The sequence below is a fragment of the Thunnus thynnus genome, chromosome 2 (assembly GCF_963924715.1).
Source record: "Thunnus thynnus chromosome 2, fThuThy2.1, whole genome shotgun sequence".
Lineage (NCBI taxonomy): Eukaryota > Metazoa > Chordata > Actinopteri > Scombriformes > Scombridae > Thunnus > Thunnus thynnus.
The window spans coordinates 26,025,805-26,314,162 of record NC_089518.1 but is presented as its reverse complement, the minus strand read 5'-3'; the positions used below and the strand labels follow the sequence as shown (position 1 = coordinate 26,314,162).

At 40.0% G+C, this 288,358-nt stretch overlaps 1 protein-coding gene across 2 annotated transcripts; it reads left to right on the top strand.

Annotated features, from left to right (window-relative positions):
* Positions 1 to 62,503: 62,503 nt before the first annotated feature.
* efna5b (ephrin-A5b) lies at positions 62,504 to 163,286 on the top strand. 2 transcript variants are annotated; one of them, XM_067612908.1, is made up of 5 exons: positions 62,505 to 63,683; positions 141,138 to 141,430; positions 156,290 to 156,355; positions 156,744 to 156,824; positions 158,462 to 163,286. In XM_067612908.1, exons 1-5 carry the CDS (start codon positions 63,559 to 63,561, stop codon positions 158,587 to 158,589), a joined length of 693 nt encoding a protein of 230 aa, XP_067469009.1. In that variant the 5' UTR covers positions 62,505 to 63,558; the 3' UTR covers positions 158,590 to 163,286. The 2 variants fall into 2 exon arrangements, with proteins under 2 accessions (XP_067469018.1, XP_067469009.1); XM_067612917.1 differs by lacking the exon at positions 156,744 to 156,824 and having other exon boundaries at positions 62,504 to 63,683.
* Positions 163,287 to 288,358: the final 125,072 nt, after the last annotated feature.

Genomic DNA, 288,358 nt, shown 5'->3' with positions numbered 1-288,358 from the left:
GTCCAGCTTCATAAAGATAAAAAGAAATGAGATTTGTTAATCCACCGAATTTTGACATCCTCCCAATAGGCTCATTCCTGCTGCCTGGGGAAAGTATCAACCAATGAGTACCCTAAAAAAAAAAAAGTGAGGTGTTCGGAGAATGTGTATCGGCAGGGATAATGAAGTCACTGTGATTCCCCGCGTTGCAAGGCTCCGTGTAGATGTTGTCTCTCTGTCTCTCAAGCTGGAGTTAATTGCGGTGTTTAGGCAGAGCTAAGTCTAGCTTCTAAACGGCAAAGGTTAATTAGCAGCAGAAGGATCTCCACACAAGATATGTTGACATTTACATTTCCTTCCTGGCTAAAACGAGAAAGAACCCCATTTGGTGGCACTGGGATGGGACAGGGAGAAAAACGATTCCTCTACAAACATCCTCATTTCTATGCAAGCCTTGGCGTTGATATGCAGATTTGGCAGTTGGATGACATTTAAAAGTAGTTAATTGTGCAAATCTTTGTTTTAGACTGGAAAGGTCGTGGATAGTGAGAGTCTTTCATCATGAACTAAACCCCCACCTCCCTCCTCAGCACAGCTGCAGAGAAGGGGGGTGATAAGTTGGTTTCTCCGCTGACCGCTGTATAAAGTCGCCCATCGCTTTTCAAGGTGGTTCATGAATATTTATATGCACAAACTGTTTGGAAAATGAAAATTAATCTGCAGCCTGACGGGAGATGACTCGGCTATCTGTTTTCACCAAAGAACGTAATTCTCACCATTCAGGACGAGTATGCTCCATTGTTTTCTTTCTCATATTCCTAAATGTCTGGATATCAAATTAAGCATGTTTCTTCTTGATGAGGGACATTTTTGTTTTATTGCAATGTGTTCTTCTTATTGCAGCACAACTCAACATATTCTGTAATGTTTCTCCTATAAGATTAGTTTGTGTTTGGCTATCATTACTTAGCTATAGCAATTTTTGGAGTAAACTTATACAGGAAAAACAATCCTTCTCTCTGGATGCAATATGATAATGCTAAATAGATTTATTGCATGTTATATTTTGTCCATATTTTGGATATTACCATCTAACAGGCAACACTGGTGAGAAAGCACAATGAATTGAAGATACAGCAGGTGCACAGATTGGAAATTTTACACCTGGTTTCACCTGAATAGCACAAATGGATACATAATTGCTCCATTTCATCACTTCCCTTCGCTGGGTGACATTAAAGGGAGCTGTTTGAGAGAACGGAATAAGGATGAATACATCCAACTGGGGACTTCAGCAATGCTCAAATCTGATCATGCATATTTTTATTTGAGAAAAACTCATTCCCTTTGATTTGGTTACCATTAGGGTTCCTCCAAGGATACGCTGGTCTTGTTTGCTCGCTGAAATAACTTGGAGCACATTTAATCAACGCGTGATTCACCGACAGCTCTTTGTTTTCTCCTTGAAGCACGATCTCACGTCCTCCCCGGGGCGATTTTCATCAATTAAAACAGTCCAGCCCTGTTCTAAAGCTACAGATGGCCAGCGTCAGACCCAACCAGATTCAGGGTCTCCCAGCCAACTGCTCTGACATGTCAGACATGCTGGTATGCCTTGTCACTCCCCACTCCTCCACTGTAACAAAGGTTGGGCCGACTCCCCTCTGGAGCGCCAGGCCCAAGTGGCTCGCAGAGATGTGAGGCGTGACGGAGCCCCAGTCTGAAGGCCAAGAGTGCACCCCCAGACCTCCTTTCAAAGCACCCCCTCCTTTCTCCCCTCCTCCTCCTCCTCCTGAAACCTAGTGTCCATTTAATCCTTCAATTCCATCGCTCGCCACCCAAACCCTCCAATCAACACCCCCTCTGCTCTGTCCAGAACAATCGCACACACACACACACATTCCCCTTTGCATTTTCCTCCCTTTTTCCCCCTCATTTTCCATCTCCAAAACTCACACACTCACACTCGCTACTCGCCACCTCTTGGCCCCTCACCACCCCGACCGCCCAGTCCCTCCACCCACCTCGGTTGCTTTCCAGGGGTGTGTATTTCACGCCCTGGTGGCTGGACAGGCTCTGGGTGATTTCCCAAGGTGGGGGCTGAAGGTTGGGCAGGAACCAGTGGTGTGGAGTGATGTCAGAGCCGGGACTAGGATTTGTGTGTTTGTGTGTCTGAGAGTGTGCGGTGTCACTGCATATCTCTGTGTCTGCATGTGTAGGAGTATATAGTTTGAACTCCCTTCAAAAGGCCAGCTGTACAAATGCTGCTCTGAATGAGAGAGGTGTTGAATTAACAAGCCATACGAGGCACCCTATTCTCCTGTGTTGCTCCGTACACTGACCTGGCAATAATGAGGCAGAGACACATTACAATGGTTCTTTATGGGTTATGTTATGAACATTACTGGACCAAAGGGGCTAATGTGCTGGTGTGTGGAAAGCCAGATGAAATGACAGTGCAGTGAGCCAACTGAGCGTAATGAGAATATTGTGTTTTGAATAAACCGAAATGGGGTGAATTTGCACAGGATGTGGGCCAAGGCAACGTTCCCCGCTGTGCTCTTTAGACAGTGTTCGGGGATCTTTTACAAACCAGCATGACAGTGCTTCCTCCGCTGTGGCTGGGCTCTGAAAAACAGGCTTTATTTATTTATTTACCGCTATTTACTCAGGCTAGTCTGACCGAGCGTGCTAGGCTGCCTTTTCAGAAACGCCCCGCTTCACCCACATTCAGTTACACACATTTGCACCTCTGGGAGCCAAGGTTTCCCCACTGTTGTTCACAGAGCGTTTCTACTTGACCAGCCGGGTGTTAATTGCCTTGCTCAGGGTCACTTCCACAAAAGTTACTTGGGAATGTGCTGGCGCTTTTTTTTTTTTTTTTTTGCTCTGCCCTCATGTTCCCAGCTCAGGGAATTGAAGAAACAGCCTTCCAGTCAAAAGCCCAATTCTCTGAGCTAGGTTGGCGGATGGTGCAGAAATAGGCAGACAGAGGAAAGCTTTCTGAGTAAGCTTCAGGTTTTCTGTAGCAGTCTCTGAATGACCTGCTCACCACGCTCAATAGGATTGTCATAATGTTAACTGCAGACTCAAAGCTCATTGCTTTTTCCTTTCATAAAGTGTCCACACTGGTTCATAATTTGCTAAATGTCAACGCTGTGGCTACATTCGGCTACGTGACAACCCATCATGTCTCTGGAACTTTCTTTTGTTGCTTTTGTGTGATGTAGTTCATTTATAGACAGAAATGACTTAATGCACGATTCCTGTCTGAAAACTAAACATGTTGAACAATACGTTGGCACCAGCTCCAATGCCAGACTGTGAGTATATAAGTGTGTGTGCCAGTGCCCATGTCTATAGGCGTACGGGGTGTACGTGATCAACTTCTAGGAGACTTGTCTGCCTGTCCAACACCCACCATTGTAACGCCATAAACAACATGTAAAGTCACTATTCAGGAAATTAATTTCTGTGGTTAAAACGCTGACAACCTGTCTCCTCACAGCTATTCTCTCAGAGTTTTTTTTAAAGATCCGGCTGTTTGTAGTGAAAGGAGAGATAAAAGGAAACAAGAGGAAGGGACAGACTCTGGGAATTGTTTTCCTGTTCTATTTGAATGCTTTTGCTGCTCTCCTTTGTTCTTTGTCATTCTTTTTTTTTTTTTTTTTTAGATTCAGGGTTTTTTTTTATGTTAGCTATTTATTTTAGATGAGAGGTCAGCAATGTGTCAAGTCAGAGCTTTTTCCTAAATTTCAAAAACAAGTCCACACTGACGCAAAACTTGCAGATACTTTAATTCCATTTTATTAAGTGACACCTTATTTGATTAACAATAACAACAGAGAATATGTCATTTCAGTTAATTATATTTTCTTTCAGGGAATGTTGGAAACTTAAATCCCTGGCTGCTTTGAAAAAAATATACACACACTATTTGGGAGATAAAATGACACATTTTAGACAGCAATTGTAATATTACAGTTGAATAAACTCAACCAAACCACTTCAAAACTTTTTTTCACAACTTTCTCAACTAAATCTAATACTTTAATAATCTCTAAATGTATGCTTTTATATAAACCTGTCACTTTTTTATCCACAGTGGAAAATGTTTTAATTTGTCTTCTGAACCAAAAACAGTAATAAATGTGTAATAAGAGCAATAAAAACATCAGCAAAACACAACCACTTCCAAACATGTTTCAGCCAAGTTAGATAAGATGTGGTGCTTTGGGTCAGCACAAGGTAAAGAAGAAATAGGACCCAAGTCAACATATTCATTGAAATATCACCAGTATCTGATTGGCCTGATGTCTTTGTTTGGAAGCCAAGATAATGTTTCTCTGGAATGTTTTCCTTATGCTCTCTTGATGGACAATAACAGATTGTTTCCATAAAATATGAACTCAACTTGTCTGACTGTTGTTCACCAGTTCCTTTTTTCCACCCTGGATCTTTTCTCTATCTTTCATCTTCCTGGCTTGTCCTCGCGTGTCTGTGTTTCCAAAAACTGGTGTTTGGATTTCATTTCTTTTTTAGCCTCTATATCAAAGAGGAGGCAGGTGTGGTCTGTTAAGGCAGTGTCATGTAGATGATCAAGATTTTCTTTCTGTAAACGGGAGGATCCAGGTCAGCTGTGGTCATGATGACTGCTTGTCTGAATGGGAAGTGATTTGCAGTTCACTGGAGGAGTTCAGCTGACTGAATCGAGCCTCCCTGTTCGAAAGAAAGGAAGAATGTCAAAACCAATATGAGAAATCTTTCTGACCTCATCATGGGATTAGCCAAACAACATCCTCAGCGATGTACTGTAGATATAAGAAATCAAAAAATTAAACATGTTGATTGTGTGTGATTAAACAGTGAGAGGGTGTGTGTCTGTTTTTTTTATGAAATGTTCTTCTATGAAGAAATCTCTTGCACCAAAAGAAGTGAAAGACAGCTAGAAAAACATCACATTTATGAATCTTAAAAAACTCAAAAAAGAGAGCACGGTGGAAATGACTGTTTATATACAGAATGCATAAATAAAGGGTAAACTGAAAGGAAGAAATATTAATTTCTCACACTGCAAAGTTGAAAATGAGGATCAGAAAAATCAGGTGCATGTGTGAACCAGCAGAAACAACAGAAAGCAACAGAAAGGAAGATTATTAATTACATTTATTCAAAATATTTCAGTTGATGGGTTTTAAAGCAAAACACAGATGACTTCTGAATAAAATTATGCTACTATAATTGTGACTGAAAAACCAAGACTAGTTGTACCATTAAAGGTTATGGCTGGCGATTTTCTATATTTTTCTTATTGTCAACAAATCTTGTACAGAGCCAAACAAACAATTAATTTATCTACTTACAAGTTTTGTGTGTGTGTCCAAAGCCTTGTATTCCTCTATTCCATAGACCTCTGTTGTTGTCCAAAGACTATTAAAAGCATGTCAGTGAGCCCCACTGTTGCACTGGGTAACATGTTCCTTTGCCAAGAAGATTACAATCACGTTACTTAATTTAGAAATGCTCCAAAGAGGAATTTCAGCCATCACAATTTCTTGATGTCTCTGGAGAGTATTTCCTTGTATGGCAGACGCCACTGCACATGCACGGTAATATGGTTCCATTAACAATGCTTCACTAGCTTGTTGTGCTCCATATCACAACCCTTTGACTTTGTACTAAAGTTATTTACAATCAGAAAAGCATAGAAAATCACCAGCCATATCCTTTAAACATGAACACCTTGAATACTTTAAATTCACTATAAACTTCCCCGAATAACTACATTGTGCTAAGAGGACAAATTGAACTCAGCACATTAGATTAAAAAGGTAACTGGAGTGAATCTTTGACTGTCTAATTGACTCTCAGTCAAAACAGAGAGTCGAGCTTGGAGAATGGGATATTTAAATAAAGACAGAAGTATTTTCTCTCACTTTGTCAAGCTATTCTTCTTTCACATTAGAGATGCTGCACGATGTGAAACAGCTGCTCTGCATGAAATAATAGCTTTGAAATTACTTTAAATACAAAATATTAGAACCAACAACTGTATTGTCCCTATAGTGTATATGCTCTACACTTTGAGCAATGAATCTTGATTGTGCACCTCACTCATTATTGATGGGGATCCCATATTGACAGACATACATCTGGCAGCAGACGGCAGGTTAACCTTTATAACATGGATTAATTCCTATTAACCAGGGGTAGTTGAGGTATGTGGCCTCGGGGCACATTTCCTGTTAATCGTGCAAATTTTGACTCTCCCCCAAATAATCAAAGCCTGCCTAACAGAAATCTTTTGCTTTCAAGATTAATTGGAGGCAGCTCTGTATTCTCTAACACCGCCTGGCCTGTGAACACGCTAACCAGCCACGGCAGCAGACTCATACACCTTGTGGAAGGACTCCATTCATCAGCCTGTCAGTTCAATAACATCAATAGCCCCGTGGCCAGTGGTTAATCCAGCTACTTAAAGGTCCGCAAAGCCACACCTCTCCTCTGATCACGGCAGATGTGTCCAATTCTCAGCCACCCTGGTGCGTTTACTCACTCGATTCTAATCACAGACTCTTTCTGTTTTCCCATTTCCTCGCCCAGGCTGTTGAATAGAACTGATGGAGGTGACCGAGAAAGATAATCAGGCTGAGAGACTTTGTAATAAAGGTTGTGATTGCAGCGTCATACATGTATTCTTGTATATTCTATAACAGCACTGTGGCAGTGGATGAGAACAATGCAAATTTCCACAAAAAAAACAAAACAAAACAGTGAAAAGAATCTTGACTTTGATTTCCCTCCATCTCTTTTTTTTTTTTTTCCTGAGTGGAACAGCTCTGTGTGATCTCAGGGGCTGCTCCACGATCTGTTATTCAATGTTTTCTGGTTGCCTGTCTCTCTGTATTACTCCCTGCAGACCTCACCCTACTCTGATCCTGGATCAGCAAGCTTGAACAGTGAGGATAGTCCTGAGTGTCTCTCTCTCTCTCTCTCTCTCTCTCTCTCTCTGTAGGTCTCTCTGTGGAGGAAGATTCTCTTGCACAAGATCTGTGTACTTAAACGTGTCTGTCAGTTCTTCTTGATTCCATTGATTTTCCAAAGTCTTAAGGCTTAAAGCTCCTTTTGTAGAACACACTTTTTTCCTGCTTTTGAAAGAGAGAGAGGAACACAAAACAGATTTTGTGTGTCCGTCTTGTCTGGTTAATTCACGAACATGAGAAGTGACCCTCATGTGTACGTGTGACAGACATGGGGTTGTGGCCTTGGTGAACCCTCATCCTTTGAGCTCCAGCCTTTGTCCATCCCTGCCACAAACTGCCTCTCTCTGGCTCTAACCTTGCACTGCCTGACCCGAACTCTCATCACCCTTATCCCTCCCCTTCCGCTGCATCAGATCCATGAGGTAATAAACACAACAACCAGCCTGACCTCTCCAACACGAAGCTCAGAAGATAACGCATCCCTCTGTCTGATATGACAGGAATTTCTTTTTCTCTCTTTGCCTTCTCTTTACAAGTCAGAGTGATGTAGACAAAAGTGTATTGACTTTGAAGGTTGGCTACAGAAACATCACAGGCTTTGTGCTTAAAGCTGTCCGAGGTAAAAAGCAGATCAATACTTTTCATATTCCACTGTGGTGGAGTGCTATCGACCAGAGCCTTCACGTAGCCAAGCCGCTTCACAACCAGCATGGCACATCGTTCCAAAACGTGCTATTTTAATCAGAGAGAGACACTCTATATGTCTGACAAGTCTGCTCTCGTCTCCATCTACTACATTCTTCCTATCTGTCTTCTTTTCTCTCCGTCTCTTGTCTCCTCTTCTGTCCCCTCCTCTTGTCTTCTTGAGGATTGATGGATCAGAAAAGTGGTTCCATCCACAGAATAAGAGTCTAAAGAGAAGCTGTCAGAACCAAAGTGACACAGAGCGATAGAGACATTCGCCAGAGTGCATGTGTCGTCACAAGACAGGGTGACACTTAAGAGGCTGTGTGACAATGTAAGTAGTTGCTGGTAGTGAAAAACAGGCACTTCTCCGGTTTAAAAGTGATGCTTTTCTGTCCTGTTTCTTCTTTAAGAGGCCTTATGTATGTCTATTTCATCGCTCAGACTTCATACTAGACAAACTCTCATTCTCACATTCAAATATACAGAAGCCTACATTCACACTTACCTCCAAACACCCTCCAGTAAATTGCATGCAATTTTTGGATCCTTCTTCGCTGCCCTTCACAATGTAATCCAGAAACAGTTGGAGGCCTGTGTGTTGATGACAAGCCCGAGGCCCAATCACATTCATTCCACTTAATATGATTTCACCTATCCTGCTGCTGCTGGCCAGGACCCCTACCGTCAACCTGATATAGCCGGAGTATCTGCGCCGCTTCTCTTCACCTATGAACGTCTCAACACCGTCATTGGCAGCAATAGCAGATCATCATCATCATCATGCTCATCACCACCACCAGTGCCGCCATCATGCTCACTATCATCATGTTCATCTTTACTCACCATCGCCCTATAGAGCGAGCAGTAGGTATCACTGTCAAAATGAGGGTTGGAAATATGAAAGTGGAGGGTTCTCTCTCCAGGTGGCCACAGCCTGTGAGTTTTGGTTTCTGACCCCACAGAGACACATAGATAGTGTAATTTATGTCTTTTCAGAATAGGCAAAGTATTGTAGTGCAGGAAAGCATGCATGGAAAATGATGTATAACCATGTTTCATGATATGAGGTCCGTGTAAATTGAAGGGCTGTCCTTGTGATGATGTAAATATCCTTACAGTTTCAGTCTCGGCTGATTTTGGTCCCACTGTTCTGTTCGAAATCTCATGTGTATTGACATCTAAGGTCAGCAAACAAGCCTTGTCAGAAATGCAACAGACAGAGCACTGCTGTATGCTCTGCCAAACAAACCGTGAGCTGAAGAATACAGTCTTAAATGTTGGCTGACATGGTAACTGAACTTTTAATCACATTTTGTCTTCATTACATGAAATAATGCATACGCACTAGCTTTATCCTCTGCATCATGTCCAGTATGTGCATGCATTATATCCCGTTTCCCTTGTGCGTGGATTCACAATTTGAATACATAGCACTATATATTTTCAGAAGTTGTTGCTAATTTGCCAAGCTGATGAAGTCTTTTTGAGCAAAACAATGTCATTTTTTTGCTAAATGGTCTCCTCATCTTGAGCTTTTGTCCATCAATGATAGACATATTATGTACACTGTGAAAAAGCTTGCATTGCATATACAGTGTTCAAATATGTATACTTGCACAAACACACAACTTAGAGACTCTAATCAGCAGTCAAGTATTAAAAGTGAAGATATGTCGAGTAGCACTCTTACCATGCTCAAGTGCACCTTCATACCAGTATAAGGATAGTAAATTCTGAAAAGGCCTAGCAATGCTGTATGTAAAGTAATAAATGAAATAAAAAGCGTAGGCAGATAAATCATGTCTTTATTTTTTCATTGTCATGCATAAAGATGACACATTACTGCTTGAATCCAGTGGGACAACATGATGAGGCAATTAACTGTGCTGGATACAGACTCATCTAATTATTAAAAGTTTTGTTTGCATTGGAGCTCCTCAGAGATTTAGGTGTAGGAGTTTGAGTGTTCCCAACTTGACATGCCTATTATTTAGGTCTGCTGTGGTATGGCATCCATCCAGACAGATGTTGCAGTAGGTGAAGTGAGTATTGTTTCACTGAAACTCAGTATGGTTACCTCCTGCTGTGCAGATGGTAAAACTGTGATTGTTTTGTAGATTGCAGGATGGATTATAATTTTATGTTAATAATATTGTGCCGCACTAATCCAGAAACAACATAAATCTGCTGGTGTTATGGTTGCTTTTCCCCCCTGTGAATTAGATGCAGAACCAGCTCCCTTGGTAATTCAACAGTGGACGCCAATTATCAGCTAGTGTCAACAGCTGGCATCCTTTAATCCTTAAAAGCTTGTGGGTGTTCATTTCAGCTCAACAGAAACGCCAGTAAAGCCAAATAGGGTTATATGGGTACAAACAATCCACATGTTATTGCCTGCCAAAAATAAAATATGTTCCCAATACACCAACCACATAGTCACCATAGATGCCTATTGTAGTCTAAAATACCAGTATTTTGTAACATGTAAGCAGGTTTAGTCAAATCTGAAATATGGCAAGGTAATAGAAAAATCTTTTACAGCTGTAATGACTCTACAAGTGGTCAGCAATGTCATAATGAAACTAAACTAAGATGATGTAGTGGAAATGCCCTCACCCTTTCTTTTCTCCTCTCATCTGCAGTGTTTTGCCCTGTATGTGGTGAGACGGTTTCACGGTCAGAATGGAAGAATGTGGTTTGGTGCTGTGGGTATGCTGGTGTATACGGGCTTTACTACGGTATGTGGCTCACATGGAGATAAAACAGAGAATGTATTACACCATAATAACCTGACAGTGACCTTTCATTTAAACAGTTGGTAAGGTTATGTAGCTGTTAATTCCACGATTCAGACAAATCTCATTATTACATATTAAAAGGGAATTGTTCAACACTTGAGTACTGCTTCCTTGCCGAGAGTTAGATGAGAAGATCGATGATTGATCCATGGTAAATATGGAGCTACGGCCTTAGCTGAGCTTAGCTTTGCATGAAGACTGAACATGGGGAAACAGCTAGCCTCGGTCTGTTCAAAGGTAACAAAACAACCAAACAAAATGTATTATCAAAGTGCCATTTTCATTGTTCACTAACACTTGTTTTGGGTTGTTCAATACTGATACTCAGCAATTAAAAGTTGGTCCATCAAAGTGTCAATTAATTCCCTATTTGCTGTATCTCTACAGACTATGTAACTCTACCCTGACCCCTGACCCTAACGCAATACACACTCTGAATATCTTTAGGCTGCTTTCCATGCTATTGTAACATCCAAAAATCTGGGGGATTTTTAGACATTATCTTGTAGTCACTTGACAGTAAGCTGGTTATCACATTGGACTTTCTAAATCAAGTGTGACGATTAAATTTCACACTGTCATTTGCTTTTCTCAGGAACTTTATCAGTGAGGCATGTGGCGTGCATCACTGTGCTGTGGGCGTGAAGATGTACTGCTCCTGTAGAGGAGTCTCTTCATCTTAGAGATAAAGAGTGTTTATCAGCATCTCCACTTTTACTCCTCAAAAGCTCTCCCTGAGCACACGAAAATCATAAATAAAGAACAGGATATTTGTTTGACCTGCATCCCTAGATTATCTTTATATATACAAAGTCACATTCTTCATACATGGAGTGTGCTTGGTGAATAATCTCTGATTGTCAGTCTAATAAATACTGTATATATTGGACATGTAATGAATGTATAATGGGCTATTGTGCAAACAGGAAGAGCATAACAGTATTTGAAATGTGTTTGAAGGCAAATAAACCATATGAACAGCATGTATATCACAAATATTTAATTATTCTGTTAATTTTTGGTACTTCTGGCTCATTGTAGGCATGCATTGTAGTTCTTGGTGGTACTGTATATTGCATTTCTGCTTCTCTTTTTTAAAGTAATTCTTCTACTGCTGCTCCTGTCTACTCTGTTCAAGTGAGGCCAAGTTTTTGAAGAGTATGTATTTGAAATTGTATTCCCTCTTTTGCTCGACCTAAGGTTTTCCCTTTTGATTCTAGATTAAAAAATGTTTTTTGGAGTTTTTTTTTTTAAAAAGGGTGCAAGGATAGAAAGTGTAACATGCTGTACAGATTGTAAATCCATTTTAGAAAAACTTGTGATTTTGAACTATATAAATAAATCGTCTCATGATGATGGCACTCACAGATAAGTGCTGACTTCCTGCTTTTTTTGGCTACGGAAAGGAGTCACAAGCTTGCACAGGCAGCCATGAGGTTGATTATCTTGCAGCTCCATTGCCACGCTCCATACGGAAACATCACTGTGTCTCTTCTTTGTGTGCCGTTGCGAGGCAGGCAGGATCCTGGCACAGCCTGTGGACTTCCACTGTGAGCTTTCTATGGTCAGCTTGAATGGTGCACTGATGAAAAATGAAGATCACTTCAGGCCCCACTGTTCTTTTCAGACCTTGCTCTTGGGAACCACAATTATTATAAAAAAGTTTTTTTTTAATGTCTTGTGACCCAGACTGATTTTTATGCCAATTTCTATGCTAATCTGTGAAAATGTATCCTTTCAGGATACATAGCAACCTGTTCATTGCAGGCACTGCTTTATTCAGACATTCTTAAATTATGACTTCAAAGAAGTAAGAGCTCAGAATAGGTTTGAGCATACAGCATATGTTTGGAGTTTTTTGATCATATATACCTAAAGGACGTCTGGAGATTAAACATTTGCATTCCTCCCATACCGTCCTACAACTCTCAGTCCCACATTGTATTAACCCATGTAACCTGCTGTGTGTCTGCTCGTGTTTCAGGACTCTGCTTGAGGATTTCTGTCTCTACTCTGAGAGGCGAGGAGAGCACGAAAAAACATCTGTGATAGAACATTCATTCTCATGTGCACCACATGTACACATCAATGTACGTACATGCGGGTACACAGAAATGCGGGGACATGGAGCATAGACCTTGGCCAGAACTGATCATTAATGCAGCCTCACAGAAACAGGCCGGATCCAATGCTCAGCTCAGCACACACCTGAAATCGACTGTACATGTCTGTCAGACTTTTATCACCTGCCACCGCACCCAAAGTTTGAACTTGTTCTTCCACTCTTATCCTTCCCTCAACTCCCAGTCAATATGTTTGTTTTGGGAAAATATGTGGGAGGCTGAGAGAGTGAAAAGGAGAGAAAGTCAACAGGAACAAATCTCTATTGCCTGTTTCAATATAATGGTCATCAAACTCAGAGGAGGGGGTAAAGCATCTGTTTGTGGGTACATGAGTATATCATGAGTGTTTATGTGGGTGTGTGGTTTGATATATGTTAGTAAGTGGTGGTGTATTTCTGATGTACTGCGTCTCTGCCTGCAGTGAAAGCCGATAGTGTCCTGTGGTTAAATCATTTTACTCAGTGGAGAGTATTGGAAGAAACACCAAAGCTACAGTTAAGACTTTAACTCACTGCCAAGACCTCACATGTGACCTAAGATTGGTCAGAAACTCAGAGAGAATACAAGTGGGAAAAGATTTCAGGCTGCAGTCTAAACCAAAAGCTCAAGTGGTCGACTGCTCACACATGCATGAGAACAATAGTTGTGTGTAAGTGCATGAATACAATATACTGTATATTACATGCCCTTTCTAATAGCTCTTTTCAGCTGGAGGAACTTTTCCAGGAACCGTTTAAGAAGCTCACCCGTGTTTCAGTCAGAGATATCAAGGTCTATATTTAGTACCTGGGGTTTAAGTCCCTGCTCCAGGGGTAGAACTCAATGGCCACCAGTATCAATATTAGGATAATGGTGGTGGACGAGGGGTGGACATTTCTTGTAATGTTTACTGAGAGAGAAGTTCAAACCCTGCTTGCTTTCTCACCTCCACACACCTTACCAATTGCTGTGTGGAGTGAGCGAAAATGTCTGATTGTCTATTTTAGAAATTATCAGATGCAGTCCCCAATTCTGACATCAGAAAGGTGTAGGGCAATGGGTTTCAGATGCCATTCGACAAGCACTTCTGCTGGAGTATACTGGTACCTTGAGAAGAACTAAATTTATTAAGTGATTCAATTTGGTTAAAGCAGAAATAAATAATCATAAAATAGCCAGCACATTGTAGCTATTTTTTTTGAAGATGGGTGTTCTGGCTTTTTTCAGTCTCCCTTTCCAACTCTGCATGTCTCCTTTGTGATATCCTAACATCACAGTAATGAAAAACTGCAGAGAACAGAATGATTTGCTGTGTACAATGTGAATGTAATTGTATCTCAAAGATGTAGTTTTTTAAAATAAATTATTGGTCTGTTTGACTATCCATGTGGTTCTTTAAAAGCATTGGAATAGGGACTTCTAGTTCTTGAGTTTAGTTCCTTGGACTATTTGGTCAAAAGGGGCTGAGATGGTGCATGTGTGTTATGCCAAAGGAAATTATGGTTTTATCCTTGTGTGTGTGTTATTTTCTGTTGAGATATGTGTGTGTGTGTGTGTGTGTGTGTGTATGTAAGTAAGTGTGTAAGTGAGTAAAAGAGCGATGTGATTCAATCTTGACAAGTAAAGGCAGTTAAGCAGGGGGGGAGCACACATGAAGAGAGAGGAGATGTCTGACCGGGGAGGGCAATGTGAAAGTGTGGACGGAAAGAGCTGAAAATGTCACAGTGAAGAAGAAAGAATGTTTAGGCGGTGAGGGATGAGAACAGAAATGCAATCTGGGCCCAGACAGAGGTGTAACAGACCAATTTGTTTGTGGTGTAATGGAGAGAAGATGGGTTGGCCTGGGTGATAAGTTGGCCAGGTCTAGGCCAGACTGGACTGGGAGGATAAGAGGGGTTCTGAGGTCTGTGTGAAAAACATTCAGATAGACAAATATGTGGTGCAGTAGGGAAAGAAAGGTGAGTTAACAGAAAAACAAAAAAAGGGCAGATGTGACATTTCAGCAATAAAAAGCAGCTGGCTTATTTATGAAGCTGTTTTTAAGTCTTTGGGGGGAAATTCAAGTCGAGACTTAAAGTATTTGATACAATTCCAAGTCAAGTCTTAAGTTTTTCAAAGCAAGTCAGGTCACATGGGGTTACATCCGGCCACAGCCAAAATAAAACAATGCAATTCCCATGTGGGCGCACCTCTCACAGTGATATAGGTATAATGGTGCTGTGCATTGCCAGTTGAATGGCAGGCATAGTCAGTTGCCTTGGCACACTGACCCCTGGCTACAGAGATTAGCCACTTTTGTTTTGTTTCATTTTTTGGCAATGAGAGTCTGAGTTGTGAGGGAGGTCGAGTGAACATTTTGAGACATGATCATAAAGGCTCAATGTATAAATATATAAAATGAAATATGAAACATCTATAGACTCCCATATGCAGACATTTTAATTTAATTTGTTGCACAGAATTCTAGCCACAAAACAACTGATACATATACAGCATTCAAACAATCTTCAATGTGCAGATTTTGTAACAATGACAAAGAATTATTATCTTACATAGTTTGCTTCTACCCTTCAGTGGCACTTTTCTGGACCAAAATTCAAATATGGCCAAAAGAATATAGTATAAAGGCAGAGCGGGACATGTAGACTGTACTTATGGATGATCTAAAATGTATAAACCCAGCGGTGGTGAGCATGATCATCCTCCTTGGGAAAATCATTATTTTTAATACAAACATGGAGAATCACTTAAAAAAATCATTAAAAAGATTAAAAAATGTAAACCTGTCATAAAAGATCACTGGACAGTGGAAATATTAATTGCACAAACCAATGACGAGTACAAGGCAAATGCTGATAGATGGGAAAAATTTAAGCTGATGGGCTCAACAGAAATATTTTACATACTTAAATGCACTTTGGTAGAGACTTACTCCTCTTTTCTTCACCATCACTCAGGCATCAAATATCAATTATTGAAATATTTCAGGTTTAGCTCTATTATTACAGTAGTTAACTTAGTTTTCACAACTTAAATCTGACTCAAATCCAAATCTCATGTCTATGGCTTGGCTCATTTATTGAATAGAATTTTGTGTGTGAGCAGAATTGGCTCTGTAGAAGTTCACTTTGAAATCACTGGTTTAACAGAAAAGGAAACATAGCAGCTCAGAGCTTATTTTCTTTACAGCAGTGCTGATGTACTGGAGTTCTGAGAGTACAAAGAAAAGAGGCTACATTTTTGGACCCTAAACATGACAGATGTTTTGTGTTCAAATAAACAAAAATGTTTGGAATTCCAGGTGTCAGTTTTCTGTAGCCAGGCTCAGTTTTTGTTATATTTGGATTACAGCTATATGCTTTCCAGCAGTACTGCTACAGGCAAACTAGATTGGCAGCTGGTGTCACTGGGAAGGGAAGGAGAGAAGGAGCAGAGGGTCAGACTACGAGGTCAGGAGTTGACCCACCAGGAGAGGACGAAGGGAAGAGGAAGGGAGGAGAAGGGGAAAGTGATATGGGAGGAAGGGACCTGGAGCACTGACACATGGAGATGGAAGAGAAAAAGGGAAGGGAGGGAGGAGAGGATGAGGGCAGAAAGGTGACACGCTCAGACAGAGAGAGCGAGCGAGAGGGACGGGGGGAGAGATGGAGAAAAGGATGAGGGGAGTATGGGATGCTGCTGATCCTCTGGTTTGACCTTGCAGACGGTCTGCGGCCTCAGCCTGTGTGTGTATTTGCGAGTGCACACAGCCTTATGGGCTCTTGTGCGTGTATGAGAGAGAGTGTTTTTATGTCCAGTACGAGCAAGCTGTGGTTTAATTGCCAGTCAGGGTCAGGGCAACATGAACACACACAAACAACTCCATCCGTTACACCACAGAAAAATCTTTCATCTTTCTAATCTTCGGCTACAATCAACAAATCAATGGCCAAAACATTCTGCTTGGATGATTGGTCAACGTGGCTGTGAAAGGGTTCAGCTATGTTTCTATGGTAAAACTACCACATGCTTTGATAGGCTGTAAAGGAAAAAGAAACATTTTTTTGACCGTCTCTAAACTCTTAGGTTTCAGGTAGCACATCTGCTCTGTATAGTTTGTTTTTTGAAGTTTGTTGAGCAGCAGTACTCTCTAAAAGATGAGCATACAACATGAGTCAGAATTGAACTCTGGATCTGCGAAGATAAATGGTCACTCTATAAAAGTCCTGTTGAAAGCCAAAACCCATGTGAAATAGAAAACAAGTTACCGTATATGGACAGTGGAAAGAGAAACATAATTCCTTTCACCTGGAAGATGGTGGCAGGCAGTAAAGTCAAGTCAAGGCTTCAAAGCTTCCCTTCAGGAACCTGTGGCTGATCTTGCAAATGTTATGTCTATGTTTTTCTGTCAGCTTTATGTCAGCTATCATTTCATCGTCAACAAGTCTTCTAAATGAAATGACGAAATACGTTGACTGTAACTGCCCTGTAGAACAGGGGAGTGTTTTCTGATATGATGCCCCTATAGGCAGGACTTCATTGGTCTGTGCCCTCCATAACTGTTGCAACTGACTATTGGAAAATAAATCTGTTTTCTGATGTGAGAATCCAATTGGCAAGGTTTCATTAGGTTTAGGCACAAACACAACTTGGTTAGGGTTAGGGAAAGATTATGGTTAGGGTTTAAATAGGTACTTAAGTTTAGCAAAACATCAATCATGATTTGGGTTAAAATGATTACTTTGTTAAGGTTTGGGGGCCTTCGTCGTCATATAGTTATATTATAATCACATGGCTAAGGTCAAGGAACAACTGCAGTCATTGTTGAAAGAAACCAATATTGACTGTTGGTTGGAAATGGGAAATGAACAGCTGTTTCCTGTGTTTAAATCAGTCTTCCAACATTTTGTTGACCCATCCAACCACCCCTACCTTCTCCCTCTGCAGACTTTGTCACTCTATAATAATGTCACTTGATTTCCTCTTTTGCTCCCAATGGACAAAAATCATAATTACCATGCCAGAGGGTATTGTCATTTGAATGTTAACATATACAGTTTTGGGTTTCTGACAATCTTCTAGAGGGGGGGGGGGGGGGGGGGGCAGTCTCTTCATTGTATATATGTTACTAAATTAGAAGTTGTGGGTTTGAGTCTGCTTTAGTAGATCTTAAGAAGTTGTTAATGAATTGATTTTGGTCCAGATTTTCTGTAGCTCTTCTCCAGGTGTGGCCAAATTGTCCATTGAAGAGGTATTCCTGATTAATTAAACCACTAGCTGAAAAGACACAGCAAGAGGAGGATACACCAGTCAAATGGATTTTTCTTCAACCTGGCAACACAAAATTTGCCACTACAGATCTAAAGCACATTAACAATTTAAGACATCAGTTACGACTTCTAAACATTTTATATTGTATGCATTGTTAGAATGTGATAACCATATGTCTTTCAAGCTGCAATCATACAGCCTGACTCCCCATCTACAAAATTTCACAGAAAAGCTGGTATGTGTACCTTCTTAGTGTTTAGTAGGATCAAAGTTTAAAGGGATTGTCCCATTCCCTACATCTGCTGAAATACAAGATGAGGAAAATCCCCTTTAACCAAAATGTTATCCTTTGGCTGCTGTTGACTTTATAATTATTGAAAACTAACATTAAAATAATCACAGCCCACTTCAAGTTTACACTGAGACATATCTTTTCTTTACTTAGCCTTTTTTTCTTCTTCTTATGCTATGTGGAAAAATAAATGTTGGTGATTGTTTCTAAATCTTGTATCTGCAGTGTTTAGCCTCAGAATATTGCCATGGCCACCGCCACGCTGCAACGTATCGACCATTGTTTGATTAATGACGGTGGCGATCTCTGCTGCAATCATCTCTCATCCTCTGGTAATCACGGTCTCACTTGCCCATCTGTCTGCTCTACTTTCAAATCACACCATCTACCTGCCAACCTGTCTGCAACCAGAGCCCCAGTAATGATCCAATCTGCCCTTGTTTCTTGGTGTAAAAATAGTCAGATACATAATTAACATCATCGCTCATAACAGCTCCAATAACTGACTGTCTTTTGGGGGGATGAAGGATGAGGGTCTGGCTCATCTGAAGGCAGAATGTTGTTAGTCCAAAAACTACTCAATCATCCCGTCTTTACACTTCCTGCATGGCAATTGGAAGATTGCCAAACACTGCTGCAGTTCTTTATTTGCACTCAATTTAGATGGTTTGGCGCCCAGGCTGTTGTGTATGTGTGTATATGTGTGTATTGTGTCTCTAGTCTCTTCTGTCTCTCTTATCTCTTTCTTAGTCACTCCTATCCTGTCTTACGTTCTCTATTTCCTTTACTTCTCTTCTCCCATTTGTCTCTCTTCTGCCATTTTTTTTGGTTTCTCTTCCATCTATGGATTCAAGACAGATTTCTCCTTATCTCTCTTTCTTTTGTCTTCTCAAACTCTCTACCTCCTCTTACCTCTTCATCACTCTCCCTCCCTCTCTCCGCCTCTTATTTCATCTCTTCTTCTGCCTCTTGAATCATGGTTTTACTTGACAGTCTTAGCTGGCTGTTAGTCTGTCTAGGGTGAGGGGTTATGGAGTTCAATGTGCTTTAACCGAGCCAGCTCAGGTCCTTGCTGTAGAGGCTGTCTAGTCTGGTTTCCACCACCAGGCTAAGAACAGGTAGCTTAAGATGGACTCATTATTTATCACACAGCCAGTGGTGGCCTTCCCATGCACACGCTCACAGACACAGACACACACATAGGATGAAGTTATTTAACTGGACAATGACATGACTGACTCATTAAAATGTGAAAACTCAGGCTCTGAATCCATCATTAGAGCCATAGTTGAGATTAAAAGAACGTATAACTTATTCTGCACGAAGTTGTGTATTTTTTAACATGTGAGAGGAATTCTAGCTCTGTGGTCGGCATGCTTGTGAAAGTGAAATAAAAGGTAGCAGCCAGTCTTCGCTGACTTCTGTCTTCTCTAAACTTAAGGCTGCGACTTCTTAATGAAGCTGAGAAAGCCGAGTTACATTGCAGAATGACTTTCTGTGTATTCTTTTGTCACTGTGACACACTGCAAAGTTCATATTCCAAATGTACTGTATTTCGCTTATATCTCTTACGGGTAAAGCTTTTTCATGATGTTATTTTTGTGCTCTTGTGGAGCCCTAAACCCAAACCATTGTTTAAGCAGAGCTGCTTAGGGCAATAGATCACATCCAGGGTGCTTTTTAAAATGTTTTATATTTGTTTGGTTCTACTGATTTTGGAGGAAATATAATTGTTGCCAGGATCATGCTTTCTGGCAGTGTTTTTTCCATTCCAGGAAGTTAGATATGCTTAACACGGAGAGAAGGTCAGGGTAAATGGTGGGGCATACAAAGTCCTGCATCCCGTGTTTTGTTAGGTTTGAGGATCCTGAAGGGAGAGATTGTGGTTATTGGTATTATGGTTAAAAATTAAAATGGCAGTGCATCCTGTTTTGAGCTTCAAGTCATTTGTACATTTTTCATTATTTTGCCAAGAGCTTTGATTTCCTGAAACATTACTATGACACTGTTAATCACAGTGTAGCTGCCAGGAGAATATATTGAAGAAAAAGAAGAAATAAATTCTTGGGGCAGCCTAAGCAGATGCCGATATGGCTATGCCACTGACTGCCACCACATTCAGCTCACCCAATGTTAGCACTTCTGTGATTCTGTTTGTTTATACCTTGTTGCCAATAGAATTGACTGGTCACGCTGGGCAATGGATTCTAGTAAATCAGTGGTGTTTTCAGTCTCTTGTTAAAAATGTCTGAGCTAAGCCTTGGGCCTGGCAAGACCTGCTTGGCTCTTCTGTTGAATAGCTGCCTGTCTCTGTGTCTGTCTCTCTCCCTTTATGCTCCTCTACCAAACCACCACAGCCGACTCTGCCATCTGATAGTAGTCCTGTAAGTTCAGCAGAGCTCCAGCTATGAGAGAAACTTCCCAGAACAAAGAATGGAGCAGTGACCTGGCATTCCACTGCGGAGGAGCAACTGCCAAGCTCCCTGATTGAAACCTCCCCTCAGCCAGCTCCCCCTCCCTACATCATTCTTCCCTCTACCCCACTCTTTCACCCCTCCCACCCTGTCTCCCCCCCACTCCACCTGACTGCCACAGGGACACATAGAGAGGTATAGAGAGCCACTGAGCGTGAGAGAGGAATAGAGTAGGCGAGCTCTCGATCAGAATGCGAGCGGTGCTTGACTCTCCCAAGCACACAAACAAACCTGTCTGCTGGAGAGTTTGGCACACATTGACCTGACCTTATGGTCCAGAGTTCATATGCACTTTGACAAACTGCAGCTCCAAAGTTTCTCTTCACCTCTTAAGTGTGTGGCACAGAATATCAATAAGGATCAAGAGTGACGTGCCATCAGAGTCCCACTGAGAGTTTTTCGAAGACCTATAATGACAGAGGGGTCATAATGGAGAAAATTATGTGTGCACTCATAATGTCATTTTGCTGCTGTCACCAACAATAATGATGTTGTTATTGAAATACACTTGAAGGCCATTTTACACACACACTGGATTCACACTCTTTCTACCTGGATTATATCAGTGCAGCATTTTCACAAGAGAAGGCCATTGAAACCTGTTGACCTGCTGCTGATTTGTTCTACTTTCTTTTGTTTATAAGAGAACTTGAATGTATTCTAACCTTTTTTGATACAGATATGCAAATCTTTCCAGTTCAGTCAAGACACTCATGTTAAGGTTTGAACCATTTATTGCAGCAATAGGCATTTTAGTTTTAGCTGCTCATGTGATGCTTGGGAACAAATCTGCCCCCCCCCCCCCCCCCCCCTCCCGCCCACCCCTCAGTACTCAGTAGAGCCTGAGATACACAACACTTAATGAGCACATATTTAAAAAAAATTTCAAAATTCACATAGAACTAAAAGCACATACAAGGGGACGCTGGGGAGGTCGAGGGAGTTACCTTTCTGAAAGCAGGCAGCAGTGTAGCAGTGAGGATGCAGAGCTCAGCTTGTGAGGGTTAGGTCATGGACATGCATGATTGGAGGGTGTATGGAACATGTGACTATAAAATGACTTCTGTGCCTTTTGTGGATTCCAATTTGTAATCAGTTGTTGGAGAAAGTCGATTCCAATCTGGAATCCTTAACAATTGGAAAGATTCCAGTTCGGAATCTGCAACATTCCAATTTGTCCAGTTTAGCATTCCAATTCCAATTTGGAATCCACAAACCTGCCACCAGACAGAATGTTGATATTGGATGATTCTGCAAAACCCCACATTATATTCAGTGATAACATTGAAGGAATGGAATGGGAATGAGAGCTACAATGTGGTTAAGGTCAGGGATAGATTGTGGTTACGTGTAAAAACGCCAAAAAAAAAAACCCCAAACCCCCCCCAAAAAACAAACAAACAAAAACCCAACATTGGTCTGTGACAGGACACACACTCTGGCCTTTGCATGAAAGATACTCGCTACATGCACATCCACCATCCTGACCTCCATTCCCTTTACTTTCTGCCTCGCTAAATAAAGGGCTCTCTACTATCTATATTGGCACTGATTGTTGTTTAAATTAGGGAGTTAACATGAATGCAGAAGCTTTATTTAATAGACTTTGGCATTGACCCCTTCCATTAGATGGATGCATAGTGATAGAGCCCCCAAGATCCCCCAAGGGTGCTGCAGATGGAGCCACGACACTCGTGGCGGTGTGGTAGTTGAAGGGTGAAGCGGTATAGACTGCAATGGCAGCAGAGACAAAACAGGTAAGGTGGTTTATATATTCTTCAGCTAAGATGATCATTGGAGGATAGGAATGCCTGTGCACAGAATTGGGTGAAATAACTGGAAAATAGTTGAGAGTGGAGTTCAGGGTGATGACGAAGTAGGCTGACAGTTGTTGTCTGGCTTGAACTTGCGCTAAAAGCAGGAGGTCTGCAGGAATGAATCCAGTGTATTGTGCTTCACCATATTGACTGCTCTAGATCTATTTCTCATATTGTCTTGTTGTCTGTTTCAGAGAGTCTTGGAGCTGGATGCTGTTGCAATTCAGTTTATATTTTTATTGATGAGGCTGGCTTTAACCTAGCCAAAAGAAGGGGATGGGGACGGAACATTATTCGCCACCGTGCCATTGGGAATATCCCTGGAAAGCCTGGTGGGAATATCATACCAAGTATGCGCGCAGCCATTAGCCAGAAAGTCATCCTCCATCGCCATGCCAATCTTGGTCCCTACAACACCGCCCATCTCATCACACTTCCTGGCCACTACATGGCATCCTCATTCCAGCCGAGCAGAGGGGTGGTCCACAATCGGCTCATTAACCACCCACAATTTATTGTTCTATACCTTACACCATATTCCCCATTCCTAAACCCAATTGAAGAGTTTTTTCTCAACGTGGTGATGGAAGGTGTATGAATGCAATCCCTTCGCACGCATGCCTCTTCTCCAGGCAATGGAGGACGCATGTGGAGACACTGATGTGGGGGCTTTCAGCAGCTGGATCCATCATTCCAGAAGATTCTTTCCCTTCTTTTTAGCCAGGGAGAACATCACTTGTGATGTAGATGAGGTGCTGTGGTCAGACCATAATAGGAGGCAGGATGCAGTCTAAATTCTTTTTTCTTACATTTGTTTTTGTCTTGTTGTGTTTACAGTTTTGAAAAAATTAGCCACCATTATATATATATATATATATATATATATATATATATATATATATATACATATTTATTACTACTGCATGTTACTGCATGTTTTTTTCTGTTTTTCTCCTATTGGGTATGTAAAGTGTTACACACAAAATACAAGTGTTCCAAAATACTGCATTTTGGAAAAAAATAAAAATATTTTTGTTACTGTATTGCATGTGTGTGTGTTTATTTATATATATTTAAGTAGGTATGTAACAATCTTTTACAACCAGCTACAGTGTAACACTGAAAATGCAAAAGGCATAAACATACTGATAAGATATTCATAGCAGTGTTTTGTGTTGAGCACATCAGTGTGTTGCTGGGTGGTAGAAAGATCTATTCAAATGATGGCATATGTGTGTCATTTTGATGCAAAAAACATTTTGGAAAGAGATAAAACAGTTTTGAAAGCAGTGCTTGCTTTTGCTTGAGATTTGTAGAGTTTTGCATTTTGTGTTTGTGGTTTTGTGTTTAGAGTTATGAGAAAATGAGCCAAAGATTCAGAAAACATGTGTAAACAATTGTGGAAAAACTGTACTCACAGTATGTCACCAAGCACAGTGACAGGTACACAGAGACCAATTACTTTTTCTAAAATGCATACTTAATAACCTGGCAGTGGCCCAAAACTGAAAAAAACATCCCAAACCAGACCTGAGAACTATAATACATTGTTGGGACTCCTCAGTTCTGAGATTGATGGAAAAAGAAGAGAATGGCAGAGTTTCTAGGGAATATTAGATCAATCTCTCTTATGAGCCACTGCAAAATATATTGAAATATGTCTCTGTCCTTTGTCACTTGCTCATTGTCTCTCTTGAAGGTAGTCATCCTCACAGCATATCCTTCCTAAGATGACTCTTAGATGACGTTTTCCTTGAACTCATTTTGTGTCCAACATTTGATTATTGATTATTTGTCAACACAACATTATCATTGAACACAGCTCAAACAAGGAAACTACGTGAAAGTCAAAGTTTCTGATGTGTGCATCACTTTGATTTACACAAAAGATAAATGTTGCCTGCAACGTCCTAAACTTGCTCTTTAGTTGTTCCTAGAAGTTGACTTGGTGTAGCAGATAGTTTTCATCAGGTTTTATGTTGCAGTTGGGTGGAAACAGGCTCTCCCTTTAATTAGAAAAACAGTCTCTTCCAGAGAGGTGACACTGCTCTCTTTCACTGGAGAGGAAGTATGGCATATGGATACTAAGCTACAGTACCTGGTGCAAATGTGTGTGGGTGTTCAGATGTGTTACAGTTTGTCTGTGGGTGTTTGTCACTCTAACAAACAAAACGGTTTAAGACCATCTGCCTTGTTAATGGGGGAGCGTGGTGCCAGTAGATGCTTTGATAGCAACCTTTGAAACTATGGACATCTGTGTGTGGTGTGTGTTTGTGTGTGTGTTGCTGGGAGAGATGGCTCCATCTGTTTGTATTGTTTCTTTCCTTGATTGCTCTGCTTCCAGCAAACTTGTATTCTGGGACTGTTTTATTTTGGAACACACACCCACGCATGCATACCTGTGAGGATGCATGTGCATGCATGCACAAACATACACACACACAGATACACATTGAGAACTGAGTGACATAGCCTAGTCAGTACAGATGTGTACTTGGAAATAGAACACAAGTAGAAAACTTTTGAAAGGCAAGTGATTGTTATTGTTCAAAAGAGTCTTTGTCTCTTCTCTAAACCGCTGAAAATGTGTGGATGATGGAAGATTTTCTTTACTCCAAAATAGCATGTGTTGCCCTGAGGCCAAATGTTAAACAATATGGCTTTAAAAAAAATAAATATTATAGCCGAGTCGTTGCTCAATCTTCAAGCAAGATTTAACATTTTTAATTTACTCCTTTATCCTGTTGCTTTCACTCTTACGCAGGCTTCATATTTATACTATTTCCTTGTTTTGTGTGTGTCATGTCCTGTGATGTCAGTGCGTGCATGTATGAAGCGGCCCAGCGTCAGGCTCCTGGGACCTGAGAGACATAAGGCAGAGACAGGGGCAAAAGGTTAATAAACACACATATGCCCACACACACATTCATACACACAGAAATGTTAAAACACTCACCAGACACCAGACATATGCATTCATATGTTGCTATTAGGGGTTCAAGCCCAAAGGCCTGAAACACGATTGTTTTTATGCTGGTTTATTATGTTATCTTCGCTCTTTATTTTTCTTTATTTCGCTGTTTTTTGGCGTCTCTGTCTACTTCTGCACTGTTTGTCGCATAAACTTTGTTTCAACCATAGACTGTAAAAAATATGGACATAGTCACTGTGACATCACCCACTAGTTTGTGAACTGCTGTTTTGAAGCCTCGAGTGTAGCGATTTGACCATCGCCATCTTGGATTTGGCTGTCGCTATGTTTGATTTTTGGAGCCAGGAGTGACCATATTTGGATGAGAGAGTGGAGCTGACCATAGTGTTAGCTGCTAGCTTGGTTAGCACGGTGCATTTACAATCTATGGTTAACAGTGATAATGCTAACGCTAATGCTAATTTCCGCTAGCAAAAAACAGGCCCTTACCATTAAAACAAAATGTACTCACCGGTAAAACTGATCATCCGACTCATTGATGAGTCTTTTATTACAACCAGATACTGAACAAGGCTTTTTTAGGCCACCACAATGTTACAATTAACTTTAGCGCATTGAAAACACACTGTGGAATAACAGCAGCTACTCCTATACGCAATTGTTACTAGGGATGTGCAGAGGGCCCAGTATTTGTATTTGTATCTGTATTTGTTGAGGCAGCAAAATTATTTGTATTTGTATTTGTATTTGAATAAAAGTGGAAAGAGGTTTAAAAATCCTGTTTTTGTTTTTATTACACTTTTAGTTTTAGAAAATTAAAGTGTTACAATAAGTGTTCATGAAGTGATCCCTTGGGAGCACTTCATTTGTGTCTTTAGTTCAGCTTTATCTCTGGGGAACACCCCCAACTCCAGGAGTGTGCGTCATGTAGCAGGTGGATGTGACTCCCCTTGTTGAGATCTGCTGGTAGACATAACAGAGGAGCAGAGGAGAGAGACTGAGATAGCGATGTAACCGACCTGTGCGCTGATATTTAACAGGTTTTTAAAAAATATCATATCATATCAAAAAATATTTGTATGAAATAAATATTCATAAAAAATTCACTATTTGTGCTTTGCCAAATAACGTATTTGTATTTGGGCACACCCTTAATGGTTACATTACGTAAGCAACATTGTCACCTTGGTAGCGACTTGTCAATCACAACGTAGCCACGCCCTAAAACACACGCTGCTTGATCATCTATTTTACTCTAAATGGGACCATAATTTACAAAATGAACATCATCCTGTATTGAAGAAGACTTGAAACTAGCAATTGAGACCATAAACTCATTAGGAAACAGTTTACTGAGGTAATAAATCAAGAGAGAAGTAGGGTCATTTTCTCATAGACTTCCATACAATCGGACTTATTTTTGCAGCCAGTGGAGTCGCCCCCTGATGGCCATTAGATAGAATGCAGGTTTTTGGCACTTTGCTGCTTGGTTTCAACGTCAAAATGTACATCTTCTTCAGGAGATGTGTGCTATCACTTTTTTTTATTTTTACATATTTCAGTGATTTTATATAATTGTTTGAAGTATTAAAATTTATAATGGCAGTCTATGGGAGGAATTGTTGAACTGAGTTAGAACCTTTGTCACTTTGAGATTCAACTGCTTGGACATCCCTTATCCTACAGACCTAGTTCAAACTTTAAACTGTTCACAAAACTTTGAATTTCAAAGTTATTATACTAAATTGTGATACCTTTTGTACTTTTGGTGCAATTTAAGTCTAAAGTGAGGGCTTTTACAGCAGTTTTCAGGTCTCACTAGTGTGTCATGTGATCAGGCAGAGCAGAGATATTTTCAGACAAGAAAAAAAAATTCTAAACACATCTCGCTCTCACAGTTTTAACTCCTCAAGCACATGTCATACCTTAAAATGTCATACCTTCTCTCTCTCACAATGTAAATACATTTCCTGTAGGACCTACGGTTTTTGAGATCTAAACCTTAATTGATAGGGAGTCAATACTCTCACTGACAATACAGTCTGAAGGCTGTCAGTTTCCTCTCACTCCCGCACAGATTCTCTCTTACTTCAAACACTTTGTACACATGTTATATATCCTCATGCTCTGCAAGTCCTCCTGCCACTAATGATGTACAAATTTCTGACCTAGAAGCTTTGTTTTAGGCAAATCAATATTTGCTCAACAAAATGTGATTTTTTTTCTCTGTGTATCAGGGATCCCTGGCTGGCTCAGTGGTTAAGCCCTGGTAAAGGTCCACTTCCCCTGTTCGATTGCAAGGTTCTGGGTTTGATACCAGCTCATGAGAGTGCTCTTTATAACACTGCTCTTATGAGAACAAAGTCACTTTAGATGTTCATCATGTACCATCATTCAGTGCGACTCCAGCCATCTTTAATGTTATTAATATTTAGATTGATATGCATGTTAAAAAACAGTCATCTTTTGTCATCAAGTAACAGTATATTTGAATAGTCCAGTGGTTTAAGAGCTTCCCACTTCTGTGCCCCTTTTAGATCCAAAGGTTCTGGTTCAGAGAAGAAAGTTCAAACCCACCTAAGGGCAGCACGCAGTAGAGTTGAAGGTGGAAAAAAATGCGGACGTGCTGCCAATCTGTTGACTGAGACTGGCTGCAGCAGCTAACAGCTTCCAGCTCTCATGTCTGATGTGGATAGATTCCAGATAATCCATAATAAGATAATATCCATATAAGACACATTTTTGACATCTCCTCCTAAATCGTAGGTACGATTGCTATTGCTAATTTCCAGTGGATCATTATTGGAACAAGCTTATCAAAAATTGCGTAAAGCTTGTTGATATCTTATCTAGTTTTCAAGATATTGACCAATGAACTTCAAAAGGGCATGGCTCAGCACATAAATAGCCCAGAGTCAACAGCCGTTGGACCAATCATCACACAACTTGCAGGAAATATTTCATAACAATGTTGAACCACTTGTGATATCACTCAATAAGGGATACCACCAGTTCCAAACACATGCATAGGCCTGGCGCAAATTTGGCCATAAATCAATGACAGTTTGTCCAAACGTCACCAAACTTGGTGGATAGTTTTAATTAAGTTGTTGAAGCTTTCAACTTGTACGGGCTGTGTTGGCTTCAACCCTGGAATCGCTGCATATGGCTATATTTTTATTCATGTTTTTCCTTGAAATGAATTAATAGAAACATTGCATCGTTGTCAGCGCAATGCTTGCTGTGAGTCATTAAACCATGGAGGATATATCTGCGCTTAGCTGAACAGAGAGCAGAGAAGTGAAGTGCTTTTCAGTTTTATTTAATACTGGGAATGTATACTCAAACCGAGCTCACGGACACGCACATGCACTCACATAAGGCCACGTGTATCACAAACACGGCACGTGTTTTGACCCCAGGACCAGCGGTGCGCTACAAGGGTGGATGAGGCCAGGAGGGACCTCGATCTGTCTCTGTTCATATTATTCAAAAGAATAAAGCTTTTTTCCCCAGTAAATTGAAATTTGAAACAAAATGCCTATTAAAAGCTAAGAGACCTCCCTGGAGGAAAGAGCGCTGGCATTTAACATGCAGACCCTGTGTTTAGCTCCAGTCCTTTCAAAAAGCAACACAGCCAAACCAATCTCCCTGAGAATGCCACAGCAAATTTCTTGCGGATGAGTTTCGGCTGCAGCCCAGATACACAAAGTGAAATGAAGGCTTCATGGTTTATCAAAGAAGCCATAGTGTTTATTCTACTAGGAGCAAACACACAGACTGCCTAATAACACTGGCAGAGGATGTTTCCTCCAACACATATACAAGAGGACCTAAAAGCTACTGTGTGGCCCTCAGTGAAATTTATGTGAACAGGCTTATGTTCACTCAGAGGTGAGTGCATCTTGCATTGCACAAGATATAAGACCTTGTATGGACGTAATGATTCAAATGGCATGAAAACAGTTCACATGCACATATCTTCCTTCAGATGGCAATTTCCATGTTAAACTGCTGGAATGAGAAAGTGTGTGAGACCCGAGACATTTGGTAAACAGTGGGGTGTGACTGTGTCATAGCTATGTAGCAATGTCAATCCTCTTAGGGGTCATTGGTAAGCGTTTTAAGTACTTATTTGCGCAGAACAATGAGACAGTCACTACACCAGGATTGCCAGGAGCTGAGACATAACCTGATGATCTTGGGATCAAGTGAAGGCATGGAAAACACATTGTAAATTGAAGAAATCCGTGTGAGCCAATGGAAATTGTATCTATAGTCTGTATAAAATCTGCCATATTTTCTTTAATATTCTCTCTGTGTGCATCTGTGGCTATAATGTAACTACATCTTCTACAAAATAAGTTTATGTACTACTAATCTGTGTAGCCAGATACATTTTGGCTGAAAGGTTTTTGTTGCCTGAATCACATTCACTAGCAATGCTTTTTTTTTTATCTTCCAATCCAAGTGTGACCCTGCATACTGCACAAAAGTCAATGTGAAGAGGGTGGGATTGGTGTTTAGGCATACCAAGCACAGGACTTTGGTTAAATTGTGAAAAAATAAACAAAGATTTGAAGCATAAGATGGGATATCTTATGCTTCAAGTCCTTTTTTTTTTTGACATTTAACCAAGATCATATATCCTACAGAGGTTCTTTGAGTTGCCTAAACAGAACCATAAAAACTTGAGGATAAAGGAAGGGGAAAAAAAAGAAACATGCAGACAGTGAACCTTGTAGATGTTCAGCATGAACATTTTTCATTAACAACAGTTAGCAGATCCTTCAATAAGTGTTTTCTCAATATTCGCAAGCCCATACATTTCCTACAAAACATATGTGCTTTTTAAAACATATATGAGTGTAATTTTCAGGGGAAATGGTTGCACAATGTTGTGTTTACATATCCTTTTACTGTATATCTCAAGCTATAGTGGCATAGCAGGACACTAAGCTGTGTGCTTATACAGTATGGTGATAAATACCGCCTGTGAGCACACATGCACACACTCAGTAAACACTAGCCTACCTATCTTAGTCCCTTTGTGCCATTGCTCTGAGAGGGCTGAATTTATTCTTTGCCCATTTATTTGATGTTGATGAAAGAGTGGATCAAGTCCAATCGCATCAATCAGATCAAAGACCTGCTGTGTAATGTGAGGAATGGCGCATATGATGCACGCACACATACACACATACGTACACTGGCACACGCTCTCGTAAACCTTTATAGTTTGATCAGCATCCTGATCTTGAGAGGAACTTATCTAGCCCTTTTCAGAGGAATGTGAAATATCTAATGGAGACGCTACGCTTGTCAGCAGTATCTCTAGACTACCAACGTTCTCTACGACTAAATGCAGACAAAGTATATTGACTGAGAAAGGATGCAGGAGGATAACTTTTAACTGCTGCTGTCTGTCTCTATCTGGGGATGAAAGTCACGCTGTCTTTCTCCCTGCAGCACAACACATCCTCATACCCAAGCCCCTCCCCCCCTTCTATCTCTGTATCCTACATCTATCTGTCTCCTCTCTCGTGCTTTCCCACATACTGTAGATAGTAAACATACTGAGAGAGAAGCCATTCAAGCTAGTCTTCCAAACGGTCAACTAACCAGAGAGGGCTCTTTATTTCCCACAGGTCAGCTGAAGCTTTCTCTACACTATTATGGGCATTCTCCATACCCAGCCCTCCACCGCTGGACAGACAGACATGTGTGTGTCTGATGCGACGGGCATGACGAACATGATACATCTCATCACATGCTTCTCCTTAGCGGATTAACAGGCAGGCTTCCAACAGCATTTATGCCAATGCTCCTGTGGGGACTGGCTTTGTGCAGGCAACGGGAAAATTCAATCACTGCCTAAAGGAAAGGAACGGGCTGAATGAAACGCTACTTTGGTTCCATTTCCGTGTTAACCGCTGTTTTTCAAGGCTGCAAATGAGGAAAAAGAGAGAGAGATGGACTGCAACTTCTCAATCTGTCCCACTCGTATTTCTCACTCTTTGTCGGGAACAAGGTTCTGGCAGGATGGATTAAGGAAATGGATCATGAGGACACATCTGGGGTCTAATGTCTACAAAGAACTCATGAAAAAGTAGTTTATGAACATGGATTTAAAAACCATCTCACAAGAGTTATTTATAAATCTTTATATTGATATGTAGAAAATCCCACCTTAATGGCATTTGCAGATATAAAACTCCCACAGATTTTTAAAAAGTCAGCTTCATGTCAAAACAGATTCCAACAGTGGGACTTTAAAAAAAAAAAAAAAAAAAAATATATATATATATGGACAGCGAATATGTTTTAATCAGTTCCCTTTTTATGGCGATTGAAACATGACCTTAGACTGAGATATATTTGTTATACTGTTATTATACAAGTTATACTGACTCTCACTAGCCTTTCTTGGTCACATCATAACACAGCAATAATAACTTATTTTCCCCTGAAGCTCAAACTGATTAAATGCAATGTGAGGGGGCTGAATTTTCTAAGACCCTTACAGTGCTTCACTATTATCCTTTTCACAAGCTGGACTTTTATATAACCCGCTGTTTTTTAAGCATCCCCTTCATTTTCCATTTGCACCACTTTTAGCACAAAATTGATTAAGGACGTGTTTATGTTTTCAGACATCATGGGGGTGAAAAGAGACACAAGATGTGGCATCATTAGTGAAATACAAGAGTATGTTGGAAAACTAACCACTGCAAGAGTCCTAAGAGGGTTTGAAAAAAAGCAGGCTTTATTTAATTAAAGTATTTCTGATGCCACTGTACTTTAGACAAATTAAATCTGGAAGAGAAGGAAAGGAGGGAGTTTTACTTATGTGACAAGTGGTGGTGACTTAGAATTTCCAACATTATGTTGGGGCACAGAACTTGGAGTGTCTACACTATACTAAACATCTGTTCATGCATTTATGCCTGAGAGGATATTACCACATCGATAGGTATCTCCTAAACATCTGCCTGGAAAAACAGCCCAGTCCCTGGCTCAATAACACAATTGTCTAATACACCCGGGTACGGTTAGCCAAGCTTGCCAAGATCCAAAGGGAAGATCCTGATGTCTTAATTTGATCACAATATTACCTACGCAAGTGCAAGTAATATGAAAGCAACAGTCCGTTTGTCTTAACCCACATGCTTTTGTGGTTTGATCCCTGTGATATTAATAAAAACATTTGTAGAATGGGTAATCCAGTCTTGAGTGTATTTGACAGTTTTGTTATTGAGCCTGAGGTAACAGCATCTCTAAAGGCAAACATTTACATAGTAGGTGTCAGATATGAAGGCAATAACTGTCAAAATTTCAATTATCCTCCTTCATTAAATGTGCTCCAGGTAAATCTAGTGTGGCACATGTGGCATTCACAACATGCCACATTTATTGAAAAAAACAAAAAAGTAAAGAATGCATTATGACTTGTTTATGACTCCTAACCCAAATCTTGGAACTGTGAGCTTGATTTGGTACTTGACTTGAGACTTAAAACTGACTTATGACTTTGCTCCCACCTCTGGCAGATACTACTTGTCTGAGATATTGTCAGTCATATATCCCAGAGTGCAACTGAATGAGTAATGCATGTGCGTGTACTTGAATGTGAATATGCGCATGAATGCACTGGTGCTTGTATACCTCTGTGAGTGTTTGTGTGTCTGGCTGCTGTGGGACTTGGAGAGGAACAGACAGTGAAAGAGAGAGAGAAAGATAAAGAAAGAAAGAGAAAGCTGTGGGGGAGGAGAGGAGAGGTAAACTAAAGCTGCATGACGAGTACATCGGGGCACAGAGCCCCGACTGGGAGCGACAGTCCGAACACAGATACACCGTGTCCAAGCAGACAGTGAGAAGTGGAGGAGATTTCCCTATGGAGGCATGCCTGGGATGCTGGACACCTGAACACACATGGATACACATAGACAGCGAGCCTGCACTTACAATCCTGCAAGCAACCACTACAAAACACAAACAAATGATCATGCACGCATACGCATGCATGTATTGTGTACTTGCAGTCCAAAAAAATATATTAGCATGGATGAGTGTGCACACTTGGAACACACACAGAGTCAGAGATAGAGCATCGGAAGGAGTGATGGTGTTTTTGCATCTCAGAAAGCTGAATTTTCCCTAACACCTTGAAATGTAAAGTTCACTTCCACCTCCCATCAACATTAAGTCCTGACCAGAATACACAGTGCATAAGAGGTGAGTGTTGTCCTGCCTCCCCACCTCTCTTCACTACCACTGTCAAATTCCCCTCACGCTTGTTCTCTTTCTTCACTGAAGCAACAGAAAAAAAGAAGAGAAACAAACATCAGTGTTGCGGCAGGAATATTGGATATGTGCATGATGTCTAGTGCTTACAGCAGTCCTCTAAGATGAGGCAATGTGAGTAGAGGGAGTGAATGTGGTATGGTCTGCATGTGTATGAGCGTGTTTGTGTTTGCTCATGCTTTTATACTGTCAGAGTCATGATCTGATTGACATTTTTAATGCATGTCCTGTGATGATTCTGTGCACATGATGGAAAGACAGACAGATGAATAAACACCCCAGCTTCAGTGCTCACAGACAAAAACTTGAACAGAAAGCCTGATGAATAAAATACTGTGAACGATAATTACCCAGAGAAATTGAAGGAAAATCTATTTATACATTATTTTCCTTTGAAGGAAACAATACTTTAGGTTATGCGTTATTCTAAATAAAAGACCGTGTATTGGGAATAGACAATAGATGTGATTGACAAGGAGATGAAACAGTTCATTCTAGGGCGTCAAAATGACAATATTGCAATGTGACACTCCGTTGTAAAGGAGACCATCATTGAAGCAGAAAGCTAACAGCTATCACTTGAAAAGACTCTTGTAAAGTAAAATCTTACACTTATAATGTGCTGTCGCCCACCCTCGGGGAAGAGAGGAAGAGGAGAGAAAGAAACATTTTTGAAGGACTGTGACCAATCTATTGTTTCTGATTGACAAGTGTTATCCCTCTGGGTTAGTTTGGGACTGTGTGGGTGGATCAACCGCCAAGATACCTAAGTGGGTTTGTGGGTTTCCTACAGTGGATTCGGAGACAGTTCTATTATGGACATGTCATACTTTTTTGAACCTGTCTGCGTCTGTGAGAGGATGGCAGTGATAGAGATGAATCTAGGTCCCAAATGGTTGGCTAACTTTTTCATGAGGCCTTCCACCTTCACATCCCATTGATTTCAGACTCCAACACAACTTTTTTAATACAATGTTTCACCCCTCAATTGAGAACTTAGTTGTTGAGTACTCACCCCCAATGTTGATCTAAACTCTCAATAAGTTCACCCAAAAACCAAGTATGGAGCAAATTAACCCCTGTTGTTCAATCTAACTGCATTGTTCTACTGGGTGCTTCTTATAAAATTGATTTGGGGAAAACTGCATGACCTAAACTATACACTTATTAAAAATGTTCATTTTTTCACTCTGGCACATTCTATCAGGATGTAAAACAAGTCTTTCTCAGGGACGATACATGTGGAGACGCAACTAAGAGCAAACATGTAAACTCACAGGATGCAGAAAGGAAACAGGATGGGATTTTGTTTGTTTGTGTCTGTGAAAAAGGCCAGGCAGCAAGCAATTTTACACAGACATGAGGTAGTGCAGCTAAATTGTCACAGTTCCTCATGATCCAAGATGAGATCTTGTGGTCAGAAACACAGCATGTTGCATATTTTGTGGAGCTCATAGTACCATGGGAAGATGCAATAGAAATAATCTGTGAGAGGAAAAGCTTAGATATACAGAGTTGGCTGTGGGGGCTTTGTTGATAAATCTGTTTTGTCCCTGTTAACTGAACTGGGGTGAAGAGGATGGAGTCTAAAACTGCCAGTAAAAAATATGGCAGAAAAGTGAGTGATTGGGGCAAAGACAGGCAAGTACAGAATCTTGATCATGTTATCTGGTTATGTTATAGACAGAAGCTGAGAGCTGAAGAGGCTTGGTTAGTCAGTTTGGTGGGTTGCTGTCAGTGATGGCAACATGCAGCTTAGATTAACTTGTTTTTACTTGGGCTGTCACACACTGTTTTCACACCACTATTTTTTTTTTTTTGCCATTAACATAGTTTCTGTTATGGGGATTTAGATCGTAAGTCTATTTTCTGATCCACACTCTGGAGCAGAGGGTGGTGGTAATACACCAATAAGCTGGATGCCAACCCCCGAAGAAGAAGAAGAAGAAGAAGAAGAAGAAGAAGAAGAAGAAGAAGAAGAAGAAGAAGAAGTAGAAGAAGAAGAAGAAGAAGAAGAAGAAGAAGCAGGAGAAGAAGGTTCTGTTATGATGACCCCTTGCCTCACCTGTAGTTTAGGCATTATTATGGATCCCACTGCTTTTCTTGGCAAGACACGTCCTGTGTAGCATTCAAGCCCTATGATTGGCCAGGCACCCATGCCTCTAGCCTGCTATTTCCTAACTGTATGTTCAGGGGGTGTCTGGTGTTGAGTAATGGGAAATGTTAATTCTGAAGGACTATGAGTTAACAGTTTGAGTCAAGCACAGAGGCTGTATTTTGTGTATCTTGGAAGCTGAAATACTGTGCGTGCCATAGCATTCAGATGAAACTGCCTATCAAGCCAGTGGGGCCGGCCAATGTAGATTAGCCTAAGCAGATACAATGTAGATATAAGGCTCAGACGGCTGAGTATCTGCTCTTTCTGGGTGAGGGTAGGATTCAAAGGCAGTCACTGCAGGGCTTACTGATAGGACAAAACATCGTTTAACATCAATACTGGACTTCAAAAGGAATGCTCGCAGAACCTTTGGCACATTTCATTATGTGTATTGATAATATCTCTAAACCTCCAATACGTTCACCCAAAAACCAAACACAGAGCAAATTGTTTTAAGAGGATGCTCTCTACCATGTCAAGTGCATACCCCAAAATACAGTATATACTCACCATATACAGTATCAATGTCAAGATGTTAACTACATGGTTTACACATATATCTTACTTATCTCATGAGGGAATCAGAGTTGGTGCGGGGGATGACAAGGTAAATATTTTGTATGTTTGGAGCCACCTTAATTTCTCTGCTGCAAAATAGCCAAGCAATTTGATTATACTGCATGAGCAGCTAGGGCAATTGATTTATTTTATTTTAAAAAGATGGCTTACTTCTAATGTTGCAAAGTGCAGTGAGAAGAAATTATATTACATACCAGTCAAACCTCCAATTCACAGTTGGTGCACAGCTGGTTTTCCATCTCAAACATCCACACAGTGCACAAAGTCAAAATAGTCAAAATTGGTTTTCTGTGTACACATGGGCTGCATTTGGAATGAAGACTATATTGACACTGATGGTAGTGTTGGAAAAGAGAAGTGCAAACCAATCACACATGGCGACTACAATGGCTGAATTCTAATTTTGGGATGAACCTTTCTTTTAATAACCTCATGAGGTCCTGTAGCCACACTTTGTGAACCCCTGAGGCCATAGAGGTCAGTAACTAAAAGGTTATGGCAGAAAGGGTATGTCAGTGTCATGAATGCTAATATGTAAATACTCTAAATGTTTGATCTTGCTTCGGGGTTGTAAGTTACAGCTGAGGTTAAGTTTAAGAGGTCAGTAGGTTAAAATCAGCCATTGATCCATTCATTATATTGTGTTCACAAGAGGGGAGGTCATTTAGATTTTGATACAAATCAACATGGTGAAGTATCTGCAGTGGTAAACAGCACAACCGAACAACCCTGAGTCCACAGCTGCTAAATGGATCCATCTCTCTTTGACACACAGCATGTGTGGGACAGGAAGTAATGCTACTTATGCCAATCAATGATATCTTTATTGACCAGAGAAAATAGCCTTGTCAATGCACTCTCTCTGATTAGCTAACCTCATCATTGATAGTATGGGCTATTGACTGAGAGCATCAGAGTGCTTGTCATAAGGGCCATAAATGAGGAAAGGTGTCCCTGGTACATTGATCCCTGTCTCTTGGGCGCTGGAGTGCTGTTAACAACAGAAGGATAAAATCTTACACAAACACTGATGAACCTAAAGCAGAGATAGTTAGCTCTTGGTATCAGAAGAGAGAAAGCTTCAGGCCTGACCTTGTCTGCTGCATAGACAGTCCATTCTCTTTCAGATGTGATTACTTTTTTAGACAATCACAAAGCTGTGTCTCATCATGGGAGGTTTTCCTGTGCAAATGCACTATGTCACTCTGTCAGCTACTTATTTATATATATATATATAAACCTTTAGTACCTGCTGCTTTTTTGACAAGAGAGGTCTTTATAGTCAAAGAATTAGTGGGAATCCAAAGCACTCAAACAATTTAAAACCTGTTAATTGTTTGCTCCAGCAGTTTTACCCTGTGGTCAACCTCAGGACAGAGAGTCACAAAAGCACACTCAAGCACAAAATCTGTTGTTACTGCTATGGTAACTCCTCAATCATGTATTTGTCCTGCATTTTTGTTTTTGTTCCAAAAAAACTTATTTTGTGCAGTCTAGTACTGTGCAGTCTAGTACTATATCAATATAAATACAAATATCAATGTGTTTTACATCAGAATACAAACCTTGTAAGCAGACAATTTACACCTTTAAAAAGCTGAAAACAATGTCAAAAACTGAGGTTTCAAACCATCCCTTTATGAGCGATGAGTTTCTCTCTACATGTACATTCTGCTTTGGCATTACTCCAGAATATTTCATGTAAGAGGTTGAGAAAATGTGACACTTAGCAAAAAAAAATGTTCTCCATTAAGTATGACCTTTGTATTCCACATTAGATTAGTTTCACTAAAATAACGTGATTTCTGTGGTCTGTGCAGTCTGATGATGTACTTTCCTGCAATTTAAAAAAGTAGGACAAATGCAGTGACAGAGAGTACAAGCTGTGTTCTCCACAGCAGCGGCACAGAACAAGAGCTGATAGTGCAGTTTTATGAGGATGACAAGCATGTTAATGACCGAAAAAGGCACCAAGAAAAATCAGGGATGTAGCATGGAAGTGCACTTGCAATTGCATCAGGGGGGAAGTGAGGTCTACAGTCATAAAATTGCATTGAATTTGCTTAAATGAATGCTTTAATGCAGAAGGAAATGAGGAAGTCGGACTTAGAGCAGCCCCTAATCAAGTTTGGCTGAAATAATAGGTTACCATTGGCTACTAATTTAACTGGTATCTATCCAAGCTTGACTGGAGCTTGCTGCATAAGCTCACTTCATGTCATATTGTACCTCTTAGCTCACAAGCAAGCACCCACTGGGCTGATGGTGTGTGCTTGGATTTGATTAGAGGCAGGTTTTTGGTTCTGTCAATGATCCCAACAGTCACCAATGAATCTCTTTCTTTCTTCCTCTTTGTCATCTTACAGATTGAAACCATCTTCATTATGAGTTACATAAACATGTCTGCGTTGTTATAGTTCTCTTGCATTTAAGAACATGCTTTTAAACCAATAGAATATCTGGATACATCTTGGCTCGGCTGGTGGCACTCAGCAGCCTGGTTGCTACATCAGCTTAGTTGAATTTAAGAAATATTTATTGTTGTTTAGTTCGCATCTGAATACGTGCTTATGATATTTACTTTAAGGTAGTGATTTTTCTTCTGCGGTGGCATAAAATCAATATCTTCTAAATAAACCTGAGTGGCGTTTCAGCTCAGACGGCAGTTTGTTACGGCGTCGTTCAGTTGGACCTGTGAGTGTTTAAAAGGTCTGATGGAGAGTCATTCATCCAGTCGTTTTATGCAGCCACCAACTTACTGATATGAAATAACATCTCAATAGCTTGTTATCGACTGTTATGGTGTTTTATCATTTATTTTGATAAGTGAAATCAAATTTGGGATGTTGGCCAGGCTGCTATTACCCGCTGAGTTATAGTGGAGTAGGCTGATGTGAGTGTATGTGCACTCACAGGTTAGTGCTTATATGTCTGTATGTCTGAAAGAGAGAAAAAAGACAACATTAATGTCCACTTGTTATCTCTCTGCATGAGTAGATACACAGACCAAGAGCCTATATGAGGACAGCGGTATGCAGCTTGGGACAGGGCAGAGACGAGGCCTGGCTGGATCCCTTAAAGACGTTATTAATGGCCATGGGCACACACACAAATGCACACACCCTTTTTGCAATGCATAACTCAGTAGTAAGCCTCTTTCTGTGTTCTGTCACAAGGGATAGGGAGCAGAAAGCAGAACAGGGTGACTTTATAATCCCTGCTGTATTTATACTCCACCCTACTGACTTCTGCACTTCTCTTTTCACTCCCCACCCCTCTTTCTTTTTTCTTTCCATCTCTTCATGATTTCTCTTTATCCGTCTCCTATATACACATGTCTGATTTTATCAGGCTTGAAAAACCTACCCTATTTTAAATATTGTATTTCACAATCTGTTTTTTTAAATCATTCCATCAGGTCTTTTTGACTTTTCTCACTCCTCTTTCTCTTTTACTTTCATCCAGGGGTTCTTATTGTTGGTTTTATTCCATGGCTTCCTTGTCCCTCTTTTTAGCCTATTCCCTTTCTCAAAATTATGAGGGAGGCAAAGAGCAGAGAAATAAGATGCCTGACCTCCTTCCTTTCCTCTGTTTGGTAGCTTTCTCACTAAACACAAGACTTCTTTTTCATCTGACCCCATTCTGCCTCCCACTGTCTCTTGTTTTTTTAATTGTATTTATGTTTGATTTGTTTCTCATATTTCTTATGGCCATTTACTTATATTTGCAACACATCCATACAATATGTGTGCATACATGCAACACTTGCACTGGCACTGATTAACACAGGAGAGAGAACAAGCAAACCCATATAGAGCATGGCAAACAGCACCAGCTGGAATGTATGGATGCTGACTGTGGAGGTGAACAGAGGTCTCTTCTCAGACTAGTCTGTGTCAATCCCTCAACTGCAGAGGGTTCCCAGACCTTTAGGGATACAGAAGAAAAATAGAGTGCCAACTTCAAAAGAAAATATCAATTTAAAAGACACCATAATTAGCAAAAAAAAAAAAAAAAATCCCTCTCTTTGCAGGCATCACCATCAAAATGTTAAAGTACTCTGCCCTCTTTAGTGTTTTCAGTTCATGCCAGACTTGATGTTGCTCCACTCTGGACCAGTCCCAGCAGTCAAGCCGAGAGTGTAAATCAATGCTTCTGAACTGACGTGCTGGGGCACAGTGTACCCCAGGCTCAGCTCAGGTGTACCTTAAAATCAATGACAAAGAAACCCGTTGGATGCTACATCAAAGGATAGGCCCATGTTTTTTTCAAGTATGTCTCATACTCAGAATTAAGCCTCAGTATTTAGATGTTGAAAAAACCTAAACCTATCCTTTACCGGATTTCAGAAGCGAGTCTTAATGTGTGAATTTAGCTCTTCATATGTACATGTCATAAGTGTTCTATCTTTCTCTTAAGGATTGAATTCCAGCAATTTGTCCACTGAAAATGGGAGGAATGCATGCACATTTTATCATTGACCATCATTTTTCACATGAAATGGTTCAATTCAGAAGCACTTTTATGAACACAAGAACAAATATGATTCCATCCATTTTCTAAACCATTTATCCTGTTCTTGACCTCAAAAGTCCAGCTTCCTTTTCAGATTTGCTTCCACCTATTGGACTGAATTCCCCAAAAGTTTTCTTGTCGTGCTGTGTATCCTCTGCAGTAGTTCCACCAAAACTATACTTCCCCCCCCCTGGATCCTCTCTGATTTCTAAACACAACAAAATGTTGTCATGATAACACTAAAAAAACCAAGCAAACAAAAAAACCCCAACAAAACAAAACAAAAGAAAAAACCCAAATAACCCCCCTGCATTTACAGCTACAAATAATAGCACAAAAAAAACCAAAAACATTTGCAACAAACTTTTGGGACTGAAAATATTCAGTTGGTTGGATTTTAAAGTATTAAGTTAACACTAAAAAAAAAAAAAAATGGTGGGGCATGGACAATCCTGACAGCTAGAAGTGGAGTAAGGATTTGGTACACCTATGGTACTTTAGTTTTTATTTTTTTGCACAGTTTAAAAAAATACACAAAAATTACAAAGAACAAATAATATACAGTGCAGGGAGAGGCAGAAAAACCTGTGGACCTAAAAAATGTTGAAATTTCACAATGTTACAGAAAATATTATGACTACATAAAACTAATAATATATATATATATATATATATATATATATATATATATATATATATAACAACAACAATAATAACAATAATAAAAACATAGCAAAAACAGAAAAATGCATGTGTGCATGAGTGTGCGCATGTGTTTGTGAGGGGGTATTGGTTTATACACCTGATATATGATACATGTCATTATGAGTGAAACGGATAAAACAAGGGTAGATACTTCCGAGGTACATGCAGAGAAAAAGCCACACTTGTAGTATAAACAATAACTTTAATGTGGAACAAATGCGTTTCAGCTACAGCTAACATTTTTTCAACCTAACCAGAAGCCCTTTAAAACTCTCTGAGTTGTTCTGTCTTCACTGCACTTCTCTCTCAATGTAATAAAGACACAAGGAAAAACTCTGGTTTTGTTTGTTTTTCTTCTTGTGGGTTTGTCTTCATGAGCCACATTGTGTTTCCATCAGACCACTTGAAAATATGTTATTATTTTTTTGAATTTTATTAATCCAGACATTGGTCTGAAAACCTCACTATTCACCTCCAAAGTCTGCTCCATGAACCAGTTGGCATCCGAGATGGGGTAAAATGCTTTCATGACTGCAGTGAATACAACACAATTTGCTTTAATAGCCTGCAACATTCTTCTGTGTTAATAAAAAACAAGCCTTACTAGTTTAACTAATTCCTTCTGGTATGTGCTTTAAGCTACAGAAGAGGGCTATAAGAATTGTAAACAGAGCTGATTATCATGAACCAACCAACATATTATTTATAAACTCACATGCTATCAAATTTAGAGATTTGGTGGACTTTAAACCTACACAATTAATGTATGAAGTACAAAACAAAGATGTATATCAGTCAGAGGAGTTAATTTGTGGAATAGTTTTTAAAAGCAAATTAAAATGTGCAATACACTTCATAGATTTAAAAACATATTTAAAAAAAGATGATTAACAAATATGAAACTGAGGTATGAAAACTAGTGTGTATATGAATTTTGTTTGGGACTTTGGTTATATATAATATACATATATAAAAATACATAAATAAAACATATATAAAAATAGTCTTTCTCTTATTTTCCGTCTTCTTACCTTTTTTCTTCTTTCTTTCATTTTCAGTGTATAAATCTAAAGGGATCTGTACAAAATAATGAATGGTAGGTGTAATAAGCTAAGGCTTCAACCTACACCTTTTTGGTTAAACTTTGGTTTGTCACTGCTTCAAAAATAATGACTTATTATTATGTATTTGAAAGTGGCAATAAAACCACTTGAAAACACCAAAGTGCTGATTTAGCACTGTGCTCTTACAACTTGGAGAATATGAACAAAATATTAAACTGATGTGATACAGCTAAAAAAAAAAAGAAAGCACTGAAACTGTTCATGCCTTTGTAACTCCAGGTGTGAGTGCACCATTATATTTTCCATATCAGGGCTCTTAGCTGTGATCCACTGACACATTTTAGGATGGATGTTTAACTCTGAAATTTGGATAAGCTGGCAGCTGAATAGCCTCAATTGTCTTACATCAAAATCCCTCAAATCCCATTGCTGACTGTCATTATTCATCAACAGGCTAATACGCCGGTATTAGTGTGAAAGAGCAATATGCATCAATGGCAAGAGAGACATTACTCTTTTTCCCTTATCATTTTTTATTATCTCATTTTCTGCCTTATTGATTTCTCATCTCGCTCCCTCTCTTAGAGTCTGTCTTAGTCTCTTCCTCTTCCTAATACCACAGAAACGCACAGACTTAGACAACTTGTAAACCCCGATAAGGAGGCTGAAAGCACATCTCTCTTTGACATATATAAGGTCATTTTTTACGACCGGTTTATACAATCTTTGCCCTTTTACTCCTTTTCTTTATTTCGTCTCTTCACACGCTCACAAATTGGGATGGCAACTTTAACATGTCGAGTTTGACAGAAAGAGGTCACAGGAGTCAATCACAGCAATCTGGCATGTGTGTGTGTCTACATATATGTGAATGTGAAAGTCTGAGGTGTTTAAAGCTGAACATGCTGCTGTCATAAAAAATAACAGAACACACAAATACCCTGTGGATCCCAGTACACCCCACCCAGCACGAGATTTTATTGTGCACTCCTCGGTCGGCTTTCTTGTCCGAGGGAGAAGCGACAAGAGAGTGAGAAAGAGAGGGAGGGAGATTTACACATGTGAAGAGTAACGGAGTAACAAGCACTTAAGTTCAGTCATGGGCAGTGGAAGGGGCGCGGCCTTCTCTCGTTAACTTTAATAAAACACTCCCCCAGTCAATGCCCCAGGCAGTAAAACTCCTGCATCTAACACTTTCCAGCTCAACTCCTACTGTATATCTCCAAACTTTTCCTCTAGACAAGCACAGACACACACCCTGATAATTTATGCACCTCTGTTTTTCCACCCCTTGACAGTCATTTCCAGAATTTGGGCCAGTTATGATGTATTTGCAGGTAATCTGAGGCCGTTTATTTCAAATTGTGTTTTATTGTAACACGTTGTATAATGACAGCAACTATCACAGAGAAGGAAAGTAGGAGACAGAGAAAGAAATAAGGAAATATGGAAGGAAAGGAGGGTGTGGGGAGGCAAAGGAGACGGTAGAGAAGGAAATGAAGAGTTAGGGAACGAAAAACCAAGGTGCAGAAGGAAATTAGAAGATATGGAAAGAAATGGAGACGTAAAACGGGAATTGAAGAGGAATGAAAAGGAAAAGCTCCCAATGATTTATTTAGTATTATGACTTCTGTACATTCATGAAAATTCTCATCGATTAACCTCAAAACATCCCATTTAAGTCCCATCAGCTGATAGCTCATATTACATACATACTCATGTTGCATGGCAGCGGATTAATAAGAATATTTGACAACTCCGCCCCTCTTCCAGATGCTGAAGAAGATCAACATGCTCCTCATCCTCCAATTCAGTTCAAGTGAATCAGAGAAAATACGTGTACTTTCTTAATCTAATGAGACTTAAGACATTAATCTTGAGCCTGTCAGGAGGGCGCAGTGCTAGTAAATCTAAATCATGCTGCCATCACAAACACTTCTGGTTTGGACATTAAGGCTGCGTTTGAACATTCAGTTAATCAAGGATGAGGACATTGGCTGTTTCTAAGGACTGCACTAAAAACATCCTAACCACTGATGAGGGAAAGAGATATAAATCCAAAACACTGGCAAAGTGTCGGGGCTGATGTTCAACATAGGATGCGACTTATATGTGGCTTTATAAATCTTGTAGTACTTGAATTTTGCCCAAATCATGCTGAATAATTAAAAAGAAAACAGAATAAATGGAGGGTGTTATTGGAGAAAAGGCAATCGCTGAAGTATTCTCAACATGCCAGTATTAATGAATGTGAACCACCTAAGGCTACTTACTGCTTAAACAGATGTTAATCACTTAATCAGATAAGAAACTGAGCTTTATGAAGTTTAATATATGGAGACACACGTTTACATGCAGACGTGCTGAGTGATGCAGCGGGGATGGCTGATTAATAAGTTGGGATGCGATGCAATCTCCATCTTTATTAAGATGTTGAAAGACACAAGACGTTAAGCCACACACACTCTCACTCACACAGTAGGGCCTGATAGGGAATCTGCTGTATGAATGACCACACACAAATACCAGAATAAGGAAGGCTGCTTGGATTTAAGGTCTGTGGCAACATAATAAGGACAAAATGATGTGCATAAACATACAAACATTTCTATAAACAAGCACACAGATAAGATAAACTAAAGAAGTAGGTGTGTAAAGAGTTGTGGAGCATGAGGGGGAAGATGGAGGAACGGATTGTTTTTGGCCCAAGACTAATGAACAAAATGAGTACAGATGGAAGAGGCAGATGGTTTCATTTGTGATGGGCAGCCCAGGGCTGCCATGGTGCTTGATGGGTAATGGATATTACTCCATGGAGCCCAAGGCCCTTCCTGGGGATTGTGGCACAATGTCAGTCACATGCTGATAGAGGACCAGTTTAGCATGTGATCCTTTAATTGTCCAGGTTAGGATTCAGTGAGAGTAATTTGATCCTTCTTCTCTGTCTGAGGGGGGAAACCTGCCCACCTGCAAAGGACAACCTGTGACTGGAGTTACACACAAACTACAAAAACATGTTTTTCATCTTTTCAAATATATTTAACTATTTACCTTATTCTTCATTTTTCCGTCTATTTGACCACTTATCTATCTATCTATCAAGCCCTATGTCTGGAAATGTGTAATTTATTTCTAGTCATTGACTAAATGTGGAAAACATGTGGGTCACACTGGGTAAACCTCTGATTTTCCAGCCCTGTGTAAATGCAATTTGAATGTTCTGCGGGTTAAATCTGGGTAAGAGAGATGGGAAAACTGCAACAATAACAGGAAACATAAGGAAATAACTGTACATGGCAGTTGTGGCCAAGACAAACAAGCAAGATCAGCACTCCAAGATACTTGGATAAATGGGCAAAATGAGCAGACAGATGTGGACAAGATAAGGTTGGGCAGATTTCATTTTCACTGCCTCTTGAAACGCCAATGAAGTTTGTGTGAGAAAATTGCATCAGTATCTTATTTTTAAAGTATAAGTGGCATCAGACTACCTGAATCCCTTAAATGAAAGAGCAAATAAACTCTTGTCTGCACATTTTCCTCAGTACAAGATGTAACCAAACTCATTCATCACTTCTGCAAACGCCACAATGGGACAGTGAAAACAGAGCAGCAGAAATTCTCAAAAGGAGGGTGATTGTGTATTCAGGGCTAGGTTAGAATTATCTTCATGCCCAAATCACAGGATTATCAGGCCACATCTGTTGGCCATTCACTGGCTGCATATGTTCTAATCATGATGTGAAGAGTAATTACCATTATGGAGCTTTGTGAATGTGTGAAGAAAAGACAGCAGGGGCACCGATTTTTTTTTTAAAAAGTTTTTTTTTATAAAGCTCCACATTCCAGAGGGGCAGTTGAAAGTGTTAAGAGTGACAGATCTTTGGAAATGTCACCCGAAAAATGTCTCATGATGCCCAGATAATCAGAAACAGAGGGAATGTCAGAGTGTGTGTGTCATCTTTGTATGTGTGTGTGTGTGTGTGTGTGTGTGAGAGAGAGAGAGAGAGAGGGGGCTAGTGACTTTCCGGAGGCTTGTTAACTGTTTATGTGTGTGTAAGCTTGTTTGTAGTGATTGTGTGGCTGAAGGTATGTACACTGTGTATACATGAGGGTGTGCAGGTAAAGGGTTAAGTGTGACTTAGATGGTGTGTGAAGGCTTATGTGTGTGTGTGTGTGTGTTTGCTCCTCTGCTTCTGTTATTCATTGTATTAGTAGATGTAGATGTGTGTTTAGCTCCAGGTCCACTTCAAGGTATCACATTCATAATAAATGTTTTAAATGCTGTTTCGTTGTGTTATTCAGAAAGGAATTTTCATGCTACAGGCTCCTCCCATTGAAGCTCCTCTCCTCTCCTCTCCTCTCCTCTCCTCTCCTCTCCTCTCCTCTCCTCTCCTCTCCTCTCCCATAGACAACCCAGCAATTTGCCTTAATCCATATTGACTACTCTTCCATGACCTCACTCCATAGGGTCCAGCACTGAGGATTTACTCTGAGACAGCCAATCTAAACAACCTGATTTAACTTTTTTTCCTGAGTGTGATTGTGTGTGCAGGAGAAAGAGACAGAGAGAGGTAGATATAGGTAGGTAGATGTAGAAAATGTGACAGAGCAGCCTGTGTGTATGTGAGTAAAGCTTTTCACTATCAGTCTTTGACATGATGAAGGGGACAAAGATGTAAAGTCAGAGATAAACCAAAGCCCCAGTGGCTCCCTGTGAGCCCCACAGGCAAGCCATAAAAGTCCCCTCTCTTTTCACAACCAATCGTTAGCTCCATACATGCAGGCCTGTCTATGCAACCGCACACATATATCTTAACAGCAGGTTAGGTTGTGGAACAGAAGGGGGGAGGAGCCGTTAAAAAGTCGGCTACATGCGGCTAAACCATCCACACGCACAAAAACAGACACAGTTAGATGATGAAGGGAAAATCATTAAATGAAAGTGTTTCCTTGCTCACTGACTAATTGTTTCTCGCCTGCGGACAGACTCGCATCAGTGTGGATTTTGCCTGTGTATGTGTATGCAGAATTGAGTGTGCATGTGTTTGTGTGCATACATTTGCTGTTTGCTCAAGTCTACATTTGTGCATTTTTCAGTGTGTGTGGAAGGGTGGGAGCATGTAAATACATGTGCATGTGTATGTGCAGACTGTATGTGGGTGTGTGCTCATGTGTATAGGGTGTACCACCAGCTGGGTCAATTTCTGTCTCTTTGCTTAATTAATGGTTTGCCTTTGGCACCACTGAGCAGAGAGCTCTGATCTGTCTGCTCCTGCAGCTTTTGCACTAGCTGCAGTGTGTATACACAAACAATATATTCCTCTGACACACGCACACACACAGATATATCCCAACAGGTGCACAGAAACTTCAAAAATAAGAGAACAAACAACAACAGAAATCCTCTCTCTAATGGGATTGCATGCTCACAGCAGAAGAAATCCATAAAAATAAGGACAAAGGATGCATGTGTATACCTTAAATGCTAGCATTGTTTATTTTCTGTGATTGCAGAAACTTCGATCAGTCTCAGTTGCACAAAAAACAACATGGTGCCACTGCAACATAAGTTTGTAACAAATCTGAATTTAATGGCATTTTTAAGGACTTAGATCACATCCTTCCCTGTGACTTACTGTTTTTCCTTTTAATGACCCTCCCTCATTGTCTAACCTTTTGCCATTATTTGTCAGCCTACCAAAACAATGACCCCTCCACCCCTCCACTCCCCCGTCACCATCAAACTCTCTTCAATCTGTCTTCTCCTATTCATCCATAGCCCTGCGATGCGGATGCATCCATTTTTGGGGTATTCATGCATTCTGCCCTTGTAGAAGGCAGGCATCTGATTCGCTCTGACTGCAGAAAGCACCGGAGATCCCATTCAGGGCCGTGTTCTTTTTCCCATGCAGCGTTATTAAGATGCATATGTTTAATTTATGATCGGAGACTTTCAAAAGGGATCTGTTGTCTCAAGCTTTGTCCATATCTTCCATATATATTGCCTCATTCTCTGTCTCTCTCTATTTTCTTATCCCCTTTATCTTGCTGGTGTTGTCATGCCTACATGGTAGACCTTCATAAGGGTGAAGTGTATCCACATACCCCCCCCATCGCCCCCCCACAAACATAAACACACACATACACAAACATTCCGGTGTACCGTAGAAAGCTCTTGTGAACTGAACAGTCACACAAGGATTGCAGAACTCTCAGAGCACCAGGAGGAAAATCCCAAGCTGATTCCAGTTAATACCAGAAAAACAGCATTAGACGTGGCGTGTCTGATGGTCCATTGTTTCACAGGCACAGAGAGCCTATCTGAAATATATCCTGTGTCAAGTCTGTAATGGAACAGGCGATAAATCTCTCTCAGGTTTGTCAGCCTGCGTTCGGTCTACATGGGCCCGGCCAGGGGACCAGAGAGAGAAGAGCTGACAATGTGTAAAACAACCAATAACCGATTGTAATAGATAGTGGTAATATTGGAGCCGGGGTTAAAATGCTCAGCAATAATGAAAATGTATGTGTTTTAATAAAATGTGTCACAGCAACAAAATCATAAGTCTGAGACAAAAAGAGTCAAAGAATGTATGTGAAACGAGCCATCAAATGTATTCTTGCCATGACACAGTACGATGCGATTTAAGTGCGATAAACTGCACCCATTGAAAAATAGCTAGACTATTTGGTTTAGGTTAGCGAAACAGGATGCCAACAATAATCCCAGGTGACCTCCTCCCTTCAACCTTATCTTTGAGACAACAGTCATTGCTCACAAGGCTAAAAGAGGTCAACATAAAAGAGGAAAACATATACAGAGGTCACTTGTTTGATTGAATGTCCAATATTCTCATTTTTCTGATGAGGACAACCTTTAAATGTAAATACGTCATGGCAGCAACAGTATATCTGAGAAAAAAAGGGTAAAAAAGGTATGTTTTTAATAATAGCAGCCATCAATGTACATCATTACAAAACAGAACTGAGGTGAATAGTGACCCCATTACTGTGTCATGTACTGTATGTTGCTGCATATTATGATACCAATTACAACGCAGCATGTACTACTTCTGCCACAAATGTTAAAAAGTCCTTGTGTGATTTGCATAATTAATTGCCTGGGTTAGGCAGTTGAACTCTCTCTCTTTCTCTCTCTCTAACCTCCTTCCTCCTTTCTTTTGCCGCTGTCTCACTCTTTCTTCCCTTCTCTCCCTCACCACAAGGCCCAGAGGCCTGCGGTGGTGTGCAAATCCATTGGAGAGCTGTCATTGCTGCCTGTGTTCCTGTCTCACCAATGGTAGGTGGTCCCATGTCCAGCCTGAGGCAAGGAAGTCAGGAAGAGAGAGAGAGAGGCAGAAAGAAAGGGAGAGAGAGAAAGAGAGAGAAGCCAGTGAGATATTGCTTTTGTTGAGAAAGTGAACATACTTCATGGGTGGCAGACAGTGAACAAATCAAGACACGTTTGTGCTCATCTATCTCTGAAAATGGTTCATCCGTCTCCTTTCATTGCAGCATTTCCTTAAGATGCGAGAGTGATTGACATGAGGAGAGATCTGTTTTGTTTTACTGCTGCTCAGTCTTGACACATGCCAGAGAAATGGGTGATGTGAGGCTCCTTTACTCAACGTATAGTTAGTGTAAAGCATGTTACATTTCTACCTCGAGGCTAACACAACGGGTTACAAAAATTTGCACTATTTCGTCCTGCCTGAACTTGTAAACTACACGAAAAACTTGTGTGAGGACATGTATCATCTGGACTGTGACAATGTTATGCTTCATGGTCTTAAAAATTATTACCATCATTTTTCTTCTGGATCAAAAGAGACAAGAGTAATACAAGTAATTTAATGAGCCTTCGTCTCAGCCCTAGACATTACCTGGTCATGTGGATTCTTTGATGGAAATGTTAAATATCCTGTGGCTCGTGCCCCCTGACCTGAGGAAAAAAAAAAAATCAGATAGACCCCAGATGTGTTTTAAAGGAGACATGTTAGTCTTCATGTGCATGCAGCATTTGCAGCAAACTATGATACACAGAAAAGTCTATAATGTTTCTTTTCTCCTTTCTCTTTTCACCATTTTCTGTGCTGTCCCTCCACTCTCATCCCTTTCTCCCTCAGTGGTGTTGGTGGTGTTAATAGATCTCATGCAGAGACACACGAGGCTGACAATACCAACAGGCTCATCAATACATTATCAGTTACACTACTGAGCTTCCTCTTACACACCACTGATGAACTCTCATGCTGGTCCACCCATGGCGATGGTAGTGTTTGATGAGGCAGAGGAGAAAGGTAAAGATTCAAAACACAGAGGAGCACAGTTGCATTATCATCCTGGTTACCCCAGGGGTTGGTAATTAGCAGTCTCTGCAACAGTTGATTACTGTAGCCGGAGTTGCAGCAACACTTGAATCACCGCTTTTAATTACTGTTAAAGGAATCAAAAAGGCAAAAAGGGAAATACATAACTTTTTTTGGTTGTTTGAGATTTAAATGAAATATACATTGATTAGTTATTTTTAAACTATAACTTTTGGAAGTAAAAACTAAGTGCTATATGTTTGGAGGGCTTCTCAGGGGGCATTTGCAAAAAATGTCCAAAACCCTATAATTAGAACATGAATGTCAGATTCAGAACCTTTTTTTACAAACTATTTTTCATTCGAGTGTTTAACTGAACAACAAATTAATTCAAAGCGCATCATGAGAGACTGTTTATGATGCAAATGATTTTGTTGGAAAGTTGCTGATTGGCACAATGGCCCCTTAGGCAAAAGCATCCATTTGAGAGGCGAGCGAGAGACCTCTCTCTATCTGATAGATCTCTCTCGCTCTCTTTCTCTATGCTAAAACATCTCAGTGGAGGCCAGGCCTGCTTGGCCTCTCTGTCAGCAAATGTCACTGCTAATTATGACAGGCTCCTTGTTCCCTAACAAGTCAACGTTGGCGCTGTTAGGTCTGTTTGACTGGGTCCTACAGATGAATTGGGCCCCAACGACCCCTGTGCTCCTAGGGGGTGCTGTATGAAGGTAATTGCTCCAATATCCTGAGCTGCAGTGATACATAGTGCTGACAAGTTGGTATTAGTCAAACATGGCGGTTCAGAGGGCGGCTCTGTGTTCAGGCCAGCAGGTGTGGGAGTCTGTTGTGGGGATGTGTAATACTGATACTTATTACACTGGAAAAGTCAAAGTTTTGCAATGTGAGTGTTATCATATGTGCTTTACTCATCCTTTGGAAGTAAATCTTTTTACGGCCACACCAAAACTGAACAAAAGAACTCCCTAAAAGCTTAGTTTACCCGAAATGATGAATGAAACCTATTACTAACCATGCAGATACTTTTGGTTTTATTTACCCAAGTTTTAAAATATCTCTTAGATTTCTACCACCACCCTTATAAAATGTATATTAGGGTGGTGGAATGGATGGATACCCTTATAAGATAAAATTTCATTTGCGGTGATCTCTGCATTGAAAAATGACTTCTTACTGGGGTACATGGCCATGGTAACTTATGCTGAACAGCTCACCTGCTCCAGAGCAGATGAACTTCAGAGGATCGGATCACAACCTGTCAGCACCCCGACCACTGACCAATCAGATCACTGGAAAAAAAAGAGTCATTATGGACATGGACAAAAGTCCTGAGTTTACAAAAAAGTGACAAGTAAAAATGAGCAATATATATTTTTATAAGTCAGTGGAAATATTTTATTGTTCCAGGCTTTCTATTTCCACTCTGGTTTTAAAACAGAGCTTTGAACAAACTGAGTGATCATTGATGACACTAAACACGTAATATTGATTTTAGCTGAATTTTAATTGTGCAAAATTGATTTTATCCCCGGAGAGATAGCTGACAGTGTAGATGATTTTAAACTCTGATTCCATCACTGCAACCCAGAATAACATGAGACAACTCTGTGATGATAATTGAAAAAAAAAAAATGAAAGATTTTATTATAAAAAATAATCCACACACTGTTAATTGGCTCCCATGATTATAAATGCAACATTTGGGTCAGATAGACCTCATCAGTCATTAACTACTTTTACACTCTTTGCTTCAGTAGCAGAATTAGTCTGACATTACTTTTAAGTTTTTTTATGTTACATATTCAGAATGGTTTCTTCATCAGACATACCAAAACATACTCACTCTATAATTAAATCATATACAGTAATACCTACATGTATTTTAAGCCTTCGCCTACTTTTAATATATGGAAATTATTTCTAGTGTTTCTACATCATCTTAATCAGTTGTATGATTACAGGCTGTTGTTTACATTTCACTTCGTTGAATATAACTTTTTGCGGTTCCTAAAACTGAAGTTTTCTGCAGGTACTTGGTATCACTGTTTCATCTCATATCATATGAAGTACTTCATTCATGGTTCTGATGATATCGCTTGTTATTAACACCCCTGTCTCTTTCAAGTGAACATGCTTGTAGCTGGATAGGTAAACCCAGAGTTGACTGAGTTAGTTGATGACCAGTTTCATAGTACTTGTTATCTGGACGGCCAATGTTAGGCTCAGTTAAGCCAGCTAACGAAAAGAGTATATGAAAATGCTTCGTAGTTCAGGCCCTTGGGCACATAAGCGAATGTGTGAGTTGTCTTGAATGCTCTGCTCACTTGGTTTTTTGCTGTTGTGAAGCTTGAAGACAACTAATATGCATATTCCACTGGTACTTATTGTAATTAAAGTGTCACACAGCAGTAATATAAAGCCTATGGTATGATTAAATCAAAATGGCTGTGACATTAGTTTTTTTGATCCATGTGTTTAGGAGGTGCTGATCCACTCTGAACACAGCCCTGCCTTGGATTGCAAGTTAGTTTTCTTGAAGTTATTGTGATTGATGTTACATTTGGGGAAAATTGAGTGATCTCACATTTCTCTGGAACATATCAGTGGACAGGGTGCTGAATGATGACATCATATTTCATATGAGGTAGGAAAGAAAATTGATGACATCACAACACAGGTGTGATGGGCGTCACTCCCGAAACAGAAAGTCATAAGTCACAGCAAGAGGCCAGAAATGTGTATATGTGTGAGTGTATATACAGTATGTGAGCTGAATGGAGTCATAATTCTGTATCTTCATTATTCCAAACAGTGTGCCAACACTGAAGAATGTTCTCTCTCACTTCTCTATCAGATGTGATTACACTTAACATTTCCCCAGAGGAAAAACACACCCTGAAGGTTTCCACCCCATAATTTCCAGAGGCTTTATTTCCATGTCTCTGTGTCTATGATTATGCATGGGAGAATGTGAGCCCTTCTACTTATATGTGTTGTTAGGTGTGCACAAGTATACAAACATGAATCTGTGTGGCATGCAATTGTAATGATTTTGTTTGTGTGCTTCCTCCCAGTTGTGTTCCAATGCATGAGCACAACTGTCAGGAAATCAGATGTGAATTTACCCCGAGCTCTTAAGTGTCCTTCATTCCTTCCATTAAAAAAAAGACAAATTAAGAGCATGAGAAGGAAATGGTCTATTTCGGTGACTGAGTGATATCTGGAGAGGGGGGATTACTGTGGCGTCAGGGGGATATGAAACATTCTCACATTCATACAGACAGTCAGGAATGTATGACTGACACAATGGGGCCAGGATTCACTAATAAATACACATAAAATAACATTATTTCATTTAAGTCTGATGTTTGTAATAACACCTCTGGAAAGAAAATGCACTGTATATGAAAATGGATGGCCTGTAGCTGTGAACATTCTTGCATATGCAATGTGCATAACAAATGCCTACTCATAAATACCGCAGGGCAAATCTCTTTGTCAATAGCCTGTCAGCGATACTCTCCATAGCAATTGTATTTCTCATTATCAGGTATCCCTGTTGGGAGAAAATGATCTTAATTTGATCAGCGTCATAAGCCCTCTTGCAAGCTTGGATCTCAGCTTATCCTTTTATGTGCAGAATTACAAATGGACCGATTAGAAAACTTTCCGTAATGGCAGTGAGAATTAGCAGGCTAAGCATACACTAATGCTATTGTACCCTCATCAATGATGTATAGCTGAGCTCCTCAACGGTGGCCTTTTCCACAGAGCAACACCCACCAGAGAATGAGAGAGAAGGAGAGACAGAAGCTGAGAAAGTACAGTTTGAAAAGAGAATAAACTGGTATTAATAAGAGATTAATGTTCTTTGGCTTGAACTGACACATGGCACTATTATTCTGCTCCTTTGCTTTGAACAAGTCTGGTGTGTAGCTTTGTCCTGGGCCTATGAATCTATATTTCCTTTTGACAGAAGAGTCATAAAGGGACAGTGGAACATCAATTTCTTCCTGGGACTTCAAAGAGAGACGTGAGCCCCATAGAGCCGAATGACTGCTGCGTTGCACGCTGTAGCCAGGGATATCAAAGGTTTTTTTTTTTTTTTTTTTTACATTCATTGCTATAATGAAAGAGCAGAGAGAGTACAAAAGAGGTCTTGATAGTTGCCCACCCTCTCTCCTCCCAGCTTTTTGGTCATGATTGTATGTAAGTATTACTCAGAGTTGAGGATAGCCTCTCCAAATTGAGGCCCTTATTGCAGAAGCCAGCTGAAGCACCATTCACATTAGGGAAGGGACAATGGGCTCATAATATCTATATCAGCGGTGTCCTGTCTTAATTCACTTTTATTACATCCATTCATAATGCTCTCATAATGATGAGATGGATACCAGCCAAGGGATTTTCACAGTGTCACCTTTATTATCGTATACTGTGGTTTGTCATTTGCTCCTCTACAGGTCCCTGTAATGAGGATAAGTTAGACTTCTCTGAATTAGATCTAAGGATAAAATGCCACCATGCAATGTATCCTTTATCATTAACCCTGTATTTGCCCATTAAAAGTAATGCACTTAGGGGTAATAAATGGAAAGAGTTTGGTTTAAAACAGCAACAAGAAAAAGTAATTCAATGGAGTTGTGACTAATATAACCCTTAACACACACACACACATAGACAAGTGCACATACATTGTGTGTATGCTGCACGTTTGTGCACACAGATTGTATACACTTTGTTTCTAAGTGAAACGGGAAACACACACAGCACACAGCTGGAGCTGATGTCATTAGTTTGTGGCGTGATAAAACATTGCACAACATAATGCATCAAACATAGACATAACGAAACAAACCGCTTTGTTGCAGGCCAAATAAACATTTATACTACTGGGGCAGGGGGTTGTTTGTGGTTTTTGTCTGTGTGTGTGTGAGTTAGCCTTCGTTCATTTAACTGTGACAGAATGGGAGGGAAAAAAACAGACAGCATAACTGTAAGGCTGCTGAAAAACTGGGTGTAGGTCAGACATAAAACAACTGTTTTCACACGAGCGTTGGCTGATAACGTCCAGCTGAAGAATGAAGAATGTTCTTATTAATTCTTTATCAGCTGATGGTATGTCCCAAATCCCTGGAGAAACACGTCTGTGTGGACGTTCTCATTCATCCAACAAAGAAAAACTGCTTTTTGGAATATTTACTTTGTGATACATGATAAGCCTCAAGACTTTAAAAGCAAAACTCTCTCTGAGGCACATATGATTGAACTTAAATACACAGATATGTGGTATGCATGAACATAGAGGCTCCCACATAGTTAACACACATGTGCACTCTTGCTGTCTATACTTGTGAGGACCTCTTATGGACCTTCCTTTAGCGAAGGTAAAGAAATCTGCACAATTGAGGGTTATTGAGGGAGGAGATTCTTTAAACTTCAAACCCCAATTCTGATCCCAAACTCTGCACATCTAGCCTGAAAGCTACTTTTAGACACCAATATGACATCAGTGTTCCACATTTTGAATTTAGGCAGCAGCAGGTAGAACACCACCACTGGCTGCCATTGGAAATGTAGGAGCTTTATTGTTTACTAGTTTGTTTGCTGTATATTAATAAGAATTTGTATTTGTTTTGAGTTTTTGATTACTCTGATTACTTTTTTGTTTGTTTGTTTTGACAGTTATTTGTTTAGTTTAATTATTTGATTGTTTAGCATATTTGGTGGTAGGCCTTTGGCGCATGGACAGCGTAGGTGTCTCCATGCACATCTTTACTCTGGTTCAAGTGCAAGAAGGCTGGATGAAGGTGATTATTAAATACTCTCTTAGCCAGTTACACAAACAAACAAAAAGCTCTTCTTCGGGACATGAGAGGACACTTCAGAGTGCCACTACATGAACACACATCACCACAACACACACATCTGCAGCCAAAGACAGTTTTTTATTTTTTTATTTATTTATTTTTATCAGTTAGTTAATATAATAATAGTTACTATAAAACAACAAAAATGTACAGTATATATTTGTTGAAGGCGTGTATATGACTTCATCAGACCGACGCTATTTGAGCTATAATTCTAATGTAGGCTACGTCACCTCGTAAATGGTCACATAGTTTAGTCATTAATGGTACACAGCAGTGTTTGCACCGCAGTGCATTTCAATGATAAATCATGAGACGCAAGATACTTGAAAAAGAGGCTATAATGAGCCCTGGTAACCGGACGTCTCCTTCATAAAAAGGCTGAATATCAAGTTATAACCGATCAGTCTAATGTGTGTAGAGATCTGTGTGGTTATTCTGTAACAGCCTAATGTTGTTTTGAGCCGAGTTAATAAAAGTAAACACAGTGAACGACCGTGCGTAATGGCACTACGCTCCTGCGCTGCACTTCTCTAATCAAAGGCTGCAGATTTATCAACATATCAGTCAGTTTCATTTGAATGAACCTCCCACTTGTTTGCGCCTCTCATCCAACCTGTGCACCGTGCGCTCTGCGCTGGTCCCCAAATACCACGGAGACGGGCAAAGCGAGTTCTAAGGTCAGAACATGCCAAACAGTCGGATGGCTGCTTGCGCTTCCTCCACGGAAATAGGGCTCGTAGTTTTAGTTTACTAGTATTTTGTTTTACTTTGTGTTGTTTAGTGAATTGGGTATCTCTAAGGGCACCTAACGTTATATAGGTAGGTAGGCAGATATTGGACCAACATGCACCTGGAAGGGTCAATGGTCTCTTACCAGAGCGAGAGAGTTTGCTTACTTGCAATTGATAAACAAACCTCATGGAAATAAACTTTGCATGGACAGTGGACTTCTTTTGCCTGCATACACTACATTCCCATGCTGCATCAGCTGCCCCTTGATTCTAAGTTCGATAACATTTTAATTATTAACAACTGGCCACCACACTAAACTTAATCCCAACTGAAGCTGTCTTCGCCAGAAAAATGATAGCTTTGGTTGTTTGGTGTGTGAAGTGTTTAACTTTGATACCAGTGACTGCAGGTACCATCCTGTCTCCTACAAGCGGTCAGTGTTGGTTTCTTTTAACCATGACCACGGTCTTTCCCAAACTTTATCCAAGTAGTTTAACTTGACCAATATTTAACCCAAGAGGTTCAGATGATCCATTTTTTTTTTTTTTAGTTCTTTTTAGTTATAAAGTCCTGTCAAAATCCTAACATAGTCCTTTGGGGATTAGCAAAATTTTCCTCATCTCTCTGTTCAAGTGAAGTGAACCACACAAGAGTGAATGCACACACATACAAACTCTCTCTTCATCTCTCTCCGTTTTTCTTTTGCACCTGCACAAACACAGTCAAGCCATCACCACTGTAAGTCCCTGCCTTCTCTCTTTGTATAGAAGGACCTTGGCTGTCCCTAGTGAAAACCTGATTCTTCACTGAATAGGAAGCCCTTGTCCTTACATTCCTCTGTCTACTGCGCTGATGGTGTACTAATGGCAACATCAGTCCCCATCTGGTGTCCATCATTTGGATTCAGGGCAGGGCCCGTCCCAGCAGATACATCCGATTAGTCGCTCTCATCGATTTGTGCTGGCTCGTCATGACTTAGTCAACCCAAGGTGTCTCTTCTATGACATGCTGTCTCCCTGTGATTTAGTTTGCCAACGCTCTAAGTGCATTGAGTGTGACAATAAAATCTTTAATCTAATATGCATCCTAAAGAGGGAGGTGGCGGAGAATAAAGAGAGAGTGAGAGAGCGGCAGCGAGAGGGGAGGTATAATGTTCTCGATGAGCTCAGATGTAATGAGAAAGGTTTGTGTCAAGTTTATGAATATACACAGTACACACACTTAGGTTTGAGTCTTGCTTTCTGATCTTGACTGATGACTGTACGATTTTAGGTGTACAACATGGTATTAAATGGGTTGTCAAACAATCTTAGTTATCAACAGATGAATACACACAGGTACACAATTACTTATTTTTAACTCTTTGTGTAAAGTCCACGCATAAGGGGAGAATTATGATTATTATGTTCTGTAATGGCCATAAAAATTTCACATCTCTGCTCCAAAGAGATGGGATCCTATTTTCAATTTGTATGTAACCCAGCCTTATCTGTGTATGCAGTTTGAAGCTTATAATAGTGTGAGTGGGGTTAGAGGGCGCAATGCATGCACGGTAATTTTAACTGATGCCACTGCACAGGCTTGCGAGAGAGCATCATATTTATGGATGTGTGAGTCGTATATCAATGAGATTCGAAGCTACACTGTCTGAATAGATCATTACACAGATCCCCAGCACACTGCTCGATCTACTGTATCCCACTGCTGCTCTGTATCTCAGTAAACAGACATAACATTAGGGAAATGCTATATCTTGCAATACACGGTAGTAATGTACTGTAAAGCTGTAAGGAGACTTTAGAGAAATTTGATGATGAGGGAGGATGATTTTAAAGGTGTCTTGAGAGCAGATTTAATGTTTCCTTTTTATGGTTTATAGTATTAAATGCAAACCATTATACCTGTAAGGTGCCACTTTGTCTTCTGTATCCAGTCAGTGGTTTAGTTTTATATCTCTTTTGATGGAAGGGGCTTTCATAACTGATTAATTAAATTCACATCTAATGTATATATATATAAAATCACTTTTTCTGATGTGTATATATATATCATATAAATCATGTATATCAGAAAAAGTGATTAAATTGTGCACATAGTTTTAATTAATGCTTTAACAAACAGTATGACAATTTTTCCCCCACTGTCACACACCTCTAATTGACAGATATTTCCGAGAGAATTTGTTCAAAGGATCTTTTTCGCTTTTCATGTCCATAATTGCCTGTTGGCATGCCCGACCTGCCATGTTGACACCAGACAAACCGAGCCACATTCTCACATCTTTTTAATGAGTCTGTGTTATGATGCAGGCTCTAATTGTCCTGTTGGCAAAAGAACAATAACATTTAAAAAAAAAAAGGTATGAACCACCCAGCCTGTGAGTTAGTCAGGCAGTCAGCCTTCCCATCTCACCCCGCTGTGACCCTGGCTGTGTGAGCATACACATTACTGTGTGTGAGAGAAGGAAAATCTCAGGCTTGAAGCCAGACACTTGTCATTTTGGCCAGAATGACTTCTATATATCAAACTGAAGCTCTTGATGAAACCAATTACCCTGTATCAAAAAGGCATTATCATAGAATCATGACCAAAAATCAAATTGGACAATAAAACCTCAAAGTTAAATGTTTTTTTCAGTGGGAAGATGAGGAACTCCATCTCCTATAAAATTATAAGATACTTTGTGTGCATAAGATTCAAATGTATACAATTTATGAGCTGAAAGAGATGTAGGAGACAAAAAAAGAGAGAAGGATCTGTGTGTCAAATTTTCATCCTTCTCTGAAAAACGCATCACCTGATAACTCATAGTCCATGTCAGTATTGTTTTCCCCCTCACTAATCAATCAAATAGAAAAATAAACCCAGATTTTTTGGAAATAGAGTTCAAGCCATCTTTCCATCACTCTGCTGGAACATGTGGATGGAGGTGAGGGAGAAAATAGGCCCGCATGAGAAGTAATCAACGCAGCCCACTATGATAGTGACAGCGGGTTAAGAAGGGGACAGGGAGGGAAGCTCTGTTTCTATGCCAGAGAAAATGAAAGCAGCTGGGGGTATATGCTGTGCGCACTAGTCAGTCAAATATGCTTGTTATCAAGTGTGTTTTTATATGTGTGTGTGTGTGTGTGAGAGAGAGAGGGAGCGAGAGAGATGGAGCGCAGCAGGAGAGGAATGCAGTCATGGCTGTAAAGTGGGTGTGAAAACAGCCATGTTCACTGACCTCCAGGCTGACCTCCCCACCCCTCCTCCCCTGGTAGTTGATAGTGTCCTGTGCGTGCGTGCATGTGTGTGTGTATTTCAAAAAATGCTTGAGAAAATGTGAAGTGTGTGTATGCCATGCCCGTGTTTGTGTGCATGATTGCAGCCTGTGTGTGTGTGTGTGTGTGTGTGTGTGTGTGTGTGGTGATAGATATAAGTAAATGGCCCTGAGTTTACACTAGTCCAAGGGAAGGGGTCAAGAGGATTATCTTAAAATATGAGTTGCCCTCTCACCCCGTCCTTCCTCCCTCTGTCTTCCCTCTCCCCTCTCTCGCTCTTGTACCCTTGAAGGCAAACAGCACCTGTTGCACACACACACAGTAGGCGTTCAGGACCAACAGCATCTGATTTTCTTGACTTTGCAAGGATAAAATTATTGATGTAACAATCAAGGTTTTTCTTGCCTGAATAATGCCTGAATAAATTAATCAACTTTTAATTTGTATTCCTTTATATTTTCTCAGCTAGGCTACACATTTTTCTACCTCTATTTTATATCGTTGCTTCACATAACACAGGGGGAGGATATGGCAAGCAATTTATAAAAAAGTCCCTAGACCTCTTTTGAAAAGCAAATCTAGTCCATCACCTTTAGAGCAACACTACACAAATGTTAATGGAGAAAATGCACAAGGATTATTCCACTTGACGGTCCTAAATCTGGAGGATTATCATAGCAATTCTTTGAAAATGCCATACAACCAGGTCACTTATAAATTCACCACTGAGCACTTCTGCACATTGTATCCGTAAGAACTCATGTTACCCTATTTTTCGTCTGGGATTTCCCACCTGAATTTAGGCCTGCTGCTCATTTTCTAAAGTTTCATAAATCCTCCTTGTGCGCACTCGTCTGATTAAGGCGCCGACAGACGCGCTTCCCCTGGCGCACTCGAACTTGGATTTGTCCCCGGCTGAGTCAGCCATCCCGCCTGATCGCCACTGCGGGGCGTCTGGGCGCTGGAGCGGCGCCTTGAACCCCTTCAGTCCGTCTGCTCCCCGCAACAGGCTGCCCTGTCACATCTACCCGGAGCCCGCATGGCCATCATCTCTCAACAATACACTATCACACAGAGGGGCTGTGAGGCATCACCATCCTCCGCCTCTCCGTCTTCATAAACCTGTGAGCTGGATCTGACCTTTCTAGTGATTCTTTAAATATGATAAAGATTTTTGAGTTAGCAATACTGAGAAATGAATGGACGATATTATCAATCGAGTGGAAACGCCCGATTGCAACATTTTTCATTATTATATATTTTCGCATGAAATAGCCTAATATGATATTTAGGTCATTTTAATTGTTCTAAATTATTATATTAAAGTCCAGTTTATATTACCTCAACACTGGCTTCTTTCTTGATATTAGAAAAAAGCCACATTTGAATTGAATTAAGTTGAATGGAGAAGGAGTAACTGGAGTCCATGGTCTTTGCTCCGCTGCGTCCGTTTGCATGTAATTAAATAGCACCCGTGCGCACTTATCGGTCGGATCTGACAGTCGAGTATCTAAAAGCGGTCCCTGTCCTGGGCACCTCTTTCCCCCGTCCCCTTCCAGCTTTACCTCTTGGTAATTGAATTAGCTCGGTTTTAGGCGGGGGAGGGGCTTGGATTTGTTCGAGTGACGCCCATTCAAATAATTCCAAACCAATGGGACTATCCCCCGCTCCACCGTAACCAAACCCACTCTCTCAGTCGGCGTCTGGAGCTGCCTGCCTTTGCTCTCACCTTCCTGTGGGTCCCGGCGTTTTAAACCCAAACATAAGAAAGAGAGGAAGACTACACACTACGCACATGGGAGAACGCAAGATTTTTTTCCTTCCTGCGCGTCGCACGATGGCTTATATATGAGGAGGACACTCTGGGATGCGGACATAAACAAGCGTCTCCACTGAGAGAAGCGCATGAGAAAACACAACGCTGTCCGTCCTCTCTCCGACACCGAGAAGGACTCCTCCCCACCTCGGCCGTGACACCTCCGGTAAATCGCTGAAAAGGGATAACACTCTTTTTTTTACGCTGGAAACGAAAGACCGAGTCTTCAAATAGCCTGACATTACCATTCATCTGCCAGTGACTGTATGGCTTTAAAAAGTTGCCTGGAGAACATGGACATCTGACGTGCGCCACACGGCGTCATTGACACATTGAGCCCCTCTCTCTCTTTTCTCCATCACATCTTGGACTGACTAATCCCCTGCGCTCTGGGTTTGGAGTAAGAAGAAGTATTCAGCAGTTGTCATTTACCCTGACACAGGCTACATCCAGTAGCTCCCTGCAGAAGGGGAACATATCACACCACAGAAGACACTGTCTGTTGTCCTCCGCATTTGTAGCCTATGTGTTGATCTCGCTGTTTGTGCATTAGTGGGAGAAATATTTTGTCAGTCCACCTCCGATCTATCAGAGCTGACCCTGCATGAAATAAAGCCTATGATTCATCTGGACTCTCGACCTGCATCTGCGAGAAAACACAGTGACGCGTTGGTTTTGTAACTCAAACATTTCCGTCGACCTGAACAAGTGTCATCTCAAGTTGTCCCTTGAATGGTCACCATCTGGCGATTCCCTTCGCGCTTTCTATGTTTTGCACGTTTGTATTTGTTTAGCATTCACGGCCACATGTGAATGAGACTCATCACCTGTCCCGGTTGAAGCGCCCGTACAACTCGACTGACTTACCGACACTGAAGAGGAATACGTGCCGAAGTTTTGCTGTAGTGATGCTGCAAGTGGAAATGGTCCTCTTCGTCTGCCTGGTGCTGTGGATGTGTGTATTTAGCCAGGAGCCCAGCTCCAAAGTGGTGGCCGACCGCTACGCCGTCTTTTGGAACCGGACCAACGCTAAGTAAGTGGCCTCACACCGGGCAGGTTTACCGCGGAGAGTCGGCGATGTTCCGTCTCCTCGGATCTGCATGAAACACGGGGTTCGCAGGTTTGCTGAACCTCATCGGTGTTTATTCTCCGCAGTGAGGGCATAATGCCAGTAGCTGTAGGTAGGCTACATGCAATAGCTGAGGGTATGAACAGGAGTGTAAAAGGCTACTGTGTCGTATTTTCAATACGTGGCTGCTCATAAACAGCGCACCCTCAGAGGAAAGTATAGATTAAAATCGTGCGTAATAGGCCTGGACGTACTTCATCGTCTGGTGTTGTGGCTTGCACGGTCAATATTGTCCAGATAAGGAAATTCACGGTACCTTTGTGAATTTAGGCAAAGGAACAGAGCTGTAAAAGTCTGTAAAACCTGGAGCGTTATCTTGTGGTGTTTCTCTGGCCGGCGGACTCAGGCTGGGCATTTATACGACCCAACTGGCCTCATTAACACCAGTATAACTAACACAAACAGGTCAACATCAGCACAAATCCTCAAAGTCCATTTACCTGCTGAATGTGGTCATTCATTTACTCACTTCAGACTGCGTAGATTCACTGCCTTGATTTTGAAAACTAACGAGAAAGACAACTTCTGTATGTGTTTCTGTACGCCTTAATCACACGAAACACCCGATACTAAATGCACCAAATGAGAGCTTAATATATCAGTCAGTATTTAACAGTTCCCTTACGAAAGTCATTACAGAAACTATAATGCGATTTATGGACATACAACGGCCTCAGCACATCGAAAAAGCACCCAAAGGAGTGCTTTGTCAATATTATAGAGGGACCATGGCAAAGAAATTATATAAGGAAGACAGTGACAAAGAAACGCTGTAAAGCCATAGTAGAACATTATGGTGATTTTCACCTAAGATTTTTAGTGTAGCGTGTTTATTTATTATTATATTATATTATTTTTTTAAATAGTTGCTTAACAACTTTAAGTAAATGAACATTTCCTAAAAAAGTTGAGTAAAATTTTGTTTTTTTCCTGTCAGTATGAAACAATTTGTAGCTTATTGTGTAAAAAATAGTGTAAAAATTGTGCATTGTAATGTATATTTTGACCCTTGGCAAAGCACACTGCTGTAAAGAGAAAAAAAATCCATTTCAATTTGGTCAAGTTGTTCAAGCTTTTAGAGAAAAAAATAATACGCTAGATTAATTTACTAAATTAAACCTAAAGAATGCAAATAAATTCTGGAACATAAAACTCAGTGTTACTGGGTCGTATAAAACTGTGAACCTATTTCTAATAGCCCTACGATAAGTTCCCCATTCAAAACTTTTGAAAACTTACACACTATATAACAGTGCTCAGCTTTCTCATTTAAAAACAGCTTCCCTGAAAAAAATCTACAAGCTGTTTTTCCTGCTTTTTTTTGCATAGTAGTGTTCATGAATGGTTACTCATTCATACGTTTAGAGTCACAAGTCATGTCCTGACCTTATGACTCAAAAAAAAAAGAAAAAAAAGAAATTGTATTAATAATAAGAAAAGTGGCAGCAAAAATATTTTAGTAGTGAAGTGAGAATTGTATGTGCTGGTTGTGGGACACACTAGAGGACTTTCGCAAAGTTAAAAGTTTATAAGATGTGCTACAAACCTTGAGTCAAACGTCTCTCTGCTTGGACAGCCTTAAGTCAACCTCAGTGTTAAGTGTATATATTTGTTGAGACAGCATTTCCCACTAAAAGTCCCTTATGGAGTTAGACTGTACAGCCTTGTCCCGGACTTATTAAGTCCAAACACTGCTGGTGGAGTTTACAGAGATCTTTCACTCAACTGCCAACGGCACTTAGTATTTGTTGAATAAAATCTTCAGCTTAGCCTCCAAGTGCGCACAAAGCCATTAATAGCACATGCTGAATTTGTTGCACAACTATTTATATTCAGTTTGAAGTTTGGGAAAACAAGATTTATTGCTTGAAGCAATTAGTGGTCAGGGGTACAAACGGAGGGCTGACTGTAAGCACTCTCCTGAAGTCGGGGCCAGTCTAGTGGGGTGTGTAGATTCTCGGACTGATATATTGTAGACCATGACTGTTGTATTCCGCATCTCTACTCCAACTTACCTCGGCTGTTTAATTATGGGCCGCTTTCTTCACTAGAGGCAAATGCAATTTTGAGTTAAATCTTGATTTCTGCTGTTGATAGACGTACTTTCATTAGACTCTACATTTTTTTTCAACAAAAAAGTTTTGACTTGACTGGCTGCTCAGTTAACTTGATATCTTCCAGATGTGCTGACAAGTTTTCTCAGTTTCAGTGTAGAAAAAAAAAGTGTAGTTACAAAAAAGGGAAATTTAAGTAAATCTACTGTTAATCTCAGATCTGACACACTAACATTGGAAGAGAGAGAAAACAAGTACTTTGCGATCCACTAGGCTGCGTGCATGCTGTGCTTTTTACTCTCTTTGCGTATAATCTGAGAAATAGATAGCTTCCTGAGCCTCATCTGTTTCTGAAGCTCTGACTTGCCCGAGGAAAGGAAACAGGTTTTCACAGAGGCTGTAATGCTGCTAACACCAGTCACTCCGTTCTACTTAATCTAAATAGAGTTTGTTTGACTCTCACCCCTGCAGGGCTGAGGCAGGAAGCCAGAAAGGTAACAAAACAGCAGAGAGGAGACAGCAACAAGGAGAGATAGAAAACTTGTCTTATTGATGACTCAGTTAATAAATATTGAGTCTCTTTCTTCATGCATTACTGTCGAAAGCTGGTGTGGCACTATAACGTAACTTGGCTGCGTCTGCCTTTGTTCTGAGGCTTCACAGTCTCACCGAACGTACGGCTCCTCCAAGAATTTACTGTATAAAACACCCCACGCACACAAACAAGCAACAGTTAAAACTAATAATTTCACTTGTCATAAATAATGATTGCAGGTAACTTCAAGGATAATTTCAGTATTTTTTCCAGTAGGTTGACTCTCTCCTTTATTCCTTGTTGGTGTTTGAACACAGTCGCTCAGGGTTCGTTTTACTAGTCCGAGAAAAAGCCATTTTGTCACCATTCTTTTTTGAACCATATGAAACTGCAGCTTGCACAGACTTGAAAATCGCCTAAGCTAGATAATCCATCACACTAAAGCTACAGTTTGTGTTTGGTTTTGTCTCAAAATCTGTTTTGTTTTTAATTCATTGTGCCTGAGATGGATGTTTCACATCATTGTGTGCAATATGTTATCTTCTACTTAATCACCTGAAATGCAGAGACAGAAATGAAAGCTTCTACATGGAGATAACAACTAGAACTGATACAAATTGTGTCACATTCTTCTTCTGTTATTTTGGGGATTCCAACTAGAGTCAATTTAAAGTTTTAAGGTAAAGATTTTCAGATAAAAAGTGCCAAAAAGCAAGTAAATATTAAATTGTCGCATTAAATGTTGTATGAAAGGATAATTGATTAGGGAAAATGTATACTAGACTTACCCGTTTCTAACAAAAGAACTCGAAACTCAGTGAGTCACTTATGCTGTTGTACAAGTCACACACCAGTATAGACTCCTCTACAGTTTAGACTGTTAGTAACACTAGATGAGGAATCTCAGATAAGGCCTTTTTTGTGTTTTGCAATGGAACTTTTTGTCCGGCAAAGTGTTTATGCAGGTTTTAAGTTCTTATATATAGTTTTCCAGCGGTCATAATTATAAGCAATTGGTAGATTACTGTGGAATTTTATTTCGGTGTAGTGTATCGTAATTTGTGTTAGCGGCTCTACAGTGGTTTCTGTAGATTTTTGTGTTGTTGGGGGATTGGGGTAGGGGCTGAGGGGATTTCCTTGCTGTTTTGTTGGCGTCAGTCCATCGTTGTGTCTCATAACTCCAGAATGAGCCCAGAAACTTGCTAACTGCTTTATTATTCAGAACAACACCTTTATCTTCCCTTTTATTTACCTATTTCTCTATCTCTCTTACTTTGACACATCCACTCTTTATCTGTTAGTTTTCTGTTTGTGGTTTAGATGTCCCTTGGACGTTTCCCTATCGTACCTTAATTTACAGGTTTAGCATTTTGCCTATCGAAAAGTAGTTTTGGGGACCAGTTTGGAGAAGTTTTATCTGTTCTCAGTGAGTTTCTTCAGCTTGAAATAACTTAAAATACAGGGACATTTCTCTCCGTGGATTATGCCCTCTGCTATCTAGCCGACTGTCTTTGCTTGTGAGTATTTATTCTAATGAGGGGACAGACAGTGGCTCTAATGATGTCTCAGCTGTAATGCTGAAGAGACAGCCCTTCCCTTCTTCTCTCCCCTCTTACACTTTCTTCTCCCCCATATCCCTCTTCGCCTTTCTCCCTTGTTGCCTCTCGGCGCTCTGCCTCTCCCTTGTACTCTCCCTCGCTCTCCCTCGCTCTCTCTCTCTTCTCCCGGCACAGAAAATGAATGAATACAATTAGATATTTCGGGAGTCCCTCCACGGTTGATGGTGGAGAAAGACGCTCAGAGGTCAGGCATACTCTGAGAGGAGCGCAGGGAGAGGTCACACACATACGGCAGGGAATAACGAAGCAGAAAGTTGGCCTGCGAATGACAAACTAGTAACTAGAACACTCCTTGAAGTGGACGGTGTTATTAAGATTAAGTATCATGCTATTGTGATCTTGCAAATTTCTCAAGTTGATTTGTATTTTGCAGCATAATCTGTAGCTCAACAAACAGCCTGGAAAGCATTTTTTTTTTAATGTGCTGCCTTTTGTTGTAGTCCTAAAAATGTATTTTTACAGTGTAACTGGAGGCCTACATGAAGTAGTTGTGTCACTGGTATCAAAGACAACTTTCCTTTGTTATAGCCGTGTCTGGCTCGTCTTTGTCTGTGCATGTTTTTGTATTTGAGTGTGCATGCAAAGTGCCAAATGAGCCATGAGGTCATATAGGACTGGTTTCCTCTCCCACACACAAAGATACTATGATAATTACATCCTTCTCCCTTGGACTTCTCATTACCTGTCACAAACCAGTGGGACATGAATACATTTTGTCAATGTGTGCTTGCATGTATGTGTATGTGCGTGCACATGCTGACTGTACACTATCGGGGGCTCGTACACATAGGTGACCCATCTGAGCGTGAAAATTATGTATTATGATAGTAGCTTTAATTTAGAATTTAAAATCTGAAAAGCTGTTATTTTCAAAATCAAGTTTATATTGCCTTTGATAGCTAAAGTGGGTTGTTTCTGACCACATGCTAGTCTCTCCTGTCCTCCTTATCATTTTCTTTTTTTACTGACTCGCTCGGAGCTGTGTTTTTGCTCTCTCCACTGCTCTGGCTCTCGTTCTCTCCCTCCGTCTCTCTATCTGAGGGCTGATATGTTCTTGTTAATGACCCCTTGCTCTGTCATTCTTTTATGCCTGGCAGGCATTGGCAGGCACAAGCACCAACTGAGCTGTGGGCACTGACAGTGTAGGGGACACAAAAAAGTGAAACAGAGGATACAGAAAAATAAACACAGGGCTTGACGGAAAAAAACCAGCAACCGTTGTTGTGCGATGAAAGTGAGTAATAGTTTTATTAGGTTTAAATGGCACTCTGTGTTTTCTCACCAGACCTGTAAATGCACTTTCCATTTAAATTAGATGTTTTTTTCTATTAACTAGAAAATGAGCCCAGCAGGCAGTAGTCAATGCTTAGTCAATGTGCTTGGCAGAGCAGCTGTTCTTCAGCGTGTGGTGGAAGAGAGGGAGGACTCTTGGCCGTGACCCTTGTGGAGGTGCTATGCGGCGGATAGAAGCAGCCCTGTCGCTGGGGGTGCCTGGTGGTCAGGCTGTAGTCTTGGATATGCTAATCCAGCTGAAGTAAAAGCAGTTTACAACTGAATAGAAAAAGGCATTACCAACATTAAATATCTGATTTTATATATGTATATGTTCACTGAAAGCCAGATCATTATTTATTTATCAGTATTGTTTAAAATGTTATGTTCTTTAAAAATGGTAAGTTATTATTTTGTCTTTGTAAATAAATAAATTTTTTATGTTTTTAAAAACTATTATTAAACTTATTTTTGAACAATTAATATTATACTACTTGACCTTCATTCTGGTGATTTATTCACCTGAATACAATAAAAAAGAAACCTGTGTTTGTTCATGATTAGATAAATATTACACAGTCTGATAAAGATTAACAGTGTTGGTCCTAAGAGCCTTAAAAACACCACCGTCAATTTAAATGTTAGCTTATACTCCAAAGGCCGGATGGTATCTGAAATGGATGATATTGAATGGCAGCTTCATTTCACTTGCACATGTTTCCCTCCCTTGCCTGGGGAACCAGATTTTAATGTCCAGGTTTTTGTTTTCAGAGTAATCACTCCAAGGTCAGATGGAGTGCTGAAACACCGCTATCAGCAGGCCGATCTGTCTTTTAGCCCTCATTCAACCCGTGGCTTTCAGAGGAACGCTCCGTATAGTTCTACTCGGAAACAATAAAGTATTAACCAGCTTATGCAACACCTACATGTGCAAAACTCTATAAAAGACTTATATTCTGTCATGACAATGATAAAATAGTGTTTCCCTTTTTTGATAGTTGGTTGCCTATCTACTGGATGTGTGCGTTTGTTTATTCAGGTTCTAATTTTTTCTCCATTCCTGCTCTCACTGTCTCAGTTTCACTCAAAATCTCAATGTTGTGGAAAGTCCCCCCAACTGTTTCTTTATTTTTCCTTAAGTTATTTTGTGACACCCCGTAGCTGCTGTGGGGAACAGATCTGGTAGTCCGGGGTTGTATTTTTTACTGTGAACACCTGAGTGGATTTGTAAATCTTAGTTAATATGAACATAGCAGACAGAGACAGAAAAACTTTCTTTCCGTTGAGTTTATTTGAGCATAGATCTCACATCACAGAATATGTTTCATTTCAAGACCCCAAAAAGGAGTATTTAACTGGAATACAGGACTGATGCAGGTCCAATAACAGGCGCTAGACCAGGAATCTTGCTATCATGTATTATAAGTCCTTGTTTCGTGGCTGAAAATGGCGCTACTATATCCTTCTTCAACTCCTCTGCTCTCCTCTGTAAGATGGAGGCTTTTAGAAGCAGCTGTTACTGTAGTAACGCTTGGTTGATCTATCACCCCTGACCAGAGAGGGGCGCTACTGAGAGAGGTCTGATAGCCTCTTGTGTCCTCTGCTCTGAGCCAAAAGCATTACAAGTGTACACTTAAAGTGAAAACTACATATATCTGCTTGATTCAAACCACCTCTTTCCGCTTTGGTTGATTTGACCTCGTTAAACTCTAGACATATTGTATTTACAGGAACTACACTAGCATGTAAAGGGCCCAAACGACTGATGGGTTTCAATTTTATTTTTCTCTCTCTGTCACCGTTCACTATTCAGCTGGAAAATGTGACGGGAACGATTGAGACTGCTCGTTTTTTAGCCAGACACATTTTCCACAGATAATTCCTTTCATGGTAGGCTGGCTTCGGACCTTACTCTGGCGTTTTCCTTATTTAACTTGGGGTCTGCGGGGGAGTGACTGGATGTTTTTCTAGCTGGGCAGCAGTGTGGAGAATAGATCCCAGAAGAGAACACATCTCCAGCTTGTGAATAAAGACCTAATTGACGTGTTGTAGCCAGTTGTAAATGACTCATGAGGTAATTCGTCTTCACAGACAGACTGAGAAACACACAGTGGGGCTGTAGAATTGTGTGGTCTGCGTTCCCTTTGGAATTGACACAATCTATTTGGTTTATTTCCAATTTTTCATGTTCCCAAATAGAAATTTTAAAAGCCATAAAGTGCTGCTTTTAGCCACAGACGGCATTATCACCTCCTCACCTGCATGTGGCGAGTATCCTTGGATGGCTTACACGGCTTCTTGCATTTTCATTTGGCGTTTCTTTGTCTGCACTGGCACAGTCAAGAAAAGGTGAAGTGAGTTTGGGTTGAAGGACTAATTGATTCCCTGGCCTTGTTGTTAATATGAACACCTCTTTGTAAAGTTTCCTCTGCTCTGACAATTTTCCGTGGAACATAAATATGAATAAACAACCAATCAAACAATGTTGCTTTGACTTTGTTCAGTCTACCGTTGTGGCGAGGCGTGCCAATAATAAGCTAGCTGCATTAGCCTGTTTGAATTGACAGTAGAGAAAAATACTAGCAGCCAGTGCCCCCCCTCACCCCCCCATGCTGGGCCGTGAGACTGAAAGGCAGCCATTGTTCTGCTCTCTCTGTCCACTCTACATAGCCAGGGCTGAAAGTAATGCATGCAGTTTAAACGGAGGGAGAAAAAAAGGGAGGGCAAAGGAGAGGAGTGAGGGGGATTGGTGTGAATGGCGAGGGAATGGGAGAGTGCACAGCTAAAGTTGTAGTACGCTTTGGACAGAAAAAGGGAAGAGAGGAGGAGTATAATGTGAGCGCCAGACACGAGGGGAGAGGCGTGTAGTAGCCAGGGGTGACACAGTGTGTGGAAAAGAAGAAGTGGCAGTTTCTCTCATTTGCAACCAGCCATATCCATCCTCTCTCATCTGCCTCTCTCCATACTGTCCAGCTCATCAGCCTCCCTCCCTCCTTGTCTGTCCTTGCCAAGGTTTAAAGATGCATGTGTCTGTCTGTCTCTGTCTGTCTGTCTGTCTGTCTATCTGTCTGTGTCCCTAGTGGTGACAGTGGTTGGTACGTTGGTTGGCGGTGGTTCTCCAGGGGACAGACTGCAGGTCCTCACCCAGTGGAGGTGTCGTCTTTGCGGTCCGGGTTTAGTGACAGAGGGGCTATTTTCTACAGAGACAGGATTAAGCCTGCTCAGGTTTAGACCCCTGCTTTGTTTCCCCTGACACTGAAGACTCCAACACAGAGGGCTGTGTTTACTTGGGGGTTGGTGCTGCAGTACTAAAGTTGCATCTTGGTCTTTAAGCACTATGACGCACTGCACACTGTGCCCTTGAAAGTGCATTTTCTCGACATGCATGTATCACAGTCGGAATGCCGGGGTGTGTGTAATGTAGCGGTTTGATGAAGGGCTTCATTCCAAAATGCTACATATATCTGCTGTTGTGACAAATTGGCACAATAAGAATGAGCTGTTTTCCTCCTCAGAAGTAGATATACTTTGCAAGCGAAGGTCATAAAATGATGCCCTCCTTTCGTTCAGATGAATTATGTGGATAATTATGCGTGATTGTAATTCCAATGGTGGATATTGAATTTTGAAATAAATCTCTTCTTATTTGTCTTTGATTCAGCTTGTCTGTCTAGTTGCATGAGTTTTCAAGGCTTGAGGTCTAACAAGGCTAAGTAGGATTTTGACCAAAAAAAGAAATGTAAAATTGAAATTTTTTTTTTTTTTTTTACATCTATCATACTTTATACTAAAAAAGTCAAAATTTTAAATTTAACTGAACTTCAGTAACAACTTTGAAAAGATATTTTTCAGATCTGCTGTCCTTGCTCCAAGCCTTTTATTAGGCAACAGATGCTTGTCTGATCTGAAATCAAGCAGACAATAAATCCCGTTTAAAAATGTATAACACACAACTGAATCTGACGACTACAGTTGAATCTGCGCCGGGTTTGATGTTAAGACGAGCGAGTGTTCTACATGTTGGCATGTCTGTGTGTTCGCTGGTAACTTGTGCGCATACGCATATGTGCAGTTTTTCGGGTGCATGTGTGAGTGTGTGTGTGTGCGTACATGGTTATCCTGAGCTGACCTCTGCTTCTAGACCCGCTTTAATGAAGCAGCAGAAACACACACCATTTACTATAGCAGAGCACAGCACTATTCTTGACCCAATTCTATGAGCCTGCTCCTCTGAGAGCTGCTTGATAGTTTTCCCATTTTGTGAAGTTGCATTGTGTGCGTGTGCTTGTCAGTCATTGTTTATGTGCGGTGGTTTGTGTTCTTGTGTGAAACTGTACTGAGCGTGTTTTTTTCCCCCTGAAGGGAAAACGATTGATCCCCGGAATGTGTGATAAATCCCATCTTCACCCTCTCCTCTCATCTGAACCCAGCTTTGACTGGTCTGGCTTATTCCGAACATTATCCCACATAACCAAATATGACACCCCAAAGAACATAGGCTGACAAACACACACATACACACACACAGAGCTCTGGTTTGGAAGGGCACTTCATTATTTCTTTAGTGAGGTTCAAGTTGCAGGAGATGTGGTATTTTTTCTGCTTGTTTATTTTCTTCCTCTAAATCAGCGAGCAGCGAGCCTTGGAGTGCAGCAGCCTTTGAACCGCGGCCTATCCCATGACTGCAGCCCTGGGTATTAACCCAGAGCCACTGAGAGGCTTAAAAAGCCATCAGCTCATTGTCCGGAGACACAAAAAAACCCCTTCCTCTAAAATCCCCCCCCATCCTTCTCCTCTCTTTTCCTCCTTCCCTCCTTTCTTAAGAATGCCTTGAGCTGGCCTCTGCTGGCATTCATATTAATCAGTTTTAAGGGTCTAATGAGATAAGTGAGACTTAAGGGGAGTCCCCAAAGTGGCCTAAGCCCTCCGGATAAACAGAGGTGATGAGCGCTGCCTATAGCTACATCCTCAGAAGTGTGTGTTTTTCCCCAGCATTGTTATGCACACAAAAGTTTTTAATGTCCTTAATCTCACAGTTGCAAGTTGCAAACCAAAACACCACAAACATAGATTTTCTTAACAGACAATCATCACCTTGCCTCTTAAATGGCGAGGTGGTGATAAAATAGAGTTCAACGGTACCATCTGTGCATTTGACAAACATCACATCTTTTTTTCAATAACTCCCTCCTTTGTCCTAATCCTCCTGCCCAGCTCATGCCCTCTGTTCCTTATCCCGCCATGTATCCCTGGAATATAGGCCAGTCGGCTTCCTCCCGCTTTTTTGCTCTCCGTGCCATATTGTCCTCCCTTCCTCTCTCCTGTCTCTAGGATTACCAGATCTTTAACTGTACTGCCCTTGTCTTTGGCTCTGGGGGTCCTGCTGAGGTGACCCAGCATGCCCACTGTCAGCATTAGGCTCAGTGTTGTGGCTGCGGCGCTTAACCGACAGTTGCCCACTCACTCTTACTCTCCTGCCCCATTTTTTTTGTCTGGTTTTCTTTTCTTTTAATCTTTTTTAAAAACATGCTCTTCCCTCCTCATTTCTATTTAAACTCCCAACTCCAAGACTCAGAGGCAGAGCTACTGCGTGTGGGTGCAATGAAACATGGCCGCCAAACCAAGAAAAATTAAAATGTGGCACAAGCCAGACACAAAGAGGCGGCAACAGCAGCCATGTCTGAATCAGCTTTTGGTTTTCTGTAAATGTTCAGATATTGAAAAGTTGCATTAATTAGGCAACAGTGATTAAACATACTCAGTGAACCTTTTTAGGAAATTTAAATAATCTATAATCTGTAATCATCTACTGATATTTACCAGGTCTCAATGTCAGGGGTCAGCAATAAAGGCATTAAAGAATGCCAGCTTGTTCAAAAATTACACTGTAAAAGTTCATGTTTTTAATTTGACTACAATTTTTTTTATTGTTTGACTTTTTTGTGCCATAAAAAGACATTCTTGGTTAAGCGAAAACATACAAGAATAGTTTTGGGCTCTTGTTTAACAGAGGGTCTGGTTGAACTATACAGTAGGCGGGACAAGTCCTCAGAGAGTTCAGTTTCACCTGCTGTTCTGTTCCTCGGGGCCGAAGGACTCCACGACCGGAGACATTCCAGCCAGGATTAGACCGTGCATGGCAAACAGAAGCACAAATAACAGGGATTGCAGGGTTTTTTTTTTTTTTTTTTTTTTTAAGAAAATGACATCGTTTACGGCCTGGCTATTTTGTGGTTAATAAACCTTCGACATTAGGACTGACACTTTGTGCGAAATTTAGTTTTATAATTTGTTGTGCCTGTGGTTCCATTTTGCCATTAAAAACACAATTTAAAAAGTTTAATCATAAACACGGTTAAGATTAAAATAATAATAATAATAATTATAATAATAATAACAATAATACTGTATAGAGAATTCTCTCTTTTTTAATATTTATATAAAGCAGTTGAGAAAATAACATATTACAGTAAAATGCGACCCAATACAAAAGCACTTTAAAAATTGTTATTCTTTTTAATATTTTACAAATTCCTGTTTTTTTTTTTTTTTTTTTTTTTTTGTCCACCTCGTGTATTTCTTTGTAGGTGCAATAATTACTACCTAATATCAGGTTTATTTTTTCTTCAAATAGGTATTCGTTCATATTTTCCCCAGTCGAATTCAATGCATTTGAAGGGTTTGTTTCCCACTGTTGAAATTTTAGGCTTAGCTATAGAAAACAACAAAATGTGAACTTGCCGTATTTTTATTATACCGATCTCGCTGACAATTTGCAGATGTTTTCAGGTATTATTTTTTATGAGGCATAGAGTTGATGTAGATTATTAGCCTGTGGGAAAAGACATGCATCATATTACTCGTATTGGATTAGTGTGCGTGCTTGGCTTTGGGTGGAGTGATGAAATATTCATCACTGTTTGTGATCTCTAAGAAGAGTAGCACTTCAAACCTTTGCACGCAATTCATGAAAAATGAAGTCAAGGTAGACATGTTTTGCGTGTGAAGGTGAATGGGGGGGGGGGGGGGGGGGGGGGGGGGGGGTTGTCTGCTTGTCTGGTTCATATCACCTTACCCAAAGACATTTATGATGGCCAGTTTCCATACAACACAAGAATTTGTTGGAGTTTGTTTCCCTTGTCTGCCTCTTTTTTTTTTATAATTCTCTATATAAAGTTTACGACTTTTTTGTAAACAATTGTTCTACTTCCCACAAGTTGTCTAAATAGATGAATAACATAAATGGCAAAAATGAAGTAGTTTGCAGATTGTTTCTGGATTCACATAGTTTTCTTGTTAACAGATTGACAGGTGTCAGCCGCCAGGTCTGTGACGTGTCAGACTTGTCAATCTATGAGTGACATCAGGTTCACAGCTGCTTTAATAATGCAGTATAGCCTCACTTTTTATGTCCTCCTCAGCTCTCCAGCTTCTCCTTTCTCTGGGATGTAGAGAGATGTCACATTAAGGCCAGGTCAGATTGCGTCTGCCGTCGTACATTAGCAGCAAAGCCTTCCTGCCTGTATCACTGGTAAGAGGAACATGGCACGAAGATGGCTGAATTATTCACACTCATAATCGGCCTTTATGTCCTGCTGCCAAGCCTGGCCCCACTGTTATTCTAGTGCATAATTGATAGAGCTCAGAAGTGGAAAAGTTAGAATAGCAGAAGTAATGCGAAGCGAAAGTGTAGTCAGGCAGCACAAGAAGGGAAGAGGGGGATTGGTGGGGTAGTGAGGGGGATAGAGGGATGGAGGTGGGCCCCTATAGGAGTTTTTACACTGAGCTTGTGTTAGCCTTTACGGGGCTTAGGCCCAGCTAGCGTGAGGATCGCGTGTGTAGGCCAGCCAGACAAGTCTGGGGGGGAGAGGAGAGGGGGATAAAAGGGGGATAAGAGGGGGATGAAAGGAGGTGGGAGGGAGAGGAGATGGGGATCCAGAGTAACAAGGCCTGACGCTGAGCCGGCCCAGAATGTGGTCTGTTTCTCCCCCAAAGTTACTCTGGGGCTCCACTGTGGGCAAATATATTTTTGAAACAGAATTGAACTTGATGACTGAATGAAAAAAGTTTATTTTTGTGTTTTACAATAGCTGGTTCTGTTACCTGCACTGTAGACTTGTACTTAGGAACACCTTAGTGTTCGTTTGGACCTAATCCAGCATGTCTTTTCACTACCTGCTTGCTCAGGCAGGTAAAAGACGCATTGACATCACATTACAACCATGCGATACAATGATCAATAAACAGCAACCTCCAGAGAAGAGCAGTGATTGGCCCCATTCCAATAGTAAAGACAGGCTTATCTATTGAGAAATTAAGTGAGACGACCTCTTAAACATGTCTTAAGACCACAATGCCCCACTTTTGGAAATTAAAAAAAAAAATTTTAATTAACCTGACATCACATTTCTTAATTTTTCAAATAACGTATTCCTACAATATTTTGTTATATATATTTTTCCATTGATATTATATGTCAATATTGATGTTGTTTTCTATTTCTGTCACAATTTTTTTTTTTTTTTTGCCTCATTTCCAGTCTTGTCCATGAGTTTCTTCAACTGAGTGGAACACCCTTCCATAAAAGTTTGAATGTCTCAGGTGAAGGTGTTAACACAACCTCAGGTGTAGTCTATTTAACACCTCTCTGACCCTTAACAAAGCCTTACTAACTGCTCCCTAGCTCTGCCCTTTGTGTTCCATAACAAAGCCTTTTAGCTTCTAATAACACCAGAGCACCGCCAGTGTCAAGAGAAACCTGAGATAAGGTCCACATCAGAGAGTTGGTGGGAACTGTTTAATCCGCTTCTCGAAACCAAACCAACACACAACAGGCAGGGATCATGTTTGGCAAAGTGGCCTGCTTTGATGGAGGGATCGGATGGTGTGAGTAGGAGGAATGGGGATGATGGAAAATTGAAAGGCGGCTGAATGCCGGTAGTCTTTTACGGAGCTGTGAAAGAGAACATCCGGAGTATAATACAGGGAGTTGTACATAGTGTACACATGCACACTCACACTCACTAATAGTATCACATTCTGATCTTTTTACGATCATTTCTTGATTTTGCTGATTAAGTCAGCATTTTCCCCTCTAATCACAAGAAAAGTAAATGAATTGCTCAATTACCTCAGTTTTTGAATGCATGCAAATATAGTATATTGACCATGCCTGGTCACAAACAAACAAATATATTGTTGTCTATTAATTTTCACTGAAATTGTAAGAAGTATTTCTTCATCGATTTCTGTGATCCTGTTTCATTTCTGAAACTAAAACCGATAAATCTTTATTTGCAGTGCCGAACATGCTGTTATCATTTAAACGAAAGCACTACACTCAAGCTATATATTTTTTTGTCAACATCACTTTCGCAATATATTACAAAGTATCTTTCACCAGTGTTGCTACAATGCGGCCATAAAGCCGTCGAGTGGAAACATTAGCAGTGATATGTCTCAGAAACTCATAAAACCAATTTACGAGTGCACTTAAGGCCCGTACACCTACTGGAGCCATTCTATAAAGATGTAGACAGAGATTGCACCAAACTCTCCCCAATTACCTGCATTTAAAAGTAATAAATGTGGATCGATAAGTGATAGAGGCACTGTTAATCTTGGATTTACCCAGTTATTTCCATTTTAGACACTGTTTTTCAAACTGAAATTGCAGCATTTACAAGCTTACCATTGATTTGTTTTATTGTTTTCTTCCTACAGGCTAAATGCTGCATTGAGCTGTTTTCCTAGTAGTCCTCTTGAATGGATGTTTTTATCTTTTGTAGTATTTAAATTCCAAAGAGACTCACCTTTATCTTATTAAGAGAGGAAATGCTTGGACCACAATGTTCTTTATTGCAATTATGCTTTTTTTATTTGAATAATTCACTTTTAAATATCCCAAATGAGAAAAGAATTTTAATTAAAGGAAACTTCAATAATAAACACTTCAATATTAAAAACAAGATCGCTACTACTGCGCTTGTAAACAATAGAAGAAGCCCCCTGTAAAATGCATTCTTGGTCATCCAGCAGTAGGATATGTGAATAGGCCAGCATGCCTCATTGAGCTCATGTGCTTTTTTATTTACAACTTGGCTCAGTGTGCCAATGCTGGAACAGTATCGGCACTAGCAGGTATGGATTAGACCCCTTTCTGTCTCACTGTGAAGTTAATTGAGGGAATCCTACACCCACAGTGTAAAGGGACTGTCTCAGATCTGCATTGCAGACTCAGTTTACAAAGTGCAACAGTTTCACTTTTAATTTGAGTTGACAATTTCTGACTCCGATCTGATGAGCCTGCGTCCGGTAAATCACTCCTCTGTGACCTTTTACACGCTCTGTCTGAAACAAGCCCTCCTCATCACATTACCAGCCCCCCCCCAACACCACTAATGTAAAGTCATTAATATGATATAATGGCTTATTACAGTGTCACTAATTAGATTGTACAGCAGTTAGATGTGTTATCGTCATACTCTACCATTAATTGTTTCACTAATGGTTTGGTTTTGCTATATTTACATGTAACTGTGCAATTATTCTACATCACTTCATGTGTTTACATACACAAGCTATGCAATACAAATTTATTTTTCCTCTTTCTATACTGTGATGAACCCTCACATTTATTTTAACTTAATTAGTGCATTATCAAGAAAAAGTATAATCAGAAAATGCCACTGTTAATGCCCACGGATGGCATTTAGTTTAAATACCCACATGGCTAATGAAGGATGAGCCACTTTTTTTTTTCTTTTTTTTTTGATACATTTGTCTGAACATGTGTTATTTATGTGCAAAAACATAAACAGCCAATTAATTAAATGTCACTGTAAAGCTTAGATTAGCCATATGCTCACAGGACATAATGTGATATATGAGAATTTGAGAAAAAGCAATTGATTTATGAAAGATGTCTTTGCTTGTCATGGCTTATTGTATGGATTAATGTATAAACACATCAATTTTTATGATATGAATTGTTTATATCTTATATTGGCACTTACATTTTTTATTTTCAAGCCCTTGAAACCCATAGAGAAACATTACTTTGGTACAAACTGATGTCCCAGTGGAATTGTGTTTGTTGTGCAAATGTTTTACTTCCGCATATCTGGACACAGAATAATTCCTCTCCTTCTGGCTTTGTTTTGTTTGTGTGTCTGTTGGTATTTTAATTGAGAATTTTTCCAGTGTTTTACAGCGTAGTAATGATTTTATAGCAGGCTGTTTTATACCGGTGTCCAAACCTGCAGTCTGAGGAAGATTTAGTGTGTTGCCGCTGTTGGGTAGTGAGCTCTAATTGGAAGGTCAGGGGTACGTGTTTCAGAGTAGCAGGAGATCACCCGCGTACTGCAGATTTAAAGGTTATCCAAACCCACCCGCAGACATAAAGATGTAATTTTCCTGTTATTATATTAGCCATCTGGATAGAGAACATTGCATGACGAACTGATTTAAAAATTGAATTTATACATCAGGCTGAATCTTGCTTTAAAGCATCATTTAAATACCATATAAAATAATTAGTCCTTTCAAAAAAGTTAAAAATTCCAAAGAGTAAAGATACAAAAACACTCACTGAATTTCATGACTTGTATTAAATCAGATCACACTGCCTATGTATTATCATGTAGGGTGTTTATTTTAGTTTGCTAGATATATGCTGTGCTATTTTGAAAAAATTAGGCAGTGAAATAGTCCTCTTGGTTGCTTTGACACCAGGAAGATTTTTTCCATCCAGTCATGGCGTCTCTCATAAGAACAGCTGCCTCTGGTCCTGCGTGGCATGCCAGGAGTTAACCACACTGTAGGCTTGGCTGGAAGGCTGAGACGTCTGTGTGCTTGACTCTATGTGTGTCTGAGGGGCTCCGTTTCTGCATTTCGTGCCACATTTCGTGTCTATCGCCAGCCCTTCTCTCACGCTTGCCTGGTCCCGTGTCGTTGATGGGGTTTGGGTGGAGGGTGGAGTGAGGAGGGCGTGGGGTGGAGGAGGAGGAGGAGGAGGAGGGGAGGTGGAGGAGGAGGGTGGCGGCGGCCAGTAGATAAGTGGTCGATGTCTGGCTTACATTGTTGATGTAGGCTGGGGTAGGCTGGGTCACGTGGTGGACCCACAAAAAGATCTCCCTGGATGATTATTGGCACGCAATGTTTTGAACTCTACACACACACACACACACACACACACACACACACACACACACACACACACACACACACACACACACACACACACACTCACACTTTTGGTATTTGGTGACACAGAAAACCAATATTTTACTAGCTTCCTAGGACTGCTGAGCTGTATTGTGCATTTTGTGCACCTGCCTATATCCATGTCTATTAGTGTGTGTTTATGTGTGTGTTTTGTACCTGTGTGTGTATGCATGTGCATCCAAGTGTGGCTCAGTGCCTTTCCACCCACCCTCGGTAGCAATACAGTTATTGACAACAGAAGGAAAGGTGAAGGTTCTGCAGACAAAGAGGCAGAATGTGCTGACCAGAGCATCCAGCGACAAAAGGAGAGGAGTGTGGGCTGAGGGAAGGGTGCAGAGAAAGTAGATGTATCATAAACAGTCTGGCTCAAATGAACCGGCTTGGCTTGCTGACCATCACTCCTCTATTTTATTTCTTCCCTTCTTTTCTTTCTCTTTCTCCTCTGTTTCTTTTTCTGCCGTCTGCCATTAAAGCAGAGAAAATTGATTTTCTCATCCCCCCCTCTCCCCTTTCTTTTATTTAATACCCCTCTGCCATCGCCTACCCCTCACACCCCGAATCGATACAGTATCTGCATGTACACTGGGATAAAATACAAGCGCATACCGTGTCACAGCGGGGGGTCAGCTATTCTTAAAACAGTGTCCTCTTGTTCTTTCATCTTTTCACTTATTTTCTCTATCTACCGTGCACTCTGCATGTTTGTCCCTCTTCTAGTGCATCTATTCTATACCCCCTCCTACATCTTCTTGATTATTTTATTCAGTTTACGTGCCTCCTCCTTTTCCAAGCTGCCTCCCTCTCATCGCAGCAAAGATGTAATGCAGAAAGGTGAGAAAGTTAAGAGATTGAAAATGCATTTACAGCGCCCCTCTTCTCCTGTTTGCCTCCTCCTGCTCCTTGAGATAGCTTGTAATGAGAGTCTGAATGTGGGTGTATTGTGTGTGTGTGAGAGAGTGTGTAAGTAATGAGTGTCATACTGGTTTGTATGGGGTCAGCGGGAGCGAACACACACACAAAAGAACAGGACTCTCACCATTATAACCCCTTACTCCATGTGGTTATTGAGTGTGGGTGTGTGTGCATGTATAGGTCACAATATCCATGCAGAGCTGACTCTATCTGCAGTCCTCTCCGCTCTAACCTTCTCTTTGTCCCTAGTCAAGCTCCGTCCTTGGGAAAAAAAACCAAAAAAAAAAAACCGAAACAGGTGAGCACATGTAGGCCCAAACAGACACACGTTTCACAGAAAAGCAGTCGGGGAGACAGACTGACACATTATCGCAAACACTGACACTACTTCCCCATCCCTGTCTCTCTTACTCTCTCTCTTTCTCTCTGACTGCTACTTGACTACTTGACTATATTCAGCGATTCTGTAGAGCAGCATTGAGAGCTGTCAGGCCCAGTGTGGAGCTTCCATGCTGGGCTTGCTGTTTCCTCGAGCTCCCCTCTCTGATGACAAATGACCTGTGTCTCTAGATCAGACACTGGGAGCTGCTGTGGGGGCGGGTTGAGGGAGGGTTTAATAGTGTAAAGTGCCCGGTTATATGGACTGAATTTAAAAAAGGTAGAAGTGGAAGGCAGTAAAGGCAAAAAAAAAAGAGATACAGAGAGATGGAATGACCCATATCGTTGAGAAATGGACCCTTTGAAGTGACAAGGACCTCATTCACCCTTCTGCTCATTGAGTCACCTTTACTTTGTGTTACTGAATGCAATATGTATATTTTTATGATGAATGATGTCGCTAAAACATCAGCCGTAATGTCAGTTGAACAGACGGTTCAGGAAATATTTTTCAAGCGACACCTCCAGATAGATACACGCATATCTGTGTACAGTACATGCATTAAAATCACACACCTATTGAACACAATGTGGCTCATCACAGCACAGTCCTTGGAGAACATTCCCCGTAGCCTGAATGTACTATTACAATTTCATATATACTGGATATTCATGACAAAGAGTACAATAGGTTCCCGTTAGACATTCAGCTCAAGGAAAAATAACTTCAAAATTGACAGGGTGGTGTTGCAGAGTAATTTAGGCCTATTAGAATAGCTGCTGATTGGAGATGCTATTATTTCTGTGTATTACTGTGTAAATGGGCTCTGATTCACTGCTTGTCACAGGACGGGGCAGCCCAAGGGGGGCCAGTGTGACTAACAGTTCCTCTTTGTTCAAGCCAAGGTTTTCATCAGGCCTTCAAGACCATTTTTAAACAGAAATGCCTAATTCATCCCACATGGTTCCCTACTGCTTCTCTCATTTTCTTTTTTTTTTTTCATTCATTTTCACATTCATGCACACACATAGGCAGATTATACCCATACACACACCCACAGTTATGAACATGTATAAACACAGACAATGACACACACTTACATGCATACACAAACACACACCTTCACTCTCGGCTCCTGCTTGACTGTACCTTCCCCAGTCAGTCAGTCAGTCAGTCAGTCAGTCAATGTTGGCTCTTGCTGATTCAGACAGCTGTCACAGCAGCATCAGCAGTGGGGGCTTCGCCAGACAGACACCATGCACATAGACATTATGGTGTGTGTGTGTGTGTGTGTGTGTTTGCAGGGATGTGTGCACATATGTTTGATTATGCATCAGTGGTTCAGGTTAATTCACTTTGTCCTGTATTCAACCAAAAATGCATAGTGTAAATATTATTTCGCAAGGGCAGACATGGTGGCCTTGTGGTTAGAGAGATGGCCCCGTAAATGAGAAGTTGCAGGGTTTGACAGCCAGTGTTTAGCATTGAGTGCTCTTGATGTTGTACCCTCACCTGCTCATTCCCAGGATAAAAACACCTAATTTGTGACAGATTGGATATGACAGTCATTTCATGACAAAATGTTTTTCAGTGATTTGATTCTGAAGAAAATTCACCTCTGGAATTAACTTAGCGAGAAAATGAATTAACCCCAAATCTCGGTTGATTCAACCTCTCCATCACCACTCCCACCCACACCCAAAAAGATGTTTTCCATTTACCTCTAGTGATATCCAGCTATGCAGACAGTTTTAGTTTTGTTGTTCGGAGATATAGTGTTCTGTGATTTCTGCCTTTATACTAATGGAAATGAGAAGAATAGAATTTTATTGTTTTGCTTCCTCACAGCATTTATAAGGTTGCTTATGGAAACAGATGTTGCTGGTGAATTTCTTGAAAATGAAATCTAGAAAATCAACAGACCTGTTAATAGTTTTCATAGGGACTATTTCTCTGGTAAAAAGGTGTTACAATAAAAACTGTTAACATTTTGTTCTATGGATTATCCAGAATTAATAATTATTTGGACATGGGGAAAGAAATGTTGCTGTTGAATTCGTATTTTTAAATGCTGTGAGCACCACATAGAAATTGTGTTGACCCATCCGTTCCATTGTATTGGGTTGGAGGCAGAAATCTGAGACATGGATATCAAAAACTTGCACAAATAAAACCAACATAGCGTGCTTACAAGTGAGAAAAAAAAATTCTGTTATTTGGGTAATCCGATGTAATTTGTGTGTCAATGCAGACATACTGTAGACTGTTTTCACGAGTTTGAATGCACGTGTCACATGTGTGTTTGTCTGTGTTGTTCTTTTGAGAGAGCTAGTCCATTGGTGGTTGATGAGTGTGCGAGTACCACTTGGGGTCCTTAGCTCCCGCTGTGCCCTGAGGAAGGGGGGTTACCCTCCATAGATTAGACACCATCTGTTGGCTTGCACTTGACAAACGCATAGCCTTTGTACACACACAGACACACACACACACACCTTCACACACAACTTACACATCTGTTGCACCGTACAGTATTTATTCCCTTGCTTTATCTAGTAGTCCTCCCACCATCACCTGTCTCTTCACGTTCCTTTTCTTTCATCTTCTCTAATGATGTTTTTGATCTTGTTCTTTTTTTATTTCTCCCTCTAGCCACGGTTTATCTCTGCCATCCCTTTCCCCTTTCTCACTATCTTTCCTTCTCATATCTCCCCTCTCTATGTGTCCTTTATCCTCAACTCCTGCTTTCCTTCCTCCCTAAATATTTCCCTCCTTCCCTCCCTCTCTGCTGTCTGGTGGGAGTGTTTGGGTGTGAAAGACTGTCATTAAAGAGATGCCCCCTCTCCTGCTGGGAGTAATCATCTATGAAAGAGGACACATTAATGTTACCACAGCTAACACTGTTGGCTCTGTGAGCGCATGTGTGTGTGTGTTGCTGTCTGAGTGGCCCATGATGCCAACATGGCCCACTTTGTTTCACCCAGCACTCCCTCCTCATACACTCCCCAAATCCTCCCTCAAGGTCACAGTCACTCGGACCAGACTTGTGTTTTTGTGTGTGTGTGTGTGTGTGTGTGTGTGTGTGTGTAGGTCTCAGTCTGTTTCTAGTCCCATGACTCTTGCTTTCTTGTACCTTTATGAATGGGGCTCATTCTCTGCTGAATCAAAGACATATTTTTCAAATCCTATTTTTGAAATTGGCATATAATCTGCAGACCAATTTCACAGGAATTGATGCTGAACTCAAAATAAATGCGCATACTTGTGTGTAAGGGAGTGTGCTTATGTCAGTTGTGCGTGTGTGTATTTTTGTAAGTGCGTTAGTGCACAAGCTCTATTTTTGTGTCAGCATTGTTTGTGTTTGCCTGTATATGTGTTTGTAGGTATGTGTGTGGCATCTCTGTGTTTCATCCTGCCTCCTGGGGTTCAATGCTTTCTGGCTATTCTGAAGGTCAGAGATGACACCGTGGGAGAGGGGTCAGTCATCATTGCCATCCCTCCATCTCCTCCTTTCTCCATCTCTCCATCTCTCCATCTTTCCTTTCATGTATTCTCATCTCTCTCTTGTGTGGCTCTTGGTATGTGGACTTTATTAAATTTTCCTCCGGGTGGGTGACGGAGAAGACAGGAGGGGATCAGGGGAGTCATCCCCTCTTTGCTGCTTTCATCTGTCTCTCCTCTTTCATTCCCACGAAGGGACTCTGGTCGTAGGGTCCTCGCGGTGAAAAGGTAGCCCAGGAACCTCTGCCCGCTCTGGGCACTGTGCTTCACGACAGCTCCCTGATTCCATCTGGAGGTCAGAGAGTGGAAAAGAGATAAAAAAGAGATCTCTCAGTCTCTCCTTTCACATATTTAAACTCAGACAACTCTTCTATTAAAAGCCTTAAGCCTGACGGAAAGGTAAAAACTTGTTCTGCAGTTCTGCTCTTCTCGTCAATCCTCCTCAATCAATAGAAATTAAGAAATGTGCTTTGCCACAGCAAAATAAGATCCAGCCTGGAATTGCTTTGCAAATTCAGTTAGTGAGATCGGGAGCTCTTCTTTTAATGAAAGGATCTTGTTCTGCAAATGCACACACATTCTTCAACAAAACAGGGCAGGTAAGAAGTAAGAGCATGTGTGAATGTGAATGTGTGTATATACTTGTTTGTATGTGTGTACTTTTTTCCAGGATAGATACTGTAAGTATAGTTATAGAGCAATTACAACATCCCAGCTGTTTAAAAGCGCATTATTTAATTCAATCCTTATCTACTGTGATAAAGCACTCCTTCCTTTGTGGTGTGTTTGCGTGTGTATGCACCTTTGAAAGACTGAGAGAGTAAGAGACTTGGGGATTTAAGGGAGACAGTATAATATAGAATGTATCTGAAAATTATGCATAAAAACAGAAATGGAAGCTCAATATGGTAAAAAACAGTTTTTGTGCAATCTTGTTTATGTTTCAAGGTACAGGAATGCCAGTGCCCTTTCCATTTTCTCTGTTAGTTTTTTTTTCATTCATTTACTTCTTAAGTTACTGCTGAGTAGTGGTGATGTGGTGTGTCATTTTGTTTTTACCATTATGATTCGTGTTCTGGGGCTTCCTGGTTCGCACTGTCTCTGTTGTAGCTGGGGAATCAAATGAGGTAATTGATTGCTTAAAATGATCTTTTACCCCTTTTGTTCACTGCGTAGCTAAAGCTTGTTTATTGGCGGAGATTATTTATTAACTTCAGGCCTAATCATAGGTTCTGTTTTGTTGTCAAAGAGAGCAAAATGTTATAATATAAGTAAAGAAGGTCTTCTGGTGTACAAGTCACTGGGAACTGCTTCAGCAAGAAAAAAACCTTGAAAATACTGCAGTTTTGATAGAACACAGATGTAGTAGTGGGTGTTTTGTACAGATGTTCAGTGTGAATTTCTTTATTATTTCCTAAGACAAACAAGTTCATTGTGGGGTGTTCTACTCCCCACCTGCTCGACTTGATTATTCCATGCACAACAATACATTTGAAAGGAAAAGAAGATGGTTAGTCAAACATGCAGAGGACAACTCCTCATGTGTTGTCAAATGTTTTGTATAATGTATTTTTCATGCTTATACAGATTATGTATAAGACCTGACCATGTATTTGCTTAATGTGATCATGTAGAGGTCACAGTCACAAGGTTACATATCAATCCTAGAATTGTGGAGACCATGAATGTTGATTGTACACAGTTTGCTCTGTTTTACTCTAAACTCTGTATCCAATAGAGCGGGATTAATAATTTGTGTTAACAAGAGGGATGCCAGCCTCCTTTCATCCATCCTCAAATTTTGCCCCTCTCTGCTTCCACCTCCGTCACCCTGCTGATTATACCTGACAGTTCCTCCTTCTCATCGTCAGAGATGACAGAGTGTTTCTACAGTGCTCCCAGAGTCTCATCTCTCACCCACGGATGGCCCAGATCACAGTAGGAGCAGATATGAGACCAGGGAGGAGATCCGTCACGACTCCCCTTTGTACCTGGAACTCATTTTTCAGCTCCTGGATAGGCGAGTGTGTGGCATCTCTTAGTGGTAAATGTGATTTATCCACTAAGCTGTTGCTTGGTGGTGGCCAACGTGGCTGTAGGAGCAGCCAGACTCACAATTAACACTGATTTATCTGTGAGAGCTGCTAGCTCAACTGTTAAGACTCTGAATCAGCAGTGACGATAATGAAGATTCTTCTGGTTGAAACTGTGTGTGGAGTTTTTAGTGTTAAACGGATTTGAGAAGTGCATATGTGTGAGCGTGGTGTGGTGCTTTTGTCCAGTATGTGTAATTTGAAAATATTTTATATGAAATAATTAAATCTTTTGGTCACTTGTGACACTTTCTACAGCATTTTTTAGAGAGAAGTCTAGTTCTTTTGACTACAACACGAATTAACAAAAGGAGAGACAGAAAATTCAAATACCAACTTGTTACCAGGACACCTTATGGCCACAATGGTATAATAGTTTTAAATATAATCATGTTCTATTTGTATCCACACCACTGCATTCCTTTTCTCTGGCAACATAATGAAAAGGAAGGCTCAGCCACATAATTTAACACAACACTAAGCTAATATAAAACATAGTAGGCAGCAAAGACAGACATTTAGCTGTACAGTATTAGAGAGGATTAGGATGATTCAGTGTAGAAAGGAGGCGCCGGAGATGACAGCTTTAGCCACACGTTTCACTAGGTGTCATTTAATACAGCTCCACTGCTGAGCCAAAATTAATTCACTCATGACTTCTGCTCTTTTCATTTTCTTTATTTATATATTTACCCCTGTTGCATTTGTTCCTCCTGTCTCTTTTTTGTGTTCCTCCCATTTTTAATGGGTTTATTTAATTCCAGTCTTTTTTCCCCAATGTGGCAGCAATCAGAATACCACCAATTTGCAAGAAAATTAGTCCATTTCATCTCTGTAATTATTGACATGGGGGGAGGGTGGGGGTGTGTTTGAAACACTCACACATGCCCATTACTGGTTTCTTTGAAGCCTGTGTAAGCTTGTTCTGTCAACAGGTTTGCCAAGAAACCGTGACGTGATTTACTATCATCTAGACAGTTAGTGTCAAATAGTTTGTGTGTGTGCACATTTCAAAACTGGTCAGACTATAAGGGTGTGCTGAACAATTCAGCAAACACACGGAATGATGGATTAAAAACAGTTTTGCATCATTTCTCCTAAAGATGTTAGAGCATACTGGTTTTTTCTTACACTGCATTCCTCTCTGTTGAAGTTTAGTGAGGAAAAAGTCATTTGTGGTTGGAAAAAATTGGGGGTTGGAGGGATGGGAGGACTCAGAGGGGTGACGGGGTGTAGCTCTCCTAATCTACCTCCAATCTGCCGTTGTGTGAAGAAATGCTGAGAGCAGGCCATGGCTGGAGGTTAGGTCAAGTCCCTGATGTAAACCCACAACATTCTTTGAGACCAAATGGTGTGTTGCATTCGTGCCTACTGTGGTCAGTGTGTGTGTGTGTGCACGCATGTGTGTCCATTTTCACACTTCTACCATATCAACTTATATTTCCACTGTGTGGCGTAGCATGGGGAGCATGGGTCTCTGAGGGCTCTGGGTTTATGTTAAGACCCTCATAAAGGATCGTGATTGTGGACGATTGTGTGAGAATGTGTTTATGTATGTCTGGTTGGGGCGCCGACAGGGCTCACTCGGGGTGGGTTTTAATTCCAAATGGACGTGTTAGGACGGGCAAAGTGAAAAGTGTGTGTATGTGGAGGGGGAGGGGGTCCATAGATGCAGTGTGTAAAATTGTTATTGTAGTGTAATCGGCGTGGTGACCTGAGCCAGAGTTAATATTGAAGAGTTTGACCTTTTTCTGTTGGCGGGAGATGAGGAGTGCCCTCCATCCCCTGTGGCTTTATGCTAGCGTTCTTTCAACACTGTCGTTCTTCACAGACGCACACACACATATGCTTGCATATACTCAAATATGCATCCTCTCAAATGCCAGATGTAGACATAATCAGAAACTTCCACCCACATACAAAAATGGAAAAGTGTCAGTCCAGCACCTTTTTTTAAATATAAACATTTATTACAAATAAATACAAAGAGGCACATTTTCTTAATTAAAATATCTCTGATAATGAAACGTCATCTGCTGTAGCTGAAACTAGACACAGACTGAACAGCTCTGTAAGCTTCAAAGGCAAAAGAAAAGTAAAGGGAAAAAATGCAGTAGCAAACTTGCTGGGTGTTCTAAGCAAGCCAATGTTCTGGCAAAGAAAGACACCTTATTCACCTGCTCTCAACTTTTGTCTCATTTGCATTTGGGAAACCTGCCCAGTCATACCTACACATGCCCAAGGGAACCTGAGTACTTTGATATCGCAGAAGAGACTTACCCTTTACTCATCCTTGCCTTTCTCCACTTTTCTGACTCAGTTATTCTCTGACTTCATCTACTTTCATAACCTCCCATGCTCTCTCTCTTACTCTCACCTCTTAAATCCTCCCAGTGGCATTAAATTTGTGTTTATCCCTCCAGCCTGCCTCCCCCATGTCTGCGGGTCCCCAAGGAAACATCCAAAGCACAGAGCCCCAGGTAGGGAGCCCCAGGCTGGGCTTATAGCTGCTGTGGGAGCCCTCTCAGGGATTTGCAAGCTCTAGAGACCATGTAGTAGTTGCACAAGGTCTTGTGTTGCACCAGAGAGAGATGAAGAAGGAAGGAAAGCGGGCAGAAATAGAGAGCTACACAAACAGGAATCAGGTAGTAAATGGGTTTATTGTGTACATTTATGATCATAAACGGGTGTATTTTGTTGTAATTCCAAAACGCTGTAATAGAAAGTAAAGGCCCCTGGCATTTGTGCCTTAAACCCCTCCTACATATGAACCCCCGCCTCTAATTTGTCTGACAGAGAGAGAACAATTGGTCGCAGTGGTTTCAGAGGCCCTGTCCTGGCCTCTGCTTTGTACATGGATAAGATGATGTCCCATGCCAAGAACAAAGCTGGATAATTGACCCCCTTCAGTGGCGCTAGCATGACTCGTGGTCTGTTGGATGCGGGCGGCATATATGTGTACACATGAATGCACTGACAAGCATAATCATGCTCACACGCAGGCATTCAAACAGGCAGAAATGCAAACAAAATGTTTCACACTGTTCCATGCTCGTTTGACTTTGATTGAACTAAAACACGAGCAAGTAAATGTAAGCTATGTGTCATTTCTGTCTCTTTGCCAACACAGTGCATGTTTACCGATATGCTGAGCGCCTTTCAGTAGCTGAACATAGACACCCCGTTATCTTTTCTGCTTTCTTATACAGCCTAAGTATAAACTTTCAACGGGTAGACAACTTTACAATAGGTAGGCTTTTCTCCCATCCCTCTGTGTGAATGGGGAATTCTTGGAGCTTAATGATAGACTGCACTTACCTGTGAAAGAACAATGAGAAATATTAAACATGCCTGGCTTGAGTTGAAATATACCTCATTGCTCATAATCCCTTGATCTTTGTCTCCTAAATCCTGGTGTTTTTTTCAGTCTGTCTCTGTATTGTGCATATAAGTACATAATGAATTGTGAACATTTGCTTTCATGCTCAAAATCAGAGGCTTTTCCCCTCCAGACACCATTTGAACCTTAAAGGAAAAAAAAACTTAGATATTACCTATTAGGAAAAAATGTATTTTTTTTTATTATTTAGTATTCAATACAGAGTTAAAATTACTCATGAGAGCTTTCAACCTTTTATCTTACAAACTGAATTTAATTTGAGAGAGAAATAACAGATCAAAAAAGTGTCAGTGAATCTGTGGCCCTGTTTGATAAGCAACACTCTTTCTCTCTGAGTATGTGTGTGTGTGTTTATTGTGCTTCTCTCTCACTGTGTTATTGAGCTTGTGCTTAGTGCGGGTCAGTCACATCAGTCATTCTCAGATGGCCAGAGTAGCAATATACTGTATGCTAATTGTTTGCTGCTTAATATGCTACATCAATCAGGACTAATTATGGCATTGTTTCAGCACTCAGTGCCGTTTCAGCAAATAAGACCAAGCGGCTGAGAGAGGGGTGAGAGAGATGGGAAACAAAGACAGAGATGCTTCATAAACAGAGTAGAACACAAATACAAATGCAAGCGAAGATGTGCATGTATAAACAAAAGGGTGTATCTCTCCATGTAGTTATTTAAGCCTCAGAGAAATTCCTGTGTTGTAATCAGTCTATTATTATTTGCATTGAACCTTCTATTATCATTTCCCTCCTAGGGCTTACTCTGTTAGTTGAAACTGGCATTAAATGTACTGCTTTCAAGAAAGGAGGTCCAATAACATGCAGGGCCAATACACAAATATCAAAATATTGCTAAGTTCACCTGCTTTCTGTGATTTTTCTCTAAATATGGTAGATCATTTCAATGGCTGCTGCATTAATCGCCTTTCATGATTGATTACCTCAGGAATTCCTTTTAATGGGCTCCCATCACAGAGTAGAAGTACCTCTTGTTACGCTGAATTATTGTCAGATATTGTGACGTGCCAGACTATCAAAATATTATTTCACCTGTTAAAAGAAACTTTAAAGTTTACACACATGCACGTCCTGCTGCGTACACTCACACCCACAGACCTTTAAAAACTTCTTGACTGCAGTGTGTGACCTCCTGGTCGTTGCCAAGTGCCTGGGATGGGGGCCCTCTGGCTTGTGAGGCTTTTTAATGGACTCCTAGACAGTCCATTTCTATTGTGAGTGGAGAACAACCCTGGTGAATGCAGCAAATTAATCACATTTGGACCCGGATTGGCTGCCACTTTTCAGTGTGAGCCCCCTTGCTAAGGTGCAACTAGAAGGACTAGTGGGGTCAGACAAGCACAAAATGGAGGGCTGAGGGAAGAACAGGGGGAACTCTTTAGTTTAACCCTGAGCTGAAAGAAGAACAAGGCTGTCATTTTGTATTCCAGCATGGCCTCATTCGTGCTCCTGCTGGCATTCCTGCTGCATTTGTAGTAGTATGTCCGTGTGTCTTTGTGTGTTTCTGCGAGTGTGTGTTTGCGTGCATGTAGGCAGAGGCGGAGAGCGTTCTAGCTATTTTGTTGTGGCAAAGGTCAGCTTGTAGTGCCAGCTGGAGAGAGGCTTGTGAGGCCCACTGGATAGGCAGACTTTGAGAAAGAAAAGGGTGAGAGAATGAATGAAAGCTGGGAGTGGAGGTTGTGGTGGTGAGATGTAGGAAATGATGCGGATCTGATTGGGTAATGTTTATTTCATCATAACACATAAAAAGCAGGTGACGCTCTTATAAAAGAACAACAACATTGGTTAGTTTGTTGCAGATTGTAACAAGCTGAGGCAGAATGAGGGTAACGTGGGAAGTAGAAGGGGATCGTGGAGGAGATGGAGGGTGGAGGGTGGAGGGTTCAATGGGCAAGGGGAGGTGAAAGGATGGAGAAGAAGACAAATAGGCTAAGTAGCAAGTGGAACCCCATGGCCCCTGTTCAGTATGCATCCCCACTGCTGGGGTGATAGTGGGGGCAGAAGAAGGCCATTGTTCTTCTTGCATCGTCCTTTCCATTGAAAATAGAGATGGATGGAAGAGAGGAAGAGAAGAAGGCAAGAGACAGAAAGAGGGTTAGGCTATTGGGCTGACCCGCGACCCACCCTGACCTGCAGACACCCGCCACAACCGGCGCTTTTGTCTGCAGATCGAGCTCTTTGCGACCTCCTCTGTGTAAAATCGAACCCCCTAGAATCTCCCCTTCCCCCTCGGACCCACTCGAATGTGACAAGGTCAGGGTTCAAACACTGTCAGGGGCCCGGGGGCAGTCAAATAGAACTGGGAAGCAGCATAGTGCATATGTTTTGTGTGTATATGTGTGTGTGTGTGCCTGGATATGTGGATATGTGTTTATATGCTTGTGTGTGCAGTTGTTAAAAATCTGTGGTCATGTAATGTAATAAGGGGCTGGGTTGAAAAAGGAACGGCTCTCCCAGGGTTTTAGAGTGGTTAAACTAATGCATAGCTTTATGTTCTTTTCAACACCCTTTCAGTCCTTTTTTTTTACCTGTGTGTGTGTGTGTGTGTGTGTGTGTGTGTGTGTGTGTTACTTGGGTTCCAGATTTCTGCAGGGGCTCATTATCATTTGTCCTTTGCTTTCGGGATTATGGAAACAGCCAAACTAACCTAAATGTGTTTACCATCGACGAGGAAGGAAAACTTTGAATTGGAGAAGACTCAATCGAATCTTCAGCAGAGGCTGACAGAGTTTCGTATTTTCATGACCTCAGCTCTAGGTGATATCAACTGATACTGTGTCCAAGATAATCAGACACACACATTCACACAATATTTCTCTTTCTTTATTTCTTTATCCTTCTATACCCCACTTTATTCTCTGTTTAGTCTTTCATCATTGGTATATCATAGTTTATATTCATTGGAGAGCCCATATACTACTGCGAAATCACAGGAGCCTGACTGTTTCCATGTGTTGGGTTTTATTGCTGGTTTCCTGCCTCACTAATGTGGATTTTATCAACTCAGCATGTGGATATTGATGTTCGAGAGAAAAGTAACGTTTCCTTTTTTGAGAATTTCCAACCAAACCCTTGACGACACAGTTGGTGCTCAAGCTTTAGGAATATGGTCTTGTGCACACACATACACTTAAGTCCTGTATAATATAAACACATAAACACTGGTTCTCTCTCTCTCTCTCGCTTGCTCACCCAGACAGACACACACACACACACACACGCACACACGCACACGCACCACATTCACACTTCAGAATAATATGCTTTTGGGGTAAAATAAATCACCACAAGATCACACGCTCCTGCCGTCAACTCCTTGGCAAACCATCCACCAATATAAATGAATTTCATAGACCTGGCCAGAGACTAGAAAACATATATTAACATTTTCCTCTATATTTTAGGCTTGTCAAATGGGGGGGTAGACAGGACATACAGCTGGTAAAACTTTTTGACTGATGCTTTCTGCCTGGAATGGAGCATTTACAGCTATAGGACTGGGGGGTAGGGGGAGGAGGGAGAGAGGGACCGAGAGAGTGAGAAGAGCTAAATGTGGAAAACATGAGGATGCTGGCAGAAAAACAGGCAATCGAGCAGTGGGGGATCAAGAAAGGGATGGTTTGACATGGCTCTGTCAAACCAGTGTAATTACTAAACACCCCAAATTACATACCCTCATTTAGTTGCACCCTATCATTTACCACTATCCGCACAGAGCTCTTTTTACTCTTGCTCTCTGTCCTGCTCACTCGTGCTCTCTCTTCTGTCCCTACCCCCCTCCCTCCCTGCCCCCCCCCCAGTCTCTGTCTGCTCTCTTTCTCATTTTTTCTCATTTATGTCACTCTATTTCTCCACCTGTGGTTCTTTTGAGGCCTTTAGTATTATGTTGCATCCCTGTAAGGGTCCCGGGTGTTATAAAAATTTCATTTCCAAGTGGGCTACACAATGTTTTTCCCCATGAAAGGTAACACATCTACACACATGAAGAAACTCTTAGTGCACACACGCGCATGCATACGTACAGACACTTTGGTGTCCATTTTACTATGTTGAAAAGACGTATGATCGTGATCTTTGGCACTAATGACAGCATGGACTGAGGAATTTGGTAAACAATGAAGCAGAGGCCTTGAACAGCAACCGACATCGTTTGTCTGTCCAAGACAAACTGAGAAGCGATGCTTTCTCCGCATGTTAAATACAAACTCACTGTGGGTGTGTGAGGCCTTGTTGTGAGAACATTTATTTACATTAGTCCCCTGACAGTGAGTGAAACATCGTTTCCATAAGCTCAGCCTCTCGCATTTCCATCGTCGTAATAGAGACAACCATATGTTTAGGAATAAGGCGCTAGACTCGCATTAGAGTGCCCACTGTGTACATCTGTGGGTTTCTTTGTGTGTATGCCCAAGTGTGTGTATGCACATGCTTGTGTTTGTACTTGCATATTTTTGAATGTCTTAATGTGCCTATGTGGTGAAGGGTGTATGCTGTATTAATCCCTTGTGATTGTCCTGTTCTGATTACAGCCCTGCTAGTTTGCTTGGATTGGCACCATAAGTGGCACAGGCAGATACCAGACAAGTAGCAAAAGCCCTGCCACAGACTAAATACCAGAATAAAATGCCTATATCCAATGTCCCTCTGTCTCACCCACAACACACTCATAGGTTTCCTGTTTGGCTTTCAGTGTGTACCTTTTTGATTGAGTTCAAACCACTCTCCATGCCGCCTTGCTATCTGAAGGGTTTCATTCTATTTGGGAAGAAGAAAGGAGCACTTAGGAACGCGTCCTGTTTCAACATTTTGTGACTGTTTGCACGACTTGAGACCTTGCGGATAGATCAGACTGTCAGGGCTCTTGCTGTAATATCTCTGCAGTGGCAGCGCACTGATGATGTCATAAACCTGCTCCAGCCCCTCTAGATCATGGCTGACATTTTCACGGCTGACGGGACTTCGAATGGGCCGAGGACCTCACATCAGGAAGGGATTCCATTAGTGCTCTCGTAACTCTTAAGTCACACATACACAGACACACACACACACACACAGTGTCTACCTTGTTTTCACAAAAGGTAGACTTGAGCTAAAGGACACCCGCTTGGACTCCCATTGTGCACGTCTGAGGAGGTGTGCATCATTCCCAATGAGCACATTCTGGGTTTTCAGGGTCGAGGAGTGTGTGCTCAGTTGGTCTCCGTGGTGATAATCGCTAGGCGCGGCCCCTGATTTATAGTCCCATCAACGGCCACGTAAACCATCAGCGGAGCGATGCAGATGAGCGGAGAGGTAACGAGATGAAAAACGACAAGAGCAATGGAGAAGGGGCTGTGATCAATAGGAGTGAGTGGTGTCCATTTAGGTAATGGACAGAGGATCATAATTGGACAGGGTCAGAAGCAGTTTCATTATCCACTCCATCCTGATCTCCGTCTTGTGGCCGTGCGCATCTGTCTGTGTGCATTCAGGTATATGCATAAGTGCGTGTGCATCTTTGTGTACGCTAATGTGTACCTTTGTGTGTGTATGTGTGTTGGCCCTGTGTACACGCTGGTATATAGACAGGTTGCAAGTCAGCTCCATTATCTCGCCCATCAGCTCTTTTTTCTCATCTCGGCCATGTTAAGTGAATTAGAACTGAAAGAGAGGAGGCTGATTAGACAGCCAGTGTGAGAAGCTGACACAACTTTAAAGAGAGCATTAAGATGACATTTATTGAACGTCCACAAAATAATAACACACTTGATCAGTGTGTCCGATTTGATTACTTTGCTTGAACCCTCACAACTTCGTACACACACAGCCACAAACGCACACACATTAGCTCCCCTTCTTTTTCTTTCTCTTTTAATGTACAATGGAATTTCTGAATGTACTTTTTGCTCCTTCGTTTTCCTTTCCAAGCATGCCTGTCTTGTTCAGGTGCGCAGGAGCGTTTTGCATGTGTTTTGAAGATGCAGGTTAAGTTACTGAGACACCTCCTTGAGCCCCCATCACTCTGCAGCATACACTATCTGATCCCACCTTTTGCAGCAACGCTTTGAAGTATATTTGCATTGTGACTGGCTGCCAGGTGCTCTTTTTTCCCTTCTCTGTCTGTCCCCCTCCTTCTCCTCTTCACCCTTTCTTCTCTTCTGCATTCTTTCAGATTCTTTCTCCTTGGATCCCTTGGACTCTCCTTTTCTTTTTTCTGTCTCCCTATTTGTCTTCCTACCCTTTTCTTCATCTTTTTTCAGTTCCTCCATTCACTCTCTCCTTTCTTTCCTTTTCTATCTCTGAGCCGAAAATGGACTTAAATGGATGAGGTCATGGAGAGCTGTCATCACTGTGATCATATGGCTGCTACTGGCTCTATTAACTAATGCTGAGGATGCGCTTCCATTGGCATCTCTGTGTTTTGTAATCTCAGGAGTATTACAGGCTCAGGAGAAGATTGTGAGCTGAATCTGCTGGAAATATGGATAGGATGATAGGCAGGCATACATAGTGACAGCATGTAACAAACTTATATTAGATCTTATGTTAAAAATTCCCCTTTATCCCACTCTCAGATAACTGGTGTCTGGTTTTGTGCGTGGTCACAGTTTGTCTGACTAGGTTGGCATCCCTTTTCATCACATGCTGAGACTTCAGAGGGAACCTTTGAGAAGGTGTTGATTTGAGCCCTGAACATACACATATGCACAGACACATGAATAGACACTATCTGCTGAGGGATTTCCCCTTCAGCCCAAGAGTAGTTAATGATTTTCAGACACAGATAGGATCTCCTCTCTCTCTCTTTTCTTATATGGTAAAATGTTAATATAGAATTAATATTTACAAGTTTCAGACACTTTTTTGTTCCAATTAATGACATATAACATTTTATTTATTAACAGCGACGCATTCCTTTGTTGCTTTGTTGGAAAAAAATCATCTCACATTTCACATCTTGAAAAAAGATGTAAGCAATAGCAAACAATCAAAGTTAGACTTGTTTGGCCAGGAAGCCTATGCATACTGGGGTTCCCGAAATTAACTTCTACTGCAATTTCACAGCTTCATTCAGTCAGTGAAACCTTGTATAACATTGTGTACTCGTCAGCTGATTGTCAAAAAGACAATTGCACACAGCACTTCACATCAGGCAGTCCATTGAATCTCTCATCTCTTCATTCATCCCTGGGGTTCGTACTTGACATACACCGCTGTTGTTGCTGATATGCTGAATACCACCTCCACCACCCAAGCTTCCTCTATGTAGTCCATTAATGAAACATTATACTGGCTGTGGCAAGGCTTGTCTCTCAAAGTTATGTAATCCATAAGTCAATAATAAGTGTTTGCTGTGTTGACTTCTCCTACCCCTGGGTGGTAAGTTAAATCTTTAGCATGCTGCTGGATTAATGCAGTCTGCACCCCCCACCAGCAGAGCCTGTACCTTCAAATACAAATGACAACTTGTATGCATATAAAGCAAAAGTGGGAGCTGTTTTCACACCTCTCCTTTAACACTGCTTTATTAGTCACAGGTCAAAATTTACTTAGCAACCAGTAGTGAAAAATCTGACAGTTTGGTGCCAAGTTGTTGGTTTGTTTGCACCTCTGTGGGAGTTATGTGTGGAGAAAGAAAGAAAGAGATATAGCCAGAATGTGAATTGCATATAAAAATAGCCTGCAGGTATTTAGAAAAACTAGCTTTTGCTAATGGCTTTCACACAACATGTGGCTAGAATGACTCCTAGTAAGATGCTAAAACTCTGTATGTCACTTCCAGGTTCATGTAAAGCCACCCCGGGCTACTGCTGTTCACACATGCCAGCATAGACTGATGGCTAACAGTATGTGTGTGTTTGTGCACACAATGCGAATGAGGTGCATCTGCATTTAAATGTCCCCCCTGTCTTCTAAAGACTCTACTCACACACACACACACACACCCAGTCTCTCTGTCTAGATGGTTATAAATGGCTGGGTGTGTGGTGCCTGCAAGCTGTCATTAGGAAGCCATTAGGAGCATGCAGGGGAAGGACAAAACGAAACGGAACAGAACAGGGGAGGAAACATGCAACTGAGATCATCTTGGATCAGCCACACTACATCGTCCTCCTCTTCCTCTTTTCCTCGTTCATCCTCCCACCCTGTGGCAGGCTAGAGGTGCATGGCTAATGGCTACCACACCTCCCTTCAACTGCTGTCAGATAGAAAAATATACAGGGAGGAGGTGCTGTAGGTGACTGGAGGGGAGGGGAGTGGGTACAGATGAGGATAAAAATCTGGCAAAGGGATACTGATATTGGATAGTGAAGAGAAAGAAGGGAAGAACAGGTAGAAAGAACGAGGTGGTGGGGGGCTAAAGAAAAAAAAAGAGTAAGGGGGATAAATGAGAAAAAAAAAGAAATCGCATGGGGCCTTATGACTTCACAACTGCCCCCTTGTGTGACACAACACAGGTGATGGGAGGAGAAGAGAGGAAAATCGATAATCTCACTTTCCTTTCTCTTTTTCAAGTTTCCCTTCATCTTTCTGCAACATACTGTAGAAACCCTTTTTTAGAGTAATCTCTCCCTCTTACTGGCTCTCACTCTTTGATATCTAATTTCATCTCTTTTCTTTTTTGGCCCTCTCTCCTCTGTGTTTCCCTTAGTTTGCCAGATAGTGAAAGATAAAGTAATAGGTCAGTAAACAGATACAGTGATTTAGAGTAAAATAGAAAGAGGAAGAAAAGGAGAGAGAGGGAGGGAGAGAGAGAGAGAGAGAGAGAGACAGAGAGAGAGAGAGAGAGAGAGAGGAGTAAATAAAAGCTTGTGAATAGCTGCTTGGAGCGTGGACACAGGGTTTCCTAGCAACCGGGACCAGCTATGCATTTCTTCTCTCTTTGTTTGATTTCCTTTAAAAGACTGAAAGGGGAAAATACACTTTGATTAGGAGAAGAGTACTGTGGTTTAGTTCTCTATGGACCAGCTAAGGGACAACACCAGGGATTTACTATATGTCTTAGAGGGCTGGGCTATAGGGGAAAGAGGAAGAAGACTTGGGAGGAGGGAGAGAGAGAGAGAGAGAGAGAGAGAAATTGGCAGTATGGGATTGATGGAGGGAAAAAAAAGGTTGAAAAGTCAAGAAAAGGACTGGCCCGAAACCAGGTTGAGGACACACCCTATTATGGGAGAGGAGTTGGATCTGTCTCGGGATGATGTGAGGGGCTGAGGCAGAGAAAAGGAATGTAGGCCAGACAGTTAACCAGAACAGACCTTTTTGGAACAAATGTGTGAGGAGGACAGGCATGGAGGTAGAAAGAGAGTGAGAAATGTTAGCTGATGATTTTTGTGTGATCCAATCGAGCTCAAAGTTCCCAAGAAGATGTCAGACGATGTTGCTGATAACACACACACAGGGAGAAAAAGCAGAGGAGTCGGAGTCTAAATAAGTTGCAGAGAGTTAGAGTGGGGAGCAGGGAGTGAGGTATGAGGGACCAGAAGAAGTCGGATAGGAAAGAGAAGTATAGGGTCAGGAATGGAGGAAGGGGGTAGGGAGGCAGTCTTGAGTTTCCCCTTTTTTTGTACCATCTTCCCCTTCATCTCCGCAAATGCACACCACACACAGGCACATGTTGCATACACATGTATGTAAAATGGAATGACAGCGAAAACCAGCCTTTGTGCTGCAGTGGCATCACTCCAAAACAAGCCACGATAAATCTGTTCTCAGCCAAAAGAAAGTTTATTTTGTCTTTCTGCTGTTTTTGCCATGTTGACAAAACCACATTGTGTCCAGAAAGGAAAATTAGGATAAATAGCTATGCGTGCATGTACATATGTCTGCAGTTTTGTCTTAGTTGCATGCATTTGTATTTGCACTGTATGCAATGTGTACGTGGAGTTAGTGTTTTACGTTTTGGCTTTTGTTACAATAGCAGTTTCTGTAATACAAACTGTGAGTGAGGGAACTCATCTGGGACACCATGAGCTGAGAGATCAGAGGGAAACCCATCTGTATATATGAGTAAGCTTATGAGTAATCGCTTTGTGTGTTTAAGTATTCATCTCCTCTACCATGAGGGAATAGTGTAGATAAGTGGAGGACTTTTTTTCCTGGAAGAACAATAGATAATAGGATCAGAAATATACAGTAAACAGCAGTTAATAAACACAGAGGATGATTTTCGGAAGAATTATAGAGTCAAAAATTACATGGCAAACACAGCTCACTATAAATAACACTTTATATCAATGACAACTCATTATTTCAACAACGGTACCTTGTATGTTGATGAAGATGGTGAGCACAGTTGGTGTGGAACAGAAGTAGACAGGAAGAGAAGGAAGGGGATCAAAGAGGGAGAGATTAGATCATATCTCAAAATTGACTTGGTGGTGCCACCCTTGACTTAAGATAATTAACATCCCTACCTTCAGACAGATAGAGAGAAAAAAGTGACTTGCCAGATGGATCTAAGGAAGCAGAATGAAAGACAATCCCTGGTGTGTGTGTATGTGCGCCTGTAAGCGTATACCTGTATATAAATGTGTTTGTGAATTTGTTTGATTGAGAGCAGCTTGTCAAAGAAGAGGAGATAATGATTACAAATGACAGCAACACCTGTTTGTCAGAAAAAGACAAGATATATATACATATATATATATATATATATATATATATATATATATATATATATATATATATATATATATATATATATATATATATATATATATATATATATATATATATATATATATATATAGTATGCAGGACATTTATTAGAAATAGTCATGCACAGTATGCTTAGGATAATTATAAAATAGATGCATACATTGCTGAAATACACATGAATGGAGGTATTATCAAGATTTTTTTCTCAATCTCTAATCAGACCTAAGTCACATCATTTAACCTTATACATACAAACTACTTCCAGATCAATGTTTTGTTCTAATGAACTTACTGTAAACTTGTTGAGTTTACATTGGTTTCCATGTGATGCTGATTTTCATTCAAATAATTTTACTGTAGGTCTAACCAAATTTGACTAAATCTTCAACTCTTTGCCCCCTCCTCTCGACATTAGAGCCTAATTTATGCACGTACTGTGCTGTATATTCAACAACACTATGCCGCACACATTGTTGCGGTCAGCCTTGTCATGTAGGCGTCAAGCAGATAATTTACACATATGTCAGAGTGAGAATATGCTGCTGTGTTGGTGTTTCGGGGGTGGATAGAGTCAGCCAAAAAAGAATGAAGATGAGAGCAGGGTTGCATTCCTGCGTAATAGCCTGCCAGCCTGCCAGCCCTTGTTCTTGTTTATTGTAAACACCCTCATGCCAATCACTTTATCTCTCTTTTTCCCCCAGCATGTTGCCGTGGGCAAGTTTCATACTTTGCGTTGAAGCTTGCTCTCACACGCAGGAACATTTTGTCAGTGCACACAGTCAGGTCTCACTTGCATTTTTACAAACAACATGACGTGTGTACCCACAAACATTCCCAGAATTCTTTTTACATCCGTATAAATGTAGTATTTCTTGTCCTCAACCTCAACCTTATGATGAGATGTTTTTGAAGCCCAAGCAGGAACAAGGAAGGACTTATGATCCGAAAAGTGCTGCTGATGCATATTTACCGCAATCCTTGTTGGCAGTAAGGTACCTAATCAGTGGCCCTGAGGACATAACCATCTATGTACCTGTCTTACCATGCTCCAAGTGTCCAACTGTCTTCCAGGTGGCCTACCAGTTCCATTGTGGGTTTCTGGATATTTGTATAGTTTTAGGGTGCTGTCTTGGAAGTGTTAGACAGTTACCTGACAGGTAGACCAAGCATGCTGGAGGGCATGACAAATGTTTGGCCAGGTGTGTTTAGATGTAGATGTGTGTGAGAGAGAGATGGAAAAAAAGAAAAGAAAAAGGAGAGTAGAAAAACGAGTGTGACAGATTTCTCTGGGATGCACACTGCTCTTCGGGCGTCAGCATGGTGGTTGATCCAGCCTGATGATGAACCATGATGGATCAACACAGGGCCCAGTAGCCGCTTGGGGCTGCTCTCACCAGAGCTGAATGAAGGGGGGTGGGGGGGAACAGCCCCCGGCTGTGAGTCGACACAGAGCCAAGATGGAGAGAGGACACTTGGGGCATTTGTTTATTTATTTCCTCCCATATGCTGTATCCTCTGCAATGCTACAGTGAGTCAGCTCAATGAGGCATAAGGTGAATGCTCCATCAACTCTCTGAGGATGGGCGGGCATTTCTGCCACAAGAGCAGATTAAATGCAAACTTCCAGCATCAAAAGTGGTACTTTTGCAAGGTTTTGGTTGGGAACAAAGCTTTTTTGGCATTTCACTGTAAACCAATGTACATGAGTTTCTCTTTTCGCCTGCTGTCCAGTGCTGTGCCCACATTTCTGAGTTGAGATAAAATAATAACAGGCAGATAAACCACTGTGATTTAATATACCCGGTGACTACAAATGTCCGTATCTTTTGTGTACATGCATGTTGTCTTTGAGGCTGCATGTACTGTACGTATGCCAATCTTCTCATCCTCACATTCACACATTAGTTTTTATCTCTGTGTGGACCTGAAAGAGAGAGAGTCCTCTAATGCCCACAACTTGAGAAATTGTAACAATGCCACCTCATTACCAAATGTCCTTCTTTGTGTTTGTTTACACCATATGGAGAGTTTGGAGCCAGAAGGGTAAAAGAAGGTTTGGACCCATTTTACATCCCAAATAGGTTTGACCTTCTCATTGAAATGTTATTTTAAATCTTACCTCTTATTTGTGAGTTCACTAAGAAGACATTAGTATGTACAGCAAAGGCCAGGGGAAGGGTTGCAAAGGGAGAAAAGATGAGACATGCACTGTACATACACTCACACCTGGAAGCTGCCTATTAGGAGTATTTAAGCACCATGCTCAAGGACAAGGGTCAGGCGCCTCTCAGTCCATCTGTGTGCAGAATTCATAGCTTAACATTTTGCATTTATTTGCTTACGGTATTTACTTAAATGTCATATCATAAATTGTCCACAGTTTTTATCACTTTAAAGGGATGTTTGGGTGTTTTAACATGTTGTAGGCCATTTCTCTACTAAAGGAAGGAATCTCTGTCTGTGTGTATGTCCTTCACATATCTCGAGAACTGTTCATCCGATTAACTCCACACTTGGTGGGTGTATGTATTGAATGCAGTGTCGAATTTGGGGTAATTTGGACACACAACATTTAATATTAATAAACTTTGATTAAACCAGCAATTAGCGAGCCACTCCAGTCTGTGCAGGGGCAGGGCTGAGCTTCAGGACTCTGCCGGCTCCAGTGTGTCAGGGTGAGACCAGAGACGAGGCGTGACATGAGTCAGAAAAAGAGAAAACACTCTTACCCTGTGTCTAGACAGAAAGCATAGTGTTAGCAGCATGTTTTGCAGATCAGCAGCGAGTGACTACACAGGAGGCCTTCAGATACATTGTTGAGTGCTCAGAGGCCAATACACAATGACTCTGAAGTTACACATATAAAATGGGGCAAATACTTGAATGGGCAGTTCAAAACCAGTTTGTCTCACATGTTCTGAGACCGTAGCGATTGTGAAGCGTCACTACAGACAAAGCACAAATCTTTTGAGCAAACATAGCGTGAGCAGCATGTTTAGCAGATCAACAGCAGCAGCGAGTGAACCATTGTGTCTACAAGGGAGGCGTTCAGGTACACAGTTGAGCGTAGGTCACCCACCTTTTGGAAGTGCTCAGAGCCCAATACACAATGACTGTAGCTACGTGTGTAAAATGAAGGAAACACACTTTCCATGGGCAGTTCAAAACCGGTTTGTCTCATATGCTCCGAGATCTTGGCGACCGTGAAGCGCCACTAGACAAAGCACAAATCTTTGGAGCAAACATACCCACTCAAATCTGAACTGAACGCACAGAAAACAGGAACACTCTAAGAGCCCAGTATGATTGATCCACTTTATTTTATTATGCACATTATTTAATTTTTAAATGCAGCCCTTATTTTAGGCTACTTGAAATGAGAAAAGAGCATTTATTTACTATGAGAGTAATTATTATTTTCTAACATCTGTGTATAATAGAATGTTGGTTTCTTTCATGTTGTTGGTGTATATACTCATTCACACCTCACATCAACTGCATTAATTTTTCAATGCTTTGAAGTAGTGGCCAGAGGCCAGGCAATCGGCCCGTTCCAAACATGCCTGTTTGGAACGGGCACCGCACTAGTTATACAAATCATGCATACCTCACATCACTGACAAAGATTTTTAAATGCTTACTGTAAGTTTAAGACTGATTTTTAACTTTCCACGCAGCCAGTGATTTCAGTCAATGCCAGTGTGACTTCCAGTAAGTAATTCATTCCCCTGAATATTAAATTAGCTTGACTTTGTTGTCAAAGATACACAATCTCTGCATACAGCTGCAAGTGGAGGCTGTTTAGAAGTGAATTTGCTTAAGTGGAAACTGACATCCACAACTTACTATTGCTTAAGAGCAATCTTTCATACGCAAGCAGCAACCAAATTCCCATTATCCTTTTCCCATCATCCATGTATGCTGTTTTTTCCAAAATTGATTTACTGGAAAAACATAGCATGTGAGTATAATGCATTTTGGCAGCTGACTCCTGAATATTGGATGTTATAGTTTGTTGTAAGCAAGAACACACCAAATTCCTCCAAAAACCAATGTACTTTGTTTATTGGATGACTCTTATGAGCTATAATTTCATAATGAAATAATAAAACCTGGATGCTTCAACACAAAGCTTGTGTGTCTTGAAGAACTGTTTTTATTCCATCCTCCTCTCTAAAGGGGTTGCCTTGCCACTGCTTTAAATGCAGGCCTAGAGTTTAGTATAATCCCTTAAAACAACACATAACATTTCAAATCCAGTCAGGATAAACAATTTAACTATCAACTGTGACAGAAATGTTTCTTATGCTGCCTAGTGCACTATACTATCCACAGCAGCTTCATCCCATCCATCATTCCCTACTGAATTGAAGGCAATAATGCTGTTCCTCTTTTTGTCAGAAAGACCCATGTTTCATTCCCTTTAGAGATATTAAATTCCAGCTATGGATTTTAGCAATCCCCGAATGTAATGACAAAAACCTCACATGCAGTAGGTATCTCGGAGGCAAGAGAGCTCTCAGTTTATGAAGCAGCAAGCTGCAAACGACATAAAGCTTACTCAGAATCACTTCTTACAGGAGTTGTGGCGAGACAAAATGAATTCTCAAAGAATAAATCAAATTAGTCTGTGTCCAATCACAATCTGATATAGAAATACACACCAATTTGAAGAGAAAGCCATATGGAAATACGAAATGGAAAATGGAGGAGGACGCATCTTGTTAGTGTTATACAGCAGAAGCTGCTTTGTGATGGGAAACAGTTACATAGTTTACACAGCGCTCTGCTGCTTTTATCTGTGCATATACTGTACGTACTGTATCTGTGTGTGTGTGTGTATGCATTAGAGAGTGAGAGAGATTACAAGCGTGACTGTGTACATATGTGTTTCTAATGAACAGTAATTTCATTTAGAAAGCAGTTAGATACGCGGTGCAATCAGGCATCCCATTTCAAAACTCTATCCCCTTAGGTCACACACACACACACACACCCCCACACACACACACTAGCACACACAGACTTTGTGACTCTAAACGCATACCAAATAAATGTCTCCTGGCTGCTATCTAACTATCTAATTATTCCTTTTTTCATTAAATGGGTAAATCAGATTCTAATTAGCTAGGCTGTCATTCATTGGCCGGGGAGCTGAAGATGGTGAACACCTATTGGACAGTATTACTGTGTGTGTGTGTGTGTGTGTGTGTGTGTGTGTGTGTGTGTGTGTGTGTGTGTGTGTGTGTGTGTGTGTGTGTGTGTGTGTGTGTGTGTGAGTGTGCGCGTGTGTCTGATAGCATATCCTCTCCTCTCTGTCCCTAGGGCAAGGTAGAGGTCTCTGGTAATTACTTTTGTTGCATCAGGAAAGAATGCCAGTAGAGAGCAGGAAGGAAGCCAGCAAGAACCAATCAGGTGTAAGACCTTTGATTAAAGTCTCTTCAGATGTATCAATATACACAGTTTAGAAGGTAGACATACCTTTAGAATATATGTTGAGTAATTTTCTTCATTTAGAAAAATAATGCACATTTGTATTACGTCCGGAAAACATCCAAAGCCAGATTGCATTTTAAAAATTGGTGCACATTTCACAGTGTGTGTGTGTGTGTGTGTGTGCGTGTGTGTGTGTGTGTGTGTGTCACGTTGAAATATGCCAATTTCTGAATGATTGTCTTCTCTGCTTTGTTGTACATGTTTTAGTAGTGGGTAAAGGAGCCATCAAAAGAAATAAAGCACAGAAGAGGGTTGTGTAACATTAACCATGGCTCCTCTGACTAATTGGCCCTCAAGAGACTCACTGCTGAAGGATGACACTTTTCTTCTCGTTCCTGTCCTGCAGCAGGACCACTGTTACTGCTCTTGTTCTGCATCTCACTAGGAGTGGAAACATAGTTTACTCGGCTTTGTCCATTAAGGACATGTGTTTGTGTGTTTGGCGGGCTGCTTGGGGGTTTTTCATGTGTGACCGAATTCCCTGTCTGACTGCTCTTCATCCAAACTCCATTTGAATTAGTTGAATTGATGTAAAACACTTCAGAAATGACTATCTCACCCAGATAAGATAAACATCAACTCATCAGGAATTCCAGCCCGGCACGACAGAATAAGCCTGCCAAAGTTTCCCATCACCAAACCTTGTATAGAATGTCAATGTCGCTTACTGCTGATTCTGATTCTAATCCTAACCCGGGCCCCTTTGCTCTGGGGACCTGCTAAAGATTTGTTTGGGAGGCTTTTGAAATTTGCAGGACCTTTGCATTTGGCTCCTTGTTTTGTGCCTGTCTGGTGTTCTAAGTTTTAATTGCAGTGGGGAAAAGAAGACAGAGAGGATGTGTGTTCTTCAATGTGTGTAAGTATAAGTGTCTGTACGCATGTGCCCCATGTCTTCAAACACGTATATGAGTGTTTTATGTGTACTGGTGGGAATTTGAAAACAAAAGCATTCCTGCATAATGTTCACTTTTGAGAATTACCACTCAACAGCAACTCTCTCTCACACACATATATCTACCCTCATACTTCATGTCGGAGGTTAGAGAAAGTTTGGGTCCATAGCTACCTGTGTCTTCCCAAGTTTGACAGGATATTCACAAAAAAAAAAGAAACTTACCCTATATCTTTAGACCTGTCCTCGCCAGAAAAACAATAGCATTGTTTCAGACACTCAAATGGCTCATGTTCAGGTTTTCCTGAGAAGAGTCTACTTGTGGTTGTGTGGTTGTATGGCTGTTCACTCTCACAAGCAAAGGCTGAAGTAGTCTGACCTTGTTACAGCACTGCAAAAAGTTGTAGGAACAAAGTGTGTGGTCCTACTTTGTCTCCTACTAACAGTTAACGTCGGTTTCTTTCAACCATTACCACAACTGTTCCCTAACTTTAGCCAAGTAGTTTTAGTTTCCTAAACATGAGTTTTTACAGAATGGTTCATAAATACTGGCACCATCATTTGATTTTATACCTTAAGCAATGACCTCTTGCACTATACTACTCTGCGACTGCCAGTCCTGTACGGAACACCTAATCTCTCTCTGACCTACACAGATTGTGTTCAGATAGCAGCACCCTGCAAACCACTGTACATACTGTGGCTCTGTGTGTTTCAATAGAGGACAGTGTATCTGTGCAATACAGCGGTTGACCACAATCCAGCACAAAGTCCTTAGTTATGATTCAAAGCCTCAAGGGAAGAAAGAAATTAACAAGAAATCGAGAGTGTTGCAAAAACCGCAATGGTGCCTTTGAAAGGTCCCCTTTAGAAAACTTGGAATGAGTCATTATGTTAATCATTAAAGGCCTATATTTAAAAGTATATATATTTCACTCTTTCACTGTTTTTTTATGCTTCAAAGCAGAAGCCTTCAGCATAATACATGATGATCTTTTTCCTTTATAAACACTGTGATTGAGAGCAAGCCTGATGAATCATTGTAAACAAAGGAAAAACAAGAAACTTCTGTCTTCCTTGCTGCTTACTTCTCGCAAATCACATCATCACCGCTTAGGACGTCCTATTTTATGGATATGAAGGGCGTGTGTGTGTACGAGTGCAAAGTTGTTGCTTCACGCGACATTTTATGTAGAATAAGATTTTGAGGTTAAAACAGGGGAGGCAAGACATGAGGTTGATGTAGCTGTATCTTTCCTTTCTTTTCCATATGTCTTCATCCGTTTTCAGTGATTATTTTCTGAAAGTTATATTCTGACAGAAAGGAAGAAGTCTCACTTTCTCTCTTTCCTCCACTGTTTATTTCTACGTGTCTCTCCAATCCTCTCTCTCTCTCAGTTCTGTGTGGGTGTTCTGATAGTCAAGCCAGCTCACCACATCTGGGCGCTGTTTGAAAGTACACAGTTATTTCGGCAATTAGGCTTAAAAGCAAATAGAATACCTTCGGTTTACGCTTGCCAGTTTCCATATATAAATGCCGACTCACACATGCGCACAAATCCTCATGTCGCACAAACACACACAGGTCCTGCACACACATAATGGCATAATGACAGTCGCTGTTTATGTTTGTCATCCATTTTTCATGGCCAATTAGGTGAAATGGAGAGCAGGTCTCACTGAAACCTCAGCTATGGCAGGAAATCTCAAGCTTTAGAGGATGCAGACGGAGGCTTAGAGATGAGCTGTGAGTGTAGTAGATCAGGGTGGATGGGCGATTATCATGTATGCCTGATTTTCTGCATCCCTCGGGAAGTGACTGTTTGTATATGTATGTGTGTGTGGAGATGTGATTGTCTGTGATGCTACATAGACCTTCGCTGAATACAGTTAAGTTTCATCAGTTTTGGTCTCACACATCAATCACCGCAGATTAGCTGACACCTCTTCTACCCACACTGCTCTGCTGGCTGCCTGCAGGCCCTGACTGATAGGTGGGTGCTAGAAAAACAACATACACACTCGCCCGATAGCAAACAGGAATACAAGGTCTCTCTCTTTTACACATACACACAAACACACATGAAAAAAACCCCGCCACAACACACATACTCATCCTCCTCCCTTGCTTATTTTCTTTTTCTCTGTCTTTGTTTTCCTCTCACTAACTCAATATTTTTTCTGCCCACTCACTGGATCAGTCTATTTTCATGTATATGATTTCTTTTGGCTTGTGCGTGTGTGTGTATGTGTGTAAATGTGTACTTATGTGCTCTGGCCTTGTTGTGTATATATTTTGCTGATTGTCGTGTCTCTCCACGGTGGCTCATTGCCCACTGGGCTCGATATCGGGCTGATCAAATGCTCAGCACTCTGTCTGCCTGATCACACAGACAGACGAGCGGATCCCCAATGATAGGAGCTCTAGATTACAGTCTGCTCTGGACCACCGACCAATTCAGCCCCGAGCTCCTGCCCAGCTGGGACTGACAGACTGATGGATGGGTGGAAAGGTAGACACAAATTGTAGATAGTTAAGAATGTGGGCAGTATTATTGGCTTGAAAGATACTCCAATATAAATTTGCACCATGATATTGATGTTTCGCCTCATCACTCACTTGACCCGCAAACAGAAACGTTGTCCCACTAGTCGTCGGTAAAGGATTAGTCATCATTGGCCCGCACTAGAGAATCATGTTGCACTCATTCTTTTTTTTTTTTTTTTTTTTTTTTGGACATGTAGGAGGAGAAATGGAAACTGAAAGTGCTGCAAATAATGAGGAGGAATCAGTGATGATGAGGACTGAAAAGGAAAAAAGAAAACATTCTCAAGTCACAGGGAAATCTAGTACTTTCCCTAAAGCTGCAATAGAACAGCGCGGTGGCCTCAGAGCCAAGTTTGTTAACATTTAAACATTCCTATAGTGTGTTTAATGCAAAGCCAACATTATAGCTTGATTGGAGTGTGATTGTATATGTGTCTATGTCACAGCTCTACTAACTGATCTCAAAACTTATGGCAAAACCCATTTTTTTCTGTAACACTCCTTCAGATCCCTCTCCTTTTTCCTCTCACCTCTGTATGTTCATGGCATGGAATCACACAGCCTTGGCATAATGTTTTGCTCACCTTACAAAGACAGGTTTCACCTCACTTTGTACCACATAGAGTGACTCAGTGTCTGTTTGCTTCTTTGCACAGACTTTATATTCAATCACACCACCTCTAAAACATTCACTTTGCGGTCTACACACACCTTAACCATAAAAGCCTTCCAAAACCCATTGGACTATATATAATGCATTTTCACAAAGCTTAAGTCAGGACAGCTTTTCTTAGTTGCTGACATTTTTGAGATACACTTTTTTTTTTTTTTTTTTTTGAGACAGCAGCTGGCACACGAACAGGCTTGAACAACTGCGGTATTTGAGCTGTAATAGTCCCTACGAGGAGTGATGTGGATAACAGGTACTATGAGGAAACTGTCACCGATCCTCCCTGCAGCATTCATATGGACAAGAGAGCCAGTGCTGTGTTTATCAGATGTTTACAGCACATGATCAAAAGTCAAATTTCCTCATTAAAAGCTGAAGTGCTAGCCGACTAATCATCTCAGCAGGAAAGGAGATGAAAAGAGAATCATACAACTGTTGAGAGGTATTGAATATTACAATAATGAGAACCACCTGCTAAGCTCTGCTAGGCCCTATGGAAATAAGTCCAATCATATTGTAATATCCCTGCGCAGTGTGCCGTCTTCAGTAGCTACAATCATGTTCTTTTGGAAAAATGCAGGCTTACACAAACACACACACACACACCTGTATACTATGCATGCTCCTGTGGATGCTATTGTGTCTGACTTGGTTCAGTAGACCAGTAATATCAGCCCATGGGACTAGCTAAAATTGGCAGACCACACAGGGTGAGGATATGTGTCAGTACTGTCTTTCTGTGTGCGTGAGTTTGTGCATTTTTTGTGAGACTACACCCTGCCTTTTCTTGATTAATGGAGTGTGAAGGGATTATGCTGATTCAGTTCATAACTGGGGCACGGTGACACAGTCATTACACAGGTGAGTGTGTGTGTGTGTGTGTGTGTCCTTGCATGGCTGTTTTCAACACACAGTCAGGTGAATGGAGATGGCGGAGCAGTGTAAACGTCCCAGTCCTTTTGTCCTCTGTGCCAGAGGCAAACATGGCAGAGAGCTCTCACTAATCCCCTCCTCTAGCCTTATCTAAACTACACCTGAGAGCAAAGGAGAGGGGAGAAGAAAGGAAGGTGAGGAGAGTGGAGAAAGAGGTGTTAACAGAGAGAGAAAGAAAAGAGTTATAGGAAACGAAAGACGGAGAGATGAAGAATGTGATCAAGCAAGATGGGAGAAAGATTCGGATGACATGTACGGATAGGGTAGGATTACAGATGTAAGAGATGAGGAAGAGACAAAAGAAGATTGTTAGGGAAAGAGAAAATTGATGGAAGAGATTGAAATAACAGAGGAATACATGGTGTAACAAGAACAATTGAACGCTTAGTAATAGTTATACCGTATGTTATCAGGTATGAGAATCAGGGATTAATGTAATGCTTGCCAAGATGTTTTCTGACTTTGAGACAATTAAAGGTATCAAGGAGAGCTACTTTATATCACACATCTATCACACATTTGCAATCTTGCAAATTAAACCAGACAAGACAATTTCTGACTAGTTACTATGTTGTATCTGTACATTAAGAAACAGGAAAATAAGACTGTGATTTCTGTATACAAAATACCAAAAAAAACACAAACAGTTTTTCCTATTAAAAAAACACGTAAAAAATTTGTTATCTCATATTTTACAGAGGCATTTTGCAAATACAACCAACTTGTACCAAGAAGCTTGTACAATCAATAACCTAAGGCCTGGGACATACTGCCTGAGTGAGAAGTGTGTGTGCATCACAGAACCTCTTGCTTTTCATTTCAGCACCCATGTTTACAGGTTAGAGCAGCCACACAGTCCAGTGTGAGATGTGCTACAGCGGCGCCTCATCTCGAGGTTTGGTGTTTCGCCTATTTTTTTTCCACATGACGTGCGCAGTTCTCAGCAAAACTAGACAGTGAAAATGATCTGTCGATAGTCATATTGGCATCATACCAGCAATGTTACACCTTTCACTGTAGTTTCAATGTCTATATCTGTAGTATATCTCACAGACATGAAAAAAATATAGCATCACCACTGCAGGCGAGCCTGCGCGGTGCATGCTGGGGCAGGGAGCCTCTCTGGTGGGGAACTCTCCTGCTCACTTTCTGTGATATAAGTTCAAACCAGGACTCCTGCCTGTTTATTTTACCTGCTTCCTGCTGGTGTTGTTATTTTCCTTATTTGTTGTCAGTTTCCCTCCCGGCAGTTAGTTTGGATGTTTGTTTGCCGGAGTGTCTTTGGCTCGTTTGGGGAACTTGGTGTCGTCTGGAGGGATTTTCTTCAATTGGAGCGGTGACAGTGGGGGTTTAACTGGCGGAATAATCAATATAATCAATAAAAAAACCCCTGTCCTGTGTGAGAAGTATATGTGGCTGACAAAGAAGTTGTCCCAACCAGACCCCACCATGCCCGTCAGAAAGAAAGCCGCTTTCACCTCACATATTATTATATATTTTTCACAATTGAGCATACGTCTCTTAACGTTTTTCTGTCTAAACAAAATGTAAAATGAAATTTATAATGAAATGATGCTAAACATTGTATTATTGATGGCTATTATCAAAGTCAAACTCTATGTAGAACAATAAGGCTGGCAGTAGCAGCTGGCAGTAACAGCACGCAGTGGCAACGCTGTCTGTGTGGACACCACATGCTTGTGAGCCACAGCAGTGCAGCGACGCACACGCGCTGCTCAGGTAGAAGTAGGTTGTGTGGCTCGGACGTAATCCTCACTGGAGTGAATCTCCCATAGAAAGCGCTATCTCAATAATTAGTGTAATGGTCAAGTAGTTAGTAAAAGGGCAAGACTTTGCAGTTGTCTTTTACCAACACAAGCAACCTACTTGGCTTAAAATGATCCTACTCCTCCACAAAGAGGAGGAAGACATCTTTTAATCGATTTCAGACGCCCCAAAGTCTGTCATACTGCCTTTCGATGTGTGCATTGTTACAAAAAAAAACCAAACACTGCAGGAAACACCTAATGCTGAGAAGAGTCTGGAGACTCTACAGGAGGACACGCTATTGGGGGCTGACGCTCGCTGTCACATCATTAACTAAAACTGCTGGTTGCCGCTTATTTTGTGACCCCGCAGTTCATTTGCTAAGAATCCTGTTCAAGGTGAAACATCATATGATCCACACCAGGATAGGACTCATAACTGGGATATGGATGACATGCAGGTGTGTCCTTAACTCCAGTCATGTAGTCAGTAAGTTAAACAAAATGTAAAAGAATGTTATAATAAATGATGATCTATAATTAGAATCAAAATGATTGATGTCCATAGGATCCAGATCGGGACCAATTCAGGCATTTTCTGATAAATAGGTATAAAATAAATACAATAAAATTTCAAAATAAAATTTTATACTGTTATATTGTTATAATTTGTAAAAAACATAATGAAAAGTTCAATCGCCTCAGGTGTGCCAGGTGTACCAGGAAGGACCCTGATGATAAATCTTAGTCTTGTTTTGGAAAATCTAATGACACGTTTGCCTTCTAAACAGCTGTTGAGCATTACTTAAAGCACTTAAATGTTTTTCTGTAACATTAAACATTTAAGTTCAGAAAAATATCCTTAGGTATTATTTATATAAGAGTTAAAAACTCATAAACTCAAAATGTGGCCTGGCAACATAAGCAAACAATCACAACTGTTTAGTAAATCTTGGTTGGAACATGGTGTAGAAGTATGTGACGGCAACTTTTACCCACTTAACATTTCAAACCGCTGAGAAGAGCACAGACAAAAACACAAATATAGAAATTTGTAAAATAACCAAAACTAAAAAACTTTTATAAAGAGTTTTACTACTTTACAGTCAAATCAGATTCACACTTGCTGTCTTTTACCCAGATTTGGAACACAGAGACACTTGCAAATGTTGCTGCCAAACATAAGAATGGTAGCAGAGCATAGAATAGGTTTTTATTCTTGTCGATCAACGGAATACAAAAAAATGCAATTTAGTGTTTAGAGCAAGACGAGCAAAGAAGGCTCGGTAAACATTGCTAGATATCTTGCCAATTTCTTGAACCAGTTAAGTGTAACATTTTCTTTAGTTTGACAGATGCTATGATTTGGGATTTTCTCAGCAGCTGTGATAAGACTTCAGTCAAATGCAAAAGCAGTCATGTTAGCTTAAACAGAGGGTACAGTGTGGAAATCTTTGACAACATCATTGATGTTTTCAGCCTAATCAAAATGAGTATGTAGAGCTTAACTTGAGTTTCATTTGTATTTTTTTTCCCCCATTCAACATGCAAACCTGTTCTCTCTTGTCACAAACACAACATGCTAATAGATTGTTACACGGTGTTCCTAGAGGCTGCTGAAAGCTAAAGAGGAGCGGAGGACGGATAGAGTGGCAGAAAAAGCAAAAGATTAGATGGATGGTGCAGATGGTTGTGTTGGGAGGACACAAAGGATATTTATCTCCCTCCCTCTCCCTTTCTGTCGCTCTCATGTTCTTTCACTCATCCATGTGTGCGTGTGCGCACGCTGTTAGAGCTGAATGCCAGTTGCAAGTGTGGAAAACAGGAGCTGAGTCATGGACATTTTACACAGATCAACACCTGCACACACCCCACAAACCAGGCATGTGGAAGACAGACAGACAGACAGACAGACACCAGTTCTCACAAACACTTGGGAGTGTTTATGTGAAATCCAATAAAGATAGTTTCAGCTGTCTGTCTGTCCTGTCTCCAAGTCCCCACACCAATAATCACACTCTTCTTTTTGCTTCTTTAGGCTGTGGGAGAATGCTTCCTATTCTGAAACGAAAATCGGAAAATGAAAAACAGGGCTTTTTTAAAAAAAATGGTTTTGCCGCTCAATTTGAAAAAAAAACAAACAAAAAAACGAGGATATCAAAGCATTTTGTTGACATCAGATAGAATTTATAGAAAAAGGCTAAAAATTCTGTATTTTCATTTGCAAGTTTTCTTGATAAGGAGTCCCATATATAAGGTTAATATTAACCCTAACCCTTTAACATTATTAACAACAGCTACAACTTTGACAGCTCAGTTATATGTAGGTTGTGTCCAGTCTATAAATAAGTACAAAATAGCTTCAGCTTAGTAGCAAACATACATGCGTCCAACCATGTGTCCCAACAAACAAACTATTCTATGTCTGTACCTCATCTTCCAGTGTTTTATACTGTTCTGACATGCAGAAAGTTGTAAATTATGTTTAGCAAATGGCTCTTGGCTTCAGATAAAACATGTCATAGTGGGTGTAGGCCAAAGGCATATCTTGATATCTTGTCATCTGCATATTTATGTGTGTGCATATGCATGCCTTATGGTTTTTTTTTTTTTTTTTAAACTTTTTCTTGGTGTGTGTGTGTGTACATGCACAGTGGTGTGTGTGTTTGTGTACATGATAAAGTGCCAGACTATCAGTTGATTGGCCATATGTCGGCGTAAATGAGCTCTTTATTTAATAAGGCCGGTGATCTAAATTGTCATTACTGTCAACATTTAACTGTGGTCCTCCCTGCCAGATGGTATTTGGTTATATATCACAGTGATGAGCGTCTCTCAGATTACTCTTTACTCATTACATGATGAATCCATTGCAGATTAGAAAATGCTCCAGTTTTTATTCAGATTAACTTGAAGCAGTGTTTAGATTTATAAGTACAGTTTTCCCTTAGATGACTCTTGAATTCCTTACCAAGCATTTTTGTGATCTGGCAGTTACCCCAACATTATAGTTATAGCTTTTAGGTTTATCTTAGATCGTTTGTAGCTTACAGTCTTAATTATTTTTAAATCACATTTCATTGAGCATTCTAAACATCGCTTTGCATTTAGGTACTTTACATTTAGGTACATGTTAATTACACTCCATGGACAATGGACTTGCTAACTACTAAATGTAGTAGAATAAGTTATACAATAAGATGAGAAACACTTTAAATGAAATTACCAGTAATCGTTGCTCTCAGAAACATTTGAGTAAATGTTATGAACTTGCACTTCTGGTTAAAATGGAACTGACCACTGAAGGTAGCAAGGTGAGGCATTAGCTTGATGCAGGGATCCACCATGTTGTCGGACATCTCACCATCACATCATCTGGCATAATTTCCGTCTTGATGCTGGCTGAGTGATAAAGCATCCTGTTCTGCTGCTGACAATACAAGACCACTGATGAAAATGTCAGGCATGTTTGATAATAATTGGGCTGTTCCAGACGAGGTCAGGAGCTTGGGAAGGTAATTATATAAGGGCTCTGTCTGCCTGTCTGTCTGTCCTATCACAGCAGTTTTTAGCAGGCACTTAAACAAGAACAGAAATTGAGTGTACATTGAGAGCAAAACAAACTTCTGCAATTTGTTTAGGCTTTAGGCTACAGTTGTATGCAAAAGTTTGGGCACCCCTTGACAAATAACATATTTTAACATATTATTTTTTTAACAGGGTTTTTTTTGTCACAGCTTGCAAATGCTTTTTGTAGCCCGCTAAAGTCTTTTAATTCTTGTATTTGGGATTTTCTCCCATTTTTCCTTGCAAAAGGCTTCTAGTTCTGCAATATTCTCAGGCCATCTTGCATGCAGAGCTCTTTTAAGATCTACCCACAGATTTTCAATTATGTTTAAGTCAGGGGACTGTGAGGGCCATTCCAAAACCTTCAGCTTGCGTCTCTTGAGGCAGTCTATGGTGGATTTAGAGGTGTGTTTAACTTAAGCTTTTTTTATAGACAGTGGGATGTTTGCTTCTAGAATTTGCTGGTATTTAGTGGAATCCATTCTCCCCTCCACCTGTGCAGTTTTTCCCTGTACCAATGAATGCAGCACAACCCCAAAGCGTGATAGATCCACCCCCTTGCTTATCAGCTGACAAGGTGTTCTTTTCATGAAATGCTGCTCCTTTTTTTCTCCAAACATACCTTTGCAGATCATAGCCAAAGAGTTCTATTTTAACTTCCACAACACTTGTTTCCAAAACGCATCAGCCTTCTTTAGATGTTCCATTGCATACTTCTGACGTTGGATTTTATGATGAGGACACAGGTGAGGTTTTCTTCTTCCATGAAGGTTTTGTTTGTGCAAGCATTGCTGCACAGTGGACGATGCACTACCACTCCTGAGTCTGCTAAATCTCCCTGCAGATTTTTTTTTATATTCAAATAGGGTTTTTGATTTGCCTTTCTGACCAGCATATGAGCAGTTCTCTCCGAGAGTTTTCTTCATCTTCCAGATCTCATCTTGAATTCTACAGTTCCCCTAAACTGCCATCTTTTAATTATATTTCGCACAGTGGAAACTGTGCAAGCTGACAACACTTTACTATCTTCTTGTAGCCTGCATTGTGGGCATCAATAACTTTCCTTTTCAGTCTTACATTGCTGCTTAGAGCTGCTGAGTGTTTGAACAAAGTTTGAAGAGTCAGAGTATTTGTAAAGCTCTGAAAATTGGCACCAGCTGACATTTCCTAAAGAAAATTGTTGACATGCCTCAAGCCTAATGAGCTGATTAAAGTCTGAGACCTTGTAAAAACAAGCCTTCGCTCTAACTTGTACATACCACAATGATGCTTTTATTTATTTATTTGATCAATTTATGATGTAAAAAGTAATTATGCATTAATGTTTGCTGAAAATATTTTGATTCATGTCCCATATCCTAGAGAGACTGTGTTAACATCTTTTTGATTAAAAAAATCACCAAAATATGTCAATTGTCAAGGGGTGCCCAAACTTTTGCATACAACTATATGTATGCAATATATAATGATACTTGTCCTCGGTCACTTCTTTGTAAATGTCTTTGCAACCACAGCTAACAGAGCTTTCCACTGTGTGTGTGTGTGTGTGTGCGTGTGTGCATACATGTTTGCCTATGCATTATGAGAACAGGGGGATGGATAAGGGTGATGTAATGACATGAGTGTGATAGAGAGGCAAGGTGAAGCGTGTAGTGGAGATGCACATTCAGGCCGATTTGTACAGACTGAGGGAATGGATGGACAGATGTGTAGAGTCAATGCCTGAAAAGAAAGACTGCTTGTGAGGAGAAGAGACTGAAGGACGCAGAATAATATGTGTGCAAGTGTGTGTGTGTATGGTGAGCTATCACAATGTCTTGTTCTCTGCAGCGGCCCTGTCATTACACTTCTACTGTACAGTGTTTACATGTGTGTGTATGCATGGGTTTGTATATGCTTGTCACACAATACAACCACAGTGTATTGTACTTGTGTCAGTTCTTACTTAATTGTGTCTTTCTTCCTTCTCTTTTGTACATACAGTATTTGTCCTGTACCCTCATCTGCCAAGTATTTTTGCAATATTTTTAATTTGCTATGGTCATGCTATTAAAGCTTTATTGACTGGAACAATCAAAACAAAAGGAAGAACTCCTTTCTTGCTGTCAGAGCAATACTTTAGCTGCTTATCACCCTGCTAGAGGACTTTATTCTCAGATTTTTGGCTTGGATCAATGTGAGGATTTAAAAAAGATATCACTAAAAAAAAAGCAACAAATCCTCTCTGCGAGGGAGGAAAAGTGGAATGAAGATGTCTAATAGACAACATCAGAGTCATGACAAAATTCAGCCACAGAGTAGAAATCGGTGATTGTGTGTGTGGAGTGGAGACATGCTGTGGGCTTGGCAGTTTGGCATAGTATGCTTTTAATACGCATGTTGAGAAACACGCTCGAGAGGCAACACAAACATGCTTGATTGCTGTGGATGTAGTTTGTGTATTTTCTCCATTCAATTCATTAAATATCTAATTTTTCATTCGATTGGTTTTTTTAAAATGACCAAATTTGTAAAGTCTGTCAGTCTGTGCTGTCTGAGAAAAGTGTGAACTTTTTCTCAGTTTTTGCCTGTCTGTTTCTCCCTCTGCCTCCATCTCTCTCTGTCTGTCTCTCCCTGATGGGGGTTAAGTGTTCAGGTTAATTGCAGCCCTAAGTGGAGCCCCCACTGCAGCTAAAGAGAGAATTTTCACCATCCTTAATGTCCTTTATTCCTTCTCTCATACCATCATCTCTCCTCTATTGTTTCAAAGCTACTGAGAAATACAGTGGGCCATCTCATATCTCTGTCTGCTCTTGTCTCACTGTCTCGCTTTCTCTTGCACAAGGATATTGGCACACTTGCTGTTGATATATATCAGTTATCTGAAGCTGGTGGATATTTGGGAAATATCCAAAATTGCACACAGAACCATTTCATCACTGTTATTTACAGTTCTTTGAATATGAGCTCGGGAGTGAAAGCTTCATAACATACCGTTGGATGTTTCAAGGTGCAACACCAGACAACAGCCCATTCTTTCTCTCCTTGATGTCTCTGTCTCTTGTTTCTTCCCTCTCATCTGTCATCCCTCCTGTGCTGCCAAAAGACAGCCAGGAGGCAGGGAATAGGAGCGGGGTAATAACAGGGAGGAAAGGAAGGAAGGAAGGATGGAGAGGGAGATAGAGAAAAGAAAGGGGAAGCAGTGTGTAATAATCGTGGCAATAAAGGGGAGTTGAGAAAAGTACAGAGTGATAGTTTTCACCTGCTGTGTTGTGGCCGCAGAGCTCAAGTGTAGCTTTAGATGTTCTTCAATTTTGAATTACGGTGGAAAAAGAAGATCATATATAGTTAATATCAGTGTTTCTTTTAGGTTGATACATACATATTCATATTTACTGAAAATGAAGATTCCTATTAATCATATAAATTATGTCAGGAAGGCAGAGGACGGAACTTTTCATTCCTTTTTGGAAGTTAGATTCCCTCAATTTAACCGCTGCTGACCCCACCCGAGTGACTAATAATCTACATAGTGAAACCAGTAAGAGTGCTACTGACTAGGCATGCACCAATCCAATGTGCAGTATCGGTATTGGGCCTGATCTTGACCTTATTAAGCAGATCAATTATCTGCCAGATGTAGCTGATCCACATTAAATACAGATTCTCCATCAATGCCAAACTAAATTTCAGTATTTCAAATCACAGTTACAGTCTTTTAAGTAACTTTTTTTTGTCCAATACCTTAATAGATTTGATAGAAGTACAATATACTAAATAAAGTTTATGATTATGAACATTATTATTACTATTACCCATACTTGTGGATGTCTGTGTGTGATATTTGTGTGTTTTGTGTCACTTGCTATCATTCTACTTCACTTTCTGTTGGTCTTTATTTGCCTTTGTTTTTCACTCCATCTCTGCACTGACTTCCTGTCCCTCGTTCTCCTCTCTAATTCTATTCATGAGAGGTGCACACTCCATCATTCTGTCTCCCTATATCTCTGTCTGTCCTTCATTTTCTCTACACCTCTCTGCACCAGAGAGAGAAGGAAGGAGGGTGAAAGAAACAGAGAGAGAGAGGGAGGGAGAGATGGACAGATTAGGTGACAGTGATAAGCGATCGATCTCAATGCCAAACAGCCCAGGGAGGACCCCACCCCCTCCCCTCACACACACACACCTCCACTCCATTCTTCTTTTTTTCCTCTCCTCTTCCCTCTCTTCTTTCTCTCTAACCTTTGTTCCCTTCAAACTGACAAGGGTTCATTAAGGATCCACTTTGTGTGTATAAGTGCATGTAAGTGTACAAGTCTGCGTGTGTATGTGTACGCACACTTTTGCCTGTCTTCCTAGTTGATAAGTCATGAGGGATAGCTCCCTAAGGTGCCCCTAAGAGCTTTTAGTGGCTTTCGATCATACACACATACACATGCGTACACACAAACACACACACAGCCCTCATTAGTTTTTCACCAGCACAAAGCACTTGGTTAGTAATTGTTGGACAGTCTTTCATGCATGTTGGATCATGTCTGTATATTAATTTTGCACACTGTTGCCTTTCTAGTCGAACCCATGAGTGCAGAGGAACACCACAGAGACTGTCTTCCATCCATCCCCCCATCCTCTGTCACACCCGCCTCCCATCATTCCCCTGTGTCTCAAAATGTGCCCACCACAGCATATAGCCCTAACGAGGTTGTCTATTGATCAAGTGATGCTCTTTGTTCTGGATGCCTAAATGGACCTTCAGCCACTCTCACCAGGCCTTTATGGAGGCTGTTATGGCTTTGGCCTGATTACAATAGAAGCACTTAAAATGCTAAAACGCTCCTGATGTTTTATGCAAGAGCACGCTCAGCTTCAGAAGTTTACGTCTCCTATATTACAACGTTCCCTAAGTGTATGCATTTCAGCCTGTTTTTCCTCACCGGTGTAGGATGCTTGTCGGTGGTTGGCCATCAATTTGTTTTTAATGTTAGATAGTATTGGTTGAGTGTAGGCACATGATGAAAATCTGAGCAGCTCTATTGGACGAAGGTTCAGGAACACAATGTCTGATGATTCGCTCAGTCAGTTGCTTGTTTGCGTGTCTTTAAAATTCTTGTTTGTACAGTATATGCATGTTGTTTTGTACTTGTGTGCCTGTTTGTGCACATGCATACATGTACGAATGTGTTGGTGTGCCCTCCGGTGCACCGGTTTAATTTAAGGCCAACCAACTGTGACCGGAAAGCATGTGGAAATATTACCCACAATCCCTCTCACTAAATCCCAGGTTACCTTCCCCTCCCCTCACCTCCCCTAACCCCTCCCCAACCATGCTGCATCCTCCTGATAAATAAGCTTTTCCAGCCAATCATTTCCTCCACTGTTTATTCATGATGCATCCACTTCAAATATTTCACCATTTATTGGGAAGCATATTGAGTCAGGGCTGATGAATTATGAAATTGTGTGTGACGTTATGTGTGTGTGCGTGACCATCTGTAACATCAGCCAGCGAGCCTCGACATTTGTAGTATTTTGCGAAACACTGATTGTTTCTGGTATTACTTTGATCCATTGTTATCTGTCAAATTTGCTTAAACAAGATGTGCAAGTGCTCTCTGTAGTTTAACAGATGCCTCTTCTCACTGCCTCACTATCTCTCTCTCAGTCTCCATAAGTTGGTGTTTCACTATTTGAGTCAAACAGCATGAAGCCAGAGTCTGAAACTGATATTAAACCAACCCCTCCATATGCCTCATACTGCATGCTGATGTGCTGAACTGCAGAGATGATCAATTAGATAGCAACATATGATTTTCATTCTAATACTTTTCCTTTTCTTCTTCTGTCTTTTACCTTATGATATTCTCACTCTTTTATAATAATAATACTTTTTCTCACACGCCTGATATTCTTTGAAATATTAAAGGGAAATTTCACCACGTTTTATGTGACTGTCCAATCAGTATTGATGGTAAATGTAGTCAACTGAAGTAATAAATGCCTCAGTGCATGCTATATTGACTGAGAAAGCTGAATTTTCCTGCTCGCGGAGTTGTGCCGGCAGTGCCCACATGTACGAGGATGCATTGCACAGCTAATGCAGCCGCAGCCTTGGCCTCTCTCCGCTTTCTTCGGCTGTATACTCTGGCTCGAAAAAATATGGCTGAATATTCAAGTCAACCAAAACACTGTAAAATGCATCTTCGTCCATAACATCCTCTGCACTCACATTTTGTGATGCCATTTTCACTGTTGGAAATGTAGCTAGTTTGCAATACAAGCGAAAAGAACATGGAAGTTTTACTTTTGAGCAGCACCTAGAGCACACCCCCTGGCTACCCAGAGGTGGAGACTAGAAATCCAAGCTGAAATAGCCTGTAGTTCTTCCTTACCCTCAACTACGTCACTGTAGAGATCAAATGATGGCACTGGTGCCGGAAGAACAGCAGATTTTGCAGCTGCACCCCAGAGGCATAGAGAACATCGGCAACAACTGCAGGGTTTTTCACACTATATCTCTTATTCGTATAGCTAGAGATAAAGTTGTAAATCTGCAAAAATGGTCCTTTAAAGGACCAGTGTGTAGGATTTAGTGGTATCTAGCGGTGAGGTTGCAGATTGCAACCACATGAATACCACTCACCCTCCCCTTCCAAGCATGTAGGAGAAGCTACGATAGCTGAGAAACTTGCAAAAAATGTGAAAAGCCCTCTCTAGAGCCAGTGTTTGGTTTGTCCGTTCTGGGCTACTGTAGAAACATGGCTGTGCAACATGGCAGGCTCCGTGGAAGAGGACCTGCTCCCTATGTAGATATAAAGGGTTCATTCTAAGGTAATGAAAACACAATGATTCTCATTTTCAGGTCATTATACACTAATTAAAACATCCATTCTGCTAGATGCCACTCAATTTTAACCTGATGTGCCGGATTGTTTGTTACACAGAACTATCTGAGAAGTCGTCCTTGGAAACTGTTTGGAAAAGGGCATGCACTTTAAAAAAATACTTGGCAGGTGATTGGAAGCACCATCTGTCAATCACTGTCGTACTTTGAGAGGCAGCTGGATTTACAAGATCATGAGATCACTCAAGAATCCTCATAGGATGCTGATTGGTCTGAACCACTGGTGGTTCGGACACAAGTGCATAACTTGAGGCCTGACAAGATGGATTCTCACATGATCTTGAGATGTCGTGATCTCGCAAATCCAGCTGCCTTGCAAGGTAAACTAAATTCTACACACTGCACTTTTAAGTTTTTTCATGATAAAAATGAAAAGTTTGTCTTGGATCATGTCATCTTTTTTTTCTTTTTCCTATCTTGAGCTGTCTTGTACTCACTCCCCAAAAATCTGCCTGGTGTTTCTTTTTTCCTGTAATAGAAACAAAAGGTCAGCAGTATTTATGTGAATTCATGTTTTTATCTCATTGCTTGAAGGCTTCAGTTTTCAGTGGAAAAACAAGGGGGAGATACAGCTGAATCTTTGAACAGCTGTGTGATGTCAGAAACTGTAAAACATGCAGGTGAGGGCATGAAGAGGGATTAGAGTATGAAATGATTTGTGTTTGAATTGATCCCCAACACCTGTGGGAGGTTTCAGCCAACTACAGCTAAGCCCACACTTCTGACTTGATATGGACCATCTCCTTGCACATACTGTACACACACAGACACACACACACACACACACACATACTTGACTAATGCTTCAACTGGGACATCTCACCCAGGCATCTGTGTGTCTGCATGTGTGCCTGTGATGAAGGGGCCCCTGCTGTGCCCTGATGGGGACATCAATACCAGGCGGTTTAGACTTTCGACACACCAGCATCAGAGTGTGGAGAGAGAGCAGCAGGTGGAGTGAAAGACAGGCACAAAATGGAGGACAGACAGAAGGCATAATATTTAGCCTGATCATTATGTTGTATGAACATTATGTTGCTGCAAAGTTATCAAACTTGCAAAATACATTTAAACAAGCAGATAGTTTATATGGCTTAATGTTACAAGTAACTGATATGAAATCAATTCAGCCCCAAACTATTAAAGATTATTGTAATAACACACCATATGTACCATAGGCAGGACACATATGGTCTTAGATTTAGTTGTTAATAATAATCAGGTCCCCTTTTATAATATCAGTTGATAGTAATTTTATTTTATGAGGACTTGCAATACCCGGCTGTGGCATGTGGTGAATGTGCACGCCGTGTTGAAGCAGGAGGCCCTGACAGCTAGCTCAGGTCAGAAGATGAGATGAAGGAGACAGCTGGGGAGGAGTGTGTGTTCAGGGATGGATGGATGGATGGAAGGATGGAAGGCATTCTCCAACTGCGCTAACTTTAGACCACACATGTCGGTAAACCTCCCAAAACCTGTCCACAGCGTGTCACCACTTGCTTCCATAAAACCCCCTTTGTGAGTGTGTGTTTGTGTGCGCGTTTCTGGGTGCATATATTGGGGGAGCATTTCTCTGTTTGCCCAAACCAACTAGAGTGCATACATAAACAGCACAAAGGGGCCAAATCATTTGCTAGTACAACAAATCCTGTCTCTGTGTTGAAATTTCATTTTCTTTCCAGAAGCTTATTGTTTCAATTTCCTGCCCTGTGAGGCGAGTTCAAAAGTTCATGAACTCACAGTTGGGAGTGTGAACAGAATGTAGCTTGTGCCCACCAAGACACGACCTACAGACCTTGTTTCAGTGCCAAAATCTTCTGTCTCCCTCCACAGGGGAAACTTAACCAGGCCAATTAGTTTGAATGCAGAACTAGTTTTGGTTCAGCAGGAATCAATCAGAATCTCTATTATAAGAGGAGAGAATTGGGGACGGGATTACTGTGTTTGTGCAAGTGTGCATATATTTGATAAGTGTCAAGTTTTCTGTGCGTGGACAAAGCTAAAACGTGGATATTGCCTTGTTTTACGTATCTCTTCCTACTTCTAATGAATGCTTGGCATAAGAATAGCTATTTCCCTGTGTGAAATAAATGGAGACAGTCAATAAGAGACACCCACAGATATTGACACCAATGTACCAACACACATATACACATACATTAAATTCACACACCCCCTCCCCCCGCGCGCACACACACATACACACAGCTTGCTTCTAACACTAATCGCCTGCGGCCCTCTCTCCAGGACATCAGAACAAAGGAACGCGGAGCATCTTTTAGCTTGTTTGACGTGACACAAAGCTCCATTAAACTGACAGAGTTCCTGCTCTGTCAAACTGGGCGTTTCAAACTGGGCTGAGTTGGGATCAAAGGCAAGGACAGGACTGACTGCTCCCACTTTGCAGGGTTTGATCGTGTTTGCTCCTCTTTCCAAAGAGAAACATGCCTAGTCTTTTCACAGGGAAACAGAAAAGGGAAGTTAAGTTCCACCATTTGTGTATTCATAAGCAAGTATTCATAAGCAGGAGCCATCACAAACAAGTAGTAAAGAAACCTTATCAGTTCAAAACATTTTCACCTGGAGGTCATTCACGCCAGCAAGATTTTCTGATTGCAGTGATGCACAGATTAAGCTTTTATTTTTGAAATATAGAAAATGTATTCCCCACTGCATTAAATTTACAGTTAGACTGCAACAAACATAGAAAACATGATCATAACAACAGTTTACAGCAGTTTACTCAACCAGACAAGGTTCTTAGCAAGCACTTGTTAACACTTTTTAAATCATTTCTGCTTTTTTGAATATTTTTCCATTTAAATAGAGGTGTCTACCATATACCCCCAAAATGCAGACTGTCTATATGTTAACACCGAACAAGGTCTGTCTGCAATAAACACAAAAATGTAGCCAGACCAAGGCCTCAGTAATATAAGCCATTTATAATGAGAGCAATACAGGGATAACTGCAAACTGGCCATGAACTATACAGTTTAACATTTGAAGGATGTATGTGTGCACATGGATGTAATGTACATGTATGTATTAAGATGTATGTGTGTGTTGGTGTGTGCCTTAGGGTGTGCATGCACATGTCTATATTATAAAGTGACCTTTGCTGCCCTATATAACACAGACATTGCCCACAGTAAGACATGCAGCCCAAGTGCCCGACACACCACTTAACCCCCTGCCTGGGACCTTGACAGCTTCTCCATGGGAGGCTGACCCTGAAGGTCCTACAAAACACTTCATACCAAACACACACACACACACACACACACACATACACACGCACACAAACTAGCTGCATTAATACAGACTTACACCCTGCACAGACATACATACACAGTGTAAGAGCTAAAGGGCTATATAGCTTTTAAACAGGCATGAGGAGTTAGTAGAGAGGCCCATGTGTCAGCCCCCCACTGACAAAAGCACTGTTAATCCCTCTGGAGTTCCAGCTAACTGCTTGGTCCTCCTGACCGCCCTGCTATGTTTCTCTGCCTCTATATATCTCCCTGTGATATTCACACATGTGCTGTGACAGGCCTTAAATATATGTGAAGACACATATGTAGAACTATGATTCACTTTATCAAGCTGGAATTCCAAACATTTGCTCTTTCTCAAATATTAAAATTTGTGATTTTCTGTTTTATATGATTGCAAAATTAACATCTGCTGGTTTTGGACTGTTAGTCAAACAAAACAATACAGTATGCTTGCAATCCTTAATATATGCATGTGCCTACATACACAAAATATATGCTTGTTTTGCAGCTGAGCAAAGGATTACAAAGATCTTCTAAAGTCCCTTGTTGGGGAACTATGCTGGTGGTGTCTTGTGCCGACGCTGCTTATGAAGGACTTCCATCATCTTTTCATAACCATCTGCTCTTAAAACACTCTACCTTTTATAATCAGCTCTGGAAATGACCTCCTCCTTTCCTCCGCTGCCACATCAACCGCATCTCTTGTCTGCCAGAGCTCCGGTTCAATGATGGGAGTCATAACACTGAAGATGTCAGTGAATCAGGATTGTTTTTAAAAGTCATGATTGAACTTGAAAGTTGTTATCTGGACTGGGGAGAAAATAGGCCCCCATAATCTGATTGTGATTACTCTAATAGGTTTTCAATGTTAAGATGGAAATATTCATGAGTCCTTTGCCAACCATAGTTTTAAATTTAAAACTTGATTTGGATAGCTGCCTGGATGATAGCTATCAGGGAATATTGCATTATTTGATGGATATGTCAACACTGTCTCCAACAGTTGTATTGTGTAAATTTATTATGACTAAGACAGGTGTACCCTGTCTAGACTGATGCAGATAATGGCACAGGCAAAACATGATGTGATACAACAGAACATGTCATCACACGATGTAATCCGTTGGATCAAATATTTATTCAAACAACCCGGCAGTACAGTGAATTAATACACTCTTAATATGAGTGTCCCTGGAAAAATAAACCAAAAGTCCTGACACAGTTAAGCCTTCCTATTGAGCATGTGAATCAGACTATTCTGACATTAGCTGGGTAAAGTTCAGATCATGGGCTGGTTTCCTCTTACATAAGATGTCTATGTTATTCTGCATTTCACTGCACAGCCCACTTGTATCGCCCTAAGACAGTAATTAGTGTAAAAATGAATGGTTGATGTATCATCTCATTATGGGAACAAGCTAAATCCATTAAATGAAATACTTTGTAACTTTTATAAGAAACACGAGCATGGCAGAACTAGTGGAGGTAAGATGTAGGTTATAGTGAGAAAATCAGCCTAGAACAAACATTTGTGTTAGGAATCCCAACAAGCATCACACCATTTTAAACTCAGTGGCATGGGTTCTTGATGCCTAACAAAACATATCCAGATATGATTTTATCTAAACCAGTCTGGCCACGCTCATGTCATATGAAACAATCTAGGTGTGATCAAGGCTGAAATCGAGGCCCTGGACATACCCTGGAAATATGAGAGTCAAGCTTAGGGAGGAAGACATAGAATCAACCATTGAAGAAATGTCACATTTGATGACAACAAAACTCATAGACGGTTTACAACTGTAAAATCCCCCACTGCACTTGCTCACCTCTTTATAAGCAGTGATGCAGTATTATATACAGTAGATCAATACATGAAATGTTATAATGGTATAATGACAGCATGCCTGAATGAGTCAACATTACATATTAAGTAAAAGATGTAATAAAATGGTCTTCACTGTGATCTTCATAATACGTTAAAATAGAAAATGTAATTTATAACTTCTCTACCATCAATCAAGGCAGAACACTTTTTTGGTGTTGTATTTACAGGAAATGCTTCAGTAAATTGGCTACTGCCTGCCTTTTCATCAGCTGTGTGACATTCATCTTTGACCTATTGTCTCATGAAAACAGCTTGTCAAAATTGACCAAAAGCAAAGTAAAAAAGCCTTTTTTGGTAGCTGGATGAGAATGCATTTTTTTAAGTAAATCTGAAGAAGTCTGAGAGGGTTACATTAGCTGTAGAGTATTCTCACTTTATAAGAGGCATCACTGAAGGAAGGAGGGAACTTGCAAGGTTTTCACATGACAACAGTGATGCATAGACATGCAGAACTATAGCTACAATCTGTCAGCAAAGCAATTACACACTACAGATGAGCACAGTTACCATTTGGCCTCCCATGACTCTGTCTTTAAGTGTTACATACCTAACTCACCAAAAGCCTGACACGCACACCATGCATACACGCATGCATGCACACAGTAACACGCACACACAAACATGGGTATACTGTCAGTGGTTTGTGAACTGTGAAAGGGCCGAGGGTTTTATGAAAGTGGTGACATTATAACATCCTGACACAGCTCCATGGCAACCTACCTTGAAGGTCAGTGTGTGTTTGCCTGCGTGTACTTAGTGTATGGATATATAGTATATGGGGATGTCAGTGTGGGTCACTAAGTGCATGTGCATGTGCATGTGTATGTGCATGGATGTGATGCAAGTCTTAATGATCGGTGCAATGGGTGAAAACATGGCGACCAGATACATACATGTTTGTGTGTCCTCCTTTCATCTTTTCATCACCGCTTTTCTGTTTTCATCCTTGCTTCTGTATTTCTTCTACCCACATGTTTACCCTTTACCTTTATGTCCATCTCCATCTTTTGCAGCTTTTAAACCGTCATACATGCCTTTCTTCTTTTTCCCTCCTCCCACTCTGTGTCTCTCTTGCCTCTCCCACATGGTATGCTTCCTTTATTTTTTTTGTCCATATCTGCCCTTTTACTGCCAGTTTTCCTACTCATTTCAGTCCTCCATCCATCTGCTGATCATTTGTCCTGAGAGACAGAATGAGACAGGGACTGACAGGAGCTTACATAGCAACCAAAGAAGAAAAGTGGGTTGACCAACCTCCATAGACATTCTTCTGTAATGTGCCATATATACAGGTGGGCTACAGAGGGCAGCTGAAGTAAAAAAAGAAGCTAGGTGAGAAAACAAAGGAGATGTGCATATGATGCTGGTCTACTCAGCATACTCTCTCTGTTTCTCTATTTTATAGTCTTTACACGTCAATAAGACATAAAATTATCTTCACCAGTAGAAGTACCAGGTCACCAAAGTTAAGTAATTCCCCGTCTTTGCTCACTCCAGGTCAGGAGGAAGGTTGCAAAGCCAGGTTAGATGACGTTCAGATTCACTGCTCCTGGGTCAGTCTGAAAGGAGCGTGGGTGTGTAGCTTAGCTGACAGAAGGTCATCTAGTTTGATTGGAATTCTTCAAAAGCTACCACGTTTATCTACAGATGTGTTGAGGGGTATACTGTTAAAATTATACATATTGTGTATTTTAACCCTGATGAAGGTTTAGTGACAGAAAACTTGGCTTTTGCTTTTCTTTTTTGGCCTTCTTGCAATAAACATTGTTTTTCAAGTGCAATTACCTTCTCAAAAGTAGGAGAGAAAGCCATTGTGCATTTTAAAACCATTATTTTTTTATTTTATTTTGTGACCACTTCATCTCCTTTAAAAAGACTCTTTCAGTCCAATTTAAGGTCTACACCAGGGCCATTATGCATTGCACCAAAGCATTGTTTTGTAAATGTATTGATCTTCTGAATAGTATAAGAAGAAATGAGGGAAAATGCATTTTAATTCAACAACCCAGATTTTTTTTTTCATTCCAGTGACTGCTTCATCTTCTTTGAAGAGACCCTCTTGGTTCCATTTAAGTTTTCCATCAGGGACATTGAGCAATGTCACCTACTGTTTACAAATGCAAACACAAACCTGGGGATGTTAACTTCTACCATGTTTATGCATCTATGTTACCCCACCTATCAAAGTGTTTAGGTATATCACTTATAGTTATGTAAACATTAAGTGCTGCAACTTTCAGCAGCTGTGTGAGATGTTTGTGTTTATTTAACCTCCTAGAACATATTCATAGCTAGATGGTTATATAGAGGTCAGTACAGGTAATGGAGTAAACAAGAGACCAAGCTCTGTCTCTGTCTGGAGGATGTCCTTCTCACTCTATCGCATTAGGAAGACATGTTACACGGCTCAGAGCCGTTTCATTGCTGCTGTTCTGTCTCAGCTGCCAAATACCTTGTCACTATAAAACAATGACTTATGATTAATAGCAAACACATCTCCCACTCAATGATGTATGGCTATTAATTGACATTAACTGCCCATGTGTGACCGTGCATAAACTCACTTGCATCTACAACCGTGCACACACCCACTCTTGTCCCGGTAAACATGTCAGAGTGTACAGTATTTACAAAAGGATTGAAGTGGGTTTGGGGCAGCAGTGATTCAGGAGAATGGCCCCAGGGTATGACAGGATGTTGGGGGATGTGTCATTTTTCCCTGACTCCCTTGGTGACGAGCAGAGACATAAAGAAATCCTTTTACACACAGAGAGATATACACAGACCCGCACACACTCAGTCATTCACTCACATATATAGCCTACACACATCAGTGTTATACACCCATAAAAATGGTTGTTTGGCAGAGTAGTGTGTAGATGAGCTCAGAGGAAGTATCTGTCTGTCTTTTTTTTTTCCCTCTGTTTTGGACTTGAGTGTAGCATGCTGATGCAGACTACATCAAACACCCGCTGGAGCCCTACATCTCGCCGTTTCACTCAGCACCAAGAACAGAACAAGAACTTGTCTGTCAGTGCTCTTAATTCATTGTCTCCCTGGGGCAAAATGAGCGCTGACAGATATAAATGGCAGAAATGAATATCATAAGATCACAGTCAAGAGTGGCGGCGATGGTGGTGGTGGTGGTGGGAGGGGAGGGGGTGGGGGGATGAGAGGGGAAGGATGGAGAGATGTGGAAGAGAGAGAGAGGCAGAAAAAGAGAGGAGAAAGGGTCAATGAAACTAGATGTGAGAAAGAGAGATGAAGGAATGCATGGGTAGGTCCCTGTACCCCCTCTCTGCTGACAGTCCGTATATTATACTGGCCTGACCACCTGCTCTGAGCCTGAAAGTACACCCTCCATAAAGCTACAGCAGATGGACATAGTAAAATGCACCATGACCAGCAGCTATTCACTCACATATGTGTGTCCATTACAACATATATGTGTGATTTAAAATTTGCCTGCGTTCAAACACCCACCCAGCCTTCCACGATGTCCCTGAGGCAATACCAGTAATACATGATACTCTATAGGTCTGATGTCTACGTGTCTTCTCCTCAAACCCCTCCTGGTGCTGTAAGCCTATCGGCCAGTTAGCCAGCCAGGAATGTGGCTGTCAACTCATATAACGAGCGACACTCACATACACATCCTCTGATTTCACTGCTCTCTCCTCCGTATTCTCCCTGGCTGTCTACGAGTATTTTGGAGGTTGCTTCTCCTCACAGTTTTATGTTTTTTGAACTTAAAAACATGTAAGACAGCGCTACGACTAAATGAAAATAGACAGAGAATGCGAAAGTTCTTAGATGGACTATTCCAGTCTATTACACATTGTGTCTTAGTTTTGTAGTTTTGGCCGTCATCCCTAGAGGTAATTATGCTGTTGTAGTCATCAAATTAATTGCTGTGATCTATAAGAAACTTTGCTACAATCATGTCCGGTGCAGCAAGAAACACAAGCAGTCAGAAGATTATAGGGGTTTCAAACAAACCCCCAGTTAGTTTATTTGGAAGAGAAAACTAAGACAAAGTGAAATTATTGCACAAAATTTGTTCTAAACATCAGCACAGTTTACAGACTGACTTCCTGGCTTGACTTTGATCCATTGTACTTACCATAGTTGTGCACACACAGTCTGTGCAGTGAGGGATTATTACCAATATTTCAAGTGGTTTCGATAATTTGGCTATACTGCCAGCTTGTTTATGACCAGTTTCAGTGCTTATGTTTCTTGCCCTTGTGGTACTTTGCTGTTGCAGCGTCACCATATCCCACTGTAGCAGAATTATCCTTTAACATCACCTCTCTCATTTTTGACATTTAATCTTTTTGAGCAGCTCTTGAGCCTAGTTACAGCCAAGGCTGCAGCACAGCTTGTGTGATTGTTAGACTGGTAGAGAAAAAGGCTGTTGTGTATTATGAACTGTAATATGAGTATCCCAGAAGGTGGTATTGTCATTTCTTGCCAGTCCCTCAGACAAAAAGAAAAATGTTTTCCATCTCCAGGCCTCAAAGAAAAGAGAATTGCTGAAATGGTGGGCTGGTGAAGAATTTAATTTTACAGTCAGGATGATTGTGGAAGTGGAAATACTGGATGCAGTTATTTGTTCCTCACCCCTCTCCTCACTCTCCATGACACTCCTTTGCCATCAGTAATAACAAGGTGAATTCCTCTCCAGATAGAAGGCAAAGTTCTTTTCTGACTGCTAAGAACAAGCATAATCAATTCCAACACGGCCTCTCTCTTTCTTTCCCTCTGCCTCTCTCTGTCTTTCAATTCTCTCATTTTGTTCCTACTCTCCTCTCTGCTCTCTTTCATCCTTTGAGCCCAAACCAATCATCTGTAATTAGACAACTGCACAAATTATATCGTGAAGCGTTTGCGATGTGTGTCTGTGGTGTATGTGTTGAAAGGTCCTGACTGGGCCTTTGCCTGTGTACTCTAGTCAGAGTTCAGTCAGAGTTCACCTCCTCTTGGCTAAACATATTTTCCCTCCGGACCAAAATCAACAAATGATCTTTTACTTTAGGAACATACACACACACACACACATCCGCATAAGTATACACACACTCAACGGGATATAGGAAAAAAAGTTTGGGGAAAAAACAATTGCAGATCTGCCGTTTAAGGTCCCAGTGCAATTCTAGTTTCTAGGTTACTGTGATTTGATTTATCAGGCAAACAGAACATTGCCTGAGGATATTGAATTGAAAATATATCAGATGTATGAATTTCAACAGGGAGAGGTGAAATAATGTAAATAGATCTGATTTGGGGTCACGAACGGGACGGGCCAAGCGAGAAACTCAGGCAGGCAGAAAAATTGAGGAAGAGAAGGGGAGAGGGCAAGAAAATAGATCAGAGGGAAAAAGAAGTAGATGCAAACAAAGATGATCTTTTATACTCAGGTAGAGGGGGCTTTGACTTTGTAATGCATGCGGCTGTCAGCTGTGTGTAAGCGCTGCAGTCTTGACAGTTCTTGTGAAAGTCTCTGCAGCTTAAGAACATCAAGTAGGATTTTTTCAGGCACTTCTTTTATATTTTGTCAATGCTAATTCATCTATTGTCCACGCAGAGAATCTTGAAAGACGTAGCCTTAAGAAGTGCATATTGGCTTTCTGTGATTTCATACTGTGTTGCCATTAAGAAAAAACATTCAAGTGTGAAAATTTCCCAGAGTATCAATCTTTCTTTATACTAAACAAGCAGAACATGTCTTACAGGATCCTTTTAATCCCCTGATATCCTGTATTAGCAATCACAGCCGCCTCTCCTTCTGGGTCACACCTTTGAGCGATGGTATTTAGAGAAGCACGCGACTGTACGGCGGCATATTGAAAAGTTCCTCTTCCTATTGAATCTCACGTATTGAACTGCTTAGATGACTCTGATTGCTCTCTGCCTCTACCTGCTGAGCTCTTGCTCTCCTTTTCTCTGTCTTTCTCTTTCATGCAGGTTAGCTATCTCTCTCTGTCCTTTTTGCTTTCTGTCTGCAGCCACCGGTGCACAGCTCAGAGAAGTGGCTGATGGGAGTTCATTGGGTACAATGTGTGCGTGCGAGCAGGGCCTGTGCGTGTGTATGTGTACGTGTAGGTGTGTGTGTGTGTTTGTCTCTCTGTGAGTGTGTGTGTGTGTGTGCTCGAGTGTATGCACAGCAATGTCACTGGGCTGTGTAATTGAAATGGAAATGAGCCAATCAGCAACTGCAGTGGTGTGCCACCTTACCCTGCATTCACTTCACTGTTCCAGCTCTCCCAAACTCACTCTTTCTGTTTGTAACTCAGTGTTTGTGTGTGTGAGTGTCTCTCTCTATCTGTATGTGTGTGTGTGTGTGTGTGTGTGTTTGTGCTGACAATACTTGGCTCTTCAGTTTGAGCCCTGAGGGCCTGAGGAGGTGGTGTGAAAATGTAATCAGTTGGTAATAAAGATTATCTTCCTCTCTCTAACTCACTCACGTACTCACCAGCTAACACACACACACGCACACACACACACACACACATATTTACACCCACGCTCTGTGTCCAGCTGATTTCCCTGGCTTTGTGTTGTGACCCATAGCTCACTGTGACAGCTGTGCCATAACAAAGACATGTAATTATCACCATTTGACAATTAGCCTGCCATCCAACTTTGCTCCTTAATTACCTATTTTACTGCTAGAAGGAATCCTCTGCCACTCTGTACTGCCACACTTTTTAACAAGAATAAAAAAGATTTTTGCTCATGATGTTGCCAGAAGTTTGTTGCAAAATACAGAGAAATGATTGTAGCGGTTGGGTGGAGTGTTTGTGTGTGTGTGTGTGTGTTTTAACGTGTGTGCGCACGTCTGTGTGTGTGGCATTGAGTTATTCAGTGACAACTCCATCTGGACAATTTCTTATGTGATTTATGCAAGCTTTTAGCTTTCATCTCAAGAATATGATAAAAATACACATGTACTGTATAAGAGTGTGCCACCAGAATAATCAGACTTTTTCAGTAAGCATAAACACTTAATTGCTAAATTTGTATATTTAACAATTAGATTTGCATTTATTCCATTTACAAATGTGTCAGCAATTCTCACAATTAATTTGTCTCCTGCTTTAATTTTTATAACTTCCATTTCGCTTTAATTTAGATTTAATTTCTCTTTCATTTAAAAAGCCTCTAAGCTGTGTGCGACATCAAAATTCAATGAGTTCCAACTCATAGAGCAGCAACAAGAGCTCTGATTGGCCAGTTATGTGATTCACAGTGCTGCTGCCAGTTCAACAGCTGGTGATTTTATAACTGTAATGTTTAACACTTAAAGAAAGAATATGGATATAAATGTATTCATTTACCAATTTAATATGTTTTTACATTATTTAAATATTAATTTAATTAATAAACATATAACAACTTTTAAAAATGTGTTTATTTATTGAATTATAATTAATTACTGGAAAAATCTATAACTATTCTGATGATGCACTGTAGACTCCATATCGCTGACACACGCACACAACAAACAGCCAATTCTGATGCAGCTTTAATTTACATTTTCTTTTGTGCCCACTGCATTAGTTAATCCTGCAGTATCTTTCCAATTACTCTCTTCTATTGACCCCTGTACCATCTCTCCTGCCTATATTTCACTCTTTGGGAATCCAACAGAACACAGCCTTGATTTACATTCTATTGGTGCAACCTCTTGGTGCTTGTGTGTCCCACACCGACGCTGACGTATGTTTGAACAACACATGTCCGTTTTGTGGTAAAGAACGGTTTCGTCTCTCTGCTGAAAAGCAAGAGACAGTTTATAGGACAGCAGCAGCTGATTAAAGAAACCATTGCTATAAACAAAACACCGGCTGCATCTAAAACTCCCACATTAGTCCCTTGATAACCGGGTTTTTATAAGGACAATAAACATAGCTTTCTACAAAATACAAGAAGTTTTCCGGGACACATCTTGATGACAATCCCACGCTGAATAGACCTGGAGAAAATTTACAGCTTTGGCTGCACACACAGAGTCAAGTCACACACACATATAGGTTCAATGGAATCTCCTTTAATGATAAATGCATGGTTGAATAACTCCAGCAAAGACTTGGATTCTTTGGGAGCCTGGCAGCACTATCTGCAGTATTCAGTCTTGCTGCTTCTTTTTTGTATTCCCTCACCCTCTTTTGGAACCAGGTCCTTTCTCTCCCTCCCTGTCTGTTTCTCACCCTCGCTCTCTTTCTCACTCTGTGCCATTAGCAGCTTCTGGCTGTCTCACTGCTGTTCCTTTGCCAATGTGCCAGGGAGCTCACTGATCTGATAACACCAACCTAATGTATGTGCGTGGATGTGTGTGCACGTGGAGGTGTGTACTGGGCATGTGTTTGATGCATATATGTGTGCGAGCGAGTGTGTGTTGCATGTTACAAATACATGTCCTGTCCCTTTTTATGTGCTCACTCACCCAAACATCCTCTGCTTCATTTGCAGTCAGGGCCATGAGCCACTATTCTGACTGCTGAGGCAGGGAGAGAAGGGCAGCTGAAACACACACACACACACACACACACACACACACACAAGTGTGACCATTAAGTCAGTGACATTTTAAAGCAGTGAGGGAGATGCATGGCTCTTCCTGGACATCCTCAGACATGTTTTAAATGAGATGTTACAGATGAGCTGCTCCATGCCTTGGTTGTAAACACCCTCACATTGGTATTTACCCTACACGGGTAAACATAGAAAAAAACATTTCATGCTAGCTCACACACACATATATACACATGAAGAGCAGAGCCAGGGGAGATATAGTATATGAACACAGAAATGAGAAATGGCTGTGGTTAGATTTGCCACTTGATTGTTACATTAATCATTCAATTATACCAACATGAATTAAGTGACAAGTGAAGGCGCCTAAACCAGACTGCTCAAATTGCTATGTGATCTTCAAAACAAGTGGTCTGGTTTGCATTGGGATTGGAACTCTGTGTAGTTTTGTCTAGACATACTGCAGACTGAATCAAATGCAGCCAAGCAGGATAAACATTTTCAACGCATATATAGCGACTTGATCTTACAAAATCCACTCTTTAGAGTCGGAACTCAAACATCATTGAAATAACGAGTAGAGCTGTAGTCTTGAATAGAGAAAGCAAATAAGTGGGTGGAAAGAGAGTGACAGGGAAAAAGAGGATAATAAAGACATAAAAGTGCTGACATTTATATGCTGTCGTGCAGGATATTATTTTCATCAGCATCTGAAGAAGTCTGAGACATTTAGCGCCAATCAGTGAAAATGTTTTTCTTCTGCTGGTATTTTTCAACCAACTGCAAGAATTCTTTTAGGACAAAGTCTTAAGAAAATCTTTTTAAGACGTAATGGACATTCTGTAAATGAGAGCAACAGAAAAGATTGCACGGCGAGAGAAAGAGGTCACCGTGATACGAGTGCACTGCTTTAGTATGTTAATCCTGAAGCTCCAGAGTCCTCAGGATAAAATTATTTTAGCCTGTTATACGCTCTGCTCCTTGTGCGTTCTGGGGCTTGAGGAGGCCTTCTTATAGACAACAGAAGCGGTTTCAATTAAAAGTTTTGTCAAAACTCTTGTCAGGTTGTGCTCTTACAGTATTAAAGACTAGGTCTCAATTATAACCTCACACCACCTGTCTTCTGGGAGAAATGAGTCTATGGCACCAGCTGTGTGTGTGTGTGTCCGCGTGTACACTTGTGCAACTTTGTGTTTGGCATGGTCAAGAGTGAGTGCTAAATTTAAAGGCATCCCCAGCAGGTTTACAGGTGTTCAATGTTTTCTCTGTGAAGTCCCCTGTGACCTTAAGGTTACCGTCATACCATCCTAGACCAAACCAGAAACTCTGAACAAACACAGAGTTAGATATTGCTCTCTAATTTTGGAAGCTGTGAAAATTTCACAGGTGAGAGACCCTGTTTTGTAGGCAGCAGAGAAGAAATGGTGTGTGTGTGGATGTTAGCTTGTGACAGTGTGTGGCCTTTTGATGAATCTGCCTGTATGTATTAAAGCCCTCTGACCCTGTGTGGCCTGTTCTAGATCATTGCAGTTGTAAAGATGCCTCAGTGCACAGCCCTCAGAGACAGCCAGGCTCTGTATTTTTCCTATCATGACATTTACTGTCTGGAACCTCCTGTATCATTTCTACTTTGCACTCAGCTTGGGTTTGTCTGTCAGTATGTTTTTAGGGAGGAAAAAAACCCCTCAAGTTAAAGTGTTTTTCTTGTGAAGAGATCTGTTTTCTTGTAAGGATATTTTCTCGGAATTGGATACTTCAGTTTGCTATCATTCAGAAGGCTGATGTGCATATGTGCGAGTAAATATGTGTTGCAATTACAAATTTATAGATAAACCAACCCACCCAAATTCATTGAAGCCAGAAGATGAGCGCACTGGTGCTTGTAAATTTCCACACAACATTGAAGGAGTACTGAGAGATCAAACCTGTATTCCCCGCTGTATGTGCTGAATTCAAACGAACTTTTATCTAGAATAATTGATGGAATGTTCATACGTTTAGTCATAGCTGTATTTATATATTTGTAGAAATAAAATTAGAGTTTGAAGTGCTTGTAAAATATTGAAAAGCAGGCTGGAGGTCCATTGACGTTGAGGAGGGTAGAGGAAAGTGGTGATAAAAAGACAGAGATTAAATATTGTATTCTCACTTTGCTTTGAATGTGGACCAAAACCTTTGATTGATTGCCCAACTATACTTAATATGAATACTAAAAAGTTGACCTTTTCCTTTCTTTATTCTCTTCTGTTTTCAAACTAGATTCCACCGTGGGGACTACCACATCGACGTGTGCATAAATGACTACCTGGATGTGTACTGTCCCCACTACGAAGACACAGTGCCTGAGGAGCGGACGGAGCGCTACGTCCTCTACATGGTCAACTACGATGGCTACAGCACGTGCGACCACACTGCCAAGGGCTTCAAACGCTGGGAGTGCAACAGGCCGCACTCCCCAAATGGGCCACTCAAGTTTTCAGAGAAGTTCCAGCTCTTCACTCCATTCTCCTTGGGCTTTGAGTTCAGACCGGGCAGAGAATATTACTACATCTGTGAGTCTTCATCATGATTATATTATATATAGAATGCATAAATATGGATGGCAAATTAAAGGAAAAGCCAAGAGAATGTGTTTCAGTAAGTATTTCGGCCACCATGAGATGCAGTTTCAGCACACCTTGGGATAGATTTAACAAGTCTCTGGAACTCTACTGGAGAAATGAACAGCATTCTTCCAGAAGACATTTTCTAATTTGGTGTTTTGATGGTGGTGGTGGAGAGCACAAGATTCACCTCAATTTCAAACCATTTAAGACACAATTTTCATCATGGGATAAAGGTGATCATAAGAATAATGTAATGATTTGCAGTGAACCTACCTTTTAAGGGGACAAACTATGCCAGAATAAGGTTTTCCACTTATTTTTTCAGGCATTTCCTTTAATTTGTCACCTGTCTGTAAATACGACGGAGTGAACGAAAAGTATAACATACTAATATCATGAAGCTGCACTACTGCTAAAATAATAGAGTACTACAATGTGTGATATGTTTCTAAAAGCTGCACAAAAACCCACAAGTGTGCACAGAAAAACAAATTTAAAAAATGAAGCCATATAAATTATAGCCTAACTTGTCATGGATTATAAACCTGGATGGCCCTTTCCTGACCCATGTTTTTATTCTATGTGTTCTGTATGAGCCATGTCAAAGACATATTTCCACCACTTTAAAATGGACAATTACATTTTCTGATGCTGAGTTTGATTTTAATACTACAGAGCCAGACACACACACACACACACACACACACACACACACACACACACTGTTCCTCACCCTTATTTTCACAACTTTACTACAGAGCTTTGAGAGTGGCATTACAGTGATCTGAGTAGACGCTTTCATGTTCTGCTTGCAGCTGAGCTTTTCACACTGCTCTCCTCGCTCATGGAAAACTCTTCCCTAAAATGGCAATGGAATTCATGGGGAGTTAAATTGAGACAGTTTGAAAGTTATAGCTTACTTCCCCTGCTGCACAATACTGTATCCTTCAAAAAAGGAGTACCCTCCTCTCCGCATTTTGTTATGCTCCTATTCATCTCGTGTTAGATGTTAAGTTGTCTGCTTCTTGGCATAGGAACTGAGTCTAACTGAGTTCATCTGAAGTTAAAGCCCCTGGGAAATTAGGTTTTATCAAAGCAAGGTGATAGAGTGGAATTGAGTTGAATTCGTCCTCCCACTACAGACTACACGCACATGGGAGATGGAGGAGTCACTGTCAGTAGGCGCAGTCACCGCCACTTGCTCAAAACACATTTGTCACAGGGATACGCTGATATTAGAAAATTGGAAGCACAGTTATGTTCTCATATGGGTGGCATTAGTATCATATCATGGTGTATGCATTATTGCTTCAGCTGTTGAAGGAAAAGGTTAAGAGTTTTGTGCATTTTTTGAGTGAATGTATGAGAAAAGATCTATAAATTCCTTCTGAGCGAGGGGGTGTCCGTTTTAACAGTTAACACTCTCCAGTTGAACAGTTCTAGTTTTACTATATCTGTTTATCTGGAAAATTTAGCCTGTGGTGTTAATGCAGCTCTAGATAGCTGTCAAACCCCATTTCTTTGTGTTTTCTGCCACTTTAAGAGACACCGTTGATAGAGTCAGCTGAGCCGTGCTAAGAGGTCTATACACCCTGAAATCTGTTTTCTAAATTGGCACCTTTTTATGAAGCAGTTAACCTAACAGTCAGCCAAGACTTCTGTCTTTTATACTTTTCATGTGTTTCGTTCTCTTTCCCTGCTCCATTACACAGTAGAGTGCGGGCCTAAAAAAAACAAAACAGAAAAGTTAGCCGTTGTTGCCTTGGTGACTAAACGTTCTTCTTTCTCAAGCTTGTCCACAAAACAAATCGCCTGAAATCCAAAGGCCTTTCAACAACCAAGTGTTTGGCTATTTGGCTGTTTAAAAAATAACCAGATTTTCCTTTGTTTTTATAGCCAATTTGCATTGACAGTCATACTAAATGAGACTACACTCCCTCAAGTCTCTATTTCTAACATTTTCTTTTTTTTCCATTCCTGTTGAGAGATGCTTGTCCTAAGGGCTAGATTAAATTACACTGCAACCGACAGGGCTTCCATGGAACACATCCATTCTGGTGTAGCATGCCATATTGGTTTAGTGGCCCGCGGCTTCATTGGCTATTGAATGATTCTAGCATATAGCCTCTCTGGCTACTGTGGCGGATATTAAAGTCATCTACCATGAAGTCATCTGACATGTGATTTCCCACTGCCATTGTGTCCAGCCTGAATGTCCATACGAAGCAGGGGGAGATGGCTGCTGATGGATTGGACAGTCTCTTTAGTGGACAGAATGTAGAGCTTAAGGGGAGAGACTGAGAGAGGCTGAGAGGTAGTTACATTACTACACCTGCCAATTCATCTACAACATCGGTTTCTGTCTCTTCTATCATTATCATCATCACCATCATCAGGAAGTCTTCCTCATGCCCTAGAAGTAGAAACATACAAGGCCTTTCAGGTTGCAGTGGCTTGCATCATTTTTTATTCTTCTTTAATCTTAAGAATTTGGTGATGAATACAACTTTCTAACTGAGAAATAAGCAAACAGGCTGGGAAGTTAAACCACAACAGGGAATTTTTCAGAAGAGTATAACCTAATTGCTGAAATTCTCTTGGGGATTGCATTTTGGCTTAACATACTATTATTATAAATATTCAGGAGTTAAGATGGTGAAAGAAATAAATTAAAAAACATTGGCTCAGGCTTGATTATCTCTAATCTTTTTAAAAGAGTAAAACTGAATGTCTAATCTTATTTGTACACTCATTGGTGTGAACTGCAACAATTTAGGGTCATTTGAGTTTAAGTAAACTTTTCAGGAAGATTTCTCAAGTTCTATTGTGCGTGTGTACTGTAAGCTGACATGCACAGTTACAGGCCAACTGTTGGTAAAACTTTCCTGCAATTTGTTTCAAAAGTGTTCATCCACTCTTAAAATCACTCCAATTCGATGATGAAAACATTCCTTTGTAATCTGTGCTCCTTTATCCCCTCCATTTGGTAAAGTGTCTGTCTGCTTAAAGGCCCCATGAAATGAAAAATACATTTTCCCAGTTTTAATCCTGTGTCCCTGTGTTAATTGTTCATTTATCTCATTATATGCCAAATATATGTCAAAAAATCAGTATCAGAGTATTTTTACATCAAACTCCCTGTCTTTTCTCCTCCTGTAAAACGGTTTCAAATGTTTAATGACTCATCCTACACTCAGGAGTGTTTACAAAAGTTCATCCAGTCAAATGTGACTTTTGGCAAGTAGCTAGCCACACCGGTCATATAAAACTGCACTTTGCCGTTTGTGGGTCGTAGAGGCTAAGAGAGCAATATGGAGAGAAAAAGGAAGAGATGTGTGTTTGGATATCATTGGGCAAAAACTTTGTTTTCATTTCCAAAACAATGTGGCTGCTTAGGTCTACTTCATTCATCTCTCCCTTGTCCTCCTCCTGATCTAACAACAGGTGAGGGAGGTGTGTGTGGAGCCAACAGTCCTCTGTAGCTCCGTTTCTCTCTGTAGCTCTGTATTGAGCTGAACTCTAAGCCCTGCTCACTTTTTAGCAATCCAATCCAAAGCAAAAGATTCGATTTAAATACTTTTTGTAACTGTAGACCGCTCAAATATTCTGTTTCACTGAGAAATACGTCACAATACAGAAGCTAAAGACTTCCGTTTCATGGAGCCTTTAAGCAATGATCTCTTCTTTCATCACGACTTATCCCACATACTGTATAAATGTGCAAAGCCACACCAGAAAGCATTTACATATATCATCTTTTTAAGTTCTTATGACTAATGAGTTAACAAAACAATGTATAACATCGCATCATCTGCCAACTAGGTGGCAAAAAAACCAATAAAGAACACGCTGAAATAATTTAAAACTAAAATATCGAGTATATGTTATTTAAAATTGGCACAATACACTAGCACTGCTGCTGCGAGAAGTTGAAGGAGGAGGACCACACACAGACTTGTTCGTTTCATCAACAACTTCTTTATTTAAACAGCACTGTGCTGAATCAAAGCCCAACATTTCGACTTACGCCTTCATCAGGGGCCAAACAGAAATACTGGGTTGAAAACCATTTCTCATACATTTCTAAACATCACGGCATTCTGCAAGATAATCACATAATTTGGTAATCAAGCCATCATCTGTGTCACCTGCATTGCATTGATGTGGCAAGAAGAAAAATAGCCCCTTTATGAAAGGATGCTTGTCAAGAATCTGTCCTACCAAAGTGTTTGCGTAAGATGCTGAATCTGTCACTGCTAATCTTGACTAATAATAATAATAAAATAAAGTGTATTGTACATGGAGGCAAATAACCTTTTTCAATGACAGCTACTGGGCAACCTCAGTCAGAGCTTACAGTATTCAGTCAGACCTAAGATAGTAAAACAGTGTCTGTTTCCTGGAACAATAAGTCTGACAGGATTCCATGCATGTTATTACTGTAGCAAAGACAGTGTTGGGCAGATGAGTTATTGTGCAGTTTCAACAACCTTTAGTGTTGTCATTTCCTCTCAGTCTTGCTGCCATAAAGTACTCAAATTCCTCCTGCTGGAACATTTGCAGTGGTATAGTGCCAGAAGTTTGTCAGTGTCTTATAACACCATACTTGCTTAATGAAGTGAAGGCGTTTCTTAGCTCTTTTTAATAATAATCAATGTTATGTGTCCAGGTTGATTTCTGAGATGTGGATGCCTATTGAACTATGAAACAGTCTTGTTGATATTTAACTTTAAGACTGTTATTGTGACAACGGTTTGCCAGCTACCTTGTGATGATATCCAGTCTCATTACTGTTGCTAATGAGAATAACATACTCTGTTGTCAAATTTGAGGTTATCAATGTGCTGTGCAGCTGTGAGTAAACTTTGATTATGCTCTACCACTAGGCTCATGCTGCATATTTTTAGGGACACTATTCAGTATCAGTTGTCTCAATATTTTGTGGTTTATTTCTATGTTGAGGCAAAAGTCAACTTAGTTCTACATGTTGTGATTACTTGCAGTTAAATTACTGCAATTACTTGATCAAAAGTCCTACATGACCCTTCCTGCTCTTGTGTGCAACCTGAATGTACCCAGTTTTTCGATGAGGATCATAAAATGTTCATCTTACCATCTCTTACTGTGCACAGCAATGTTAAAGTACCCCTGGCCAAATATCTAAATAATGAATTTCAAACAGTAATTAGTGACTGATTAATTTCATAATTCTTTAAATATTTAGTGACTTATTAATTTTTACTGATGTGAGGTCTCTAATAAGTCAAATTTTCGAATTCACTGCCTATCCGTGTGGACATTACACTACAGACAGTGACTACAACTAGCTTCAACAAAGCGAAGACATTTCTACTGTATAAGGTATGATGATATCTGCAGTTCAGCACAAAGGAAGTGGTCAGACTTTGCCCTTGTAGCCCATTTGCCTACATTGTGTGAGTGCGTAGTGTAGCATAGCTAACAGAGAAAATCGCATGCATCATTACCTGCTGAAGCAGGCTATGCACACCTGCACTAGACAGAAATGTCAATGTGTCCTGAGGCAGAGGTCACTATCCATAAGCATGTGAGGTAGAGGTTAGTTTCAGTTACTGTGAATATGCTTATGTACTTGAGAGATAGCAGTACATCATCTAGGAAATTCATAAACTACAGTCTTCCTTTGGTTTTATAGCACTGCTGTAAAAAAAATCTATATTTCATAGATATCACACTAGTATTCATTTAGAGTAACCAGTGTTTTACTACATACAGAATGGCAGAGATCTTATATATAAAACAGGGCTCATACAGAGTATCAGAATATTAATCTTTTCCTCGTTTCTAATTTCTTTCTGAAACCAAATGACCTGAGGGAATGGGGGATGAAAAATCAGCCCACAGTGACGTGATTGATTAGCTTTCTTGTTTGTAGATGAAAATTAAGATGTCAAATCATATTCCTGCGGAGAAAATGCCCGTTAATGGTGTTTTCGCCCTATGAGTTTGATGCGGGTCGAGAGTTGATTTGTTGCATCTCTGATAAAATTAGAGCAAGGAGACAGGGTTCTGCTGTCATCTGCTCCAACAACAGAAACAGCTTAATCAACGCCAGCAGGACAGAGGGAATTTACTCAAATGGCGGTCATAATTCTTCAATTTTGTTAGCATCAGCCTCTTCTCTCTGTCTGAGGCAGGTAATTGTAGACAAGAAGAAAGCTGGAATCAGTCATCCTTTTGCAGGCAACAACCAGCTGTGTTTTCTCTACAGGTCAACACAAGACAGACTGACAAGGGTGGCTGAGAGAGAAAGAATTAACGGAGGAATACAATGAAGATGTAAAATTTACAGATTCAGAGAGATGCGGAGGGTAATCTAATGGTGGCCACATATGCAAGCAATTCAGCAAAACGCAGTATTAGTAGCGAGCGAGTTGCAGCTCGGAAGTGTCTGCTTCTTTGACAACCAGAGGGGATAAGCGAGGACAGTAAGAGCTCTTCTCGGGTCAGAGTTCACAGTTCATTCATGGTTTAAGTGAAACCCATCTTGCAGAATGCTGATGGAAGCTTTTTTTTTATAATATGGACAGAATCCACAATCTTGTATTTGAGTGATTTTAATCTGAAAAGGGCAGAAATCCAATATCGGTGGCAGCTCTCTGCAAGAGATGACTGAGCAGTGTTATGGTGTTTTTAGGCGTGTAAGATGTGTGGCAAATAGGAAACCACTTGGTGTGTTCATGCAGTAGCAGAGTGGTGGCAGAAATGGCGTTTTCTTGTCGTCTGACTTGTTCACCTACATAGACTGGTAATGCTGCTCACGGAAAACGCAATCAATAACAGCTTTTTGTCTCACTTGTGGTTGGAGTTATTTTATAGATATTTCTGGCTCTGACACTGCAGGAAAGGATGATATTACAGTTACACAGAGTCCTGAGGAGAGTCTGTGGCTGATATCAAATGAAGAACTTGCTAAAATTGCCAACAAAACCCGGAGGGTGGGCGATGATTCTACCCATGTTAGATTACAAAATGAAAAGCATTTGCTGAGACTTCAATCACTCTGCAGATGCCCGTAGGCCAGTATGCAAAATGCAACACAAGATTGATCATAAATACCAAGCTAACACGCAAGAAAACCTTTTGATATGCATAAGGCTTTTTTTTTCCACGATATCATGAGGTCTTATTCAGCTTTAGTGGACTGCTACTCGCACACAGAGCTCAGACGGATTCTCCAAGACGTGGACTTGCTGTCTTGTGATTGATCATAAATCCTATGATGCACCAAGCTCCTTCAAGCAGCTCTTGAGAGGAGAAAGGAGTAGAGATAGTGGAGCAGGCAGCATCAGGAAAATGACATTAATGGACAAATGAAATAGAGGCAGGGGACGGAGTATAGAGTCTGTATTTTGGTGGAGCTATGGGAGGGTTAGTAATAATGACAAAGAGCTAGTGCTGTTCCATTTGTGATACAAGGAGGGGACCTGCATATGGACACCATCATAACTCAGCCCCTTTCATCCATTCACATGAAAAATCAACCCTGTCATCAGCATTCAGAAATGATCCGACAACATAGAGTAATGTGACAGAAAGCTACACACGTACATGCTCACACGGATATGCTCATGTACAATATGTATGAGCAGACTTACAGAGAAGCCACACAGATGCATGCTGTCTGGAATGCATTATGATAATCCTGATAGATGGATAGACATTCCACCACCTCCCTCGCCCCTGATTTCTACATCATTTCTTGTCTTCCCTTCTCATCTCATCTTTCTATTTGGATGACAGTACTCCCTAACTAACTCTCCCTGTCTCTCTTTTGCACCAGATAACCATCAGCTTTGTGTTTTCTCCCCTTCAGATTGCATGTTATATACACACACACATACACATACACACATACACAGTACATGCACATGTAAGGGCCAGTCACGAGGGAAAGGGGAAAAAAGCTGAATAACACAGATTACATACACATCATGAGATTTCAATCTACTAGAACACATATGCAAGACAACACTCCATAAAACGCCAAATGAGGGAATAAGTATCGGAAAAATCATGTTCCATCACTCCTGTAGTGTTCTCAAGGCTCATGGTGGCCCTTCACCTTACTGAGACACTCTGTGTTGGTTTTTCCTTTCATTTGTCAACCATCTGTATATGCATATCAAACACACACTCATGCACACGTTTGAAAATGGTAACAAATCAATCAGTTCAGTCTACTGGCTCCTGAGAAGATCCAATTACAGAACCAAACACTGTTTTAGGTCTGGCCATGACAAGCTCATTTGAGTTTCAAGGGTCTCCTTTCAAAAATAAACTGAAAACAGTCAACCAGCGAGCTAGCCCATTGGCCAGACTTGGCTAATAATAGAGCATGAGCTAAGTCATGGCACACTTGTTGACAGCCCGAAGAAAGCGGGGTGAGGGAGAAAAGTATCTAATCAAGTTATTTGAGTTTGACCGCCAATAAAGTAGTCATCACTTTGTCTGGCACAAAACAGAAAGGCTGTGAAAAGCCAAGAGATCAGATGAAAGTAGGGCAGCCGAGAGCTGCGATTCAAAGGGCATGAGCTTTCTTTCTCTGCCTATTATGATTCATACATCTAGCAGCCGTCTTCAGGAGCTGATTATGATTCAGTATTACAAAGACAAGGACATGTTATCCTGGGCCATTAACACATACATTATTAACTCAGTCCATTAGTCATTATATTTAATTGGTTATTGTTGATTTATTTGTTCTTTTTCATTCTTCCTCTCTTGCAATATACACATTTGTGTGGACACACACCCGCGCACACACGTTTATTAGTGGGTGGATACCAAGGCCATAACAATATTATTATGATTCTTTGCGATACACTAAGTGCAGTAATGAAACATTATTATGTACTGTGATTTATTATTCTGTGGCTCCTTTTAAAAGCCAAACTCCCCCTTAAATGAATAAATCACCAAGTTCATTGTAATTTGAGTATGAAGATATGAATAACTTGAATGCATTTCAAGCGTTTTCAGACTTTCATTCACTCGCTTTTCATTTTCAAGAAGACAGAGTAATTTGTTGGAGCATCATTATGTGGTCTTTCACAAAATTATGACACTTGACGTACATTGACATAATAGCAAAGGGAAATATTTTTATCCTCCACACTATAACATTGATATACAATGGCGTGAGGAAACTAGTGCAGTGTATAATTAGGCATTATTGATTTTAATTCACTTTCTCCACTCAACTCATTGCTTCCTTTTTCTCTCACTCTTTTCCTCATTGCTTATGACCTCATCACCTCAGCGCAAGTGGCATGAGAGATGACTTTGGTTCTCTTTTTGTGGAGGTTGAAAGATGCAAGGAAAGAGCAAAAGGCCAGCTATCACCGGGGGGGAAGAGTTTATGGTCCCTCTGCTGCCTGAATCCAAGTCTTGCTCCTCCTGTTCCTTCATTCCCTCCTATTGTGTGTTCGCTGTAGTAGCATCTGGTTAATGGGCCTCTTCAGTGGATAGTCTCTTCCATCTTCTTACACGCAAACATTTTCTGCATGCTGACAAACATACACATGCACATGCACATAGTTTCTATTCTATGTGCTGCTCTGAAGTTTTAAGTTGTTTTATCCTTTTTATTTTTCCTCTTTTTGTTTGTATCTGTAAAGAAGTATGCTGCTTTGTAACCGGTTTAATGTGGGAAGGACATTTCATGAAAGACATTTGTGGGTAACTGTGCACACATAGAAAAAATCTTATTGCACATGGGTTCATACTGTATGTGTGTGCTATTGAAGGCATTAAAGAGATTATCTTGGACGGTGGAGCAGTTGATATTACCTATTGGAAGGGTCATTTAAATATTTTCTCAGTCTCTCCCTGTCTGAAACTTGCTTGAGTCTTTTGAATTCAAGGTTTTCTTATGTGTATTTAGTTCAGCATTGTCCTCTTTTGACTGCGCCCACACCCTGAGATCGAAGGACAAGTGTTAATGAATCCCAGCAGTGATTTTTGTACACAGTATAGAAGAAATGTCTTCTGGCTGCAAGCTGTCTAATTGGCTAGATGGAAATGTGTGCAGAAGAAGGCACAAAGGGCCTGGAAAGTAAGTATTGTCTGTTTCTGTCCTCTCCTCTGGACAGTGGTTTATGTGAACTCTTGGGGCCAGATACATAAAACTCTTTGTAGATTCATGACTAGAACTGCGTGTATGCACAAAGCCAGAAATATGCATATGCATTCTTTTTGTCAGATTTATGAAGCCGTGCGTACGCATGGTTCTGTTTTATAAATCTCAGTCATTGGGAACTTGGCACATGTGCACGAGCCTCATTTCCTCTCCCACAATGAGCCATATATGGATGAAGACACACCCTGAACCAGCCGTTTTCATATCGGTACACCGCCTGCTCCTCCAGTCTTTACACCTGTCATTGAAACAAACAGGAAAGAGGAAGTGCAGTTTCACCGATTGTGTTGCACCGGCAAGGTTCTCCTACAGGCAGAACAGCTGTCATTATGCATGGCTGTGTGACTCTTTATACCATCCATATCATTAATTCATCACATGAACCTGTAAACTATCGTTGGCAGGGACATCTCAGAAAGTAATCAATGATTAGTTTGTAGCACTCAAATCTAAACTGACTTTACAAGGTGCAACACAACTAAGGATAAAATAAAAAGAATATTAAGAGCAAAATAAAATGTGGACTCCTATGTAAATTAAAAGAATGATACAATTAATCAATGTTATGTTTATAAATGTGCCTTTGATTTGCATTTCACAAATCTCTGTGTAAACACACACACACAAATCACACAATCAGTGCAGTTGGTTATCAACCTTAAACAACGTTTTACTAAAAGATTCCATCTCTCACCTTTTATTTCATCTCCGCCACATCACTTCACCCTCAGATCACTTTAGAAAAACATTTGTACACATGGTCTAAAGAATACGTGAGGTGCGCACATTCTCACTGCACATTCTGTGTTTATAAATATCAATAGCAATAAACAAATAAGCAGGGATCACTATTAAAGCAAGATGCAGACTAGAGACATGGTAACGTGATGCTATTCCATGTTCACATGTCACAGGATGGACTTTTTTAAAGCTGAAATCAAAAGAATGCTTTGCTGAAAAATGCTCTTTTAAAATGTTGATGGTTTGTTGGCGCAGCATGTTTAGACTGGTGGACATGTGGGACAAGAAGTCTCAGTGGATTGTTTACTGATACTGTTGTGCGGCACCACAGACAGGGGAATCTTAAACTGTTGTCAAAACGAGAAACATGAAACTTTCACTCTACAAATGATTTTAAGCCATCTGTGCCATATTGCTTACTAATCTGCAATATTGCATTAGGCCTTGCGGTTGTGTTGATACTGCCAAATGTCAGAACCTTGGCAAAGGTTCACTGACAATAAGAATACCCTGTATGACATTGGATGTAAAAACATAACAAACAAAGCCTTTTTTTAGCAGTTTGATTAACTCACCCTGGAGTATTTTGCTATAGCTGAGCCAATATGCCTCCTAAATTATGGAAAAGAAATCAATATCCTACCATGATATTATCTATGGTATTTAGCCAATGTAAACTTTGCTATGAGTTTCCTATCAGCCCAGACACATGGTTTTTTGTCCTCATGTCTGGAATGTGCTGTTGAAGCTTCAATTGAAAGGCAAAGGAAATGTGTTTTACAGATAACATTACAGTTGCAATAAAGCTTGGCTCGGGCTGTGATTGAAACAATACTGCGCCTAAGCCGCACTGAGCCCACCTGTTTGTTCTTCCGTAATTGGATTCTGCTTCATTCCATTTGCCTTAATGCTGATGCATAATGCAGCGTACTGAGGGGACCAGCCATTACCAGCTAGGGGACAAGGCTCAGAGGAGTAACCCGACCTCGCTACCACCACCCCTCACCCCACTCCCGCCCATCTCGGGGACATCTTTTCAGGGCCTCTGTCCTTCAAAGCAGCCACTTGCTCAGGCTGGATGGATTGATGGTTGAGGCTGTGGTCTTGATGGGAACCAGAATAGCAGGTGTTGATGTTACGGCCTACAAGAACAATAAGCTGGCCCTCTGCAGTATGGTAATCCAAAATAAACAGGCGCTGGCGTGGACGGTTTGGGCCTGGGTGGAGCGATCCTCATCAAACACCAAGTATGAGGAGCTGCTACCAAGAAAGGAATGTTGAGCCAAAGCTTAATCTTTCCTTTGTAGTCAAGAATGTACAGCAACACACCTCAGCCATGTGCAGTATGTTTGACATCAACACAGTGGCTACATCCAGGTTCACTTAAACTTTTCTTTTCTCACATTGGCAGAGCAATGTAAAAGTGAGGCTGGTCAATGTCATATATTGTATTCATAAAAAGCACAGATTTGAGTGTTTTTAGCTTTGTACTTGCTGCAAACTGCTCAGTGAAAATAATGAATTCCACAGAAACAATGTACTACATAACTGGTGAGAGCTAGTTTGATCACTACATAATTGTCATATCTGTTGACTGTTGCACCTTATGCCCATGATTTTCTCCTGTGTAGGAGTTGGATAGCGTGTTATGGCCAAATCTATAAACATCACATAAGCTTCGCTAACTGTCATCATGACAGAGACTCCCACATGCTCTTTGCCATTTTCATCAGGGCCATACTTCTCTCATGATCAGCTGCCTTTGCTAAGTGGCTGGTGTCGATGGCTGTGACTCAGCTCTGCCCACAACAATGATGAAGATAAGACATCTGGAGACGGTGTGCGTGTGTGCGTGTGCGTGTGTGTGTGTGTGTGTGTGTGTGCTTGGCTGTGTATGCGCGCACTTGGAAAATGGGAGCATAAAGTAGTGGTGGAAAAGAGAAGTGGAGCAATAAGAAGAGTGACATAAATTGTGTGGGTACTGGTGTGTGTATGTGACTGAGTGGGTGAGCGACGGTGGCCAAGGTTCATTAGTGTGTCATCGGCTGCCTCCACACCGAAATAATAAGGCTCTCTCTCTCTCTCTCTTTCTCTCTCTCCACTCTCAACTTCCTTGCATCTGCTGAATATGAACTGAACTGTGAAAAAGAGCATCTGATCTCAAGTCACCTCTCTTGCACACTGACACATGACTAAGAAACAGATAACAGCTGATGAAGCAACAACATTAAAAATGGTTACAGCGAGGTCAAGAAGCAAGAGGGATCCAGAGAGCGAAAGAGAGCGAGAGAGAGCTTGATGAGCTCTCAAGAGGGCATTGCAAGACAGTAATGAAAGAGTATACATTTGATAAGAAATTGGCATCTGGATTTCAGTGTAAATCAGGAGAGGAGAGCATGAAAAATGTAAGAAAGGAATAGATTCCATCTTTTCCTAGCCTTTCCCATAGTTATAAGTCAACAATTATCTTAAACATGCCCTGGCTACAGAGACAGCTCACTGCTATTTTAACTGCCTCAACATGAAATAGATGCTGGGACATTGATAGCAGCGATGTGTCCTGAGACATTTTTGAGTATAAAACATTCTGCAGACAGAAAAGATCAGAAAATTGTAAAAGCTGTGATTTAGCTGTGAGGACGTAGGCCAACAATACTAGACACAGCATGCATTCAGTGGTGTATGTGCTGTACACACGATAAAGCAAGTCAGTTGAGCTCTGATGAATGGATGCAGCCACGCTGACAGACGGGAAGGGAGGGTGACACAGCTGGGAGAGAGGGAGGGGAAGGGAGGGGTTAGGTAGAGGTTCAGTAGAGAGGAGTTGACAGATCCCAAATGATAGCCTTTGGAAATGCTGTGGAATGATCCACAGAGGACATAAAATGTTGCCCGGAAGACAGCTTTAGCGGACGATATGGTCTCCATGCAGCCGAGGGGGTGAAAATAGAAATGAAAACTAGTTTACAGTAAATAGCATTAATATGTCATCATAGTGAGAAAAACCTACACTATTCCCAGTTTGATATGAGGTCTTGACACAAGACAACAATGTATTTTTTTAAAATGCTGTACCGTCTCTAGCCATGATGGATGCACACAGTACGTGCCCACCGTGCTCCAACTGACATGTGTTTGACCCCTATCCTCGTCTACAGGAGACAACACCTGGTGCCTCACCACAACACCATTAGTGGTCAACCACACACAGACACACACACACGCGTGCACACTCACACATGCTCTCCACGCAAGATATTTTTAGAGTTTGTGATACAACCACTATGGTAGCTAAAGCTCAGAGATTCACACCCCATGGGTTTGACAGGAAGGGATCCATTTCCTGACAGCAACCACAGACCATACACACATGCGGCACATACATCCTCCTTGTGTGAACTTTGTGTCCTTTCAAGAGTGTTGAGGTTTTTATAGAGAAAAAAAAAATACAAAAACGATTAGTGCAGCATTACTGTATCCTCCAGTTTTGAGTGTTTTGCATCAAGTCAGAATGATATTCGTTGATCCTGCTGCCAATTAAGCTGCTGCCAGTTATAGAATCTAATATTGTACAATTGAACTTAAGGCAAAGCACTTCACTTTCCCAAGAGAGAGATTTCCCTAGCACATCTGTAAATACTTTCTGGATATAAATCCACAAGAACCATGACTAACTCAACAAAATCCACTTAAGAGACAACATTAACTAGCTTTTTTCCTAAATAAGCTATGTACAGAAAAGAAAATATAATCATTATCAAAAATATAGTAATGAAAACCTTGATATGAAGGAAAGAGAAATTAAGTTATTGTGTAGAGCACATGTGATCGTACATGTATTATATTAACACCCTCTTTACCCGTGTCTATTGCCTGTTTTTCAGCCTCCACCATCGCTGAGAACGGGAGGAAAACATGCCTGAAGCTCAAAGTTTTCGTCCGACCATCAAGTAAGTGTTTGCATGAAACAAGCAGCTTTGTAATAGAGCTTGTTGAAGTACACATTTGGATTGAAAAGTCAAAACAATTTATGTCTACTTCTCTGGTTACCTCACTACCTCCTCAATTACCTTTTGCCCACTGTCCAACATACCACTTTCATTTATCACAAAACTGCTTTACTTGCTAAGAAAATGTTTTTATTAAAAACATGAAAAAGGATGATAGATGATCACATCAAATGAAATCCAAGTCACTTCATACCTCATCTGAATGTTGCCATGAGCTTTGTTGCTTGAGATGTTTAATTTCAGGGCTGAGATGGGGGGCTTCAAATGTCACTAACCTATTTGGCATATACCTCTAATGATCTTTCATTCTCCCTATTTTCTGTTATAGACAGCTGTGTGAAAACTATAGGCGTACATGACCGCGTTTTTGATGTAAACGACAAAGTAGACAATACATTAGAACCACGAGGTTAGTATGGCTTCCTGCTTTTTTGATTCTCTTCAGTATGATCTCCATACATCTGTAGACATGTGTGCCTTGTTCTGTGCTTTTTTATGTTGTTGGTCTGTATGTCCCCCTGCTTGATGCTTCTCTTAAATGTGATTCTTCAGATTACCAAAAGTTGTGTCATGCTACTGTTGCTGCTTGCATATTATGAATTGCTGTTTGTGTAAGTTTACTAAGTAACTGCATGTTCATATACATGCATTATATCCAGGACATGTTTCTACAGTATATGTGATGGTTTCTTATAGATGTGCATGTTTTACATTGTCACACCGTTATCAAACATTTCCATTAATTCAACAGAAAAAGTCACTTCCACCAGCATGTTGTGCTCCATATCATTACAGCCTTTTTTTTTTTAAAAAAAACAAAAACAATTCTGCCCTAATTCATCTAAATCAGTCACTTGAGTGTTTCAATTATTGTGGCCAGTGCACACTTACACACTGTATACACAAACACTAATGGTTTAACAATACATTTGGCACATTTTATTTTTCTGTTTCACTCCTCACTGAGTTCCTGTAGGGCAACATTGATTATTTTCTGTGTTCACAATGCACAGCATTTTTATGTCTTCATACATAAGTCTAACCCAATCACTGAACTGAAACACTCCACATCCCCCACATGCTGCAGTCTCATTCACCACCAGCTCACCCCACGGTCTGAAACAACACAAAGACAACCCCACTGGGAATATATATGTAACAAACTGTCAAATATAGGACATTACTCATTTAAAACCGATTAAAACTGATTTTTATGAATATTATTAGTTTTAAAAATCTATTACATTCTGACAACAGAGGAGCATATCATAAAACGCCATTTAAATTTGACACAAGCCCACATAGTCAAGGCCAGAAATATGAAGGCCAGATCCTTGGACATTTTTGATGCCCACCTTCCTCTCCTCTTGCCTGATTTTTTTAATCTGCCCACCATGTTATCCTGCCTGTATCTACAATGGCTGCCTCTCACCTTGCATGCTTCTTTTGGCTCATTCCTCTATTAAGCTCTCCAAAGAAGGGATATTAAAACATTAATTCATCATTTACCGTTGCCCTGTCCACCCCCCTCCCACACACACACACACACACACACACACACACACACACACACACACACACACACACACACACAAACACACACACACACACACACACACACACGTTGGTATAGTTATGTAACTGTCCGGCCCTCTCTTCTGTCTATCTGTCCTTTGCATGGTGCAGCTACTTTCCCATGGTGTAGCATGCATGTTGCTGCTCACAGATAGCGATCACCTGGGAGATAATTTCAAAATGTTTCTGACAATGAGAGAAGAAGCATTATATAGCAACTGAAGTTCATATGGCAACTCAGACTCCACCATTACGGCTTTAAATGTCATTGTTATGTCGAACAAAACTTTATGACCATGTGCCCCAAACATCTCCGTAATGCACTGACGTCTCAAATACAATAACAATAATACACTACAATACGAATTTAAACATACGAAAATAAATTAATTGCATAATGTTTTCTGTGATGCACTGTTTGCATTTTGTATCAAAAATAGCAATTCACCTTGTTTCTTTTTTTCCCTCTAGACGATACCAGCCATGAACCGGCTGAGCCTTCCCGAAGTGACGAGACAAATGCTGCGCCACACCTGCAGAAAACAAGTCAACTTCTGGCTTTATTGCTGGTCTGCCTAGCAGCACTCTTCACTTTATAGCGCCTCCCTCTGTCCAGGAGGGCAATTACACCTAGCGTGGCCTGAATCTGCCCGAGGCTGCAGGGAAGGGGCGGGATTTGGGTGAAGCGTGTTTGCTTGATTGGGCATCAGAGCAGGCTTCTCAAGGAACCCTCTATTTTTTTCAGAAAAAATATTTAAGTGGTCTTTCTCCGTCTGTGAGTGAAAAAAGTTGATGTTGGAAGTGGGAGAGACAATTCCCCCTCTTAAACCTTCAACTAAGATGCCAAATCCCGTTTTTTGACACTTAGTGATTCTTATTTTCCCGTGACTTTTGACACCCCTTTACATCATATTTATGTCATTGCAGCACTGACGTTTATCCACACATCCGTACACATGCAGCACATACACACATGCTTACATATACATAAATACATACAATTTCATCACACTAACAGTCAATAGCAGTAGGGTTTTTACAAAGTTGTATTCAGTAGCAGCGTTACACAGTAGGAAAGTAAAGATACTAGGTCTTAGAAATGACTGTACATATACAAATAAGTAGTTGTCCCGAGACCTCTCAAGAAGCCTTTCATGAAGTATTTTCTGCTGGGTCATGAGAGGCAGATTTCCGCCTCAATTATCTGGGCAGTGCATTTCAGAGCAGAGTGAAAGATGAAGATGTAGGAAAAGAAGAAGAATATTTTGAGCAGAGGTCAGACTGGAAACCATAGCACTGAGAAATACATGGCATGCACCTTAGCTCGTTGATCTCTAGAGTGTCCTTGCCCAATTTTCTTTTGAATATATAGGAGGAGGATAAGCTACTAGAGGCTGAGTGTAAAACCTTTGGAAGCATGAGGCAAATTCTTCTTGTCCTCCTTTGTGAAGAGCATGTCGGTCTGCTCAATAAAATAAATTTCAAAGCATTTGGTTCACTCTGACTAACAAAATGGCTAAATTAAAACTTTCTCACCAGACACTTTGCGGACTGCTATTAAAATCGAGGATCGATATCTTGAAAGTTGATCACACAATTTCACGGTAACAGTCACAGTCATTTTATGCAATGTTTACTGAGCTGGGAAGCAATTGTTCTCTCTGTTCCATTTGAGTATTAGTCAATATTAACACTCCTATAAACATTTGCATCTACATTTTTTTTTTTTTTTTTTGTTCTCTCACTATTGATCATTAAAGTGATTGTATAAAAAATGATTCACAGCTAAATTGAACACTTTATTCTTTTCTGAACCATTAAGTTATTTTACTTTGCCAGCGACATTATCTTTCACATTGCAGACACTGGATACTTGTATTTTTGTACTGTCTGAGATCCAGAAATGGAGGTCATGGGGGAGTTTTTTTTTGAAAAGACAACTTAAAATCAAACCATACTTTGTCACTTAAACATAATAGCAGTGTTGACTCATCAAATATTAGCTTATTGCAACAAACAGGACAGCATTTACTGATACACTGCTGCATAGCTCCAATTAGTTGAAAACTCATTGTGTAAACAGAGCAGATCTATAGAACTATAAGATTTAATTCAAGGCAATGCACAACTCTGTTAAGTATAGATTGGTAAATGGACTGCATTTATATAACGCTTTTCTAGTCTACCAACCACTCAAAGCGCTACAACACATGCCAACATTCACACACACATTTATACACTGATGGCAGAGGCTGCCATGCAAGGTGCCAACCTGCTCATCGGGAGCGATATAGCGCTTTACAGTATTTCTAATGCTCACCCATTCACACACACACACACACACACACACACACATCGGGAGCAAATTGGGGTTCAGTATCTTGCCCACCGACACTTCGGCATGTGGACTGGAGGGGATTGAACCACCTGCTCTCCCTCCTGAGCCACAGCCACATTTAGTCTGGCCAGGTTTATGTTAGCACTTACATTCAAAGGAATTTACTGTGTTCTAATGATATTCAGCTTCTTTCAGCTCCCACAGATGCACATGGTGAGTTAGCATAATGAAAGCTATTATGCCTTTTTTACAAACGGAGGGACTTGTTTCTTTGCTTTCAATGAAGTATGGACAGATAGAGAAATTAACTCTGCTGAAACTGACTTCCTGTCAGAGCTGGGTTTTTGTGTGAGAAATAGGGAACCAATTGGTTTGGAAAGACGGACAGAAAGAGAGAAATAAAGCAAGAAAAAAGAGCGCAGGAGCAATTGCATGTCCACCTTCAGCTCCTAGTGTTACTGGTTTAAGTGACTCTTTAATGAGGTTCAAAATGACAGGCATGTGGACCCCATGTTGTGGCAAGGGGAGTTATTTCTGGTATTAAAAATAGATGGTGGAAGGCTCGGGGGGTCTCGGGAGGGGGGTGTAGATTTCCACCGTGGGGGGTTTTAAAGCACCAATGACCTTGCAGTTTGAGAGAATTGGTGAGTGAAGGAGACAGAAAGAACTAAAGGGAGAGACACACACACAGGGAGAGATAGAAAGACATGGGAGGTAGCCGAAGGTAGTGTGACTAGAGTGCCTAACAAAATAAAACAAGACAAAACAACAAGAAATCCATGCAACACCATTGGCAAAAAAACACCTGATTGAATGACAAACATTTGTCCAGTACCATTCAGTCTCAAAAGGCATGCACTGTTTTGTTTTTGCTTTGTTTTTATTTTTGTCGCTGCCTTTTTTTCCTGTTTTTCCCTAGAAAGATTGCCTTTGCCTTTTGCCATTTGTTTTTTGCGCTACAGTAACAACGCTATTGCAGTGGAATAGCAGCTCAGCTATGGGGGGGTAATAGGAGATGAGGCCATTTAATGAGGTACTAATTTTCAGGAGAACACCACAGGGAATGAGCACCGCCTAAGATTCAAAATGGACGCTTGTCAGCAGATTAACACTAGACTTTTTATCAGAAACCAGCTTCAATTGTACTCTCTTATAATTACCAATACTACTATTTGTCATTATTGCTATTATTACCATGGTTTATTCTGTACACACCTTAACCTGGGAAATGAGGATCAACTTATTAACTGGATACTGTGTATCCTGAGGTAGTCAACCATAAAACATGTAGTGTTAGGTTAGTATCTGTTTTGTACCTTTCTGGAGGACAAAAGAAAAAAATGAGATACATCATTGTTAAAACTGTATAATTATTATTATTGTTATGATGATGATGATTATGACTATTATTATTATTAGGAAAACTTCTTGATGTAAATAGTGTTTGATATTAAAGTATTAATTTGGTTCTTATGTCTTTTCTAAAAAAAAAAAATGAATACGGTATTATCTCTGGGTTTTGCGGAGTGTGTACTGTCCTCAAACAATGCATTGTGTGCTTTGATCCTCAATGCCTAATGAAACTTTGAGCTATTATGAAGGGGAACCCTGTGGGAGCTGTACACATACCAGTGTGCAGAAGGCGGGACATTAGCCAACGAGTGGCTCACCTGTTACATGTTTCAAACCAGTCACCAACCTTCACCATCTCTTCACATAAGGATCCTGCCTCGGAAAGAAACACTCGGGACTCAATGGACGGCTTATTTGTACTTTTTTGCCTTCAGTGTTTGAAAGCATGTTGGTCAGCTCAAAGATCTGACTGTTGGCTTTTTAATGGAAGGATCTTGCCAGTTTCATTATGTGGCATGCGCATGAACTTGATGACATGTTAAAAAAAAAAAAAAAAAACAGTTTTAAAAAGAAAGTTTTCTTTTGCTCTTATTTTCTTTTCCTTTAAGACGTGTTAGATTTTCTGATCACTTTCATGTTGTGTGTTTTTGCATCCCCATTTGAGTGATGTCATTAAAGTATGTAGTGACCGATGACAAATGTACATAACACAAAACCATTGTTGTGAAGTTAAAGTGGGGGTCGATCATTTTGTAGTTCACAAACAACTTTTAGTTTTCTTTCCTAAGAGTGACTCTTTCTGTACCCATTCTACTGAATTCATCCCATGTAGTTGCAGTCTGTCTCTTCTGACTATTCATCCTCTTTCTGCTCTCCCAAGAGGAGGCATTTGGAAGTGTATACATCAATGTGTGGACATTTTTCAGTTTGAAAAAAATGTGTGAGACCTTAGAGTTTGTGTGTGTGTGTGTGTCTCATTTGCTGTTGCCGCAGTGAATGGGAAGCGGCAACCCTCTTTGGCAACGAAGAGTGTTTCCCATGCCTTAGCCCTCCAGCCTCTGCCCTGGCAGCTCCGTCTGTGTACAAGACGCTTTCTGCCATTGTGCTTTTACACAGAACGGCTGCTGGCGTCGAAGAGACTACAACAGGGCCCTTCACTTTCTCTCCCTTTTTAACAACCCTGAATCACTTGTCCCCATGGTAGACGTTGGTCCTGAGCACAGTTCAAGGATTAGTGTACCCCCTCCACCAAATCCTAAACTGGATTGTTAGTGGGGTAAAGCCTATCATCGATCCAGGTTCTGTGCTGCAGGGCAAAGCCTCTCTTCGTCGGCTCCTCTCTTGCTGATGAGCCACTTGTTCATTTTGTGCACCTGTCCTGTCCCATTCTTGTGCTTGTATAACCTCCACCACACCACCTGCTGTCCTTCTTCCCTCATCTTTGAACCCCGTTCCCACTTTGCCATCAGTGGGGGAATATTTCCAACCTGCTCTTTTACAGTATATAAACAACAAAAAAATTTGACAAAAAATGATCTGTATTTGTATATACACGTGTCTGAGCAACTATGAGTAATACAATAAAACGGAAATACATTGCTTTGATGATTGTGCTACTGTTTTTCTCTTCTTTTACCCATTTACAAAGGCATGAAAGTACAACTGAGATGTACTGCAGTAATGGTGTTAATCTTAATCAGGAGTAATTTGTTACCACGTTAAATGAAATGCTAACCAGTAAACGTTTCTACTGTAATTAATACATAAAATCATGTGCCATCACCATGTGCCAAATTGGATTCCATCACCATGCACACACACATACGTACTCTGCCTTCTTTATGTATCTCACTATCCGTGCCTCTGCCTAGCTGTCTACGCTGTGGAATATCACTCGCTAAAGACAGACTGAGAGGAACACCATCCATCAGGATCAGAATAAGACCTTAAACCTCCTTTCACTTCAGTCGAGCACTAATGAGGACACCTAATAACTTTCTGCTGGACCCCATCAGTGCCTTTTAGCTTCACCCTCCATTATCTCCGGTAATTAGACTGAGAGCCAGCAAGCCCTGAGGACCAAAGGGGGGAAAAGGCCCCCTGATAAGCCAATTGAACCTCAGCAATGTCTTGATGATTAGTGAAATTTGACTTAACACAATATAAACACCACTCTTTGCAATCGAGGTACATAGAAATACTTACAATAAAATGGCTTGGATTCTCAGAGGATACAAGTTATGCTGCTATTACAGTATTTAAGACCTTTCCAGCACCACAGTAGGTTACAGTAAAGATTAAGCAGATGCAAAAGACATGAAATCTCATCCAGGAAGCAATCCTCTCCAATGTCATCCTTTTCCAAAGCTGGTACTTTTTTAAGCATCAGAAGAAATGCTTTATGCATGAACACACTTGACATGATGAGCCAATTAACGTCAAGTTGTTCTTCGTGGTGTTATTACCAAAGGAAGGCTCTGGAGATGCAGGTGTGTGTGGCTACACTCTCAGAAATGAAATGTTACATTTACTTAATTTCAACTGGTCCCACATAACTGAGTTGAACAAATGAGAAAAAGAATAGAGAATGGATCATTACTAAATACCGCCAAGCAAATCTCACCAAAGTGTATTAATTTAATGCTACATCATGTGGAGTTAATTTAACACACTAATGTTGAATTAACTTAAGACATTTAGGTTCGATTTACTAAATGCAGTTACGTTTTATTTACTAAACACAGTTGTGTTAAATTTATCTAACACAGCTGAGTGGTATTAACATTGTCAGATTTTGTTGATTTTATCAAACATGACTGAACACTACATGCTCCATCAAGGTGAGTGGGTGAAATAAATACGACTTGAGTCATTTTTCTTCACCTGACTTTATTTAACAGTGTCAGGTCAGAAAAGGTTGAGGAATGTGCTTCACAAAAATGACATCAGTATTTGCCTTAATATATTATGAAACCAAGCAAGCAAATGCAGAAAGATTTACCATTTTGTACCATTTGGTTCTTAATGTCATGCAATACTTAAACTAAATAAAAATATATAACAAAATACATAAATAATAAAAAGAACAATATACAAATAAATTAACAAATAATTGTCCCTTTAATAGGCATTGCCTACATTGTTTATTCTTTAAAAAATCAAGAATTACTAGAGCCCAATTTGATCAAATTGCCATTTTTGTGCATTCAAACATCAGCCAGCGCTCACAACTGAAAAACCAGAGAGTTATTTTTTTTCTGCCAAGCCAGCAGTTCAAAATGCACAGGCACTCAGTTTATGGTGATATGACAACTGGCAACTGCAATGAATAACAAATTACAGCAAATGTCTGGGAGTTTTAGTTGATGGATGACAAAAATCATAAAAAAAAAAAAGATCAATATTCTCTGTTCAGACATCTTTTGTTTAGCCAGCAGTCCAAAATGTAAAAATGCTCAGTTTGCAGTGACATAACAGAAATATCAGCAAATACTGTAATGAATTTACAATGATATGAAAACAGGAAAGGAGAAATTTTTCACATTTGAGAAGCTGTAAAGTAACATTTGGCATCTTTGCTTGCAAATGACTTATAAACAATATTATCAAAATAGTTGCCAATTGGAGTGCCCTGGTAGCTGAATGTTACAGTGCATGCTACATAACTGCAGTGTCCCTGGTTCCACTATTAGCTCTCCATTAAAAAGGCAAAAAATAAAAAAAAGCCCAAAAACACATTAAAGAATAAAACTTGCCAATTACTTTGGTCGATCGACAGATCCAATTAACTTAGTGTTAGTTAGTGTTAGTTAGTAATTAGAACGTGGAAGATTTGGACTTGTACAATCAGCATTGGCCAAATCAACTGAGCACAACTCATAAATACAATGGGCACAGGTCTTACTCGACCCTGCCTGAAAAAATGTCCAGTTGATATACAAATAAGAAATAGGAATGCAGAAATTCCAAAGATATGTTTGAGCTACAGGCAGCAAACAAGAATAAAAATTTGCAAAGCGGCAGGAGCACTTTGACAGTTTTGCAGCACAGACTTAATTCCACAAGCTGACATTTCAGCACACCTACAGTTACTCAAGACTTATCGTGCAGAGCACACCTGTGTGAGCACGGAAGCGGCACAATGATGTTTGAGCTACAGTAATTTAGAAAAAATGATACCATTACATAGATTGTCAACCAGAGAACACAAACAAGTTAATTTTCACATTGTAAAATGTCCCATTCAGAACTATGTTGTCATGAGTCTCATCAAAAATGTTTGGTTATGCTGTGGTTCATATTCTATGATGAAACTTACCAAGGACCTCTTTTATGAGGGCGCAAGGCTTTTCATTGAGGTCGCAGCAAAGCCCTTTTAGGACACATTCCTGATGATTTTCAATGCTGGGATTCTGTGGAGATGAACAAACCACAATCTACACTCAACTACACAGACTATACCATGTTCACACTTCACATGGTGCTGACAATTCTATTCAACTTAAATGCCAGGAACAGATCACAAGGGACCATGTTATTAAGTTGTTGAGTTGCAGAGTCACTGAGTTTAGTTTCTAGAGAAACAGATGCTTTGCTCTGTGGCTCATCTGCAAGGTAACAATAGCTCTGCCATAAATTCTACATTTACAAAGCTTATACATTTTCAGTTTTTGTTGACATTGTTAGAAAGGTGATAATCCTACTTTGTTTATTGTTGAGGTCGTAGTGGGTGGTGGTGGTGTACTGGAATGCATTATATTGAAAAGTGTTCCTGATATTTTGTCCTCCTCACTAACATACATAAAGTTGGCAAAATATTAGGAGAACTCCAGTACATCACCACCAACCACAACAGCCTGTTTAATAAACATATGAACGAACACATAAAAATCAAAAATACACATTCGAGTTAGCTGGAAGGCTAAACCGGAAGTTAGCTGGCCCGACTGGTGGAAATCTCCAGTGCACCTGCTCTATGGGCGCATTGGGTTCATAGAGCATGTGCAGTATGCATTCATCCGGGTAATTTCTTCACAGCAGGAAGTGGCTTTTTTGGCTTCATGCGCCACTGAGCAACTGTCTTAGGAATGAATCGGGCCCTGCCTATGACACTGTATTCAGTCCTCTTTATACATCCATGAGCTGCAGTAGCAAGAGAGAATAGGCTAGTTCGAGATGAGCCGGGCCTACGCAGAATCCATCATTGGCGATCACTGCACTATGCATGTCGGTTAGATTTGTGTTCAACCTGATCTCGACTTGCTCAGATTTCATGCAGGAAACGATAACCTCATGAGATCAAGGCGGCCATAGTTTTTACAGCCAGGTGCCGCAGCTGCTCTCCATCGACTGCAAGACCCAGAGCATGATGGGAAATACCTGGCTGTCACCTGATCAAAGAGCTGATTGGCTCAGGTGTTGGATCAACAACATGAGGTTTTATCTTCATGTTTCGTTTAATTGTAAACATTTGGAATTCAGTAGTCTGATCTGCATTAAAGGCCTTTGCACACCAAGCCCATATTTTTCGTCCGAAACTGTTGCACATTTAAAAATAAATATGACCTCACGTAGTGTCAATCATGTTTATGCACCAATTTTCTGCATGTTTCGCATCTGTCCAAGGGTCTTTAGAGAGTTGTTTGACCACTCAGAGCCACCGTACATACAAACGTCACGTGCGCTTTTCGGATGTCAATTTGGATTGCTTATTAAACTCATCATATGTGTGTGTGTGAGTGTGTCCTTGTTCTTGAAACCTTGTCAGGATCCTCACTGCTTGAGGACTTCATTTTATCTCGTATTGCGAATTTCCGCAATGAATAGGATAATAAAACGCATCGGACTCAGTGTGCAAGGTTTCTGTGCATTTAACTATTTTTATCGGATAAAAGATTAAAAAAACACACGAAAAATGCGGACTTGGTGTGCAAAGGCTATAAGAATTCAGTTGTGTGGTCAATGACAATCTTTATCATCCAAAGAGACAGAAAACATTCAATAACCAAATATGACAGATAGCAACAATATGAATATTATGTATGTATGTATTATTTAATTCTTGAAAGCATTATGAACTGAAATAACAAAACTTTTGGTAACAAATGTGACATAAAGATCATTTTCCTCTGTACAGAAGCGCTGATAGTCTAAATATTTGGCTAGAGGATATTTCTACTTTTCCTCTCCTCTTGCATTTTGAGTAGGTTTGATATGTGTTTTACTTCATTTATTTATTTATTTGTGCATTGCAAAATACTACTTTTATACAATATTTAAAAATTTTATATCTACATGAAGACATACACACATAGATATCAAACAAATTTTACCTGCATATACTCAGCTATACATTAATTTAAAGTAAATAAACATTTGTGCAGGAGAGGTAGAAAGCTAAAAGCTTATACAAAGACCTCTCCCAAAAACTCAAGATAAATTACATAGAGAGAAAGAATACTTTCATTTTATTTGAATTTCTTTATTTTGGGAATGAGATGTGAATGAGTCTGGCAATATAATAATATTGAATAATATTGAAGATTACAGAATAAATGCTGTTTTGCTTATCACAAGCTACCAGGTAATTTAATAGACTGTACTCTATCACACAGAACATCATTAGAACAGTGTCAGTGATTGACTAGCTAAGCTTGAGTAGATTACTCGGATAACATTTTATTAAATCAGGATCAGATCTATCAGGATGTAACTATTTCTGTGACTTCCTGTATATTCTTTGAAGGCTGCTGGAAACTGTCTGACTTGATTGCAGCTTTTTGTCACCACTCCCTGCTGCTGCCACCTGATCTCATCCACTTTCCAGGCGAGGTGCAGTTCATCCATGGATGTATCTCAAACGAGGCTACTGGCAACTAACCTGTGCATACTGCACATGTGCGGAGAAGTACAGAAAGTGCATTGGGACACTCTTTATTCACTCCAACGTTTTACAGTATGTTTTAAATAACTTGATTATGTAGCTTCAAATCAGCACAATTATGTATTCCCGAAGCCTTACACTATTACATTAATGCAATGAAACCTTCTTGTTTTGATGGTCAAAACCGCAATTATTTAGTAGGTTCACCGTAAAACAACTATGTAATGCAAACAACATCCAAGTTTCATTTCTAAGAGTGTATGAAGACCAATAAAGACAAATCACTGCACCCAATCATTAAATCTGGGGTATTATGTGAAAATGTCTCCCAGATAAGCTATGAACAGTCAGGGTCTGTGACTAGCAGTGGGAGAGAGGAGGGCACAAGGCTGAGATGGCATTCAGCTGAAACCATGTCATACTTGAGATGACTACTTGAATGCATGCATGCATGAATTTGCACAGATTTACTCTGTGCCACTGATTCAATTTCCCTGTTTGCCAGTGCTGCCTTCTGATAGTTGGGAGTTTTATCTTAACACAATAACTGTGCAACTGACAGTTGTGAAGAGGCCACTTTAGTGAAAGGCTTTTGAAGGCATCATTCTCAAGTCAGCTGGCTCCCTTATTGGCTGCATGGTGTTTCGTTTCCATGTGAACAATCAGTTTGATTGACAGCTCTGAATGATGTCTTCAGTTAATCGCTCCAGTGGTGTGAAAAGGTCATAAATCACCCAATTATGCTGCCCCGCTTTATGAATAGATATTTTTGGGGGAATATTTAAAACGCCTCCGAGGCATATCAACTTAGTCAACCCCATATTTATTGAGAGGGAGTTGGGGGGTGGTTGCTTGTGCCAGAAATAACTGATAAGCTGAATACATTTTAGAGTCTCAGTCACTCTGTGGAATGTCAGAGTGTTACTGGGTTAGAAAGTTGGAATTGAATTCAAGGTCAGGATTTATGATTTATGACAGTTTTGACATGTCTCAAGAACAAGCTGAGAAGAAAAGAAATAATTACAGAGAGAGGAAGTGAGAATAAAATAGAAAATGCTGGCTCGAGAAAAAGAGAGCCCTTTGAACAAAGTGCATTGTTTTACAGCAGATTTAACAGAAAAGCACAATGTGTATTTATTTGTAACACCTTGTTTCTGTCAAAGCAGGTGCAATGCATCCTTCCATTCAGCTGTGTTTGATCAATACCCATCAAAATGAAACATCTTAGTTACTTTCATTGTACTCGCTGATTCCATACCTCTGAGAAAACATAAACTCCCAGATCTCGCAGAAGTTTAAGAGTGTAATTTTTAGCACATCAAGCAAATTAATTGTCTCAACCTTTGAAAAGCCTGAGGTCTAAATATTAGAAAACATCTTGTAAATAATCAGGTTTTGCAAAGGCGTTTAGGGAAACTGTCTGCAGTAGATTATTAAGATGTTTTCTTTGTATTTGTAAGGTTTTTAAATACATTTTCAACCAGATTACCATGAATTTTCTCTCTTTCACTCTTTCCATACATCCAAGGTAAGTTACCCTTAGCTCAGGTGGAGGTTACTGCAATGTGTTCCTCGCAGGTCATTTTCTTTTACTGATGCCTCTCACATGTTGACCTTCAGGGTTGAGAGATGAGGGGCTGCAGCCAATCCAGAGGAGGATTATGGGAAGATGTGACGCCACTACAAAATATCAACTTCAAGGCAGATGAGGCAGAGATTGAAAGAGATGGTGGTGGAAGGTGAAGACTGACATTGGGGGATCACATGTGTATGTGTCTCTATGTTTTATGGATCCAGCTTGGATGCCTGATATTGTAGTCTCATTTTGAAATTTTAAGTAAAGGAGAAAAAGGTAATTATTTCTTTGGATAGGCATTTTCATTTTTCTGTGTAGGCAGTCAGACGCTATGAAGAGCTATGAGCAGCTATCAGCATGTTTTTACACTGTCTTTCACACCACGTCTGATGTGTTACACTAAGTATTCACACATGCAGAAATGAAGATTTCCTCATTTGAAGTGACAGCTAATTTCACAGGGAGCTGTGAAGAAAGGAATGCAATCCAAAAGTTTCACAGTAAAACTAACAGAACACAGGAATAGTGGTTGGCGTGCTTGCTTTTAAATGAACCAATACACAATAATTAGTTTGTCAAGTGTCAAACGGTTGCACTAAGATTTACATGGCACATTTTCCACTCTCAGCAAGTGTTGATTTTTCAGTGACATCTATTTAAAGTGTTGATCGGAGAGTTTTTACGCTGATGAAGCTGACATGGTTTAATTGTGGTTTTCAAAAATAGTGTTAATAAAACTTTAGTTATGGTGAGTTTATTTTTTACGGTGGCAGGATTTAATTATCGCTATGCTGAAATCAGATAGAGTCAGAATTATATCTTGCACATCTATCTGCTTCCTCCCTCACAGAATAGATGAGTGATATTTGTGGGGCACTGCTGTGGAATTTGAGCACACCAATTTACCAGCTTTGCCAGAGGGAGAGAGGGCCTTCTGGTCATCTTCTGAGCAGCTCGTTCCACTCAGAGTGAGTGTGCCATTGAAATGAGAGTATTTCCTGCCAGTGCCCATAGAATGAATGAGGCGAAAGCGATGACAGGGATATTACACTGACATGCCACACTAGATCATAGAAAAGTCTTAGCCCTGGGGTCATAAATTAGACTCTAATGATTTTGTCATCCTGGTAAAACAATAACTTTCAAACCTAGTCTCCTTTTTTTTGCCTTCATAACCTTTGATTTATGCTTTTAATTTTTTGATAGCAAGAATAGTCTGACACTTGCACCATTATGATGTTGATGAATTGTCACAATTCATTTTCCTTTTCAGATTTAATTAGTTTACTTTAAAATGCCATCCATCATTACGGGTGTAGATGTAATGTAGAGAGTACGGAGAGCAGGGAGACTTGGCGAGAGGGCCGTGCTTTACAGTTGACTTCCTGGGAAGAAAACACTGGCTGCATTATTCATGAAGTTCGCCATAAGTTTAATCTGATTCTTAATTCAAGACTTTCTTTCTCTGGTAATATTTCACATCAGTCTTTCACTGTTTCTTTGAAGCCTCCATCTCTGGAAATTTGTCTTCAGGTGGATTATAACTGTGGCTGTTGATAGCATCATATTGTATTTCAAATGAGAAAGCAGCATGTCTGAGATCTGATTAGCAGACAGCTTGGTTTAGTGTTCCAGTTTTTTTCCTAATCCAGGTATTAACCGAAGGTTCAATACAATAAAAAAAACACTGACACCAACATAACTGATGGCCAGTATAAATGTATGGAGTATTGGTATGCAGCTGAAGTAATCTTCACACATTTCATCACATAAAAACTGACAACTGAAAACTGTTAATTCTACTTTTAAAAGCTTCAGTCATTTTAGAGTTAAGACCTTACAATTTAATATTTTATGCATGGACCCTGAACTGCTGTATTCTTTGATTTGGATCAACAATTTGTCCTCCAATATCAAAGGACAACCTGTTCTGAATATTCTTGGCTCTGCTGTTGTATGCACAAGGTTTCTTACATTGATGAATATCATGACGATTATGATGATGAACATCAATTACATGCAATTTATGGATATGAACATTAAGTAAAGGGGAGAGCATAATGTTCATGTGAAAAAGCACATTTGACCAACTAACCTGACAAGTAGAAATTCCATTTTACAGACCTGGCAATCAGGAATGAATTTTATAGTACATAAAAGAACTAAGCTTAGCTGCATACATGAGAAAACAAGCATATTGGCAAATCCATAAATGAAAAGTTCATCCCTCCCCATACCTCCTCATATCTCCCTATATAACTTTACAACAAGTTTTTTTGGCTGGTTATAATCTTGCACACAATGCCTCTTAATAAGTAAGAAGTAAAAAGATTAGTAATTAAAATTTACAAGTGAATGAACTTAAACACTTTACAGACCGAATCATTTCATGAGGGCTGCAAAGTCTTGGTAAACTATTTTACATATATTTAACAACTAAACTAACAAATCATTTATTATACATAGCAATGCAACATACAATACTAGTATTAAAATCATACATTTTAAATGATCATCTTCTAATTTATACACCATTACTTTATACACCATTAGTACAGTTAATAATGTGATTGGTCCCTGAAGAAGCAAATGTAGGTCTATAATAAAAATTAAATGAATCTGCTATGGTAATACTGTCCAAATTATGCATTAGGAATCATATTCTTCACTAGCGGATCTTATTAAATGTCATTATTCTGAAGTGATACTGAATAACATTAATTAAGGGAAAAGGCAAAGCTAATTGTGAGAGTACTACCTTAATGTGGTTGTTAAAATGCATGTGGAAGTGCATTTATTTATCTTGAACTGGCAGGTAGCCTGGCAGGAGCACACAATATGGGAAATATTCCGTTTTCTCTAAGCTCGGTGTTCTTAGTAAAAGCCTGCGGCTATGGCAATATTTCCAAAGATCATGCAAATGACCCCTCTAACTTCCGCCTCTCTGTTCCTCCCTCCTGTCCTCTCTGCTCTCTGCTTTTTCACCTACACACACACAAACATAGGCATATTCTCTCTTTCATGCACACACAGTACACATTGGACTTATTGTGATAAATTATCTAATAATATCAGCCTCAATTTTATTAAATCTTTTTTTTTTATTAGAGAGGCTTTGGCAGAATCGCATGTCTTAGTTCACATTAATATCACATGGAACAAACACATGTAAAATAACAAAATGCACAGCTTAACACGGTTGTTAGTCCTACTGAGTATCATAATATTGTACCACATTAGTTGGATATTTTGAGTCATAACAAAGACAAACATATACATGTATATTAAACTGGCTTCCTCAGCTGTGCAGGCATTCACAACCGTCCTCCTTATAGACAGATCCTTACATGACGGAAGCCTTTGCTGACCCCTGACTTTTTGGTCTGGTTGCTAAGCACTCCTGTATTACCCGAGAGGGTTAATCCTAAATGTCAGGGGTCACAAGGTCAGCGTTAAAATGTGGCCTTCAGTACCCGCCTGTACATCAACTGCCAAAGTAAAGTGTGTTTACTGAATACATGAGTTGTCCCAACTGTTCTGCAGTGTCACTCACTAGGTCACCATGCTTTAGACATTCAGTATATAGCTACAAATATGTCACATTTGTGTTGCATATAAAACATAAAAAATCATATAAAATATCACTTTTCAATCGTATTGATTGTAGATAATTATATTAATGACAGTGAAGTGGTAGAGTCTCATGTTGTGGACAGAATAAAAACTGAATACATGTATATTTTTATTGCTGATTGGCGAGGCTGTTTGAATGTTGCACAAGACAGATCAGACACACATCTACTAGTGCAGTATTTTAAGCCGTTTAAATGTGTTGCTGCCCATTTCTCATGAAGTGCAGAAAACCTCTTCTTTTAGCAGAAAGGTAAGGCTGATGAAACCAATGGCAAGGGCAAGGTTACAGTATTGACATCTTTCTGGTACAAGGACAGCCTTCAAGAGAAAGGATTTCTAAAATTGTAAACGTGCAGTGTACCTAATGAGCAAAAATTATGAAGTTCTATACAAAGCTGTGTGAAAGGAGCAATTTCGCTGAAAACTCTTGCAAAGAAGCATTCATTTTCACAGGGTCCTGCCCTGCTGTTGTGGGGATTTAATTATCAGTACTTTACGTCTGGACTCTCTAGCAACCCCCCACACAGGTTGTTGAAACAGAGCAATTATCATATCACATCTCACTGCATTATTTAGTTTACTGAAAGTCCTACTCATGTCGAGTGGCGTATGTACAGCGAAAAGCAAACAGTGTGTGTATCATAAATATTTTAATGCCCGGGATCGCATTTTGTGTGATAGTATATAAAACACTTTTATGTGTATAGACTTTTTTTTCAGTTCTAGAGATGAAATTTAAATGCAGATAAACTGAACAACAGAGTAACTGAGAGAGACTGTGAAAGAGAGAGAGAGAGAGAGCACACAGAAAGACAGAGGACAGATGAACAGATGTTATCTGACAGGTGCAGTAGGCCCAGCTTGGTGTGTGGGCAGCAGATATGACAGGGATTTTGCATACACCGTGTGAGCTAATGCTGTGCACTTCAGTACCTGTCATGACTATAACCTTATGGTCAGATACAAAAGTTTGGGATGGGATGTAGGAGGATTAGTCATGTCAGGGTTGATGTAATGTGATCACATCAACAAGATCGCCTCAACCTGAACAATGTGCAGCATGAAAACAAAAAAAACTAAATGACAGAATGTGTTGTATTTTCCATACTTCCTTTTAGAAATACATTAACTGCTCATGACGGGGCTCTGTGTACTGACACTTGTAAGCTTTCAGCTTTTCATGTAAGGACATGACTCATCTGACTAAAACCCCGGTATGAATAGTTTATATGTTTGGATGTGTCAACAACACAAAACTCACTTTTCAGCTGGAGCCGCATTTTATTCTGTTTAACCTGCAGCACTCTTCCTTCATTAGCCTGTCAATAGAGTGGCTATCTTTGCCTCTATGTGTTGGTTTGGTGTAATCATTTAAAATGGAACAATGACTGGCAAATAATCAGATTTGGGGTCTGTGTTTATTTAGCGCTTGGTATTAGCATTATTGTCTCTCTCTTGTCCAGTTTTAAATATGCCAGGCAGGCAGGCAGGCCCCCTGGCAGGGGGGGAATGACCAGCAGCAACGGGGTCAAGGACAACGGAGACCCAAGCCACTAGAAGCAGAAAATTAAATTAGGTAACCCACCTGGAATGTAGCTGTTGAGTGAAGTGTGTGTGCATGCTTGTGTGTGCATAGATGTTGTGCACTTACAGCCTGTGTGTGTTTAAGCTGTTGAGTGAGTATGTGTTGGGGTGGTTGTGGGTTTGGTGGGTAGGTGAATGATGACAGAGCAAAGGTGTACAGTGTGATATGCTTTAAGCAGGCAGGTGGGCAGCTCTCAGGTAGGCTTAGCTACTAATTCCAAATAAAAGCACAGTGAACTGTGGGCTAAAACCACAAACCCATGCCAGGATCTGAGGGTGTATTACAGTAATGTGAAGATCATAGACATGATATTTCAAAGATAAATTCTCAAAAACTTTACAGCTTGACAGACTAAAACATTTTATGTTTATCCTCCTTATGTATAGAAAAAAATGATTGAAACTGCTGAAACATCAGGCAGTAAACTAGCTTATGCAAATTGTATAGAATACAGGGATTACAGAGTATCATCCTGCATTTATCATATTAATAGACTGTATGCAGAAAAAAGTACAACCTAACTGTGAACATCTTATGAAAATGGAATCAGTAGGCCAGCAAGTAATAAACACAGTATGTATTTATCTGTGATTATTGCAGCTTCTTCAAAGGATACTAGAATAAATGCATGAGTTAATCATTTTCTTATAATTTCTTGCTATGAAGTTCTCTAGAAATGTGATTTGGTACTAATTATAGGGAAAAGATAAAGTTACATGAGTTTATATGGTTGTGTTTATAAATGAGCATTAATTTCCAGTGGAATTTCCGCAAAACAACTGCCCCGAGTAAATATTCATTCATTATTTATATATTATTGGAAACTTTATTCTTTACATATGTTTATGATTGTGTGCTTGCCTGTGGGCAAATTTTTACATTTTTGCATATTCAGTCGACCTGCTGTGCACTGACTTAATGACTCTAAGTAACACTAGCAATTATCTGGAATTAATTAATTGGAGGTGTAATAATTTAACACTGTCTCCATTTTAGTACCAAATTACATAATTATTTCCAAAGAAATTCTTTGGCAATTACAAGGAAATTATGGACCTGTAAAATAAAATGTTACAAAGCAATGAGATGAGGTAAAATTTAGGTACTGGTTTCGAAGAGTAAATGATCTAGTAGAACTATGTACTACAAGTGAGCAACAGACAAACTCAGTTTATCCACATTTTTCCTCTCTGTCCCTTATGCCCTACAGCATTCATTTCAGAATTTATATCTTTGGACAACAGCTGTGCAGGGCTACTGTGTATCATCAAATTTTCAGTAACACAGGCCACAGTTTATTTACTTTATTCACTTCTGCCCTACATTGAATCATATGGTATTAATATATGAATAGAGTGTTAATCAAAATCATGGCACCAATGTTAAGTCCTATTTCAAACAATTATTTGCGTCTCACCTCTGTCACTGAAACCAGATACCAAACAATCCAATAACCACTCTCCTGTGGGTCTGCTCCCTCAGATGGCCAGCGTGTTGCACTGTAATTAAATTGAGTCAGTGTGACCCTCCATGTACAGTGAAATTGAACAAGCTTATTGTCATTGTATGAGCTGTGCATTCTGCTGAGGGCAGTGTAATGGATTATGTGAGAGACCAAACATCATGACTTGGTTTTGGTAAACTTCACCAGGCTGCATGCTGAGGTTAGCTCAGTACAGACAGCATTTCATTGATGGAATTTATTCAGCAGTGAGTAGTTTTGCCACATCAGGTGTCATGATGATAACGATAATCTGTCAAAATGGATAAAAAAAGGTAATGATTTAGGAAAGGAGAAACCTGAATTTGCCATGCTTTCATGTTCACTCCCTTGTTTGCATAATGTAAACAAAAATACAGCACACAAATGGACTCAGTTCAAACAGTTCATGCTACTTATCCAGCTTTTATATTGCTAAAGCAGATGCTTGACGTCAACAGGCTCTCAGTGATATCATCTGGCTTTGGTCCCTGAGTGCAGATGACTTATATTCATGTCCTCCACTAAATAATACTCATTCCCTGAATTATAATAGTCCTATTGATTTTGCTTTATTTCTCCCCCACACAGCAATGCTCATTCGGAGTATTATGTATCTAAAATGTGACAAAAGATAAAATACATATTTGGTGTCACTTTACTTGCATAACAAAGTTTTAACTACATGTTGCCTTCGACTGTGAAAGTGAGAATTTGTATGCCATATATAAGGTGTATATAATACCTACTATATATATAATGATCTACTGATGCATAACTCTCATTTCTAATGTGTTGTGTGTCCAAAAGTTTATTCAGTGGATAAAAAATGATTTGATGACACAGTGTAATAACCATGAATAATACCTATATGTCGATGGCAAAGTGCCCTCAGATGTTATTTCTCCCAAAACACCATTAAAGCTGTTTAGTTTTAGGGTCATCTGTGATCCAACTGTCAGGACAGTATTGATCTGACTTACATCACTGGACTGGTTTTATTAGATAGCTTTGATTTTTCTATTACGGACATCATGTAAATATTGCCAAATCAATGAACACGGATATGGTGATGCAGGGAACGTGGGCAGAAGAAGACAGTAAAAAATAAAATGGAGAGAATGGTGTTTGTATGTTTGGCCCTTTATATTAGGTTGCATGAGCAGACATTTTGACTAAGTTCTAGGTCACCTGGGAAGGATTGAAAGAATAGTATCAAAGCCTGAAGAAAAACAAAAACCTCCCTAGATCTCACCACAGTGCTGTGGCACACATCATACACACCAGCATTTGAGATAAATGGACTACTGTGAATTTTTATTGGGGGGCATTAAAAAAGCCAGAATCGCAGTTCATCTTGGAAGCCAGAGCGACCATGGAAACTCTCAGTGAAGTGTTTAAACACATGTTCTGGGCTGAGCCAGGCAGAGCTGACTGCGTGGGGTATAATCACAAACAGTCAAGTCTTAAAAGAGCCCTAATCCTGAAAGGATTACAGGGAAATAATCAGTTTATGTGCACCATTACTGAATGCATAGTGAAAAAAAATAAAGTCACATAAAGTGTTTTTTTTCCTGTTTTATTTTGGGCCTAACAGCCTATAGGCATTTTAATTTCCTACTTCAGATAATGGTGTTTTCAGTTCATTTATTTCTATCTTGGCCACTTAGAGCAATGTAACCCTTTAGTCTTCGAATAATGCCCGTTAAGTATGCTGCATTTCCAGTGAAACAAGTGGAGAGAGTCTCCTGATGGAAATTGATGGCCTAACTAAACAGAACAGACCAGAGACATCCAAAGACAAAAAGGGGATGCAGTGAAGGTCTTTTAAGAATAGAAAAAGGAAAAATAATACATTTTCAAACTCCATTCGCCAAAGGAGCTGGTTAATCAGGGGTGTGCAGCAAATTTAATTGTTCATTCATCCATTTTCCACACCCGCTTATTGAGGTTCACAGGTGGCATGAAGTGGATCCAGCATGCAACGGGCTAAAGGCTGGAAAATACCATGAACAGATTGTCGGTCCAGCACCTGGAAGAAATCCATGTGAAGAGGGGTAGAACATGCAAACTCCACTCTGAGATTTGGACACAGGATGTTCTTGCTGCGAGTCAACAGCCATTTAGCAACCATGCTGCCCAAACGTAAGTCTTTGACTACAGTTCTGTCATGTAAACAACAACATAAAATTAATTTGTTTCAAACTGCAAATGAGCCAAGTCTGTATGCGATTTCAGGTGGAATTCAAATCCGCTTTCTGGAAATGTGGCTCGGAAATCTTTCTAGTCTTTGTGATGCTTGGTTGATATGCTGCGACTTGAGTGGTAAACAACATAAACATGGCAACATAGCTCAATCATATAGCAACAAACAATGCAGGTGAACATCAACCTCCTCCAATGCCTGCCACCCAAAACACTGTACTCAAGCTGCTTGAAAGTGACGATTTATTAAACCTCAGAGTCAAACAAAAGGAAAATTCTGCTGCTGCTGCTTTTGGATTCAGAGGGTGAGATTAAAATCTATATACTGTATATAATAACCATTCTGGAGAGGGATGCATAATGCCTATAATAACCAATGTAGATAGACACTGCAGGAAAGAACTGCACCGCTGCACCACAGTAATCCAAGCTCGCTTGCACATAACAGTGTGGAAAATAAGCTTGAAAGATCAGATTTGAAACACTAATCAGATTCCCTTCGCTTTAGATGATTACATGGCAATGTGAAAGCTAGGTTTACACCATGTTGCTTTGATAAGCCTTCTGATTTAATGAAAATAATAATATTCCTTCCCTCCAATTTCAGGGAGATTTCAGTTCACGAGGGTGTGACTGGTTATGTTTAAATGTAGTAGAGTAATTAAGTTGTTGCTCATGATCTGGTTAAATTCTTCTCAGAGTTCAGCTTCATATACAGATTTTAATAACCTGCAAATGTGTCCCTACCATGGTTGTCATGAATAAATCACTGCATTTGCTGAGTCACTGAATATTCCTATCCACAGACTGAATGACCCACCAGTGATACACTGGGAAAGTACCTGTTGATCCCTTGCAGCAGAGGTTGTATTTAATGTCATCCGTCCAAACAGCCATTCCCGTAGATGCAATAAAAGTCTAAATCCAACATTCCAGCGGAAGCTGTTTGAGGTCCATTGAAACCCTGTCACTAAATCTACAAAAAAGAAAGAAGAAAAACACCCCAAAAACCAACCTCTCTTGGCAAGCAATTATTTACAGTGCAGCAAGGAAACAAGATTCAAATAGATTAAGAATCTCACACACGCATGCATATAAAGCCGCACAAACACACACAAAAATCCACATGCACACACATGCGTTTCCCGCGGCAGAGAGCTATCGACACTTCATCATCTTAGATTAGCAGGTTGGTCAAACATGGTGGAAACTCTCTCTGTAGTATGTCCGCTTTAAAAACCAGTCTTGTGCATGAATCCGTGAGTGAGTGTGTGTGTATATGTGAGCTCTACTGTAGCAAGCCCCAGTCTTCTATGTCATTCAGAAGGAAAGTGATGTGTCTATATGTGGATAATAAGCTCCTTTGGGGGAGAACTCTCTCCCACTGCAGACCACAAACTACTCTTTTACTTCAGATGATACACTTCATCCAGGGAACATTTTTTCCTTCCACTGATCTCAATTATATTCCTCTTGTATTGTTTTGTGACTATGTATTTGGTGTTTCCGTTGCCATGGCAGTAATGTGGGGCCTATTAGAACACACTTGTACAATAGAATCTACTTTCCCATGTCATCGTAAAAAGCTTTCAGAGCCTGTATCAAGCTTTACTCCGTGCATTACATGGCCCTCCCACAAAAACCTAGGCTTGTATATAAAAGTACACGGGCTTCTTCTGCTTAAAAATGTCTTTGATTTTCCTCTAGTTCTTCCTCACTTGAACCACTTCAAGTTCTTTCAGGCTGGTTGTCTTGGGGCCCTGCTAACTACCACTACTGTAATTGAGGTGTGTAGAGTTTTTTTTTTGTTTTTTTTCCAGGAGGGGTACCACTCAAGCCCCTACACCCCTCTTTCGCCGTATACTCCATACAGGCACACAAACATGCACACACGCATTCAACATTTGAATGCCTGCTCTCCCTTCTGGACATTTCATGCCTTTATTTTCTTTAATTGTTATGATGTGCTCTGGATTTGCTTTACACAATGCTGGCAACTCATCTCAAGGTCACACAGCGATGCTTTTGTTGTGGATTCACTCCCAGTATTGTCATGCTGACTAATTTCCTTTACCTAGTGTGGATCTGTCTCCTTTCAAAACAAATCCACATAAAAGGTATAGTGTCATTTCTTTAAAAAATGTGCATGACTGGTTAATAGCATTTAATTTCCAGCTTCATAATGCTGACTGATTCATCATTCTTTTTTGCGAAATCAAAAAAGGAAATTTGTGTGGAATTCCACTGACATGAATGATACTGTAGGTTTTTTCTTCCCTTCTCGGAAAGAGGCCACAGAATCCCCAGTTCAGAACTAGATTGTGTTTCCTGGCTTTTCTGGGACATTCACCTGGTCGTGTGCTCAGGGCCATACAGGCACACATCACTATTGCCGCCGTCATACTCACTTTTTATTGGGTCTGAAAGAACGAGATGGGATTTTGCAATCACATCACCGTGCTGAATACATCACCACAAAATGAGAGCACTGCCAAGCAGGGAAAAGATTTTCTTTTTGCTTCTTTTCTCACAGTAGATGTCCTCATTTATGAATTGCAACTTCTTGTTTTTTTCTCATCTTGAAATCTGTAGTCTCTGTAGCAGTACTTTATAGCCCATGTATGGATTTTTTTTTTCTCCCAGACTTTTTCTGTTTGTTATTGGGATACTGTGCCTTCAGCTGATCAATGAAAATATGCCAATAGAATTAAATGACAATACATTTACTGTATGGTGTGTATGAGATAAGATGGTTATCGTGGTTTGTCTGCTCTCTGATGTATAATCCCTGTCTCGTGGTTGGAAAATCATTAATTGTGCTCTAGGGTATTAGATAACAACACATACATTCCTCTGGGTGCTAACACACTGGCTTTCATAAACATACACACACACTCCAATCATAGTACAGTTGGACTTGTCCTCTCAAGAAGAACAACAAAACTTTGCCACAGGAGACCGCTGTTTGTTTCCTGTTTCCAACCACTAGTTGGGATAGTTTTTTAAAAAATGTAACCACAATTGTCCCAAGACCTTAACCCTGTTGTTATTATTGTAACCATGACAACAAAGATCGCCTAACTTTAAGAAAGTAACTTTAACCTACACCACATGTTTCTCTAACCTTAAAGTGATCATTTTAAACTAAAAACCATGATCTTTCCCTTAACCTAACCAAGTGGATTTTGTGCCTAAACCTAACTAGAAAGTGATTTGTATTGGATCAAAAAAACATGTCAAATGTGTCATTCTAGAGCGCACTGACCAACATCTTATTTAGTCATTTAACTTAGAGAACTTGTTGTTACAGCTGTGGCGGTACCCCTGCAGATTCCCCAGTGTTTCTTGTGTTTCCCCCCTCCTCTGTGTTTCTAGTGCTCCCCTGTCTGTCTCTCCCTGTCTGTGTGTGTGTGTGTGTTTTGGCGTGGGCGTAGCTTTCCGTCCTCACTCCCCCAGCACCCTGCTTCACCTGCAAACCTGCGTTCAATCGGCTCATCTTCTCTCTCAGTCAACACACCTGCCATCCATCATCTCATCTCCTCTCTAACATATCAACCCTGGCTCTTCACCCACTCTCCGCCAGACTTTTGTTTCAAACCTCAGTGGCAGTACACGTTTCCAGGCCAACTTGGTCAGTAAAATCCTTGTTATAATCTTGCTATTGAATGCTAACCTGTATTTCTTGTGTCCTGGGATCATTTCATTCCTGCCTGCCATCCTGACTGTTTGCAAGCCACCTCCTAGCTTACAAGCTACCCCTGCCAGCCACGCTTCCCCTCATTCCCCGCTCACAGCCACACACCTCCATTCCCCCTCTCTCCACCTTTCCCCATCATCACTCCAAGCCCAGAACTCTCCTGTAATAAAACTTTTTCCGTACCCAACATCACGCTGTTTTTTTTCCTGCGTTTGGGTCCCTCCTGAGTTCACAACACTTGTAAAGTTGGTGTTTTACATCCTGATTTCTAATAGTCCAAATTCATCAAATGACACAGATATTATCATCACTGGAATTGCACATGATTGATCAAGGATTTTTTCCACCTTATCAGTCTTTCTCTGACAGAATTTCTCCAAATCTCAAAATTGATCATGCATGGACATATTTCTCCATTTGTACGTGCAATAAAGAGCTACTGTGCACCGCAAACCAAAAGAGGTATTATACATTTGTCAGTGGTACAAAGGCTTATGACCTCAGTGTTAACTGATGTGGTTGGCTGGAATAGTTTGCATGATCACTTCTCATTATTCCTCCCCAGCTAGATCTGTAACAGATTAGAAATAAATTAACTCCATTCATCATACATCTATGAGGCGCTGTGTGAAATAAATCAGTGTGTGGTGGATTAACGTTGGTGTGGTAGAACAGCACTTCTCTAACTTGGCTTGCATTAACATTAATTAACACACCCAATAACGATACAGAAAACTTGTTTTATTGCTGTCGTTTTGTGGCCTTCAAGCAACATTGTACATTGTATATATATATATATATATATATATATATATATATATATATATAATATGATTACTTGACGATTCTAATTTTTTTGTGAAACAGAGACTTGGCAGTTTATTTCTAATTTTGTTTTGTAATGTCATTTTGGAAACAACCTTGAAAACTCTCACCCCCTATGTGATAATTTACACAGTGACAGAAGCATAATTACAAAAGACTACAACAAAAGTAAAAAAAAAAAAAAAAAAAAAAAAAAAAAAAAAAGAACTGTGTTAATTTGGTATTTTTATATTCCCTCTACCCTCTAGTTCATCCACCAACCTTAACTCTGGTGTTTTGGCACAGTTTCTCTCCACAGCTGCTGTGCCTTGAGCCAGGTCAGGCTAGCAGACTAACAGGGAGCGGAGCTGGTTTGCACATCATTAGCTCAATGATCACTTATTGTCAGTCCTGCCAACCATAACATGGGACACAGTGGTCTGCTACCTCTGCTCCTCGATCCAGAGAAGGAAAAGTCAAACTGAAGAGGTTTTTATTCACTAAAACCTAAATTATATTATATAAATGTGTACATACATGCATTTAAATATAAACTGTATCCACACAGGCAGACAAACAAACTGATATATAGATAAACAAAGCCAATTTATAGGCTAATACCAGTGTAAAAAATTTAAAATAACAAAATAAGTGCATCCATTCATTGATGTTTGAATTGAATCTTGTATGAATATGTACAGAATATGATCTCTTGCAAACTGATCTATCCATATGGGGTTTTGTTGATCAGATTATGAGAACAAATTATTGGAGTTTTCAAAACTATGACTCTCTGTTCTCTATGGAAGAGCACTGAGTGTTTCCTTGTACTGTATCTGGTTACAGACCTTTAAATTGTGCACTTAAAATGTCTCCTGTAACTAGCGCCCTGCTTCCATTATGGTGAACCCTGAGCCGCATGCTTGTGTGAAGCAGGGCACAGGTGAAGCCATTTTGCCTTTCCATATGATGTGTGCAGTTTAAAAGAGGGCCTATTAGGTTTAATGAATACCATATTTGATCAATTAGACATTCCCCTATGCGGTGTGTCTGTGTGTGTGTGTGTGTGTTTAAAACGTAGGGGTAAGTTGCTTCATAGACCACAGGAAGCAATCATGCTTGTGAGTGGTAGCCAGGATGTGAAATCTATTTCAAAGTTGGAGAGTACAGAAATTCTCCTATTTTCACACTAATTGTAGCAGTGGGGGGTTGAGGTTTCTTACATTACGCACCTTCCTCTCACCTCCTCCTTTGTTGTGTAATTTGTGAGTGAGTGCTCATTAGATAATGTGGTCCAGCAGTTCAGGGTTGGTGTAATTGGCTGTTAGGCCATCTGCCCCTCCCTCCCCCTCCTCTTCTAAGCATTAATTTAATCACTGCTCTAGTGTAAGCCTATACCAACCTTAATGGTTAAAGTAATTGTGTCAGTGTGCTCTCCCACAGACATTATCTGTCCAAAGTCTGTCCTCAAACTGAAATTCCACCTTGAGATACAGTTAGTCAAGGCCATTGGACTCAAGCAAACACTTGTGTCTAATGGGAAATTATTCGAGCAATTACCACAGAGGTCAGTGGGGGAAATGACAATAAAGTAAAAGGGAAAAGGGAAAGGGAAAGTAAGTTGGAAAAAACAAAAGTTTGATAATTGTATTAATTTGCAAATAAAAAAACCTCATTTAATGTATATCAGACCTGACTGAGTATGTGATTTAATTTAAGTTTTAAGCAAAGGAGTAAAAACATGTAAATCAGGTTTGATCTGTTTTTTTAGTTGAAATACAGAGCACCAGTTGAATTAAGTTGAGCTCTGTGCAGCTTTGCAGTGTTTATCACCATGTGTTTAACCCAAGGCCCCTCCTCTGTATGCCCTGCCGTCCTTCATAGCGTCACAGACCACTGGCAAGGAACTAAATAATAACATTTCACAGTTACACTATGGGGCGCCATCTAAGGCCTGTAGCACTGTCACATGATATCACTCTTGCCGAGCAGAAGGCTGTTGTGAACCTTAAGAGTGTGTGCAAATTCTGTAAGTGTGTGCATCAGTGTGAGAGCTTGTGCATGTGAAATGGCATTCTTGTGTGCTTGAATGTCACAGAGAGCAATATTACGATGACTGAGAGGCTATAACCTTCATCAGATCTGTAAAGGTAAAACATGTGTTTCCAGGGGAAGCTAACGTTCCACTCAGATTTACAGAGGGAAATTACATATCCCCTTTCTGACAAGGAGTGTTAAAAAGTGAAATGGGGATAGATGCTGAGACAAAACATACCTCTGGGGTACAACAGCTAGAATCATAAACCTGAGTCTGGAGGATGGAGACAGGCATCCAGAGCCATATTACACTGAACCTTGTAAAATAGAGGGAGACTGGATTTTAAATAACATTACTTTTAGACCTCAAGCCAGTTCCATTTTAAATTCATGTACACAGTAAACTGACTTCTTTTATTACAGATTAAACACTTTGGCACTATCTGGTCCATATCCAAGGCAAAACTGTCTTAATTATTTGAAATGGACCCTGCACCACCATTAGCTATGTTTATTATATATTAACAATGTGCAAAATACTCATTGCCACTTGTTTGGCAGCCAGTACATATAGTGTCTAACTGGTCCTTGGCAGCTCTATGGTTTACTCCACTGTTCCACCACCAGCAACATTACTGTTCATTGTTCATTGTCCCTAAAACAATATAGTTGTTCGGTGACTAAACATGATGGTTATTTGGATAGAAAACATACTGCTTTACCCTTGTCCTGTTTGTCCAGATAGGCAAACACAATCCTGTACAGTTTGACCGCTCATTCCCTGATATATTGTCCCTGATCCATGCCTACACATCCTAAATCGTGAAAGCATAAACATTTTTCCTGTCAAAGTATTTCCTTCCCCTAAACCAGTCAGTACTAATTTTGCGGCGGCTCTAAGATTGAGATGCTTGTTGTATTCAGTCTGGGGCGAATCACATATCTGTCTGAAATGGCTGATGAGTGCCAGTGAAGGATGCCTTTCAACAGACAGGGGGATTTCCAGCAGCTCGAGGTGGAATAGTCCCTGGGAGGGGAAGCAGAGGGGATAGATGAGGGGAAGGAAAAGGCAGGAAGAGGGGAGTGGAGCCCAGAATGGCCCAGTTGCTCAATGACCATGGGGAATCTGGTCTGGGCTGTGGCTCTCAACACATCCATCTTGACCTGAGGCAGGCAAGAGATTGGTTTCCTTTAACGGTACTCTAATGTCAAAACACCACCAGGCGCGTAACGGGAACACCACCGATGAATGTCTTTGAATCCATAAACTGATATTTCAGCAGACAAAATTGATTATCACATGCTGACAGGGAGACGCGGTGATATTGATCATTGCAACTTTTTCCTTTTCATGTGGGATGACCAAGTGTGTCCAAAAACAACTGTGCAGATTCAGCATAAGTGTTTTCTGATGACCAATAGATTTGGGGAAATATACAGAGAATGTTGGTATAACTCAAGCTGTCCACCATCATGTCCAAAATCTTCCACAAGAATGCGAACCGCAGCAGCTTGAACTGGAGCCAAGACTGACTGCAAGCTGGGAAACAGGCTGAGACGAGTTCACATTGGTTCAATCGAGTAGATTAGTAATAGCAAAGATCTTTCAATGAGAACCATTGAAATTATACTGTGAACATATTTTTTGTATTTTATATGTGTACTTGAGTGTGTGTGTTTATATGTGCATGTGCGTATCTGTGTATCTACGCACTGTTGCACATGGCTAGGCTCACAGTCAGACAACAGCCTATAGTAATAATTCAGATTGTGCAGTATGACCACTGGATGTGCTGTCTGTATGTAAGTTTCTGGTACAGTTCTAATGTGGAAAATGGAGTGCTCAGTCATGCTGGTTGTCAATTCCAGTACATAATGTATGATCCCATTTTGTTTTATATACTTCGATGTTTTTGGCTAGTTATGTTAATTCCACATTTTATTATTTGCTCTCTGCAATTTCATGCATATACACTTTGATAAAAACATATTTAAAAGTGGTCACTCTTCTATCTTATGATTTATTTCACTAAAAGCTGTCTGCTACTGTTTTTCTTTGTGACAGTCAAATAACATCATCCTATGCGAGAAATGAAACTCCCCTTTCCCCCCCTTCCTTCTCTCATATTTTTCCATAAATTGTCAAGGAGACCTGGATGCAAACCAGCTTCAAGGCCTGGAAATGAATGTATTTTTACTGGCTCAGACACTGTCCAGAAGATATTAGCCGTGTAGGAAATGTGCTGAATATTACGGGCCCCACTATCCAGGGCCAAGAAAGACAGTTGGTGCAAACCCCAGACTGCCGTGCGGCTGCTATCTCTCAGAATGTCAAAGCTTTGGTCTCTAAGTCTGCTCTGTTCAGCTGCGGCTCTGGGTTTGACCAGGCAGGCAGGCGAGCTTACTGGCTGGCTGGCTGTCCAACTCGCTGAGTCATAGTGGTAATTAAATGTGACTGGGGACTGCGGGGTCAACTCTGATACCCAGCCCAGTCTAAAGGAAGGGTTTAGGCCCAGGCTCATTAGAGAAGGGCTGAGTGCTTTGCCAGAGTCACACACCACTTCTGCTTTCATTTGCACCTTTTTTAAAAAGACCAGGCTAGATGAGATACTGTCCCAGTTTCCTATTCAAATACTGAAACAATGGCTATTGTTTGAGCAATGTCAACTTGATGTCCATATGTGCGTGTGTGCATGTACGCCTACATGTGCACCTCATGCAAATATGTAATTCCAGTTGTGAAATAACAACATTCGCCTGCCACAAACATTTGATGGCTCCAAGACAAATTAATTCAGTCAAGATATTTATGATCCCATAAATGGGATTATTTTGAAGTAATCCATTTTCATGAAGAATAAAATGGAGCCAAGCGTTAATCACCAGACTTGCAAGCTCTTAGCTGCACATTCCTCACATGCTGTGCAAATGAGCCCTAAAATGTGCTTGACTGGTATTCTAACGGTTACATGTAGTTTCCTGATCTGCAGCGTCATGTGGGACTGCAGCTAATGATCCAAAGGGGGGAACACAATGAAAGGCAATTTGTAGCATCTCATTATGCCCCTCATTCATTATTATAGTCCAGCTAATTTATACTTTATGGCAATCTTTGCTCGGTTTTCAGATGAGACATTAAAGACGTGGTCCTACAGTGTTGTTGACAAGGCCTGTCTAACCACTCGCTCTAACCACTATGAAGTGGTAGAGAGGATGAATCCCCCTGTGAGGGGTTGGGGGGTGGGGGAATAATATAACTCATATGAACAGCCACATTAAAATCATTCAGCTTGGTCTTGTAAGGTCATGTAAGAGAACATTATAACTCTTAAACTTGTCTCCTTGTAATCCCAGACAGAGGGGAAGGAATAACATTAAGTGCTTTTGGCTATGCGCACTGTGCTGAAATTCTATCATCTCACATCCACACCTCCCGTGATTGGTCTGTGGATGCTCTAAGACTCTGGAGACTGTGGTAGGTTCAAAGTTCAGCTTCCCTTCATGCCAAAGAAAGTAAACATCAGGCCAAGAAGTGTGTGGTGAAATCCAAATCCCACACTCCAATTCTGGATTTGCTAACTTTATGAGATAGCTTTAACAAGATGTATATGATAAATGTGACGTCTTGTGTATAATATCTTGTAACATCAACAGTGATCATTTTGGTTTCTTCCTAAATACAATATATGATTTCCACATTAATGGTTAGAGTGCTCACCATAATTACTCACTGACCCTTCATGTGACTCTGAACTCCATTTTAAGGGCAATAGAAAGCGTGAGAATGAAACAGGGAAAGACAGAGAGCCAAAAGAGACGTATGCAAAAAGACTGCCTGTTGTTCTTCACTTTTGACTTGGTATGAGATATGAGTATATCTCACAATGTTTATATCCTAGCTATAAATGCTAAGTGATAGTGGCCAGTTCTTGGCAGGCAGTTATCATAGATTGGCCAGGTCGTCCAGCAACAGCAGTAACTACATGTGAATGTGTCAATGGACCAGATAAAACGCACACGAACACGATCTAACGTTGTTAGATGGTCTTTCCGAGCACAGACAGTTGATTTAGCACCATAACTTTGGATTTCATTCTTGCTTGGTAATAAATATGGTATCTCTTAATCCAATGACATTTCCAAGGGATCAGTGCTGACTTCAGAGTGGAATCTGAAAGCGCTTCTCTCCACAGTCAAATAAGTGAAACCTTTGAGACCAGATGCAGTAACACAGTGGCTGATTTATGGTCTGAACATGGAGAAATGAGTGAATGAATACAGTGCTTTTCCCCATTGCGTAATATCCGACATCTCATGCCAGATCTTCAGACAGAATATGGCTCGACAAGTGCCTTTTGCTACACACAGAACATGTTCTTGGCCTCTATCTGAGAAGCAGCTCTCCTCTGAATGTTCTCTACATGCTTCAAAGATATGAGATTAGACAGCTGCATGTCAGACTCATTGTCCTTCGTTAACAAGTCTAATTTGTGCCTCATTCTGTCTTCCAGCTCTTCCAAGATCTCAGACAATCATTCTGGCCCCCACTGGGGTTGGAAGAATCATCACGCTGGCATCCATATTTGCACCATCTGTGATGGAGAGAGCTGTGTGGTTACGGATCAATCACATGCACACAAACACACACATACACACACACACACACACACACATAAGTTGGCACAGCTATCCTTGTAAGGACATTGCATTGACTTCCATTCATTGTGGACCGCCTAACCCAAACCCCAACCTTAACCATAAGCAATTTATGCCTAACCCTAACCTTAATCAAGACCGCAGAAATTATGTTTTGCCTCATTAAAGACTGGGCTTTGGTCCCCATGCGGACTACTGGTCCTGACAAGATTGGTGTTTATACCGGAAAAGGTCCCAATGAGGTTACAAAAATGCGCACACACACACACACACACACACACACACACACACACACACACACACACACACACACACAGATTTGCATCCCCATGTTGAAGTCGGTATAAACCCCATTCTCAACTAATCCCAGAATCCCTTAAATAATTTGGGCTAAAAACCACAACAAATTAGATGATACCATTTTCTGATGTAGCCTAAGTGAGTGATTTGCTCTACCAGTGTCGACTGCTGATTGTGAAATAGGCAGTTTATACATACATCATGATAACGGCAGGCTTTCAGCACAGCACAGCTGCTTAGACATTTTGCTTTGCAAGCGCTGTAGTTAACTCTTACACATAGCTATCACACAAATCCTAGCTCATACATCTCTTGCCCTGTTGGAAAATCACATAACACAGATCCATTGGTGGGTGAACTTCTACAATGTCTCCCACTGTATTTACTGTAATAAAACCAATGACTGTCAATCAGTGGAAGATGAAGGGAGCCACTGTTGATTTCCTCCCTCGCACTGCAGTCAGGATGAGTGAAATGGTCCATTGGTAGTTATAGGCTGCATTAGAGGACATATTGGAATTTAACTGTAGGTATTTCAATAAAATAAATGGAACGGATGACCACTGTTTGGATGGACGACCCCAGTCACTGTCCATTGGCCATTTCGATGCTTTCCCACTAGACTCCACTTATTTGCAGAGTTTGCTTCCAAAAAAGATTAAAAACCATAAATCTAACAGTGCATACTGAATGAAGCCATTATGCAAGAGCAGAATTGGTTATGTTACAGCTATCTCTAGCTGGGCTCTAGAGGACAAGCTGGCATGGAACTTTGTTAGTCTACAGCTGTCTGGTTCTGTTTGTGTTCATGTGTGTTTCACGGGCTGTTGGATATTGGTCTATTCTCCTAGCAGGATGCTGACCATCACTGTCAACCTGTGTGAGTGAATCCCATCACACTTTTTTGTACATCACAGCACCACAAGAGCAAACAACCCAGTAACTAACAATAGAACACCACTGCAAGGCAACCTCAAACCCACATCTAAACACAACCTGCTCCTGGTAGAATTTGTGAACGCCTCTCAGAGAGTGTCTGTAATGTTGGCAGGCCTTATTCGTTCCCTCTGAGCAATTAACTGTCTCCTTTTTTGCATGAATTCCTTTTCCAAGTATGATGTTGCTGCAGTAGTCATTTCAGCACCCCATGCTGAGCAGGCCTCTAGCAGGAGCGCAGTTATAATGCTGCTCTGGGATGCTATAACTTGTATTCTCTGCCTTCTCATGCAGCTATCGGTGGATCACTGTGTCTCAGTAGATGTCTCTGAGATGTGCTCATGAAAGCTAGGACAGATATTAAAGAGGGAATTAAACAACCTCCTCTCCACTATAAATGGCTGGTTTAGATATGTCTGCATCTCAGCTAGTTTCAATGTGACAGACATACTGATAAAAACCAGCAATACCCCTATTTTGAGAACACACAAATCCAAATCTACATGTGAGTGTGTCTTCTGTATGTGAGCGCTGTGTGTGTTTCTCTGAATCATCTATCTGATAGACATCACCCCCAGGGAAACAGTAACAAGTCAGCCACCTGAATATTCGTCTAGGGACACGGTGTGTGTGATGGGTGATAAAACTCCTCAGAAACTGGGCAACATGGGATACGGAGGGCAACACCAAAGGCGAGAAGATCGCAATCACAGAGAACAAGCAGCTTCGGTGTAGAGAGAAGGGGCCTCTCGAGACAAGAGGCGGAGAAGAGTAGACCTGAGTTTTCATATATAGGCGTGGCAGCAGACAAACTGTGAGCCAGACCAGAACAGTGAGCCAGGAGTGCGGGGTTGTGACACAGCTCTAACACAGCAGTTTAGATGGAGAGATGAGAGGGAATATGAGATTATACAGCAGAGACAAGGTAGTCACACAAGTGGGATTTTGAACATCACTTAACAGAACAGATCCAGACCAGTTTAAACCTAGCAAAGGAAAGCAAGAAAAATGCTTTAGAAGCCTATGAATTAAAAACAGATTTTAAAAAGTACCTCATTAACTTTTTGTCTGTTGTTTTTATGTGGACTTTGTCTTCTTTTCAGGATAATACTTTATTATTTTTTTTTATGTCAGTTATGCGGCAACATGACTTTGCTCCTTTTATCTTTGGTGTGACTGTCTTGGGCTTTGATTTAACACATGAGAGATGCCAGGGCAATTAATTGTCATCCTCAAGACAAGGGAGTGGAAAGAGTCTTTTGCTAGGATCAGGGTGTGATGTCAGGCTGCACAGAGCTTTCCACCGATTAGAGCAGCAAAAGTGCAGAGGGGGTCAAGACCGGGGGAAATGAAGTAAATGGAGCTGAATGGACAAATGAGACAAAGACAGTGCCAGAGATAGACAAAGAGTGTCAGCACCGCTCTATTCACATCTTAATTGCGAATTATCGTAGTGTGAGTGTTTTTCTTAAGAAAATATGATTTATGTTCCTCTTTATATGCGAAAATGAGTGTACATATTAGCATTCTGACCTCGCCCTCCTCTGCACTCTGTGGGAGCAATCACAGCTCAATTAAACCCCAGCCATGAAGATACAAATTGTCCCAAAGAACTGGCGACCAACGGAGGCTGTCAGTTTAACAGGCAGCTTTTTGCAGGTGTCGTGTAAGTTGCTGTATACAACCAAATGGCTTTAATGAAATATGCAAATTCTCTTCATAAGCCTGATGATGTTGCAGTATAATTAACCTTAATATTTCAAAATATTTATTCTCCTTTTTCTCAATCTTCCTCTCTGTGTGTGTGTACATAAGTGATGTTAAGACCTTTAAGGATCATTGACTTGTTCCTGTCAGAGAACTCTTGTAATTGTAAAACCATTTTTCACATGGTTGCCAATACAGTTCCATGTCTGATTTGGGTTGAAACCGCTGTGCCCAAAAAACAGTATAAGGTTTTGATGAATTGCTATAACTTTTATTTTACTTTCATTTATTTCAAGCTTGAGCCTGGCAGATGGAAACTGTTCGAAAATTTCAGAATGTGTCTGTGGTTTTGATTTGTAAGATTTTTTCAAAATCTATTGGTTTGTACATAAAAATGTTTGACCTTTTACCCACATTATTCATTTCTTCTAGCTCGGTTTTCTACATCTCATTGAAAAAAATAAACAATTTTGCAACATTTTGGATCCATTTAATGTTTTTTTTCAATTTAAACCAATGAATCACTTGATACCAACTGTAATACCCACTGCAATGTTACTTTTCCCTTTTCTTGTCCCTCTCTCTTCCTCCCTCCCTCTGTATGTGCCCATCTGTTGGAATTAAGTTAATATGCGATCGTCTGTGTTTTTGTGTGTATCCATATGCTTGTGGTTATGACTTGTGTGTTTCCTAATGTTACCAAGAGTTTGCCAGGCATTTGAATGAAATACGGTGCTGATGTGGCAACTTGGAGAGACGGGCTCACAGGAGGTAACCACAGCAGAGTTTCAGTCTATGAACATGAAAGGAAATGCACGCTCAAAAACTATGTCGATGTTGAATATTATTCCAACTACACTAAATCCATGCTCTCACCAGGGTTCTTAATGTAAAGCCTGTTCTTGATACACTACCCCAAACTAAAACACATCCTCAGCTTTAAGTACACCTATCTCTGTCTTTGGAAGCCACTAAAGTTTGTGGTTGCCAGAGGTTTTGTGGTAAGATGCTGTATTCACTAGTTACCAGATAGGATTCAGTGGGCAAATCCAGACCTTGCATCCACTCCTGTAGCCTGTAGTGCGTCATCCATCCATCCATCCATCCATCCATCCATCCATCCATCCATCCATCCATCCATCCATCCATCCATTTCAGCCCGTTTCCCCTTACACTCTTTACCTGACTCCTTCTCTTTCTGTGCTTTTTTCCCTTCTCCAGCATTTGAGCATTTCAGCCGCCATTTAGGCCACAGAAATATGACATCTGGTGCTCTAATGATTTGCAGACCATAAGTGGAAATGCCCACCATGAATCATGAAAATGCATTTTCCTCTTTCCATTATGGAGGAGACTACATGCTCACAGAGAGATTTACACCGTCATTGCTTTCTCATTCTCTGCCTCTTTCTCTTTCTCTTGCCTATATCCTCCCTCTGTGCTGTGTTGACCATCTCCGCCTTCCCATTCATTTTCCTGTTCATCTCATTTATATTCCCCATGTTTTTGTATTTTATGTTTGCCAGTAAAAGCTAACCAAAGTCCTGTCATGTGAATGTCATTGACAGAATGAGGAGAGATTTGCTGATGTTTCAGTCTGATTAGTTTACAAATCCATCACAGAATCATTACTTTACTCCCTGAGGGATACACATCTTACATTGAATTAATGTGAGATTACTGTGTGGGCTTAGAATTTGTGCAGCTGCATGCTTGACTGTAGTTATGTTAGACTATAGCAATTATGGCATTGCTGTTTGAAACACAAAACTTCAGTCCTTGCAGCATAACACAAGGTTTCCATTTCAGAGTGTTTAGCCGCCCTGGTACACCTTGAAGGCATTTACATGGTAATCAGCATCAAAAGCATGATGGTTCTGCAACTGATTTGTATGTGCACATCCCAGGTTGAAGAACTGTGCCCTTCTGTTGTGTAGAACATAAACAAATGCCACTATTTGCTGTAATTCGTATTGAATTCTGGGTTAGAAATCTGTTCACTGTGAAGATATATGTTGTTGACCTTGCGCTTCCAACATCTCAGCATAAACCTTGAAACACTTGCGAGCAGTCCTGCCATCACAGCAAACAGACAGAGCTCTCATAAATGAATAGTGCTAATATTAAGATCAGTGGCTGGGTTAGGTTAGGAGTTGCCATTGATTTGACAGTACGTGCAGAATCATAATGTTGGTGGTTTATCCAGGGGAGAAAACTGGCTCAGCTCCGAAGGATTGCCTGTGGCATATAAACCTGAACAGGAGCCAGACACTACACAGTGCATTCTAAATTATGATGTGTCTTTATGTTATTAATCTCACATTCGTCTAATCAGGATTAGTCATGGGAGTTGCACATGTAAGAAATTTAAACAAAATGCTCATTGCAGTGCATTGCACAATTCATATACTGCATGTGAATGTGTGCTATGATTTTAAAAATAAAAAAAAATCCCTCTATCTTCTCTGGATATGTCATTCATTGCCTGTCACTTTCTCTCTCCCTATCCAGTTTCATTTTACCCTAAGGTAATTATTTAGGAAACAGAAGTATCATGCATTCAGTCTGAATAAAGCTCTGATTGGTCCCATTTAGAGATGCAACATCAGCACAATGACTGGTTACCTATCAACCAATGACTAAAATTGCTAATTTTGAAGATCATGTTGCAGCTCCAAAGTAGCCTTAAAGCTGGAGTGTAGGACTTTTGTCTCCTCCCTCTGGTAGTGAGAGTAATTACAAAAAACTGTTGACAAGTGCCTACGTCATAGGTTCCGCTGTAGCCTACTTCATCACTACTGTTGTGGCTGTAAAAGGGTGGATAAATTGTTTTGAGCATCACACAATGCCCCTAAAATGGAAATTTTAGGGGAATTTGGAAAGTTTAGAAGGGCCGCATGAATTATTTTATCCCCATTCAAGTTAGCAGAGAGCTAATTGGAAGTTAGCTGTTTGACCGGCAGAAGTCTCTGGCGCATACTCTGCCCATAGCATGTGCAGTATACATTCATCCAGCCAGCACGGGAATGTTGCTACCGACACCAGATTTAAAACAAGCAAAATACTGTGAAAGACAAAGATATTTATCTGGCAGTGATAGGCTCAATCAGTACTGTGTGAACTTGTTTGGCTGAACTACATGAGAACTTATTTGGCAAAGGTGTGTCCATCTCCCATTTTGCGTATTAACTTTAAAAAATTCTTCCAAAAGTTTCTTTGAATTTGGCCATTTCCATCAACCTTATCTGACGTGATACTTCAAAATGTACCTAAAAATATGTTGATGGAAACATGGCTAATGACAGTGTCTTAAATTAAATAAGAAATGGACCAAAAATAAAAATAGCAGCTGAACTCTTTATTCTTGTATGAAGGTTTTAATGGAAGGGAATTAAGATGAGTGACACAGGAACCAAAGCACACAGCATATATCAAGAACTCGCTCTTTTCATTTTGGGAAAGGTGATTCTTATTATGTTTAGAGCAAAGCCTGAATCATTATGTTTTAAAATACAACAACATGCAACTGCGCATGTACAGTCATACAAACTTTGAAATTAAGAGGGTTTTTTTATATTTATTTTTTTATTGTATTGTCAGTGGTAAGTGGTACTATTTACTAAAATAATTTCCTTATACAATACCATAATTTAATCATCCCAATACAATATAATACATCCACCATTTGACAAAAAGGTAAAACTAATAGGAACTCCGGTATGATGAAATGAAAACTGTATTGAAAGGTTTTTCTAATATTTTGTCCAGTTCAATTACAAAAGTTGGGGAAAAAAAATGTTACAAACTATTTTAATAATAATAATAACACAATCAAATATGATGAACAAACACCACAATTTAATTTTGGAAATACATATACTATTATTAATCTCAGCTTTCATTTGTGAAATATTACATTCCCTTGACCATAAGAAAAAGCTGCACGTTAATCATACAGTAAATGCAGTATATTTTCTGAAAAGATCACAAAGATTTGTAACTCTACACCTTTAGTTAGGCGAACTATATTTCCTCACCTCATTGCTCAACTCACCAAACGTACCTGAAAGACACTTCTCTCACTGCTGATCTTTGAATTTAGCATTCCTTGCTCCGCTTGGGTCAGAGTGAACCTTAGACTAGCTGGCCTCCTTTGTCTTTGCCAGGAAATGACTACAGTTCAAGTGGAAGTGCTCAACAGCTGGTAGCTGCGATCCATAAACAGAAGATGGAGGCCCTGATTGGGGCAGCACACTGTGTAACGTCGAGCTAAAGTTTCAGCCCTCTGCCTCAGAGTGTAAATCACACAGCATAGGGAAACAGAAGCCAGATGGTTAGTCACCTCCCATCTTTGTGCATGTGTGTGTGCATGTGAGGACATGTGTGTACTGTAGGCTTACTGTATATGTCTGTTTAAATGTGTAGCCTTAGAGAGCATGTATGTTTATTTTGCATTAGCCATTTTGCCTCTATGCACAAGTTTTTGCAGGAATATAAGGACAAGAAAAAAGATGACATATTAACCATATTAACAAGGTCTAGCTGACCACGGCACAAATGGAATACTGATTATGAAACTTCATGAGTAATATTACTCAATTCACCAAGGTTTAAAGCATTCTAATCCCAGAATACAGTATGAAATGAATGGTACAGACCTTAGCAGGATTAAAAGACATTCTGATTAAAAGCAAAAATGGACTGAAAACATGATTTTTCCATTACAAAGAGAGATGGGATGAGAGAGATAAAATTGTATGAGTGTGTGCTCTTGTACCTCTATCATTGTGAGGACTAATTTGAGACACAGTTTGTCCTCTCTTCTGACGCAGTCTGTCAGAGAGTTTTTTAAGCAACAAGTCCTCCAAATTAATTGATAAAATATTGCCTTCCAGAAAGACAGATATAAGTGTTGTTTTTTATTGTCTTATCTGATGCCGTTATTGGCATATTGCCATATTGGTTAGTGCCTCCAAAAATGTTACTAATCACCATAATAAAAATAAAAACGTTTTTGAATCTGACGCCACTATGATTAAGGTTTGGATATGTTTCAGTTAGGGTAAGGGAATGATCATAGTAATGGTTAAAGGAAACTAACTTTGACTGACAGTTAAAAAAAGAAGCAAACAGTGATTTCCTGTGTCAAAGTCCCAAGCTTTGTTGACCCATCTAACCATCCCGACCTTCTCCTTCTGTGTCTCTATAATGATGTCACACTATTTCCTCCTGATGGTAAGAGTCATAATTACTTCAGCCACTAGAGGTCTTTGTCATTGGAACTCATGTGGTTTTAGGTGCTTGCTGAAATGACTGACGCAGTTACATTTCTTGGAAAAAAAATAATTTTTAATCACCTCTTTTTGCAGTCAAAAATAATGTCGGTGTTTTTTATTTTTATTTTTAGTCATTTTAATTTTAAAGGAAGAAAAAAGGTCTTTGGGGCAATGGGCATGTCAGTGTCTGTTAGCCCATGGATGTATAAAGAGAACTGAATACAGCATCAAAGACAGGGCCCCGTTCATTCCTGTGAAAGTTGCTCAGTGGCTCATGAAACCAAAAAGCCACTTCCCGCTGTAAAGAAATTACCCAGATTAAAACAAACTGCACACGCTCTATGGGCCCAATGCGCCCATAGAGCACGCTCACTAGACACTTCCAGACTTCTGAGATGGCTAACGATGTTTAGCCCTCCGACTAACTTGAATAGGGATAAAACTATTTAGTTGTGCAGCTCTTCTAGACTTTTGAAATGTGGTCAGACCAAATGGATCAAATTCTGATAGTGAAACAAATAATTTTGCGGGGATTGTCACGCTCAAAAAAATGTATCCGCTGATTTACAGACTTCTGTTTCATAATGTAAGTCTATGGGAAAAAGTCTTTTTGGGCCCAATAGTGTCATGTGATGTTGTAATTACATGGTTAGGTCATTATGTCAAATTGGCTCCAAAGCCCGGTACTGTTCCTAGTGGTTTGGTTTAGCCCCACTGTGAAAACAAGAGACAAAGTAAACAAGCTATTACTATAGCTTACAACACATGGGCAGACAGTGTCTTGTCAGGAGTGGTACTGAAGAGTAAGGACCACACCAGCATCTAAACGGACCAAATTATTTTTGCAGGTAAGTTTACATGCTGTTTGATGTGCTGCGGCAGAGCAGCTAATTAGCTGTCAAGCCTGTAAACCACTTTTCCCTGGTGAAAGTTTGTTTGGTCACTTGTTCAACACGCTGAGGTGCGGAACAAGATGTATGTTAATGTAAATTAGATAAGAAGGAGAATTTAGCTGGAAAGTTAATGTGGGATGTTGTTCAAAGTGGCTCTTATGTTGTGTAACAGGGTTGTTCTCTGGCTGTTAGTCAGTGTGACCGTCTGCCTGTGATAAAACGGTGATGCTACTATTCGGTGCAAATATAATTTGAAATGAAGAGATTTAATTGGCTGTATGGAGCTATGGTCTCCATCTATGTAGATGAAGAACGGTATTCCAATGAATGAATCCAAAGATAGAGTAGCACCATTATGAAAGTTAGACTTTAAGGTGTGGTGCTAGGAGATTAATTATTTCAACTAGGGTCCTCACTAGTACTGAAGTAAGTGTTTACTTGTTTATATGAGGCGGCTTACCTCCTCCTTTTTTTGTACAAAGATCTCAAAGCTGATGAACTGTTTTCATTTTATGTTAACGGTGTACTGCAGAGGCCAGCGGCTTACATATTGGTTGTCACAGGTGAAATGAAATTAACTCACATATTTAATAATGGTAAGATCAACCCATGAATATGGATACCTACAGGCTAATACTCTATACTGAATTAAGAGCCTTTGTTGAATACAACTAAATACATGTCTGTTGTAATTATTTTCATTGTCAATTAACTTGCCAATTATTTTCTTGATTAAGCCTTTGGTCTATAAAATGTCATAAAATAGTGTAAAGTGTCCATCACAATTCACACACTTCAAATATTACTTTCAAAACCCCGAAGATATGCAATGTAGTACTGTAGAAGACAAAGGAAATATTCACGTCTTGGAAGTGAATTTTAGGCATTTTTTGCAAAAATAACCAACAAAAAAACAAAATAATACGACAACAACCATTAATTAATTATTAATCATTATTAAACTGTTTCTTATTATTATGCTGTTGATAGACTAATCTATTATTCCATTACCCAATTAATCGTTTCAGCTCTAGTTTTTACATTACTATTGTCAATTAAATTATGAGGCTTCAAGACACTGTAGTAGATTCAGCATTTTGGATTTTATGTGAAGAATATGTAACACTACATACCACAGAGGATATTTAATATTTTACAACGATTTAGAGAATTAGTACATTAAAAGTTGTCTAAACATCTGATCTAACATTCCTGTAGTGTTTTTGATTAAACTATTGTTAAGTTAATAACAGAAGAATATGTGCACAGTGTTAAAAATATAAACACTGTAGGTGTATGTGTAGGTGCGCAGCCTACATGTGTACATTTACACAGGCACCAGCTTATTATGAACCAACATAGTTCTCCAAATGATATCTTCGATTTGACAAATGCACTGCTCTCCCTGCTCTAACAGGACCTTTATTGAATTCTAATGGGCTGAGACAGGCACTGTATTGGCTGTTCAGCAGATGGCCATCCTGTCTGGTAATATGGAGTGTGAAAGGAAGAGATGAATATTGAAAGAGAGAGGTAAAGATAATGCTGGTGATAGAGGTTGGCTAAAAGCTGACAGGACAACCCAATGGAGGGGAAACAGACAACCGACAAGAGTCCAGCCATCTGAGTAGAGAGAGAGGTATAGACCCAGAGGTAAGATCGATCAGCATTTGTCAAAAAAACGATCAATACAAAGACTGTTAAGTGGCTGGAGGAGCAAACTTCCTTCAGAGGCCCAGACTCTAATATTCCGCTGGTTTAATCACATCCTTTTCAATTACCTCAAACAAATGAATACTGAAGGCTTCTATTGGCTCTAGAAACAAAAGAGAAATTAATATATAGAGTCCAATTAAAACTTTGTGTGTATGTACTCAATGAGTGTACATCAATGATGGATGGCGGGGTGTAAAGAAGTGAAGTCTTTATTAGTGTAATATCAATCCTCATAATTAGACATATGTTAACTCAAAAGCAGACCACTTGCACGTGTCTGATCCGTTTCCTCTCTCGCCTGCTTGCCAGAAATGCCTCATTTAAAGTATTTCTGTGCCAGCTGTGTTGCGGTGTGGAGGTGCTGTGTCTGTTCTCTCCTAAATCTGAGAGAAATTGCTGTCAGTAAAACCCGAGTCCACATCTACCACAGCTCCAACTACAAATGCATTTTTTACACATTTCAACCAAGCTTTGACGCTTTGTCTGGAAGCCTCAGGCTTGCGTGAATTTGCCCATGGGCGATCTCTTCGCTCTTCACTCTGACGCTCGTATCTGCCTCTCTTTCCGTCCCTTTTGACTATATCTACTCCTCTCTCTCTCCCTACTCTCCCTGCAGCCATTCTATCCCTCTCTGCAGAGACCGTCGAGGCAATCTGCTTCGGTGACACTTTTACAGGATGTCCAGGTTGAACTATGACCCAGGATCCAAGCTTGCCCAAAGCTGTCACATGATTTAAAGCGTCAAATAAATTAGCAGCAAATTACCTGTCAAACACCTGCTGGTGAAGATGTTGAGAGCCTTTTTTACCAAAAGAACAGCTGGCAAAAGAGATGAGAAGGGGCATTTCCATTTGACCAGAAATCACTACTTAACGGCCCCCTGCCCCTTTTCACCACCAGGAGAATCTGTCAGGATTATCACATATCATCTCTGCTTGGGTGTGACGCAAATTACAAGTGACACGTGAGCTGTCAAATGCGCTGTTCTCTATGGGACAAATAAGTTTAGTGTTCAGCTGGATTAATCAGTGCTGACAAGAAGAGAACTCCCTTGGCTGTTTCCAGTCACGATGCATTGTTTGCTTCACCTCCTAATTGCTCTTGCTTGTGTAATTAACTAATTGCAGCCCGTTATGATTTTAGAAATGATTGTTTAATTTAGTGCAATGAGAGTGGTGTTGTTGGTATCTATGGCAGAAGTTCATGAAGATGACATGCCACACTGGGACCTATTATCTGAAATAAATAAGGGCGACAGACATTATTTAGACGTAACTGTTACATAATCCTTTTAGGACACTATCAGCAGACATTATCATTGGTTAGGATCTATTGCTTGCAGCAATTCAGAGAAAAACTTGATGATTTCTAAATACAAAGAAATCTCTGTAATGCATGAAAACATGACACCACAGTATGTTATTTGTAATTAAAGCAATATTTGAGTACTTTGCATTCAAACCCAAATGCAAATGAGTTATTTTTGCTGTCTTTGTTTTTATGATGTGAGTAAAGATAACCCACCACTCACTGTGCATTGAGATTCTACCAAGTCTCTTTATTCAGTTCTGCCCTGGTGGCTCTGGAGAAGCCTGCTGACTTTACATTGTTTGCAATAGATACCACCTGTTTGGAGAAAACACATTAAAGCTCAAAATGAAAGGTAATATCCAATGACCTTTTCGATGGGACCTATCTACATTATTCAAGCCGAGCACAGACCAGATTTGATGTGGAATCGGCTAAACGAAGCACAGAGTCATGTTTTATTCATCCAGCTGCTTCATGAGCTGCAACCACCCAAAGACAAATGTTGGGAGGTTTTTATAGAAACACTGAGCTAAAACTACAGTTTAAAATAAAGTAATAAATAAATTGCCATTGTCAGCACTGAATTATTTAGTAGCTTTTATACCAGTCCTCCTTTAAATTGGCCATCTTGACAAAGGTGGGTGAAGAAAAATCTTCTTTAAAACTAATCTATCTGTATATTCGAGTGACAAGGAATTATTAGAAAGATAAAATCCTAGTGTCAACACTTTGTTATGCAGAGACTTGCCAGAAATAAGCCTGTGACCATTTTTTTGTTGTTGCCATAACTGATGAATTTTAGGACTGGTGACTGTGCGTGCAGAACAAATACACACAAGTAATTTATTGCGTTTATCAAATGACAGAGTTCTAAAATTTTTAATACTAAATTTGAGAAACAAAGTGTATATTTTTCTCTTATGTAGTGATCTCAAAAAGCAAAAAATTTCTTAATTTTTCCCATATAATTGAACAACATTATTCAACAGTAGGGTTTATAAATGATAGGTGTAGGTGTAACTATAAACCGCAAAGGCCATTGCTCCAGTAAAAATTCAGCACGGAGCTAAGTCTACTTAAATGTAGTAGACTGATGGTAAACTAATGCATTAGGTACTGAGAAAAGACTCAAATTGAAACTCCAGGGGGTGCCCTGGGCATTGTAGTACAAATATATGCAAAATGTTTAGAGTGTGGTACCTACATGTGAATCGCTTGGTATTTCCCTATAATACACACACACACACACACACACACACACACACACACACACACACACAGATATATCTATATCTATATATTCATATATATATTTCATATTTATTGATCAATCATTTTAGCTATACGATATCAGAAAATAGTGAAAAATGCCCATTATAATTTCCCAGATCCCAAGGTGACGTTGTCAAATTGCTTATTTTATCCGAACAACAGTCCAAAACCCAAAGATATTCAGTTTACTATCAAATATGACAAAGAAAAAGTATTAAATCGTCACATTTGTGGAGCGGGAATCAAACAGTTGTTTGGTATTTTTGTGTGGAAAAATGACTGAAATGATCAACTGACCATCAAAATAGTTGCCAGTTAATTTTGTGTCACTCCACTAATCGATTAATCAGCTGCACCAAACACACTAATGCAAAACTAAAGTGCTTCCATGTAATTTTAGGAAAAATACATTTTACAACAATCAATTAAAAATACAGTCCAATAGATACTTTTATACTTTTAATTTACTGTATTAACTGGTGTTTTTTTCATTGCAACCACTATCAACCACACACATCACAAAATGTATAATAATCTTAGATACATCTAAGACCTCCAAAGAGCGTATCTCTAATCTGATCAGTCAGTGGTTGTGCCAACATCAGCTTGACAGAGGTGAGTGTGTTGAAGCTGCAGGTGTTTGTATCTGTTGTCTTACCTGAGCCCTCTGCAGACTTCGCCATATGTACCGCTGACCTCTGATCTCATCTCTCATCACTCTCTGTAGCAACACTCACTAAACAGAGTGTTGAGCCCGAGCATGTGTGTGTTCATGCTTAGAAATCTCATAAAAGGTGAGTTCAAAAGAAAATTCAAATTCTTTATGAACTGGTCATATTTGAAGTGATTATCCTGCATTTCAATGCTTTCTTCATGAAGATTGTGATTGAAAAAGAATTGTTTTGATGAAGGAAAATGCAGGGCAACCTTCACGCAATGTACCAAAATTATTTGTATTACTGACATAAAAAAATGTATTTTGTATTCATTACCAAAATACTGAGCCACTGAGGGTTGAAAAACAACTGTGTGTGTGGATCTGGATTCTTAACACAGCTGCTCTGAAATTTAATGAGACAGTACAAAGAAGACGATGTCAGTCTAGGAAAATGTCTTTGAAGTTACAATAACCAAACATGTTGCATCGCAGTCATTTGGGGTAGTTGTCCAGTACTAAATTTGCTCGCTCATTCACTCACTCACTGTGTTAGATCTCGACACAAGGAAGAGACTTTCTGAAGAAATGAGCTTTGATAAAAGAGCTGGTGTTTAAATGCGCCTTTTGTTTAATCCATATTTGATGATTATACACAGTTTGTTACAGTTTCACAGACTCTGACAAGAGATCATGACCTATAATTGGCTGTTTCTTTCTTTTTCTGCTAAACTATAAAAAGCCTAAGAATGTTTGATTTTACCATTTATTACCAAGTGCAGATATTTATTATAAAACAACAACTAACTTGTCCATATACAGCAGACACAAGCTGTTATCTCCATCAGCAAGTCAGTTAGAGGAATTGATATGCATTCTACTGTGACTAGCTGCTTATTGTTCTATGATGAAACTCCCTCTGGGCCCACGCAGTCTCTGCCTGCTCCATGTCATCCCCGACAGTCTGTAGAAGATCTAATGATTTTCATCTCAGTCGCCTGGTTCTGTGCATCTTCACGCAAGTCTCCAAGGGGCTGGGCAATGTAACATTACCCCATATCCCTCCTGTCAGTCACTGGTTATGACCCATCCATCATCCGGTGTATAATTACTCTGTACAGCTACCTCTCCTCCTGTCAGTGTAACTTTCACAGGCAGTGTTCAGATGAAGGGCGAGGCCCGTACATGTCTATTCTCAGACTGTCTGCAGAAGTCATTAGAGCTGGAGAAACACAGGCCAACCTCATCAGTGACACCTCTGAGACAGTTTGAGGCAGCTCCAAGCTGTGGGCGGTTGTGTGACATTTTTTTCCCATTTGTATATCACTGGAACATAATTTTCAGTGGGACAAAACGGGAAGATATCAATATAAAGGTAAAGAGAGAGAGGGAGTGAGAGTGAGAGAGAGGAAAAGACTGTTTTGGCTGAGCGGTTGTCTCACATGAAGAGCGGCATGCTGTGACCATATGCTAGTCCAGGTGGACTTGGTATCCAGGCAACTGTATCAAAGCAGGGGGCATTTGCGATTGAATCCAGAGGACTTTTCAAACAGTGGAGTCAGAGAGAACAATGCAGCTATCATCTGTCGGCAGGTAAGATCACCTGGCCTTGCTGAGCTGGACTCTCCTTCTGGCAACTCCACAGGGAGTTCATTCAGACTCTATCCTGCCTTGGAAAGACACTCGCACAAGGTGTTTGGAGGGAACACTGGCATGTGTGTTTAATTTTGATATTCTGCGACGAGGGAGTGTCAGCACATTCAATACTGGCCAGGTGCTTAATACAAATGAGGAAAAACTGAAATAGAAAGAAAGATGCAGTACATGAACACTGGACTGATGTTATTTTAGTAGTTTAATTTCTGTTTTTACATCAGCTGCATTTTGTCTGCTTATAAAATTAATATCCATGTCTAACATAGACTAGTTAAAATATTTTGCTGATTAAATCACCAAAGAAGAAACAGTCTAATCCACAAGGATTTTCTGGCATAAATTTGATATTCAATCTCACACACATCCCTCTAAAACCTCTCCAGCTTTGCTCTCCAATGACCACAATTAAATTGCTCCATAAAACTTAGCAAACAAGTAAAAATGCGTGGTCAAATACATGTTGTAATTCATAAAGTATGCAAAAAGAATTCTATTTAGCAATGCATGGCCAGGGTCAGCTGTGAGTCATCTCACAGAGGGCTCCATGCTGCAGGGTTGTGCCAACAGGGAAATGAGCCCAAGGTCAGAAAGACACATGGAATCCATCCTGTAAGTAAGTATCCTTCTGCCTCCAACCAGCTGCCATCATTACTGTACATACAGTACCTTCAAATGATTGTGACTTTTCTCAAAGCCGTTAACTACAATGGACCAAAATGCCAAAAATGTCAATAATAAGTCAGTTACCGTCATGTTAAAATCTTTTTTTAAGGAATTCTCAGCTGATAAAACAGCAAAACAGTTTATGAAATTAAACAATAGTTAGTTAATAGTTACAGTGAAGGTGTGGGGGGCTATAAGTTTATCAAGTTCATCAAATCTAAGATTAAATACTCCTCTGAAGAACAAAAGATTATCTTGATGGATAGACTTTTTAAAAAACTTGTTTCAAGAAACACTTCTTTATAAATGCCAGTTTCTGATTAAAAGACTTGTTAAAACAGATATTTTTGTAGTTGCTAAATTAGATACGTGTGTGGATTATGGCACAATCCATATGCATCCCTTTTTTAAGCACATTAAGGGTTGCAGGGCTCTCAGCCCAATAGTGTAAAATAGTTGTTTATTTGTCTTTTTCACCACATGTTTCTGCTTTAATTCCCTACTCTCCAAAACTTTTGACTTAATTCATATCATATTATCCTTGCTGAAATTGGCAAGAAAATGTGTTTGGTATTTTTTTTTTCTCACTGCACAGTGGAACGCGGCTCTTGCCATTGCAGTTTAAGAATTAGTCCAAGAAAAATTGTTTCTTGGTTATTTTGAAATTAATTGGAGTAGATTTATAAGTCTGATGAAATACATTATTATATTGTCAGTGGTTTTGCATTTATTAATCCAAAATGTACATGTTCATGTACTACACTAAAATACTCTACCGCAGTTTAGGAGCATTGATTCCCAGAAGTTGTGCAGTGACCTTCCCAGCAACAGGAATCTATTATTAAATTGGTTTGTGCTTTGCTTATTTATTAAACCTGACGAAATGGCATACTCATACTGAGATAGAATTGGCTCTCCAAAGGAAAACGGCTGGTTAGCAGAAGATGGAAGAAATAAATGGGCCTAATTATGCTGATGAGGATAACAAAAATACCCAACAAAGCACCATTTTAGTGGCAAATTACTACTTTCTCAGCCAGCGAACAATTTTTCCATAAACACACAATAAGCAATTTGCCTTACAGTAAGGAATATGCTGAATGCTAAACATACCTGACTCAACCAGAATACTAGTACATACAGCAAAAAACTATCAGCAACCCCCATTAAATGTTTTATATAATAATCATATTAGTACGGCTCATTTTATTTAACTCAATCCATCTGACTCTGTGGCAAGCAGCTCGCTTGTTAATGTTGTGTCTAAACTAGAGAATGAAGGATCGACATTGAAAATTTTGGAGCATTTTGGGCTTTCTGGAATGCAGCCCAGACAGCAACGATGCCAAGTTTTGAGCATTATAGCTCTCAGACAGGGAAAGCCAAACCTGAAACCCCTGCCGTCGGGGCTCCATACATTTGTAAAATGCAACCATTCCCCAAAGACTTAGTAAGTATGTTGGAAAAAATATAAAATGCTAATTAAAGAGGATACTTGATCTTTGAGTTTGCGTGTTTGCTGCTTAACTTAATCAAATATTGAATGACGCAATAAACAAGGGTTTATAACACAAATAAGGGTCTTAAGAGCAGCTTTTTTAATTTGTCTGTTTATCTCATCGGTGATCTCATTGTGCTGTAACTTAATAAATATATTATACTTTGCACTACATTTTTGCATACATTATGCAAAATATAAATGTTTATGTAGTTTCATCAAAAACATCACTTTAGAGGTACATGTTTGTTTTAAAATGTCAAAATTTCAATACAAGGATCTGCAGCCAAATGCAACTAACCTATCCTGAACATAGCAAAAAGAAAAAAAAAAAAACATCAAATACCAACCTGCTGCCGTTTCATGGTTTCAATCATTTGCTTTAACTGTAAAATAAACACTAAATCAGTACAAAATCTGCAGACTAGTGATTGTGAATGTTCCTTGTCGTTCTCTCAATACAGTGAAGCCAGAGTCCCAAGCTGCAATCTGTCTCTAATCTTCCACAGTCCGGGGCGAGCTAATAGGGGGGAAAGGAAGTCAGTGTAAGCAGCTGTGTCGGCCGCCGAGCCTAACACAGTAACGCCCTGAATCTGCTGCTCTTTTTCATGGAACTTATTTCAGATGAAATGGAGAAAGATCAAAATGTGGATGGTGCATAGTGCTTGGCCCTGGTATAATGAGTTACAGGTGGGGTTTGAATTCCCCTGTGCTGCAGCCCACAGCTCCAGATGAGCCTGAGTGCTTTCACAGGCAGCAAGCTAAAGCCCCTTTTCTGATTTCAGAATACTTTTCCATTTCAATTGAGCTGCTGCTGCTGCTGTTGACATTGCCACTAAACATCTCAAGATGCAAAAATATCTCTGTGCATGTTGGATAAGGGAACTCAACTGGATAACAATGGAAGGTCTGTTGTAGGTGCCGGGAACTTGCTTTTTATTTTATCTTTGCTCATTACCCTTAGGTCACACTGTTGTGAATGAATACAAATCAAGCACAGGTATGGAATGAGGGAGTGAGCTCAGTGAAGGAGTATGGACATGTGTGTCATGTTGGATGTGGTTAGTTGTTAATCTGTGAGATATGAGCGAGGCCGCCACCTTTAGCTTCAGAGGTCTCAAAGGTGAATATTTCAGTGGCCCAGCAGGGTCACTATATTCCTGAGAGACTACCAAGAAACACGAGAAACGAGTGGAGGAGGAGAAGAAGAGGGTAGCAGACAGACATAACGAGAGCATACAAGGCACTGACCACAGGCTATGGACGCTTGAACCTTGTGGTAAACTTGGGAAATGAGGTTGCCATCCCTCTCAATTTTCCCTTCAACAAAACCCACAGCTCATATGGTAGAGATTGATCCCAGATCAAAGAGAATAGTCAATTAGACACAGTCATCCATTTCATTTGTAATTTCCCTCAGATCACTAAGAAATGTTGCACAGGAAACACTTAGGTGACATCTGCAGGTGCAATTTTTAAATGTTCCCTTTAACACATTTTTTTCTTTAAATGATAAATATATGGTTTTAATTGACATTTCACCACAGAAATACACCTCATTTTAATGGATGTTATTACTGTATAGGCATTATAGTGCATTTTTAAAGAGTCTAGACATTGGAGGGTGTAATTTTAAAGTCATTTGAAGTAATTTAGACCAAAATAAGTCTCCAGTTTGTCCCCTAGGACACCAAAGAAGTCCTGCAGACCCTGGCGTTTATATGTTAGTTCATGACAGGGCAACCCTATACGGGTGTGTTTCAGTACACTGATACTCTAAGAGGTAGCCAGCTTCAGTTCACAGTGTGCTAAGGTAAAGAAGAAGTCACCATTAAGGAGATAATGGATGAGGCATATTGTCAATGCAGGGCACTTGGGAGTCAGGAGCACCACACACAGACAGGAAGATACACACATGCACACACACTAACACACTGAATCAACAGTCATCAACAGAAATGTAATTAGAAGTGTATGGACTTACATAAATGTATATTTTTATGTTGTTTTTTTCATTGTATCAGCTTGTTATTTCTTTCCTTTTTACCTTTTATTACATACACAAAGAAAAAAAGAACAGTAAAAAAAAGCTATACTCCCATAGTTTAGTAAACGGTTGTCAATATTAGGGCTGCAATTAATGATTATTTTCATTATCAAAAAACCTGTCCATTATTTTCTCAGTTAATCAATTAGTCATTTGGTGCCTAAAATGTCAGAAAATAGTGAAAAATGTCGATCACCATTTCCCAAAGCCAAAGATGTAACGACCAACAGTTCACAACCCAGAGTTCATAAGTTTTAATATCGAAAAGAAACCAGAAAATATTCATATTTAAGAAGCTTGAAACAGAGAATTTGAGCTTTTGTTCTTAAAATGTGAATCAAAATGATTGGCAATTAATCGTCTGCCAATCGAATCGTCGATTAATCAACTAATCTCTAATTGCAGCTCTGGTCAATATAACAATCTGTACACACCCAGAGATTTTGCCATTCCATTTATACTGAGGTAACTTTTTCTTTAATATTTCAGCATATGTTATAGTATTGCAAATCAGTGAGTGGGACTGCTCTATGACAATAATGGATTCCTCATGTAAAATGCCTTGATCTGAAAGATATTTACTGTAATTTGTTGGATTGGCCAAGAACAGACGTCCCCATTTTTTTGTTTTTTTGGGGGTTTTTTTATCCCTAAAAGTTTCTCAATCAATTTTCCAGGAAACGTACTGTATTATAATGTACAGTACAGGTATCTCACAAGAACTATTGCAGATAATATGATAGATGATGTTAATCGTATTGCCCATTCCTACTCTATAAAACAAATGAAAAACAATAAAAATTAAAGAAATATAAAAAAGCGAAAGAAAAAGAAACATGCAAATTAAAATAAACAAAGAAAAGTACAAAATAAAATTAATTTGTCTATGTGCTGAATGTTTTGTGTGTGTGTGTGTTTTTTGTTTGTTTGTTTTACTTACAGGATCAAATTTTTATACTCAGCATTCTGACTCACAACTTGCAACAACCTATACATTGGTTGAAGTAGAGAATTCACTACCTGATACCGTCAAATTGATCATACTGTCATACAGGTTGATACACTAACATGAGAACTTTTTGTTCCTTTGGTTCTATAGTAACCATGTTATGCCGTGTCTCCTCATACACTGGAAACTTTCTCGTTGCAGTCGTCTCACTCTTGTGTCTGGCAAACAGACCAATAAACATGGAGATTATGGGGTTGTCCCCTTAGAACATTCCATGTCACCACAAGCATAAAGCATACTTAGGATATCAAAAACTGAAATTAGAGGCGTCTTTCTTGGAGCTCTGGTGAACCTAATACAGATACAGTATGTAAACCACATGACGTATGTATTCATTTAGGGTTAGACGCTAGATGAAATTACCATGCGAATACAGCAGGCTGGATCTTATTATTGCCGGAACTGAAGACTTAGAACTGTGATTCATTATATGGGATTTATGTGAGATGAAAAATTCAAAACAGTTCTACACATATTTTAGGGAGGCAGAGCATTCATATTTATTTTTGACAGCCATGTAAGTGCGATCAACTCAACACATATTAGCCATGGTGTGATGCAGTCTTAAACAAAAACTAATTTCTCTAACAGAGTTTGCTTTCTTTGATTTTGTCCCAGAGTGCATATACAGTGAGTAGTATTTCACCAGTGTTTTCTCACTGTACAATAGCGAAATTCCCTTTCTCATGCTAAGTGACTGGCTTGTGTCGTATTCTTAAAAAGATTTTGATATACTGCACTGCTACTGATGATATCCCCACAGAGGACAATGCTGTGCTGACATGCTCACTGGGCCAGAAACAAACTGACAGACTACGCCAAGTATTCAGTTTCTAACATCAGAGCACATATCTCACAATACAAGTTTCTCCTCATCCTTGTTTCGCCACTACACCCTTTACTCGTCCTCTGTTTTTTTTTCCCTCTCTTGTCTTGAGGAAAAGGGCTCTTGTAACCCAACAGAGAGACACTGATCCCTGAGCACAGCATCTGCTGACAAGCCAGCCTCCCATTCAGTCTTGGCTGGAAGCATGGGCCGCCGAGAAACCCGATCCAGCTTGGCAGGGTCTCAACAATCGCTTCCTGCCCCATCCGGGCCCACACAGCTAAGTACTCTTAATTAAAGAGGTTAACTTGTCTAAGATGTGACCGAAGAAAAAAGAAAAACACTGAACAATCACATCACTGTTTCCTGGTTTCCAACAAAAGAGGTTTCCTCTCTGACATGGTATGATGTGAGCTCTGATACTTAAACAATTACATTAAAGGAGAAGCGGGTAAAGGATCCTCTTTAAATGTCTCTTAATAAGAGCCGACCACCCCACTTGGTCCAGATGGATGGGGGAGAAGAAGCAAGGAGATGAGAGGAGAAGGGAATTCATGACATGCACTTGGACAGCTTTTCACTCTCCTTGGTGCACTCGGAGCCCAGAGAAACTGTAACTAGAGAGGAGCAATTTTATTATTCTTTTTGGTTGGTTGTCAGCATACATATTAATGAAGAGTTAGGTCATTGCCAGAGACATCTGTATTGGCCTGTGGGGCTGCCTGCTAAACGCCAGAGAAATTAGAAATGTAAATTTATACCCAGAGATACAATATGAGAGATTCTTCTCTGTTGTTTTAGGCTTCAGAGCTGTATGAGCTTCCATTCTCTGGAGGCAGCCCTGCGGAACAGGCTATTCATTGCAGATCGACCAGATTGCAAATGACAGACTGTGTACAACAGGCCTGTTGTGTCTCCGCAGCAAAACATGCAAAGCTCATTTGATTCAGCAGCTATGCCTTCCCACTATCTATGTTAGTGTCAATGTACACAATGCCCACCAAAAAAATCCAGTTTCATTCGTGTCTTGGTTTACAGCTTAAATTCCAAGACATAAAAGAAATAATGTAGACAAACAGGAAATTCCTGCATAAATGTCTTATGCTAATACAACGCGAGGCAATTTATTTTTATAGAAAAGCCTATTTTTTCCAAACCCATTTATTACAAACTGTAGATGAAAATTTATAGTATGGATATGGTGTTACACTGGCTCCATTCCTGTGATATTCAATTTGTCACTCTTTATATACTATTATTCCACTAATGTATCCTAGTGCTCATTGTTGCTCCAACAACCATTTCCCCATAGAGATGATTAAAGTTTTATCTTTTCCTATTTTATCTTGAAAGCTTCTCCATAATTGCATCAGATATCATGTGGGAACTCTTCTAATCCCTTGAAGTCATGCTTGTGTATTTAAGCAATGGCACATCAAACCACAAGTACACACATTGTGATGAAGACAAACCTCTTTCTAAGTGTCTATTGAGAGCTTTCCTATAAAGTCAAAGCAGCTCCCCATCAATAAAAATGATGCTGTTTCTCACTTGTGTTAGGGTATTGATCAGCACAGGCAGTGTATCCACTTTAATGGAGCCTCTATGGAGTCAGACCTACACTACAACAGGTCCAGCCGTCAAGTCCGACATATCAGATTTACCTGACAAATTTTCATTTGTTCAGTCAAAACACATCTGGCTGTAGAGTCGGTCCTGAGGGGGCAAGGGGCACTCAGCTTTGTTATCATTAGCTGTCAGGACATAACCCATCTTTGGCTTCCAGCTTAGAGGCAGAAGCCAAAATTTCCAGAGCAAAAACAGCTGTGAATAATTCTCATTTCCATGCTGAGATTTACATTCATCCAACGGAAAAAAATAAAAATTTCATGTAATTCAAATTAAGGTCCACAAGAGGCTTCATAGCTTGGGAGAACATCTCCGAAAAGACCTTGAACTTCCTGGTGTGATGCCAGGGTTGTTCACGCTGTTCTGCTGCTGCTGTTGTTTTTGGTTGCCTTCCTCTTTTCTTCCTGTTTTTACCCTGCTGGGATCAATGTCCAGAAGAGATGGTAATCACCACGACAACATGCGGCAGCACAGCTCATTAGTGTACATGCATAGCTCACACCAGGATTCCTGTCTGCATTTTAATGGAAGTACATTAGTCTTTGCCACCATGTGATAAAGCGCTATCATTGATCCAAGACTCGCCCTGTAGCGTGAGACGAACGGACGGCAGCTTGAGGCAAAGGTCCCTGGCTGCACCAAATACTGGTCACCCCTCCACCCACCGCCCCTTCCTCCTTCTCCAATCCTCCAACCAGCATCAGTCTCTTTTTCTCTCCAGTCCTGCAGTGCAGTCACATAATAAGCTATGATTGCTGCTCAATCTTTGTCTTTTTCAGAGACAGCCCATTTGAGATGCATAGACCCCTGAATTGAGTCTGCATGTAAAAACTCATTACTGGTGGGTGATGGATGAAGCCTTTTTTTCATAGTGTGCAGCTGTAATAAACAATCAATGAGGAAGCATGTGCAGCACAAATCATCCTGTACACTGCCTCACTTGCATCAATATTCTGTATGAGGGGTCTGGTTTTCCACTCTCAGGGTCAATACTAATAGACCAGTGCAAAGATTGGAGATTCTTAGTGTACAATCCATACCAAGGTATGTTGGTTTTTTCACAAGACTAGCGCATGTCCTTGAAGCTTACATTCTTGTCTATTTTAATAGTCTAGCAGTTTTAACCGTTTTCAATGACAGCTTTCTATCAAAAGGTAAAATACAGCAAGCACTAAAGATTTGATGCATCCAGCAAAACTGTATGCCTTCCAGTCACAAGCAAGTAATATTCAAAGACGATAAATATGTGCATAACTCAATTTCGAGAAAAGAAAAAAGCTCATACCTTGTAGTTTATTTAAATGTAAATGGTAACTCTGTGATCAAAGAAATGAGGGACTTTCTTGGTAATTATCAACCAAACACATTAAGACTGAGTTTTTCTAATTAACCCTACAGACGGAATAAGTAGTGTCTACAGGGATGTGTGACTCGAGACTGCATGAGCCTTATGTTTGAATTAGGAAGTGATCCTGTGACCAGAAGGTTTAAAGGATAGGTTAAAATTTTTCAAGTCTGTCTTTAAACAGAAGTCAGGTGCCCAAATGAACATTGAACAATTTTTGCCCTCTGTCATTATTCTTGTTTATATTGACCATTAGAAGATCCCCTTTATATGCACTTTAAATTTAAGTGATAGACTAAATCCACAGTCCTTGTTTTGAGCAAAAATGTGTTTAACAGTTAATCTTAAGATAATATAAGGCTTCAGTCATCTGAGATGGTGAAATACATGGATATCTTCCACAATTACAGTCTTTTTAGTAAGGAATTCCCTCTTTGTGTCTCGATGGACAGTGCTTTCCTGTTGAGCTGCAGTGGAAGGATCAATACAAAAAGAGGGAATTTGGCACTAAAACGAATGTAACTTTGAAAGATATTGAATTGATTTGACTTATCTGAATGGCTGAAACCTCAAATTATCTTTAAATAAACGTTCAAATATATTTTGCACAGAAGGAGGGCTGTGGATTCCATCCCCCATCACTTACATTGAAAGTGCATTATAAAGGGATCTCTTAATGGCCAGTATGAACAGGAGGAATGATTACAGCAAGAAGGAAATGTGTCAATGTTCATTTGGGCACCCTCCGTCGGCTGCCTCGTGCCTCTGCCTGCTCTGCTGCTGTTCTGCTTTTGCCAGTCAAGATGGCTCTGATCAATGCTCAGTCTATTGCAAACAAGTCATTTGTCCTTAATGATTTCTTTTGCAGGGAAAGTATGGACTTTATGTTCCAGACTGAAACATGGCAGCAGAATATGGACTATTCCCATCTAATCAAACTTTGTCCTGGAGACTGGTCTTTTCTATTTCTATTGTACAACCTTTTGTTGAAGAAACCAAACCTGAACCCCTTCCTGCCAGAGAACTGTAGACCTTTTTCTAAACTCCTTTTCTTCTCCAAAATGTCAGAAAAGGTTGTTGAAAAGTAACTTGTTCAAACACCAGATGTGCACAGGGTATTAGACAAATTTCAATCTGGTTTTTGTAAGTTACGCTCCATTGAAATGTCTCTCCTTAAAGTTTCAAACATCCTAATGGCTGTAGATGCTGGAGAGTGCTCAATTTTGGTTATTGGATCTCAGAGAAGCATTCAATACTGTTGACCACAACATATTAATCCACAGGCTGAAACACCTGGTGGCCATTTCTGGGACTGCATTGGAGTGATTCTCCTCCTATCTCACTGAGAGGACTTTCTCAGTCTCTGTAGGAGAACTTGTGTCAGACTTCTGCTTTGTCATGTGGCATCCCCAAGGGGTCAGTCCTAGGGCCTATTTTATTCTCCATATACATGCTTCCACTAGGATAGATTATTGGTAGTTTCAGCAACATCTCCTATCATTTGTCTGCTGATGTCATCCAGTATTATTTTTCCTTCAAACCTGATGAGCTTGATAGACTGTCTGTATTGAACAACTGTTTAAATGCAATTAGGAATCTGATGGCAAATAATTTCCTGCAGATAAATGCATATAAAACTAATGTCTTGATTGTTGCTCCTGATAATCTTCATTCAGTGATCAGGCAGAACCTTGGTGCCTTAGCCTCGTCTTCTCGGTCTAGTCTGCATAATCTTGGTGTGGTTTTTGACCAATCCATGAGTTTTGATGCTTATACTAGGACGCTGACTTGATCATGTTCCTTTCACTTAAGGAACATAGCCAAACTCAGGTCTGTTGTGTCAAGAGCTGAATTGGAGATTCTAATACATGCTTTTATCTCTTCACATCTAGACTATTGTAATTCGCTTTTTACCTTTTCCTTGGACCGCTAACAAACTGTCCAAAATGCTGCTGCGAGGCTTTTAACACAATTCAACAGGTGGTCACACATTACACCTATTATAACCTCTCTACATTGGCTTCCTCTTAATTTTAGAATTCATTTTAAAATCCTGGTGCTCACTTATAGAGCACTACATGGCCAGGCTCCACATTATATCATGGACCTTCTGCACTCCCACACCACAAGTGGAGGTCTTAGGTCCTCTAACCAGGGTCTTTTAAGTGTCCCTCAGACACCTTTTAAGACTCAGGGATATTGTGCATTCCAGTCGGCAGCACCTAAGCTTTGGAATAGTCCCCCTTTAAGTCTGAAGTCTCTGGACTCTGTGGAATCTTTTAAGTCTTTTAAGTTAAAAACCCATCAGGTGTTTAGGTAGCATGTGGATTTTGTTTTAACTTGTGTTTTTAATGCCTGTTTTCTCTCCTATGTTTTTTGTTGTTTATCTTTGATCTATTTATTGTTCTTTTTTTGTGTTTGTCTGTGATGCACTTTGTGACTAGCGTCTGTGAAAAGTTCTATATAAATAAACTTTACCTACTTACTTACTTACTTACTTACTTACTTACCCAACTATGGTTTTTTGGACAGACTTGAAAAACTGTGAACCTCTCTTTTAAATCCCTTGATAGCTATACTAAGAAAATCGAGAGGGCAAACGTTAACAAGGAGGGGTCTATTGCATGCTCAACCCAGCAGGGAGATGTGCTCTACTGCACAAACCATCCTGATGAACGTTAGGCAGCAATCAAGTATAATCACTTAAAAAAGGAGCAGGAGCGGTTTGAAATGATGCAGCACAGATTTTGAGGAAGGGCCTTGCATGTCCTTCAAAAGCTGCTGTCTTGAGTAAGACAGTGGATCAGGAGAGATGCTTCGAAGGTCACAGCACAAAACTGTCAGCGAACCAGTTGAGTAGACACAACCTGTGTTCAGATAACTGTTAATAAATGGATAATTACAATATTAATGGACTGCAGCAACTGTTAATTTAATAACTGATGGATAATGAAAATATAATGAAATAGCCTGATCAAATAAATAATGAAACACTGGTCTGAATGGTTTCCACAGCAACTGTGGTGTGTGTGTGTGTGTGTGTGTGTGTGTGTGTGTGTGTGTGTGTGTGTGTGTGTGTGTAAAGGACATCAGCTACACCTCACTAACATTTAAGGATTTCAATTGATTTAAAGGACAATGCTGATTTTGTTTGAACTCCCCATAGAATCAATTTTTGTCTTTAACCCAGAAGACCTCAGATGGCACTTGGAGTCAAAAGGGCTTGTGCTGCACAGAAATTAACGAACAAAGCTTTGGTATTGATTACTTTTCAAGCTTTGGTACATTTGCTGGGGTGTGTTCTGCTCCCAGTAAATACAGCCACCCACTCTGAATTTGACAAGAACAACTCTCGCCTTCTCCCCCTTCTCTGTATAAACTACAGACCCAGAGATTGCAATGGAACCATTATGACCTTCATTCAGTGCTACAAACTTTCTCTGTACTGTGTGAGTTAGTGTGACAAACTGGATTTAGCAGTGTGGGTGGTGGCACATTTTCCCCACAGAGTTTACTTTAGCCATACAAACTGTGGGCCCTGACACTCCAAGCACACCTAAAAAACCTACTGATGTGTCATGTTTTCTGTTAAATGTTGTACTTTCCCTATCCGAATCGGGGGTCTAAGGATATAGGGTACTGTATATTGTAAAGCCCTTTGAGACAAACATATACCTGTCAACCAGCTAACTGCAGACATGCATGATCAGTGCCTGATTGAGAGGAAACAGCTCTCTTGCACTTAGTGTATAAGTGACAACAGTAACTCAAATGCTGAAATTGGCCAAATGACCGCTGATAAGGATCGACTAGAACCAACAGTGCAAGACACACTGTAAAAACTATACGAGAGTGAGCGACAGGCCAACGGTCAGCTTGATGTGTCATCACCTTCAGTGATGGTGCTGAACACTGGAGATATTGCTTGTCTAACGCATGTTGCTGATCACTGATTAGTTCAGGTACTGGAACCAGTGTTGTGAATGATGAGTGTTGAGTGTATTTGAATTAAATAAATTTGAACAAATGGGGAAGAATAGTTTCTATTCACACTTTTAAAAAAAGACCAGCTACACCAAAAATGTTTCAATCAATCTAATGAAAAGCTTAGTGAAATACAGAAATTTCTTAAGAAGTCTTTTGGTATCAAGTCGGACTTGTGCTACAAAACAGCACAACCAACCAACAGGTAGAGATAGAGAGGCACTAGTCAACTAGTTATGCAATGTGTTTCTCATACTGATTAATGCAAACAATTAAAATAATGCCAGGGGGCAATGTCTTTCAGGGAAATCACAAATGGGGAAATGTATGCATTTCACACTCTATATTCAGGTCACAGGACTTGTCTAGCTTGTGAGGACAGTTCCCACTCTCAGTGCCACTCAGAAGAAGTCTTCCTGTAGTATCTCGAGCTGAGACATGGATTCTTGCATGGGAATATAATTAAGACAAAAAAAGATGCAGTTATTTGTATTTTTGTCAGATTATAAGGCAGAAAAGTAGCAGCATACACTGTAAGAATAAAGTTTACTTGTAATTAAACTGATTTGTATCAGAATCAGAGTCAGAATCTGTTTATTAGCCAAATATGCAAGCATACATTGAATATGTCTTGGCGTTTGCTCCCACAAACGCAACATGAAAGAACAAAAATATAACAAAAGTAAGGTAATAATAAATAATGAAATAAACATAGTAGCACTAAAATTTGATGAAAATTTTAAAATTTAAAATATATTTACAGAATGGAATGATAGTTTTGAAATGGGATATAAAACTTGAATAAGCCTGTTGAAATGAAATGAATTATTAACTTTACAAAGGAAATATGGATAACAATACAGACCAAAAAATGGTGATAAGTGCAAAAAAAAAAGTGACATGTGCAATAAATAATTAAATTATGTAACAGTGGAGGTTGAATACAGTGTACAATATTAAGTTCAGTTTGATTAAATATATGAAAGTGACCAGTGCAGGGATTAAAAGAGGGACATGAAATGTAAAGTCCAGTTTGATAACAGTACGGTTCAGCTATTAAGTAGGGCAACAGCTTCTGGATACTGTTACTGTGTCTGCTGGTGGAGGTTTTTATGGATTATTATTGTATTATTATTATTATAATTGTACCTATAATAAAGCCATAAACATCAAAGAGAAAACATATTTTCTGCACTGACATGTAATGCCAATGCAGACAGAGATAGAGAGAAAGAGATCCCATGTCCTGAGTTTAGAATCTGTGATTTCACATATTGCGCCTGGACTGACGCACCTGCATTTTCATTCTACAGCAAATTGTTATTATCTAAGAAATGTTGTTGGGGAAAGATCAAACCATGAAACAAGTTTATCAGAAAAAATGAGGTCATAATTATGATCCCATTGCGTTTTAATCAAAACTACCTGTAACACAAGCCAGACTAAACAATAAAAACCATATACAAACATCATGCTCTCTTGAAGCCCAAACAAGGAGTGATTCTGTTTACAGCTGATAAAATTTAATGTTTAGAAAGCAAGTAAGTGGAGTAAACACAAGCTGACATATCATAAAACACAAGGCAGTACAGAGTACAGACAATAGGCTGTAATATGCACCACAGGTTCACAGGTTATAACTGTGTATTTTGTGGTGCTCTTGATCTGCTATGTCCTCAAGAATACAATAATAAACAGCTGGCTTTAAACTTCCGTCATCTGGCCTCTTTTAAATAATGCTTGTAATGAGTAAAATATCAGTAAACAGTTTAAACCAAGAAAACACTGGTTGAAAACAGCATTGTTTTACTGTATATTTCTACTTGCATTATTTTCCGAGCTATTGTTCTTTCACAGGTTCTCCTTAGCGCTGTATGGCCAGCGCTGTTAGCTGTGCATTTCTGTCAAATTCTATTTTTTAGCTCTCGATCTGATCTGTTATCAAACACACAGCCCGGAGTGATGCCTAGAGTATAGTCAGTGCCAGACTGTTCATATCCTCCCTCACACTCATGCTGTTCTACAGTACCGCTTCTACTTCTGTGATCAAGATACATTCCTGCAGTCCTAACTTTTCATTTGTTGAGAAAATTCATCCGCACTTTATTCTATACAGAAGGGCATCTGTTAAGGGGTTTGGTATGCCAAGAATAATACAATTATTTAAAACAGATTTTATGTATACTATGTGTCCCCTGGGGTTTTTAAGTATGGTAATATTGCTATGATATATGCTAATAACTGTACAACACACACAAACACACATAACTGCAGACACACGTTGGTCAGGCAGAAATTTGACTTGAATTGGAGGTGAAGGTAAACAACGAGGTCATTGTTTTTGCTGCAGATGAGGCACTCATGTAATAAATATACTGAACTCCAAGAGATACACAAGAGATATACATTTGGCTCAGCACAGCCTGTCTGTCAAATTTAACTCATGCTTACATATTGATGTTTCCACTGATACATGAAGAGTACGGTTCAAGAGCAGTGCTCCCTGCTTTTCCATCAGCAAGTCATGATTTCATGTTTCATGATTGTTATATGTGGACATCTGTCATGATCAATTAAATTGGTTGTGTTTTTCTTTAAGAGCTGCAGTAATTTTGTGTTGCAGTTCCCAGCATTTAATCTAACCTAACCAATACTGTGGTATCCAGGATACAAAATACAGCTATTGTACACCGATTACAAGTACATACAAGCTGAATCTTTCTGAGATAGTGCCTTTCTTACAGTTTTGGTTTGTTCTCAAACTTTTAGGCCACACTTCAAAACCCTGTCTTTGCTGCAACTCACACTGAACTTCTAACCTTGATTCACCGTGAGCAAGAGAATTTGAAAGTCATTTAAATCATCACACATATACACATTTCAAAAAGCAAATTTATTTGCCATTGCTTGTAAAAAACATCTATAGGAGCTGATCTTTGTCGGCTCTGTCATGGTCAGCCCTGGTTTATCACTGCATATAATAACTACACAGTTTGTCTCCTGTTTTTCCAACCAAGCCACGGTTTCCTGTGCCAGTAATGTAAAATGCATCACTTCCCATGTGTCTGAGCATTCTTGATTTAGAGTAGCAAAATAGACAGTTTTTTATAATTATTACTTGAAATCCCTGTGCATGTTAGAGCTTGGGTCCTATATGGGGGAAACTATTGAAGCATATGATACCACTCATTATAGGGTATAATAGTTCATTGTCTTGTTTACTTAGTTAAAAAAAGTGGTGAGAGCATTTTTCACAGAAAGCTCCCAATACACCTTGGATTGCGCTGTTTGCCAAATCACAGCCACAAAAATGTTCCTAAGAAAAAAATTAGATCAGAATTGTGAGAACAGGATCTCAGAAGGAAGAAACCTTCCAAAAGATTAATGGTGTGAAAAGGGGAGGTAACTTCTGCCACCCAATAAAGTCAAAGCTTATGCAAACAACTAAAGCTCCCTCACCCCTGGCCCAGATCTATGGTCTTACAATTTAAGTGTGTATGGTGTGTGTGTTGATCTAGGGAGGTGATGGGGTGTCTGCATGGAGTTATTATTCAAGCACACGGAAACACACACACACAAGCTCTACGTGCCTCATAAACATAATGTACATTAAAGTATAGCGCTTGCTCTCTATTATTAATGAAAGGGTTGCTTGTTACATCACCCAATAAATAAACATTAATGTCTTTTTAATGGCATTTAAAGTGAGATCTCCCCAGTGCCAGCTCCTCCTCTTTAACACTTGTTATTATTATTCAAAGAACACTTCCCTCCTTGCAGCCAAGAGGCATTTTTCTTCTCAACTCTTTATATAAGAATTAGTAGAAAGGCAGTGAACAAATAAAGTGAATGAAAGTAAATTACTGGGGGAAAAGTAAAAGACAGGGCTAAAATCTTACTTGTAAGTGAGCTATACTTACTCCAGAAACTCCTCAAAATACATTCCGAAATGCAAATCTGTGCTGTCATTACATTCTTAACCCGTACTCTAGGTAACTGAGCTGACAAAGCCATGCTGTATAATGCAAAAAAATACCATGGATCGAAATATAAGTGTGACAGGAACAGGAAAGGTGAGATATGACTTTAACGTCATGTTTTTGTGCCTGAAACATGACATTTAACATGATGTTGGATTTACTAAAGTATAAAAAATGCACATTTCTGCACTTTCCTGTGGAGCTTAATATTTAGAAAATTTAAGTTAAAAATATAATATATAAATGGTTAAGTATTTAGTAATGATTTACATATTTATTCAGTTATACATTTACTGATTTATATTTTATTTCAACATAGTCCTCAATGCGATATGTCTGAATATATTTGGACAATCCAATATGTCTGAGTGTCCCTAGAGTTTGCTGCTGAACATAAACACAAGTGCTAAAATCCATAAAAAAACACCATTTCTAGCTGCAAGAGTTTATGCAGTCATAAATATTTAAAGTGGAATATATGTGAATTTCAACATTAAAATATGGCATTCCTGTGCCCGGAAAGATTTCTAGTAGATGCTGAATTAGAAAAACATTCACAACTGTGTCTGATAGTCAGGGATATAAAAAAAGAGGAGTGTGTCCTGCCTTAAATCTGTAACATCATTCTTAGATTTAATGGTATTCTCTTTTAATTTGAATCAAATGGACAAGAATTTAAAACAGCATCTAAATGAGCCCACTGAGCTCCTGTGGGCTGAACTGAATAGAGAGCAGTAAATGACCTGTCTGCTGGAAATTATGTCCACAGTAAATGTGAGAACTACTTTAACTGTTCTCTCTACACCGCACTCTATTCAGCTTCATTCAATTATGCTTTATTGGCAAAGCTGCAAAATACGGTGTTGCCAAATTAAATGTTGCCAATATAAGAGAAACATAACAAAGAGTGATGAAAAAGTATATGCCCCCTCTCACGCTCTCCTTTTTCTTTTTTTCTTATCATGAACATGTGAACCTACATGCAAACATACACTCCCACCCAAGCACACACTAGTGCACACACATGCACTAACTCACACTCCCTTCTTCCTTTGGAAAGGTCAAAGTTCTGAATTGGCTTGTCATTCACTTCAGCACGGGGTACAGTGTGTGTGTGTGTGAGCAAGTGTACGACTAATCCAGGTGCTCTCCAGAAGGGAAGATAAAAATCTGTTGCCTGCCTCTTCTCTAGTTGGGCCTCTCAATCTGCCAACAGGAGAGAGGTTGACCCCAACGACCTCCTGGCCTGGTCTGTTTAATGGCTGAAACTTCCTTCACAGAGCAAGAGACATGGGGAGACAGAAAGCCACATGTGGCAGAGGGTGCTGGAATGTACCTTATCCTAATTTACACATTATAAACCTCTGTAAACATTAGACAAGTTGAATGAGCATGACATGTTCATTTAGCTTATGTCTAATCATAAGCAGCTAGATATTAATATGCTAAATTGCTCCATATCAGTTACTTTAAATAGAAAACACATTTCCTTGCCCTAACTTCAGACCCCCCTGCAGTAATTTTGAATTCACATAGTAATATATGCCCTCCTATATGGCCTGAAAATTACATTGACACCCCAGGCAGAGTTCTTGTAAATAATCTTGTAATGCACACAGGACGAGCTGCTCACTCTAACAGTTTTCCTGTGGGCAGCTTTTACATAAATGTTAAAGAATGTTGCAATCATTGTTTGGCTGAGTTGGTAAAGGCTAAAACCATGTTGTTCACCCTGTTTTACATACATAAATAAACGTCCCTGTGGGCAAAACTTTTTGTTGGTCACAATGGAATACTTTTACCATTTCTGAAGCTAAAATGTACAATTGAAACCATATTAGAGGGCGTGAGAGATATGCAAGTGTGCGCACTCTCGTTTTTATGTATGCATGTGCGCACATGCATGTACATGTGTATGTGTGTGTGTGTGTGTGTCCGGGCAGACCTGGCTTTGATTAGAGCCTGCATGATAAAATGAGAGGCAGCTGAAGCCAGAGCTGGAGCTGGTTAGCGGCTGCAGACAAATCGAGAGAGACCAGGAAGATTTTTATCAAACACACATGAACATTTGGGGGATGCCATTTATGTTTCTTCGGCATGGCAACTCACACACATAGAAAAATGCAAACCAACAGAAGAGCACGTAAGCATGTTCATTTAAAAGCAATCGCACACACAAAAAAAGAACCTCAAGGGAGGCAAGAAATAAACACAGAATAGGGAGAACTATGCTGAAGCCCGGAGAGAGCTTGTGAAATATAAACAAGAGCAAGCAATAAAACAGCTATAAAACTCTTGCAAAACACTATCACTGACTTTTTGCCATTGTGGTGTTTAGCCAGCAGTAATATGTCACGGTTTCATTGTATCTCTAATCTGATAAGTCTTTATGGTTCCTCCTGCTATTAGCATCATCTATTGTCATTTGAGGTGGCAGGATGGCAGCCTGTGGCACTGACCTCTTCCAGATCCCACGTTCTCCCGCAGACGATGGATTGAATTAAGAATCACGCCTCTTTCTGACATCAGAATCTATCTAAGAGGGTGGGCGGGTGCAGGGGAAGTGAATGATAGTAGAATTTTGTTCCTGCTTGCATACTGAAAGGAGAGAGGATGTGTTGAAGTTAGAGCGCATTTTGTCTCCCCCAAGAGGCAGAAGAATTTTGTGCTATGGTTTACACTCACAGGACCTCCCTCTGCCCGTCTTCCTCTCTTCGGCTTTCCTCCGTTTCATTCTACATCTTGAAAACCAAAACAGACACCACATGTGGTGCTGACGACCTTTCCTGTGTTTGATGTACATCATTTCGTGTATGAGGTTTTGTTGAGCTTTTCAGAACATGGTCTATTTGGCTTTATAGGCCTAGGTTGTAAGGTTAATTTAATTCTTCAATATATGTTTATTTCACAGCACATCCCACAGATGAATTCCAACTATAATGATGCAGCAGTCATAGTTTCTCTTAAATTCAATCCATATGGTTATGATTTATGTCTTGTCTGCTTTTTCACGCTACAGTAATGCCATGAAATTTCTGAATAGACATATCTCCACAGTCAATGACTCCCCATGACTTAAGCTTTTTAGTCGATGATAAATTGAAAAAAAAAGGAGGATAACATCTCTTAAACTACAGTAAGGTGGCTTTTATTAAGCTGTAAAGAGATGAGTATCCTATCCTCTTCCTATACTTTCACGGTTAAATGAACCTGCATGTTTGGTCCCGCATGTTATTCCTCCACAGAAATTAATAAGCATTTAGATCATGTTACTGCATTTTTGCGTGGGAACTGTTCCCCCCTCCCCCCCACTGCCCTCCTCCTGTCCACTTTTTCCTGGTCTGAATTAACTGGAAACATGTTTCCACAACTGATAAGTATCAGAGAAGACAGACCGCAAGATTACTTTGGATCTTAGAATGGCTTCTTTTTTTTTTATTCTTCATCTTGGACAGATGATAAGAGAGGGTTGAACAAACACGCCGCAGAACCCACTGCCGCCCCACTGCCGATGGAAGGTCACATACTTCTAGTATTCCTCTGAGGGGGACTCCCACAGAAAGAAAAACTTTTTAAATTAATTTGAGACTACTTAACTTGACTGCCTCAGAAAACATGTTTCAGGTTTGACATTAGATGTTATATGTTTTTATAGGCCGCTAGGAATAACGCCCAAATGGATCCTGCAAGGTCTGATTGATCTCGAAGAAAGGTAATCCTACATTCTGCTGGTGGATGTGAAGGATGCATTATAACGATTACTGGCAAACTGGCTTTGAACTTTTCTGCCCAATGCGCCGTGGTTAATGGTGCTTAATGAAATAATAGATTGTGATTGACCACTACATAATACTTTTCAGAGCTTAATTGAAAACAGTAAGTCATAATGAAAACTTAGCATACTGTACCTATTGGGAGGTAATGAAATGTGCATCTCTGTGTGTGTAATGAGTCTTTTAATTCTATAAAAGCTAAGTGTGTGTCTTTTTTGATTTTATTGAGTCAGTATGGCTGCAACTAATGATTGTTTTCACAATCAATTTATCTGTCAATTATTATTTTTTGAAAAGAATCTGACATTTTATAAATAAAATGTCAGAAAATACTAAAAAAAATGCCCGTCACAAGTTCCCACTGCCAAACAGCTTTTTTGTCCAACCAACAGTCAAAAAGTATTTAATTTACAATATAAAATGGAGAAAGGCTGCCAGTCTTCATAATAGAGATTCTGCAACCAATGACTTTTAGTAATTATTTTTAACTGTTTTGCTTGATTACAAATTTAAATGATTTAAATAGATGCCGACTAATGTTCTGTTATTGACAAATTGTTTCAGTTCTAATTCAGTTTAATCAAGTGCTTTTATCTTCATTTATCACCATGCAGAACCAAATAAACAAATATCTAAAATACAGTTTATCTAAATTCAAATATATCATAAACCTAAAATATGCCTTATTTTAGCAACTTTCTGCTAACACTGTAAAATGCTCCCCTTTAAAAACATTTTTTTTCTTTATTCCCTAAATTGGCTCTTCATCAGGTACAGATTCATTCTGCTTTAGCAATCCTCACCTTGAATACTGCCACACCAATGCAATTTAAGATATTGTTTACAAATATAATAACAAAGATCTAAATATATATCTAAAATATCTATAAGTTTTACATTTTTTACATTTTTTTACAAATAAAAATAATGTAATTTTATCACCAGAGTTACCCCACCATTGTTCAGAGGCATTAATAGGTCATCTGCCATGTTGATACTGCAGGTGGGGAGGTGGAGGGTCTTCAGCTGTTTTGCATCACAGATAATGAGATGCTCCCATGACCCTGGCAGTCGCTTCCAGTCTGAATTTGATCGATGAGAACCCCCCTTTGACCCTTATCTGGTGTTGGGCTTTGCCTTATGGCTCTACATCTGGAAGAGACATCAGGGCTTTTTGCATGGAGTTTTGGATGAGGACGTGACCAGACTCTATTGCTCGGTGTGTTACTGCCAAGCCACCAAAGTTGCTCACTTCCTCCACAAGTTTCCATCAGGGGAAAAACAGCCTCTGATGTCTGACATGTCATGGTTTGGTGATGTATGAGCTATGAGACAGAGACTTTAAATAGAGGAATGCACTATTTGTGTTTTTGTCTTTATCTCCTGTATGTCCTCAAACATTAAAATTAATACATTTTTTTATTACAGCTATTAAGTTGGAGAAGATAGCATCAAATTTTATGTTTTTATTGGGCAAACCTTTTTTCTTGTACATTAGACATACGTTTTCCCTATTTTTGTCTGTCTATGCTCTTCCTGTGCTCTTCCCTTACTACATTTCCAAGATGATTCACCAATCTACCCTTTTTCAACAATGTCAGTTTTTCAGAGCAAGGGTTTTTAGTAAAAAGACTATTAGCATTGCTGCTCTGAAATGGTCTTCTCGAAGAGTCCCAAGGCAAGGATAATGGAGCTGGCACCAACTCTGCCAGCTCCACAGTAAAGTAAAAGTTAATATTTCTCTCCAAATGAAATGGACAGAATTCATCAAGTACATTTCACAAGACCTTTGTTGGCAGTGAGTTGCTTTCTTTGCAAATTAAATTTGCAGATGAAGGGCAAAACTGACTGAAGCAAATGCAACATTGTTGATGCTGTCAGTGTCAGCTTAAGAGAAACATCTCTCTATGTGTTTTAAAGGAATAAACACAGTGCAACTCAGACTCCACATAATGAGTATACATACAGTATATATTAATTACACATATGCTGCAGGCCCAGTGGGGAGCCGAAGTAGCGCGCCTGCCGCGGCTTCCATCTTCTTCTGTGACTTTGTTAAGCCCAGTGAGTTGAGGATCATGAATATCAGTAATTAGTTAAATTTAACAGCATGTGTGATCACCAGATTCTCCCTGCATCCAGGGCCTGCTGGCAAAACAAAAGCCTGAATTTTCAAAAGTTGTCTCGGTTCTGTTTCTGTAACAAAAACCTAATTTGTTGTCATGCCTTGTTAAAGTCCAAATAAAAGGCTGAATATTTTGTTCTCGGAAAAATAAAAAGGCGCTTGTTGTGCAGTGTACTGGATCTGGGTATGACTCATAAAACAGAGTACTGCACGTGATTAGGGATTTATATGTAAGTGGCATGGTGTTATTGCTGATTATGTGCATTGTGTGTTTTGCTGATAACACACTGAATGTATGACGTCTTTACACACATGCACACATGTGTACGTGTGTGTGTGCACCCTTGCATAATCTATAAAGTATGTATTTGTCCTTGTAAGCTAAGGATCTCACAGAACTAACCTTCACCAACAATACACATTTCAGAACTCACCATCTAACCATAGACAGACAGCACCCAGTTTCAATTAGAAGGGGTCTTAGGGGTCATGCCAGAAACTGTGTTCAAATTCTAGCTTTGGTATAGTGGTGCATCTATGTCTACTCCAGTATCTCATGAAATTTAAGAACCATATGTGGTTTTTTTTATGTGTTTAACAAATTTACTACAAATTAGACATACATGCACACTATTGCCAACAGCCTTTCAAAGCATACCTATTGATTTAGATCAACATTGACATAAATATAACGTTTATTATAAAGTTTTACCCATGTCAAGTCAGTTTGTTATTTTAATTTTTATGAGCCATGGAAATGTACAAATCAAACATTCTATAGTACACTTTGGAAAATCTGCAGTGATGTAATGTATGCAATTTGGAGTAAATTCACAAAAACACCGATCAGATCCTTTATTTTATATGAAATGCACCTCACACACCTTTTTAAGAATGCATCACACAGTGAAAGTTAAAATTCTCATCACATGGTATTCATAGAAGCACATCAGTTCATTACTCCTCTGTCATCAGGTTTACAACAATCCATTAGAGCTAATTATAGACAATTAGAGAGAGCAAAGAAATTATCTTATAAAGCATATCTAACCAGATTATGTCCCAGTACTAATCCAATATTCATTGTAATTATTTTGACAGAAAACATAGCATTATAGTGAGGATAATTTACATTCTCACTGATCCAATGAAATAAGACAAAAAAGGGAACAGGAAAAGAAGAAACTGAAAATCATTCATCTTGGTGAATGTTTATCATATATTAGATCCAGAAAAACTAACATGTTTGCAGTATGTGGTTTCTTAGTTTGCACACATCCAGCCAATCAGCGGCTTGTTGAGGGGTTTTGATGGTAAAAGGAGCACCTGTGCCTCAGTGGGCCCCCTACCACGTAATGAAATATTCACATGTTCTACTGTTTTGCTTCTATTGTGTTACCTAAATGGACTTGCATTTCACTGTTGCGTGAAAAATAATAAACACTTAACAGAAATAGGGGACCACAGCAGAACCACTGCTATCTCCCCCTCCCCCTATTCACCCTCTCTTGTTTCCTCAGTTCTGGCCACATAGATGCTTTTCCAATTAGGCCCATAGAGTAGAGCAGTCTAATATATATTCATAGCTGGTATGAATGACAGAGGACTGATGATAATGATCACGGTATGAGCTAGGGGAAAGCAATTACAGTCACCGCCACCATAAACAGTAATTGCAAAAATCTCTATCATTACAAAGAGAAACCACAAAACACTCACTATACAGCCAACATTCAGCAAAGAGGAGGGGAGTTGGTAGAGAGTAGGTACGGTTCAAGCTACTTTTTTAAATGAAAGTACAGTTTACCAACTTTTACCAGCAAGCCGTTCAATAAGCGCTTCAAATGAGTGGCCGTGCACGTGTGTTATTGACTCTAATCACTGATCAGTCTTTTAGTGGTTTCTCTCAAATTGACTTTCTCTCCACAGTTTTAAATGGTCTGCAAACGGTAATGGGAAACCGAGTCAATTACACAAGTCACTGTATGTTAGTAATTACTTTATTCTGAGGATAATTGGATAATTTGGCTGTAGTCTTCCCTCTTTTCCTTACTTTTACACAGTCAACGCGCAGTATGGGTGAGTGTGTGTACAGGTCTAAATGCGGCGGTGTTTGTGTGAACATGCACATGCCCACCCATGTGCCTGCTTGTGCACTGATGGCTGCAGCAGTGTGTGTGTGTGGGGAAACAGAGGGAGTGTGGAGTTTCGGGGGTATGATTTATAGTGCTCTGCAGGTTATAACTCATTTCAAACTGAATTTCCTGCCTGTGTGATTGCATCCTTCCGTAATGCCCTTGACAGAATGGAAAGCACAATCGATGTTCCATGTCTAAAGACAGACATTTTTGGGTGTGACTTTTGAATTTGTGCTTATAAATTACCCCCTTATGAGGCAAGTCGATTGTCCCATGAAGACAATAACGAATCCCATTCTTGCATTACAGAAAATGTCTGCAAATGATTTGGGGCTATCACTGGATGTCATACCAGCAAAATTATTTATGGATCAAAAATGAGATGCCTGTATGATGGTCCAGTGAATCAGGGAGCAATGACAACCTGCAGTTTTGACCTTATAACAATCTTATAATGTATCATATTTAACTGGGGACAATCATAACAAGCTTCCTAAAACTGCAAACAGTGAGGGATAAAAATGATAATTAGGCTGTTTATGAACCAAGATAAGTCACACATGGAAAACCATTTATTCTAAATTGTCTCAGAGGTCAGGTTTTTAGCCATTCCCAATAGCCAACCAAAAAGAGAACCTATAGGTAGGCGGTTTTATTTGCTGTAAGGTTAATTTGGTATCTATAAATAAAAGTAACCTGGTACTAAGTAGTGTTGGCAGATTTCTCCTGCCTTAGGCCTGCAGCTGTGTGTTATCAACAGCACAGAGAGAAACACTCGCCAGAGTACTGCTTGAAAGTCTGTTTGTGTGTATGCTTGTGTGCATGTGTGTGTCCATGTGCATGCACAGTCCTAGAAAAAAACATCAAATAAATTAGGAGGGCAAAAAAATGAGACAGTCTTACTAGAAACACTGTGTTCTCACATTCTGTAGCCATTAAATTGTTTTAATGAATGCAGGTCAAAGCCTGCACTTAAATTGGATGTCTTTGATATAATAACTCAGTTTTTACAAGCTACTGTATGTGTGCATGTGTGAGTGTGTGTGCGTGTGTGTGTGTGTGTGAGATGGTGGTGGTGGATAAATAGGATTGATGATGCTCTGACGCAAGTCGGACTGTTTCTGTCTTAATCTTTATGTTTTTATGTCTGACATATACCTTGTGAAGCACATGTACTTCCATTTACACACAAATACAGACACACACACACACGCACAGTCAGTATGGCACTCCATGAATCAGCAGTATGTCTAATTTCTCAGCACATTACAGAGAGGATGGCCTTGTAAGACTCCAAACGAAAGACCTAATGTCCTGTTATTGATTTTCCCTCCTTTAAATTGTACCTTATTTATGGCTATGTCTACCTTTTTTTTTAAAGAAAGAAAGAAACAAGTAACAAAAAGCCAGAGACCTAAAGAAAGCAACAGGCTAATAGGTAGGCAGAATGTGCACAGCACCAGCAGGTGAATAAGGAAGACTAACACCTGCAGAGGATACAGACAAACATGGAGAGAAAAGCGATGCTTCTTTCTCGTTTCGTTTTACGATATGCTCACTTCCTCAATACACCCCAACCAGCAAGAGCTGCCATTCTTCCGTCCCTCCATTTAAAGCTTCTGGAACAAATAACCGTAGGGGGAAACAGCAGCTCCTCCAAAGTCTTTATGATAAAGGTTTGGCAATATCTTACATCTTGGAGTAATAAGTCAGTGATATTGTCCTGTTTTTCTCTGGCTTTATTAAAGAAAAAATATCACCCAGTCTCTATCAACATCTGTCTTCCTGTTTTCAAAAGAGTGTTCTTTCACCGACGTTGCAGCTCAAATCTTCTCTTATTGAAACGGCATGCTCTTATCTGCCCTAGAAAGCCAACTCGGCATGCTTGCTCTTTTGAAGCCTCACCTTGCGACACACTCTTGCAGTTGCACACTTTCATACCGAGTGCTCACTGGCACAATAACAATCTAACAGCTGGTGGCAATGGAGAATCTCTGCTGCTGCAGTTGGGAGGTTAAATGCCTTGCTTAGGGGCTGCTGTTGAGGAAAATGGCAGTGCTTCAGAGATTTTTCTCTGTAGGTTCTGAAATTTTAACCACTGTCCCTCTGTACACACACCACCCCAACATTCTGTTTGAATGAAATCATGTCGGGTAGAGAAACATGGCATATTATTTGCAGTATATTGTGTTCAGCACTGTAACCAGACTTTGGTGAGCAGCAATTTGTTGGCCCAAGATAGTGTTCTGATATCCAGTACTCCTGACCTTTTCCTATAGACGGCAGTATATGCTATACACACATCAGAGAGTACCAGAAATACGAAGCTAGAAATCAGCTGAAAACCATTTCACTGCAGCTGAAGAGAACTGTATGAATTGCAGAGATAAGAAAACAAGATTGGGATCACTTATGGGAGACTAAGTTGAATGTGTGCGCACACGCCCAAGTGTTTTCCAACGAGTGGCCTTGTGTGTTTGCATGCATGTGTCTGGCTGTATCTGGGAAATGGGCGCAAAGTTGCCTACAACAACATTTAGCGTAAGTTTGAATGACCCCTAAAAGCTTGTGTGAGGTCATATAATATTTGGACAGCCTAGTCCAATTTAGCCAGTCATATCTCCATCTGCTTTGCTCTGTATTTACCTCGAATGGGAATTGAAAACTGAGATAGGCCAGCTGTATGCATTTAAAAGTATGGCAGAGGAAGGCAGCGCCAGTACCCCCCACTCCCCAAGCTTTGCCCCTGCTTGTGCCAATTTGTCTCCTCCATCCACCATATACTGAGTCAAACAGTGCGCCTCCTGTCTCATTGAACGTCTGGCAAAGTCAGCAGGATGATTCATTACCTGATGCTCATACTGTATGGTTTTCAACTATGATGGGATGGAAAATGTTCTAATGCAAATAAACATACCTGAACTTTTTTTGCAGAACACCTGGAGACCTGTTGACGTTACCTGTTACATTTAATTAGTGACTGTGGGGCATAAAACATGATTGAGATGAAGGGAGACTGACTCAACCAGGCTTTTATGCAGAAAAGAAAACAGAATGATTTAAAGACTTTTAAAAGATGTGTTGCTTAAAGGGTCAGTTCACTTAATTTCTACAGGTTTTGAGATATCTTTCTCTGAAATCTCTGCCACCACCCCACCACAATTAAAGTGAATAGAATTTGTCCCTGTTTTTCTGGATAATCCACATTTACACACTTACCGTGAACAGTTTCCTACTTTCTAGTGGAGAAACAAAACCCAAATTATCTGCATGCATGCACTGTGGTAAAGTGAGCCAATATGTTATTTGTATTTTGGGTAAACTGACCCTTTTAATAACCTCTTATACCCCTTGCAGAAAGATTCTTCTCTAAATATTTGTCAAGCCGCACAGTATTTTACAGCAACATAATTGGTGATTAGTGATTAATCATACAGAAAATAGCATGCTTTCATTGATAATTACTTGCACGAGTTATGCCATATTCACACACATTTTCTTCATATAGAGTCTACATTTGTGTCAATGTTGTGTGTGTATTTTTCCGCTCCGTTTCGGCACAAAAGGTCAACCACTCAAAATGATTATAGAACAACTTGGCAGAGGTGTCTTAAAATCCTCTGGAAAAGTGTGTTTACATAGTCGTGAAATGCATGACACATTTTGACCTGCCGTGAGCACACAAGTGTCACACACAATATAGCACGTACATGTTCCTCACCGCACAGACATTACTAGCTAACAGCAAAGCCAAATAATGACAACACAAGGCAAACAAATCTATCCTGTCGACGCCAAGGCTGACACCCAAGGTCTTCCATCACTGTTCTGTGACTGCTGCTGCTCTACAGTACATCTAAAAATTTTACCCCAAAACCTGACACTGTGCAAATGTTTGTGTATTCGTGTGTGTGTGTGTGTGTGTGTGTGTGTGTGTGTGTGTGTGTGTGTGTTTGAGAAATAAATAGATACAGAAAGAAATTGAGAGAATAAGAGAAATATGTGTGGTAGAAAGTGAGGAAGTCCACTGTGCCATTTTCAGGGGCAGTGTGACATTTCTGCTGAGCAGTGGTCACCCATGGCAGTCGTCAGTGACGCACATGTGACAGAAATGCTGACCCTGTCGGTCAATCTGGCCACCACTCTGCTGACACCTCAGTTTCTGCAGGTTCCTGTGCAAATTCAAGACCCACATCTCCAGCGTTCAAGGCACAAGTCATTAACTTCATCATGTATGTTAAGCCAGCAAGCTGGGACAAAACACATCGCTGTTATAGCAACGCGATGCAATAAACCTCTGCAAAATAATCCAGATTTTTGGTTCTTAAAAACTCCTCCACCGTAATCGTTTGGCTGTTTGGAGAGAGTAGTAAATCTGAGAATCTCAGAGGAAAGCTGGCTAATTCATCCAACATCACTTTGCGCCCTCCACCCTGCACTGAATATTAATCAGCAAATGTTCCCAGTATCAAGCTGGCATCCAATCCAAACAGATGATGGATGGAGCACCAACTGGGCTATCTCTCTCCTTCTCTTTCCTCCCTCTCTCTGCTTCATCCAGATATGAGCAAACGATTTATATTTGGACTATTTCTTCCTATTGATTGTCATTTAACTTTCTGCTCTGGCATTGTATCACATTTTCCTCTCTTTCTATGGACTGTGGCATCTTTACTGTCTCTCTTGTTCTTTTGCTTTCTCATTTGCTCTCTGTATCTGTCATTCTCCTCCCTTCCTTTCATATCGGCTGTCCTCTTATCGTATATTGCTTTTGTAATCCAAAAAGCAAAATATAAACTGACATAATAATAGCAAAGAGCCTTTTCTCATTTTCTACTGATGCATCTTCTTTTCATTTAGATTTTGGCTTAGTTCTGCTTCTCTCTCAGGAGTCCCTAAAAGGCCATGGTGGGAGATTTTCTTCCAACATTTTCCACACTGCATCCCCTCTGTTTTATGTTCTTATGCATTACATCACGCCCAATACTACCCTGCTCCACAATGAACTTATTGAAATTTGCTTTGAAACTGACTTACAGTGTAAATGATTAATAATTTTGGTTATGTAACTAAAGAAAGGAAACCTACATTATCTGACTAAGGAACCTTTCTAAGAAAAAAAAAAGTAACATATGTAATCTAGAGCAGTGGTTCTCAAAGTGGGGTCTGCAACCCATAGCCAGGCAGTCCATGAAATAATTTGCTATAAATTGTTGTGCAAACAAAACAAGTTGTGCAATAAAACAAGTACGCCTATGCTATTAGCTAGCTAGCTGGATGGTGAGCATGGAGAAATATTTGAGTCAGTCCACATCGTCAAGTGACGCTAAACCCAAATTAACTAAATTGAGAGAATATGACAACAGTTATATCGAGTTTGCTTTTATTGAGAACAGCGATAGGAGACCAAAACGCGTACAAAATGTGTCTTCAGGTGCTAGTGAATGAAGCCATGAAGCCAGCCAAGCTAAAGCGACATCTGATCACAAAGCACCCAGAATATGAGGACAAAACAAAATCATTTTTCAGTCGAAAAACACAGATGGTGAACCTGGCCACAACTTCACAGAAAGCACAGAAGACTTCTTATTTGGTGGCTCAAGGGACTGCTAAAAGTAAGAAGCCACACACAATTGCACAAGAACTCATACTTCCAGCAGCGTTTGAAATGTGCTCGAGACAGAGACAGCTAATAAACTGAAAGATGTACCTCTTTCATATGACACCGTCAGGAGGAGAATTGAGGAACTCTCAGTTGACATTCAGTCACCGCTACTGGATAGATTGTGTTTCTCTCAATATTTTCTGATTTCCCCTACCTGTCTGTAGCGCTCTGCTCCAAGCCCATTGGTTCCTATTGGAGGCCTAAAACAGCTGGTCATTGTAGTCTTCAGCTAACATAACTCAAAAATAAGGAAACAGTGCATTTATTGGGATACAAGTTTCAGTCGTAATGAAGAAATATCTCAGCCGGTGTAACAGTGTTTTTGTGTATTTCAATAGTTTTTGAACAATAATGGAGCTCCTTGACACAGAGAAATAAGACTAAGAAAATATATAAGACTACACACACATTACTTATAAGTAGATCAGGAACTCTCGGATGACATTCAATCACAGCTACTGGATAGATTCCTGTGAGCAATTTTCAATTCAGCTGGACAAATCAACAGACATTCCCATTGCGGCTCAGTCGATTGTTTTGGTTCGCTATCCATGGGAACTGAAGATTTTGGAGGACTTTCTGTTCTGCAAGGAGGTGCCTGGGAGGACAACGGGTATAACGAATATAAATGCTGTCAAGTTGAGTCCAACTACATTTGAGTAAAATGACCCTCTGCTCAAAAGTATTTAAGTTGTATTAATATGGTTCAAATTGGAACATGTTTCTATTTATTACAATGAAACAGGTCTGAAGTATTTAGGTTGAAAATTTTTAGAATACAAATAGTTTCAATGGCATCTAAGAGTACAATTTTTAGTAAGCATATGTTTAATTGGTGTTACGATTATGAGGGGGTCTTGGACAAATTTCTCCCCTCTAAGGGGTCCCTGGCTCCAAAAAGTTTGAGAACCCTTGATCTAGAGGATGTACAGATATATATAGAGGATGTACATATTCAATACAGTGCTCTCGACAGATTCATTCACAGTTGGATTTGTTTTAAACATAGAAAACACAGCCTGAGAGCCAGAAAATAATATAATGCTCTATGGGTAAATGCAATTCAAAGGAAATCAAAAGTTATTATGATAATTGCAAAAGTACATTCCGCTCTTTATTCAGAGTCTGCATGAACTCAAGTTGCAAAGCAGACTTATTCTTTATTCCACGCAACTAAAGCTACGTTACTTTTATACTGTTGGCATTCGATTAACATGTCATGTTTAAAGAGGGCTTATCTCTTCAAGCAGATATAAAAAATAAGTCCTGGTAGAAATATAATCATGATATTTTCTTTGAAAGATGAGATATAAAGTAATAAGAGAAAAAAAAGTTATGGTGACACTGCTCCTTTGTTTTACTTTTATCTCGGTCTGCCTGCTCACTGTCAATCCTGCTTTCTCCGCAGACATCACGGACAGATCCTCCACGCGTCCCTGCATTCCTCCTACAACCTGATGAGGCTATTTTCTAAGCTTTGATAAGTGACTGCTGAGTTTAAAGAGGACGAAAAAAACAAAGAATAAAAGGAAAAAATGAAACCCATCAGAGTCTTTTATGGCTATGACCTTTTCACTGCACAGACCGCATGCTTTATTATCCCTCATTCCAACTCAGGACTCATTAGGAACAACGGTTTACTCTGACATGTGGAATACTTCACACACATCCGCACAGACACAAATGCACATTCCAGGGTCTATGGTGGTTATTAGTTTGGCATTGGGAGCGGGAATGACATCATGAGGCAGGCGGCGGTAAACACCCTTGATTGGTGGACAGCTGAGACTGCCAAGAGAGTGGGTGTCAGTGTTGGTGGTCCACGGTCTCTTGCTAGAGTCCTGCCCAACAGCAACTGAAACGAACAAGTACAGCTCACTCTCTGCTGAGGTTGAACAAGCATGTGTTAGACTGCTGGGACTGATTAGAGCATTTGGGCTTGTTGTGTTTGTTTGAACAGAGGCAACTCACATCCCAAGTCCTTTTTACATGACAACCCTGTCTTGCAGGGGTCTGATATGTATCATAAATATATGGTCAAGTAATGTTTGGTTTGCAAAGTGAAACGCATTCGGTTTTGTGCCTTTGTTGTTTAGTTTTTTCAATTTAAGTTTGTGGATGTGTGTGCACACGCGCACATATGTGTGTGTGTGTATCACCACTCTACATTAGCACATTTAAAGGGATTATTTAAGCCGGTCTTTCAGCCTTTTACAATTCAGAGTAAAGCATAATTGTGTTGTCATTTTCACAAGCTTATCCTGCAGCAGCTTAGAGCTCTGGGAGAAAGCCAAGAAGAGAGGTGTTACATACTGTACACAGTGTGTAACAGTATGGTAAGGTGATGAGAAAGAGACTGTGAGGCTGCGTGCATGCGTGTGTACATACAGTATATACACACGAGTGACAAATTAGTGTCTAAGTAAGGTGTTCTGCCACCACATGCTGCCAGAAGAGTTTCAATGTGCCTTGGCATTGAATCTACAAGTCTCTGGAAATCTACTGGAGGGATTAACACCATTCTTCAAAAAGATATTCCCTCATTTGGCATTTTGATGATGGTTGGATGGTGGAGAGCGCTGTCTAACACATCAGTACAAAATCTCCCAAAGGTGCTCAATTGTGTTGAGATCTGGTGACTGTTAAGGCCATAGAATGTGATTCACATCATTTTCATACTCATCAAACCATTCAGTGCCCCCTCGTGCCCTATGGATGTGACATTGACATTGTCATCCTGGAAGAGACCACTCCCATCAGGGTAGAAATGTTTCATCATAGGATAAAGGTGATGACTCAGAACAACTTTGTATTGATTTGCAGTGACCCTTCCCTCTAATGAGACAAGTGGACCCAAATCATGCCAGCAAAATGCCCCCCAACAGCATAACAGAGCCACTGGATCCCCTAAATGTAGGGGTCAAACATTCAGACCTGTGCCATTCTCTTGGTGTACACCTCACATGTGCTCACTTGTTAAGAATATGGCAAAAGACTTATCTGACAATATCGCTTTTTTCCACATCTCTGTAGACCAGTGTCTATGGTTTTTGCACCACTGAACTCTCAAATATGAATTCTTCTTTGTAATGAGGGGTTTATGCACTGCAACCCTACTATAATATCCCTCTCTATGCAATTGTCAACAGACTGTTCTTGCTGACAGTCTGATCACGTCCTGCATTGACATTTTCAGTCACCTGAGGAAGAGTTGCCCTTCTGTTTTTCCTTACATATTGCACTAATGCACAAGCATCATGGTTATCAAATGTGTGCTGTTGACCACAATTTCTAACTCTATTTACTGATGTCATTCCCATAGATATAAATGCAGATGTCACTTTAGTCACTATTCCTATCGAAATACCAGCCAGTTGAGCAGTCTTTGTGACTGAAGCTCCTGCCATCTGTGCCCCGACAATGAACCCTCTTTCAAAGTCACAGATCTTTTCCTCTTGCCATTTTGATACAAAATCAGAATCAAGTGGGCTTGCTCAGCATTTTTGTGTGCCGCAGAGCATGATTGGATGTTAATTGCTTAATTGTGCCATGCAGTGCTCCTGTGTGGAAGCATCCGCAATCGTTATGTTTCTCCTATCATTTATTAAGGTTTTTCCTTTAATTTCGTCTGTATGTGCATTATTACTATGTGCATATTCATATGTATGAATGAATACAGTATATGTGTGGGGAACTTTACTATTCTTGTTAACTGTTGACTAAGGATTTTTATGCACCATTGCCTTGGCATTGTGTTTTGTCTCGTCATGTGGTGTAGTACCTTTAAACTGAATTAAAAGAAAAGGAAAAAGAGAACAAAGAAAAGATGAAAGGGACAGAGAGAGAGGGAGACAGGTTTAGAATGTGAGACATGTAGTCTTGAAATGTGGAAAAAAAAAAAAAAAGTTGAAAAGTTTCTTTACCCCTATTGATTTAGAAAGGTCTACGGGGCCTTTCACTGGATATAATGTTACTTTCTCTTAGCTTAAAGTCCCCCTCCACTCAAAAATGTGTTTTTCTCCTTCAGCTGGATATTTGAGCTTCACTGATGTAAGATGTACAGTATGTTGTTTTCATATTCATCTACTGAAAATGGAAAGTTTTTCTGTGCTCACAGAAAATCTCAGTTTTACAAGCAGTTTTACTGGTTAATGATTGAAGCCATTAATTTTCAGGGAAGCAGGAGACAGCTTGTGTCCAACAAATAAACCTTTGAAATGAAAGATATTTGCATATTCATAGATTCTGGATTTTTCAATGAGGGAGAGGGAGATGTAATTTTAAAAAATTTTAAATTAGGTAATTGAACTTTTTTTTTTTTTGGATAAACCATATCAGACACAAATTGTTAGTCAAGGCAGAGTATTTTTACATCTTCAAACAAGTTGGGAGGGACACTTAATTAATAACAGTATGTGCATATTTGTAAGTATGTGCATGTTTGGATGACAGAATCTACAGTACATGTATGTTTAGGAGTGTAGATGCCCTGGTTGCATGATGATCACAAACACAGTCACATGGTCACGCTGATGCAATTACATTCATGACAAGCACAGATTAATATAATTTGACCAAATTTGAAACATGAAAATCTGCAACTAATAATTATTTTCATTATCTTTTTCTTTCTCAAAAACTTTTTAATTAATATTTTTTTTAGTCTATCAGAAAATAGTTTTTATTATTATTTTTTTTAAAGGCCAATCACTTTCCCAGAGCCCAAGGAGACATTTGAATTGCTTGTGTAGTCCAACCAACAGTATAAAGCACCAAGATTTACAATGATATAAAACAGAGAGACATGGCCAACCCAGCATGACTGTTGCCTCAAGAGAAAAGGAGTGTTTTACATACAAAGACTGGATATTTGGTGTTTTATTTGAAGTTGGGGGCCACTGTTTTTCAAGTATACCAATAGTATTAGGGTTTTCCCTGAATTTTTTTGAGACAAAGGTGGCAAAGGCTGGAGAAGGTGCGTGTTGTGGCGTACACAGTTTGTGATCACACCTTTAGAGTGTTGTGCACTTCAGTGAAAAAAAGTCATATTTTACAGACAAAAGTGTTCATAGGGATTAAAATTCTATACCAAGATGGAACAAAAAGATGAAAATAAAGGTTGTGACAAATGACTGTTGATTTTGTAGGCCTGGGACAATATGCTTATCTCCCGCTTCCATACTATCACAGTACATGGGTGCAGATTAAACCCTGGGTATATCACACAGCTGTGGTTGGTTTCTGTTGAAGCGATGGTTAGCTTTTCTGTTTATAGGAAAATGGAGGTAAACACATGATCAGAATTTTTTTTTTGGGGGGGGGGGGGGGGGGGGGGGGCGTAATTTACAAAGCTACTTATTTTTAATCTAAATGTGCTCAAGAATTCACATGAATAAAAATGCCAAATTAAAATGCATAATTTCAATGACTAGTTACATTTGAATATCACCACACCAATCACGACACATCATCAGGTAGAGACAAACGTGTGTCGCCACTGTTAGCTAGCTAACATTCCCTCGGATGCAGTGACACAAAATGGATCGGTTTTTGAAATGAAAAAGTGATGTGGGAGGCAACCCTGTGCCAGTAAAAGCTCGAAAGTGTGTGGTGAGGAAATATGACCCTGCATACATTAAATTTGGATTCATAATGGCAAGCAGTGATGCTGAGCCGAAAGCGCACTATGTTGAATGTGGTGAAATCCTGTCAAATGAGGCACTAAAACCATCAAAGCTCCAGAGACACTTAAACACAAAACACGAAGTGTTGGGAAGCCAAAAGAATATATACTAAGTCATATCCTAAAGTCATCACAACATTAACAACTCAGTCAGAAGCCATGTAGCTCGTAGCAAGAAAACCCTTTACGATTGCGAAGGAGCTTATTTTGCCTAGCGCTATGGATATGTGCAGAGACCAACTGGGGGTGGCAGCTGCAACCAAAATGCAGTCAATGCCATTCTCCAGTGACACCGTGAGCAGAAGAATTGTTGACATGAGTGATGATATTGAATGCTAACTCATGGAAAGAATAAAGGCAAGCCCATCCTTTGCCATACGGCTGGACGAGTTGACCGACGTAAGCAATGCTCCTTTATTGTTAGTTTTTGTAAGATACTGCAGGTACAGTAATCTTCACAGTGATCTACAAAAAGCTTCCCACGAGAACAACAGCAGATAATGTGATGCGCTGCCTTAATGATTAATTCACTGAAAAAGGTCTCAATACAAGTGTTTGTACAGATGGCGCTACATCAATGACAACACATCGTGGTGTTGTCAAACATATCCAAGAGAGGGTGCCAGACACCAAGTGGACGCACTGTTTCTTACATACGGAAAGTCTAGCAATAAAGCAGATGTCACCAGAACTGCCATGAACTTAGCTGTGAAAACTGTTAACTATATTCTGCTCTGTGTGAAAGGCAGATCATCTGCAGCTCTTGTACCACAGGAGGCTTTCGAGTAGACTTAATTGCCTTTTTGAACCGAGAAAAGAAGTGCACACATTTCTGGAAGAGCAGCACTCCCCTCTTGCTGAGCATTACACTGATGTTTTTCTTTGTGTAGAACTGGCCAACTTATCAGATATATTTGACCAGTTAAATCAGCTCAGTATATCAAGGGCAAGAAACAGCACAGTGTTTTCAGTTTCAGACAAAATTGAGGGCTTCAAGAAAAAATGTATTCTTTGGAACAGAGGAGTCAAGGAGGGACAATCTGACATGTTTTCACTCCTAATTGAAACTTTGAAAGCCTCTCCTCATGTCAACATATCCAGTGCTACAACCCAGTATTTGACTAAGTTGTCAGGAAAGTTTGCAGACTACTTCCCAGAGGACCCACAACATGGAAACCTTTGAATTTTGGACCCTTTCTTTGTGAATCCTGCTTCAGAAGACATAAATCTGTCCACTGTGTTGGAAAATGAACTGACGGAACTATCAGCAGACAGCAGCCTGAAGCTTCAGCTCACACAAGTTGCTTCATTCTGGATACTGGCTGCCAGTCAATATCCCTCTCTGTCAAAACGGGCAATCAAATTTCTGTTGCCTTTCACCACCACATATTTATGTGAGTCAGGGTTTTCCATTGTGACTTTCACAAAATCAAAGGCAAGGAACAAACTAAAATCAACTTTGAATGCTACCCTGCGTGTCAGCCTCTCACTCATCCCACCATGACTTGATCTCATTATTTCCCAGAAGCAATCCCAAGTGCCTCACTGAGGGTAAGCAGAATATTTATATTGGTCAGCTGACAGTGCCATAACACATATTTGCAGCCCAGTTTGTTTTTCTCTTTTTTTGTCATGTTATGTTTTTTCTCTCATTTATTTGGGAAGATGGTCCTCGCAAATTTTATAACAATCAGAAGTGGGCCTTAAGTTACAAAAGTTGAGAATCCCTGAGGTAGTGTGCCTTCATTTAATAGGAAACAGAGTATGAGCAGAGAAACATAATTGTCTATTGAATAGTATAGGATTACACAGGCCAGGAGTTTATTTTTCCATCCTCTGAGTTTGTAAAGCACTGTAAACTCGTTCAAATTAGTAGAGCAACTTAAGGAAATACACACAAGGACCCATTTCCCTAAAATCTTGCCTTGTTTTTGCCCTGAAAGACACTCTATACTTCCAATTTTCAGGCTGAGAGAAGTATCTTCTTTCAGTCATTGCCTGCGAAAAATAGTTTAAGTCTGAAGTATCTGGATAGGCTTCCCCTTTGTTCTCAGTTAGGTTTAGGGACTTCTGCAGCCGTCTGCCTGTTGGTGTGTTATCCTTACATTTACATGGGCGTGTAATTGTTGAACTTAGCAGTGTGTTCATTCATTAGTGAGTGCTTACCTCCCTGGTCCCTCTCCTCATCTCTCTACATTAGCTCTGACAGTAATGACTTGCCAGGCCTAACCTCTTAACTGGCCTGATGCATGCTTGTGGCAAACCCACTCTAGCTGCCCAGCTAAAATGGAAACATGCCGCTTCAGTGTTTCTCTTTTTTCTCGGCTCCCTCTCTTTCTATTTCCTTCCCATCCGACCGTTTCTGCCTTGTTGTTCTAGGCAGAAAAGAGTAATTCAGTAAAATATTGTGCCCTAATTTACTCAACCTTCCAGCAAGATGTGTCAGTCTTTATGATTATTTGTTATTTAGCTGTTTTTTTTCTTTATCAAATGCCACATGAAAATCTGTCCCTTGTTTTTGAATTGGCATGTAGCCACTAACACTAATAATGTAGAAACTGAATGTATATGCTGTTCATCTTAAAGAAGTTTGTGTAGTTTGTGTATACTTGGACACACTTTTACAGGGGAACAAGTGCATGCATTATGAGAACAGGTCAAAATGAGTTACAGATATGTGTCTCAGTATGTAAAATATACAAACAGGGTCAAGAATCTTTAAAATACTCAAAATATATCTTCTAGAAACAACTATATTGTATAGAAGAATTATATAGATTGCTAAAATCAAGTCAGCTGCAGTCTAAACATTATGCTAATGACAGAGGTCAAAGTAGAATGACAGAAATCATTGAGGCCAACAGGAAAAATGCAAATAAGAGCTCAATACATCAGGGATATACAGATGGGACATTACAGAACATGGCTTCAACATTTTACCCCTTAAACCTTTTGCCACGCCAGCTTAAGAATAGGAATGAAATGAAATTTAATATTAGGCTTATTAAGAGTGCGAAATGTTGGGAAAGAAGAAAATCATCTGAGGTTTTACAAGTTTAGAACAGAAGAGACACACAGATCAGTCAGTCACAATCAAGTGCTACCATATACTGTACACAGACCCTTTTTAGCAACACAGTGTAGCATTTAAAAAGGACATATTGTGTGTTAATTCTGTGAACATGGTAGTGACTTCGGTTTATTAAAACGTTCTCGATAATCCCCAGCTCATACCCCAATTGAGCATCAATGGGAAAAGGTGGGAAGTGAGAAAGACTGTTTAGTGACATTACTGAGTCAGCATAGATTAAGACAACTTGTGAACATTTACATAACTAACACAAATTGAATTGAAACCTTAACAATTTTTTTTTTTCTGGAAATAATCAGGGTACAACCAGGTAGGAGGGAGCTAAAGAAATAGACTCTGTCTGTGAAGTACCGTCATAATTTCAACCACTACAACCTTCAACCATTACACTGGAATAAATGTATTTTTACACAATAAAGTCTGCAGCATATTTCCCCCAGATAGAAATATGTTATTTATTTCATGCATTTGGGTTTTGGAGTGCACTGGATTCTATTTTATGTTATCAGTCATATGCTGCAGATTTGTGGAACATATTCATGAAGGACTTTTAGCCTTTAGGGCTATTTTACCCTCACTCTATCCAGAGGGTGGAAAAGATACACAAGTTCAGCTATGTGATTCCTGACTGGACTGCAGAGATAAGAGAGCCCAAATAAATCTCCACCCCTCCAAATGGGTTCCAGTGACAGTGGAAATAAAGAGGTTTTGGTTGGCCAGCCAGATGACTGACATCTTGGTGCCGTTCCCACCTCAGTGACCAGCAGATAAACCCAGGATTAGAGAGAGACTCTATTAGACTGGTGCACGCGCACATACATACACGCTCACACTAAAATACATGAACCCATGCCTAAAGGCATAGTGTGTCCTCACAAATTCACACACAAAATCATACATTCATTCACAAATTCATACAAACACACACTGGTATCTAAAAGCACTTGCACAGACCTGGTCATTATCGCAAATCAAGTCATTATTGCAAATCTATTATCCATTTTATCTCTATACTTACTTGCCGGCGGGGAGCTTTAGAATTAAGATTAACGCTATCATCCCCCAGATTCTACTCTTCTGACCCTGACCAACCAGTAAGAGTTATGGTCCCTCACTGGCTTCCCATTTTTTTGTTACAACCACTGCCAATTATGTTCGCAGGAAGACACAACAAAGCTGGAGGCAGCACTACCTGTGATTGAACTGGGCTCTCTGTGTTGGATGGTGACCCTTTTGCCCCTTCACCACCCGTGCACCCCAGAAATCATTATTTATCAGAAACGTTGGGCTGCTAAAAGGCTTGGGTAAAGCCAGAGGAGAAGAAGAGAAGGAAAACAGAAAAGGGAAAGATGAAGGGAACGCCAGAGCAGAGAGTGGAGAGATGTTATCGGGAATCAGAGATTCTGTCTGAGCCACAGACCTCTCTGCATCGTGAACTCCTGGCGGCCTGACCTGAAATCATTCCAATCTGTCTCTAGCTGGAGGAAAGACATCCAAAAGGAGATAAAGTCACTGAACAACTTCATAAAGCATACACCTGTTTCCTATGTACACAGAGAAACAGAATGCTACAGGTGAGTTCTATAGATAATGTACTGCTGTATGTGAAACAGGATAGTCTGACCTTTTGAGCAAACATTTTCCTGGACACAAACTCAAGATCAGCTTTTGGCTCCTTGATTCATTTTCATTCTAGTATCCAAAATCCCGGCAAATGTGAAGAAAAATGACCCTCATTTGAGTGACATGTAAACAAAGAGAAATAGAACAGAAATAGAAATATACTGTATGTACTATATGAAGCTAGAAGTTTTTTTCTGTTTATGTTTCATAAAAACTTGAAAAACCACATGGGCAAGGCAGCAAGAAAGATGAAATGTGAGTAAATTAATGAATTAAATCAATGAATAAATAATTAATCTTACTGCAGAGATACACTGAACAATGTTTCCCTTAAATACTGTAATCCTGACAGAATCAGCAGTCCTTAACAGTTTGAACTGAGCTAAATCTAACTAGCCTGAACCGAAACATGCCATTACAGCTGCGGACATAAAACACTAAAACTACCCTATTTCCTCCAATATATGGTCTTGTTATAAGACCTATGAGGTGGCTGTGCACACGAAGCTCTACAGATGTAATGCAAACACTATGCACCCATGAGAGATGCAAACACCATTAATGTGGTTGCTCTAATTAAATCACTAGTGCTTACTGCTGAGCCAGCTGCTGGTTGTACGATAGTTTCCCTGATGACTTGTCTGGTAGGGTCTCTTTAACCATCAGTCAAGGCCCAAAATGGATTGTGAGCCTGTTAAAGTTGTGTCCTCACAGAAAAAAGTATACTACGACATTTTATGACTCTAGTTCCCCAGTCTGTAGTTGCAGTGTTCTTCAGATATAGATATCCCTGTATAGAAGGTCAAACTATACTGCACTTGTTTATGCTTGAATAAAATCTGATATGAACTATGTATTGTTTTGATTTTGGGATTACATTATGTAATTTCATGTTAATATGATGCAGTATTGTGCCTCAACAAAAATAAAGGCCCTACTGTAGCACTACTTGATCGTTGAAACCAGTTTGAGGAGAGCTCTTCCCTTTCTCTGATTTGCATAGTATTGCTTTTGGCTGTTGATTATCCCTTGAGGATAATGTGGTGCAGTTATGCGAATGCTGCACCCTGGAGAATGGCCCTTATCTTCAATGGCTCTGCAAAACTCCAGCTGTTTTTTAATTGGTTGCCAAGGTGGGTGAACAACAAGTACCTCCCAGCAGTGCACTGTTCGGTGATGGAGAGGCAGTAATGCGTGGCACGTGGCCAGGAACTCTGAGGGCCTGCCTGGGTCAATAGAAGCAATACTTGGCTGCTGTGGTTTTCAAACTTTTCCTCCAGGGAGGGGGAGATTTACATAAGATTTGTTCTCATCACCCGAGCTGATTTTGTGGGCGATTGAGTAAGATAAACCAGCATCATTTATTTCCTCACATTCTGGCTATCAACCAACAAGGCCATATTGTTCAGCCTACTTTACATTGGAGGGAGATTGCCTTAGCAACACAACATGCACTCAGACAAACATGCAGACAATTTTAGACGATGAGCACAAGAAGGTAGGCAGCTGTAAAAGCAAAAAATAAATACGTACTCAGCTACAACATGTTTTAGTGCTGAAATCTAATAAATACATTCTGGCCTGCTTTCTTTTCATGCTGAGATGATTAGCGATTAATCGTTTCGTTACACAACAGAGAATTAATTGGTAACAATTTTGAAAATCAATTCAAGCAAAAAGTACAGTTCTTTGTTTCCAGTTTCTCAGATGTGAAAATGTACTGCTTTGTACTTTCTGTGGTATTAAACTGAATATCTTTGGACTGCTGGCAAACAAAACAAGCAAGTTTGAAGACGTCAACTCGTGTTCTGGGAAATTGTGGGAATTTTTCACTGATATTCTTCTGATATTCTTTAGACCAAACAATAAATCGGTTTATCCAGAAATGACACACATGATAAATGAGAGTTATAGTCTAACTTTGGCTTTACCTTACTTTCTGACAATGTAGATGCATGAATGAAAAATCACAATTGTCTCGTCAGTGCTGAGTTACTCCAGAGTAATTTGGCACCCTACTTCAAAATTTCTTCTGACAAAACTTGGGATGGGCCATATGTCACAATTTAGTGGTACACTTGTCTAACAGCAACACGACTACGGATCACTGGTCAAACAGAATTTGAGTGATAGGCGCTCAATGTTGCCCCTAGTACTCACTCACAGACACAGACACAGAGTGACTGAGTGACATTTAGTGTTCCAGACCGGCTGTCTGGTCACAAACTATGTGTCCTGCTCGCATAAAATACTAATAGTATTACTTCACTGCTGGAGCTGCAGTTGATTTATAACAGTTTTTGGACATAGAGGTCTTGTAGTGGATAGAATAACAAGCCTTTTCTCTATTTTCCACCTTCTTTTGAAGGATAGTCCATCTGGCCTAGTGGGAGGCACTGATCCATCCCTGCCCTGGCACTTGGTTCAACATCAAACCACCAAACTGAAATGTCACTTTAACTTTCAGCAAGCACTTGTCACTGCAGGACTAGCTTTGTCCCCGGGCTACAGCTGCAAGTTTCATACAGTGTGGTGTCAGAAGGGCTATTTTCCCTCCATCTCACATTCGAATCTTATTCACCTATCTCCTTTAATGTGTTGTTCCTGTGGTCAGGTAGGTGAGAGTGAGTATTCACACAAGGGAGGCCAAAGAGAAATCATTACACTACTGGCCTTTGTCAGTCAGATGCACACGCACAAAAGCTTAGGCAAACGTATGCTTCTACATGCATCTGCAGACACACACACATACACACACATACGCTATCTCCAGGAGGGAAGGTAACCAATTTCAAGAGGCTTGACACCTGCAGCCACGTTCCCCCTTCTCCCTCTCATTCTATTCCCCCCCATCTCTCTATTGCTTGCTCTCTTCTGCTGCTTCACCTGTCAAGCCACAGAGAAAAATTCATTCACAGTGAGGAAAGGAACCATTTGCAGGTCTTGAGAGAAGAACCTGTCGTGGTTAAACTCTGCTCTTGTGAGATATGGTCAACAATTGCCTTTCAAAGCTAAAAGCCAACCATGACTCCAATTTGGGGCTTCAGATGTAGACGATATCCAAATTACAAGTAGCAATTATTACTATCAGATGATGCATAAATTATATTTTTACTGTTAACTAGTAAGTGATTGAAGTTCTAAAAATGTCAGTGTACAATATATTATATGAGTAACTTTTATGGCATATAGTTTGTATACAATATCTTGTACAGTTTCTCCCTTATGCGAAAACAACTGTCTGTATCAGTATGCTCTTATCAGTAAGTAAAATAAAGTGAAGATGACATGATATGAACATATGCTCAACCCCTCTATGAATGTTTCATCTTGCCACTCTATGCCCTTAAATACACACTTGCCCCCTGCCTCAATCTGTGCAGCATATTGCAACATATGGCGAGTTTACGATGACTGTCCAGTTACAGCCACCAGCCAATATCAGCCAGTTTAGAAGTGCGGACATGCCATCTGTCAAAAAGCTGATCATTGCTGCTCAACTATATGATTTTGTGCCATAACTGATGAAACACACAGACACTGTACGCACATAAAACGCAGGGAAAGATGGGAATCATGCTCAGGGAGATGGGCAAAGGGAAAGAGATGAGCACCTTGAACAAATCTAAAACCTGGGGGGAAAACAACTTAGACTAACTTAGACTGAATCGTATCATTCAGAAAAATCAAATATTCACAGCCCTCGTTTGGAACGAACATGTGTTGTTTGTGAAATAGCTGACAAGTCTGTTTATTGAGTCTATCACCATGGAGAGCAAGTATTGTTTTCCCTGAAAGATTGTTAGGATAGAGATTTGGAAAATTCCACTCATGGCTTCTGTGTTCTGGTTCACTATGATGATAAGATGATATTATTTTTTTACTGAAATGAAAGAAAATATAACTGTGTCTCATAACATGTCTCAACATACTTTCATTCTACCACCTGGCCCAATCAAACTCCTATCTCAGAGCAGAGAAGATCACCCATGGAACAAGATGTGGCCACAGCACTTTGGCCGGGCTGTAGAGTTTCCGTAAAAGAATTACATCCCATCTGCTCTGGTGTTTATAATTAGTGGTAAACGCTGAGCAGGGAAATTAATCTAATTTGACAAAACAGCAGTAACAAACAGAGTAAAATGGCCCAGCTTAGTGACAGGAGTATTATACAATGGAAAGAAATAACCACAGAGTCTCACACACACGCGCACGCACGCTAGCATGCATGCTCTGGAATTAGTCCTAATAGGTATAGGTAAAAATGCAAAGTCATAAATGTTGGGAGCATATACAGAAAATAAGGACATATTTTTATCCTCTAAATAAAACATGGGCATTTGTATCATTTGTGTCAATGTGCCACTTCTAAGAAGATTCTAAACTTTAATTTTTTTACATATTAAAATTATTGCCACTTCTGTTTTTCTGCAGAAAAAAAAAGAATCAGACTGGGTATCTACAATTTGTCAATTTATGTCTATCATTTTTTGAACTACTTTCTGTGTTCCCAAGCAGCTAATAAACTTATGATTTCATCCGTCTTTAAAATAACATATACTTTTGCTATCTAATAAAACTTTCCAATAAAATATTCCGAGGTCATGTATTTATTTAATTATTAACTGTAGGCATTTAACATTTTATATAAATATTGAATCGGAAAAACAACAAAAGAGACACTGCACACTGTTGACCTATTGTATTCAGTTAATACAGTCCTTCATTCATTCATTCATTCATTGAAGGTTACTTGATGAAGATGTCAAGTAAAATTCGATGATATGACGACTTTGTGGAGCCCAAGAACTCTTTTTTGGTAATATAAAGACATAATGAGCTCCTCAAATGAATTGCGTTCCACTAAAGGCACCAAGTATAGCAAGTATATGAGTCCCTTCCGAATAAAAGAGGAGGAGGACAAGTAAGTAAAAGAAAAAAATCGCTTTCCTAATTAAGGTCATCTAACCTTTCGCAAGTGGAACACCTCAACAGTATTCCTGCTCCTCCAACTCCACTGTATGCATGCATACTGCGAAGTACACGCATACAGACATATTTAAATACATTCACATATGCTTTAGCTCCCTCATGCCATAGCAGAGGTGGGGGAAATGTGCTGTATGTTTAATGAGTCATCTGGTGTAAATAAAACATTGTCTATCTCAGATTGTGGCTATGCTGCTGCACCTTCACAGCTTCATTTAATCCTTATATTCACCTCTGCTCGCTCTTATAGCCTCTTATCGCTGCAGAGAGGGGATACTCCTCTCTCTCTCATCATCAATCATCAGAACCCATGCCCTGTCACCCCGCTGGCAGAGGTGCTGTGCTGTGCGCTATTGTTTTGTTCTGTTTTGTTTGCTGTATTAGAATGGGCTCTATTTTTGGTATTGAAGGTCTTGTGGCACTCCACAGCGATATAGATGAATGTTTACCTCGAGAGATTCAGACACTACTCGCAAAACTTTCAGAGGCCATTGGTTTGCTGTTGCCCTTGAAAGTCTCAAAACAAGGACATTGAATTTCTGGTTGTGAAGGACACACTTATGAATGATGCACTAATTTTCCCATATTTTAAATTGAAACGTACAATACTCTCAAAAGCCTTGAATGAATTAGAGTGCAAGACATACCTTCCCAAACATATGAGATTCATTTCAATCATTAGTATCAACGGAAAGAAGCACACAGGTCATATTTTAAAAAATCAAGAAATTCCAACAATTTCAAGCAGACAATGTGTTCTTATAAATTCTTAAATAGTGTGATAACCAGATGACAATCAGTAAGTAAATATATGCTTTAGTTTGTGCCAAGTAAGAGCAGCATAAGGTGCAAGACAACAATTCAGATATAGTTAGTTATGATATGAAAAATACAAAAGAAAGCCCACATTTTGTGTGAAATACTCTTAGCTGGATATGAAGTGTGTGGAGAAAATGTGAACATGACATCTATGTGTAACAAAACTCATAACCTAATAAGTTTTTTCAAGAAACAGATTAATAAGAATGTACTGTTTACATCCTTGACAACAAATAAATGTATTGATGTATACAAGAGAGCATGTCAAACATGAGGATTTCACTGCACCAGTAGCCTAATTCATCAGCATTAAAACATCATAATGCACATTGCTAGACAACAGCCAGGTAGTGCACACAGGTAAGTTACAGCAGTGAAGAGCAGAGAGTAGCAGCCGGCAGACAACCAACTAGCCTGTCCCTAATATTACCCTAATAGAGCCATTATCAGCATCAGACAAGCACACAAACACAAAACACTGAGCAAAGTCACGTCAGTATATTGCAAGTTAGCACATGAAGGGGAGGGTAGCCGCCGCCTCATAACTCCTGTGGATCACATCACAGATCCAGTGAGCGAACCATTGCACCGACAGAGGGGCCCCCGTAGCCCAACCTCTGTGGAAGACAAACAACCGGTTGGACTTCCTGGAAGCCGCTGTGCGCTCCACATAACAACAGAGTGCACATATGGGGCAGAGAGTGTGGAGGCGGTCCTCCTCCTTGTCAACATGAGGAGGGGGGAAAAAGCCCTCAGGCAAATGACCCTCAACCTGAATGCAGAGATGATGACCTTGGGCCGGAAGGACAGATTCGGACATAGTTCCACCAACCCCCTATCATCACTGATAGACATACAAGACGGATGAACAGACAAGGTGCACAGGTCATCCGCCCTCTTGGCTGATGCCAGGGCCAAGAGGAGCAATGTCTTCAGTGATAGTACCTCCAGGACCACCTGACCCAGAGGCTAAAAGGCAGACCTGCTAGACCGTCCAGCACTATTTGAAGGTCTCATTGAGGAACAAAGTGTGCCTGTGGGCCCCATGCAAGAAGTGGTCCAAACCGTTGTGGCCTGCTGTAACCACTGCTGCAAATACCCCCTAAAGTGGATGCAGCATGATGCCTATCGAATAAGCCTGCAGGAAATCTAGGATATCCTGCAGGGGGCACAAACGCTGATCGATTCGATGCACCAGTCCGCAAATACCTGCCACTGAACCATGTAAGTCCTGGAGGTGGACGGGGCATGTGCATTCTGATTCATAAAGACCCTGGACCTTATCCGGACCCTGTGGAGCAGCCGAATCATCAATCACAAGGATGGGAAGGCATACAGTAGGCCAGGGGGCCAAACCGGGTGGGCTTACACATCCACTTTCCAATGGGGGGGGAGTCAGTTGCCTTCAGGAAGAACAAGAGAGGACACTGGGCATTCTCCTTGCTCGTGAACAGGTTGGCCACCAGTCGTCTGAACTGTTACCAGATCTGCGTGACTTTGTCTGGGGAGAGGATACACTCCCCCTTGAGTGGACCCCCTCTGGACATCCTATCCACCCCTGTGTTAAGGGACCCTGGAATGTGGTGGGCTTTCACGGAGCAGGTCAGGTCACGTCTGCTCCGCCATCCTGTGCAGAGCAGGGGATCTGACACCCCCCTGTTTGTTGAGGTAGGCCACCACTGTGGTGTTGTCTGACCTCACCATGACATGCTTCCCTTGCGAGATGAAGTGGTGCAGCACCTTCTGGACTGCTGTGAGCCCCAGCAGGTTGATGTGGCGGGGGGAGCTTGACCATGCGCCTCTAACAACTGGCCTGGCCGAGGGTCCCGCCCCAACCAGCCAGGGAAGCATCCGTAAAGACCTGGACATGATGAGGGATGCACTCCAGCACCACCTGGGTTTCACCCTCACGGAGGCAGCCGGGTGAAACCCAGAACACCAGGTCTCTCTGAGTGGGGACATGGGGTTTGCGCTGTTTGTCCCGTCTTGGGTGTAGACAGAGCCATGCAAACCAGCGCTGGTGATTTCTCATGTGCAGCAACCCCAGACGCACGACCGGGTGGGCTTTTGACATCATCCCATTTATTAGACCTCCATATTTTAGTTAGTAAATACTGTTATATTATTATAAATAACATTATAATGTTAAATATTACCTTTGCTTTTGTATTCCTTGCCTTGTGAATAAAGTGCTGCTTAAAAAAGATGATGAAAAATGCACCTCCTACTTAAATACATCAGTAGCACACCAGAACTAAAAGCAAAACAAAAATGGCTTTCTGGAATTATTGTTGTGTTCACATCACATGTTATGTCACACATTTTTTCCTACACTTGGCGCCCTTGGTGGAAATTTTCAGCCAGCCATCAAAATGCCTTCAACTATAATTATTTTAATCAAGCCAAAGGGTTTCATAATTTGCACAAATTGTAGTAAACATAGACTATTAGAGTTGCACTTAAACAGTTCATAATATAATGGTTTTGGTCACAATTTTGCGAGAATTAAACCTATTAATTTAAATACTGGATATAAAGTATTACATCATAATTTTTTATTACCTAATGTCGGATCACTGACCAGCATTACATAAACAAATGTGAGAACATAAAGTTTTCATTCATTCGTTTCAGACAGTGGGGTGATGGAGCCTATCATGGCATACAGTACAATGGACAGGTCACAGTTACATGTTTATGGAATGCAGGAGGAAACCAGAGCACCCAGTAAAATACACATGAATGAGTTTTGCCTCATAGTGCTCCACCTAAACTTTGGTTTGACTTCTATATGCTATATTTATTTCTTCACAGAGAATTGTTTAATGGTCCTGTGACCTGACCTAGATCAATTGTCCTATTCTTAGAGGCTCCATTCGTACAAAACCAGAGATGATCTGGTAGCTTGGAGCCTTAGGGAAATCAGGTAGTGTTCTGTTCAAAAAGCCAGAACACAGGACACGCCTGGAAGGAATCAGAGAGGCATGAAATCCTAATGTTACTGTTCCTGTTACAGTGAGCAGACCAGGTCCACTGGTCATCTCTGCCTTACCAAGATTAATGGCTCGTCTCACAGGTTGAGTTCCCATTACGTAGTTTGTCCGTCGCCACCTCGTTACGGACACATCTTTCACTGTCAGGCAGCAGAGGAAGGCAGTCGAATGGTCATACCGCTGCAAAGCAGGCTCACATAAACCTGATATGCTCTGTACAACACATGGCTAAGACCAGTAAATCCTCATCCCTCCCTGCACTCTGCACAGAAACACAAGTCATACACCTTTTTATATATGTCTTTAAAAAATCTTTGTAGTAAATAATGTTATTTATGCTTGGAATGACTGTTCAACAAGGTCTGTCTCTCCCACACTGCCTGTAAAAAGAAATCTATCTAAACTATATGTTTGCACCTTTTTAATATGATTTATTCCATCTTTTCTCAACTTTTAAGGTATTCTTCTAATTTAAGTTTGCAATTTAACCAGCCCTGTGATCTGATCTGTTCTCTATCAGCATTCTCCTCCTACTCCTCCAGACTGCATCTGTTCTACTACTTACTGGGAGCTAAAGGACATTTTCCACAAAGAATCAAACCCAAAACTTAAATTATCAGTTATCTCAATATAACAAATGTCTCTACAGAGGTGTAATGTAAAAACATGTATACCATTTTACACCAACACCCACAATATATTTTACCTCGTGTCATAATTTACAACATATTTGCTACACTTTTTTGACTGACTATTAAAATATGATTGTGAATTTGTGCTTTTGTGTGTGTGTAAAATGCCTGTAGGTTGGCATCGCTTTTCTGAGTGCAACTTAAAGTAGAGGGTTTTGCTGGATGAGAGACTGTAACTAATGGCCTAGTGTCAAGCCACAGATAATATATGACTCCACATACAGTTGGATAAATAGGATATGGCCAGTGTGCGCATAAGTGTGTGTATGTGTGTGTGTGTGCATGCACATTGGTGAGTGATATGTTGTGTGTGCGATGATGATATACTGTCATTTGTGTGGGCTTATGTGTGTTGGCATGTACCCACATGCTTGGTTAGTCATGTGTGTGAGAAAGGATGCTCCATAAAGATATTTATCAAATATCCATGACTTTTTACCCTGGAATGCAGGCCTGAGTCTTTTCTCCTATGGCTCTGATGAGTTGCTCTGTTAATAATTCATATAGGGAACTTTACATGCTGAGTGGTAAGTTATTGTGTTTTCATGGACCCATTCATCTTCATAGTGACTAATTTGCCCTGTGGTGTAAAGGCATTGAGGGCTTTGTGGGTGTAATGGGAGTCAATGACATTTTCTGGAGATTTGATTGCCCTAGCTTTTTATTTTTCCTGCACATGCAAATACAAATGTGGATACATGTGGCATGCGCACACACAGCACAGATTTTTGAGCAGTTGGCATTGATGTGCATGGAAAAATTTTCTAAGCTAGAGTGAATGCAGGCGCTCCATCCCTCACATCCATCCACCTATTTATCTAAGTAAGCTACATGTAAGCTGTTATTTATGATGAGACTCCGGAGACTTATGTGATCTAAGTAGCTTCTCTCTTATTATTGCCGTAATGCGCATTAAAGCATTAAAGCTAGCTGTGTATACTCTCTCTCCTGGTGGGTTTGTTCATACATATTCATAAGGATGAGAGAGAGAATCTCAGGTTTGCTAGGTTGTCAGTACATTAATATCTGATACCTCTCCTCTCTCTCCCCTTCTCCCTCTGTCTTTCTCCTATGAGAGATTATAAAGATCAGATGTGAGGTAGTGTAATAAACAGCTGTGATGGGCTGTCATGTCTGTATAATCTCTCTGGAAACAATTGGCCAAGACTTTGTGTGACATACAAACAACAAACGTTGTGAGTACACTGAAAAGACCCATTTGATCAAGCCTTTAACTGTGGTCTACATGTTTTCTACTTCATGACAACTCATTTTTATCTAAAATCTATTCATGTTTTGAAGAAGTAAAATGGGTATGTCTATTGCAGGAAAGTTTTGGACTGCTAAACATTCACGTTTGATGCTCAAACCTCAACGGGTGCAAACTTTGAAATTGACAAACAGGAGAAAGAGAAATCAGACAAAACAAATTGGGAAAACTTGTTTGATATATACATGTGTCAACAAGAACTCTAATAGTTTGCTGCAATCAGTGAAACATGCAGTTATGAGAAACAAACAGAACATCATTGGAGAATGGCACTTTATTACAATTTATGGCCTTAACTGCAGCCATATTAGTATACAGCAAGTAAAATAAGCAGATGTCTTCAGTAGATGTAAGAAATTGCTGGGTGAATAGAAAAATAATGAGGGAGAAGAATGCAGAGAAAATATACAAAACATACAAATAGACAGAAAGAGGCAGAGCTGTGGAGAAAGCAATAGAGAGATCACTCACCTCTTACCTCCATCCACCCATCCTTCTCCTCCTCCATTCCTCAGTCCCTCCGTCCTGCTGACAGAAATACATTAACTGAGACACGCTCGCCTTGAAGTTCCTCCCTCAGCAGCTGCTGTCTCAAACACTTTATTGAGTTATCGAACAGAGAATATAATGTATATGACAAATGGAGTCAACAGACTGGGCTTTGGTTTACATCCCTATCCAAACACTCTGTGTTTACTCTTGGAAATCAAAGTATAAATCTGTTCCCGGCCCATGTGTAAATCAATAGCCTGCTTTAGATACCGTCAGGTGTCCGTCAACAAACACATGCGTGATATCGCAGAGAATACAGAAGCTCTTCTTCTCATTTTAGCACCTTATAGTGAAGCCAAAGCCTTGTGTAATTAACCAAGTGACCTGTTTGTCATTTACACATTCACAGGGTATAAGAAGTGTTAGAAGCCTGTCCTTTCTCAGATAAACCTCCAGAAGTCACTCAGTAACACTAAGTCAAAAGTGTGGAGAGACTCAGGATATCAAAGAAGGTGTAAGTTATTACATTGTCGGGATGCTAAATATATGTCAGCAGATATTTATTGCACTGGTCTTTGTGTTGGTGTTTGTCTTTTGCGTGGTAGCACAAGAAGGGTTAACATCAGGACCATTGAGTGCCAGAGGAGGTAGAAACCCATGAGACACACACATCTGCCAGACTCGTTCAGTGCGTCTCCCTCAGGCTGCATGGACGTCTTTCAGCACCGTACCCCCCAGTCCACTTATGTCCCCCTCTGTCCAGGGGTGAAAGAAAATGATGAGAGGGGGAGATATGTTGGTTTGACCAGAGGGAGAGAGGAAAAAGTAGATTTTTCGAATAAAAGTTTTACATTTCCTGACTCTACAGCTGTTGATTTTGCTGGTCTAATTGTGTGTATCTGTGGGTTTGTGTTACAGTTTACTTCTTGCATGCATTACAGTACTTTCCTGTTTGTATAAAAACCAAGAGTGCAAGTAAAAGGGTTGTAAGCACTCTCTCCATGTCTCTGTGTCATTGGATGAGTCAGCATGTTGTTTACTGAAGTTGTTGTTGGAGCAACAACAGAGCCTTACCCTCTGAGTCCCAGTGTGCCTCATTAGCTGCTGCCATTTCAGCTCTTGTTCCCTTGTTAATCACCTCAGTCGATCACCTCTGTGCAATCAGTTAAATTTAGTGATTAAGTGGAGAAAGCTGAAAGATGCAGCTCAGTAGATTTAAGCAATTACAGAAGGAGCACACGTCTACAACCAAAGTGCACAGGTTTAGTCGAGTAAACAGATGCGAGGCAGCAGTTGGATGTAAGCCTGTGTGTGTCCTTCTCAAGTTGATGTACTGTTACTTTCCACAGACATTTTGTTACTTAATTACTGCTAGTGTCTTTGAAGAATATGCTACCTAACAATTCCTTAATTATGATAACATCCTTTCATTTTCTTTCTGTTGTTAAACTTGTATTTTATTAACAACCATTAAGTCTGGAATCTTAAATCTAATGCCTCTCTAAAAAAAAGTCAATGTGGCATACTGGCAGTAGATATTTTACATTCTTCAGTCTGAACCCACAGCAATGCAGTGATGCTCTCTAAAGTAAGAAAACGCTCTTTGAGTATATATGGAAATACTTCAGTATAGTACTTGAATAAATGTAATTACTTACTTTCCACCACTATATGTATGTATCGCTGCAATTCTTCCCGTGCCAAATGAGGACAGTGCTTCATAAAAAGAATATCAGTGAAAATAGAACTATTGATTTTCGAAAGCACTTGCACCTGCAAAAAGTGGGAGAGCATGAGGAAGCCACTTAACTACAGTGATGACAGCACCTGTAATGAGTTACGTTCCACCGCAGGTTGCAGTCAAGCCACACTTAAGTCCCCCACACTCATTCCTACCTGCTTTGGATGCCCTGACCCTGAGTGTTAGGCTCCCTAGACAATGAGGAACAAGAAGAGAATTTCACTACAGTAAAGGACAACATTTTTTGGCTCGATGAAATATAATGTAAAAGACTATTCAGGCATGTGTGATGCCAAATTTTGACCTGATGATGGTGCCACTGTAGATGACAAGTCAGGGGATATACCAAAGTGATGGGGACATGAATATTATCAATATAAATATAGATATTAATATATAGTTTCACTCAAATGTAAACATCATGGAGGCATTAGACACAATAACATACATAAAACGTACCAACATCACATTTTTAATGAAAAAAAAATTTGAATATAGACATCATGGCGGCACAGTGTTAACACTGTTTCTTCACAGAAAGAAAGTCCTGGGTTTGGATTTGTTTCTTGGAATAAATACCTCCCTCAAAAAATTCATTTATTTCTGAAGGGCGTTCACCTGTCATTTGATGATGTGAGTATTGTCTCTCAGTAATGATGTTCAGTAGAAGCTTGTATTTTGTATGTGGGGCAACAAAGGTTCGTAGATAGTGGCTTTAATGAGCATCATTCACTCTCAATCTAATATGACCTTGTTGTTTTCTACCTTGTTCCATTTGGAAATAGTAACATTATTCAATGAAGAGCCAGTCTTATATATATGAATACACATTTTTTTGTTCAATAACTTGGGCATGATGATAAAGGAATACTGAAACAAGACTGAAAAACAACTTTCTCAAAGTCATTCAAATGTTGTCACTCTAATGTATCACCATCCAAACCCATTATGTGTGACAAACAAGAAACAAGACTGTCAAGAATATTTACAGGCACCTGAAATCTTTTTGTTATTAGGCAAGTGTTTATGTTAATTTGGTCTGCTTACCATCCTCTCTGCCATTTCATGTCATAGCAACATGACATCTAATCATTCATGCTCAGATAGCTTTTTTTATGCTAATTTTATCATCTTACTGAGAATAAGTAAGCATTACTGACACTTGGTTAAAGGTGAACCAAATAATTTCATTACTTCCAATTCATTCTGTCAACTTTTGTTTTATCATTAGGCCAAAATAAGATGTAGAATGAAAGAGAGATGGCTGTTATGCAATCAACAGTAAGGAAACAGGGTATACCTACAGAAGTAAAAAGCACTGATATAGTGTCTTTTCATCTCCTAAAATGCTTTTTCTAGCATTTTTCTAACCTTGTTTTCCTCTGAAGAGTTTTGTTTTTTAAGCTGATGGATTTTCTTTCCATATCTAAATTGAATTTGTTCTCTTTATCAGACCTACTCAAACATGTATGCTCTTTTATCTGGTCAAGTAAACACCTCTTTTTGTAGTACCATACCATTTTATCCTCAACAGATATCTCTTATGTATGGCCACGTGCCACCACATTCAAGGGCAGTCAGCTCACCTGCATTTCATCCTTGATCGTAGAATCCCCCGGTGAGTGGAGCTGACCTCAGTGCAAATGCAGATGAGCATGTGGCCGATGTCAACTCAAGATCAAGACCTTTGCTCCCTTTGGTTCAAACATGAGGGGTTATTTTAGCACCTACAGTTGTTTTTCTTTTTTTTTTCAGAATGAAAATATATTTATAAGTTTTCTGCCTCTGATCTGTTTTCTATCAGCACCCTGTCAGTCACAGAATGGATGCAGCAGTTCAGAAGTCACACTGACCTTGACAAAAAGAGCTGTCCTCCAGTAACACTCCTGCATACCAATGTCCCTATGTTGTTGCATGAATTAAGATATTCAGAATGTATTGCCAGCAAGTAAAAACCATGATAAAAGGCATACGTTTGTTACTGTATGTACAATCTGGAGGTTATCTGCATGTTTCCATGTTCAATACACTGATTCAGACAGTCTCATTAAAAGTCACTCTGTCCTCTGTAGTATCAACAATGTTAACAATAGCTGCAGTATTTGGCCATGTTACATTTATTTCCCTACTTCTTCTGAGCAATTTCTTCCACCTCACATCAGCATGTCCTCCTATAATTTTACTATGCACACTAACCTTTCACAGCACAATGTGATAATGGTGGGTTTAATGTCACATTGTCGCTCACTGGGGGCAGATAGGGAAATCCGCTGGGAATTAGACAAAAGATTAGGTGGAATAATTATCCCATGTACAATTATGAGTGACATGAGGCTGATTGGGAAGGTGGATGCCAGAGTTGACAATGTACATATCATTTAATAGTGTCAGAGGTCATGTTTGATTATAGGTGAGAAGTAATGCAAGGAATAGCATTATTTTATGCATTCCTTCCCCTGAAATATTACCCAACTCCTGCATATAAAGCTACATTGAAATGTAGACATGCTGTTCACATTAAAAATGTATATGAATTTAACACAGCATTGCTTGTTAAATTACTACTATACTAGCTGATGGCAGAATTTTCAAATTATTTCTGAAAATTATGTTTTCTTTGCCCCTTAGTACCAAAAAGCAGCATAGTAAACACTCACTCTAATTTGAGGAAATCCTAGAGCAGTTGAGCTTCTTTGTATATTCCTTCATGTCATTTCATTATGCCTCAGGAAATCAACCACTGTCAGTTACATGCTACCCACTGCCACAGTCTAGCACAATATACGGTTGGTCCTTTTTTATTCATTTATTCATTTATTTTTACTGAATCTGCAACAGAGGAGAAAGGATTTTAAATGGCAGTTTAATGTCTTCATTCGTTTTATCAAAAAGTGTAGTGAACATAATCTCACAAAATCTAATTTTAGAATCCTTTTAAGTCTCAGCCTGCGAGTAAGCCCGTGATATTCTTTGACATGTCTCAGGAACTGATCAATTTCAATTTATACAGTAATAGGTTTTTCTTTTTCCGTTCATTATAATAGAGTGACTCGGAGTTCAGATATATTTCTCCAGCCGTACCTTTGTGCTTTTCAATAGTCAACAGATAAATGTAAAGATTTATTAGAAAATGGAGACAAAAAAGGTCAGTGGCATGGCTCAGCAGTTCAAATCTTGACATTTGCTCTTCTTGTGTAGACTTTGCCCATTTCCTTGTTCATGTGGGGTTCCTCTAGGTGCTACAGGTGAAGTTTTTCATGTCTTTAGAGTTTCAAACAGGTGAGTGCAAATTGATACTTTAAGTGTTTTCCCGCAATGCTTTCTGATGATAAGCTATTACATAAAGTAGATGAATGGTTGTATACAGATATAGATACAGTTTCACATGAGAGGAGATCTATAAAGGGGGTGACAAGCTGTTGTTTTCCTTGCACTTTCACCCGTAAGGTTGTTGAATGACACTCAGTAAGAAAGACAGGCATAAATTGCTCTTAAGAATGGGATATAGTGAAAGACAGAAAAGAGGGGTGAATAACTTAAAGTGCCTCTCCACTCAAAAATATGTTTTTCTTCTTGTTCCTATAGTTGAATGTTTTAGCAGTGTGATGTGTGCAGAATGATGTATGTGTAGAGTTTGGCACTAGAAGGCTGTTTTCACATCCATCTGCTGAAAGTGGAAAGTTTCTCTGTGCTCATTGAAAATCTGATTTTAAGAGGCGGGCCTATGAGAATGATTTATGACATCGCAAATAGTTTGGAAGCCGATTCTGGTCCAATTTTCAACTTACACAAGTGTGATGTGGAAACTTGAAGGCTCCAGTGCACAAACACTGAAAACTAATAGTAAAGTAGGCGACATCTTCTGTAAAGTAGTTAAACTTTTGAAATTAAATATATTTGCATATTCATAGAGTCTGGAATTTTTAATGAGGGAGAAGGAGTAGATGTCATTATAAGGATTTTAATATGGTAATTATACTTTTTTGTGGAAAAACTAAATCAGACACACAATATTGTTCCAAGCAGAGTGTTTTTATATGTCTTAATACATGTCTGGAGGGGATCTTTAAGCCTGGACTGGTATAGAAAAGAAAGAAGAGTTGAATGAGGAGAAGACGAGTGGAAAATGTGCCAACTGAAGCGTAAAATTAGCAATTACATTGGGTGTCATCAGTAATGACTATTTCAGTCCAGATATAGGGGGTTAATGTCCAACAGTGAGACTGTAATTCAGCCGTTACACCTGTGTTCAATCAGCCGGTCAGGGGAGGCTGTGATGGAGCACAACCCGGCTCAAAAATCGCACCTACGCACCGATAAGCCAAGATGGCCACCATCTGCTGGGAAAGCTTTCAGAGGCAATTTATTTTTTAAGACCCATATGCTGACCTTGGTTGTGAAAGAACAAATTTGTATGAAATCACATAGCAGGTTTTATTCTTGTGTTTGTGTGTGTGTTTACATGTTGAATTTTTCTTTTTCCTTCACAGAAATGAGTACAGAAGCTGAGTCTAGGAATTTAATTAACTAAAAGAAAGAGGTCAGAGATACAGTTTAAATTCTGTTGAACATGACAGGTGTATAAAGAGATTTACTTCAGCTTGGTCTTGAACACAGTGGGAACTGCAGGGATTTGTGACCACCCATACATATTCAAAATGTTTAACCAATCCTACCACATGAATGCAATTATAGTTTGCAGCTTTAGTTTGTATATTGCTTTTCTCTGATGTGGCTATTCAAACCTTTTGAGGAAATTATCTTGCAGACTTTGTGGAAACTGACATCTTCATTTTCACATTTACACAACCACCTTCATGTCTACCAAAATAGTCCCACTCATTTGGTTTGATTATTCTGCGGCTCTCATAAAAAATAACCATCTGTCCTTGGTTTCCAGAGGAAGCGCTTTTTAAAATCCCTGCGCTTTCATTCATCACCATGATGTCACATCTATCACCGTGGCGACGGGAATACAAATGAGGTGGATGCGCACTCAGTGGCCCGCTGTAAATAATTTACTGTTTTGTTTTATTGGAAACAGAGACACAACATTATTTTCTGCTAGGACTCCCCTTGGCCAAGGTCTGCAGACACATTCATCCAGGATGCACCATACAGAAAAGTTAAATCTCATTTTTATGTGTCTTTATTATGAATTATCACTCTAACCATTATGGGCTCTCTCATGGCCTGGACACACACTGGAGTGCTGTTAGTGAGATGACGTGATGCATCACAGCTCCTCAAAGCCATATGGTGAAAGCCTGGAAATATCATGATGTATTAGTTATGTTTTTAGAAGCCTGATTTGGACATGCTCTGTTCTCTTTTTTGTTGTGATGATGAATTACATGTTATCTTGCAGGCAGAGGAACACTGGCAAAAGGACATTCACAAAAAACACATATATAGCCAAACACCCGGCTTCCACCCCCTCCATCACCCTTCATCACCCTCTCCTGGTTCCATACTATAAGTCCCTCCATTTCTATTCAAGCTGAATTTTAAAAAAAAAGAAACATCCCTTGGCACAGCATGCATCCAGCAATTTAAAGTGCAACTCTAAACGTTAATCCTAGTGCACCAGTTCACTGACAGTGCTGATTGTAAAAGCTTTAATTGCTAGCTTTAATTACCCGAGCATCGCCACTGGAGTGACAGTTTTAGAACTCTCTGCTTTCTGCACCTTTAAACTTGCCAACCACTCGTAATCCTGTTGGGAGGGTGACATAGTGGAATTGGCTGTAGCTGGGCTCCACAGTTACTTTTCAATAGTGCACAAACCATCAAATCGAACCTTATGAACTACAGCTCACCCCAATCTATGAGACTGGCACTTCCTGTAGGCACCACATTTTCTGATAGTTACACTCTTTAAAGGGTGCACTAATCGATATTCTTTATATTACAAATAGGTCACATGACTAAGTGCAATGTGAAAGGTGTCACTCCTGGTGACAAACCCACAGAGAATTATCCCTGCAGTTCTCCTCAGCTCTACAGAGCTCATTGTTTTGTTTTTTAGGCCCACAACTTAAGATTCAATTTATGGTCAATCAGAACTGGTTCTTATGACATGTTGTCCATCCTAGTCAGAAATCAAATGTATTTACAGTAGTTCCAAATGGCTTCACTCAAGGGTGAAAACCTGACCGTCACAGAGAGGGGGAGGGGACGGGGGAGACATGATATTGTTTAAATACAGGGAAAATTGTGCATTATTTCTGACAAATTTTTCCTGGAAGGTAGTCATAGTGTTGCACTTGGCTGTTCATGTGAAAAGTGACAAATAGTTGTATCATTCATGACAAAGGAGAACTAGAGAGAGAAGTTCAAACCTTTACTCCTTTCTCACATTGTCACATCTGCACACCAATCACTGCGTGAAGTGGGTGTGAATGTTGGCTTGTCTGTTTCGGAAAGACACAGAAATGGCCATGTATGCCCCCCCCCTCCGCCGGTGGGGGGTGGAGAGGGTTTAATGGGCATTTAATAGGCACCATCCGACAAGCATGTCTGCATTTAGCCACTAAAAATCCAGATTTATTTTCAGGGGTTTGTGGAGACCAAAATAGAGCTAAAAGAAGAGTAAATATTAGGTGTACATTCACCAGGTGGCAAGCCTTGACTCCAAATGAATGATAAATTTGCTGACATCCTCTGTGTCTGCTGGAAGTGTAAATTGGCAACTGCCTGTTGACATGTTTGTCATATAAACTGTTTTCGGTTTTAATAACTCAATGTTGCATTTACAGCTTGTTGTGCTTCCCCCGAGTGGCAAAAAAATCAATTAATGTAGGTTAATGAAAACACGGATTCTCTATCTCCACAGTATGAGCAGTCTGGCTGCAATATATGTGAGGCATCTCCTGACTATACTGACTAATACTAGAAGAGGAGGTTTCTCCAGCTAAGGTCTCACTCAGCGAGGCTTCAGTTGCAACATCTCAGTGCTGTGCCACCATCTCCTCTTGTTTCTTGCTTTTGACATATCTCTTGTTCCCACTCTTGCCCCAAGCAGCCACTATACCAGAACTATCCACCCGGAGAAAATCAATTTGTCTACCTCTGACACGTGCTGTACATCCATCACTTCAAGCCCTTGCTCGCTTGTTCATTTACAGAGAAGACTTCAACTGGCCTCAAGTGTGTGGAGGAAGTGGACTGTTGTCAGCAAGCTAAAGAGCAATTTAAGAAAAGATGACCAGAGAAAATCGCAGCTGACAAGCAACACAAGTGAAACAACAATCACACTTTTATACAGTACATTTAAATGCCAATGGGTGACTCTGTATGTTCAGAAAATATAGCATAAGGATGTGTGGTTGCATGTGTAGCAGTAGAGTATACCTGTCTGAGACCTCGTAATATGAAACATAATTCCTGTCATTTTTTAAAAATTAAATTCCACATTTGAAATTTACTTATTTGTACTACTACTTATTTCTCTTCCATTTTTTCTGAATTTGTTAAGGGTTGGAATACACTGTTGCTGCACAGGTTATCTTTCAAGATTATTATGAGTATGCCATATTACAACATCACATTTTATTATCTCCTATTGTCTAACAAACTTTGGGACATGAGTATGCACAATAGCGCGTAGTTTTGACACTATTACAAAAAAATTTTTTAGTTACATCTGACAGTGTTATAGCTTAAGGATGATGTGAGGAAAGTATTCAGCGGGGCAGCTTTGGAATTTTTTCATCAGCAGTTTTTCTTTGGTTGGTTCTTCATCATCACACCTATTAACATTGGTGGGTCAGCAGAGCACATAAAGTATACTTCCAGTCACCTGTCATGACAAGCCCTTTTATAACCTCATGACATTCGCTCTAATTGCATACCTTGGATTTGTAGCTATGAACTGAGCTACATAATTAAAGTTAATTGCAAATAGGGTGAGAAATTTGAAGTGGCACTCGACACTTTAGACTGATGTGACAAATAAAAATGTTCCTCTGGATCATGATTACCATAAGTTTGTGATTTGATATGGAACATAATTTATTGATTTAGAGTAATTGAAACATTTTTCTTTATTGTATTACTCTACCATCAGTTATTATTCACAAATTATACTGATCGAAGTTGCCATAGAGGTAAACACACTGTCACGACAAGTTTGCTTGTTGTGGAAAGTAGTCTATGTATCTTTCAAGTCGTAATTAGTGCATCAACAAATCAGTGTTTAGGGTAATCAGTACCACTTGAAAATGTCACAATAAAGTAGTCATCAAAGTTACCACACATTCCATTTCATAAAAAATCCACTCAAACACTGATATACAATAAATTATTCCCAAAGAGTTTGTTTAGATCTCACCATTGGTTCCATTACACTGAAATCACTTACCACTACTTCTTCCTGTTTACACACCTGCACTTCTACTTAATCCCACTGGTGACCTCATAGGCACCCTTTCACTCTGTTTTAGAGGGTTTTACAGCAGATCCCAGCCCTACATTAGAGAGAGCATTATGTATGCACTGTCTAATAGTGCTCATAATCCTGAGCCACAGAAGCTACATTTAAGGGGTGGATGATGATGATTATTAGGCAGCAATTTTACTCACTGACATGTGGAGAGTGATGAAAGCTTTACTTGATGTCTCTCTCTGAAACCTCTTTATGACAATTTACAGCTATTGTTGTTAATGATGATGTGAAGTGTAATAGGAGAAGAGTGAATCGAAGACTTGCAAGGATGTGATATGTGCTTGACTTAATTTGAATGTGCTCAGGCTCCGCAGCAGTGATGGAAAGTGACATCTTCTTGTGGGTGGAAACAGTGCGCTCTTCAATTGCTTCTGTCACCGGTCGAATATTAATGATAATTGCAGAGGTTTTAATGTGAGACGTTTCATATGAGATGCATCAGCTGCATGTACACACAGGGATCATCAAATCAGTGTTGTATTTGCATGTGGTTTTCGATAATTCGGCGAAAGCATGCAGTATTACAGCTATGAAAACGCAGATAAAATCCTATTTGACAAATGGAGCATAGCAGGCACAATGTGACATTGGCATCACCACAGTTAAGACATCGTCTCACAGCTTAAGCCATGCTCTAAATATGAAGTCTTAACTAAATCTCTCGGTTTATCTGATAGCAGACACTTCGGGGAAAGTGCTGTGGCTATGAGTTTTCATCCCCACTGTCACTGATTTGTTAGGGCCACCTTCACTGCTGACACTCATACTCTCCTTTTCTCTCCTTTCCTCTCCTTTTCTCTCCCCTCCTCTCATATCCTATACTATCCTCTCTTCTCTATCTCATTCCCTCCCTCCTCCCACAGCTTCTCCTCCTTACATTCTCTCCATCCTTATAACCATGGTCTGCTGCTCCCCATCTCCTGTGGGGATTAGCAGGCTAAACACAGGGAGAGGCTCAGTAGCATATGGGAGACGGTTCCTTCTCGGATCGTAAATTCGCCCATGATTGAGGGGAGTAACGCCAGGCCCCTACTGGGCAAGCAGGAGTTCCAAGGCACCATACCAGGCAAAATGACCTCAAACTGACATTAAAGTGACCTTGAGTGGGACTTAGTGTGTCAGCGCTAGCTGGTACATGATGATAAGGCGCTAGATTAACAGTTGAGACTCGGGGGGATGACACCATCTTTCTGCGATATACAGGAGATTAAGGAAGAGAAGACACAAGATACACAAGTGCTTATGCACACATTCACACACGTGGTGAAGATGAAGACGTTTGGTCAGCAGCAGCATCTATTTTTTTAATGTGTGATTACTTGGGGTTATAGTATATTCTATTTATCATTGGCAGGCCATTTAGGCTAGGTGAAGAATGTAGGTAGAACCTGAAAAAAGACGGTTTAATCTGCCTAATGCAGAAACACCATTAAGGCCTTCCCTCATCATGTCACACAAGGCCAGAGGTTTAACTTTATATTTCTCACATTAACAGTACGTGGAAGATAATCAAAGATGAGAGTCTTGCTCTGCTGTCAAAAAAGTAAGAGGAATGAGAAGAATTGAATATATATGATAGATTGTATATTTCCTTTTATGTGTGCAACCCTTTAATATGAAGCAATACCTCCTTGCAACCACTTGCCATAGAATGCATATCTATGAGTTGTAAATAGTTTTTAAAAAAATGCCACAGTCTTAAATGATCGTCAAATATCCAAAGAGTGAACTTTTAATACAGACATGACATTTTATGAAGACGACTTACAAAGCTTACACTGTGGAGTGATTCCAGATGCTGTACTGACAGAAAAATCATACAAGGAAGCCACAGAATGCTATGATAAATCTCATGTCCTCTGTTCTTTTCCCATCTCTCTTATGCTAAATTGATCCAATTTCTTTGTCTCCTTCACTTTCTTTGTCTGTCTCGACCCAATGGCTGTGAACCAGCCCACTATCAGTCTTGCAGCTATGATGGAGATTGACCGAGACTTATCAGAGTTGTGCTCTGTCAACAGAAAAAACATAGATGCTTCATGTCCTGCATGAGAATAATACCAGCAGACTGTTAAGGGAAGCTCTGAGGCTTAATCAATAGCATAATACCACTTGCGGAAATCATGCATGGCAGTGATTGGACTCTGGTGTATTGTAATCAGTGAAAATGGGGCTCAGTGACTTCTCTGTATAAGACTCTTGGTAGGGCCACAGTGAGATGGAATAAAGAGAGGGATGTAGGTGATCTTATGTGGGAGACATAATGTTTATATATATTATTGATTACATGAACACAGGCACAGTTTACCAATCCAATGTCAAATGTTCCTATATCCACACCCCGCCAAGTTTATTCCTCTGTGTTTAATTTATTGCATATTCACAATATTTAGCACTCAATATCACATATCTATCCTTTCTCTGTTTATCCAATTCTGGACTCAGCAGTTGCTCTCATGTTTCAACTCTCTCCAATCGATTCAATTCTGAGTTGCAGCCATTGTCTGAATGAGGCTATTGTCTCAACACTGACCTGTTGACCAGATGCTTGCTGCTTTTATTTATATTAATGAAGATGAAACTGGCTGTTAATAGAAGTGATGTAATAGGTGTGACGCACAGCTGAGAGCTGTCAGCAGCACCTCTGTACATGCTTTAGGATGTAAGGACATTCTTTAACAGCTACAGAAGGGATTAGAAATCACATGGGGTGAACTACAGCATTTTATTTACTTCTCTCTGGGGATCTAATTTCATTTGAGTCAACAACAATTGTTCTGTATATAATGACTTAGGGGAATAAGAATGAAACCAAAAAGTTTTAACTCAGCAGTCCAGTACTGGCACTGTGAGTGTTTTGTGCAGCTTCTACGTCAAGGCACGTCAATAAACTTACAGCACTCAATAAAGCGGTGCACTGAATGGGAGCAAAAATATGAAGAGAGTATAGCTTTGGCAGATTTGAGGGGAATCATACAGCATTCAGGACACACTTGAAAGGTGGAAACAATTCTACATTCAGATCCAGGCACATCCTCCTCTCAAAGTGTGAGCTCAATTTGTTTTATTTTGACATTGCTCACAAGCAAAGCTACTGGGCAACAGTTACTGGTTCTCATTAAAGATTATTCCTTTTCACGTCACATTTGTCTTGTATTGCTGTAGCCAAGCTAAAAACATGACCACTGGAGTTCTCATCACTCACATATTGCTGTGACAGAGCTGGCAAACGGTAGCTCCTTCAAGGGTACTCGACAACAAAACATTTTTATACCATGTTTTCCTCTGCAAATACAAAGGAGCGCCTCTTCACCTGTCAACATGATTATTCAGTCCAGTGTTTCCTGCTCAATGCAAACCGGTGGTCTTACTTTCCCACATGGAACTGTGGGAAGTCTTGAGATGTAGGACAAAGGGGGCCTACAGTCCTGCCTGGATTACCTCATGCCTTTGGTCCCTGAAGTGGCCAGTCAGTCTCTCTCTTTCCCCCTCTTAAAAACAAGCAAGGAGTTGGAGTAAGTAAGAAAGCATCCGTAAGAGAGGAAGAGCAGAGTGTTGAGTGGGTAGGAGCATAAAAGGTGCTGGTAAGGAAACAGACTGGATGTTTAAGCAAGAGAGAAAGAGAGCAAGAAGTAGGGGGTGGGAGGGTCTAATGTTTAGTATTCATCCATGTTTGTATGATTAGGCCAAGTAGGGCAATTAGTCCAGATGGAGAATAGAGATTGGGACTAAGCACTAGACTACTGATTCAAATAAGAGTTTCCTCAGGGACACTGTTCACCTGGTGTGAACCTTCTACCCAATGCCTCCGGGTGGCTAACCTCACACAGCTACTCAGCATGGCAACCAAGACATATTTATGACAAAGATCCCACCTACTACCAATACATATAAGCTTGTAGCCACTGACCCTGTCGGTTGTTTACCAGGGTGAGTCACCAAAAGCAGCTCTGCAATCTGATTTTGAATTAGTTTCATCACTGTGTGGTACAGTTCATTAGAATTCTTCTTAGAGGTGGGTGATGTCCTTATTGTTTTCTCAGAATGCTTTCACTTTCAGATCACTGTGCTGCATTAAAATATCCTGTTACAGTCAGTAGCCTTCATTACTGCTTGCAGTAAACAATGTTGATGATGGCAACACTGGCAATAATGACAACAATATTATAGCTTGATTTTTTAAAATGTATTTTTATTTACTTTTATTTATTTATTTTATTTTATTTTATTTATTTTCTATTTACTTATTTCCCTCCCCTTCTTTTTCCTCTCTTGATGGATTATTAATTTTCCCGTCTGCTCTATTCTCTCTATTTTTCTTCTTTTCTCTCCCTCCCTTCTTTCTTTAGAATCTGATTAAATTAATAATTGGTAACTATAAGTAATACATAATAATGGAAAATATAAATATATGGTAAAGGCGACAATACACAATAGACATTACTGCATAGGATGTCGATGCTAATATATTATTGTTATTATTATTGCTGTTGTTGTTGTTGTAATGATAATAACATTATCATCATCACTATTATTGTCACAAATGCTATTTTTGGCTATTATGGATACTAATATTGGTGGGATGAAGATGATGATGGGATTATTATTATTATTAAACAATACTATTATCAATAATGCACAAATTTGATGATGAATTATGATGATTATGATATGTATCACTATTAATATTATTCTTGAAATATTTACTATTTCTTTCTTTTCTCTCTCTCTCTCCTTGTTATTTATTTATTTATTTATTTATTTTTATCTATCTTCTATCATGTTTCATTTTCTAAAACCAAAAGACAGCTCTGCATGACGGGATCATATTGGGTCCCAGGTGGCTGATGGAGCTTGGGAATCTTGACTGGTTTGGACAGCTTGGTGTCTGAGGGACTAATCCCCATTCAACCCCAAGATGCTCCTCAGACCCAAATGAATAGAACCCTCTTGTAGGGGTGGGGGCTGTTCTATAGGGTATCTGACCTGCAACAGGCCAGCAACCTCCTATGGGTCTGGGAGTGACCTAAAGCAAGAGAGAGCAATGAGAGCAAGGAAGGGGGAGGAGGAGAGAAAGGGGGTGTGGCACCCCTTCATCAAGACATGCCCCCCAACAGCACTGTAGCTTTCTTCTTTATTTTTTGCTCTTCTTTTTCTTCTTCTTTTTCTTCTTCTTCTTCTTCTTCTTCCTCATCTCCTTTTTCTTCTTTTGTCCCTTCTAGACTCTCTCCCCTTTATATCCTTACACACACACACACGTTCATGTTGTCGTTTTGCTTGGGTTCATTTCTGGTTCTGTTCGTTTGTACTGTCCCGTGTCATATATGTTCTTTTTTTTTTTTTTTGTTAATTACTCATCTTGCACAAAATAAAATAAAGAGAAAAATAAGAATATGTGATTAAATCTATATGCTGAAAATGCAATCTGTGGCAACTATCCCCTCAATATCTCAGAGTATCAAGCTGTCTCAGAGCATCAAGTGTTTCAAATCATAAATGAATTGGAAAAACAGCTAATATCTCACCGGACTGAGCCTCATTGATTTTACCCTGAGAGCATGACAAAAGAGAGAAATACACTTTGTAAGCAGCATGAAGCCCAAGTCTGTGGGTTTAGTAACTTAACCTTGAGGTGTTGAATAATTTGTCTGTCATTTGATGTGAGCCTTGGTTCCTTAGCTGAGGACTGAAGACCACACATTATTTTATTTGATAGTATCAAGCAGGTGATTTAGAGAACAAATACTGACATATATAAAAACAGTTTAGTATAAAAAGTAACTTTTGTATAAAAGAATAAAAATAATAAGCACAATTTAGCTTAAAATTTGGATAGAAATCCTTACTATTATCAGATTTTTAGAAAAAATGATTAATGAACCCCCTCTAAAGTAAATTTGTTTACCTGGGCTAATGGAACAAGGGCAATCTTGAAAAGGAGGAGTTACTTTAGTTTTCTATATAACTATCTGTGGACTGATAGCCATAATAATGTTTACATTGTATAAACTCCACCCTAAATACACTTTTTTCTAGTATCTAGTAATGCAAGTGTGTATGGGGTTTTAGATTTGTCTTGGACTTTAAGCTACTTAAAATAAAAATGTCCTTACAGCTCTGGTGGAGTTCAGGATTCATCCATAAGGGCTGCTTTATTAAAAACAATTCCACCAAATAAACCTGGAGTTTTGTGTGTAACAGCTGACCTGTGTAGATGTGTAGCAGAACACAGAACATTAAAAACCATCAGATCCCGACTGATCCGGTGTTAATGAGGTTACCACTGCTGTGCCATATGCGTACATGTGCACATCACTCTCTCAATTTAAAAACACTTATTATTTCTGCTGCTGCGTGATGCTGCAGGTATTAAATAAAGTCAAAGGAAAGAATCTGTCGCACAGCCAACTGTGGGCAACTAACAGAACATGATGTTTCTGCAACATCCCAGATTACATTCAATGATACCTGAACGACATTACTGTAAAATTCAGACATTAATCTAATACGTTTCAAACCTGCCTAAGTCACATTAATAGCTGTAGCCTATTCTGACAGACATTTAAGTAGATTGTGTTATAGATGCGAAATACTAGAGAAGTAAAAGAAGCAAAAATACATGGAAGTTGGTTTGTGATTGTGGAGAGCTCTGTGTGTGCACACCTCTGATAATTAAAGCCACGCAATTTGAGGCTTTTGTGCTCTCTGCAGTTTTCATTACGGACCAATCTCTGTGCTGACATGCAGAGGAAAGCATGAAACATTGAAACCGCTCCACTCACCGTAAAAATAACTTTACTGATATTTTAATACATCTACAGCCTGTGTGCATCTTATTATGTGCAGCACCATATTTCTCCCCCTCCCTCTGTTGCTCCACTTTAAGTTCCACTCTGTTACATTAAAATACCAGTTTGTGAGGACCAGAAATATGCAGGTCTTGGCCAAACCATTCAGGGCTGAAGCAAGGGCAGCCCACAGGACCTACAGGATGGACCCAAAGCTTTGGCACTGCGCTCACAGCTGTTGTGTTCACTGTTGCTGTTGACATGAACGCAAATGAAGCGCAGCAGGTCTTCTGTGAATCACAGATGCATCCTGCGTCTTTTTATTGTAAGTGTTGCAATATATGGGCATTTGATGGGATAGAGTGATTCACGACTTAAAAAGAATGTGGGAGGAGGATAAAGTTGGGGGGACCAATGGCCCCTTGGCCCCCCTACTTCTGGCGCCAGTGACTGCAACTAGCTTGGATTATTATTTTTTCTCTGCAGTAATGTGTATATTTTTGCACATATTTCTTTCTTATACATGTCTGTGCATTCACCACCATTCACCATGAGTTAGCATGTAAATATCTGGATTAATTTCTGTACATTCCTTATGAACTATGTTCTTAGAGATGATAAAACCAGATCAGTTTTCCCTTGTAAATCTGTCAGTGTTTCTATGGTTACAGTATGTGTTGGCAATGCATCTGAATGCATTTAGTAAGATGAATATATATATATATATATATATATATATATATATATATATATATATATATATATATATATATATATATATATATATATGTGTGTGTGTGTATCACATGAAATGTAAGTTTGTATATATTGTTGTGTATATTTTGTGCATAATTTTGTATTAGTGTGTGCACAGCTTCATACAGTAAGTGAATCTTATTTTCATTCGTACATTTTGTTTTTGTTATATCCATATTTATTTCTACTGACACACACATACTATTCCTGGTCAACCCCTGGTGCCTCCACGTTACTCAGAAGCTCACTGAGGCTGGGTCCATCTTCGGTGACATCTGCCATCAGCAGTGCATGACTGTGGAGAAATCTGTTTAAATCTACAGGGTACTGTACTGAATGGTTCCCATTGATCTACATCTGCCTGACACTGTGACTGACAGAGCCAATCAGCCTATCATGGCCCTGGAGACGGACAGACACTCATTTACAGGTGAGATGGGGAGGGATGAGTTTGATTGATTGACAGACTGTCACTGAGCCACTCGGGCATTACAAAACCATCTCCTCACAGCAGGAAAGCAATATCATATTGGTGTATGAGTGTGTGTGAGTGTGTTCCTGTACATGTGTGTGTATGTGTGGATGTGTTAGTGAGAGCGAGTGGTCAGCCTTATACAGATTACCCATCGCACCTTGAGTGTGGTGACAGGTAAAGAATCAGGCTGTCAGGTTGGCCCAGCCCACATCTTCAAAGACTGGCAGAATTAAATAACCTATCAGGCAGAGACTCTGACAGGAGGCTGCCAGGCCAGAATCATATACACTTTATACATACAGTAGACATGGACACATGTAGCCCCAAGGTGTTTCTCTCCTCTGCCTATGCATTTATACAGTTTCTTACTCAAACCAGTGCTCCCTCTGTTAAGATCCCTCAACCTTGCTTTCTCTCTTTTTTTCCCCTCCCTCTCTCTGTGGTTCAGTGTGGGATTCAGCAGTGCCATTACTCAAACACAGCCTGTCAGTACAGATAACAGTTGTTTGTTGTTTAACACTGTACAGAGAGCTGCATGGCAAGCCAAAATCTGGAAACATTTTTTATCCCCACTATTTTTGCATGATTTCACATTCAGCGTTTTACATAGCTGGTTCAAACTGGCTTCAAGCCGCAAACCTGGTGATTTTTTTTTTCTTCAAATGTACAGTCATATATCTCAAAAATCATAATTAATTGAGAGAAAATGGTAAAAATGTGTGGTCAGCATATTTAGATATCTATCAATGAATAATTCTAAAGAACATTCTAAAGAGCTTGATTTTTTTCTCACCTATTACCTGTCTATTTAAAGGCTTCTGCTGATATTTCTTTACCTTGTCACCCTATTTTTGTTTTTTTGTTTGTTTGTTTGGGTTTTTCTTTTTTTTTTTTTTGTTCTGGTGGGATGTCAGTGTGACAAGGTTTTAAATTTCCTTGTTATCCCTTGACAGCTACTGCCCTCATGTGGCCAAAATGTGCATATCAGAACAGAAACAACCATGTCTTCCTCAAACAGGAACATTACCACCACAAACTCATGACATACAGTGAATCCAAACTATGAAGGACAACTTAACTTGTTAACTTGTTTTCTTTTGTGTTTGCACATAATGTAAGTAGTGTCTTGTAAGCCCATGTGTGATGCACACCTCTGAGTCTAGACATTTGCATTCACTTTATTATTTAGTAGCTTGAAAGTTTGAGTTTTGAGTTTGAGGCTTGTTTCTACAGTTCTCAAATATGGCAAAATATTCTAATACTGATATAAAATGCCCCAAAAAGGTACAGCATGTGTCCTACGGCTTTTTTAAATAAATCAACTTGACATTATGCTGGCATTATTAACTGTGTGATATGGACACTGTAACATGGACCATGGGAGCGCAGACCAGATTCTGTTTATGAAAAGTCTGTGCACAGCAACATACTATATGAACTGGTGTTTGTTTGCAGTGTCTCTCACTGGGTGGTCTGGTTCAGCATTGAGGTTTTCGTGGGAGAGGAAGCATGTGGTATTACAGTTTCCTGTCTGTGAACCTGACAGTATGGCTTGGTGATCGAGTGTGTGTTATTGATGTGCTGTTGACATGTTTCTGTGAAGGCAGTCATGCTCCAGTGGAACCTGTTCCTGCAACACACCTGTTGCTGACACTGACAAAAAAATATAACACCCTCTCTATCCAGAAAACAGCAGGAATTACAATAGGAGATTATAAAATGACAGTTTTAGTGAGTCTAAATATTTACATACCTTTTAACTCCCCTCTTCCTCTCTTCCTTCCTCTTCAGTCATCTCCTTTCATTTTTTACTTTTTGTTTCTTTTGACAATGAGAAATGCTGAGCAGAAACCAGACGTCAACCTGGGACAATTGAATACTTGTGAAATGACGAGAACTGGCCAGCAATTCAGATAATACTAGGCTACTCCACATAGACCATTAGCCAACATGTCTACTGACACGTTCTCCCAGCACATATATTCTCACTCTTATGTTATTTCTCGTGTCCAGACTTCTGCAGGCTGGTCCTGGTACATTAAGATGATTTTGGAGCCCACGCTGTTTTACCAAGTCCGCAAGTCCCCAAATGAGCTTCCCACCTTGGGTTTGGCAAGCAGTATTTTCCCCCTGAACTCCCTCTGATAATAACCTCACCACCAGGAGATGATTTTTAATATAATAAATGGACTGTCAGACAGGGGAAGAAGCACTGAAAAAGGAAAGTATGTGAGAATACTATTCAGGGCCCCTACATTTCAAACTGGATCTATTCACATACACACATCTGAAATTTCTAAATTGTAAAACAAACAAATATAGATACTGTATGGTGTTTTTCTCTCCAACAAGACAAATCCATTTTTCAACAGGCTAATGACAACTTTGCACCAGTAGATGGCAGTAAAATACCACTTACTTACATACTATTGCTTCATTTATGTGCAGCCATTTCTATGTAAATGTCACCACTTGCATCAGAGATTATGATTAAGGCGAGTTATGTTTGAGTCCATATTCTACATTACTCTAATATTTAAAAGATGTATGCATTGTGATTTCAATATTTAAATGGAGAATAATTACTTCAATCTCTGGGTAATTTTATTTTATAAAGTTAATTAAGTTAGCAAAAAGATTTGCATATTGTGTTTGCATACTGTATAATTATATATTAGCACATGTGAATCCAATTGGTTAAACATTTTCACAGTAAGTCATGGGCTGGTATTAATTCCTATTGTTTTTTGCCAAACATCCTCTTCCAATTACAAGCTTTGCTCTACTCCCAGAATGTAAAGGGACGTATTAGAGGGAAAAAACAATAATTCAAAAAGATGATGCCTGGTCATTTCATAATTTGTTGCTTGGAGATGTGCACTGCTTTTGCCTTTCAGGAAAACATATTGCATTGGATTGATTTATTAGACGAAGCTGCTGCATACTAAGATATTGGCTGTTCCTGGTGACAGGAATGTGTGCTGTGTTTTACTCTAGAAATACTGTAAAGATGTGAATGAATTTAAGTATTTAGATTCAGAACAACAGAAATGTGGTGAGTTGTTCTTTGGTTTGAGCTTGTGCTGACTAAGGTAAAGAAACAGACAATGATTACAAATACACTTTACAACCCGCAGGAACAGATGAATTATTCATTAACCCTGTAAGAGCAGGGTATATTATCACCCAGGCATCCTCCTCCAGTGCAGTATTGTGTATCTGATCTTTCAAGAATGAGAAGACAAGAAATATAAGCAGAAATGAGGGAGGATTCAGCTCTGCAGTTTTGTTTTCTTGTGTGTAGGCAGCAGATGTATTTCAGTGGAAATTAGCACAAAGCTTTCAATTTACTAGAAAGTGTGATGTCCTCAAGTACTCTGAACAAGAGCAATGGCAGGAAGTGTTGCTATTAGATCTATTGGGCTATACAACAGATTTAAGTTGATTTGTTTGACAAATACACCGCCTACATAATGTAGATATGAAACCTGTGAATTTCTCCCTGACTGAGTAAGAGCTTATCAGCAAAGGGTCCATTTCCTGATAAGAAATCTGCCCTTCTTTCCAATAATACAAAGGGGAGGAGGGAGAGCAGGAAATATCAGCTGATGCAGAGGAAGATGCTTTGCTGTTCCACAATTGGCTGCTTGAAAGTCGGCAGCATGCCATAAATCAACACTTAATGTTTAGGAGGCTGGAGGATTCTGGGAAATCGTGTGACAACAACAGCCGGCAAAACAGCTTAAATAATCACTCCTGGTTTTGCTGTAGATATCATTACAAGAACTGCTGGCCGGACCCCATCACAACAAGATGCATAATCATGCTTCCAGGAAGAGAGCTGAGCAAAACGACTTCTGACAGTGGTTGGATGTCATTAGACCAATTTCCACCTGAATTAATTATTGCATTATTACAGTATATGGTTCTTGAGACTCTTGTGTTTCTCATGGATTGTTATTTATTTCTAATGGGCTGGAATCCCTTGACACAATATTACTAGAATACAGTGGTAAACTTGCATTGGTCTCCTCATCTCCCTCTGAGAAATGTTTGTATTCAAATTTGCATATCTTCTCTGTCCCATGAAAATATACAGTGGAGTCCAGAAGTCTGAGACTACTAGATATCCAACTCTAGGGTAGGCAAAACACCCCCAGACTTGAATATTCCCACCACCATGTTTCATTTTCTCTCCTGTTTGTCTCCTTATTACATACACCCATCTGTTACTGCCATAAATCTCAAACTTGGATTCATCTCTAAATAGGACTTTTTTCCAGTCATCCACTGTGAAATGCTGGTATTTTTTAGCCCACACCAAGCGTTTGGCCTTGTTTCCCCTCCTGAGAAGTGGTTTAGAAACTGCTACTCATCCTCTGAGACCACCACAAAACAGCCTTCTTTTGTGGTCTTTATTTAGCAAATTCTATACCTGTGATGAAGTTGCTTTTCTATCTCTCAAGTAACTGATCTTCTGATGGTGTGGTCACTTTTGGTCTGCTTTGGATAAAACTGATCCAGTTTCTGCAAAGCGTTTTAGAGCTCCATGCACTGCCCCTTAGAGACCTTTAGTCTAGCCATGATTTGACCCTGAGAAAGCCCCTCTTTGCTTAGAATATCAATTTGACTTCAAACACTTTCACTTAGTTCTGATGCCAAGTTTCCCACTATCACTATGCTACTTAGTAAACAATGATCTGTTGGATACTTGAGGCACAGCTATATGCAAGTTGAGTTACTTGAACGATCCACTGATGAGTAGATCCATTCGCATGCTTCAGTGAAAGGGATGAAACTCAAGGCAATCTGACATTTTGCACAAAGGAGTTAAGTTGGTCAATGCCACAAATTTGCTTCAATTTGATTGCTTACCTAGAAATAATGCAGAATGTTTATATATATGTATATATATGTATATATGTATGTATGTATGTATGTATATGTGTGTATGTGTGTGTGTGTGTGTGTGTGTGTGTGTGTGTGTGTGTGTGTGTGTGTGTATATATATATATATATATATATATATATATATATATATATATATATATATATATATATATATATATATATATATATATATATACATAAATGTTAGAGATTTTCAGTGTGGTCTCAGACTTTTGGATCCCCCTATATCTCCAAAAGTTAAACATTTCAAGAGCTATGAAAAAATCCCATTTTTGGCTTTGTGACAACACATTTTGGTGGTTTATTCATTTTAATAAGTGGAAATTATTAAATTCTCAATCCATGAAGGAACACTCAGTTTATCTGGAAAATTAAAACTCACCAAATTTGGAGATTGTTTTTACTGGAGACTGACAAAATACACAACTGAAGATGTTGAGATGCTGGTGCTGAATGTTTTGGGTGTGTGTCAGAGAATTTCTCTGCTTTGACCAGCAGAGGTCAGCAGATACTTAGTCATCACTATGTGCCTGAGCTACATTGACAATGCTTTCTGGAACATGACTGTGTTTTCATCATTGATCTGGGAAAACTAATATCATTACTATACCTCACATTATGTTATGGCTGTTAATATTTCACCCTTGCACTGAACTGCAGGGGCCTATATTAGTGTCTGCAGTGGTTTTCAACCCTAGTTTAATGGGCTAATTATGGATCAGCCTCTAATGGATTTACCATAACTGCTGCAGTGTTATAAAACACTTTCCTGGCTAATACAACTGCATGTTTCACTCTTGATGTTTACCTGAAAGTGATACAGACGAATCATGCCGGGATCAAAACATGATCCATCACAGCTTGTTCAAGGTGCTGCACTCATGTTACATGACTGATAGCATGTTGTGACATGTTTTGCATTTAAAATTGTGCAGCCCTTCACAACAACACTCCAGATCTGCTTTGATCAAACCCTCTGCAGCACATGACAAGGTCAGGGGTGAAAGTGAGACTAGAGAATTGTCTTATCACATGTTGTCACCTGACTATGAAGGATGACCAAAAGAACATAGAGTGCGTGTTCTGTAGCTGCGTTCTTTAGAGCTGGGTCTCCTCTGCCTTATGAGGGTGTCATGTGGTGTTGGTATGCACTCCATCTCTGGAGCTATGGCATGCCATGCTGTGACATCACTGGCCTGCTGACTGCTTGGCTGCTGAAGAGACTCGCCTATGTTTGGAACTGTTGGCATTAGCTGCTTCGGAAACCGAGTAAGGATGCAAAAAATTCAACTCCAATTAGGGCAAACTTTGGGTTTCTGACCAACATCAGCTATGTCTTCCCTGAATACAACTTTAAACCCCCAGTAGCGATGGGGGTCTTATTATATAATAGCCCCTGTAACCCTGTTAGTCTTTCCAATGACATACAGTAGAGTATCACTTCCCCTGTCTGAAGGGCAAGCTTTTGTACAGAGTGTCCTGAAGGGTTTCACCTCCCCCACATCCCCACTGACCCCTTCTCCTCTGTTTCACTACCTTAGCTTTATGCCAACACAACAAAAATGCATCTGGAACTACACTATGTTTTAACCTGGAGCTGTCTGTAGCCTGCAGATAAGGATAATCTGATACTTATTTTCCCTTTTTTTCATAATACATCAGTTAACCAAAGTTCTGCAATTTTATTGTTGACTTTGCACATTTGGGAACAGCCCTCACCAGGAGGCTAAAATTCAATCTAACCTTAAAAAGGTCAGTACCATTGTGAAACATTGCTCAGAACAGGACTTATCCTCAGGGCAAAATTCTAATAGTTCTCATAGCTTTTATGTATCAAGCTGCAACATTAACAATTTTGTAAAACCAGCAGTGTCTTTGCAAACTCGGCAGATATAGGTCAAAAACTCCCTATCAGGGACTTATGCATGGGTGTGAAACATCACAGTTATCATTCTTTGCATCTGAGCACTGCAGAGGGACAGGGGAGGGGAGTGTAGGGATTCTTCGGCTGTATGTAACACAGCCAAATACAAACCACCTGTTTACAGTATGTGTATGCAAACCAGGAATGTGATGTGGAGACATGCTGTACACTGCAGAGAATCCAGCCTTACAGTAACAACAAACAGTGGTTTCAAACTTCAGTCCGTCAAGGTAGTCAGTGTATTGTCTGACTGTGCCGTATTATGTGTCAGAAATCAAGCTCAGAACATTTCCCATCACTGCTTTTCAAAGCTCTCCTCCTTCTGGCAGACCAGTGAAAATGTCCACTGCAGTCCTGTCCTGCATAGAGAAGTTATGTATAGCAGGTGCTAAACTATAACAGTAAACAGGTGTTTTTTCTGAGGGTACTTTTGCTGGGAATAGAGAATCGAGTAATGAATATTCTGATTTTCTGACTTTCAATCATTGCTCAGTCCCCAGTGACCTTTTCTTGCTACATGGTCCCTCTTTACAGTAAAGCATCACTGCTTTTCATTGCATGCCTTTTGACTTTTTACAAATATAATGTCCCTATAGGTCCCATGAGGAAAGAAGCTGTGCACCCTTTCACTGTGATGCGGTGTTCAAAAACCCCCATGTCCTGTACCAAATACTTTCATCTCACCCACACAGAAAGTGGGAGGCATTTACTGACTAAGAGTTGACATAGGTGGGCTTTCATTTCTAACTGCAGTTTACATGTTAATCAGTAGTGAGAGATGAGTACACAGGTGCACACATGCACATGATTTACAAACATGATGCAGTTACATCTACATTCATTCTAATTTCCATTTCCTGTTTGGTTTGCATGTGGTGCAAAAAAAAAGACACAGCAGGGGTCATTTAGAGAGTGTGAGAGAGATGGAGAGGTGAGTAGAGGTGGAGGGAGGAGAGGAGGTAAATAAATGGAACAAAGAAAACAGTGCAGGACATTCTGACCCAGAGTGAAGATAATGGAACACAAGGCTAGAGTAACACTGTGTGTCTACTTTGGCCCTCGTAATGGTGCCCCATGCCAAGCCTGTCAAAAGATCGCAGGGTGACTCAAGTGGTTGCACACATACACACCTATAAATTTGTCCATGCACATACACAATCATAAAACAACATGCACATGCAAATACAATAAAAGAGTGTGCCCACATTCACTTAATGTTATCCAAAGAGAGCAGGAAGGGAGATCAATAGCTATTAGAAAGCACTGTGGGGTTGTATTTCTCTTCCCTCTAATGTGCGCTGGTCGTGATTTGTTTCAGTAAAAGCACAGAGCCATTTCTTTTCATCTGGACACTTGCTATTACTGTAACAACTAAATATTACCAGCAGCACATTTCCTATTCCTCTGTGCCCAAGAAGCTATATTTGTTTCATATCCGTAAGTGCTGACAGGGGAAGATGGTAGACTATATTTAACCCTTTTAACAGCAATAAAATTATTAGAGTCATAAACATGACAATGTTGTGACCGGAAGGGATTAGGGAGTGTTTGCAAGTGACAAAGGATACACTCTAGAGCTGCAAAAGTTCCACAACCTTCTTGTGTTTGAGAAGCTGAATAAACTGGTGAAGACACTACTTGTCCCTGTGAGTCCACATGACTTTCTTTTATAACCGTTTTACAGAGAGACTCTCAAAATAGCCACCTAGCAGAACAGGCTGTCTTGGTGAGGCATGCGCTCATAACACATGTTCAAAAAAGGACTTTACTTTTACTTTATTTTATGCTGCTTCAACAAAAGAGTTGGCAAATTAGATTTGGGGTTAGAGAACACTGTGATATTGCTATTCTGAATTGGCAGTTCTTCTGTAATACTATATGCAGCTGACTTTTCTCTATCTGGCCAGTCTGTTATTTAGGATGTAGAACAGAGGCCTATTTAAAGGACTACCAGATGATTGCAGTGCACCATGACTACATCACTGCAGAAAGAAATTGCTAAAAATGTGATCAGTGCTGCAGAGATGGAAGATATATGCAGGAAAGATTTAAAAACTATACTTAAAAATTCCAAAATGCACATTAAAATCATCCTGGTCTTTTACTCTGATGGACACTATTGCTCCACAGTGCAATGCATAACAGAAATAGAGCAGCTAAACATGGGTGAGAAAAAAATAGCAGAAAGAAACAGCTCTAGAGGCTGCTCAGACATGAATAAATCCCTGGAATGACAGTTTCACAAGTTATTTATGACCACAAATTGAATACTGTCATTCATTGCTTCATACCTTGTTGGAACCAAACTGCAGAGTCAGTCCATAGTGTGGAGAAGTGGCAGACAGAAAGCCTCCACATCACCTATTATCCTAACATCTCCTATTATAAAGCCACACGCTGGACTGCCAATGAGAGGTGGAAGGTCAATCAGTAGCAGGCTGAGGGGTCACCAGGTCAGAGGTAGGTCTCTGTATTGTAATTGTGCCGTCCCTTGGGCTGTGTAAGAGGGACTAGACAGCTGTCCTTCCCCATAAAGATACATTAACCCTGCCATGCTAAGTGCAAACTAGCTGAAGCAGGAGTGGGCTGATGGTCAGATAAATTATGAATGCTGTTCAGACAGCTGTAGCAATGGTGTAACATTTTGTTTACACAATAATATATTTACAAGTTGTTCTGTAACATCATGCACCAACCACTTTGTCTTAATGGCTCCTGTACTTTTCTTATGAGGTGACATGTAGTCAAGTCTTGTGCATTGTGTGTCTATTGAGGGCAGTTGGGGGGGGAGGGGTGGGGGTGCTCCGTGTCTGGTGCAGCTGTTATATTTCCCCAAGGGCAGGAGGAGAAAAGGGACAGAGAAGAGGGTATCTGCCCTGTATCATGCTGCTGCTGCTCCTCTCTGTCTCTGCCTGCTACTCAGGTTTCACAGCCCACACGCCTGAATAACACAGTCACCCAAAGATACACATGTGCACACACGCACACACACAGACTTATACTTTTTCATACCCTCAGGATGATTCACCGTTACCCCCTCATTTCCCCGGGGAGCAGTGACTCAGGGTGAGAGGAGGGAGTAGAAGAAAAGGACAGAACATAATACAGTGAACTTACAAGTTAAGAGAACAGAGAGTAGAGTCGAGTGGTGTAGCGATGAGCAGTTTGGCCTTCAGTGCTTTGAGGAGGCAGCAGGCTCACTGTGCAACAGAACTTCTGCTGAACATGAGCTTCATGATGCACAATGCCGGTCTTAGTCACCACGGCAACTGTTCAGTGGCGCTCAATAGAGAGACTCTGCAAGTGTCATTCATCATTGTTTCAGCAAGTACGCATTTCAGTCCCTTTATGTGCCTCACATTGTTACCTAGATGTTCATATTGTGAGAAACAGCTACCAGTGGAGAAAGCGTATTTAACTCTAGCGCAATATAATTAGATTTTTTAAAGAATTACTAAATGATATTGAAAGGTGAATGGTTGGAAATAATAATAGTGACTGTCATTTTCTTACAAATGCAGTTTATAGCGAAAGCTGTGAAATGCACTTTAAACACTGAGTCCAAAAAACATGCATTCTCTTTAAAGGAGTCACATCAACCTTTGTTAGCTAACCTCCTCAAGCTATAGTTGTAGATTTTTTTATCTTTTTTTTTTTTTTTTGCAGGAAACTGCTATTTGAATTTTTATGTTTTATACTGTTTATAAAGTATACAAATCATTAAATGGTTAATTATTTGGTAAAAAAAATCAAAAAAACTTCAAAATCTGATCTTGAACTACAAAGACTAGAATTGTATGAACACTCAAATATGATTTTCTGCACTCATTTATCATCATCATTTATGTGTCTCAGTGTCAAATGGCTTATCGTTTTTTTTTTTGTTTTTTTTTAAATATTTAGCCTTGTCCCATGCAATAACCTTGCAATAGTGTTGTTCTATTCATATTCAAGGTAGTGCTGGCGGTAGTAATGCACCTCTGAGACCACCTCTGAGACCTTTAAAGGACTTTGACTTAAAACATTTGCGGTTTACAACAACTGATGATAATTAAGCAAAAATGTTGATTCTGAGATTATGCTTGCATTGTCTTTTGGATCCTCAAGGTCTAGAGCAAGTACAGAAGCTGAAATATCTTTCATGCATGGTACTGATAGCATAAGGTGGTTAGATTAGCAATAGCAAAAGCATCAGCAAAGCTCCACAATCACAATGTCTAGCTGGTGTACATCTATGTGCAAATATGCAGGCCTCACAAGAAAAAATGTAGATCACAAATGATACCATGTTTCTGTATTGTCACTGAATGATAAGTGAAGGCTATTTGAACTACTGTATTAGGAAATACCCAAATTTTCTGATTCAAAGAATTCCAAACTGAGTGAGCAGTATTTCACCGACTTAGCTGTCAGATTTTCTTTACTGATAACAAAACACCAAAGCATCTTGCCAGAAAAAGGGCTGACCTTTCAATCTCTTATGACCTCATGTTGATCTCTGTCTATTCCCTTCTTTCCTACATGTTACAGCAATAACTACAGGTCCATTTACAAGAGAAGCTACTACAGTTCCTGGCCAAGTGGTCCTAATAGGTGCTGTTATGAGCTGTCAGCATGACCTTTTTAGACAGAGAAGCAGGGTGAGTCAGAGTGTGTAGAGTGCAGCACCTTAAAACATGGCCAGACCACATGGTGTAGAGTTGAAAGAGAGGGAGAGAACCTCACAGCATTTAAGCATATGACTCATGGATCTTTCTCTCTGGGATGCTTTCAACCCTTGCCTATGCGGGTGGTAGGTAGGTGTGTGTGTATGTGTGTGCGTGGGTATGTCAATGTGCGTGGTCGTGTGTGGTGAGCCTTTTATTGTGAGAATGTGCACCATCTAATGTCACTTATTTTCTTGCATGAACAATTTGATCAGTCTCAAAAGAAATCAAAAGAAATATTAAAAATCTAAACTTGTTTTATGCCAGGAAATGAATATTAAAAATGGACAAAGGAAGTTTCCTTTTTCAATGACATCT

Coding starts and splice junctions, on each gene's coding strand:
- efna5b (XM_067612908.1), top strand. CDS start 63,559: ATGCTGCAAGTGGAAATGGTCCTCTTCGTCTGCCTGGTGCTGTGGATG. Junction 63,684..141,137: donor TGGAACCGGACCAACGCTAA/GTAAGTGGCCTC, acceptor TTTTCAAACTAG/ATTCCACCGTGGGGACTACC. Junction 156,825..158,461: donor CAATACATTAGAACCACGAG/GTTAGTATGGCT, acceptor TTTTCCCTCTAG/ACGATACCAGCCATGAACCG.